The 288,358-nt window shown below is 36.5% G+C and overlaps 9 protein-coding genes across 14 annotated transcripts; 3 read left to right on the forward strand and 6 right to left on the reverse strand.

Moving 5' to 3' along the window:
* Positions 1 to 9,335: 9,335 nt before the first annotated feature.
* On the reverse strand, positions 9,336 to 75,300 carry adam11 (ADAM metallopeptidase domain 11). Of its 3 annotated transcripts, XM_051914924.1 has the most exons (27): positions 74,957 to 75,300; positions 74,492 to 74,661; positions 64,915 to 64,991; positions 64,729 to 64,795; positions 63,299 to 63,381; positions 61,470 to 61,533; positions 58,043 to 58,103; positions 57,461 to 57,567; positions 49,821 to 49,895; positions 49,657 to 49,728; positions 49,389 to 49,555; positions 48,802 to 48,886; positions 44,189 to 44,279; positions 44,048 to 44,099; positions 42,994 to 43,093; positions 41,338 to 41,409; positions 41,068 to 41,160; positions 34,732 to 34,812; positions 34,587 to 34,637; positions 33,779 to 33,842; positions 28,459 to 28,564; positions 28,213 to 28,332; positions 25,777 to 25,945; positions 21,084 to 21,198; positions 19,091 to 19,181; positions 16,269 to 16,286; positions 9,336 to 14,660 (listed from the first exon to the last, which is right to left on the reverse strand). In XM_051914924.1, exons 1-27 carry the CDS (start codon positions 75,015 to 75,017, stop codon positions 14,645 to 14,647), a joined length of 2,328 nt encoding a protein of 775 aa, XP_051770884.1. In that variant the 5' UTR covers positions 75,018 to 75,300; the 3' UTR covers positions 9,336 to 14,644. The 3 variants fall into 3 exon arrangements, with proteins under 3 accessions (XP_051770884.1, XP_051770883.1, XP_051770885.1); XM_051914923.1 differs by lacking the exon at positions 9,336 to 14,660 and having other exon boundaries at positions 14,737 to 16,286; positions 74,957 to 75,299; XM_051914925.1 differs by lacking the exon at positions 9,336 to 14,660 and having other exon boundaries at positions 14,737 to 16,286; positions 57,461 to 57,510; positions 74,957 to 75,298.
* Positions 75,301 to 76,020: 720 nt separating this feature from the next.
* Positions 76,021 to 89,575, reverse strand: dbf4b (DBF4 zinc finger B). The gene is made up of 12 exons (XM_051914217.1): positions 89,345 to 89,575; positions 86,831 to 86,946; positions 86,577 to 86,705; positions 84,644 to 84,694; positions 83,795 to 83,861; positions 82,747 to 82,796; positions 82,623 to 82,659; positions 82,423 to 82,468; positions 79,655 to 79,792; positions 79,417 to 79,552; positions 79,126 to 79,253; positions 76,021 to 79,018 (listed from the first exon to the last, which is right to left on the reverse strand). Exons 1-12 carry the CDS (start codon positions 89,361 to 89,363, stop codon positions 77,383 to 77,385), a joined length of 2,553 nt encoding a protein of 850 aa, XP_051770177.1. The 5' UTR covers positions 89,364 to 89,575; the 3' UTR covers positions 76,021 to 77,382.
* A 1,094-nt stretch (positions 89,576 to 90,669) lies between these two features.
* Positions 90,670 to 106,535, forward strand: fkbp10b (FKBP prolyl isomerase 10b). The gene is made up of 10 exons (XM_051914219.1): positions 90,670 to 90,949; positions 91,609 to 91,754; positions 92,812 to 93,001; positions 93,509 to 93,654; positions 98,061 to 98,250; positions 98,343 to 98,488; positions 100,838 to 101,027; positions 101,216 to 101,358; positions 103,022 to 103,185; positions 104,832 to 106,535. Exons 1-10 carry the CDS (start codon positions 90,756 to 90,758, stop codon positions 105,018 to 105,020), a joined length of 1,698 nt encoding a protein of 565 aa, XP_051770179.1. The 5' UTR covers positions 90,670 to 90,755; the 3' UTR covers positions 105,021 to 106,535.
* A 288-nt stretch (positions 106,536 to 106,823) lies between these two features.
* Positions 106,824 to 114,503, reverse strand: klhl11 (kelch-like family member 11). The gene is made up of 2 exons (XM_051914218.1): positions 113,920 to 114,503; positions 106,824 to 110,276 (listed from the first exon to the last, which is right to left on the reverse strand). The coding sequence occupies exons 1-2, from the start codon at positions 114,450 to 114,452 to the stop codon at positions 108,689 to 108,691; spliced, it is 2,121 nt and encodes a 706-aa protein (XP_051770178.1). The 5' UTR covers positions 114,453 to 114,503; the 3' UTR covers positions 106,824 to 108,688.
* Positions 114,504 to 117,396: 2,893 nt separating this feature from the next.
* On the reverse strand, positions 117,397 to 160,065 carry aclyb (ATP citrate lyase b). 2 transcript variants are annotated; one of them, XM_051915166.1, is made up of 28 exons: positions 159,899 to 160,065; positions 156,846 to 157,022; positions 156,646 to 156,768; positions 153,442 to 153,504; positions 151,315 to 151,505; positions 150,294 to 150,373; positions 147,552 to 147,682; positions 147,339 to 147,457; positions 145,081 to 145,217; positions 142,067 to 142,128; positions 141,854 to 141,971; positions 140,841 to 140,995; positions 139,136 to 139,229; positions 134,625 to 134,766; positions 134,253 to 134,421; positions 131,535 to 131,639; positions 130,841 to 131,037; positions 130,001 to 130,082; positions 129,472 to 129,582; positions 129,015 to 129,142; positions 128,079 to 128,172; positions 125,942 to 126,096; positions 125,665 to 125,815; positions 125,188 to 125,331; positions 121,521 to 121,634; positions 121,343 to 121,425; positions 119,032 to 119,108; positions 117,397 to 118,188 (listed from the first exon to the last, which is right to left on the reverse strand). In XM_051915166.1, exons 2-28 carry the CDS (start codon positions 157,002 to 157,004, stop codon positions 118,094 to 118,096), a joined length of 3,279 nt encoding a protein of 1,092 aa, XP_051771126.1. In that variant the 5' UTR covers positions 157,005 to 157,022; positions 159,899 to 160,065; the 3' UTR covers positions 117,397 to 118,093. The 2 variants fall into 2 exon arrangements, with proteins under 2 accessions (XP_051771126.1, XP_051771127.1); XM_051915167.1 differs by lacking the exons at positions 117,397 to 118,188; positions 119,032 to 119,108 and adding an exon at positions 119,129 to 121,129.
* Positions 160,066 to 166,868: 6,803 nt separating this feature from the next.
* On the forward strand, positions 166,869 to 200,322 carry si:ch211-217a12.1 (alanine aminotransferase 2-like). 2 transcript variants are annotated; one of them, XM_051915180.1, is made up of 12 exons: positions 166,869 to 167,022; positions 169,517 to 169,697; positions 182,140 to 182,229; positions 182,318 to 182,426; positions 187,662 to 187,795; positions 190,737 to 190,980; positions 194,005 to 194,084; positions 194,173 to 194,309; positions 195,439 to 195,613; positions 195,709 to 195,864; positions 197,266 to 197,378; positions 199,168 to 200,322. In XM_051915180.1, exons 2-12 carry the CDS (start codon positions 169,560 to 169,562, stop codon positions 199,256 to 199,258), a joined length of 1,467 nt encoding a protein of 488 aa, XP_051771140.1. In that variant the 5' UTR covers positions 166,869 to 167,022; positions 169,517 to 169,559; the 3' UTR covers positions 199,259 to 200,322. The 2 variants fall into 2 exon arrangements, with proteins under 2 accessions (XP_051771140.1, XP_051771141.1); XM_051915181.1 differs by lacking the exon at positions 166,869 to 167,022 and having other exon boundaries at positions 169,463 to 169,697.
* Positions 200,323 to 201,661: 1,339 nt separating this feature from the next.
* Positions 201,662 to 205,301, reverse strand: buc2l (bucky ball 2-like). Its single transcript, XM_051915168.1, has 5 exons — positions 205,143 to 205,301; positions 204,497 to 204,730; positions 202,137 to 204,122; positions 201,936 to 202,013; positions 201,662 to 201,806 (listed from the first exon to the last, which is right to left on the reverse strand). The coding sequence occupies exons 2-5, from the start codon at positions 204,726 to 204,728 to the stop codon at positions 201,760 to 201,762; spliced, it is 2,343 nt and encodes a 780-aa protein (XP_051771128.1). The 5' UTR covers positions 204,729 to 204,730; positions 205,143 to 205,301; the 3' UTR covers positions 201,662 to 201,759.
* A 5,180-nt stretch (positions 205,302 to 210,481) lies between these two features.
* kbtbd2 (kelch repeat and BTB (POZ) domain containing 2) lies at positions 210,482 to 222,293 on the forward strand. 2 transcript variants are annotated; one of them, XM_051915173.1, is made up of 5 exons: positions 210,482 to 210,951; positions 213,150 to 213,256; positions 213,334 to 213,537; positions 219,519 to 219,684; positions 220,410 to 222,293. In XM_051915173.1, exons 3-5 carry the CDS (start codon positions 213,365 to 213,367, stop codon positions 221,967 to 221,969), a joined length of 1,899 nt encoding a protein of 632 aa, XP_051771133.1. In that variant the 5' UTR covers positions 210,482 to 210,951; positions 213,150 to 213,256; positions 213,334 to 213,364; the 3' UTR covers positions 221,970 to 222,293. The 2 variants fall into 2 exon arrangements, with proteins under 2 accessions (XP_051771133.1, XP_051771132.1); XM_051915172.1 differs by having other exon boundaries at positions 210,483 to 210,951; positions 213,150 to 213,537.
* An 8,376-nt stretch (positions 222,294 to 230,669) lies between these two features.
* avl9 (AVL9 homolog (S. cerevisiase)) lies at positions 230,670 to 275,429 on the reverse strand. The gene is made up of 16 exons (XM_051915174.1): positions 275,218 to 275,429; positions 269,157 to 269,277; positions 265,834 to 265,919; positions 265,450 to 265,521; positions 265,285 to 265,374; positions 252,910 to 252,976; positions 252,595 to 252,635; positions 252,423 to 252,461; positions 252,257 to 252,326; positions 249,071 to 249,537; positions 245,815 to 245,949; positions 244,465 to 244,684; positions 243,331 to 243,448; positions 240,585 to 240,638; positions 238,854 to 238,942; positions 230,670 to 231,301 (listed from the first exon to the last, which is right to left on the reverse strand). The coding sequence occupies exons 1-16, from the start codon at positions 275,290 to 275,292 to the stop codon at positions 231,189 to 231,191; spliced, it is 1,857 nt and encodes a 618-aa protein (XP_051771134.1). The 5' UTR covers positions 275,293 to 275,429; the 3' UTR covers positions 230,670 to 231,188.
* Between the last annotated feature and the right edge of the window lie 12,929 nt (positions 275,430 to 288,358).

Consider the following 288,358-nt stretch of genomic DNA (forward strand, 5'->3'; position numbering starts at 1 on the left):
CTGCATTTCATTAACAGTTTCTTGCATTTTTACGGGCTGCAATCTAACAACTAGCACCATTTCATACTGCTTACTGCTCTCTAGATTGATGTTTAATGCCTTTTGAGAATGAAGTTCTTAAGCTAATTTTATATTAATGTAAATAAAATAAATTATTTAAAAATAAAAAGATTTACTAAGGCCAGTGTACCTTTAGATAATTTGTTTTCTTCAAGCCTTCTCATTACCTACATTTACCTTTTTCAAAAAAAAATCCTTTAGACTTTTTGGTATGAATATTTTCTGTCTGAATAATTCTGAATAATTTTCCATGGAAAAAAATAACAGTTTAAAAATAGAAAAATTAGAATTTGCATGATTTTTTAGTTTTGTGTTTGTTCGTCAGTAAAAACATGAGTTTACAGCTTGAATATCTTATGCACACATGTGAAAGGCACTGAAACACTGCACCTCCCTACTGTCATTTAACTAACTTAAAAATGGTCGTAAACTGCCTTCCTGAATCGTGTAGAACTTGATCTGGCTCTTTCATGTTTCATTTGTCTCATATGTCAAGTTCAAGGGGTCATAAAAACACTGGCAGGGAAAAAAATCTAAACCATTAGACTGTTTATGTATCTCCAGTGTTATATTTAACGCACGCCTGAACATTATTTTCATAAATTTCTCATAAATGGTCAGGTTTATTGTTAAAATATATACTTTTCCAGATTGTGAAACTAAAATACACCAGAATTTAAATGTAACATTTATATATATTAAAAAAAAAAAAAAGAATTGTTTATAATTTCTATGATTTTGAATGAAGAAAGAATTTTGTATAAGCAAAAAAAATGAGAGTATCTGCATATTTTATTCATCAGTGTTTTAAACCAGAAATGAAATACAGAAGATCTTTAATGGTTCTAACAAAGGAATGGGTGCAGTACACAGACCACAAGATTGTAATAGTTTAAGTTATGGTGTGACAGGTTTAAGTTGTTCAGTTAGTTTTTATTTTTTTCATAACACTGCAGGTTTAATTGGTTTGTGCTCAATGTTCAGTGAGATTTGAATAGAATGAGTGAAAGAGAAAATTTTGTTATGACTGGCTGGATGGACGATTTTCAAAATATCTTTAGCTTTTGCACTTTGAGGCTTAAGACTGTATTTAATGAGAAATAGTTCAATAGTACTGCTTTATTCACAAGCAGATTTACTTGATTTAACATCTCATCGTTTTTTGTAAATGACAGCCATTCTTTTCTTCAGGAACACTCATGCAAAGTCTTGCACCTTTTTGTACCTTGTTTACCTCTTCTGATCACATCAAGTGCTCTTGTTCTTTGCTATGATGCTCCAGTCTATAAATGTAAAGAATATGCGGCAGTGTCCTAAATGAAACAACAGAAGCGTTTTGTTTCATGCAGTTTGGATTAGTGGATTCCAGTGTGTTTTACTAAAAATAATGGCAACAATTCACAACAATTTAACATCATTTACTCTGTCTTAAATGCATAAGCATTACCTGTAAGTCTCTTTGTGTTTCAAATTATGAACTGTAAAAATGGTTTCATGGATTTCATTCATTTTTTTATTTTTATTTTTTTTTTTATTTAATGAACTTTGTAAACCGTTTGTGTGATATGTTTTAGATGTGTTAGGATATATAGACTCAATTATGCTAAATTACATTATTGAGAGATTACATGAGCTCCATGAATGTCAAACATTTCACATTTATCAAATATCTAGAAGCTTATCATGATCAACTTTATTTTCTAGAAAACTGTATAAAATTGATATTCTAGAATGACACTATAACGTGGCATGACAAAAACTGGGCTAAGTAACTTTCTCTGTAGGTGCAATTATCAATTTGAATGCAGAAGTCTGTATTTAAACTGATAAACACTTTTTCAGGGATATTTTATTTTGGCAATTTTGATATATTTGAACTTGAAATATCTCTGGACTGTGTAATCTGAACTCTACCACGAAACACGTGCAAACATTTCATCTTGACATGCAGTGTTTACTACTGGACAGCACTTTTCACATTGTGAAATGCCTTAAATGTAAAATGTCATAAAATTCCAAGTTTTTTGACATCTGTTTTATACATGTTCCTGTTCTATGTCATCTACTTCCTCTATTAAATTGAACACTGGTGTCTGTAAATATATTCACAGACAGAAAAGTTTGAATAAATTATATATGCATACTGAAAGTTTTATGAATAATTCAATTCTTGAGAATTGTTGTCTCTTTGTGTCCCGAACAGGATGAAAGTTTGTCAGGAAAGTATTACTGAATTTCTTGCTGCATATTTGTGGCATTAAAAAGGGGTAGAAGTCGTGCCCACATAAAAAAAATTTTTTTTTTTAATTTGCCCACCCTCAAAGTAGAATATAATGCTGCGTTCCAGGCAGGTTTTAGAGCCTGTAAGTCACGACTTCAAACCATGACTCATGACTTTGTAGCGTTCCAGGCAAGTCATGCCAAACTGCCTGAGCACAAGCAATTGTGGTAGCTAGATGTAAACAAACCAGCATGGCGGACCGTACGGGGCTTATGCTCGTTTACAATCATTTCTATCGCCAAAGGTGCTTACTCCTTGCTTAGTTACTTTAACATTAGCTATGCCCAACATTTCCATGTGGCGATATACTTTCACGACATACTTATCGTTTCAGACACATAACATTGTAATACATAATCGTGTGTATTATTTATCATTATTATTAATTTGATTGCAACGTTATATTGTCCTAAAGTCTATTTCTCACCGTGTACCACTTGCATAAACACCACATCCGTAGGGGCTGTTGTAAATTCAGTAAAGTTGTTATCTATATCAGCACTAATGATGTTAAACTTCTTCAGTCAGATATCACTAAAATTAACGTTAAAGAGGTGTGTGAACTTGCAAGTATGATGTAAGACACGTAATATGCTCTGGTCCCTTCCCTGCTTACTGTGGTGAGGAGATACATAGCCAGGGCAGTCCTTAGGTCGGTGCAACTGGACCGCACTGGGATTGGCATTTATAGACATTTTAAACTCTATTAGAGGTAGACAACACGTGTCAGAGCCTACTCATTGTCGTAATATTACTTAGATTTAATTGTCACTGTTGACGTCTCATTTTTAAAAAAAAAAATGTATTAACTATAGACCGATATTAGAAAAATCTGTGTCCTCTCAACTGTTCCTTCTTGGAGAGAAATAGTATCTGTGTGGAATTCCAGTTGGGATTTAGACCATTTAATCTCTCTATTAGTGTTACTGGACTGTGCAGCTTTTAATACTATCGACCACAACAGTCTCTTGGGTAGGCTCAAAAATTATGTTGGGATTAGTGGAATTGCATTGGTAATGGTATTTATCTGACCATTATCAATTTGTAGTAGTAAATGAAGAGGTATCATATCAATCACAAGTTCAGTGTGGAGTACCACAAGGCTCAGTACTAGAACCATTGCTTTTCACCCTGTACATGCTACAGCTTACGTGCTACTGCTCCCATCAAATGCCAGCGTGATGTGTCCCAATCTTCAAGCAAAAGGAGCTTTATGAAAACTTTGAATGTTATCAGTCCACAGTCTGACTTGTGATGCAGCCTGGTTCATACTTGTGATCACACCATCTTCGTTGTTTTGCCAAGAGGAGAACTGGCCCCCTGACCAAGCCTGCTTTCTCTCAAGGTTTTTTTTTTCTCCACTTGATGGAGTTTAGGTTCCTTGCCACTGTCACCTTTGGCTTGCTTAGTTGGGGTTTAACTCACTAAATTCAGAAATACTGCATTATCGATTTGATTGTACTGACACTATTAAATGAGAACAAAAACTTGAACTAAATTGAGCTGGATGATGACACCACTGTCTTCTGAAGAGATGCTTTATATTTAAATCAAATTTGTTTAATAATTGATGAATCCTGCAACATCAACACTGTTATTAAACTGAATTAAATCAACATTGAACTAACCCTGAACTATTGTCTTCTATAGAGCTACTTATAGCTGAATTGAACTCATTTCATAATTGATGAACTTTACACAGTTACTGAACTTACTTGAGCTGAATAATGAGACTTCTTCTGCATAGCTGCTTTATAGCAGAATTTGAACCACTGTTTGAAGAATTTATCTTCCAGAATCTGGCAGTAAGTTTTGGGAGTTCAATTTTAGTCCATCTCAAACTCCCAAAACTTACTGCCAGATTCTGGAAGGTAAATTCTTCAAACAGTGGTACAAGAGGATGACCTTCAAGAGTCACTCTTAATCTGTCTGTCTATAAAGCCTATAAAAAAAACAGTCTTCATGTATTTTACCAGAGGTGGGTAGTAACGAAGTACATTTACTTCGTTACATTTACTTGAGTAGTTTTCTGGAAAATGTGTACTTTTTAGAGTAGATTTAAATGTGGGTACTTTAACTTGAGCACATTTGTAATTAAAAATGTGTACTTTTACTTCGCTACATTGGGCGACGTTCCTCTCGTTACTTTATTTTAATGCAATACTGTACATGTTAAGAAATGCGTTTATTCCAAGCGCGCTGTCTCTTTTTTCATGAACGATGCCCCATTCACAAATGAATCACTCTTTTGAGTCGATTCTGTTCAAAGACTTGAACAAGTTGGCAAAACTGTCTAAATTGGTTCGCGAATCAGTTTGAATGATTTGTTCAGCTCCCTGCACGCACTGAATCGTCTGAAGCGGTTTATCACTCGGAGTGTTGGATGAAGTGGCAGTGGACCTACAGTCAATTAAAAGCAAATCTGCAAATGCATCCCATTGTTTGCCAGCGATGAAGATCTTTATTATTTGAACTGCGTATGCTGTCTGTGAACAATTCCACAGGTACTGATTCAATTTGATTTCAATTCATACAGCCAATAGCCGACATTTTACAACCAAACAGATTATTACGCCACGAAAGTATGTAGCATTTCTTTACCGTTTTTATGGACATATATCTTAATTTATACATTAAATAAAATATCATTGTTTAGAGAGTATGAAATTAACACCCGCCGTCCCGCGGTAATTTGTGGGAAAAAAATTATCAATGCGCCGGCGAAATGTTCGTCTTGAAAATTACCGCCTTTGCGTAGACACAGTTAAGTTAACCAGTTTACATGCGCCTGCAGAAATATACATTTGATTACATTTTGGAGAACAGACGGAAGAAGATCCGTCAATGTGCATTTGATCATTGTGTTCAGATGTTCAGCGGTTAGCGCGAGCAGTGAGCACATGTAAAGAGTTTTCTCTCTTTCTTCTTTCAGTGTAGCTGTATACATTAGTATTATACAAAGCAAAGAACGTGCAATGATATCCTACGGATGCCCTAAACGGCCATGGATTATTATTTTTTTCTATCTTGTTTTGTCGTGATCACGACTTAATTTTCTCGTGATCTCGAGATAACAAAAGTTGTTTTCTCGTCATCACGACATAAAAGTTCTTTTTACAGTGATTGATTCTGAAACGCACTGTACCCGGATTCTACTGTTGCTACAGTAACGAACACAACTTTCACGCGCATCTGATGGACGGATAAATCATGCGCACTTGTATCTTGTGGATATTTCAGCAAAATGTTTACTTCATTTAATAATAAAGTTTACAATAAATAAATACATATAGGCTAATCAATCACTGTTCAATAAATGTACGCTAAACATTTTATTCGTGTAATTAACATGTTTAATGATCAACAGAGCATTCATCTCAAGCGCAGCCAGAGTGCCTTCGGAAAGATGCTAGATTATTCTATAATTCTAAAAATTATTAGATTAAATATTTATTTTCCTAATTCGTTTGAAATAAAATTAAATTACATAATGTGTTTGTTATTTTTATTCATCATGTAGGATAGGCTGTGATATCATTAAACTGTCTTCTTCCAGCTTCCATTAAAAAGAGGTGCAATAGGCCTACTCCAGATTTCCAAAAAACAAAACTTTAATCCAGTTGATATAGACTAAAACAATCTTGGGATGCTGTTTGAGAAGAGTGTTTATGTATGTGTGTTGTTTCCAACAAAGAAATGTAGAAAATACAATAGGTTACACATATCACTGAATTAAATGACATAGGCTATAAATCATATTTCTTATCAATATACGAGTGAGTGAGGTAAACGAGCACTGAAACTGCGATGATTAAAATGGCGTCTTAAAGATACACAGTGCAAACAGAATACTATACATTGACATCAAAATTAGTTTTAATAAGCAATAACTTTAATATCACCGAACTATTGCGGTCGTGAAACTGTGGTGAGTCATGCACTAGTCAGAACGATAACAGATACACTTTCAAGCAAAATAATCATATTCAAGCATTTAACAGTTAAGTTAATTACTTAACGCACACAATACTGCACAAAATAAAGCGATCACGAAGACTCTCTCAGTCCGAAACTCGTACAATCTGGGCCAATATGAACTAATACAGTAAAGCGGATATTTACCGCACATCATCAGTTAAATTTGGTAATATACTGATACCTGTTGGCACATTTGTGTAATTTAGAGCAGAGATTAAGTCGTGATCACGAGAAAACAACTTGTTATCTCGAGATCACGAGAAAATTAAGTCGTGATCACGACAAAACAAGATAGAAAAAAATAATAATTCCTGGCCGTTTAGGGCTTCCGTATTGAACAGTGATTGATTAGCCTATATTTTATTTATTGTAAACTTTATTATTAAGTGAAGTAAACATTTTGCTGAAATATCCACAAGATATACGAGCGCATGATTTATCCGTCGATCAGATGCGCGTGAAAGTTGTGTTCGTTACTGTAGCAACAGTAGAATCCGGGTACAGTGTTTCAGAATCAATCACTGTAAAAATAACTTTTATGTCGTGATGACGAGAAAACAATTTTTGTTATCTCGAGATCACGAGAAAATTAAGTCGTGATCACGACAAAACTTTTGTTATCTCGAGATCACGAGAAAATTAAGTCGTGATCACGAGAAAACAACTTTTGTTATTTCGAGATCATGAGAAAATTAAGTCGTGATCACGACAAAACAACTTTTGTTATCTCGCGATCACGAGAAAATTAAGTCGTGATCACGACAAAACTTTTGTTATCTCGAGATCACGAGAAAATTAAGTCGTGATCACGACAAAACAAGATAGAAAAAAATAATAATCCATGGCCGTTTAGGGCTTCCGTACTTTCCTGATGGTTTCACACTTAATTCTTAATTCTTTTGCAGTTAACATGTGTCTTTTCTTCTCCACCTGTTTTAGTCACTGAGTATTTCACTGTCCACTGGTCATGCTTTAACTTTGCAATTTCTAGCATTGCATTAGTATTGCATCCTTCTCATGGGCATTTAATAATTTTTGACTTTTCAGTCTGAGTTAAATCTCTTTTTTGGCTTAATTTTTTCTGTAAAAGAAACCGTACCTAATAATTATGCACACCTGAATATAAGGCGTTTTTCATTTCCAGCCTTCATGAATAATTATATATCACTTATAAATGATTAAATACAAAATTAATAGCAGTTATTAAGATTAATGTGGTTTGGAATTGGTAAGATGTGCCTGGAAAAAAAATATGACCAGAAAATCAACTTGCCTAATAATTCTGCACGCACTGTAGTAGATGATTAGACCTTAATTTACCTGTTAGTCAGCAACCACCTCTATAGTCAATTTAGCCACTTTTCACAAAACGCCTTTTTCAAGTAAAAGCTTCAAAAACACAAGGAGTGCTAAAACTTATTCCTGGGTTTTGGCCTACAAAAAACTGAAAAACATTTGCATTTATACACCAATACACTTTTTTTTTTGTATTACACTGGCATTAAATTACAAAAAAATAATAACAATAAACATTGCTGCAATGGGGTTGCTAATACAGCGGCTGAGGGGAAAACTGTACATTTGGCATCTTTTCTCACTACCATTACTTCTCTCTCTACTTTTCTCCTCTTGAAGGGTTAGTTCACCCAAAAATGAAAATTCCCGTAAGACCTTCGTTAATCTTCGGAACGCAAATTGAGATATTTTTGTTTAAATCCGATGGCTCCGTGAGGCCTACATAGCCAGCAATGACATTTCCTCTCTCAAGATCCATTAATGTACTAAAAACATATTTAAATCAGTTCATGTGAGCACAGTGGTTCAATATTAATATTATAAAGCGACGAGAATATTTTTGGTGTGCCAAAAAAAATAAAATAATAAATAACAACAACGACTTATATAGTGATGGCCAATTTCAAAACACTGCTTCAGGAAGCTTCGGAGCATTATGAATCAGCGTGTCGAATCAGTGGTTCAGAGCGCCAAAGTCACGTGATTTCAGCAGTTTGGCGGTTCGACACGCGATCCGAATCATGATTCGATACGCTGATTCATAACGCTCCGAATCTTCCTGAAGCAGTGTTTTGAAATCGGCCATCACTAAATATGTCGTTATTTATTTTTATTTTTTGGCGCACCAAAAATATTCTCGTCGCTTTATAATATTAATATTGAACCACTGTACTCACATGAACTGATTTAAGTATGTTTTTAGTACCTTTATGGATCTTGAGAGAGGAAATGTCATTGCTCCCTATGTAGGCCTCACGGAGCCATCGGATTTAAACAAAAATATCTCAATTTGTGTTCCGAAGATCAACGATCTTACTGGTGTAAAACGGCACGAGGGTGAGTAATTAATGACAGAATTTTCATTTTTGGGTGAACTAACCCTTTAAGGAAAGTCAAGCGAATGCAATACTGGATTTTTTTTTTTTTTTTTTTCTGTTGGAGCAAATGGAAATGTAAAAATTATATTTGCCTTGGTCTCCCATGTACCTCTATACAGTAGAAGTTTTCCTTGCTGCAGTTCTACTTTCCAAAACTGCAAATGTAAAAAGGTATTTATGTAATTATGTAAATTTACATAAAGTATAAATTTTTTTCTCTCCCAAAATTGTGTAAAAAAAACATCACCCAGCTCAGTAAAAAAAAGAAAAAGAATAAAAAGAATGAATAAACGAATGAAAACAAAAACAGCATAATCACCAAGAAGGTTATAGGCTAATAATACTATATAGTCTGTAAAGCTGCTTTGGAACTTGTATATACGTGTTGTTATGCCTGTGGGCATGGACTGCTATTCATTTTTTTCTCTCTCCCTTCGTTATCTCTCAGGTAGCTAATTGAATTTTCCTCCCCTAATTCAGGAGATCCTCCCACTTATCAATAATCATAGTCTTCTGTGATTGGCTCATCAGCACAGGAACACTGGATAAAAGAAGAGCTGAGTGGGACTAAAGAAAGGTGGTTTTTTCACATACTTAAAATAGTTTATTAAAAACAACGCAAGAAATGTTCAAGTCTTTATTTATTTAAGCTTCGTAACTTGCAAGTCTCGTCAACATTCCCAGTGTTTTTTTTTTTTTTAAGATTAAAAAAAGAATTACATTGCATCTCGTCTCTGAGAAAAAGAACAGAAATTAGTTGTTTTCAACATTTCACTCACACGCATGCTGAGTAGAATCTATTTTTATATGGCAATTGAGAGGACAAAATCAGTAATGTATCTACCTCTCCTCCATTCAGTTAGTTTAAGCTTCAGGTGAGCTATTACAAAATTTACATACAGTCTCACACCCCGGAAGACATTTCTCCAGGAATCCTTATGTTTTTTATGGCAGTTGTTATACACAAATATACAATAAAACATTGCTACTCTTGAATACTTTCGAAGTTTTTTTTAACTACATATTGATGCACAGTAGATACTTGTATTTGTGAAATTTGACAAATCATGACAAAAATTGTCTAGTACATTTGTAGGTTTTTTTTGTGTTACAAATACATTTAGACCTTTGCATACAGACAATAATAATATACGTAAAAGAAACAGTGTTCTGCTCTGTTGCTGTTGGCATTAATGTCGTCGTTTACATTCTGAGAAATTCTCTCCCCAAACATTAGTGACAGAAACATTTTTAAAAACAAGCTTTAATTTGCTGGCAGGCTGTTCTTGGTAATACAACAAATCATCAAGCAAGTCATGGAAAGAAGAAAATTGCTGTTACATTTTTCTGGGATGTTTTTTTCTACCACAGTGCTAATTGATGTTATTGAGATGTTAATTACAAACCACTGGAAATTAGATAGTGTTGCATCATTGAGGAAAATTCTTATTTGCAGTGAGCTAGCTGAACCTGATATTACTTATATGTCATTCAATCTATAAATCAGATTGTTTGAAATTTATTACAAAGTATAATATTTCCATAATAACCCTATAGAAATGTATAGTTTAAAATCCACACTCAAGGAGAAAACGGCTAAAACACTGGAACTCAGTGAATGAAATACACAGTGATTTGAATGGAACGTTGGAATGTGACTGAAGGCAATATATTACAAATATGTTATCAGCTATGTTAACAGATTGTCCTTAATAATTCCTCTCAGCATCTATCAAGTTGATGGTTTGTTAACAGAGGTTCTTTAGTGGTCCAAAAACATGCAACCCAAACTATCAATTGGCTGAAAACGTGGCTCAAGATGTACAACATTTAACCCCAAAATCAAAAAAAAAAAAGTGTCATTCTTTGGAATCTTGCACATTGCTCTATATTTGGTGTAGATGTGTGATTATTGTGTGATTGTGTTTTTAAAGGACCCAATATATTTACATTATCAGAGAATTAAAGACATTTAAACGTCTGTAATTTAAAGTTTGCTAATACTGCATGTTCAGGTCTGATTTTTGGCTGTACTGTGTTTGATAACATTACACATGACCACTAGTAACTTTTGGAACAGGCTGATCATTGGTGAATGTAACTTTTCTGAAGTATTTTTGAAGGCACGGGAAAATACGACAAAACATAATTTTGACTGAAGAAATAAATATTGCTAATTAAACATTACTTGATTCTACTAAAACAAAAGCTTGCATGGATACTTTTTAAATGATTAAGATGAGACAATATTTGTAAGCATGTTTGTATGGAAAAGCACCCAAATTTCTGTGATCACTGTTAAGTATCCACTGTGTACTACTGACTTCATCTCAGTAACTTCAGTACTTTTATTCATTTTTAAAAGTTTAAAAATGCTTAAGTTGTAATTTAAAGAAGTAATTCTATAATAAGGTATATTAGACTCTTCTAGAAATATGTTCTGATCCATCTTAGTCTCTTAAACATTATTCAGCAAAGCTTGATTATTTACACAATAATCATGAACAGGTCTCCATCATGCCTAACAGGTTAGAAATAAAGTTAAAGTTCTTGGCTTAGCCAAGAGAGACAATGGGTGTCAAAAAGTTATATATATATATATATATATATATATATATATATATATATATATATATATATATAGCATATATTGGATCTTATCATACAGATTTCAAATTTAATCAATCAGGATGAAAATTTAAGATAAACCAGCAAACAACACACTCTTAGAAGAAAAGGTTCTATATAGAACCTTAGAGCCCCCCCCCCGTGGGGAAAAGTTTTTAACATTGCTTATATGTGTATGTAGTGTTTTTAATTTGCTTTAAGACAAACCATGTGCAAATTCATAAGTCAACACCATTGCTGAGTATTTTCTCTTCGATCTAAAAACAGCTTCAAAAACGCGGTTTGAAATCGCTGGTGTTTGTGACATCACAAACTACCTTGTAACCAATCACGTCATCGTGCCGGCAGGCTTTAGCATATCATTAACTATAACCGATCTAAAGAAGGGGAGTCTCAAGAGAAGGTTATCCCAGTATTTTTCTGTTAACATGAAAAATTGGGTAGATTTAGCAATATAGCGGGTGAATGATGTATATTACAATGTTATGATGAATATGCTTTTCTCCACTGATGTTCTAAGGTGTTCAAAGCGTTTCTAAGGATACTGATTTTTAGAGGACAGCTGTCTGACTAGCGAACGGGAACATGTGTAACATTAGCAACACATTATTAGCTGTTTGATAATATAGTCAAGCAATATGCTAACCATCTTAATTATTGTTATGTGTCCGGCGTTGTAAAAAGCGATACCATTGTGCAGCGTTTACCTCAGTAAGTTGACCGAGTGGATCTCGGAGCTTGTGTGAGTGGAGGCTAATTTGCATATTCATTGATCCGCATATAGTAAAAGAGGCAAGGGTGTAGTTTCATTCAAGCTATTTTAAGACATGAATAAAAAATTAAAAAACATTTAAATATGTAATTTGTGATCAAACATGAGTTTTAAGGGATAAAATTATTGACTACAGGGGGACTTTAAAGGGTTCTGTCAGGCGTTTTAATTTAATTAGTTTTAATAAATTTTGTTTTAATTCACTTTTAAGAATTAAGCAGCTTGTAAACAGTAGAAAAAAAAATGAAATAACTTGTTAAACATGAAAGTATTCAGCAATCATTGAAGACATTTCTCCTTATATAGAACCTTTTTGGCATAAAGCATTCTGTAACACTTTATTTTAGTGTCTTTGTTACATATCTTACATGTACCTACTATAGTAATAACATTATATTATACATAATTACAAGCAACTAACCTTAAACCAAACTCTAATTCTAATTATATAGTAAGTACATGTTGTTAATTAATATTACTCAGTACATATTTGTAATAACACTGTAACAAGGGCACCTTGTTACAGTGTATTTAAAATTCAGTCAAGAATAACAGAACCCCACTGAACCTTTTTTCTAAGAGTGCAGAACATTGTATCATCAAATCCATTGCTAATACTGCTATTTTTCCACCAAAACGTCTTGAAGGATGATGTCATTTAAGAACTGGATTTTGTTCATTAAAGTAATATTACAAAAGTCTAACAGGATGGAAAATGATCAAAGAAAACTAATGTAATGTCCATCTGTACAATTTGTGAGTTTGATATTTCATTACATACATAATGGCGACATGAAAATGTACAACAGCGTAGAAATGACCCAGTCTGACTGCACCTTTTGTGTGTAAACGAACTGCCGCCTTAGTGGGTGTCTTGTTTTCTGCTGGCTGTGCACGAGAATCAATAAACAGCATGGAGCTGATATGTTGTTTTGTATGATTTATTGTAAAATACAAATGCTTCTTTGCTCTAAAGTCTTGCTTATTTCTGAATGTTTGAAAGAGAAGTACTGTATGTCCATAAAATAAAAAAACTAAACTAAAATACATTTATCTATAAACTATTAAAACTATAACTAACTAATTATTATTATTATTATTTTTTTAAAGTAAATAATCTGAAAATATAAAATGGTGATAGCCTTGATCCACACAGATAGGTGTCAGTATAAAGTCTGAGAGCTCTGTGACATCAGCCAGCAGAACAGAAAGACAAAGTCACTTAGTGCACCTTTACTGGACAAGATTGTTGTAACATAAAAATGATTAAAAAATGTGACTTTGAATATTGTGGTTTTGCCCATTAGTGACGACTGTATACAGTATATCAGTCTGTATACATCATGTTTCATTCTCGATCCCCAAAATGTATTTGTGCTTATATCTGACAGTGTTATTTTTACAGTCAAAGGGCAAAATAGTGCTGTAATTTACATTATATACATACATATGTATCCTCAGCTCAGTGCATTCAAACAGTGTTCCTCTTATAAGATTTACAAATTATACATATTTTACTAAAATTACCTGGCCTTGCCTCACTCAGCTATGTGCTTATGAAAAGTATAAACTACATTAAACACATACAAGCAATGCCTTATTTTTTGTTACATAAAAGTACATTCATATGGTTATGCAAGTTTTTTAACTATATGGATGATAGTAAAAGCAGCAAGATTATAGATATCAGACTAGTATGAGGGTAAACATGGAATGCTAGCAGACATTCCATTTCAAGAGATACATTGTTTTTAGATTTCTACTGGGAAATCCATAAGTATTCTGAGAGATTTTCTCCAAAATGTGTGGGGAAGAGTCTGTTTATCTGCATGGAACAAAGGGGACTTAAAAAGTCTCGGCTTCTCAGGCCATAAATTATTAGTATTTAAAAAGAAAAATAGTTTAAAGTGATCATGCATAGTGATCTTGGTGTCTGTTTCGATTAAGGTGGCAGCTCTCTGATTAGGACCACTATAGTAAATCAATTTTGTAATAATATTAATAACATTTTTGAAAATATATTAAGTTTTTTTGGAAAAAATAAGGAACTGAAAATTCTGACTATTTACCTGAAGTGATGCGCCATGTTTGAATATGCAGTAATATATCTGCATATAGCGCACAAGCCAGATTGACTATCTTTATGGTGGTTTTTGGTCCTTTTCCGGAACTCAACAATGTGAACCTTCTGCTCAACATCTCATTTTGTGCTCCATGAAAGAAAAAGTCATATGGGTTCGACATGAGGGTGAGTAAATGAGGACTTTTTCATTTTCTGTGCTAGGTTTAAAAGACAAAAACTGATTACTAATAAGTAACATCTTCGAAATTGAAATCAGTTTAAGAATGTTACCATGGTATGTACTGGAGTGTTTCGAGGCAACAGGTGACAGGCAGTAACAGGAAGTAGGAAAGACAGGAGAGAGTGACACTGGAGTTTGGTGAGAGAGTGGAAGACATCGGTAGTTTCTTCTGTTTCCCTCAAAGATAAAAGAATACAGTGCAGAAGCACAGGAGAGCAGATGACATGCTTTATCCCCCTCCAGATCTGAAGAAAAGACAAAGAAAAGAAGGAAAATATAGGAAGAGATAGAATATGTTAAATGATACAATTCACTGAGTACTGTAGTTTATATTCTTTATTTGCCTCCAAAATGAATCCCACACAAGTAACTTCAAATTAAGAAGTTACTAAAGCAATTATATGATCAAAATGGCAAAGGTCATTTATTGTTCAATGTTTTATGAGGTTAGAGGATTGTTTCTGTATTGGTAATCCAATGAGTCTACATTATGGAGTTTGGGAATAAATGTGATGTGTTTTGTTTGGTGTATTGAAATGAATCTGTAATAAATGCATTGAAACACTTTTGGTCACACTTTACATTAGGTGTCTTTAATTACTATGTATTTACATAAAATATTATTGTTAAGAACAATGACATTGTGTTCTTCTTGTATTGCAAAACAATTTTGGTGCTATTGAGGTGGGATACGGTTAAGGTTAAGGACAGGTTTGTTGGTATGGGTAGGGTGGGTTAAGGTGTAACGGAAGGATCAACATTGTCATTTTAAATGTAATTACAAAAAATAATTACAGCTGTAATCATATGCAAGTCACTTTAAAATATAAGTACAACATAAAAACGTAGGTGTACTGTAACAAATTATTAATTTAAATGTTAAAAGACACTTAGTTCACCCAAAAATGAAAATTCTGGTATTAATTACTCACCCTCATGTTGTTCTACACCCGTAAGACCTTCGTTCATCTTCGGAACACAAATTAAGATATTTTTGATAAAATCAGATGGCTCAGTGAGGCCTCTATTGCCAGCAAGATAATTGACACTTTCAGATGCCCAGAAAGGTACTAAAAACATATTTAGTACAGTTCATGTGACTACAGTTGTTCAACTTTAATATTATAAAGCGTCGAGAATACTTTTTATGCACCAAAAACACAAAATAATGACTTTTCAACAATATCTAGTGATGGGCGATTTCAAAACACTGCTTCATGAAGCTTCGAAGCTTTACGAATCTTTTGTTTCAAGTCAGTGATTCGGAGCACCAAAGTCATGTGTTTTTAGTAAACGAGGCTTCATTACATCATAAGGGTTCACATGACTTTGGCAGTTTGATAGGCGATCCGAACCACTGATTCAAAACAAAAGATTCGTAAAGCTTCGAAGTTTCATGAAGCAGTGTTTTGAAACTGGCCATCACTAGATATTGTTGAAAATAAGTTTTTTTTTTTTTTTTTTGGTGCACAAAAAGTATTCTCGTCTCTTCATAACATTAAGATTGAACCACTGTAGTCACATGGACTGTTTTAAATATTAGCTTTCTGGGCATCTAAAAGTGTTAATTATCTTGCTGGCAATGGAGGCCTAACTGAGCCATCGGATTTTATCAAAAATATCTTAATTTCTGAACTGAAGATGAACGAAGGTCTTACAGGTGTAGAACTACATGATTACATAATTTTCATTTTTCGGTGAACTAACCCTTTAATATAAAGTGGGCTCACATTTATTTTAAAAATAAAAACAAAAACTAAATGGACAGACTAAGACGTGAAAACAGCTGGTGTAATATATGCTAGGTGGACATGGGTGTATGACATCACATGTCTTGTTGGGCGGGATCGTACCTTCCTCTTCTGATATTTCTGTAGTCAAGAAACACAACAGAGAGAGAATAAGACTGTATTTGTGAAATTAAATTATACAAAAGAAACTGTCACATTAAACACTGTGCTGCATTTACCATAAAAATAAGATAAGCGGTCAAGATAATTAAAGGGGTCATATGATGCTATTAATAGAATACATTAACATGTTTTAAAGTAAAAAAAAAAAAACATTATTTTGCACATTTGCAGCAATGCGGCGTGGCATGGAGTCAATCAGTCTGTGGCACTGCTCAGGTGTTATAAGAGCCCAGGTTGCTCTGATAGTGGCCTTCAGCTCTTCTGCATTGTTGGGTCTGGCATATTGCATCTTCCTCTTCACAATACCCCATAGATTTTCTATGGGGTTAAGGTCAGGCGAGTTTGCTGGCCAATTAAGAACAGGGATACCATGGTCCTTAAACCAGGTACTGGTATCTTTGGCACTGTGTGCAGGTGCCAAGTCCTGTTGGAAAATGAAATCTGCATCTCCATAAAGTTGGTCAGCAGCAGGAAGCATGAAGTGCTCTAAAACTTCCTGGTATACGGCTGCGTTGACCTTGGACCTCAGAAAACACAGTGGACCAACACCAGCAGATGACATGGCACCCCAAACCATCACTGACTGTGGAAACTTTACACTGGACCTCAAACAACGTGGATTGTGTGCCTCTCCTCTCTTCCTCCAGACTCTGGGACCCTGATTTCCAAAGGAAATGCAAAATTTACTTTCATCAGAGAACATAACTTTGGACCACTCAGCAGCAGTCCAGTCCTTTTTGTCTTTAGCCCAGGCGAGACGCTTCTGACACTGTCTGTTGTTCAAGAGTGGCTTGACACAAGGAATGCGACAGCTGAAACCCATGTCTTGCATACGTCTGTGCGTAGTGGTTCTTGAAGCACTGACTCCAGCTGCAGTCCACTCTTTGTGAATCTCCCCCACATTTTTGAATGGGTTTTGTTTCACAATCCTCTCCAGGGTGCGGTTATCCCTATTGCTTGTACACTTTTTTCTACCACATCTTTTCCTTCCCTTCACCTCTCTATTAATGTGCTTGGACACAGAGCTCTGTGAACAGCCAGCCTCTTTTGCAATGACCTTTTGTGTCTTACCCTCCTTGTGCAAGGTGTCAATGGTCGTCTTTTGGACAACTGTCAAGTCAGCAGTCTTCCCCATGATTGTGTAGCCTACAGAACTAGACTGAGAGACCATTTAAAGGCCTTTGCAGGTGTTTTGAGTTAATTAGCTGATTAGAGTGTGGCACCAGGTGTCTTCAATATTGAACCTTTTCACAATATTCTAATTTTCTGAGATACTGAATTTGGGATTTTCCTTAGTTGTCAGTTATAATCATCAAAATTAAAAGAAATAAACATTTGAAATATATCAGTCTGTGTGTAATGAATGAATATAATATACAAGTTTCACTTTTTGAATGGAATTAGTGAAATAAATAAACTTTTTTATGATATTCTAATTATATGACCAGCACCTGTACTTATTGCAGTACCTCTATTCCCAGTCTGTCTGAAACGCTCTAATATCTACAAACTCCAGAGTGCTCTGATTGGCCAGCTGACCCAGTGCTTTGTGATTGGCCAAAAACCTCAAGCGTGTGTCGGAAATGTAATGTCCCTCACCATAATCGCGGGCTTCAGGTTCCAAGGCTTTAAAGGGTTAGTTTCCCCAAAAAATTAAATTTCTGTCATTAAGTACTCACTCTCATGTCGTTCCACACCCGTAAGACCTTTGTTCATCTTCGGTACACAAATTAAGATATTTTTTATGAAATCCAAGAGGTTGAACATTAAAGTTGAACCATTGTAGTCACGTGGACTATTCTAACAATGTCTTTACTACTTTTCTGGACCTTGAATGTGGTAATTACGTTGCTTTTTCCTGGGGATCAGAAACCTCTCGGATTTCATCAAAAATATCTTAATTTGCATTCCGAAGATGAACGAAGGTCTTACAAGTGTGGAATGACATGAGGGTAATTAACGACAGAAATTTCATTTTTGGGTGAACTAACCCTTAAACACACAGTTCACAATGTTGAGCCTGAGTCAGATTCTGAAATGATCAAGCAGATAAACTAGAACCGACCTGAGCAGTGCGTTTCACAGTGGTGAGTTTTTATATTGTAACTCTCTTACCTTTCAGATATGATGTTACAATGGTTTAATTTGTCTTCTTCACCCTAACAACTTTATGTCCTGAAGTGGCAACATAAAATACAGTTTAAAAAAAAAAAAACATACTGAAGTGTATATTTCTAATTTTGTATACCAGCTAACTTTTGGGTTATACTGCTAAGGAACAGCATTATAAATAAATCTGAAAATAAACCACTGATTCCAAATTTCATCCATTTCCGGAAGGCCAAACAAAGGGGTTTTACATTCGCATCCAAACACACAGCGTCTCCACGACATGGCGAAAGATTACAATTCACTGAATCCTCACCTTCTTTTTTCGCGTATGCCTTTGCTTTATGCTAATATGTTACATTTTGATGTAGAAATTCCCAGAAGTAATATCTGGATTTCGATCAAGGTGTTTTAACAAGCAGATACATTACACACTAAAGGAAAGGGAAAACATTAAAAAGCATCATATGACCCCTTTAACATTATTCATTGATGCTTAAGTAATAGGACAATACAGTCAATCACATAAAATACTTTCTTTTTTTTCTTTTCTTTTTTTTAAAGCCACATGTTAATAAAGCAAAAATAATTGGTCAAAATTTGCTACTTGAACATCTTTTTCTTTTTTAATGCAGTAATTATGGATGCCTTACTTGAAGCCCCAGCCTGTTCCTCCCAGTACTATAGCTGCCAGCAGTATTGCTCCTGCTATGGAACCAATGATGATGTTTGTACCACTCGGACCTGTGGACAGACAGGGAATGGGAATAAAGACATATCTGTCATGTGGGTTTCAGTTTTTCATTTTATGTTTTTATTCATGACTTTTATATTGTCATGTGCTTTAATTTTGAAGTTTAGTTTATCTTCCATATTCCTGTTTCCTGTATTGGTTATTTTTAGCTTCATGCTCTCTGGAGGAGGAGTCAGTGACATCTTGTGGTAACAATTGTTTTTGTTATTTGTTTATTGGTTATGAAGAACCTGGCGTCTCAAAGACAATCAATGTTTCTAAATATCTGCATTCATTTAGCATAGTGGTTCTCAAACCTGTCCTGGGGATCCCCCACCACTGCACATTTTGTATGTGTCCCTCATAAGACCCAATTCAACTCTTGCAGTCTCTACTAATTAGCTGATAACTTGAATCAGGTGTGTTAGATGAGGGAGACAAAAATGTGCAGTGGTTGGGGTTCCACAGGACAGGTTTGAGAACCTTAGTAGAACAGGACTCCACATCTGGATAGTCTGTATAATTATCTGAATGTTAGAAATGATTTTGCACATGCTTATAAGTCAGGGGTTTCCCAAATATTTTAAAACCAAGTCAGTATAGTCAGTATATTTTAGTTTACCATTTGCTTGTCACAAGTTGTCAGTATATTCGGCAGTACACTTCAACCGTATTTCAAAATAAAAAGTAATTATGAAATGACATCTAAAAATGTCACTACTTCATTTAACTATTTTTAAATTCACAAGTTCACTTGATCATATAATCAGTATGCAAAAGGAAATGGATTTGGCATGCTGTCCATTACTGGAGATTCAATATTAAATTGAGATCAAATCTGGAGAAATGTCATTGGAGGTTGGCAGGTTGAGTTACTGCTTATATACCCCTGAAGCGTGATTGACTGGATTAGATGAACAAGCAGTTTAATTGTAAATAATGTGCCCGAAATAGGTTTGTAACGGTATGATATTTTCTGGATTATGATAACCATTTCATAAAATATGCTTTTTAAGAAGATATACATTTATCCATATATACAGTATATAAATATGTATATATTTATCCATCCATTTATTCTCCATACTGCTTATCCTGTAGGGTCATGGCATATATTTATAATAAATGTTACACTGTTATACTTACATTAAATATTTAATATTAGGGCAATATGTGTCACTTTTATGTAGGTTATAGTTTTCAAATGTGTTTAGGATATTTTTTATTAAATTCTACAGGTTTTTTTTTTTTTTTTTTTAAACCATATAGCAAACACAAAACAAAAGCAGGCACTGACAGATTGTTCAAAGTGGGTGCTCGGCCAAAAATAACTTAAACAGAAAAAATATATATATAAAGTCGGCACACCATGGCTCCAGAAATATCCAAATTTATTGACAGACTCTGACAAAGGTGACATCTAATGGTCTGATGAAGAGCCTGCGTGTTTGAAACATCACCTTTGTGAGAGTCTGTCAATACATTTCTAAATTTCGGAGCCATGGTGTGCCGACTTTATACAATACAATAATGTATGTGATGTATTTACACCTGTGTCCCACCCCAAGTATCTTTTTTGTTTCTGCATATTCAAATTATTCCTTTTATGGTGCTGACAGCACCACCCCCTTTACACACGGCTGGTAGTGTGTGATGAAGCTCATCTCAAGATAATGAAGCCTTTAAAGTGTCCACTGGACCCCGTCCTAACCTGGACCACACTCCCCTCAGCATTCACAACAAGGACAACAGATCCCCCCTTTTCTTTGGACACTTCCCCCATGGACACTATTTATTTAATGTTAAATAGACACCTGGGGCCCTTACGATCCTAGTTATGCCACTAAACATTGGCACTAGTATTACATTCCTAACACTGAATGTGTGAAAGAGTGACAGAATGCGTTGTGAACCTTTGTACTTCTCAGGACCGTCTGGAGGTTGGGGGTCCGGAATGGGATCATACACACTGCAGTCCTTCCCAGTGTAGTTGGAGTCACAGATACACTTCACCTCATTACTGCACGTCTAACAAGGAGAGAGGCAGAAAATATCTAGATAAGCCAAAAGCTGGAACAAAAATATCTTGGCTCACATTACTACAGTATAGCAACACTATCTGGACTAGCAGTTAAATTTACAATGAAAATTAAAGGTTTAGTTCACCCAAAAATGAAAATTCTGTCATTAATTAATCACCCTCATGTCGTTCCACACCCATAAGACTTTTGTTCATCTTTGGAGCACAAATTAAAATATTTTGATGAGAGGTATATGACTCGTCCAGAGACAGCAATATAATAAACACTTTCAAGGTCCAGAAAGGTACTAAAGACATTGTTAAAACCGCCGACGTGACTGCATTGGTTGCTTTTGATATATAAGAAGTCATCGTACTATAAGAATATCCTGTAAGTTTCAGAACTGAAAACTTCCTTGTTAGTCCAATAAAAGCTTTTATTGACACCAGGCCCATTGAACGACTGATTCTGGAATGTGCCTATAGATAGGTAAAACACCGCCTCCGCAGAAGAAATCAACACCTACTTCATCACTGCAACATTAGCCCTGCCCACTGGCATGTTAGTGAGAGAGCGATACAACAGGACAAAAATAACATTACCTTTCAAAGGATCCTTATGCTAGGAATATGGTTATTATTTTCAACAATGTGAGTGTCTCAGTTGCGCTTTATTTCTATTCGGTATTTCACTGTGGATTCTTTGGTAAATCAAACGCATTTCGGCGCAGACTTTTACGATATGGAATCGACAGTAATGCAACAACATGTAAGTAAGTGAGTTACTCCTACTGTTCTAATGCCTGATCTGATATGTAATAATTCATGTACAGTCAGATGTTCTTTGTCTATGTGTCAGTAAATCAAACCAGTGACTAAACGGTCAGTTTCATGTTGTTTCTCATAGTAGGATGAAAATCTGTTATTTAAATGGTGAATAAATCATACAAAGAAAGCCATCAAAGAATACTCCCTTTACAATCGCTAGAGCTGTCAATCAAACAGCGCGTGCTGGAGCTGTCAAACAGCACGAGTTTACCAATGACTGAGTTCTGGGCACGTGCCAAAACTCCCGTTTTATTCAACGAATCTCTTAGTTATATCGCGTTTGCACTGTTAGTGACGATGAAAGCATTTGTTAGTGTGCAGAAATTGAGTTGCAATGACGAGATCACAGCTTTCATATGCTCAACAGCATGTCTGTGATCGGCTGTTCATCAATGCAACCTTTCATGCCACGATCTAAATATAATGCCATAGATCTAAATGTAATGCAGCACTTTTCACGATTAGTTAACCTTAAGAGCCGTAATAGTAAAAATGTGCTAAAAGAGAGAGTAATACTTGGCTATTTCAAATGGAAAGATATCAGCCAATCACAGAAGTGGGCGTTTACGCTGAAGCCTCACAGCAGACATGTGCCTTAAAACAGAGCGTTCAAAACAGAGGGTTAAAATCAGGGTCGCAAAAATGCCTTTTATTTCTAAATTATGACAATTTTGGATGTAAAAAGCATACTAACATTATAAGTGCACCCAGAAAACATTATAAAACAATAAAACAATGCAGTTCATGACCCCTTTAAGGTTGAACCACTGTAGTCATGTCGACTGTTTTAGCGAGGTCTTTAGTACCTTTCAGGACCTTGAAAATGTTGATTATATTGCTGACGAGTCATATACCTCTCGGATTTCATCAAAAATATCTTAATTTGTGTTCCGAAGATGAACGAAGGTCTTACGGGTGTGGAACGACATGAGGGTGAGTAATTAATGACAGAATTTTGTCATTTCATTTCAAGGATGAATGACAATTTTGTTACTTTATGTCAGGGTCAACATTGTCAACTTAATTGACTGCTAATTAAATTTGGACAATGTTAAATTCACATCAGACATTTTGACAACCGGCTATTTTTCACTTTTGATGTTTTCTGAGAACTGTTTACTCTCCCTTACAACAAAACCAATCTTTGTTTTAGCCGATACTTTGTCCATGCGTGAATATAGTTAGATCTAAAATTCGGAGGATCACCCGTATCATTGTTTTATATCGACATATCACCCAGACATAAACTTGCTCTATGGTAAAGCAATAAGGCATTATAGATTTAACAGTATGAATTTGTGTAAAGCTGCTTTGAAATGATGTGTATTGTGAAAAGTGCTATACATATAAATTGGACTTGACATGGCATGGCGTAAACATATAGCAAAAAGAAATGCTTTCTTGTTACATCCTTATATTTTCCATATACAGGTGCTGGTCATATAATTAGAATATCATCAAAAAGTTGATTTATTTCACTAATTCCATTCAAAAAGTGAAACTTGTATATTATATTCATTCATTACACATAGACTGATATATTTCAAATGTTTATTTCTTTTAATTTTGATGATTATAACTGACAACTAAGGAAAATCCCAAATTCAGTATCTCAGAAAATTAAAATATTACTTAAGATCAATACAAAGAAAGGATTTTTAGAAATCTTGGCCAACTGAAAAGTATGAACATGAAAAGTATGAGCATGTACAGCACTCAATACTTAGTTGGGGCTCCTTTTGCCTGAATTACTGCAGCAATGCAGCGTGGCATGGAGTCGATCAGTCTGTGGCACTGCTCAGGTGTTATAAGAGCCCAGGTTGCTCTGATAGTGGCCTTCAGCTCTTCTGAATTGTTGGGTCTGGCATATCGCATCTTCCTCTTCACAATACACCATAGATTTTCTGTGGGGTTAAGGTCAGGCGAGTTTGCTGGCCAATTAAGAACAGGGATACCATGGTCCTTAAACCAGGTACTGGTAGCTTTGGCACTGTGTGCAGGTGCCAAGTCCTGTTGAAAATTAAATCTGCATCTCCATAAAGTTGGTCAGCAGCAGGAAGCATGAAGTGCTCTAAAACCTCCTGGTATACGGCTGCGTTGACCTTGGACCTCAGAAAACACAGTGGACCAACACCAGCAGATGACATGGCACCCCAAACCATCACTGACTGTGGAAACTTTACACTGGACCTCAAGCAACGTGGATTGTGTGCCTCTCCTCTCTTCCTCCAGACTCTGGGACCCTGATTTCCAAAGGAAATGCAAAATTTACTTTCATCAGAGAACATAACTTTGGACCACTCAACAACAGTCCAGTCCTTTTTGTCTTTAGCCCAGGCGAGACGCTTCTGACGCTGTCTGTTGTTCAAGAGTGGCTTGACACAAGGAATGCGACAGCTGAAACCCATGTCTTGCATACGTCTGTGCGTAGTGGTTCTTGAAGCACTGACTCCAGCTGCAGTCCACTCTTTGTGAATCTCCCCCACATTTTTGAATGGGTTTTGTTTCACTATCCTCTCCAGGGTGCGGTTATCCCTATTGCTTGTACACTTTTTTCTACCACATCTTTTCCTTCCCTTCGCCTCTCTATTAATGTGCTTGGACACAGAGCTCTGTGAACAGCCAGCCTCTTTTGCAATGACCTTTTGTGTCTTGCCCTCCTTGTGCAAGGTGTCAATGGTCGTCTTTTGGACAACTGTCAAGTCAGCAGTCTTCCCCATGATTGTGTAGCCTACAGAACTAGACTGAGAGACCATTTAAAGGCCTTTGCAGGTGTTTTGAGTTAATTAGCTGATTAGAGTGTGGCACCAGGTGTCTTCAATATTGAACCTTTTCACAATATTCTAATTTTCTGAGATACTGAATTTGGGATTTTCCTTAGTTGTCAGTTATAATCATCAAAATTAAAAGAAATAAACATGAATGAATATAATATACAAGTTTCACTTTTTGAATGGAATTAGTGAAATAAATCAACTTTTTGATGATATTCTAATTATATGACCAACACCTATAATCATCATTTAAATTTTTTTTTTTTTTTTTTTTTTTACATGAAAGTATTCAAGGCACTTTTGACAATCTGAACTGACCATAGCATGTCAGAACAAGGTCAAATTATCTTATTTTTTTTTATAAGAGGCTTAATAACCTTTACACAGAGCCATAATGTTCTACAAGGGTCTCTGTAATAATTTCCTGTTTTGTGGTTTTCTTGTCACATGGCAACAAAACGGATTCCTCCATGTTGGTTATGCCATACACTGTAAGATATTAATAAAAGATTATACCAAATGACTTTATTTCAAAGAATATCAGCCTTCCAATTCTAGCACTGTAGATAGGGGTGCTCTGAACTCTATGCTCTGAACTTCTGTAGGGTAGGACTTTCAAAGTCTAATCTGGCCCGTGAGACATTTTGAAGGAAAGAAAAAAGGAAAATATGAAAACATGTCTTATATTGCTATGATATATTCATAATATTTTACTTTGGGCTACAGCAAAACAGATAAACTAACAAATTTGTTATGCTGCATGTAATAGTCTTATGGGTTTGGAACGACATGAGGGTGAGTAAACAATCCTTTTAAGAATGAGTCTACACTTTTGTCAAATGTACTAGCCCATGGCAAATGTAACAGTGCTAGAAATGTTAAGTGCATATTTTATCCGGGTCATCTCATTTAAAAAAAAACATCGACCCCAAAACACACAGTATGTGAGTGTGATGTTAGATTTGTCAAAGATGAGCAGCTCACCCCATGATCAGAGCACACTTGTGAGAAGGACGAACCGGGACAGGATGACAGGTTGAAGGTTGTGACCTGCAGACAGCGGTGGTCCAGGCACATCATATTTGGACCACACGGTGTGCCGTCCTCTACGTACCCGAGATCAGTGCCGTCCTCTAACACTGCATGACCCCCACTGAACACACACAAACAATAGCTCTGTGTTACACACAAACACTGCAAAGGTTACTTTTAACACAACCTCTTAACACAAACGTTGGCCATTTTCGGTGGAACCTTGCGCTCCATTTGTCAGACAACAACTTGTGAATGTCAACACTGTGACATTCAGTCCAGTGAATCAGCAGTGCTGAAGACTCTGGAGAGGATCAGTAGCTATGTTTCCATTCAAAGTTGCGAATTTAACTTTGGGAATGATGCATAAAACTTTTACGAATAAAGCACTGTTTCTATCCCATGTGTTCAAGAGAACAAATTAGTTACTTCCTAAGAAATTGGCAAAAAATATCTGTAATAAAAATGGAAGTTGCTGCAATTGGAGAAGAAACTGTGGCTCTTTTTCCCTCCATCATAAATTACTTGCGGCTCAGAGCGTGGAGACAAAATGCAATAAACACTGTTGTGTTATCTTGCGTTTGGATGTTGGAAATGCAATCATGTGAGACAGTTCTGGGAGGTCATTATACCAAATCATTCTGATGACAAACTTTGCTCAGGCATTTCAGAATCAAACCAACATTTGAGATGCTGTGTATTCACTAATTGCGCATCAAGGGATTTATTTGGTAAATGTCTTTCCATTGTAGTTTATGTTCGTCTTCTTTATCCGCATCATTTGGGCATATACATTTTTTATGCATATTATTAGAATTTATGCGCATCTTGGCGTTTCCATCCAACGTTTTTTTATGCGATACCCCAATTTGCGCATAAAAATGGGTGGATGGAAACATCTAGTGATGGACAAACTCCTTCAAGTACACTTACCCAACAGAACAGAAGGGATGAGTCTAGAGACATGTTAAAAGCATTTATTACACAGCTCTCTGAAATGCTTGATTCTGAATGGTCAGGTCAGTTATTCACTGATAACGAGAGCAACACTACACTGGGTATTTGAGGCTGGTGCTTCTTTCATGTCTCTAGTATCACACCATGGACGCACTCTCTCTCGTTTCATTCAAACGCAGCTGGTGCCATCTTGCGCCTCAGTTATCAACTGTACTTACTGTAAAATGAAACCAGGGGACTTCAGTATTAACAGTAGGCCTACAGGAATATTGTTGTAGGGTTTGTCTTGTTGCTAGAATGATTGTTTTGTACACTATAATGGATAAGATAATAAACAGGTAAGATTTTAAAATGCTTTCTTCTCAAATCAATATTTCATATCCCTGTCATTACTTATATGATGAAAAGCTGTGTAAGAAGTAGTACAACTGTACATTATTCATTAAATCTTGTAGTCTCAAATAAGTTGCTTGTTAGGAACTATTTTTTTCGCAGAAGCTTTGCATTTAATGAGCTAATAAAACATTTCAACTCGAATACATTTTTCGTGTCCAATTATTTACTAATGTGGAAAGCAGGCATGTAATAAGCAGGGAATAGTACATCCAGATGGTTGTTATCGTAAAATGTCTCTTCTCATCGGGGGCCTGATCACTCAGTTGGGGTTTATTTTGCAATAACAACTGGCTGGGTGTACATTATCCCTTACTTACTTACTTACCTCTCTGAAATGCTTGATTCTGAATGGTCAGTCGTGACATTCTGAGGTCAGTTATTCACCAATAATGAGACACTAAACTACTCTGGGTATTTAAGGCAGGGAATAGTACATCCAGATGGTGTTATTGCAAAATGTCTCTTCTCATCGGGGTGCTGATCACTCTGTTGGGTTTTATTTTGCAATAACAACCGGCTGGGTGTATATTATCCCTTACTATCCAACACACTCTCATGGCAATTCGTAACTATTTTATGGTTTGGCAATTCGTACAATCTCATCCGTACATTTTTGTACAATTTGCTTACGTCCTACTGATAGTTAAGTTTAGGTGTTGACCTTTCTAAAAATCATACATTACAAATCACATCATATGAATTCATACAAAATCACCACCTTGTAAAATAGTTAGTTTTTTTTTTTTTTAATAAGATCAGGTTATTTACTTGAACTAAAAGAACTTGTGGTATCTGTCAGGAGACTCCAGACTGCCAGAACTATTTTTAATTTGACAGTGTCTTAAAAACATGACACTTGTTCTGAGAGCAGAGAGACTCAATGCAGTGGCCAAAGACCTCCATCTCACCTTAAACCCCAGAATTTTCGGGTAGTCCTAAATTCACCTTAACCAGTATCTTGTTTTCCATTAAAAAAATATCTGAACATGCTTAAAATAAATTAATTATACCCAAGAAGCAAATATCTGCATTTACCGACAATCCAGGTACTTGTTCTGGTGGTAGATGGTCAGACTTGTGACTTCACCATGTAAGTCTCCATACCGTGGTTTCACCGTGATATTAGTGCACAATAAAAATCCGCACAATACATCCCTGTGAAATAACACAGAAAGAAATAACAGTGAAAGACCGATAAAGAAGAAAGAGAACAATCCTTCCAGCAAAGAGAAACAATGTCACTAAAAAAGGTTATGAAACATTGTTCTGGCTGTTACTCACTGTTTATTGCACTGAATCCAGCTGCGCGAGCTGCTGTCCTGACCACAGTTGCCACGCTCCGTACCCTCGATGTTCAGCTTCTCATAACACATGCGATCTGCTGCGTCTAATGGCACACATGATCAAATAACTGAACACCGTGCATGTGCGATTTCAGTTACGGGATGGAATAGTGTATATTTGACAAATAACCAAGCCAAATGAACTCCCAAAATCTGCTTTTTACTTTAACGGAACTGTTTTTGAAGTACTGGGAATAACATGTTACTTATTAAATTGACACAAAAATTAATTTTCAAGTAACATGTGACACTTTCCCTGACAAATGTAACTGAAAAATTCTCCTTTCCCATTCTGGGTGAAATCAGCAATAAAGGTCACTTACATTGCTAGAATGATGGGTATTGTAGTTAGAGAACATGTGTCATGCTTATCAGTGACAGGAAGTTTTTCCTAACTAACATCTGGGGACAAAAAACTTACAATATATTTACCGCAATAATTAATCTAGGTTAATGTTTTGGTTGCATATATTATGGGTTATTAGTAGACATTTTTAAAACATTAAAGTGCCTCTATTATGCTATTTTAAAAGTTTAGGTTTACAATAGGTTTACTTGCATCCAAGGTCAAAAAACAATTTATTTTTCTCATAATATACATTGCAGCATAACCTCTTTTCTGTATAAAACAACTCAATCAAGGATCCAGAAACTCTAAATCGATCCTTTCCGAGAGTCTACTATGCTCTGATTGGTCTGATGGCCCAGACTGTTGTGATTGGTCTACCGCTTACAGCGCGTTTCAGAAACAAAACTCCCATTACCATATCTGAATTTCAGCTCCGGAGGCTTCCTGTAACATTTAGTTTGGTTTTCAGTTTCATGTACTTTTAATTTGTATTTCCTTGTTTCCCCTATGTTTCGTTACTGTTTCCTTTGCTCTAGTTGCTAGTTTGTTGTCATTGTTACCTATTGTTTTTACCTGCGTCTTGTTTAGTTCCTCATTAAGTCTGGTGTATTTAAGCCCTCAGTTTGTTTCAGTTCATTGTCCTATATTGTCTATGTATACTGCTTAGATGTTACGTTTCTGCCTCTCTTTGTTCTTGCAATATAAGTCCACCTCTCCATCTTCCCCGCCATAACACTTCCTCAGCACTTGTATACACAGTGATAGGAACAGTAATGATGGCGTCAGTTTTACCATATCAACTAGAGCCTGAGCATGCAAAGTGGATTTGCTTTTGCAGCGCAGAAAACAGCTACAGTATTTGAGGGCAGGTCAAAGTAGACATTGTTCGTGGGCAGCCATTAGCTGTGTTTCCATCGTTGGGCCAAAAGTGAGAGTGTTAGTGTTTGCCAGGGCCAAAAGTGTTTCCACCGTCACTTTGGGGGCTTCCTCAGGGCTTCCTCAGGGCCAACAACCAGGGGTTTTTGTCAAATGCCCGTCAAATGCCTTGGGCCAAAGCGGGCCAACTGGGGCTTGAGAAGTGGTCATGAACAAGGATGGAGTTTATCTGAGTCAGGAGGTGTCAACACTGCTGATTATTTCCCATATTATTATATCAGGCTACCAGCTAACAAACATTTAAGACATTTAAAACAATTTTCAGCTAAAAACTCACTTTCAGACACCAGCAAATGTTTGAAATAATTTTGGATTACAACCCAATAGGCATACTGATCACTGTATGAGGCAGAAATATATTTATATGCAAAGGCTAATTATGCTAACAATTGCGATAATAAATACATATATGATGATGGAAAATACCAGAGACCACTTAAAGAATAGACAAATCATATATAATTATAATCGTGTATTTATCAGTCTCTTCTGTGCCTTTGTTGATACCAGACTAATGCATCTGCAATATTTCGCAATATTACTGTTTTTACTGTATTTTTGATTAAATAAATGCAGCCTTGGTGAGCATAAGAGACTTCTTTCAAAAACATTAAAAACTTTTCTGTGCATGAGCTCCCTCTGTTGCTCTGCTGTTTGTTTGTGGTGCTCAGTGACTGTCTACGACTCTGCATAGCCTTACGGACGTGTGATGTCTGTGCAAGCAGGGTGCGTGGAGGTATGGAAATACATATGTTGACAGGCAGGTAGGACATTGAATGCAATGAATGGACGAACATTTTTTGGTCCTGTTACAGAACACACTGATGATGTGTGATATCTGCGCAAGCAGGGTGCACAGAGGTATGGAAATACATATGTTGACAGGCAGGTATAGGACATCGAATGCAATGATTAGACAAACATTTTTTGGTCCTGAGACTTCCACAGAAGGTATATGTACAGTGCTCAACGTAAATGAGTACACCCCCTTTGAAAAGTAACATTTTAAACAATATCTCAATGAACACAAAAACAATTTCCAAAATGTTGACAAGACTAAGTTTTATATAACATCTGTTTAACTTATAACATGAAAGTAAGGTTAATAATATAACTTAGAGAACAACATTTTCAGTTTCTCAAATTAGGGTGATGCAAAAATGAGTACACCCCACTGAAAGTCTCTGGAGCAAAGCTAAATTTTAGACTACAAATGTCTAATTTAACAAGAATTCAACCACAGGCGAGTCTAATTATTCATTACACAGGTGTCCAGCAGACAGTTGACTATAAAAGGGTGTTAAAACCCCTTCCCATTTCATGCTGTCAGCAATGGCACCATATGGAAGAGAAATGTCACAAGACCTGAGAAAGAAAATCATTTCTTTACACCAGAAAGGTGAAGGCTACAAGAAGATCAGCAAAGCTTTACTTATCAGTCGGAATACTGTAGCAAAAGTGGTACAGAAATTTAAAAAAGATGGAACTGCAACCATCTCACAGAGATGTCCAGGTCATCCATGGAAGTTAACACTTCAACAGGAGCGTCTTCTGATGAGAAGGGTTGAAGAAAATCGGCATGCAAGTTCACTGCAGTTATCTAAAGAAGTAGAAAGCCAAACTGGGGTGACTATTTCCCGTGACACAATACAGCGTACACTGCAGAGGAATGGCATGCATGGGTGCTGTCCACAAAAGAAGCCTCTCCTAAAGCCCAGGCACAAAAAAGCCCGCCTAGAGTTTGCCAGGGCCCATGCTGACAAAGATGAAGACTACTGGGACTCTATACTCTGAAGTGATGAGACCAAGATAAATGTTTTTGGAACTGATGGCTTCAAAACTGTATGGTGTCCAAAGGTGAGGAATACAAAGAAAAATGCATAGTGCCTACAGTGAAACATGGTGGTGGCAGAGTCCTTATGTGGGGCTGCATGAGTGCTGCTGGTGTCAGGGAGCTGCATTTCATTGATGGCATCATGAATTCACAGATGTACTGCTCTATACTGAAAGAGAAGATGCTACCATCACTCCGTGCCCCTGGTCGTCGTGCACTTTTTCAACATGACAATGATCCTAAACACACATCTAAGGCCACTGTGGTTTTTCTGAAGAAAAACATGGTGAAAGTGATTCATTGGCTCCTGATCTGAACCCAATTGAACACCTATGGGGAATTCTGAAGAGACAAGTTGAGCATCACTCTCCATCCAGTCTCTAAAAGAGGTCATTCTTGAAGAATGGAAAAAGATAGATGTTGCAAAATATCGCCAACTTGTTCATTCCATGCCTAGAAGTCATTAAAAATCATGGAGGCCATACAAAGTACTAGATGTAGCAGTTTTTGTTGTGGGGTGTACTCATTTTTGCATCACCCTAATTGGAGTAAAACTGAAAAATGTGTAATCTAAGTTATATTATTAACCTTACTTTCATGTTATAAGTTAAACAGATGTTATATTAAACTTAGTCTTGTCAACATTTTGGAAATTGTTTTTGTGTTCACTGAGATATTGTTTAAAATGTTACTTTTCAAAGGGGGTGTACTCATTTACGCTGAGCACTGTACATGTTTTTACATGTTTTTTTTTTAAATATTTAGATCACTTCTATTATTGAATTCTATCAGGATGTGCAGGGAGTTTCAACCAGTATAACAAAAAGTGTTTATAAAAAAACTTGCCTAACCCTACATTTAATGGAGCTGTTTTATGCATTCCTGTGAACACACATAAATGGAAGAAGGTGCGACTAAATAAGTATGTGTGTTTTCATTTTATTTGAGGTAATGATAAATACCAGTTTGATTTAGAATTATTGATGTGCACTCCTGACACAAATAAATAAATTATTGTCACTGTAAATTTTTTTTTATTGTAAATCATTGGTCAAATATCGATTCTGGAGTCTTAAGTCTAAAAGACACTTCTGTCATGCTCTAGCTAGTTTTCAGTCAGCTAGCCCCATGCTGGTAAATGTTGGGGTTGTGTGATGTTGTTCTATGGGAGTGTGTTAAAGGTGGGTTTTAGGGTAGCGCTGCGGGGCTATTGGCACAACAGTGGAAATACAGCTTGATTTGGCCTTGCGGCTCGAGCCCTGGCTCGCACTGGCCCAACAGTGGAAAAGCGGTTTTTGAAGACCATAGACAAGCATTATGTAAATTTGTTCCAAACCTATGTAGGTTTGTACTGGAAGTCTGACTAGCTTTACTGATGACTTGTTTCAGGCAGTTCAGAATCAGTTCTTTCTTCTGGAAGATAGTAACTACATTTGTCCATCTTTGAAACTTTGCAGACCTTTTGCATTCACAATCAGCTGTATTACTACATGAAAGGTAATATCCAAAAAAAGCATAATAGGAGCACTTTAAAAAATTATTTTTAAAATGATTCATTGCACTAATTTAAAATTAACTAGGCAATCACAGACATCATTCATTGTCACACAAACCAATATCTGATTATCAAGTAACCAGGAGACAATCATCTGACAAATTCAGGCAATTTTGTTAATAACCTGTCTGATTCATTTTATGCATATTGGCACAGTCCAGTTGCTGCTTCTCTTTCATCACATTTTCTACAACAACCACAGCCCAAATGTTCAAATAAAATGAATGCTGCAGTGATCATACAAAGAGTCATCATTAACTGGAGTGCTGTGCAGAAAGTGCAGAAGACACCAAAAAAGTGTCTTCATTAAAAAGTTATGGGAAGGAACTACTGTCAGAAATGCACAAATTGATGAAACAGTTTTGTAAATTATTATGTTTTTAATTCCCGAGGAAGCATTGCTTGAAGCAGGTAAAATTCAAGACTGGAGATTTAATTTCGAACACTATTCTAAAAACAAAAAAATCAAAACAGTACAGATTTATCCTAACAGAAACCAAAACCAACCATAATGTCTACATCTGTAATTAATATTCATTACTTGTTTTGAGGTTTTTAAACATATACTGTACAATATTACTCACTGTGGCCCCAGAGCGCCTGACACTGGGCATCCCTTGTCTTACAGCGGCCCCCATAGCAGCGGCCCTGAGAGAGCCAGAAGAGAGTACATCAGCTGATAGTACACACACACACACACACACACAGTAGCCTAATAACAGTAGCCTCATGGGTGCAGAAACGCTGAGATCACACTTCCAGTCAGAAACTACTTAGTCATTGGAGAGACTTGCTTGTGGGATAAATGAAATGATGACTAATGCATTGTGTAAACACCACATTTCTACAATTAACTACATCGGGAACTGAACACTTATGCATCTACACACCTCTAAGTGTAACTATAAGGCCAAGACAACTGCCAAATCAGCCAGCAAATCCCAAAAAAAAACAAAAAAACAAAACAAAAACAAAAACAGAGTGCCCCTTTAATCATTGAAACAGTTTCATTTAATTTAATTTAAACCATAGTTCATGTACAGTAAGGCCTGGTTGCACAGATAGGACTTAGATTAAGCCAGGGATAGACATTAGTTCAATTAGGACATTTAAGTAGCTTTTATAAACATGCCTTAGAGACAAAACAACAGCAGTGACATATTTTAAGATATGTCGGTGCAAGCTGCTTTCAGTTAAAACAGCTCAAACATGAGTTTTAGTCTGGGACTAGGCTTAAGCCTTGTCTGTTAAACCGGGGGTGATAGTTTTAAAAGACAAGTCTGCCAGTGTTATGCAGTAAATCATGCAAACAAAATACAGCAACAATGCTTACTACTGTACTACTGTTGTAAGAAACCTGTTCATATTAGATAGAAAAACAGAATATTTTACCAGTCCAGCATTGCACATGTAACCATCCAGTTTGTGGACATTATGAGGACACTGTTCGAGAAATTAATGAGAAGCATATGTAAATTTCTTACATTATTAGGATTATTATGATGATGATGATGATTTTATATAAATGTATCATTACTTTACTCGAATCGCCAGTGCATGTTTCCGGTACATCACAGTCATTCACTGCATCCCTGCAGACCACTCCTCTCTGCTCATACTGCAACACACACAGTCTTTCAGTGAGTTAAATACACAACAAAACTATACAAAATTAATCTAAATTACAACAGCAACAAAAAAAGTTTTGACTGGTGACTTAGGATTTGTCCCTTTGAAAATGAAAAGTCATTCTAAACAATATTTTTGTGTAAGAAACACACAAATGTGAAAAAAAATTATTCACACATAAGCCTTCTCTCCAGAGAGTGCACAGTTCAAGAACCACTGTGACTGGATAATGGAGTCACCTAACAGAATAGAGTCTGATATGTGAATGAATCATTCAGGCTGTTTTGTGAACCAGATCAACTGATACAGGAGCAGATCTACTGGGGTGACAAAAAAAAGAGATTGATATCCCAATGTATAAAATATAAATGTAAGCATTTTCTTGGACCGATTTACAGCAGTGGCACTTCAATGTGATGAGATGAAACTACATTGTGTTGGGACATAATGACAAGAAAATATTCTCGATGGCTCATGCAGTGCACATCCAATCTAGTCCAAATAAATGACTCTTATGAACCGGTTCTTTTTAGTGAATCAAAAACATACAATGCAACCAGTGTAGTGTAGATCTCAAACAAATCACTCTGGTTCTTTTAAAGAATCGAAGCATTTGTGTATATATACACATGTCAGTATATTATTTATAGGGCTGTAACGCATTAATTTACATTAAAAATATGAAACGCAATTAACACAGTATTTGTTTTTCCCCATCCTGGCAGACTTTGGCTAGTGTTACAGTATATGACCACGCTATCTGGATTCCACTCACCAGCTCCACAAAGTGAGAGAGAGCAGCCAAAAGAGGACAGTCCACTATGATCAGCCTCACTCACCTCCGCATGCTTCTCTTTGGGAGACCCGCAGAGCTCCGGTATTTCAAGCTCTGTCTGGCTAACTGTTTTTGATCCTTTCTGTAATGTGCTTATCTCAATGATTAAGACACACAGGTGAAAATGAGCGCAAATATTTGTGATACTGGTGTTGTATCGACAGGATCAATCCTCACATAAAAATATTGATACCAAATATTTTAACTAGTGATTCATATTGTGATTAATGCGCAAAATAAACGTAGTGGGGGGAAAATTAACTGACAGCTATCATTCAAACAGGGAGAGCTGATATTGACAGAGACAGAAATATTACTACATTACCATTTACACCAGTGGCAGATCTAGTAAGTTATTTATTGGGTGGCAAAGGGGTGGCATGAGGATTATGAGGGGTGGCAACCCCAAAACAAACGCTCATGCATAGTTTTTGTAGATGTATGGCCTAACATACACTGTCAAAGGTGGTTGCTCAGAATTAAGTGCAGGAACAAACTAAATAAACAGTCTTTAATACAAAAATACTCAGGAACACTCAGGGAAACAGATATAACAAGACATTAACATTGACATAGACAAGTCAAAGACTGCAGAAACACAAAGTGTATAAATACACAGGGACAAACAAGTTAATTAATTGAACAGGTGATTAGAATGCAACAATCAGGCAAACACAGACAAACATGACAGAACCAAAAAACACAATATACACGTTACATACACATTTGTGTTCATGAATATGCAAAATAGTTTCATTACCACAAAGAAATTACAATATCTATACTGTTTAAAAAGAATTAAAAATAAACAACAAAATGTCAATATCCAGGGCAACAAATCAGATTCTAAATGTCTCTGAGTTTGTATCATTACACTGTTAAAAATTTTGCATGGTTTTACTGTGAGTTTACAGTATTAGATAACACAAAAATTACTGTAAACAAACAATATTATACTGTATTTCTACAGTGCATATGTACTATGAAGGTACCCAAAATGCAGTACAGCATGAATAGATTATGCTTATTAAAAGAAAAATTGTGTGTTGCAAGATGATGTCACATCTTTCAAAGATGTATTTCAGCAGTTGCTTCACTATTGTAAAAGATCCATCTACAAACAGTTATGAATTTGAAATAAGATATTGGTAAATCTTAATGCTGAAATAATGCTAAAATAAAATCTTCATGTTCATGTTTGACTAACTTAAAATCAGCCAAACAGTTTATTTTATATTCTAGCTTGTCATAGTTTTAACAAATCATTGTTTTCAATCAATGTTTTCATTTGACACACTTCTGACTTGGCGAGATCAGAAATTTTAATAAGAATACAGCGCCCTCCACAATTATTGGCACCCTTAGTAAATATAAGCAAAGGCGGCTGTGAAAATAAATCTGCATTATTTATCCTTTTGATCTTTAAATTAAATTCTAACCTATCATTGAAGTACAACAATTGAAAATGGGGGGGAAAAGCTCATTATGAAATAAATGTTTTTCTCTAGTTCACGTTGGCCATAATTATTGGCACCTAATTATTGCAACGTTCTTTTCCCGAGATAACAGCTCTAAGTCTTCTTCTAAAATGCCTGATGAGTTTGGAGAACACCTGACATGAGATCAGAGACCATTCCTTCATACAGAATCTCTCCAGATCCTTCAGATTCCCAGCTCCATGTAGGTGCTTCTCTTCAGTTCACTCCACTCATTTTCTTTAGGGTTCAGGTCAGGGGACTGGGATGGCCATGGCAAAAGCTTCATTTTGTGCTCAGTGACACATTTTTGTGTTGGTTTTGATGTTTGTTGTGGATCATTGTCCCGATGGAAGATCCAATCACGGCCCATTATAAGATTTCTAACAGAAGCAGTCAGGTTTTGATTTTTATCTGTTAGTATTTGATAGAATCCATGATGCCATGTATCTGAACAAGATGTCCAGGACCTCCAGCAGAAAAATAAGCCCACAACATTAAAGATCCAGCAGTATATTTAACCGTGGGCATGGGGTACTTTTTTCCATGTGTGCACCAAACCCATCTGGTGGGTTTGCCGGCCAAAAAGCTCTTTTTTTTTTTGTTTTGTTTCATTTGACCATAGAACCAGGTCCCTTTTTAAGTTCCAGTCTTGTCTGACAACTGAATATGCTGGAGATTGTTTCTGGATGAGAGCAGAGGATTTTTCTTGAAACCCTCCCGAACAACTTGTGGGGATGTAGGTGCTGTTTGATAATTTTTTTTTAGGCTTTCTGAGACTTAAGACTCAACTAATCTCTGCAATTCTCCAGCTGTGATCCTTGGAGAGTCTTTGTCCACTCAAACTTTCCTCCTCACCGCGCATAAGGACGATTTAGACACACGTCCTCTTCCAGGCAGATTTATAATATCTTTAGTGGATTGGAACTTCTTAATTATTGCCCTGATGGTGGAAATGGGGATTTTCAATGCGTTTTTTCTTATAGCCATTTTCTATTTTGTGAAGCTCAACAATCTTTTGCTGCACAACAGAACTATATTCTTTGGTTTTTCTCATTGTGATGAATGATTAAGGGAATTTGGCCTTTGTGTTTACACATATTTGTACTCCTGTGGAACAGGAAGTCATGGCTGGACAATTTCATGCTCCTAGTCACCCTGGTGTGTTAAAAAAAAAAAAAAAAAAAAAAAAAATGTAAATATGAATGGGAATATACTTCAGAGATAATTTCTAGGGGTGCCAATAATTGTGGCCAACATGTATTGGAGAAAAACATTTCATAATGTGAGTTTCCCCCCACTTTCAATTGTTTTGCTTCGATGAAAGGTTAGAATTTTGTGAATTTTTTGAATGAAAGAGCAAAAGGATAAATAATGCAGATTTATTTTCACAGCCACCTTTGCTTATATTTACTAAGGGTGCCAATATTTTTTGGAGGGCAATGTATACAAGGTACAAGATCCCAAGCAAAAAGAACACTAATCACCATTATGGGGACTTCAAAACAATTGTGTTAAACAACATAATTTCTTACAGTGGCATGGTTAAAGACAGCTTCATAATGTGAATTCACAGTAAAAGAGCAGAGCAGTGAATTACTGTTATGTAAGCATCATTTTGCAGTACTTCATGAGAAAATGATGCAGCATGCATTACTTTCACAATAAATTTCTGACTACAGTAATTTATTGTAAAATAATACTCTTCAATCCTGTAAATTCCTGGCAATTTTTTTTTTTTTTTTTTTTTTTTTTTACAGTGTATTACATACAGAAGACAAATTATTTTATTAATATTACATAGGCTAAGGCTACTTGGATGATATAAATCACAAGTTTAAGAGCAACAAAAACTTTTGAGTTTGCTAACATTAGAAAGAAATAGCCTATCAAAATATCAAAGCACTGTGCCTGGATTAGTCTGCAAACAATGTTTGAGTTTCTGTTATTAATTAGGTGGAAATGCCTGTATGGATGTTATGGAAGTTCAGTCAGAGCACCCTAGCAACCATACAGTATACTGTAGCAAGACCCCAGCAACTGCATAGCAAAAGGCTTGCAAGTTTGCAACCACCCAGAATATCCTAACAACCACCTAGCAACACTTTAGCAGACACACAGAACATCATCTATTCTGACTTTACTTCAAACTATTTTATATTTTTAAACAAGACTTTAAATTAAGACAAGGCAGCATACATTTATCTTTCAAACTTTTCAATCTAGTTAATTAAGATTAGAATCTTACCAAACTCAGCTATTAGTTTCGTGATCCTATTGATTCAATTATTTATTTATTTTTTTGTCAGATGGCAAAAAGGCCTATATCCATGATGAAAGTGTAGCAGGCAGTCGGAGAATCTGCTTGCCAAACAATATGGAATCCCAGACATAACCTATCCAGATGGGATTAGATTTCTCAGGGGACCTCTGAGTTAGCCAAGAAGCAGTCATTTTCCAATTCACAAACAAATAGAAAAACAGTCCATTTGTAATTGGGCTGCACTGCGTTTTTGACTAACAAAGAACCAGTTCATAAGAGTCATTTGTTAATAAACCAGGAAGTATGACCATATTAGCCCTGGTTCTGTCAACACTGCATTGGCTCCCTATTAAACACTGTATACATTTTAAAATCTTGCTAATTATGTACAAAGCACTAAATGGTTTAGCTCCCCAGTACTTGAGTGAGCTCTTAAAACATTATAGTCCTTCACGTCTATCGCGATCTCAAAATTCTGGCCAGTTGATAATACCTAGAATATCAAAATTGACTGCTGGCGGTAGATCCCTCTCCTTTTTAGCACCTTAACTTTGGAACAGTCTTCCTAGCATTAAATACTGTCAGTTTAAATCTAGACTAAAAACGCATCTCTTTAACCTGGCATACACATAACACATTATCTACTTCTATAATTCAAATCATGTAAATTGTTAGGCTGCATACATTAGGTCAGCCGGAACCGGGAACACTTTTCATAACACCTGATGTACTCGCTACATCATAAGAAGAATGGCGTCTACGCTAATATTAGTCTCTCTCTGTTTATCCTGAGGTTTACCGTAGTCTGCCAGATCCAGTCCGTATCCAGATGAGATGAAGGACCTGCGCCTAGACACGACGACAACGCAGCCCTGAAGTGTCAACTAAACTATCCCCTGCGAAGGCCTCCTTCCTTTCCTTTCCCTATGTATAGATAAAACGTTATGAAAATGATTCCAGTTCACATGGAATACACATTCAAATGCGCATACCTATAGACTATACACGTAAATGAATGGCAAGAACGCATTAAAAGTCTTCTGTTTTCAGTTAAAAATGTGTAATTTAAGCCCCTAAGTTAATAATTAACGATTTTTACAACGGAAGTGATTCAATCAAAAACTTACTTTAGCTTGATAATAACTTTTTCCTAGAGCTGCTGTAAAGCCAAAACAATGTGAAGCTGTTGTGAAACAATCTGTATTGTAAAAAGCGCTATAAAAAAGAAGATGACTTGACTTGACTAATGAAGCTGACTACACTGGGCGCACTGCATGTACGTACAACCCGCTAGGACAATTTATAGAAATATGTTTGTTTTGGCCATTATTTTGTGTTACGCTTGAATTGAAGTGGTACAAGAAGCACTGCTTACATTTTTATTTTATACTGGGATAATTCTGGTTTGACAGTGCTTTTTCTTAGGGTGGCAGTTGCCACCCCCGGTAGATCCGCTTTGACTATGGACAACTTTTATGATCCTAACTTTTATGACCTAAAACAGAACAAAAACCACCATTATGATGGTCATTTAGTCCTTTTTGGAGTTTGATACACTTCCTTATACAACCTCTGAAGGGTCTTGGAGCCTATCCTAGGCTGAAGGCAGGGGAAAGAAGTAGATGATGACAGAAAACATTTTATGGGGTGAACATTTCTAACACCACTTACCTTGCAACGGCTACAACAGAGTCCATTGCTACACATTGCATCATGAGTCAAAGTGCATTTTTTACAGCATGCACCCCCAGCACGAGAGCAATCCTACAAGAGTGCACAACCAATAAAAACAACCCGTTAGCTTATCAAAGCATTGCAATGGTCATCTTCCTGTTCTCTTATATTAGCACACTTCAAGGCAGGTTGCATATTTAACTAATGAATACTTAAAGAATGATTTCTGTTTCTGCTGGATTTTCAAAGGAAATGTGTGTCACCCACCACTTGAGAGCCACAGTCACATTCTTCTCCCTGTTCCACAAAACCATTGCCACATTCAGGAGGATCCAACAGCTGTAGTGACAGAAAATATCATGTCACTGCAAGATACTTATAATAAATATGCAGTGTTAAGCAAGCTACTCAAAAAATGTTTTAGGCTATCTATCAATTAACATAAAATCTATCCTTTAAAGAAAGGAGCTAATTGCCTATAAGCTACATGGTAAACGTAGGTAAATACAAGCTACTTCATATAATTATTGCTGTCTGTGAGGTGCTTTTTTCCGAGAATGCAATGTGCCATAAGTGGCACAAATTTTTGCATAATTTGTACTGGCCATTACAAGGTACTCTGTGAGAGCAGAAGTGTCCAAGATACTGTGAAACCCCTTTGGACATTTTTACAGACTCTGGTGCCTTCAAAATACAGAATAATTTGTCTACTGCTGTGATCTCTGCATATCCCAAAAGGGACCAACTCAGCGTTCACATGCCCCACATCAACAGTTCAGAGTGGGTCACCACTGAAGCATATACTATAGGGGTGGACATCCTGGCCCCCTTCCCAGTAACACTCAGAGTACTTGAAGAGTTGCACAGTGTCCAGAGGAGGAACTTTAAAGTACAGGTGTTCATGAGAGGTCTATCAAGAGCTTGAGGCCAGGGAGACCTACCACCATTCTCCTGCACCCCCAAAGTGATGGACTGGTAGAGCGTTTCAACTGTACCCTAACCATCTAGCTTGGCATCTTGGTTAAACAACATCAGCATGACTGGGCCCACTATCTCGTCCTGGTCCTGTGGGCATTTAATTTTGTTTGACAGTGCAGGAATCCAGAAAATACACCCCAACATCTCTCATGTTTGGACAAGAGATCACTACAGCTAGATGTTCCACTGGAAGCAAAGCAGAGGTACTTTGTCCAACTCTGAAAGCAGCAGAGTGGTCCATGGCTTTTGCGGGCAAGCGAAAAGAATCTACAATTTTCACTAAAGGGAAAGATTTTGCCCTTGGGAACATGGTATTGGTGTACTGCCCAGATACGTATAATTTCCAGTGCGGGAGCCTTTATGAGTTTTTAGAATAGATCTCAGGCATGGCTTACCATGTCCAACTAACATGTTAAATGCAGCCAGAAAGTTACTACCAGAAGCATTGTTAGCCTAAGTAGATTTTGAATGGTTCTGGGAAAAGCAGCCCCAGATAGAGGTCCATCCAAGACTGTGGACTCACCTTGTGACACCATGTACCAAGTATTTGTATGGGAGTGTGCTAAGCTCTAAAGCCTAAAGTATACTTCCCTTGTCAGTTTTCTGCTCTGGCTCGCGGAGAGTCCGAGTGATCCTAGTGTTATCAACGCTGATGTCTGTGCACACATCCGCATACAGCCAGATTTTTGTGTCCACAAAGACTTGTGAGCAGACAACAGAGCATGTGCAAGTGATTTGAGTGCTTAAAAAGGACGGCCCACTAGAATCTGTCTCTGCTCTCTCTCACGGTCAAAGGAGTATACTTTGAAAGGCTTGTGCGCTCAACTATGTATGAGACGGAGCGGAATGCAGAAAATGAAGTACACCTGAGCCTTAAGAGGGTGCAGTTTGATGTCTGTGGTGCTATGGGGGGGTGGGGCTTTTTTGTGGATGTTCCAGACAAACCTTGTTAGGTTTATTGAAGAGGCAGCTCCCTCCTCCTTGCTGGAGGAACTGAATGTACTCCTCTATACTGCATCGTGAAAACTTTCTGGGTAGATAGTATCTGTCAGGATCACATAATACAGTTAATACTGTTCATTTACCCTTACATGGAAACAGTGTGTAAAACTATTTGAGAAGGAACAGCAAAATGTAATTTGTATTTGACAGACACTTATCTAAAGCAACTTGAGGCCAATTCACACTGCATTAACATGAGGCACATTTGTTTTGTCGGATCAGTGAGTCACTACTGTCAGCATCTGTTGGCGTTGATTGGATCTTAATTTCACAGATTAAACATGCTGAATTTGCATTTGTCAGGTCTTGAAATAGTGACTGTAAGCTTGTGACTGCCACCATTGGTTGGTGTCTGTCAATGCAGTGTGAATTGGCCATTACAGTGCAATCAAGGTACATTATGAGTTATCCTGGTAATCAAATCTATTCTTAAATCTATTGTTAGTGCCATGCTCTACCAGTTGTGCTACAGAAACAAACTATTTACTTGAAATGACTTGAAAAATACTCTCCATGGTGAAGAAATTTTAAAAATAATCTTCCAGAGTAAGTTAGCTAGCAATCTTTAATAGAAACTAGACAATTGATGTCTATCACCAACTTGAGTACTGAGGTTACAGTAAAGAAAAAAACTTGACAAAGCCTTGTTTGCAAAATAATTTGAAGTTTGAAGGTTTATAGGCCTTAGGGACAGAAATAATGATACAAATGTAATTTAGTGGTGGGTGAACACTTGCAGGATGCTTTACCTGCTGAATTTCTTTGAACTGAAATTCAGTAAATTCCTCTTCAAGTTATGGTCAATTCAAAAAGGAGCCAATTCCTAAATTCTGAATTTTGCTTGACAAGAATTCCCATTGTACACAATAGGACCTCATGCTTGCAATCCATTTGCCAAACATTTGTGACTGAGCTTGTGCACTTGCATAGTGAAAGTTTCTGACATGAATGTTGCAATAAAAATGCACTTACACAAAGGCCCAAAAACTTGACTCACCCAGTATCCTCCATAATGCAGCCTAACCACGGATCTGGACATCTACAGTCTCCTATCATACACACAGACACACACACACATTCATTAAAACAACAGTCCCCCTTTTTTGTTATATTTCGTCAGGAGTGGAAGTATGGTTACCTGCAGTAGCACGGTCTTTGTTCCACATCATTCCAAGGTTCTGTCCTAAACTCTGACACAAGGTGATAGCCATAGGTCCCACATTTCCATACTAACATAAACACACAAATGGTATGTTAGCACTCATTTAGCACTTGCTTTAATGCAAAGCAACAGTATGCTTATTATAGAGACAATCCCCCTGGTGAGACCTGAGGTTATATGTGAAATGTGTAATTTATGCCTCTTTTAGCACCAAGCAAAACTGCAAAATAAATGGATATATACGGTGCCCTCCAAAAGTTTGGAAACACCCTAGGCAAAGTGTGGTTTGGACAAAATCAGCATAAGTCCTTATCATTTTGTGATGACTTTGCTTTGATAAGGGAAAACACAATCTATGAAAATATATTCTATCAAATAAAAAGAAAATAATAATTCAGAGCACAGATTAAAGTTATTTATAAACTAAGTAGTGTTCTAAACGGTCTGTAGTATACTAACCTTAATCAATTAGTAAAACTATAAAGCAGTGCTGACCCAATAATCTTGAAAAAAGAACCCATATTTTCTTTGTCAGGCTGCTCAAATAATGAACACAGTGTATACATTTCTCTGGGAAATCAACTTACTAATGGATTACTTATATTTGTCTCTGTAAATTAAGATGGGACTGGAGCAAGTCAATGCATTAACATAAAAAATGCAAACATTAATTCACCTAAAATTCAAAAGGAAAGAGCATTCTCAATCCATTTAACTACCATAACAATATAAAATGACACAGAATACACAACATTACAAAGAGTATAAGATGGGACTTCATTATGAATTTTATCTTTTAGGAATTGAATGGATAGTGAAAAGCCATTCAATCCCAGAATGGAGTCACATTTAAAAGCAAGCTTGCAGTCAGTTATTTGATTAAGAAGTCAGTTATTTGATTAGTGCACTTTTTTCTTTGGAAAAAAAGTGCACTAATAAATCAGGCATAGTAACACCAGTAATGTGTAATAAGAAAGTAGGGTTCTCTATCTGTCACTCACTTTGACGTTGTGTCAATGAAGTGACACTAGGGGTAACACTTGGGAGCCCCAAACACCTCTGATATTTCAGAAAAGACCAATGAGAATTGACGAGTGGAATTTGCATGCCACTCCACAGGATGTACAGGTATAAAACGAGATGCCACACATCCACTCATTCAGATTTGTACTTCGGAGCCTAGAACATTCCTATGTGTTGGATTCCTATGGCACAGTTCTCTCTCCCATGCGCACAGATAAGTGCAAAAGAGTTCCCATGGGCGCTTCAACAAGCAACTACAAAGAGAAAATTTCCAAAAGAGAATATTCTGAAACAAGAGCGTTTCTCTATAAAAGAGAGATTTCCTCTAAAAGAGCAAACATGGATGAAGAACGTCTTTTTACATATGCTTTTTTGCCCGTGTATTTCTGGATGCGGTCGACACCTGTCTCCATCAGACAGCCACGATCGCTACTGCAGTTTGCGCGGAGGCTGCCCTTGGAGCCCTGCTCAGGGAAGTGGGTATTTGCATTCTCAAATTACCTCAACGACTGGCTAATACTAGCACACTCTTGGGATCTATTGCATGCATACAGGGGCCTGGTGCTTAGACACCTCAGCCAGGTGGATGCTTCGGGTCAACTGGGAAGCAAGCAAGTTCTGCTTGCAGAACTCTAATTTTCTCAGTGTGGAGTTGAACTCAGCCACTATGATGGAGCTTCTCATAGTTGAATGTGACCAGTCGGTGCCAAACTACCTGAACTTATTCAGACAGAAAACGGCAGTCGCACTGAAACAATTTCAGAGGCTCCTGGGGCAGATGGCATCCCCTTTGACGGTTGCTCCATTTGGGTTGATGCATGGGAGACCACATAATCGCTGGCTTCAGACTAGAGTCCTGAGATGGGCATGGAAAACATCATGTGTTTATAACACCAATCTCTTACCGCTCATTCAGCCTTTAGATATAACTTGTATTTCTATGGGCAGGGGTCCGTTAGAACAAGTGTCTAGATCAAAACAGATGCGTCCAATATGAAGCACTATATGCAACAGGACCTGGACAGGACCTCGACAGCACTGGTATTAACAGCCTTGATTTGCTGGCTGTATTGCTGGCCTTGCAGAGGTTTTGGCCACTGATCCAGGGTAAGCATGTGTCTGTATGGACAACACAGTGACGATGGCATATAAATTGGCAAGGTGGTTTACACACACATCACAACTCCTCCTTTGGTGTTAGCAGCATCTGAAGTCACTGTGGGGCCACTCATATCCTAGGTGAACTCAATCACGCAGTGGATGCACTGTCGCACTTCAAGCAGAGTGGAGACTCCATCCCCGGGTAGTCCAGCTGATTTGGAGTCAATTCAGGTAAGCTCAGGTAGACTTGTTTGCTTGCCAAGAATCCTCACATTGTCTGGTGTGGTATTCCCTGACCGAAACACAGACACACTGGCACACATCTGGCTGAGGGGCCTATGCAAATACATGCCTAGATCTTTGGAACCTCCATGTCTGTCTCCTGGACGGGACATGGTAGACCTTAGTGGACTATCACTGGTGGTGATAGACACTGTCACTCAAGCCAGAGCTCCCTCTACAAGGCACCTGTATGCTTTTAAGTGGTGTCTGTTTGCGGAGGGAAGACCCACAGGAGATGCGCAGTCGGATCAGTGCTTCCTTTCTGCAGAACAGGTTAGGGAGGTGGCTGTCCCCCCCACCTTAAAAGGGTATGTGACTGCCATAGTGGCATTTCACATTGCAGTGGATGGTAAGTCCTTAGGGAAGCACAACCTGATTATCAGCCTAAGTGCTGCCTAAGTGTCCTGTAGCAAAATTGGCTCCACACTGAAGTTAAGCAGCCCTGAGCCTGGTCATAACATGGGTTGGCACCCTTTGTGAAAGACCAGGTTGCCACACCTTGTTCCCTCCTGTGACCTCTCTGCAGCTTTGCTGGACCTCAGAGAGCCTCCTGTTGAACCCATCGAGTCAGCTGAATTGAGTATACTCTCGTTGGGACCATCCTTCCTGACTGTGCTCACTTCCATCAAGAGGGTTGGGAACCTGCAGTTCAGCCAGCATACTCAAGGAATTCTGAGACCCCCAGCTGGGCTACGTTCCCAAAGTTTCCACTACCCTTTTTAGGGATCAAGTGGTGAAATTGCAAGCTCTACGTCGTGACGAGGCAGACCCAGCTTTATCGTTGCTGTGTCCGGTACGCGCCCTGCATCTTTACTTGGACCCCACAGAGAGCTTCAGATGCTCTGAGAAGCTCTTTGTTATGGGGGATGGCAGAAGAGGAGAGCTGTCTCCAAACAGAGGCTGCCCCACTGGAGTGTGGATGCCATTTCTTCAGCATTCGAAGCCCAAAGTGCGCTGTGCCCCCTATGAGCACATTCAGCTAGAAATTTTGCATGCTCCTGCGCACTAGCAAATGGCACCTCTCTAACAGACATCTGCAAAGCACCAATATCTCTGGGTGGAGCCTGTTTTGTCCCATGTGATATCAGGTAAGAACAGGTAAAACTATGGGCAACTGCCGAGTGTATCGCTTGCACACAATGCCTTTCCCTTCCCATTCCCTGATGGATGGAACAAGACATTTTGTCCCTCCTGCCACAACACTGATGTACCCGCTAAAACGGTTAGGGTTAGTAGAATAAGCTGACATGTACTTGCAAAGTTACTTATAATCAGTAGAATGTCTGTTGGGGGACCATCAAAATAAAATGTTAGCAATTATTAAAGGTAGGGTAGGCAATTTCAGAGAGGCTAGCAATAGCAAGCTAGCTTTGAAAACATAAGATCCCACCCTTCCTTCAGAGCGTTCTCCAAAGCCATGCCTCCTCCAAAACACATGAACGGACACAGCCAGAGCAGAGTCAGCAAAGCATCATGAGACGGCATTAAATTACCTTGTCTCAAAGCAGATAATACCACAAAAATCGTGAATGTAAAAAACTTAAAGAGCTCTGACTTGTACCACCTAACTGCTGCTGATTCATTGTGCAGCTGATAATGTTTAAATAATTCAGAGTCTGAGGACGTGAACAACTCTGAGTAGAATGTCACAATATAATTACGATATGGCAAGAATGCAGCATAAGCTTGTTGTTTTGGTTCAGAAGGAATTGTAAAAGGTGGCTGCTGTTTGTTTGTGACGCTCGTTGACTGTCTGTCTACAACTCTGCATAGCTTCATGGAATGCGCTGATGACGTGTGATGTCTACGCAAGCAGAGGGCATGGAGGTATGGAAATACATAGGTTGACAGGCAGGTAGGACATCCTATCATTGCATTTGGACTGAATGCAATGATTGGACAAACACTTTTTAGTCCTGAGTCTTCGACAGAAGATACATGGTCATTTTTTTATATTAAGACCACTTCTATTATTGATTGCTATCAGGATGTGAAGAGAATTTCAACCAGTATAACAAAAAGTGTTTATGAAAAACATTGCCTACCCTTCCTTTAAGCAGACAGTCTACTAATACTCTAATGACTGGTAGCTGACACGGAGTTGCAAGGTTACTAGCAGAATGTCTAAAGTGGACTACTGAAATAGTGTTACCAAAAAGTAGCTTTAGCCATTGAGCTCTCACCTCATTGACTCCTCCTCCTCGTGTTGGCGAGCAGATACCCTCGATGTAGGCAGTGCCACTGCGACTGCTCTGAAATGTGCGTCCCCTACGGGTCAAAAAATACACTGCATATTTACCTTCCAAAGAGGGTTTAGAACTTCTTACAGAGTTGCTTATCAAAAAAGTTATGGAATATTAAATTGCAACGCCACTGGTGTGATGCAAATGCGTTACATAAGGCCCCATGAAATGGTTTGAAAAACTAAATTTTCTTTCCTCTGTTGACGCATTTCCGATTGAAACAAAAGGTTTTATCGGGAAGAATATTCTCATTCTCAGAAACATTTTATTAGACAAAAAAATTGTAGATGGCACTAAACAGGAGACAATGACATATTTTTGGTCCATTTCTTAGGAAGAGAAAGGTTTTAAATACTTTTTGGAGTACACTAGCATATAGGCTAACAAACACAAACATAAAGTTGATTTCATGGGGCTTTAATTATACTGAATGGATATTTACATTCAATATATATCGCATGTTTCAAATGCAATAACCGAGCGTGTAAAGAGTGTGTCATATATATGAAGAAGGAAGCATAACATACGAGAGCAAGTGAGCTGCATCACTCTTCTCTTTGATATTCTCCTTCCTGTATTTCATAAAGTCACGGAGAGTCACCAAAGGGTCGTCGCCAACAGAAACCATGTTCTGAGTTGACCATGTCTCCATGGCGACAAGCACTATTCTAGTGTTCAGCTGCTCCTTGTAAATCTGGAATTTAACAGGATGTTTTAAGTATAAAACTGATACATTACTTAAGGAAAACATCATGAGAAAAATCATGAATGTGTCTGTCAAATTTTAGGACATACAGCATCAGCCATGTTCACTACAGCTTTGGCAAAGTTTCTCGTCTGAGGGGCCGATCTTCGCATCTGTACAAACTACAGAGAGAAACATCACATTATACACCACATGCAAAAAGGAATACAGAAAAGAATAACTTTTAAATAAATTAACTATTTTCAGATCTTACCAGTTCGTAATCATTGACCACTAGTAACTCTACATACTTTGTTTCACTCTGAACTGTACGTGGACCCCTCCGAACCTGTGGGGGGACACAGGGAGTCACAGTTTAACCAAACCAATGTCTTTAAAGGGTTAAAGCAACATCACAGAATGTGACATGACTTCAATGATACAGCCACTGTGAAGTACACAACATATTGTGATGGAAATTTTTTGATAGAGAATTAAATGTGTGTGCGTGTGTGTGTGTGTGTGTGTTAAAGGAATATGGAAACTCTTATGATTCTTTTATTAAACTAAATCAGTCAATTTCAATTAATTCCTATCGTAATGTTCTTAAATGTTGCTATCCGAACTTTAGAAATGTAGGGTAATTTTTTCTTTTGACCATAGATGGCACAAAAGCTCATCCTAACACATTTATTGAATGCCCATGATCTTCTTAATTTTGTCATTTCATCTAAATATCAAAACTATTGTCTCTGGAAAATAGTGATCTGTGACATTATAGCCCCTTTCACACAGAGATTCTGGAAAATACACTGATAGTGTGCGCAGGGATTTGTCCTGGGATCGTTTGATTTTAGTTCATTCATACTGCCAGTGATTTTCTGGAATCTGTGCATGCATTCACACGTCCCATAAAGACACGTGACATCAGGATGTGACGTGTAATGACTCCACAGATACTTAAGTTTGCTTATGATCTGCGATTTCTCTCTCGAGAAACCCTGCTTGTGCATATTTTTTTCTGATTCTATCATAAACTAGCACATTGCATACTGTTTCACTAAGCTGGCGAACGATCTCAGCTTCAGCGTCATCACTACGACACTCCCCTTATAGCATTGGTCCTGCTTTTTGTTCACACAGGGCGCATTTCGGGACTGATCCCGGCAATGTTACTGATCACGGGATCAATCACACAGAAGTCACTCTAGCAATTTTATGGCAATTTTCTGGGATCAATGCTCTGTGTGAAAGATTTTGTCTATTTGTTAATGAGGGATTTGTGGACAGGTTAATGCTTTTAGATTTGTGGAATAAAAAAATACTGTTGTTTTCTTTTTAAATAAAGTAACGCAAGTTACTTTTTCACATTTATTGACTGACAGCTCTCCTGTGCCCATGTTGAGAGAAATAAAGTACAGAGGTGTTGTGTGCGCTCTGTGGAAACATGATAGTTATTGTTGTTATAGACTAAATGTGAAAATGCATTCACTCATCTCACTTGCACAAAAACATTCAGTCTTCCTCAAAATGAATGAAAACAGTGAAATGCAATCTCAGAATTTTACGCAAACCTGTAATAATATATTAAATTACACAAATATATTTTATGTATTTAATCTCACTTTATTAACCAATGTCTTTGCTGCTGACATTCAATGATCCAATTCAACCATAAGCAAAAACTACTTTATATTAGATTTAGAAATAAGAGTGTTGAACTTCCTTCTCCTGTATCCTATTCTTCTTTAATCCAGAATGGCAGCACAGCTGAAAGGTCTGTTTGAGCTGCACCCTCTACTGTACAGGCGTGAATTTTAATTTCCTTCAGCTTGAGGCTTATTAATTTCACTTTTGGTGTGAAAGGGCCTTAATATTGCCAAAAATATAACTTTTTTTTGTTGTTAATAAAAAACAAACAAGCAAGCCCAGCCCAGCCCAGGTGATAAAAAGTAACGCAAACGTAACATATTACTTTTCATAAAAAGTAACTAAGTAACTCAATTAGTTTTTTTTTTTTTTTTTTAGGGAGTAACGCAATATTGTAATGCATTACTTTTTAAAGTAACTTTCCCCAACACTGATTAAGAGTAGCACTAAAGATTATAGCGCACATATGAGCATATGGGAAGCATATATGAGAGGGTAATTGGGTATGTGGCTGTTCAGAATGAACTAATCATCAAGCTCATGTAAAATAGTACACGCCTGTCTTCAGGGCCGCATTAACAATAAGAAGCATCAATGGGATCTGATTGTTGAAAGGTATTGCTCAGGTGGGGGCTACAAAAACTTTTCAAGCCATTAGATATACCATGGAACACAGAGTAGACAGTCATCAACAAGTGGATAAAGTATGGCACAACAGTGACATCATCAAGAACAGGGTCTCCCTCCAAAAATGATCAGAAGACAAAAAGAAAACTGGTCAGGGAGTCTGTCAAAAGGCCGTTCGGACATAAACACTGAAGCTCTGCAACGAAAATAGCGTAGCAGTATGACAGGGGACAGACGAATTTGTTAAATAAAGTCGTTATTTTTGTTTTGTTTTTGCTCACGAAAAGTATTCTCGGCGCTTTATAATATTAATGTTGAACCACTGTAGTCAAAATACAGCAAAGCGCCCCTAACTGTTATTTTTGTCTCTACTCACATTTTAATATTCATTCATCTGTATATTGAGTTCTGTAGTTCTGTGTTTTGATTCTTGTGTGACTCCCTCTCCTCTTCCCACCTTCTATTCTCCCACCTTTCCACAGCCTTAGCACTCATTTTTTAGCCTTTTTTTTTTAAATCTAAGACATAAATGATCTGTGCTAAAACAGGCCGAGTGATTCCATGACCCTTTAACAGGCTAGTCTCAGCTTCAGACATCACACCCACTGATCGCCCACAGTCTGTTCACAGAGTGTCTGATACATGTTGTACACAGAACTGAACAATTCTAAGCCGATCGGCTGTATTCACCCAGTTTCTCTCTTTCTCTGTTTCATTGCCAGATTGTGCCCTGTGCCTTCTTACTCGCCAGCTCTTTGTTTGAGTCTAGTCGAGACAAGTTCGAGTTGTGTTTTGTCTTGTCTGGTGCTCTGTCCAATCCCACTTATTCGTGGCTGCTCTCACTCTCCAGCTCTGTCCGGCTTTCAGACTGCTCTGCTTAAGACATGCTGCTTGTCTCTCGACATGATACTCGTGTAGCTCTTTGGACTGGATTGTCTAATGGACTGATCTTTTTTTAGAGATTACACCGAGAAAAAAAAAAAAAAAAAAAAAATCACAGACAATTGCGTGACAGGTATGATTCAGGTTACGACAATTCTTATTTCTATGGTATCCGCAAACAGTGATTGACTGTCGCACAACTCTGAATGAAATTCAGTGACGTCAAGGCTGTAATGTGATTGGTTATCAAGGCACACCTGATCCAAGTTAGTCATTACACTTTTTCCAATGGTAGAACCACAGACCCTCAGGTTTGAAAACTCCTGACTGTTTTTCTGGCTCTCGACCCTCACCTGTTCCTCTCCACTGCATCCAGCTTTGATTCTATCCCAACGACTGGGGATCGACCCTCTTGCGAGAGTAAACAAACATGGCGAACGACGGGCAAGAAGAAATGTGTTTGGACTGCTTTTTACAGAAAATTTGCGGGGGAAAAAAGAAAAAGATTTGGATTAAGTCGCGTTATGCTTCCGTATTTTGTCTGCTCACTTTCTGATTGGGTATCGTTTCATTCCATGTGACAATCTATAGAGTGCATGCGCATTTATTCTCGGGGTTTCCCCCACACAACAGGATTTCTGAACGTAAATATTCAGTGTTCGGTGCAGCCCCGATGTTCTTCCGAGCAGATTCAATCACTCTTAACACACCTCACACCATAGGAAAATATGATAAGATAATCTGAAGAACCATCAAGATAAACAGGACTTTACTTTTTGTTGGATTGTTGGAAGGGGAGAATTGGGCCCAAAATCGGCCCGATTATCTTGTAATGTGTGGGTGCCATCATTAGCCAATTTTTCAGGTTATGATTATGTTCTATCACTTTGCATGCTATCGGCATCACAGCCCCTCCCCTAAGAGGATGACCCTCCAGCATTAGCAAAACAAAGCATCTGTATTACAATTCTGCTGGTAAAACCATTGCTTTCAATGAGAAAAATTTGCCATTAACATACTAACACGATACATGAGCATTGTGTCATAACTCATTTTAAGGTGTACTACAATTTAGTGATATTAAACTGCCTCTGTATGGAAAAGAGCTGTGTAAAAGTTCTTCAAAATCCTTTGTCATATAGTAAAAACTAGACAAATAACTTATGCCAGTGGCTCATTTATGTTAATGAAAAGACTGTATGACTCAAATTTTGTATGTTTCTGTGCCATTAAGTCCAGGGCCACTTTTTAGTCCTATGAATTGACAGCTTGCATGTTAATCTTCAACATGTTTACTATTGAACATTCATTTTTGAGTGAGATATATTTGGAGTTTACAAAATAATGGCTCTGAGAAGTCACAGAGAATTTTGCGACAGGCAGGATTCAGTTACAACTAACTGTCATAAAACTGAAAACAACTCAATGAGAACAATCAGATTCAACAATCAGAATCATTTATTTAAATCAGAACTGTGGCTTTGATAATTTTGTTTATTTATGATATTTTTGTTTTGGCTAGCTCAAATTCCAAAAGGCCAGTAACTTTAAAATTTAGAAGCTAAATTGACTGGTGAGTGAAAAAGTTTATTTCATTCAAACCCTGCCTGTCACAGTATCAGTGTACTTTTGACTTGACAGCTACTGCCACCGGACCACTGTTACATGAGCCAGATCAAATACTGATGTAATCGAACCATAAATATATTTCCAGTACATTTTATTTATTATACTTTCTGCTGTTCAGCAAAAGACTGCTGGTGGCGAGTTGGCAAAATTTGACATCATTAGGCATCACAGGAATATATGCTCCAGGATACTGGATCATTTTGAGTTGGAGTGACTGTCAAGCATGCTTGAAAGAGAGTTATAACTGAGTAACTTGTGGATCAGTGCTGACTCAAAACAAGAACTGACAATTTAGTCTGATTTGGTTAACTGGTTCAATCTGTAGAAAAATCAGTCCAAAAGCAGTGCAACCATTACTAACAGTTTCTTTTCACATTATATTTTAATGCCTTTTCAATCAGTTTTGTAAAACTACCATAATTAACATAATCCTGGATGATGATTACTTTTTTTTTTATTTAATTTCTCACTAGAGAATGGCATTTTACTCTACAAGTACAGGTGCTGGTCATATAATTAGAATATCATCAAAAAGTTCATTTTTTTATTATAAATTATTTTTAAAAATGAAACTTTCATATATTCTAGATTCCCTATATGTAAAGTAAAACATTTCAAAAGTTTTTTTTTTTAAATTTTGATGATTAGAGCGTACAGCTCATGAAAGTCCAAAATCCAGTATTTCAAAATATTAGAATATTTCCTAAGATCAATCAAAAAATGGATTTGCAAAACAGAAAAGTTCAAGTTCTTTAAAGTATGTTCTTTTGTGCACTCAATACTTGATTGGCAGGACATATTACAGCAAATGACTTGCTCCTAGCACAAATTACTGCATCAGTGAAGTGTGGCATGGAAGTGATTAGCCTGTGGCACTGCTGAGGCACTATTGAGCCTTCAGATCATCTGTATATTGTTGGATCGACTGTTTCTCATCTTTCTCTTGAAAATATCCCATAGATTCAGGTCAGGCATATTGGCTGGCCAATAAAGCACAGTAATATCATGCTCAGCAAACCACTTGGAAGTGGTTTTTGCACTGTGGGCAGGTGCTAAAGTCCTGCTGGAAAAGGAAATCAGCATCTCCATAAAGCTTGTCAGCAGATGGAAGCATAAAGTGCTCCAAAATCTCCTGGAAGATGGCTGCATTGACTTTGCACTTGATAAAACACAATGGACCAACACCAGCAGACGTCACGGCCCCCCAAATCATTATTGACTTCAGAAACTTCACACTAGACTTCAAGCAGCTTGGATTCTGTGCCTCTCCAGTCTTCCTTCATACTCTGGGACCATGATTTCAACATGAAATGCAAAATTTTCTTTTATCTGAAAAGAGGACTTTCGACCACTGTTCACTGTCCAGTTCTTTTTCTCCTTAGCACAGGTAAGATGCTTCTGACGTTGTCTCTGGTTCAGAAGTGGCTTGGTAGTCCTTTTCCTGAAGATGTCTGAGTGTGGTGACTCTTGATGCGCTGACTCCGGCTTCATTCTACTCATTGTGAAGTTCTCCCAAGTGTTTGAATTGGCTTTACTTGACAGTATTCTCAAGCTTGCGGTCATCCCTGTTGCTTGTGCACCTTTGCCTACCCAATTTCTTCCTTCCAGTCAACTTTGCATTTAATATGCTTTGATATACACTCTGTAAACAGCCACCCCATTCAGTAATGACCTTCTGTGACTTACTCTCTTTGTGGAGGGTGTCAATGATTGTCTCCTGGACCATTGCCAAGTCAGCAGTCTTCCCCATTAGTGTGGTTTCAAAGAACAAAAGATACCCGGAATTTATACTGTAGGGATGGTCATTTAATGAAACTCAAATGTAAATATTCTAATATTTTGAGATACTGGATTTTGGACTTTCATGAGCTGTACACTCTAATCAACAAATTTAAAAAAAAAAAAACCTTTTGAAATGTTTTACTTTACATGTAGGGAATCTAGAATATATGAAAGTTTCATTTTTTAAAATAATTTACAATAAAAAAATGAACTTTTTCACGATATTCTAATTATATGACCAGCACCTGTAGTGTTTTCACTGAAAATAATACTTTTAAATCATTGTTTTTAGCTGTTCATTTTAGTTGTGAATCATTTAAATGTGACACACATTTCTGTGATTAATCTCAGCAGTCTATCAATACCAACAGTCTCTGCTGAGGCTAAAATTACTAATTATAGCCATTCAACAATATATTTGCAAATTATCAGGAGTACTGTTTATGTTTGAAAAACAAAACAAATGCTACATTTATTAATTATAGTAGAGGCTTCAGTACGCTGAATAAACTACTTTTGTGAGGAAACCGCTCGACAGCCTGTCCACTTATCTTTGTACGCGTTTCCCATTAAATATTTATTTCCGCCATTTTAAGTGAGATTCCAGTCCAAAGGGAGCATGCATGTTCAGTTCAAAAGGCATTACGAACGGCATAGGGAATAAGGGTACATCGATACTTTACTTCACAGGAAGTGCAGAAGGAAATTTACCAATTAGTCATTGCACATCACCCCAGTTTTTAGTTTGAATAAAAAAATAAATAAATAAATGAAATGAATTGAGGTCACATCATTTTATTTAGTCCCGGGTAAGTTTGGTAGTATATCATCATGGTTTTAACAAAAATAAATAATTAAAAAATAAATTCAAAATTGATAATACAAAATGTTTAGTGAGTACGGAATCAGCATATTAGAATGATTTACGAAGGATCATGCGACACTGAAGTAATGTCTGCTGAAAACAAAGTCGTCACAGGAATAAATTAAATTTTGAAATATGTTAAAATAGAAAACAGTTACTTTAAATTGTAATTATATTTCACAATATTACTGTTTTACTGTATTTTTGATCAAATAAATGCAGCCTTGGTGAGCAGAAGAGGCTTATTTAAAAAAAAAAAAAACCCAAAAAAAAAAAACCATTATTATTTCAAACTTTTGACTGTTTAAGTGTATTAGTAGTGAAAGACACCTCATATAAAGTGAGCTACAGTTAGGAATTCTTGGGCCCGGATCAAAACCTTCACCGCGGCCCTCCCTCGCCTGTTATGCATGACTAATATTCAAGAAAAATATAGATCAGTTGATAAATCAACTGATGTCAAAAATAAAAACTCTCACCTGTCTTTTTGCCCGTCTCAGCCCATCTGTGAGCTCCGGCTCATTCGTCTCTATAGAAACGGGAAAGTCATTGTTAATGTCAGAGTCACTGCTGTTCCTGGTGCTTCCTGGAAGAGAAGAAGCCATATATGGATGAAAACCATCCCGAACAAAAAGTTCCTACTCATCAGCTTTCAGTGGATCAATAAAGATGTGTATTACTGAAAAATGATCCATGCAAAAAAAAAAATCAATATGCAGCAGACAGAGAAAGAGAGAGATCAGGACGGATGTAAAAGCAGACAGTCTGAATGCTGGAAAAAAACACTTGAGAATAGGTCATAGAAGACAGACAGCGAGTGCATTTGTCTAACTGTATTAAAGGAGTAGTTCACCCGAAAACGAAAATGAAAACTTTCTTTCTTATGTGGAACACAAGTCATTTTGCCAAGGTAATCTTTTCCATTTGACTGGTAATTTTTGCTATTAGTCTGTTCATTAGAGTCGATGTGATGCATGGTGACTTTTTGCCGTTTGCCTTTTACTCTTCAAAATCTTCTGTGTTCCATGGAAGAAAGAAAGTCATCTATGAATCTGTCTTACCTGAGGAATGTGGCGTCAGCCGAATGTCTGCCATTCTGTATACAACATGAGTATTTGAACCCTGTGTGACAGAATGGAAGTTTTGTTAATCTGACATTAAGAACAAAAAAGTGCATTACATACAGTCACCTATCAAACCTTCAAAAATGTTTCTCTTGACATTAGTCATATGATATGGTTGTGCCTGTAAGGTTTCACATAGCCACAATCGACAATTACTGGGTCATACACCCGGCGCAATGCGGCACAACGCAAGTGTTTTTTGCTAGTTTCAGCCCGACGCAGTTATCATTTTCACCTCCTGCGGTACGTTGTTTACATAGCAAATGCATTTGCGCCCATTTGTGCGCCCATGGCCGTACTTGTCTGAAAACGAGGTGCGTTCAGGCGCATTGCTATTTTGAGACAACTGAAATAGACTGCGCCATTGACCAACTGAAACCTTTTTTTTTTAATTTAATGGGCACGTTAGTATGTGCCTATAGGCGGGTGCACAACGCGCATACACTCTGCTTATTACACACACAGGGACGTGCAGCAGCACAGAAACATGCCAAATATTAAAAATAAAAGGATTACAATGTAAAAGATTTTTATCAAGTGCATAAAGATAAAAATGCTTTGGTGGAATCCGGCTTGTCCCGTAGATGGTCTGCTCACGCGCTTTCCTCACTAGAAAAGCGTTCAGTTTTTCCGCTTGCAAATTCCGCCTGCAAATTCCGCCATGTAAATAGTGAATCCACCATGGCGTGAGTGCAACTGCCTTTTAAAGGGAATGGGAGATGAGACTCTGAATTTATTGCACGTTATGCCCAAAACACACCCATTACTCTTTAAGAGAATAGGGACAACCCTTTTAGACCACGCACCGGGCGCGCCGACCATTTTTCCCGTCGTTAAACTAGCAAAAGTGGATTCGGACACGCCGTGCACATCCAAAAATATTATTTGATTAAATTAAAAATTTTACTTTTTGTCATATGTGCCAATTGTCACGTGACTCACATTAATTAGACAAAGGCTAAGATAAGTTTTCAAAAACAAACAAACAAAATATTAGAAAACTTTTCTTGCTGAAATGGAAACGCATACAAGCATTTGATTCAGGGGAACTGAATGACTCAGAGGGGCACGGTCCATAGATACTAGCTAAAACTTAATTTGCTTTTTATAGTGTTACCTTGTGGCCGATTTTAATCCAAATTTGGTACCTAGTCTAATCTACATGCCCTTTACATATCTGACAAATTTCATTAAAATCAGCCACTTCAGCCTGTTAAACATACATACAAACAAACATATTTATTAGCTGCTGATTTAGAATGTAAGCACATCACCTAACATAGAAAATGCATGTAAATTTCAACTTCCTCGTTGAAATTGTTGCTGAGTTATGATGTTTTTTTGTGGTTGTTGTGGTGGTGTACCTTATTAGTGGAAGTAGACTCAATGTGGCTTGTATCCTCATAATGTCCTTGTGTTCTATTTCCTAATTTAGATAGATGCAGCATTTTTCATGTTTAAAACATTGTTTTATCAGCATTCATTTTTTACATGGATTCTAAGAATCACAGCTTACACTTTATAACTATATTTTTTTGTAGCTTTTTGAGAAAAGTAGGTCATACCCTTAACTGACTAGTTAAGGTACTACTGCTGAAAAGTCATGTTGTAATTGTTCTCACAATATTTGGAGCATATATTTTGGTACAAAATTGTATGAAAATCTTTGTTGATAATTGTGTATATTTGCTCATGTCTGGCTGAATTGTTTCCTGTTGTTGGGTAACATTTCCTCTCAGATGAAATGCTCGCTGATGTACTGAGATCTGCCATGTAAGGCTATTACACAACTATCCATTATTAATCTCCCATCTACCCAGACAGAGAGAGACACTTTACATGTGGCTTTGAATACTTTATGAAAATGACCCATTTAAGAGAAGCGAAAGAGGAGTGGAGAGAGTGAAAGAGAGATACATAACAAGTACAGATGAAAGGACCAAGAAAAACAGCACACACAAAAAAAAAGGTGCAATGAAAGAAGAGTGAATAGCTGTGTGGTTTATCATTTGGACACCTTTGACATGCTATTTTAATGTTGTGCCACAGTAATTCTAAGTTAATTCAATTCACACAAATAGAAGAAAACAAATTAAGGATTCATCTCCCTCTACGCTTAAAATAAGCTTGGTTATTTTGTCTTGGAACAAACTCCTCCCACAGAGTGCTGCAAGGATAATGTATTTTTGTAAGCCAAAAGTTAACATTTAGTACTTCCAGTTTCATCGTCTCAAAGTTATTAGGTTTTTTAAATGGATTTTTGGTTAAATGCCTGAAAAAAACGTATGTGGTTAACAGAAACTCAAGATATTTGCACATTTTATTCTACAACATAATACAGCAGTAGTACTGCCTTGTGATTTGTTTTTAAGCTTTTAATTGTCTTGAAAATAGCGGTTGCTAACAAGTGTCTAAATAGGACTACAGAGATTGTCAGGAACATTAAACATCATCACACCGAACAAGTAAACTCATCTACTCATCTACATGAAGATTATCATATTGAACGAAACTACAATCATACATTTTTGTTGGTCAGAGAGCTTATTTTTTGCAATAATCCAAAAGCCAATGGAAAAATTCTATTGAGTTTTTGTCAAAGGAACCATGGTGATGCTAACTTCTGGGTTGGCCTACAAAAATCACTACAGAGCTCTATTCCTCCATCTTGAAAAAGTAGCCCCATCTCAAATCAACCATTCAAATACCATTACAGCTGAAAGGTCAAAATGAAAATCGAATAAGGCTGTTTTAACCAAAATACAAACATCACATTACTGCTCTACCCGCTGTGCCTGTTAGGCTTCCATCACAAGTGCATGACTGTAAATGTATTTGAACTAAGAGACAAGTGGAATGATGTTCTCAACGAATCAACTGCAGACCACAGATGCTGTCAACAGAGTTTAAGCTGTATTTAACAAGGAATAGTCTTGTCATGATGAACTCAGAAATAAGTTCTTTGTTCTTTTAATGTCTAAAATAAATGGTCAACTATTTTTTATTGTTCTAAAAAATAGGCACTCTTATTATGTCGAACATCTTAATTCATTTTAAAGTGACAGATTTCGATATGATAATGCGGTGCTGCTAATATCACGCATAAGCTGCTCGGTCTCATATTTTCTCACTCGACACCCCTCCTTCTGCTCTTCACCTCCGTCCCACATACAGACTTCTGCTGATTCACCTGTCAGTCAACTGCAGTACAGCACATTTCTGAGCATGTGGCTAATATTCAGTGCTTCACTGTCTCTTCTGTCTCACATTGAGCAGGACTATGTATCTTTTTGCGATTTTTTCCAGACTGCAACAGGCAGATGAGATGAGATGAGAGAGATGGATATTTCAGCTTCGTACTGACCTGATCGCTGTTGTTGTGCACGGGCTCGATGCTGTAAGAAAAGTTGCCATCTGAGAACATCCCTCTGTAGACACACCAACATCACAAATGTGAGACACTCCAAAGACAACAACTATAATAAAGCTTAAAAATGCAGACTCTTTCAATAAGAAGGATTTATTACAAAAAAACTTTAGAATAAGGTTCCATTTGTTAACATTAGTTGAACAAACAATGAAAAATACTTTTATTAATCTCAAATAATGTTAATTTTAACATTTACTAAAATCAATTAAAATTAAGTTTTATCTGTTATATTTAATTGACCTGAGCCAACATGAACAATGAACACTACTGTAATACAACCTTATTGTAACAAGACCTTATTGTAAAGTGTTACCATTTATTGTTATAACAATCTATACTAAAATCTCACCTGGTTGACTTTTATTTTGTTGCAAAATTAGATTTTTTAGATTATATTAGTCAACTTTATTGTCATCGCAGAGTACAAGTACAGAGACAATAAAACGTAAATTAAATGAAAATGTAACTATATTATTACCCAGCGCTTTACATAAATTTGGATATATAAATATGTCCAACTTTATCCGCATACATACAGTATACTGTTTAGCATATTTGTGAGTACTGTATATAAAAAAAAATTTAAAAAAAGAAAAAAAAAAGTGCACTTCAAATACCCGGATGATGCACTTATTTAACCGAAAAAACAAAAACAAAAAAAGTGTGGAATAGTGCATAGTGTATAGTAGGTGTCCAAAAATGCCCAAACAGACATTTTGATGTCATCAAAGTCTATATACTGAAAACAACAGTAATCATACACTGTAAAAAAAAAAAATGTTGGTTTAACTTAATATAAGTAAGTTACCTGGTTGCCTTAAAATTTTGAGTTCATTGAAATTAAAAATTTGAGTTAATACAATGAAGGCAATTGGTTTAATCAACAGAAACTCAAAATATTATGTTATCTGAACCACATTAATTATCCAAGATGCTTTGACAAAAGAAAAAATTTTCTGATAACAAAACATGAAAATATATATATATATATATATATATATATATATATTTTTATTTTTATTTTTTACAGTGTATAAGCTTGTTTCTGCCACAGAATAATAATAATAAAAAAATAATTTCAAGTTCATATCTCACAATCCTGACTTTATAACTCACAATTGCAAGTTTATATCTCATAATTCTGAGAAAAAAGTCAAAATTGTTATTGTGTTATAAATTAGGAATTGTAAGAAATTGTCAGAATTGCAAGATATAAACTCACAATTGCTAGAAATAAAGTCAGAACTGTGAGATACACCTCTGGTTTCACAGACAAGGCTTAAGCCTAATCACAGACTAAACTGCAGCTGTTTTAACTGAAAGCAACTTGCACTGACATATCATAAAATATGAGAGTTCCTTTTTTTTTTTCTTAAGACGCACACTAGTAATGTTTTTGTCTAAGGCATGTTTATAAAATCTACTTAAATGTCCTAAATGAACTAAGGTCTAATCCTGGCTTAATCTAAGCCCTGTCTATGCAACCAGGCCATAGAGTTTATGTTCTGCAATTCTCATAATTTTTTTTCTCATTTTTTTTTTCTCAGAATTCTGAGATATGAACTTGCAATTGCGAGTTATGCTCATAAAATCTAAATTGCGAGATATATAAAAAAAAAAAAAAAAAAAAAAAATTGTGAGTTTTTTTTATTCTGTGGTGTAAACAAGCTTCCATGACAAACAGCTGAGGTAATGGAGTGTTTCTTTAAGGGTAATAAACACAGTGTTTGTATTGTTGAATCAGATAAAGGGTTGCTGCTCACTGTAGGCCATGACAGGTGGAGAGAGCTGCCCATGACCTCTGAACTCCTCTCATGTGACCGTGATAGTAACAGTGCTCTCCTCCCTGAAATCTCACACACATCAAACAATCACACATTGCACCGAAGTGAAATGATTACACAGTGAACACTGAACAGCCCTCAAATATGACAGTAACCAAGGCAACATTCCCCCATTAAAATTCATCAGATCACTCTTCCAGTGTCCATCAAATGCTTTTAGCATGCCGTTCTTCCCGTCTAGCGTGAAAAGAGTCCCCCCTGCCTCAAGTCTCTGTGATATTCTGGTCTATATGGCTCTATAGTGAAAATGGTGCATCTGATCACTGTAAAGTAACAGCACGCCTCTACTCGACAAGACACAGGATTTGAAGAATCATTCATCATGTCCGCAGCCAAGCTCTTAAACAAATTTAAGAGCCGTGGGGTATGTAAGCGGGCACCCACACACTGAATGCGTGGGAGATGTTCATGGCAGTGGTGTGATTGGCATATTCGAGGTATATTTGTAACTATTGCTGGGATTTCATTTCTCAAGTCTGGCTGTAGTTTTCTGCAATGCAGTCCTGGTTCCTCTGTGTCTCTGCTGCAGTGTAGTTGCTTAATGACTTCAGCTTCTCCACTCAATGCTTCATTCTTCCTCTCTCTCTCTCTCTCTGACTCAGTTGGCCAAAGTGGACTAGAACTGTCTATAAGCAGTTGTCATGGCAACAGCGCTGCGATTGGTCAAACGCGGCTGACAGTGAACAGGAGGGGCGGATGCTTTCCCAGGCTTCTTTGCCTCACTGCATCAAAGTCGAGCACTAAGAGAGGGAGTGGGTATATTCCCAGGACCACAGACAATACCTCAGAAGTTTACATTAAGAGCGGCAGCGAATATAAATATTAAGGAATTTGTTCATTACATGTCTCATTATATCACCCAAAAATCATTATGATATTCAATTACATTTACATTTATGCATTTATCAGACACTTTTATCCAAAGCGACACACAAAAGAAGAACAAAAGCAATTCATCAAAGAGCCAACAATATTCGTAATATACAATGCTTAATTTATTAGACAACTAGACTAGGAAGCAAGCTAGAGAAAAAGAGAAATGCAGAGAAGAAATCAAAGCTTTTTCTGTGTGTGTGTGTGTGTGTGTGTGTGTGTGTGTGTGTGTGTGTGTGTGTGTGTGTGTGTGTGTGTATATATATAACAAAAACTGAAAAAGCCATATTACCACAGTATTATGGCACACTATCCTGGGTGTATTAGTGGTTAACTACAATTACAAACGGTCACAAAAATATTCTTTGTAACAAGAAATCTAACATTAATAAACATGTTTGGCAATTATGATATTAATCCCTAACAAAATCAATATAAGAGGATAAAAATAGAAAAAGAGAGATTGTTTTCCTTACCAGACTCTGAAAAGGTCGCCCATCCTCATTGAAGTGGCGTTCAACATAGTTAGACGACAAGAGATCGCTGCAGGCAGACACACACACACACACACACACACACACACACACACACACACCATTAATATACAGCTTATAGAGAACGACAACATATGTGTATTTGCTAGTGTGTTATTTTGCACATACTGATTGAGCTCCAGGTCTAGAACAAACTGGATTCCAAAGGCCTTCACCAGGAATGAGATCTGAGCCAAATGAATGGGCTGAGAGAAAGAAAAACAGATAAAGGCAGGTTGGTTACATACTAAAGGAGCCATTCCTCATCAACATGGATTCAGTGGTGTCTGAACATGGAGGGAACAGGACATCATCATAAAAAATAAAAAATAAAAAAAAACATCTTATTAAAGTATATGACAGCGTTGCCAGGTCTGTGAAACAAAACTAGCCCAATGGCCAATCAAAAAAATGTCCACAATGCAATAACCCTATCCCAAATATCAAAACTCAAAATATGCCACTCCACTCCATACCTATTCCTAAATATATATTTTACAGTCACTGTTATGCATTATACACAATTTCAACTCGAAAATCACTATACAGTAGCAATCATAAAAACAGTCTGTTGTCATAAAGGAGTATAAGCTCTCAACCAATGCACCTCCCTTACAAAACCGTCAGGAAACTCACAACTCTACGGTCATTCATTGATGATAATTCATAGACATTCATCTGTGGGCAGTGTATGAGTCACAACTTTGCATTATTGCATTATAATATCCAAACCATAGTGAGCCACCTAACCCAGACAGCATTTTAAGGCATCAAAGGTGTGAAGGTATCAAATTATGCTACCTTCTTTTTGGGACAAGATGGAAGTCAGTACCACATGTGTAGTTTTCAGTGAAGCCAATCCCAGAATGCATTTTAATGGGCTCAATGAAAAAAAAAAATCCAAGATATCAGACAAGTCAAGAGAAACAATGATAACTGTACTTTAAATTAAACAAAAAATGTTAAATCTAGTTTAAAATGTAATATTTTACCCAATATTTCCTTACCTTGGAACTATAAGGTTCTATATGTCAAAATTTAGTTATTCACATATTCTTACTCTGTGACAACTTACTTACATTATGTGATTATGCGACTGTGTACATTTTGGGACTTTTTATTTAGAAAACAAAAAGTTCCTCTCTACAAAGTCGAATGGAATGCAAAAACTTTGAAGCTCAATATCTCAAAACTGCTCAGAATGCAGACAGAACCTTATAGTTCCAAGGTGGTTCCACTGTGTGCTATGTATCTTTATGCTTATTAGTATTGTGTTGTTTGTTAAAAAAAAAAAAATTGCTTGTGAATGTGAATTCCTCTATCGTGAATGAAGCGCTGCGTCTCTGCTTGTTTGTAACGCAAGGGTAAAAAGGGTATTTAAAAAAAAAAAAGAAAAAAAAGAACTGGCTATTTTAATAAGTACAGCGTTTTCTTGTTTTCTATAGAAACACTAATAATATATATATATATATATATATATATATATAAGGCTAATTTTTATGTATTTGAGGAGCAGAGAAGGGTGTCTTAGTCCAGCATTTGTTGTCAAATAATAGCCAATACTGTCTTAAATAGCACTTCATTTTTAATAACATGAGATTTTGGAAAACTTAGTGCCCACATAGCTACAGTAAACTTAACCTGTAAGTTGATGAAAACATAACGTGATGGACTTACTGCATCAGATATGGCCGTTCTAATGGCGGACAAAACACGCATGTCCAAAATTCTTCGAAATTCGCAGCTCAAAAATCTCCAGATCTTGCAGGTCGTAACTCAATTTGAGCTTGATTTTGGTAAAATGTAAATAATCTAATGAAACATGCAAGTATCTGACCATATATAAAGTCACAATATCAACTTTGACAACACAGTGTTTATCTATTTAAAAAAATACAGTACGTTTTTGGAGATACAAGGTTTCCACCCGACATATATGACCCCTCCCTTACTCCTTTTAACCCATGGGTGTCAAACTCAGCTCATGGAGGTCCACACTCCAAGTACATTGTATCTAACAATTTTTTTTTTTTTTTTTTTTTTTTAATCATGTAGAGCTGTGTTTGTAGTACTCCAAATCAGTCACTTTTTAGGATTCAGTTCAGTTTAGATGCTTCAGGAAAGTTAAGAAATTTGCAACGAGTTGCCGATTTCTGCTGGTGGATGATGCAGCCCCGTGATAGAACTGGATACTATAGCAAAACAAGAACACCTACTAGAAAAAAACAGCATACACATGCGGTGACCTCCAGCAAGTAAACCAACTTTCAACCAACAAATTTTTCTTCAAACCCTATCAAAACTTTCAAATGTAATAACTTGCTCTTCCTCTGAAACAGCTTCTCTGTTTTAAACAGACATTATCATCGACCTCTCCGCTCCAAATACTTGTTTCACCATCCAATCAAATTCCTGATTAAAAATCAAGTCCAGCCCTACATTTTGACTTTCTGCCTCTATGAGAATGAGAAAGGACAATGGAGATCAGGTGTCACAGGACAGATTCAGACAGAAGTCGTCGGGTCCAGTGGCTGAAGGACAGTCACGTAGGGTTGTCGTGTGCTCTGCACCAGTGTCAGGTGAGACAGCTCAAGGTTATGAGGATATAAAATGGCCTTTGACAGACAGGTGGTATATATTGCACCCATGGTTACAAGAGACGAAACGGTGTGGGTGTGAAATGTGATCACCTTGCAATACTTGCAGTCGAAGGCATGAAAACGAATACCTACCTCAATGCAAGAAGCACAGAGTGCCTCCACACTCATTTATTTTACTAAATAAATCATTCAAAAACTTACAGTCTCACACTGTACAGTAGGTCAGATCAAATACAGCCAGGGACGGGTAGGAAGGTAAAACAATAGGACCCTATTGTGAAGCGATAACACAGCTGTTTTTCTCTTAAGTAAATAATTGGGCACAAAATATTGATTTGCATTTTATATATTTTATTAGCTAGAAAAACGATTCCCAGCAAGTTCCTAGCAGTTTCCTTTGATAAATAAGTTTTACAATTTTTGTAGTTAATTTGATTAATGGTACAAACTCATTGCATTTTGTCAAAATTTGCTGTTTTAAGTTTTTGCAAGTAAGTGGTCTGGCACATCTCTCTAAAATTTTACAAAAGATTAATTTGTCAATACCTAACTCACAACTTTGTTGATCCTTGCACAACATTCAAATCAACCAATCAGATTTGAAGGACAAGTTTACAGTTTATGTCAAGTTTAGGCTTACAACCAGGGTTAGGTGCTTCTACATCAGTGTTGTTCACCTATCTTTTCCCTCTGATTTTAGGGATAACTTATGGATAGGGTTAGGTTTAGGAGTAGGGATATGGTTAGGATGAAATTTTCAGACAAGAATGTTGTTCCAGGATCAACAAAATATGTTGACCCAGAAAAATCAGGATGTGCGGCAGACTTAGTGGTTAAGTACAGTAGCATACGATGAGCACAGAAACTCGGTGTGTTTTCAGAATAATCTGTAGAGAACAGTTTCTGATTCACAGAATGAGCTTCCAAATGCAGAGATAAGGTGCCGCTTACTCTCGTAGTGTCCAGAGCTGATGGTTTAAATCCGTTCTTCACTGTATAAAATACGCAGAATCCATGCAGATCCATGCAATTTTCCTTGGTTTATAATTAAAATACATAATTAAATATGTTAAACCAGGATTTGAACCCAGGTCCAGCTGCATACTAAACTTGCATGGTACTGCAAGTCATAGATGCAGGACACCAATAGTAACCAATAATATCAGCAACATCAAATCAGTAATATCAGCACCAATAACAGCAAAAATCATTGTTCAACCTCCAAAAAATCAAGATGGCTGCACCAGAACCACTTAGCAGTTCCAAAATCATGAATCTCGAATCTAATCACTATGCAAAATGCTACAAGACAAAAGGTTTATGGTGATTTTAGTGTTTTCACAGATAATTTTATTTAACCAAACAGTAAAAATCAACTTGGCGAACAATATGTGCACTCCTGATGCAAAGACTGTTTTAAAAGGTAAGTAGCAAAATGATGCTGCCATCTACATAATTTGGATTACATTGCAAAGAACAATCCAAGCCACTGCAACCGGTCAGTAAAAAACACACTCATATAGTACTCAAGGTACTAACCTTTTAGGGGCTTTAAGTAAAATGTTGTCCCTTTAAGTGTACTATACAGTATTTCTTTGAATGCAGAAAGGTTTGAATAAAAAGGTTAAATCTTTTAAAAGTTAAAAGTTTCAGTCCTCTAATTTGACTGGCCAAGCATCAGGAAATTGAGCTAGAAAAACAATGGCAGATCTTTTCAAATAATCATTGGTAAGTGGTGTCTAATCAGTGAAATGGGTTTATTGAAGTTAGTTTAGTTTGAAGTAGTTTTTGTAGTTTATTCTCTACTTTTATTGCTTTTTCTATTTGTATGAACTGACTGCACTGTATTTTCTCAACTGTTTTAATGCATTTTATATCAATCTTTTAACTCTTATGTATTTGTTTCCTTTCTATGTAAAGCACTTTGAATTACCATTGTGGATGAAATGTGCGTTATAAATAAACTTGCCTTGCCTAGTCTGGTGTCAGCATTCAGTGTCATGTTTTTGGTGGTTGCTTCTTTGGTACTGTATTGTATGGTGTTCTTTTGGAACTATTTTTGCTGGTGGATGAAAAAAATGCAGAGAAACTGCATGTAATATACTTGATATGTAAGGAAACCTGAAAGATTTCTGTCTGTCCACTGAAAGTACATGTAACCAAAACCCTGACGACAAACAAGAACCAATAACGTTTGTTTCCACGCATCAAGCAAGTATGGTTGAGCTTCCTTCAGAAGACCACTTGATTCATATGGATTATGTTAAGAGTGTTTTTATGAACTTTTTGAATCAGCAAAGTTTTGGTTACATGATTTTCAATAGAGGGACAGAAATCTCTCAGGTTTCATTAAAATATCTTCATTTGTGTTTCAAAGATGAGGTTAATGATAAAATATTTGGGCTAACTAACCCTTCAACATCATTCAGTCACACAGATTCAGTCTATATCTGCACTGAGACAGACCTGTTTACTCTTCCCCCAACTGTTTATATTCCGCTCTCCTCTACAGCAAGAAGCCAATATTACATTAAAGTATACATTTACAAGTAGAACCTTTAATGTGCACTTTACCTCTCTAAAAAGGGCTTGATGCCAAAGCTCTCTCTGCTTTATAGTCTTCATAACAAATGGAGTTTGACTAAGAATGTTTTATAAAGGCCATAAGTGCATGATATTGTGAGTCAAATTCATTGATTTAGGGATCAGTCACTTAAAAAAACATCAGTCAAAAATTAATCTGAATATTAGAGATTAGATGCTATGGTATTTGGAAGATTCTGAGATTTTTGTACATGAGGAACCTTGGATTGCATCTGGTGCAGCACACCCAGATGGAGAGATGAGCAAAGAGCTGAGAATACTACACTGTTATTGGCAGCCAGACACATAATCAAACTGACCAAAATATTTAATTGGCACACACACTAAAAGCCACAAAACTAGAATTTTCAAATCACAGCCTCTTTAAAACATAAGACATTAAAAATAAATAAATAAATATAAATATATACACACACACACACACACACACACACGCTGGTCATATAATTAGAATATCATCAAAAAGTTGATTTATTTCACTAATTCCATTCAAAATGTGAAACTTGTATATTATATTCATTCATTACACACAGACTGATATATTTCAAATGTTTATTTCTTTTAATTTTGATGATTATAACTGACAACTAAGGAAAATCCCAAATTCAGTATCTCAGAAAATTAGAATATTGTGAAAAGGTTCAATATTGAAGACACCTGGTGCCACACTCTAATCAGCTAATTAACTCAAAACACCTGCAAAGGCCTTTAAATGGTCTCTCAGTCTAGTTCTGTAGGCTACACAATCATGGGGAAGACTGCTGACTTGACAGTTGTCCAAAAGACGACCATTGACACCTTGCACAAGGAGGGCAAGACACAAAAGGTCATTGCAAAAGAGGCTGGCTGTTCACAGAGCTCTGTGTCCAAGCACATTAATAGAGAGGTGTAGGGAAGGAAAAGATGTGGTAGAAAAAAAGTGTACAAGCAATAGGGATAACCGCACCCTGGAGAGGATTGTGAAACAAAACCCATTCAAAAATGTGGGGGAGATTCACAAAGAGTGGACTGCAGCTGGAGTCAGTGCTTCAAGAACCACTACGCACAGACGTATGCAAGACATGGGTTTCAGCTGTCGCATTCCTTGTGTCAAGCCACTTTTGAACAACAGACAGCGTCAGAAGCGTCTCGCCTGGGCTAAAGACAAAAAGGACTGGACTGCTGCTGAGTGGTCCAAAGTTATGTTCTCTGATGAAAGTAAATTTTGCATTTCATTTGGAAATCAGGGTCCCAGAGTCTGGAGGAAGAGAGGAGAGGCACACAATCCACGTTGCTTGAGGGCCAGTGTAAAGTTTCCACAGTCAGTGATGGTTTGGGGTGCCATGTCATCTGCTGGTGTTGGTCCACTGTGTTTTCTGAGGTCCAAGGTCAACGCAGCCATATACCAGGAAGTTTTAGAGCACTTCATGCTTCCTGCTGCTGACCAACTTTATGGAGATGCAGATTTAATTTTCCAACAGGACTTGGCACCTGCACACAGTGCCAAAGCTACCAGTACCTGGTTTAAGGACCATGGTATCCCTGTTCTTAATTGGCCAGCAAACTCGCCTGACCTTAACCCCATAGAAAATCTATTGGGTATTGTGAAGAGGAAGATGTGATATGCCAGACCCAACAATGCAGAAGAGCTGAAGGCCACTATCAGAGCAACCTGGGCTCTTAAAACACCTGAGCAGTGCCACAGACTGATCGACACCATACCACGCCGCATTGCTGCAGTAATTCAGGCAAAAGGAGCCCCAACTAAGTATTGAGTGCTGTACATGCTCGTACTTTTCATGTTCATACTTTTCAGTTGGCCAAGATTTCTAAAAATCCTTTCTTTGTATTGGTCCTAAGTAATATTCTAATTTTCTGAGATACTGAATTTGGGATTTTCCTTAGTTGTCAGTTATAATCATCAAAATTAAATGAAATAAACATTTGAAATATATCAGTCTGTGTGTAATGAATGAATATAATATACAAGTTTCACTTTTTTTGAATGGAATTAGTGAAATAAATCAACTTTTTATCTGATATTCTAATTATATGACCAGCACCTGTATACATTTATAGTATTTACAACCTGTTTAACATCCTTACTTTAGTATGTCTCAAAGTGAGAAAGAATATGTAACTTGAAAAAACTGGGGAACTGATTGGACGGTGGTCTGCATTTGAATGTGTTATATATATATATATGTATAATAACTGGGGAAAAATGTCGACTGAGTAGAACGATGGGCACTTTTCTAACACCAGAGGCCAAGAGATCGGATATAGGCCTATTCGTAGATGCCAAAAAATAATCACATTGTCACAGATCACATGGCAATGCCAACATGGCAAATGTTGGCTACTACAGGTGCTGGTCATATAATTAGAATATCGTAAAAAAGTTCATTTTTTTATTGTAAATTATTTTAAAAAATGAAACTTTCATATATTCTAGATTCCCTACATGTAAAGTAAAACATTTCAAAAGGTTTTTTTTTTAATTTGTTGATTAGAGCGTACAGCTAATGAAAGTCCAAAATCCAGTATCTCAAAATATTAGAATATTTACATTTGAGTTTCATTAAATGACCATCCCTACAGTATAAATTCCGGGTATCTTTTGTTCTTTGAAACCACACTAATGGGGAAGACTGCTGACTTGGCAATGGTCCAGGAGACAATCATTGACACCCTCCACAAAGAGAGTAAGTCACAGAAGGTCATTACTGAATGGGGTGGCTGTTTACAGAGTGATGTATCAAAGCATATTAAATGCAAAGTTGACTGGAAGGAAGAAATTGGGTAGGCAAAGGTGCACAAGCAACAGGGATGACCGCAAGCTTGAGAATACTGTCAAGTAAAGCCGATTCAAACACTTGGGAGAGCTTCACAATGAGTAGAATGAAGCCGGAGTCAGCGCATCAAGAATCACCACACTCAGACATCTTCAGGAAAAGGACTACCAAGCCACTTCTGAACCAGAGACAACGTCAGAAGCATCTTACCTGAGCTAAGGAGAAAAAGAACTGGACAGTGAACAGTGGTCGAAAGTCCTCTTTTCAGATAAAAGAAAATTTTGCATTTCATGTTGAAATCATGGTCCCAGAGTCTGAAGGAAGACTGGAGAGGCACAGAATCCAAGCTGCTTGAAGTCTAGTGTGAAGTTTCTGAAGTCAATAATGATTTGGGGGGGCCGTGACGTCTGCTGGTGTTGGTCCATTGTGTTTTATCAAGTGCAAAGTCAATGCAGCCATCTTCCAGGAGATTTTGGAGCACTTTATGCTTCCATCTGCTGACAAGCTTTATGGAGATGCTGATTTCCTTTTCCAGCAGGACTTTAGCACCTGCCCACAGTGCAAAAACCACTTCCAAGTGGTTTGCTGAGCATGATATTACTGTGCTTTATTGGCCAGCCAATATGCCTGACCTGAATCTATGGGATATTTTCAAGAGAAAGATGAGAAACAGTCGATCCAACAATATACAGATGATCTGAAGGCTCAATAGTGCCTCAGCAGTGCCACAGGCTGATCACTTCCATGCCACACTTCACTGATGCAGTAATTTGTGCTAGGAGCAAGTCATTTGCTGTAATATGTCCTGCCGATCAAGTATTGAGTGCACAAAAGAACATACTTTAAAGAACTTGAACTTTTCTGTTTTGCAAATCCATTTTTTGATTGATCTTAGGAAATATTCTAATATTTTGCAATACTGGATTTTGGACTTTCATGAGCTGTACGCTCTAATCATCAAAATTTAAAAAAAAAAAAACTTTTGAAATGTTTTACTTTACATGTAGGGAATCTAGAATATATGAAAGTTTCATTTTTAAAAATAATTTATAATAAAAAAAATGAACTTTTTGATGATATTCTAATTATATGACCAGCACCTGTACATTGTTTATTTAAAGCACCATGAAATCAAAAATGACACCTCTTGTTTTTTATGGAATTTTGCAATAAAAAAAATCATGTTCCCTTGTCATTTTTAATCAAAATATCTTCCCCTCCCTCAATATCTTCTCTTCACCAATGACGTGTTTTTCGGCGTGAGGACGGGACAACCTGTCACATGTGACAGCAGCAATAGCAAACTACAATGATCCAATCAATTAAATTCCCAATAAACATAATGAAGTCCAGTCCTACATTTTTCTTGTTCGAGCTCACCGTTTCACTAGGATACGTCACAATAGGGAAGAAAAAACTATCGCAACTTTTCATGCCGCCTTTGAACAAAAACTAGGCCTACCATATTAACACTCGAGAAGTTCTTCATCAAAAGCAGTAGGCCTACTCTGATGGTAAATTCGGAACCGGCAGGTGGTTGGAAGGGAGGGGATGAAAAATAAGAGGGTTTGGTGAAATCAGCCAAAGAGTAAAGTACTTTCAGAAACAGGGCGAGTTATATTTTGGTGAAAGTTTAGGAAGAAAATGCTTGTTTTTCTCTGGGATAACGAGCAACATGGATCGAGTCCGTTTTGATTTCATGTATCGGTGGATAGTTATGCTACTCACATGCGCTCCATCAGCATCACTCTTTACTAGGCTACCCAAGTGCCCGTGCGGCAGCTCCTCCTCCGCGTCAGTCCGCTGCAGCAGGCGCTGAGGCTCCGTGAGCTCCTCTGCATACGCGTTCTGCTCGCGTCCCCGTTCCGCTCCGTCCCGTTTGATGCTGCTGCCCCAGCCTTTCAATATAGGACACATTCATAAAAGAATCTAAGACAGTTGTCAAAGCCACGATTCTATGTATTATTAATTCCAATGGGTTTACAGCCACTACACTTTATCTAGCCTGCGGCATCATTGCGTATTCTGGCGCGACACTGAAAATTAACAGCCATGCCCGTGACAGAAAACGGGGCCATCCGTAAAATGAAGAATTCGTTGCACCTGTTGGCGCACATTATACATAAATAGCTACACCGATGGAGCTTATACCAATATCACGAATCCGCTCCCAACACGGCGTCCGTCGCTCACCTGTCACGGCGAGTCGCGCGTTGACCGCAGCCCACAGGAGGAGGCAGCGCGTCGCCAACATGATCACATACTCCTGCGGCTTCAACCCGAGCGAAAAGATGCGAAACGCGACATTTACCGCCTCATCTCGTTCCGCGGCGATGTTGAAGTCACGAGGAAGACGTTAAGTGCATCCGTGGAAAACAAGACGATGCTGATGGGAAAGACTTTAGAAAAGTGTCCGTGATGTCTGCTTATATCGCTCGTGTGTTGTCGGTCAGAGATTGCGGGTGGAATTCATGTTGGGATTGAAACGCTCCTTATGCGGGACTCCCACCCGCACCTCCTCCCACTCTCCTCTCTTCTCCTCCCCTTCACTTCACACCGCACTCACATGCAACATCAGATTCCACTTCTGTAACCTGGAAAAAAAATAAAAAATAAATACAATAAATATTACAATACAAAATAAACATAAAATGCAGCAACAAACGCATATCACATATAATTACATAAAATTAAATATAATTTAATTATATATATATATATATATATATATATGTGTGTGTGTGTATATCTCTACATTATAAATCTCATTACAGCACAGCTGTCGAGCACAACGGCGCACATTTCATTCCATGATTATTTTGCAAGAAGTGCTTTAAAGTAAGATGAATGTGTGCGTGAGTGAGAACCCTACGTCATCTGAGAGATAAAAGCATATCAAATATTCTCGTCCTCAGCAATATCTCTCATGCCTGAGGACTAAATCGATCTGTACTAACCTTTAGTTACTTATACAACCTTCCCCTCTCCAACAAACTCTAAATCATTCATAGACTATATAGTGAATAGCACATGGCACACTATTCAGGGAACATGGGAAAGACAGATCTGATGGGCGAAGAATTGCTTCTGTAGCATAAGAATCGTTGAATTACATGGTAATTAAATGAATTTTAGAGAATACATTATTACCAAAGTACATGGTTTATAAAAACACATGGCAATGTGCCCCCCATGGTACCTGTGAGTCACTGCAGCATCACTAAGCATTGACTAATAGAAATACCAAAAACAATATCTAAAGGTTATTTATTTTATTACATAAGTTACATTAGAAAGGATAAATTCCCCTCAGACATCCAATTGCCTCAACAGCTCCTTCAACAGTCCCATTCATAATAAAAACACCCTGTAATAAACACAATATCTACCTGAAACAAAAAAGACTAGCAAATATTAGATGAAAACGTCATTCAACACAAGTCAATGTTTTACATAAACAAGCACACAAACTGACCATTTCGTCTGATTTTAATAAGAATGCATGAAATTCAGTACTGCTAAATCAGCATGTAGAATGTGAGTAAACAGCTTTTAATATAAAACTGTACAAAAACAATAAAATAAAATATTGTAGAACTATAAATTTATTCAGGACTTTATCTTAAAACATGTACAATTTCCCTAAGGCTTTCTTTATTAGGCTAATTTCCAGTGTTTATGGAAAAATCGTATAAGCTCAAGATTTTAAATCACGCTACAGAGACAGCAGTGGTACATGCTCTACATACTCCTTTCAGAACTTCTGTAATAGGAATGTACATAATTCTGTCATTAAAAGATGCCCCAAAACAATAATTGGCATCAAATAATTAAAACACTGTCCATTGTACAAGTCATACCACTACACATTTGCAGGAAATCTGAAAGGTTTTTTAAAAATGACCTCAAAATACCTCAAAGACCTTCATGGAACCACAGGACATTTCTGCCTTCACAGCGTATCCTACCCTGCATGTTCTTCAAAAACCACCGCAGCATTGTTCTACCATCAACACTGCCTCTAAACTGGAGAGAAGCCAGGCACAGCACTTAAACTAATTGGATAATGCCCCTCCAGCAAAGCCTCATTAAAGTCTCAATACCAGCACATGTTCCCGGATATTGCTGCTGAAAAGTCATGGTCAAAACAGAGGGAAAGAGAGAGCCAAATAGAAGTCATGGAGGTCACTTGAAGAGGAGAGCATGAAATACTAATTAAAACTATGTTTGCTTGGTTTTGGTGAGATACTAGGAGACAAACGTACAACACTGTGGAAAGGAATAGCCAATGTGCTTGACAAAATTGTATAAATATTGATGTAAGACTGATTCACGATCACAACAGTCTTTATCAAAAGGAACATTTGGAACACATTAGCTGCAAAGCGGTGTGCAGAAGCCCACCTCTATAAATAAATGTTCTACATGAAATACAAAACTTCACAACAATTCAGTCAACAAGTCTTATTTCTCAACTAATTGTGGTAGAAATCATAATTTAATTGTAGTAGTGAAAAAATGAGGACTACTGAGAAACGACTGCTTTAGGATTGAATTCATCAACAGTCTCAATTGTCCTATTGCGTGTATTGGTGCAACATCATTCCCAAAATTGTGAATCAAGAGGGTTGCAGTATGGAGCACAACCGTGATGTATAGCTCCCATCCTGCATGTCAGTGTGTGGTTTTTGTAGTAACAGACCCAGGTCATCATGACCCCTTTTAGCCTGAAGAGGAACTGCAGTCGCAAGCCACGACAAGAGTCCAGAGTCCCAATCTGACTCTGAAGATGCCGTGGACCACGTGAGGTTAGGGAGGAGAGCAGATTCAATGCAAACGGAGGTTGCGGAGTGTGACAGGAATGAGCTGTTTGAGGCTTTACTGACTGATGTATGGGAGGTATCTTCGGGAAACAATTCTGGAGGATCATGATATTGATGGTGCTGGAGCCGATGGTCTTCATGGAAAAATGGAACCAACTGAGGGGGGTCCAAATCAGATGAGTAAGTGGTTACTCTGGATTCCACCGGATCTTTGATTGGAAACAATTCATACGATTGCTCAACATGGACACAAGGTTGACTTCCGTCATTGTCCTGTTGGTCAACTTGAGGCAAATAGTGGGTATTGGGAGGAGTAAAATATTTTAGGGAAGGCTGCGTTGGGATCTGATTCGCAAAAGATGATTCTTTCAGTGATGATTCGTGGGTTTCTAGTAAGGCACCTCCAGTTCGATTATTCATCTTTGTCGCAAAAACCACCTTGGAGATTGGTAAACATGACATGGTGGAAAGTACAGAAGAGTACTGTCTGCAATCCCAGGATAGCTTTGGCTTTTCGCTTTGACAAATCTTTCTTCTCTTGGCAAGTTTTGGACTTGGAGTGAAGGACCTACAGCGCTTTTTTAAGTTAACTATAGAAAAAGGGTAATCTGACAAATGTGGAAATGGTAGTAAATGAGGTAATGAAAAGTAAGAGATGCCAAACTCTGGAGAACCAACAATATCTTGGGCCAATTTTAGTGATTGTTTTGTTGAAGATAACTTTCTACTGTCCATCACAGACTGGCCACAACTTTCAGAATTACAATCTTCCCTTCCGTGAAGCTGCATTTTAGGGCTGTTTGACCACATTTTTGAACCTTGGTCCCAATTCTGGTTTTGATTTTGAGAGCAGACTGTGTTAGAAACAACAACTGTAAGGCTCTCTGGATTATGCAATACAAGTCGACCATTACCCCTTTCACATCGATCCTGAGTTTCAGGGACATATTCATCACCAGACATGGTACATGGGATTTTGTCATCTCTGGGGGAGCTTAGGGTGAGCATTTTGGATTGAGTTTCTGAGGGTGTGACAGAGGAGAGGCTTTTGAGTTTCTTCTCTATAGACTGGGATTTTGAGAAAATGTGATGTGGAACTATATCCATGCAGAGAACACCAGATTGAAAGTCTTGAACCTTTGTGGTGCAGCAGATGTATAGGCCTAATTTGTCATTGTCAAGAGGATCAGGGCAGATATTTTGAATTGTATCAAGATGTGAGGTCACATTTCGCTGACCAGATGGACCGTGGTTAGGATCAGGAAAGTTTTCTTTGTTGTCTAAAGCTGAAGAAAACATGTCAGTCATTGGAAGTAGATGACCACAGTCTTCAACTAGTGGAGTCTGCAGAGATTTTTCATCTTCACTGACAGTATTCTGAACCATCTCAGTTAAATGATTCAAATGTAACGGAGGGACGTCTGCTGATGACCTGAGGGAAAAGAGTAAACAGAGTTAAAACAGAGGACAAAGTCTAACATTCAGTGTTATACTGCCAACATTGCAACAGTGAAAGTCAACATCACAACTTGCCCTTACTTGATTAGCGTTGGATCCACTTTTTGATTACAAATAAAACTAGCATGCATGCCAGCCGTTAGTTGGTCCACTACAGCATAGTTACTGTCATTTTGAATGAAAGAACGATGCATCTCAGATTCCAAGTGCTAAAAAAAAAAAAAAAAAAGGATTTGATGTCTCATAACAAATGAGGTCTTAGGCAAGTTTGGATATAAATTTCAGTGCCACCTGGTAATTGATATTAAAGCAACTTACAAAATCTTTTTGGCATCACTCAATTTATGCAAACGAAACACAAAATTGACTCACCTCGTACTGGTCTTTGTAGGGCATGTGGCAGCATTCACAATAGCCTGAACTTTTCTTAGTTGGGCCTTTGGGTGTGGCACTTGCTGTAAGTGGCACCAGCAACTTATGGCAGCTGCTAGTGGGTTCTTCCTTCTTCCTAATTTAAAAAAAAAAAAAAAAAAAAAAAAAAAAAACCCCTTACAGATTTAAGCGACAATGTAGATTTGATTACCACCTTCTCAAAAAGCAAAGAGCATACCTGAAATTGTCTTTGCTGGGATCTTCATCCTTGCTTCTACCAGCCTGCCGAGGAATGAGAAGCTCAAAAGGGCTATATTTTCCTGAGTAACTCATCATCGGGAAACTCAGAGTCTGTGCATAGTATGGTCTGAACTTCCTGTTTATAAAACCAAAATCATAAGGATTAAACAAAATGACAAGCTTCTTTGAACAAGTCGTCTCATTTTCTAATGGAGGCTAAGTTCACCATCTCATAAAGCTTGTCTTATAAAACTATTGAGATTTTTGTTTTTGGATTGATACATCAAAAACATCACTGTAATGTGGAAAATATATAGATAATACATTAAAAAGATAAGAAACAACAAAATAATGTTTATTGTAATTGCAAAATATTTAGGTAGATGACAAATGGACAAACATTTTTTCCTCAACATCAGGATTTTAGGTAAAAATGTATACATTTGTATTGAAAACGTGTTTTCTGCTGTAACTAGTGAAAACATTAACTTATTTAACTCTTCATTTTATTTCCATTGTAAAAAATAATTTAAAAAATGTTCTATGTATAATTTTATTTATTATGTGGCTGTGAAAACATAATACATAATTATATTTTGCATAATTACAATTAAAAAAAAAAAAAATCTTTTTAGACGAGACCAGTTTCATAAACAAAGCCACTATATAAAGAACTAGTCTGACAAGCAAATAAAGGGGTAATCAGTCTTTTCACATTTAAATTGGACCGATCTACATTTTTTATGTAGCTGACAAAGTTAATTGTCAGTTGCGTACCAAATGGGCAGTAATTGAGTTGAGATTTAGCATGTCACGATACAGAACATTTCAAGCTATTCTGACACACTGTTGACTCTTACATGCTACAGTACATCCACGCTTATAAAGTAGATTAACAGCAACAAGCTTTTTTCCATACTATTGCGGAACTAAACTAAAAATCAATCTATTGTGAAACTGTAGGCTTTCTGATCAAATTCTAACACTGTTCTTCCACTGAGGACACAGGGAGCAAGAATATTGAGTCCGAAAGCTCAGGCAGCCATAGGTCAAAAACATACATTGAGACAAGCTGACCATCAACCACAAATTTCAGACACCATCTTTATTTATTTAGCTCAACTGTCACCAAATGGAACGCATAGGATAGTGGGATATCAAAGGCAGCGAAGAAAACATCTATGCTGCCTTCAAAATTGATCAGATGAAGGTATCTCAGGAGACAGTGAAGCTAACTATGGATTTGGATGGCCTTAATGTTTTCCCACCTTGGAATGCATCCCCCAAAGGCAGCATTTTTAAGCTTATGGACGCAGCCATTATTTCAATAAGCTGACAAAGACATGTGACAAATTATAACCGAGTTGAGTTTAATCGGCCAACAGTTGAGCAATTCACCTCAAAACAAAAAAAAACAGCAGACAATTGTGTGGAAAATTGTATTTTTCTTTATCCTTCTGTTTGGTTGTGCAAAACTTAACTTGGGCAAGAAATGCAGACTAACTAGTAAAGCATCCCTCGCAATAAACCACAAAACTAGTAATGAATGGTTTTAGCGGGTTAAAGGTAAGACTGTGATGCTCACAGAAACAGTTATTGTAATATTGAAGATTTTGGATTTTGAATTCAGGAATTTGGCAATGATCTGAGCAGAGTCTAAGCAGTTTGGTAAGGTGGAGAATGGAGATAAATAATATTGCCAAATTAGAAATGAACATTAAACAAGATAAATGTTGAAATGTATCAATCATATGTTAGTTACTGCATTTAAGTAATGTAAACATACAGATTTTTACTGTAAAGGGTTTCCTAAATGTGTTTGACAAAACCTGGTGTGCAGTCAAATAATGAAAATTTAAGAAAATGTCTTGGTGTTTTCTTGTTGAGGACAGTAAAATGACATGCTACTTCCACCGACCATTTATATGACATTGTAGTATTTGTTGTAATCTTTATGTTAATGTATATGTACAGTATAATATATAGTGCATAACATGGGCTTAATTGCTCATATCCATCAGGATCTAGTATTTATAGAATCAACATCTGACAGCAGTGTTACACAGCCTCAAAACACAATAGTTCTTTTCATTAGCCAAGAGCTGTGAGCCCTGTGCACACAGATCCTCTGCAGGGGAGGAAAAGGATACTTTTCAGACTGGCCTCAGGGTGGCCCTTAGGATGCACCACGCATTTTGATAATTAACTTTTCTAAAACTACAGTGACCTGAGCTGAAACATTACCCTTGTTAAAGGGGCTGGGGACCAAAAAAAGGTTATACAATGCTAACAGTCAAGTTTAGCTAATTGTGTATATTAAAAACAGAGTTATTAGGATTTTGAAGATAAATCAAAATAACCTAATAATAAAAATAAAATCTGACAGCAGACAACCCACTAATTTAATTAAAGAGACACTGGCGGTAATGGGAACAACATAATACTACTCATAATATGCAGTATGATCTACATTTGGTCTACATGTTAAATACAAAACCAGCGCACACCTCACAAAAACATTGTACACACAATACAATATACAGGACTTGACTTCCCATTTCCAGAGCCTTGAATGAACCACAACTGTTATCTTCTTGACTCATTATTTAATCACAGTATCAGAGGCTGAGACAACCTCTATAATGTTCAAGTTAACATTTGAAAAAAAGAAGAAGAAACAAAAGGTAAAATACTGTATAAAGTGCCTAAAATACCATCTAAATGGAAAATAGGGTTCAGAGAATAAGACTGAGGGATAAAACTCACCGACTGAAGTCTTCCACTTTCAGATAAGGACCCCTCAAGGCTCCAGCTGTGTGAAGACAGTTGTATTAATATTCCACAGCATTGGCCACCTCTACACTCAGGTTTCTCAGGTATAGAGGTGTGCAAAAATATTAAAGCTGGTCTTATATTTACTTTAGAACAATTACAGCAAGAAGTACATGTTTATGTAGTTTACAAACCTTTCACATGAGGAGCTGTTAGTTTGCTTCTTTTTTTCTGTTTGGAAAGAAAGTGTGTGAAATCAGTGTGTGAACAAGAAACTAGTTTTTGACAGTAAACAATAAATTTAGTACAATAAATTACCTTAGCTGTCCTCATTTTCTGATTCAGATGATTGATAAACTTTAGAAATTCTGGCATTTAGGTTAAGGAAAAAAAAACACAAAGTACAGTCATAAGAATATTATCTGTTTCTAACTCATATTATAACTTATTTAATAATAGGGCTCCACAACATAATCCTGTGAGCACATATTAGAATCTTCCATTCACTGAACTTTAAAATCAAACTGTATATATATAATGCTCTCTAGTGTTGATTTCTTGCAAGTAAGAAGATTGTACATGAACACTTTTTTTTATTATTATTATTATTATTATTATACATTGTAATTTATGTTTTCTGTTCATTGTAATGGCAGTGCATGACCAGAAAAAAAGTTTTAGTTTAAATGTCGCCTGTTCTCATTGGTTAACATGCAAAGTCACAAGAAAAGGCTCAATAAGGAAACGGATGTAAACTTTTGAACAGGAAAATTTGATTCCATATGACATTCCCCTTTATTTAGTGTGTGACAGACCTCTGACTGAAGACAGTGAGATTATTGAAAACAAGGTAACAGTTCATATGGAAAAACTATTGCCAGTTGCCACAGGATCAAGAAAAGAATAGTTCACCCGAATATTGAAATTGCTGATACTTTTCAACCCATTTGACTTTGTTCATAAAATACAAATAGTCAATTCTTTAAAAAAATCCTTGCTTTTCAGTATGATGAAAGTGAACAAGGAATGGGGCTGTCAAACTCCAAAATACCACATACGAAAATCCGACACACACGGTAGACACACGTTTGTGCAGCACAGAACTTCTCTTTCGCACTGTATGATGTAATAGACAACTATTTTGTCCAGTCCGGTTCCATTCAGACAGCGTGAGTTTTCCGAGAATGCGGTTATGAGTCCTGAAAATTTACAGGTGTGAGTCCAGTTATAGAATACGGTTGTCACTCTCGTAACCGTATTAAGGACTCAAATACAGGACTGACAACCGTTTTCCGCTGCTCTGTGAACATGGCCTAAAAGCAGCCTATGTGAAGTGCTCCTTGACAGCAGTTAAACGAAAGGATACCATCTACATTGTAGACCTTGACTCCCCATGAGCGAGCATTAGCCAGCACACTGTTCTGATACTTCTCCTGCAACAACAACAAACACTCAACTGTCAACAACGATAACATCAATAACAACACTGGCTTACTCTGATGACAAATTAAAAAAAAAAAAAATTTAAAAAAAAGGAGGGACTGATTTTTTATTATATAGTAGTCAACATTTGAAGTGGATCAAAAAAGTTCATCAAAGTTGGCCTAAGAAGGTTTTAGGACAACTTTGATGAAAGGTTTTGATCCACTTCAAATGTTGACTACTGTACTATCCATTATAGTCATGTTCTGAAACATCAAATAAATGTACTGGCTACCAGACATTTGATACAACATACAGGTGTGTCCAAAAGTCCAAAAGTGTCCAAAAGGCTGAGACCACTATAGTAAAAGTTCTTGCAATTTTTTATAACCTAATACAATTAATTTTCAGTAGATAATTTGAGTGTTGAAAACCTGATCTGAGTGAGTTTAAGAATGTATTGGTATGTGGTGTGCCCCTTTTTGCTTTAATGACAACAGCACATGAAAAATTTGATGATAATGTCCCCTAGCATGACTGAATAGAAGCAAAAAAAATGTGACTGTCTGCCCAAAGGAGCATAATACATGGTCACATCACAAATGTACCTATTTTTCTATAGTGGCCTTGAAGTAGATCAGTTCATTGTTATCCATTTTTCAAATCCTAAAACTTTATATAATGAAGATTACGAAGGATTAACTTTGAGAGTACACATAAGAGAACATGTATGCACCGCATTAAAGTAAAATAAAGAAGGATTTTCTGCACAAAAATTCAGGTGTGGACTTACATTGCTGTGGATGGCTTTTTCCAGTAACGCTCTTCCACGACTGCCACAAACCTTGAGGTGAAAAAGAGATTTAAAATCATTATTAGCTACTAAACATCCCTGCGCAAACCTTTACATATATTTCAATTTACTTTTATAGCATTTTCTCAATATACCATTTCAAAGCAGCTTTTCAGAAATTTTAACTTTTATATGCTCTATGAACAAGACAAAGGTGAATGTAGCCCCCCCCCCGCCCCTCAGTAAACTCCATCAGATAGTAACAAACTGAATGCACATCATCCATTATGTAAATTAGACAAGAACAAAAGTTAAGGATCTTGTCTTTAACTACTATGCAGTAACATTTAAATTAATCATTTGACACAATACACTAAACATGTGTACGTTTTTACATAGTACTAGAGCTGCATGATTCTAGATAAATTGAGAATCATGATTTATTCGTTTCAAATTGAAATCACAATTCTCCCACGATTCTGAACAGACAACTAAACAAAATAACATGTAATTTACTAGAAGTTCGACAAATAAATATTAATTGCTGCATTCTACTAAAAAATGTTAAATTAATTTGATTGAATTACTTTTAAAAAAATTGGTCTGAAAGAATGATATATAAATACTTCACTTCATTTTCATGACTGGATGAATTTTTTAACAGTCACTTGTCGCCACTTAGTGGCGTAACAATGTAATCGATACAATTGTTATTTGAAGTGCCATGTTACATTCAAAAAGTGATTTGCTCTATTTTAATTGATACCGTAAACATCAGTACTTATATCCAAAATATAAACTTTTATCCAAGTACTTCTATGATAATCTGAATATTTGTAACACAGAAATAAAGATACTGTGTGGTTGAAAATACTGTTTGTGCAGTGGTTTCATACCTAAACATGACAACTGCTCTCTCTGGCTCAGTGGCAGGGCCAACACAGATTTAAATGTCCCGGTATGATTTTGTCAAAGGTTTAATAGACACAGTCGAATCGTTATCATTTAGAAATAAGATTGTGTGGGCGTTTGAATTGAGATCACAATCTTTTAATAATTAATCTTGCAGCTCTACCTTATACTTATATTTAAAAAATACCTGCATGTGATTACAGCTGTAATTAATTTCAGTACTTATTTACATAATTACAGTGTTGACTCTTCCATTTCACCTTAAATGGATAGTTCACCTAAAAATGAAAATGATTCCATGATTTACTCACCCTCATAGGTGTATATGACCATCTTCTTTCAGACGAACACAATCAGAGATATATTAAAAAATATCCTTAGTCCTTAAAGGTTTATAATGGTTGTGAGTGAAAAAAAAAAAAAAAAAAAAAAAGATTCAAGACAAATATACTTATTTAAAACTTTATAAAGTAAAATAACGAGCTTCCGGCATGACAGCCATACGCATTCGACGTACGTCCAAAAACTTCCGCAACATAGTACACAATGACATGACGTACTACATGTTGTACGTCATGCGTATACGTCGAATGCATATGGCTGTCATGCTGGAAGATCGTTATTTTACTTTATAAAGTTTTAAATAAGGATACTTGTCTTACACAAATGCATCGATTTGCGTTAGGCCTTTATTAACCCCCTGGAGTCGTATGCAATAATTTTTTTTATGGATGGATGCATTTTTTGTGTCTTCAGAATTTGGGGTACCACTCACAACCATTATAAACCTTGGAGGACTAAGGATATTTTTAGATATATCTCTGATTGTGTTTGTCTGAAAGAAGATAATCATATACATCTAGGATGGCTTGAGGGTGAGTAAATCATGGAAAATTTTCAATTTTGGGTGATCTATCCCTCTAACCCACCCTTAATCCTAACCACACACAAAAAAATGTTAGGTACAATGTACTTATTATGCAAGTACATAGTAGCTAAAGACGGATGATTGGGTACATACCAGAGGTTTGGGGGTTCCAGATTGTTTCCCCCCTGCAGTACATGAACTATTCACCAGCAAATCACTATGAGCTTCTTTAGTGCCCGTCACGACCACGTTCACATCCTTAGTGAGGAAACTGTCTACTTTCTACAGGAAACAGTCAACACACAGAATGTGATTTAATATTTAACATCACTTTGCATATAGGGCAACCATTACTACAATTTCCTGTTTTGTCCTGTACAGATGAATGACAAAATGATATCTCTCACCCCTCCCAGACGGATGATGATATCAGTGAGTGTGGCAGACTGGTGTCTCTTCACATCATGCAGGTAGAAGGATTGGCCCCTCACACCACCAAGCAGATCTCCTGTCATTTTTTGAACTGAAACAGGTTTATGAGTGTTTATATGCATGTTAATTAATCTATGGGCAAAAGCTACGAGTTAAAGTACTAGAAACCCTATTAGTTTTGTGCCCTAAAACTCATCCTAGAGACTAGAAATTTGTTCAATCGGATTTCTGAAGGATCATATGTACTGAAGACTGAAGTAATCGCTGCTATAAATTCAGCTTTGCCATCACAGGAATAAATTAAATTTCTTTTAAATTGTAATAATATTTCACAATATTACTGTTTTTACTGTATTCATCATCAAATAAATGCAGCATTGGTGAGCATAAGAGACTTATTTTAAAAACATTAAATCACATTTTATGTGTAATCACTGTAGAAATACAGATACTTTCAAAGGGTTTCCAAATGCATTCTTGCCACTACTATTTTGCTTGCTCTTGCACTGCTTGCTATTGTTTCATTTTGTGCCTTCCCAAGTAAGTAAAGGGAATGTCTCAATTTCAAGGTTTTTAAAATCACAGGACAATGTGGTGAAGCAGTATTTTTAGTTGCCTTTCCTGTGGTATAACATGTTGAATTTGTGCTGCTCAGATGAAGTCTTGACAGTTGAAACAGACGCAACTAAAAGATTCTTCAATAAACAGCTCATTTTTACCATCATTTCATCACCTGCTTTCTGCTCTTTCCCTGCCACTTGGTAGCCAGTTTTGGCTACCGGACTATAGACAGTGCTTACTGTTTTTTTTTTGGGTACTACACAATATCAAAGAATATCAAACAGAACTCTGTTGACTGGTTTTGGATAACAGACAAAATTAGTGTCTTCTGACAGGATGTGGTAAAGAGGCTGGATCCAGCATTCTTTGCTTTACTGATGTGTTAGAAGGATATAACTCTATAGGGCTGTACACAAAATTGCATATTGTCCAAGTAGGTATTTATTTCATGACCGTTAAAAAAAAAAAAAAATATGAGTATGTTGTTCTATATAGTATGAATGCAACGGCAGACATACTGTATTGATTCATTATGTTATTGTCATGATGACAGTCAGTTGGGTCGCTTCACAACTGTGGCCCCATGGGATAGTAAAGTGTCTATTGAATGAGCACTTCAAAATATCGACGAAGTAGTAGATTATCCAGGGATTTTTTTTTTGCTGTTTTATGAATACGTATTCAACATGCTATTAATTTCACATACTGTTTCTCATTCGATATCAGTTCCTTCGGAAATATTTCCACTACATGTCAAAATTCTCTCAACTAATGCCGTAAACTATACAGGGAACCCTCTCACTTGGTACTCTGAAGCAACAGGTCAAAGTCAGCATGAAATAAAAATTTACCCTATTTACGTTGTTAGCACACATTACTAGACTTGTGGTGAACAATTAGTAAATGCATGTTAATCCACAGGAAAAAAAAAATTGTCTACATAAATTTTATTCAAAATCTGAAAGTTTGCTTTCCCCTATGGAATGGTGATACTTCCCTAAAAAGTTGGTCGCAACTTTCGGTTCTGACAGACTTTAAATAATAAAGGAATACATAATATTATGGCTTGGCATTGATACAAATTTCAGGATTCAATTTGATTCAATATCAATTAATTTAGATATACATCAGGTATTGTACATGCAATTTTTCTCAAGTAAAAGAACTGATTTGTATACAAACAATTAAATTGCACAAATAAAAATTATGTTTCTACTCCAGCTTGTTTTTAAAATATAAACATTGAAGTGGTGGCTGATCTCTTTAGTCTATTTTTTTATTTTTTTTTATTGGACTGTTATAGCATGCACCTCCTGTCCTGCAGAAGTCCAGAAGATGGCGTCCAAAGATCAATAATTATCAAATACACGTTAAACATGCTAGCATGTTGTGAAAAAAAAAAAAAAAGGGAAAACACAACACCACTTAAAACCTGATAATTGGATAACAAGAATCTAGATAAAATGCGTTTACAAATGTAACAGATAACTGAATTTCAAACATGCCATTTATTATTAGTATCAATTTCTCGATTTATTATGGAGTGAAACATTTGGACCCCAATTCCTCAATGCATTTTTTGCACTACTAAATACATTTAAAAAACAAACAAACAAACAAAAAAAAGTTGCAACATAATTGTTAAATTAAGTGCTAAACCTTGAAACAGCCATGTTGGAAAATGCCTTAAAAATGCCATGGTATAATTGATATATTGTCGGATATTTACCATAGTAGTGCTTAGTTTTGTTTGATATATAGCATGTTTTGGGGAATGTGAATAACATGGTAAATAAATGCTGTGTTCTGTATACATGTAAACTCTAAGGGTGGTGTTTTTTCCCTCTTTTCAAAACTATCAACTGTTCGCATCAACAAAAACCACAAAACATGCATTATCAGAATATTCGTGAAAAGATTCGCCTTACCTTGAGGTTCTTTGTTCATAATGACTAAAAATGTCGTGATTCTTAATATATTAAAACATCCTAAAATGTTTAGTTTTCAAGCGTTATAAATATTACAAGCAATGTGATCTGTGAATCTTTTCAAACGGCCCTCCTGAATCTCTTCTTCGCTCGTTCACTCTCTGCTGTAGCGCGCAATGTTGCACGTTACCGCCACCCACTGGCGTTTAGTATTTAGTCTACTATACATTACAGTGGCTCCAAAGAGTATTTGGCTCTTGGGTAACGCCATATTTATTTTTTTTTTTTTTTACAAGAATGAAAACGAGGCTGTGATGGATAGCCCTTGGCTCGGCAGTAATGGTCCTATGACGCTATTGTTGGAAGATTTTACATTTTATATATATATATATATATATATATATATATATATATATTTTTTTTTTTTTTTTTTAAGTGGGCCTGTTAATACTTAATAAAATAAAATAATAAAATGTTACTATAATATATGCTTTGTTGCCTCTTCAGTTTTTATGTTTTGAACAAGAAAAGTTGTTAAAATATAATATATAATAAGCCTACCTCACTGATATATATGCTCACCATTCATGAATGAATCAGCTTTTTGAATTAATGATTCGATGACTCATGGGGGTGCCCCCATTTCTTATAAAAGGCTAGAAATGCCCTCACTGCAGAGTCATATGACATCCCTCTCTGGACGTAATGCGTCGAGCTTGACCTAGTCCAGCTCCACCTCTGTGGACCTAATGTTTTGTTTAGCCATAGGGTTATGGGAAGGGTTAGGGGTGGGGGCTGGATGTCAAGCTCCACCTTGGCTCTTCTAGGGTGGCTCTGCAACAGTGCAACTGTCCTGAGAAAATCTCAGAATTATTATTTTGCTGTAGAATCAGACATAACAACGATTTTGAGTAATTAATCCATCGCAATGTTCTCAAAAAAGTTATTTGACAGAATGATCAGATTTACTCAATGAAACAAACATGATTCAGCAATGTAGCCTAGGTTACATACAATGCAAAACAATACATAGTGGCTCATATCATATCCCTAATAGGACCAGAACTGCTAAAGTGTGTCTTCCTCCGGTTAATGAACGGCAGTATTCCTCTCCTCTCCATCCGCTTCCGCGAAATATGATCTCATTAAATATTTTTCCTTTAACATGCGTCATTTGCCCGACATTTTTATTAATAACATAAAAAATAATTACAGTAAACAATTGATGCCTCCTATAAAATAACACAGAACCTGGGCTTTCATTTGTTGCGAAAAGGAAAAAAAAGGTGCCCGCAGGCAACATCCCAGCTTGAGATCTTCCACGTTTACACATTCGAACTCCTCCTACAAGAGCCCACAACTCACTGTCGAGCCCTCACAAGCCTCACTCACAGTCTACTCTTTCCTTAAAATGCTACAGAGGATTATTTTGAGTTTATTGCTGGCGACGTGGTTCTATGTTGACTGTAACCCCGGGCCGATCGACGATATTGCAGTTGATCGATACTTCATTCCCAAGCGATGCGTCAGAGAAGTGAAATCAGGAGATTTCGTGCGTTATCACTATAACGGCACTTTTACTGACGGAAAACGGTTTGACTCTAGGTGAGGTGATCCAGCCTGAGTGATGTTCATTCTTTGCATCTTGCACAGAATGTTTTGCTTCTGTCATTAACTAAAGCGATACCATTGGGTTTGGTTTTCAGTGTACTTTGATTTTCAGGACATGCACCGTTGGAATATGCTTTTTTTTGTAAAATGGTAAAAAAAAAAAAAACGGGCTACTTGTATAATATTCATTTAAGTATCTTTTGTAGTATGATGCAAATACTAGGTTTGTTCAAGATGTTTTACTCAAGTCTATTTAGCAAAAAACAATAGTAAGATTGCATATTATGATGACTGTGTCTCAGACAATGGTAAGCTTCATTCATACAACTTTTTTGGTCATCATGGTGTACCATACGTGGACAAAAACTTGGTTTTGGGCCTCCTCAGCCTCGTGCATTTTTTAAGCTTAAATACAACTACGCAATTAGGAATTCCAGGATTTAATACATGATATACATTGCAGCAATATTTTCCTTTAAGCTGCTTTGAAATGGTGTAGAAGTACATTGTATTTAAATAAAATTGGTTTGACGTGTGTAAAATGCCCTTGATTGGTATTTCGTGATTTGCAAAGCTAAATGTGTGTGTGTTTATGTGCTGTATGAGAATTGAGAATACATATAAAGTAAGGTAATTTTCTGTTTGAACTGCAGCTATGAAAGGGGGGCTGCATTCCTTGGACAGGTGGGCCATAAGTGGCAGTTTGCTGGCGTGGACAAGGGCATTCTGGGTATGTGTGTGAATGAGCGCCGGAGGATCACTGTGCCACCCCACCTGGCCTACAGTAGCCAAGCAGCAGGTAATATAGCCAAAAACACCTTTTACATTGATAACATGTACATACTAGTTCATAAAACTATTTGAACAAATGACGAGAGAACTCCTGTCTTTCAACTTCTATCTTCATTTTGTGAAATGCTTATTAAAATAAATGACATTTGGTTGAAGTACCCCCTGAGATTTTAAGTTAATATTTTAATAATTTAGTGACACATTTGTATGTTCACAGTTCTCTGTTGTCAGTTAATGGTCTTAATAAATAGATAAAACAGTTATTCTTTTATTGTTTTATTTGGTCTTTGTAGCTGATGGATTGAAACCTCTTTTTTTAGCTGTGATAGTTTCTCAGTTTACATTACATTCACACTGGTGTTTTAGGAACCCAATCAAATGTCATAACTGTTATTATTCTTAATATTATTATGTTTTAACTCCAATTAAGAAATGAATACAGAAATATATTACTGTTATAAATTACAATTGTACTGTAAAAGAAAAAAAAGTTGAATATTTGATCATTATAATAATAATTGTATGTTACACTATGTTTCAAATTCTTCACTTTCAAATGTTCAAAGCCTCAAGCTTTAAACATTCCTTTTATTTAGGTGGAATACTACTAAAATGTTGTAAACTGCCCACAAAAAATGTTGGAAATTATGCGAATGTATAAAAGTGAATCTAGCATACATTGTATTTCCAAATGCATATTAAACTCACAGCACATGTAGAGAGTTTGCTGCATTTACAGTGAACAGAGAAGCTGCTCACAAAAGCACATTTCGTTTTGAAACATGCAGCACATCAGACTATAGTTATTTTTTAATTAAATTGCAGCCTTTGATTTGATTATTGCCCTAAACATTATCACAAATCTCATGCAGCCCCATTTATTTATTGTAATTTTACATTGGATATAATTATTAGTTTTTAACTACTCACAAATCTCCTACAGTTCTCTCACAAACCCCCAGAGGTTCGCAAACCACCGTTTAAGAAAGCTTGTCCTATAAGAAATTTATGAACCATTAGCATTTGCGATCACTGTAATATGTATTCCTTCTGTACTGTTTTAGGTGGTACAGTGCCGCCAGACGCAACATTAGTGTTTGATCTGGTTCTACTAGACGTCTTTAACAGAGCAGACCAGGTTCAGACCAAAGTCATCAGTACACCTAAAGACTGCAAGCGCTCAGTCATGAGGACTGACTTTGTGCGTTTTCACTTTAATGGGACATTGCTGGATGGCACCGTGTTTGACTCCAGGTTAGTGCTACTTTCTGTCCCAGTTGATGGAACTGCAGAAAATAATGATTGTTTTCAAACAGGTTTCCTGTCCCAAACTCACACTCTTCACACTTTTTAAATGTTACTACTTGTTTCAGAATGTTTAGAGAACATTCAGAAGTAACATTCCCTTTATGTAAATTGTTCCCTAAATGTTTGCATAACCAAGAAAAAACGTTTTTAAAACATTTAAAAAATAATGAACATTCAGAAATAACAATTTTATAACTTAATTGGAACGTTAGCAAAACGTTCTTAGAACATATTTTTTTGTTAGCTGGACAGAGCCACAGGGTTTACACTTGTAAATCATCTTACATATGGCTTAGCAGTAGTTGTCTTTGTACATTAAACTTGCATAAGAGAATGTATTTTAACATTTAAAAAATTAATATTAAAGTATGGACACACGTCATATATCAGATGTACCTACTGTGAACTGTTGCATAGATGTATGTTGACTAATCTTATATGAGCATCTTGCAGCTACAAGCGTTCCCAGACGCAGGATTCTGTGGTTGGAGAAGGTTTGCTCATAAAAGGCTTGGATGAAGGGTTACTGGGGATGTGTGTGGGAGAAATACGACACTTCGTCATCCCTCCATTTCTGGCATTTGGAGAAAAAGGATATGGTAAGCAAGCAAACCATTTGCATGTGTATATATAAAGAACATCCCATTCTTTATCACTCATAGATTTTAATTAAAATCTTGGAAATGGTTCCATTCTTTAATGTTGGACTTTACACACTTGAAATTGTCAACCCAGTGTCGATGTAATTCTGGGTTATCTTGCTCCATGTTTCACACTGTTCATGCCTTAGGTTAGTTATTAACTAACGGTTAATTTTCGGGTAATTGGGTTTCCAGATTTCACACTGCACATTCGTAAACCTTGGGTTCTCATTCAGTTATCAACCAGATGAATAACATTGACTGGACAATAACAAATACACTACAAGATTTCAGACTATGATTCCATCCAGTCAGAGGATATCAAATCATATTTTGAAGTGATTTAGAACACATTTTGTTTTCACTTTTCATTCATTTGTTGTGTTTGGAATGACTTGAAAGTCTAGTAGTGTCTGATTCTCAGTTGTTTAGTGTATGATGGCCAGTTTTTCCTCTGTAACACTAACAGAATTGGAAAGTATATGTCTATTAAATGAAAAAAAAAAAAAAAAAAAAAGTTAATTTTTTTATTCCAACCTTTACAAAACTAGAGGAGTATCGTAGTCGGATGTTGAACTTTTTTTCTAAAAATAAAAGAGCAAAGTAAAAACTGTGACCTGTGATCAAAGACATGTGCCTAGAATGCATATGCATAAATTATGATTATGAACTCCTTCTGTGTTAAAAAAAAAATAGTTACACCCTTTGTGTTAGGGGTCGATTTGACCCACATATTTTTTATGTTCAAAATTAGCTGCAGACACAAAATTAAAACATTTCCTTGATTGACTACTTGTAGTGACTATTTGCGCACTGAGGTGCAAATAACATCAAATAGGCTAAGTATAAATAGTATCTAACATTATTTGTACTTAATGTAAATAGTATCAATATTTGTACTTGTATAAATAGCCTCTGGCTTTTTTTGTCTGGTTCTCAAACCCTTGTGAGGGTAAAATGGGTTTCACACACTTATTTTCAGTGCTCCAACAGACTAGTAATTAAAATCAAAACAACAGTCAAAAACTTCATTTCACAGTGAAACTCAAATAGATGAGTTTCGAGTAAACTTTGAGTTTTAAATTTCTCATTTATTTCACATTTTAGTCTTTGGCAAGCTGCAATAAAGTTTTTAGTTTTTTTTTTGTTTTTTTTTTTATCTGACACTGCTGTTTTTCAAAGTGTTGATTTTTGGTGAATTGCATGGAAACCACAGCACCATAGATGTAACAAAAAAAGCTCAAAACACATCTGAGAAAAAAAATTCCAAGAAGAAATAGTTTAAAGGGGTCATATAATGCCACTTTTACAAGGTGTAAAATAAGTCTTTGATGTCCCCAGAGTGTGTATGTGAAGATTTAGCTCAAAATACCCCACAGATAATTTTTTATAGCATGTTAAATTTGTGTGTGTCCCTTTAAATGCAAATGAGCTGCTGCTCCCAAGAAGAGGGCGGAGTTTAAAGAGCTCATAGGCGTTTCTCAAAACCAAGTTCGCAAAATTCGGACTTGTGTCCTTGGTAGTTAGGACTTGGGAAGTTCTACTCAGGAGAACGAAATCCCGTGAACGGGAGAACGCAAGTCCGGTGATTCTGCAAATGGAACAGCAGTGTACTTGATAACGTCACTCAGCTCGCTCTGGCTTCTCCGGTTATCGCTGTATGTATATTTTAGCCAACAATAAAACGAAATTTGTTATAAAATACCACTCTGCCTCTTTTCGTTTTATTTAAAAAACAAACAAAAACATATTAATAGCTTCAGGCAACGAGTGATTGATTATCTGCAATGTCTGCATTGCATATATTTAACAAAACGAAATATTAAACAACCCTGCCTCTTTTCGTATATATTTAAAAAATATTAAATGTAATACTATTTGTGCATACTCTGATTATCTTCACTGTAATGAAATGAAATATAACATAAAACACAACCCTGTCTCTTTTTGTTAAATGTCAGTTGTAATGAACAATAATAGCCATTATAAAAGGTATAAGAATACACAATAAGAAATAAAGCAAACAATTCAGTCAAGCGTACAAAATCAGCGCTTTAGTAGGATACAAAAGTTAAATAGCCATATATAAAGTTATGAAACGTCACGTTGCCCTCAGCCAAAACGGAGCCAGCGGCAAACGTCAGAAGGATTAGCCGAGTTAAGGCTGTACTCTGCTGGGCACATGAGCGCTGAGCGTCCGGTGATCGCCTGGATCTCACAACTCCGACAACGTCAGATTAAATTTTCAGAAAGGCGCTCTCTTTATCAATAAACCACAAATTTGAGCTTTAAACCAGCACATTCTCGCCTGAAAAACTCTTAAAACTACATATCATGACATAATAACAGTAATATGTTTAAATTATGCTGGTTTTCTCCTTTACTATTGACGCTTGCTGGTTAGTGCGAGATGCATTCTGGGATACCTGGCTGTCTCAAGTCCGCACAAGTCACCTCTCGATGCATCCTCGATAAAAGGGGCGGATCAAGAACACATCCGGGGATTTGAACTGTACTTGGCTAGATGCGAACTTTGAATTGGAACAGTACTTGGACAGCGACTGATAACGTTTCACAAGTCCACAAGAACACAAGACCAGAAAAGTACGCATATTGAGAAACGGCTCATGTTAGCAGCTCCAATTACCTCACATAGACTCACTGAAAATGTCAAAAACTGTTCAGCCTTTTATGTTCAAACTGGAGTCAGACAATGATGGAGAGACTCAAGAAGTGACAACATGTAGAATGCAACAGGACGTTTCTGAATGGTTAGTTGATGAATTTATGTAGTGATGTGGAGTTAACTACCTTAAAGTAATTGATTAGCATATTCTGTCATGATAATCTATAAATTGCTCATGTGGGAACTGTTGTAAGATCCATGAAGATAGAACCGGTATAGTTTAGTTTAATTACGGTTACAACTTATGTTGTCATCTTGCTTTTATGATATGTTAGTTTGTGGTTAAACGGAACGTTGTTGATCCATGATCCGTACGGACCAAGCCCCACGGTTCGGGACGCATGTGATTCGCGGATCAATTGCAAGTTTAACCACAATAGAGTGAAAGGTTATCATTTGCACGTGTTTTGTCTTGCTAGTTTACACATTAAATAGATTTAAAACCATTCCAGCGCTAGAAGAGGCAAAAGAGGATTTAATTCGGTATCGCACGCCACGCTGTTATCGGTGCACACAGACGCACATACATACATACATACAAGGCTCGCGCGCACACAGAGAGAGAGACAGGCGTGTTTCAGATCGCTCGCGAACTCCAAATTGATTTCTCTTTCGCATCCTCAATGCACTTTGATGGACACATAAACGCATCATGTCAGTCAAAATACCCCTCTCGGCAAGTATTCTCGTAAACACATTCGGTTATGTCTTAATTGAACGAGGTGAGAATTCGGATGTATATCTATCGGATGTGTGCGTGCATGGGGTCTTACTCTTAAAGTGACAGCAACCTATAAATACCTGCTGTTGTCTGTCATGTAAAACAACATAACACAGCTTTAACAAAGATTAATCTATATTAAATTTATACAGTGAACAGTGTCATTTTACATTTAATTATTACATTTCTGTACATGAAAATTAATACTACAGTTAGACCTTATACTTTATTTGTAACTTTATGTTGTATTTATCTATGATTGTAATTAGTGTACAGTATTTGTTCTTTTTATAGTCTGTTCACTTGCCTTTAATAATGTATTAGTTCAGGCTAGTAGTTTCTGCTGTGGTATCGGAGTAGTTAAAGTGGGCTAAGTAATAAATGCAAAGTTACCCCCCACCCCCCAATTTTTTTTATTTTTTTTGTGCTGATCCGAAAAATGATCCGATCCATGGCTTAATAACCGTGATATGATCCGAACCATGAGTTTTGTGATCCGTTGCACCACTAATTTTAGTGCATTTGTGTCACATACTGTATTGCAATAACATGGCCTCACCCCTTTGTTGCGTGTTCTCGGGGGCGGGGTTTATGCAAATTTAAGGTTAGAGATGTCACTAACCCGGGAAGAAGCTTGTTGTAGTCCCTACCAGCCATTTGTTGTAGTCCTTAAAAAGCAATTTCTTTAAAAGAAAATATCTCAGTTTGCATTGAACTTTGAGCATCCTAACTTTGCAGATGTTGTTTATGCCCAAACAGCAACATTACACACTAACTAAAGTTAAAAAAGTGAAATCATAATCAACCACCCCTTTAAACAGTGTTCAAGCAGTTTAAAAATCGAGTGTTGGTCAAATTGACCAAAAACACAACATGAGGGTTAAACAACGTCTCTTTCTGACTTTTCATTCTTTGTTTCCCTTTATTTCATCCTTCTTGCGTCTCTCTTTTCCCCAGGCACAGACATCCCTCCTCACGCCTCAGTTGTGTATCACATTCTCCTGGAAGACCTCCACAACCCTAAAGATGACATCATTGTGGAGGTCAAAGAAACGCCTGAACCATGTGCACGCAAGTCTGTTGCGGGCGACTACATCCGCTACCACTACAATGCCTCCTTCCTCAACGGCATCACGTTTGACTCCAGGTTTATTTCTTGACATTTTTTATTTGCTTGCTTGTTGTTATTTTAGGTTTACAGTAGATGTAGATTCTGATGTATTACCTCTAATATCACAGTTATCAGCACAACCAGACGTACAACACATACATTGGACTGGGCTACATGATCGCAGGCATAGATAAAGGCTTGCAGGGTGTGTGTACAGGAGAGAGGAGAAGAATCATCTTGCCGCCTCACCTTGCGTATGGCCAGCAGGGGGCAGGTTAGATGATCTTAATGCATTTTAAAGGACCAGTTTGCCAATGAAAGTGGAATGAAAGTGTGCTTTAAAGGTGCATTCAGTAGTTTTAATTTAAAAAGTGAAATATTAAAAAAAAAAAAAAAATGTGTGAAGAGATTGTTGTACGCCAGGGTTAGAAATGTACTTTTACATAAAGGGCCAATATTTGTGTCCTGGAATTGATTTCCAGGTGCATTTTTTTTTTTACCTTTGTAAGGGCAATTTTTATAATTACATACCTTAATAAATGTATCTGTACTCTTTTATGTTGAATCCTTAAATTTAACCGATTACTTCAATCAATCAATCAATCAATTAATTAATCAATACTACTGTTACCAATTACATTTTATCAATTAACATCAACAAAAGCCATCTTTACACTGCAAAGGTGGAACAGAGGCATTTATGGCATTTATGTTTATGTACATAGAATGATTAATGCTGCTCAAAGGTGGCATGAATGTATTCGGGTCAATGACGTGAAGGATCATTTTTTTGTCCAAAGGCCTTAATGATAATAATAATAAAAACAAAGATATGACATCCAAAGTATGTAAGGTAGTACAACTTGATCTCTTTTATTGAATCCAAAAGGTTTTAAATATATTTTGCTACATATAAAGGTATTTTAAAGATTTTGAAGTGTCAAAAGGTCATTTGGTTTGACCATCCAAAGGCTAATACAGCCATTTCATTTCTGATTAAAATATCTTAAAATATAATAAAGATATATATTTTTTATTCTGGCATGATTTTATAACATCACATATCAACATAGTGCAAAATGGTATTAAATTTATGTGTAGAAGTCGTTGCTTCTATGAGAAAGAATGTCTGGAAAAATGAATTTCATTGATGTCATTTGGAGTAACCAATATAAAGGGACCATTTTGGATCAAGTCATGCTGTCAATATCATGTGACAGGATGTGACATCATTTAGACACCTGCAGAGGACCACACGGTCATGAAGCAAAGTAACTAAATAATGTTTTCACTTGCTCATACGCATGTCCCGAAACATCAGGTCATTCGGTATAACCGCCATAAAACATTGAAAATGTAATATTTTAAAAACTTACAATAAATATAAAATGTTTGATTGTCCTTTGGTTAACTAGCTAGCAAGCTAACTAACTAGCTAGCAAGCTAACTAACTAGCTAGCTAGCTAGCTAATTATCAGCCTGTTAGCATTGTTTGAAAATATCGTCATTCGGTATAACCAAAAGTGTCATTCGTTAAAGCCAAAATTTCACTTTTAAAAACCTTAATCGTCAATGACCCATTCACACAACTGCATAATGTAAATACCTTACATAAACTATATAAATAAAAAAGGAACTCATTTCAGGTTAGGGCTGTAGTATTATGACAAATATCATTATTGTTGATTATTACTCTTGATATTATAATATTGATTATAAACGTTGATTAAAAGAATACATACATTTGGGGAAACAACATGTCGTATTCTGTCTACACAGTCAGAACAAACTATGATCTGTTTATGAATTAGTTAATTGCTTTTTATGCATTAGAAAATCAATTTTTCACATGGGTTATTTTAGTAGTATTTTAGTAAAAACAAATGGTTATTCAAACTGGAAATAAATTTCATACAGAAAGCGAGCAAAGAACGTCCAAGAAGCAGTCCATGACTTCAGTCTAGCGCGAGTTATACAGTCTCACAAAAACTATAATTAAAGAAGTTGTGTAGACTGCAAATGGTATTAAATTTATGCAAAATTAATCTGTTGCTGACATCGTATCTGCACTTTGTTTATGATGAGAGAATACATGAGAGTGCAGATTCAGAATTCAGTCAGTGATCTTGCTCACTGATTAAAACTCTGGTGTTTTCAGCAGAACCATGTGTACAGCCGAAGAAACAGAAAAGGTCTGAAGACCGAATGACAGACAAAGACAAAAACAGAAAAAACAGAAGTGCTAGTACCTTTGTGTGTGTTTCAAAATCATATTAGTATATAAGTATATAAATAATTTTCATTCAATTTTGGAGTGAACTCTTGAGTAAATAAATCTCCTCAACCACTACCAGTGTACAGCATCCACCTCAATGATGCAACGACAGCCATAGTGGATCAGAACGCACATCTCACACACCACATTATTGGTGGAGAGGAGACAGAGGGATAAAGCCAGTTAGTAGATGTAGGCGTGATTGGAGGTCTCCCATATAGGTACTGATCAGGCTAAGCCCGGCTTAACTTTGACTAGGCGAGAGTTACAGAGTGAAGATAGATCCTGGTAATTCCCGTTTGCATTCACAATGTGAATATGCAGTAAGTGTTGCTTTGTTTTGGCCAGGTAAGGACATCCCAGGTTCGGCCGTATTGGTCTTTGACATCCACATTATAGACTTCCACAACGTCAAAGATCCTGTGCAGGTGGAGATCCTGCATAAATCTGAGGTGTGTAATGAAACCAGTGAGGTGAATGACTTCATTCAGTACCACTACAACTGCTCACTGCTGGACGGCACATTGCTCTTTACATCGTGAGTTTCCCCAATCATTTCATCAGATTTCACTCTGAAACTCTCATTTCACATATACAGTTCTATCTATCTATCTATCTTTATTAATTTATTTATTAATGTATTTAAAATTAAGTGAATTCATAAAAATACAATGTGCTAATGGTTTTGTGATTTGGCTCACATTTGTTGGTCTTCGATCATTGTAGGAGAGACTATGAGGCCCCACAGGATGTGCTGCTTGGAGGGGGTAAAATAATTGATGGCCTGGATGAGGGTCTTAGGAACATGTGTGTAGGAGAGAGACGGACAGTCATAGTGCCGCCACACCTTGGACATGGAGAGAAAGGAGGTGTGTCTTATCTTGTGTGTTTGAGTCATACTCTAAAAGGATGTAAGTCTCTGTTAACCGACCAGCCTCGCAAACAGGTACAATGCCACTTTAGCATTAGCCACCCACCACGTGCTGTGAAATTGTAAATGTCTGTGTTGACTGACTGCCTGTGATGACAGGCTCAGTGACAACGGAGCTAAATTGTATCTGTATGAAATAAGGTTAAATACTTGACGCTGTAAAAACGGGAGCAGGCTATGACAATACGCCACATACGTCTGTAATAGTAGGAACATGGTGCTGATGACACATAACAGTTTAACTTAACTTGAGAAGGGTGAACGCCCCACCATCACCAGAGATTTAGGATAATAAACTTAAACTGTCGGTTGCAAGTGAGCTTGCACATTATAAAGATAGGGCAAATATAATTTGTGTAGGCTGAAGAGGACCACCTGCCCAGCATTATTTTGCTATCTTCTGAAAGTCCTTTATTTGCAGCTGATGTAGCTGCACCTATCCTGAAGGAGTGCCAGGTGTAGACATGAGGAGAATTGTCTCAGATCTTTAATACTTTAACGAGGCGTTGACTGAACCAGTAGTGAGTCATGGGGAGAGTGAGGAAAAAGTGGAGTCGCCTACATATAAGGTCTGAGATTGACATTTTAAGATTTTTAATCATTAAAAAAAGGACAGAAAGTAGTGTGCTTTTTGTTAATGATGAGTAAGTGCCCGTGGCTCAATTAATCAGTTTTAGAATGTTTAAGAAAAAGGGAAAAGGAGCTTGAAGAGAAAGGAATAAATAAAAACTTACAACGAAGAAACCCATGAAATGCTAACACCTTGTCTACAACAGACGCGAGCAGCGCGACGTGACAAAAGACAATACAACCAAATATAATCAATGATATTGTCTACACTGGATGTGACACGACAAATCCCCGACAGTAAATTGATGCCTCGTTCTATTTAGGCACTCACGATACTTCTCTTAGGAAGGACAAATGGATTTGCAAAAGTCGCTTTATCGCGTCTTGTGTAGACAGCTTGCGTCAACGGTCGCATCTGGTGTAGATATGTGTAAGAGGACAACTGCTTCCAAGAGAGTATCAGTATAGGGAGAAAAATAACCTACTCTGAGAACAGAGATCATGCTATGTAAAATGTCCGAAGATATTGGAAGCCGTTTACCAGGAAGAGAATATGATTTCTTAAAACCTTTTAGAGGAAGACGAACTGAGGATTTGGAAAAGAAGCTGTGGTAGTCTGAATGCATCTAACGGAAAACTGGATCCCCTCCCCCAAATTGTGGATAGTGGAAAATTAAAAGCAGAAAGTGGAAAAGTGCAGACAGTGGAAATGAGAATTAGAAATAAAGGTCTACGATTTGAGGGTGGAGAAGGCTAAACCATTTATAGTAAATACGGCAATATTCCATTAAAAGAAAAAAAAGAAAAAACAACAACAACAATTGTCAGTTTTGATTTCATGCCGACTTTAAATAAAAGTTTATTTTGTGTGTGTGTGTGTGTGCAACGGAATTTCACTGTGGATTTGCTGCAGCTGACATTTTATATTTTTTGGAGTCTTCAAATAGCATAGAATAATGAAGAATAATGAATTCTTCTCAATCCCTGATGACAAAATGAAATATTGTTGTCCTGTTCTCTTGTTTTCCTAGCTGGTATTGTCCCAGGGAGTGCAGTGCTACGGTTCGAACTGGAGCTGGTGTCTCTGCAGAAGGGGGTTCCTGAGGGCTACCTGTTCGTTTGGCTTGAAGATAGTCCAGTTCAGCTCTTTGAGGCTCTAGACATCAACCAGGACCAACAGGTCCCTTTAGAGGAGGTCAGTTTATGATTCTTGTAGATCCCTATGAAATCCATTTTATTTTTTCACAGATTCTGTTTTATTTCTTCTCATAGGGATCTGTTTTATCTACCCTTTTCCTAATGAGCCTACTGCGTTTTAGATTATGGGAGGCAATTCCGGTTTGGGGAAGTTCCACTCAAAATGACTGAAACAAATCATTTCAAATCATAAGGCTGCACTAAAAATAATCCGTCAGTTTGACTGAATGAGCTGTAAAATTTCCTTCTTGTTCTTTTTTCAGACCACAGGAGAATAACATAACGCTTGGTATTTTAATGTGACATGGTATTTTATAACATGGAAAAAGCTCTTTTGAGTCGCTGAATTCTTTTCCTCCTGATTATATTGCACATGTGTGGTCTGCTCTCGCTTATGTTACATAATACAGACATATATTACTACAGTGATATTTAAAATGTCCGTAATATTGCTGCAGAAATAATCAAGCTTTTGGGATTATTCATGGTCTGTTGTAGTAATTTGTTAATGCTTTTACACTTTCAGTGTTCGATGGTTGAAGGGTGAGCAGAATAATGTCATCTCATAGTATCCAGTTTTTGAAATTGCAGTAATAAATTTCAGTAATCATAAAGCATGTCTAATTAACTGAAATCATGAAACTAATAAAATTTTACAATTTATTAAAAACATAACAAAAATAAAATTTTTAGGGCCCTTGAAATTAAATTTTTTTTCCTGAGTTCGGTTTTATTTTTGCCAAATTCTGCATTCTGTTTTAATTATTTATGGATTTCGTTTTATTGGTTAAATAATTTTAAATAATCAAAAATAAAATAAAACATTTTTCACAATAATAGTACCCTATTAAATATTTTATTTTTTCAGAAATTGTGTTCACAGGGCTTATTGCTTTTATAAAAAGGTTACCACACAATACAAATATTAAAGCTAAGAAATATGTATCAATGCAACTTTCATGAAGTAAAATCATTAATAGGCTTCCTTCCACTGGAAAAAAAAATAGTCCCTGACCATGAACAGCAACAGAAGTTACATTTATTACGCCATTAGATGGCGGCAAAGATTGTCTTTATGAGGGAGTCACTCAGTCGCAAAGACTTTTATATTGAAACTTGTCGTGAACACGGAACAAGACGCAAATGACAAATGCTTTGACTAGCGCTGTCAGTGTCAGCAGGGGTCGGGAAAACCAATTAAATGTTAAAAAGACAAGTTTATCGCGGACATTCAAACGGATTTTTTATTATGAACATAGGACTGACCTGAAGGAAAATGCTAAATCTGAATGCAGGTAATACACTCGGTCACTCGATATATCTGTCACAATTCTCTTCTACATAATACAGTAAGCTTCAATGATGAACAAAATCAATAGAGAACAAACATATGTTTACGTTGCTAAGAGTGGTTGCTAAGACAGACGCAGCAACCTACACATTTAGATGCGCAGTGATACTTATGTAATGCGGTCAGTATGTTTTCGGGAATTTTACAACGGCTTCGAACGCGGCTCAACCAATCAGAATCAAGGGCTGGAACTATCCATTTTATAATGCTTGTTTTAGAATGTGTCACAGTCTTTGTTAGGAAAGCGATTTTTTTAGATTTAAACCTCGCTTTCCTACCATGTCTCTCCGCAGTTTTCACAGTTCATCAAACAGCAGGTATCAGAAGGGAAAGGTCGTCTGAAACCAGCTCAAGATCCAGACAGCGTCATCATAGACATGTTCAAGAACCAGGACAGGAACGCTGATGGTCTGATCACTCTGGATGAACTAAAACTAAAAGCGGATGAAGACGCAGAGAAAGCACGTCATGAAGAACTGTAAAACATACACAAACACATGTGAATGTACATGCATTCATACAAAGAACAAAGCAACAGACTCATACTCCTGAGGCTGAAAACCGGACCAACAAACTTTCCAGTATTAAAAGTGTACATTTGAGTGTTACATATTTTTATACTTTGAAAAATGTCAGATCTCTAAATGCATTTGTGCCATTGAATAAAAAGTTTCAAACTAAAGTGTTTGCAAACATTTTATTTTGAAATGAAACATAACTACATTTACAAAAATGTTTATTCAAGCTATTTTAGTTTACTTTTTTTAGAATGAAAATAATATTCATTCATACTTTGCTGAATGAATACCTAAATAGGAACTTAGTAGTGTGTACTGGACTAGTAAGTGCAAAAATAGTATGGTAAATAGTAAACACAGACAGGGTTTAAACCTAGTCCCAGTCTAAAATGCATGTTTGAGCTCTTTTAACTGAAAGCAACTTGCACTGACATATCTTAAAATAGCACACTTACATGTTTACTTTTCTTTTTTTTTAAGGGTTTTCAGATGTACTTCATGCATGATGTATTTGTTCATTCTTCCTATTATAATGCTGTTCTGTGATGGATGATTTTCCAGCTATAAATATTTTTGGGGTTGAGTAGATGTTTTAAGCATATAAGAAGACATTTGAGTTTTTGACAACTTGTTGGATGTAGTGGTGTTTAATATGGTACCATTTCTGCTTTATCTTTGCATTGGTTTCTACTTGAATTTTTGTATATAGGTTTGTGTCCACCATTCACCAAATATTAAATATTTAAGTGAAAAATACACTTGAATGGCAAAGGGTGTGCTCAAATGGTCATATGACATTTTTGGGAAAAGTCTGGGCATTAATGAAATGTGAAAGACTGTGGCAAGGAAAAACTATCTAAGATGTGTAGATAAATGAAGAAACCTTGGAACCAAGACTCAAGTCGACATCAATAGACTTCCAGCAGGCAACACTGAAATTGCAGTTCACCAAAACATTCATTGTGTTGTTTTCTAACTCAAACACTTTGGTTGTTGTAATTAACTTAATATTGCAAACTTTGTGACCTTGATTGAGGCTTATGGATTATAGTATGATCACAAAATCAAAACTATCTGATATACTTATTTCACTTTCCTGGTTTTATAGTGTGGATTGATTCATCAGCATGTTACTCCAGACTTATTCTTTGTCTACTTGGAACCTAACAAGTATCCAATGTAATGTAACAATGATAAAATAGGACTGACATGTTCAGATTCTGCTGCATTTTGAACCAACTGAAGCTTGTTGTACCTTATAGTAATCTAGTAGAAGTTTTCCCATGCTGCTATTCATATCTAACATTTTTAGCATCAAACACTGACTACTGTTACAGAGAAGATTGTACTTACTATAGACTTAGGGTTAGGTTTAGTTACTTGTAATTATGCATAATTTACTGTTATTACTATAGTAAGTACATGTAGTAACATGTAACTATGTCACCTTAAAAATAAAGTGTTACCCATTCTCCCCAAGCATTTGTAGAAAATATTCAACGTTATTATTTTCATTGTCATTTCACCATAGTATTTGGTGAAATGAGGTTTGATGCTCAAACCGTGATACTATATTGCTCACAGCGACAGTCCATTTTCACACGCTGTCAGAATATGATTATTCCCCAACTGATGCATCTGAAAATGCCTCAATCAATCCATAATTAACACTGTAGTGCGAGTTACACTGTATCATAAAACATTTTAGGAAACAAAAGTAACAGCACAGTAACAGAATCAACAGGGCAGAAGAACTCGTGGACAATATCAGATTTTTAATAAATATTTATTGTAAATCACTGAGATCCACAACATGTGCATACTTTATAACACATGCAACAAAACTATATTCGCCCTTGAAAGACTTTACAACAACGAGAGCGGGATAAGGTAACATCCCAGCCTTGCTACTCTTATTGTCAGACACTTTCTCCGTCGACACACACACATACATACACACCCCTTCCCTCTGCGCATGAAGGAGAGAAAACTGATATAGAGTTTAAACACTATTAAACCACATCTCAACATGAGAGACACAAAACTTACATTTCCCATTGAGTAAATACAAGATCTAAGATTCTACAGAGTCTCCAATATGCAGGAAAATGTTTGAAAAAAGCTTATTAATGTATGTTCAATCAATGTACGTCTTATTGTTTTTTCTCGTATGATATTACTATGAAACTGCACAAGTCAAGACGAGAGCTATAGATACATTGTCAAAAGCCATTTCTATCTTGCATTTAGTAAAGATTTTAACATCGAAGCATAACATTAGGTCAGCTAAGATGACATTCTTTAAGACTTTGGTGTGGACTACAAAAACAGTAAAATGTTCTTCAGGCGAACATTATGAAATGTTTAAGCTGGTCTTGATGGTGCCAATGATTGCTTCACAAATTTTCACCCAGTGAAGTGCACTGAGATTTCTTGTAAGACATTAAACATCACACATTGTAAAAGATAAAATGAAGGAATGTAGAAAGATGAAACAAGCAAAAGATGAAAACTGATGTTCAATAAAAATATTAGGATTGTAAAAAGCTTTTGCAATAAAGACAAGGATGCCATAAATGGTACCATCTGTATGAGCCATATCATAATATGGAATGTACAACAGTTCACTGCGAAAAAAACAAAAAAAACAAAACACTATTCAAATCAAACGTTAACAATTATTTACATGAATTGCATGACAGAACACAAACCAAATGTCTTTAAAGAGATCTTGAATTGGCATAGACTGCAAGACTAATGACAAAATAATTTTGTACGGTTGCAAGGTCCCGCACACACTGAGGTAATGGTTCCTTAACTTTATTCTGAACATGTGTATGGTTTTGCAACTGTATTATGTGTAGCCTTCACGCGTCAATAACTGAGGCCATAACTGTGTTTATTCCCTGTGCTTAAAAGATGAAAAAGAACAAATATAAATCAAATAAAATGATAAGATTAAGACAAGGGCTAATGCTGAAATGAAGTGCTTGTAGTTGTGAAGAATGCATTTTTGCAAATACAGCCAAAGACTGTGAAAGCATTGCATTTAAGTGCAAAACAAATCAAATCATCACAATTAAGACCAGGAACTAATAAACAAGTGAGAAGAATAAAGATGCCGTGGTTCTTGTAGTAACTCATGGTTTGCTCAAAAAATGTGAGTGGGTTTGAAATGCCGAATAATTACAGCGGGACAAAAAATAAATAAATAAATAAAATAATTCAGAACACTTGTCACTCCCTGCAAAATAATCGAAAAACCCACAAATGTAACAGGACAACCATCACCACATGGAACGTTATGACTCTAGATAAATTATGTGCAGCATTCTGCAACTTGCCAACAGCGGGAATAAGGCAAATTCATGCAAGGCCATGAAACAATGTTTCATGTGTACGAATATTTACAAGCGTATCTTTTCACATATTTATAGGATTCCATTATACACACAGTCACATTGAAAATACTCTCTTTATCAGCATTAGCCATTTCATTCACTCTCCCAGTGATGAAATGTCAAGTAAACAAATAACACACATCTTAATGAGAATGGGATCATGGGAATGCTGAAGACACTATATTATCACATTTTTTTTGCAGCAGTTCTTCTATAGAGCAATTAGGACTCTCAGCATTCAATCTGCGATTGTAACTGCCTGCGTAGAGTTAACGTGCGACGATGTAACTGCTGCATTTGCTGCATACGGTCCCTTTGGCGTGCCAAATTCTGTGGCATTGGGTAGCGCTGACACCCATAAAGAAAGCGGTAGGGAATGCGCACGTGGCACGCTGTGGCACGACAGCGTGGTTGAGGCATGGGTGGCAGAAGCATCCAGCGCTTGCGCTCAGCACAATAACGATACGCCTCTTTTCGATACTGCTTATCCACATCGTCACTGTTCTTCCAGCCACCAATCACAAACACATCATCACCGAGATAGCAGATAGCTGCCCCCTCAATACTGGTAACTTCTGGGGGAAGACTCTCAAGAATATCATCAGAGATCCTTGCGCTGATCTTCTGCCGAGCTGCATCATCACGTACGTTGGTATAACTCTTGGGACAGCAGGAAGCTGTGTGGTAGAAGTTAGTCGACGCTACAGCCATTTGGAATAAGCAGTAATTGTCGATAAGCGGCAAGGAGTCAACTTCCTGCCACTGGCGACTGTCAGTGTCGTAGCGAGTAGTGACCGTCTTCAACCCATCATCGCTGTCGGTATCTACGGGTGTTCGCGCCGTTACGTAAACATATCGATCTTCGACACTAATGGCCTTGACGTCTCTCAAAATCTTAGGGGCAGATTCTAAGTTGTGCCACTTGTCTTGGTCGGGTTCGTAGACACTCACATCCTTGAAGCCGGGGCTGAAGTTGCCATGACCGCCAATACTATACAGAATATTTTTGATGCAGGTGAGGCCAAAGGAATGCTTTCGTGTGGTGAGGTTGCTCACTTGTTCCCAGGTGTTGCGATTTGGATTGTAACGCTCCACCGTCTTGGCAAATCCTGGTTCCATGGACCCAGCCACGTATACATGTGTATCAGTGGCAGCAATAGCGTGACCATCCAGATGGTTATGGATGTGTGGCAAATTGACCCAACGGTCCTCGTAAACAAAGTACCCTACGCACTCACTCAGATAGTCGCCTCCTTCAGAGACCCCACCGACCACCATGATAACATCCATGTTCTGGCCAAATCTTGGTTGGAACGTGGCCATGTATGAGGCCCAGAACTCTGTATCTGCAGATTTGAGGTTCTCGAAGCGAATCGCATGACCCTCCACAGCCTCTGACACAAGCTGTAGGCAGGCTGCGTTCTGTGCGACCAATGGCTCATTCTTCACAACTCTTGTAAGATAGGTCGGCTTTATCTGTGGCAGCCTGAGGAGACGAAAGAGCTCCTCGAAATACTTCACACGTTCTTCTGAGTTCTTCTGAACCCATTTGACCACAGCATCAAACAGAACCTCCTCAGAGTCAACTGTTATCTCTGCGTCAGACAGCCAGTCTCTGACCAGGTGGAATGGAAGTGTGTAAAATTCCTCATCCTGAATGACTTTGTGGAAGTTGCGGCGAATCATGTCAGCAGCACGCAAGGCCAGCTGATCCAAAGTGTACATGTGTGCAAGGCTATGGACGGCCACACAGTTGCCCAGGCTGAGCTTCCTCTTGAGAAATTCTCCACAAAAATCCTTCAATTGCACAAGCAAGAACCTAAGAGTGGAAAAGAAAAAACATTCTTTTAGGTCTTACAATAAACCCACAACATTACAGGTAAGACATATTTGTTCTAGTAGTCAGCTAGGGCTGGGCTTTATGACGATATATATATCGGGGTATGCAAATAATAATAATAACAATGAAAGAGTTATTAAATGCAATAAGCTATGAAACGAACTCAAAGCAGTATGCGCTGACTGACACATTAAAAGTGTGTGCACAGAAAGTCACCTTTCTTCACCTCAGTTCAGTTGCAAAAGTAAAGAGTTGGGAATGAAAATGGATGTGTTTAAGTACACAGATCCATGCTGCTATCACTTTAAAGGGATAGTTCACCCAAAAATAAAAAATTTGATGTTTATCTGCTTGCCCCCAGGGCATCCAAGATGTAGGTGACTTTGTTTCTTCAGTATTTTATTTACAGTATTTATATAAATTTTTACCTCTAATACACCACTATGTCCAACTCCCTTGCGCATCCGGTTGGTGAGGTCTGAACACGCTCGGACAATGGAAGTGATGTCTCTCACTCATTGAAGTATAGGCGCGAGACATCACTTCCGTTGTCAGAGCGCGTTCAGACCTCACCAACCGGATGCGCAAGGGAGTTGGACATAGTGGTGTATTAGAGGTAAAAAATTATATAAATACTGTTCGGTTTCTCGCACAAACCGATCGTTTCGTGTCTTAGGACATCAATGTGTCGTCATGAGACGCAGGGTTTAATTTGGATTTGTTTGGCATGTTTTTTTTATTCTTATAGATGGTGTTACCGTTTAAATGCATTATACGACTGACAGAGCGCAACGGTTGGAGTTAAAAATCATCATTTGTGTTCTACTGAAGAAACAAAGTCACCTACATCTCGGATGCCCTGGGGGTAAGCAGATAAACATCAAATTTTCATTTTTGGGTGAACTATCCCTTTAAGACCTAATGCAGTAGGGCTGGGATGAAAATAGCGATTTCTTGATTTTAATTGTTTAATGAACTGATATAGATTCTTGAATCCCAAGAACAGATCTTTCAGTCTATGGTATTTTCAGTTGATGAGTGAACAAAACTCCCATCCAGTAAATTGCAATAAGATTTGTGCTTTGTTACTTTTGATAAAAAAAACAAAGCCTCAGCTTTCAAATTCTGTCAAATTTATTTAATGTGGCGTGACAGATTGCTGTAGCGGCTCAGTTCAAGCGGCAGCGCGGAGCGCACGTGAACTGATCGTCTCCTCCTCTTTACTGCTAGTTATAGCATAAAATAAACATCAATGTTATTTTGAAAGATACAGTAAAACTTACAGAAATCTGTATCATGTCTCAGTGTTTCAACCGCAGAAAGGCATCAATAAAACAGCTTGTAAACAATGTCTAGTAATGTTACATTTAAGCCATTCAATGTTCATATACTCTCAAATTAACTCTAGAGAGGGACTAAATATATACACCATATTGCATATTCATTGTATTTTTACAATGATGGAAGATTTGCATCATGAAAACAAAACTTTTCCAAATCTTGAAAAATTCAAACAAAGAAAGCCCATAATGCCATCAACAGCAATGCACTATAACGGTCTGTTTAACATAAACTAGTGCTGCAGTTATGCCACCAACCGCTCTGAATGCTTGAGTCTGTTAAAGTTGGGTGGATTCTGATTGGCTGTTAATAGCTACGTTTACAAGAACACCTTTTGTTCCAATCAGAATGAAATCAATTAAATGAAATAAATAATTTTAATGTAGCGTTGTTGTGTATGTGTTAATTGTGATCTTTTAATTGTGTAATATATATATATATATATATATATATATATCTGCCACCATGCTCTCGGCCATCAGCCATTAAAAACCCATATCGATTGACCACTAGTTTTAAGAGCAAAGTGGATGGAAAGTTTTGAACAGAATGATTGGTGTAGATTATTATTTTGTCTAGTGGGAAATGTAAATATTTTGAGTAGCTCTAAAGTGCAGCATGAAATATTAAATGTCTTATCTCCTGTATAAATTTTACAAGAGGTTTATAATCTTAGAAGTTGGGTTGTGCAATATGGACAAAAAAAGCGATCATGATTTTTTTATCAATATTGGGATTTTGATTTTAATTACGATTTTGAAGCAATATTTCCTTACACACACACACACAACTGTCTGTATCATTTTTTGGAAGCCGGCTTTATTGATGATATTTGCGTGTACCAAATCTGCATAAATGATACGTGACAGAGTCAGTTATTTCTTCATGCCTTTCTAAACTCTTTTCGTATGGTGTGCAGTTAGCAAATGCCTGTATTAATTTTTTTTTTTTTTTTTGCGGTTCGGAATGTGCCATTGTTTTTCTATGTAAATGCGCTGGACCAGGGATGGGCAACTCCGGTTCTAGAGGGCCACTGTACTGCAGAGTTTAGCACCAATCCTGATTAAACTCACCTGCCTGTAGCTTTCTATTAATCCTGAAAACCTTGATTAGCTGGTTCAGGTGTGTTTGATTAGGGTTGGAGCTAAACTCTGCAGAACAGTGGCCCTCCAGAACCTAAGTTGATTTTTGTTGATTTTTTTTATTTGGAACTAAGTTATCCTGCCACCGAAATGATTTTCCTGGTTTCTGTGCTTTCTTCCATGCCGTAGTTGTAAGTGTGCTCTGTTCTCGTGCTAGATTTAGGCACACTGCATTCTAATTGGTTCTGAGCGCACAAAAGAATGTAGAAATTGCACAAGCTCACATTTTATTACATTTTACATTTTGATTTTATTGCGATTTTATTAAATCGCACAGCCGGAGACAAAAAAAAGTATGAAACCTTATGCACTCAACTCTGTATGCATGTCCAGTGGTTTAAACCAAGTCTTCTGAAGCTATGATATGATCACTTTGATTACCAGAGAAAAATCTAAGTGGTTATTTACTCTCAAATCACTATCTATCAATTCACATGGTACACAAAGCCCAAATCAAATATGGCGACATAACATCAAACCTCAGTTTTTGAGTGTCATGTGACTTAACATCATGACACAAGATGTCATTGGATAAAACCACTGGAGTTGTAGGGGCTACTTTATGCACATTTTGGAACCTCAATGACTTTTAACCATAGGGACAGTGTGTTCTGCAGAAGAAAGAAAATCATGCAAATTTGGAACTGAATGAGGGTGAGTAAATGATGGTAGAATTTTCATTTTTAGAGAGGAAATACTTCTCTATGGAGAAAAAAGCCACAATGACATTATACAAAATGTGTATTATATACTAAAATGGTGGACACACCTATGATGCCTAAAAATATTGCTGCTTTAGAACCAGCTCATGATGAACAAATGCTGCCGATCTGAAATGCTCCTGTGATGCCCAGCAAGGTTGCAAGGTTCAGAAGGTGTCTATGATACCAAACGTCAATTTCTATTGTACCCAAAATGCTGCAAAAGACGCCTATAATGCCTCCCAAAAATGCTGCAAGCAGCTACGATGCCAAAAACGCTGCTTGTTCTGAAGTTGCCTGTGATGCCCAAATGTGTCAGACATGGACTGCGTCTATGATGCCCAATGTGCATTTGAGTGATCAGACATACCAGCAACGCTGTCAGGTAGGCAGCTGGGTTTTGACACACAGCCTATGATCTGCATGTGTCTCTCTCACCTGTCCGCCAGCTCCAGCACCTCATGCACATTTGCGGTGCTCACTCGGATCTCGCCCGTATACATGAACTGGATTACACTCTCCACCGTCTCCTGGTCGAGGCCTGCCTCGCTGCTCCACTCCTTCATCTCCACCCGCCGCGTCACCGACTCCGAAAACTGACCACCGAGCAGCGGCGTAAAGTAATCCGTGGCCGCGGCCAGGACTGAGCGGTGGGCGGTGAACTCGAAGCTGTTGGCGGCTTCTGGAGAGCTGCTGAACGCCAGCGTCACGTCGCAGAAGAGCCCAAGCTTTCGCTGCTCGTTCTGCCGTCGGGAGAGCTCTGAGCAGTGGGTCGCGGAGGCGAACTCCTCGGCCTCCTCGGACTCTCCGTCTCCCGATAGAGAGCTCGCCGCGCTCGGACTACCGCTGTTTCGGCTAGCGTCCTCAGGGTTCGGGGCGGCTGCTGCCATCTCGGTGTCCGCGCTGTCGGTTCGTAAAGTGCGCAGTATGTTGAGGTGGTGGAGCACACTCAAACACACACACTCCAACATAAACAGCGCTCAGCATGCACATGCGCACACACACCATACAACGCAAGAGTTCTGTTGACGTTACAGGAACTGACGCAAGACATGAGGGGGCGATTTGGGAAGGGATAAGTAAATATAACATTACAAAAGGACATAAATATTAGTATTTATGTTAAATTTAAAAATGCATCAGGATTTTTACACATTTTCAGTGAACAAATCTACCGTTCTGACATATAGGTCAAGCTCCACCCATTACGTGCTGAAAGGGGAAGCAAAGCTGGGCGTCACTTATCTCTGAGCGCGACACTTGATATGAAAGACCCATAGTATTTGTTGTCATATACTGAATTTCTCCAGAAATTCCAATTACCTGTTAAACCAAAAGAGTTTGCTATTGCTCTTGACGCGATTCCAAAGAGTGTGACGTTACTTTAAACAGTTCAGTGGAAATCAACATGGAATTCTTGTCAGAATATTTTCATTGGGGGGCAGCAATCTCATGTTAATCTTGAGTACCTATAGAGTAGTAGTGCATCCTTCATATCTCCAATAAGTCTTTAGTTTTATCATATTTATAAAAGATACATACGCTGTACCGAGTATTTCCGAAAACAGCCGAGCGCCTGGAGGCGTGTCCTGTGAGCGGAGCTAGAGTGACGAGCTGTCACGAGCACGCGCAGATTTTGTGTAGCGATCGTCTGCAAGCTATCAATGGTCAGTTAAACAGATATATTTAAACACACACAATACACCATCGCATTATCCCTGGATAACTTTTGAATCACTATAATGAATAGCGTATAGTGAATAATGAATAATGAATTTATGAATTCACTACGTTCGTGTTGTTTACATTATACGCACTTAGGCGCCTATTGCCAACAAAACAGACATTTAAAGCAGTTTTACTCGCCACCTGCGGTTCCGACTCATGACCGGGATCATTATTGCTGTGACCGCTCCATCTTTCAGTTTCAAACGGTCTGTAAATCCAGTAGAACTGGGCCTTGTTTATGAAACCATAAGCGCCGATCCTGAGGGCTCGAGCAGCCACGGAAAAACACGAGATATTCTCCATTCATTTTAACCAATAAAAAAGTGATTGCAACTACCAGTTTCTATGGTTATTTTAATAACAAATATAGAGAGCGCATCAATGTATTACTTGAGCACAAAACTCTCAGCTCCACTTAACGCTGGGTTCTTTGGGAAGCAAGGTTATCTTTCCCTCACAACCAAAAACACACTTCTTTGGTGACATTGTTGATTTCTTGAAGTCCTGTGACCTGTGCAGCGCTGCATGAACGCGTGTTGATGGGCGTGCTCTTGCTCTCTCGCTCTGGTCGATGTGTGAGCGCGCGCCCTTCCGGGAGAAGTGCCCGTACAAGGAATTCCGACCTTGTTGACACCACTCATGCCCATACTCGAAAAAGAGATTCCGAATCCTGTAAGGATTTGGAAGAGAATTTTTGGCACAGAAATACTCCGTCCCCCCCCTTTAAAAACAACAGTATAGCAACAAGGTTATAAGAAATGCTCTTTGTTCTGTGTGCTTTCCTGCTACAAGATTTTTTTGGTCTTCTTTATTTGGTAATATTTCTTGGGTTAAATATTTCTTGGGTCTTACAAAATACTTCATAGAATTTATCCTGCTAAGCATGTTTTGGAAAGATTTAAGCTCAATATTTCCTATACTTGTGAATTTTGTGGACAGGAAATATAAACTATTTTGCATCCGTTTCTTTTTTTTTTTTTTTTTTCACTGTATTTATGCAAGATTATTTTGGAAAGATTTAAATTTCTATATTAATAAAAACTGGAGTGTATGATAGAAATTTGTGTATTTGATGTACTTTTTATACAGAGAATGAAAGAACAACATATTATACACTTGTCTATTTTATTAGGAAAATATCACGTACATAAGAAGTGGGCTCAATGCAAACCAATTTTTTCACATTTTAGAAAAGACTTTAAATTATATGTAAATCTTCTGGAACAAACCAAAAACAAAAAAGTGCTGAAAACATGTAATTTTCTTCGTATGATTATGTGAAATCATGTATGATTCGTATGATTGTGTTCTCTAGCTCCTTGTATCTTTGTAGATTTTTTGCTTCACATGGATCCCACTCTCACTTTTGAATAATCAGTTTGTGACAGTGTGACTTGGCATACACCTTGTTCGTACAGTCTGACATCATAAAGGACTATTATACAGTAAATTGTGCAGTGTGCACCTAGGTTTAGTTGTTTAGTGTAAGATGTCTTGTTTTTGTCTGTAACCATTTACAAAGTCAGCAAGAGTTTGTCTAGTTTTAAAATCTGTTTAGATTTCATGTATATTCCAGCCTTTATTAATTTAATAAGTGAAGCTCAGAAAACAAGCTCCACTTCATTATGAATGACTATCAGAAGTGAGTCACAGAAGTGGGCCAGTTTGACAGTTTACTCCCTTCTCACACAATTAAGTTCCCAAATCACAGATTCAGTCTCCAGCTGTGCACAGCTTAAAGTAAAGTTAAAACTATTCATTTCTTTTCATTTCATTTCATTTCTTTTAAAACACTCATTTTAACAATTTTGTTCAGCTATCCATTTTTTTTTTTTTTTTTCAAAATTTTGATTTAAAATTTGTTTAACTTTTCTGAATAAAATCCAAAATGTGTACAACATGAGCCATTTAAAAACAACACTTGAGGGCTAGCAATATTGTTTTAGCACCCCATCCTTTTCTCCACATTCGTCAACAAATCTTCAGTAAATGCAGCATGTCGACTCGTCCAATTCCTTGCAAGGCATCAATTTGTTAGTGAAGATGCAGTGTGCCTATTAAAATCAGTACACTCACAACATTTTAGAAAATTCTGACATGCATTTCATGTCATTGTTTTTGCAATAAAGAGATCACCCATGACCAGGGTTGAATGCTGCACAAAATATGAAAATTATATAACACAAATAACCAATAAAGAAATTTATTCTCAAAAATACCTTAATTTTGCACATAAAAACACCACAATAGAAGCTGATTTAGTTTCACTTTTCCCAAATAGTGATAAATGTGCACTTAGCTGTTTGTTACTTAAGGTTCAGTGTGAAAGAACTTCAATTTTTGTTTTAAAACAGTGGGAAGTCATGCATAAACATGCTTCCCAAATATTTTAGACAAATACAAACACAAATATGTGCCCTTTCTCTAATCACATTTCAAAGTGCTTATAGATCTTATTACAAACTCTGTTGAGACTATAAAACTTATATGCTAACATAACAGGTAATACTTGAGAGTATGCAGTAGAATTTGGTGCTTTGCATCTACAGGCTGTGGTGTCTTCATTCAGTTTCAGACTATTAAAACTCACAGCCTGAAGACTCATTAATGACACAACATTTGTTAATTTTAACCAAAGCAAAGGAAGGTTCGTGGTAGTGTTACCAATGTTATGGCCAATAGCATTGTACAGTAAAAATTAAGTTTGCTTTATAAGCAGCTGTTTTAAAATTAAATTGAGAATTGTCATGCTTTGCGAAAGTTACCTACTCCTCTCAGTATTTTGCTAGTGTATCTCTTTGGTTATGACTAAATAATTTACCCCTCCCTTTTCCACTATTGTAAAGTAATAAAATAGACATGTTTCCACATCTTGGTTCCAGGTTTACATAGACATGTGCTCAGGAAGTACATAGGAGATATCATCCCACGGATGGCGGTAGAGACCCTGCTTCAGACGTTTCTGGTCCAGATAGTGACCTGAGGGATTGACAGTGAAAACAAATATGAAAAAACAAAAATAAATAAAATAATCATAAAATGTCTTTTTTTTTTTATACATACCCTGACCCACACAAATTATATACACAACCCCCAGGCTGCAATTTTCACACAAATATATTTGTCTTTTGGTGTCCAAAACAGAAATTAATTAAAGTAAAAAAAAAATTAATAGCAGACATTTGCGGTAAGAGAGGATATTGCCACATTCATGCCATGTCGTAATTACCATAATTACTAGATGACAACCTGTGATGTTCTACTCACAAACTCAGAATTATGCATTTCTATGCCATGTGTATTTGAGTAATCAATAGACAAAACCAAAATACATCAAGTAACATTTGCAAAAGCCTTAAATAAATTTATAGTTCAGTAAACTTATAGTATTTAGCAACATATTAGATGTAATCAACTGTGTGCTAGCTACAATGAACTGTATTGTATGTCTTTTGTTTATTTTTTTAAATTATTCTTGCATTAAGACATGAACAATAGCTAATTATAGAAATTATTGAACAGAAATATTATGAGATAACTACTTAAACACATTTTACAGCTCAAGCCACAGTCATTTCGAGTGTTTGTGCATGATGTTGCAGTTGTCAAGTGGTACAAGTCAGATCTCTCAGAAAATTCATAGTTTACAAGAGTTGTAATTACTTGTTCTACGAGGACGTAATGCTTTTTACAAGTCGGAATCTCATAATTACGGTAATTCCAACATGGCGTGAAAGCACCTTATTTTTCCAGCAGATCTTAAGTTTTAGAATGGGTGGGAATGTAAGTGTCTGAACAGTGAAGGGTGATTTAGTGGTTTACCGATGAAACCAATGCTGCGTCCCAGAACGAAGATTCCATTGAGAGTACCAATTTCAATGAACTCATCTGCCTCATCCCTGCAACACATAATCAGCTCTCATAAACATACTCAGTTTAGATACATGATCCATACAATGAAATTCAATGTAAGTCTCTTAACTACAACCTCATTTTCAGAAAAGTCGGGAGAATTTGTAAAATGTGATAAAATTAAGAATTTGTGATTTGTTAATTCTCATTAACCTATATTTAACTGATAAAAGTACAAAGAAAAGATTTTCAGATCAACTTCAATATAAGCACATTTTGATTTTGATGGCTGCAACACACTCCAAAAAACTTGGGACAGAGGTGTAGGCAGAATCTGATTTTACCAAGTGCAACATGTTCCTGGATCAACATCATTGTTGATCCTGGAACAACATTCCACTAAACCAATCAGATTTGAGGGACAAGTTAACAGTTTATGTTAAGTTTAGGCTTACAACCAGGGTTAGGTGCTTCTATATCAGTGTTATTCAGCTATCATTTCCCTCTGATTTTAGGGATAACTTATGGGTAGGGTTAGGGATATGGTTAGGCCACACATTTAAATTTTTACAGATTTTACAGATCTGGACTACAGGCAGGCCAGTCAAACACATCCACTCTACAGTGTAGAGCAGTGGTATTCAAATGGCGAACCGCAGTCTCCGCTTGGTTCCATACGGACCGTGGGACATAATTACCGTTTCTACAGTTTAAAGTGAGCAGCGCATCGAAACAACGCTTAGGCTCATTTACAGGTAATCATCTTTCGGCGCTACATCCTCTAATATTTTTCATCTAGAGCCAAACGTTCTTCATTCAAGCCCTTTCCTGCTCTGTGCGTGTTGCTTCTCTCTCCCGCTAAAGACGTAAAGCGCCACATTAAGAGCTACTGATGATACTTTTTTTTTAAACAACAGTAGCAGAAACACGGTGAGCAGCAAAATAGATACTTTTGCTAAAATGCTGCAGAAAACCAAAATGCAGGAAATACAATTATTTTTATCTGTCATACAGATTACTCTGACCATTTGTTACAAGGTTTGTGTCAACACGTAGACATTTAGTTTTTTCCCCCATACATTTAGCATTATTAATCAGCATATTAAGAGCATTTCATAATAAGCAATGTTATAATTTGGAAAATTATTTAGAGATGGCAAGGGATGACAAAAAAAAAAATTTGAAATTACTAGTTAACTTCGTCCTCATGATGAGAATTTTGATTACTAGATTATGTACGTTGCATGTTTTAGTTTATTACTTTGAGCAAAATATAAAAATGGTCCATACTTTTCTTAAGAGGTGAGCCCTTCCCCCAGTATGTTTTCTCAGTCCCAAGGCCTTCTATGTGCCATACACATAGGTCTAAATTTAAAAAAAAAAAAAAAAAAGAAAAAGAAAAAAGCCTGCTAAAACATCTGATCTAACCTTTTTATATTAATATCCAACTGGGAGAAATTGTTACTTTTTTTTGGTAAATATTGCTAAAACTTCTTAGACATCACTCATAAACTATGGCTCTCAGGGACTTTGATGACTTTTTTGAGTGTTTGGGATTTTTTCTTTTACAAACTACTATGGCTGCTCCAATGAAAATGTATAACTGTTCCAAAAAATTATTGTCCGGACCGCGGCAGGGAAGGTAATATAGAGACCAGACCTCTTGGAACTTCAATTGAATAATCCTAATGTACAGAGTCTAAGAAACCACTCTGTTGTAGCACATGCAGAATGAGGCACTGTCTTGATTCCCAGGAAAGATGTCATTTTGATTACAGTATGTCTCTGTACAATCCCAGTATACACCTCCATGTCAATGGTACCTTCACGCATATATACAAGTCACCCATGCCATTTGCACTGATGTACCTCCATACCATGACAGTTTGCTTTTACACCTGTCGCTGATGAAAGTCTGGATGGTCCCTTTGGTCTTCAGGACTGAGAACTCAATGTCCTTTTTCCCGAAATCAAGCTGAAATGTGGACTCATCTGACCACAGCACACATTTCCACTGTCTTTTGGACTATCTGAGATGAGCTTTGGCCCAGAGAACTCAGTGGCATTTCTGCACAGAATTGATGTATAGTTATCTCCTTGCGTAACAGAGATTCAAGTTGCATTTTTTGAATTCAAGCAACTGCTCAATGGAAATCACAACTTTAAAACTCCCTGATATTTCTGTGTTTTCCATGACTGTGGGAATCCTGGCACTTGAAAGATTTTAGGGAATGGAGTTCAATTAATAATACATTTAAATACGATACTCTTTTTGACTTACCGTGTGAATCCACCACATGTTCTTAGTAGGTCGACAAAAGCCACACCAATAAAACCATCAACGTTTAGAATAAGGTTGGGTTTCTGCAGAAAGCGAAAGATATTTTAATATTAGCATCATGAGAAATGATCACACAACTAAATATACATGCATTAAATGGCATCAGTAATAATGTCACCTTTGAGGTTGTGATCTTCTCTACATCGAGGGCGTAGTCCAGTAACTGTGTTGACGGGAAATGCTGCTTCACAAAGTCCTTCAGGATCTGCACCCTCATATCAGGGTTATTGATCTGTCACCCCAAAAAAAAACCTTTTACAATGTCTTTATGTACTTTTTGAAGCTTGAAAATTTTGATTGTACAGATTTTCTATGGATGGACAAAAATTATGAGTATAACAAATATATTTGTGTTCAAAATGACGTCTTATTGGTTTGGATTGGAACGACATAAGGGTGAGTAAATGATGACAGAATTTTTGGGGGGTATTTTGGCTGAACAGATTTGGGGGTTTTCAAATCAGTGAAGCAGTTTTTGTTTTCTAAGAAATACTAATAAAATATGCCAAATTCATAGATTTTTCCCTTTTCAACAACTTCATTCATTTAATGACATTTTTCCCTTCATTATTATATAAGGACAGCTGTATTGCCCTGGAATTTTTTATTTTTTTTTTTTATTTTTTTTACTCAAGCTGGCCTCATTTGACCCTTATCTTAGCCTTCAGTGGACATTATGGTAATAGACACCCATTGGCTCTTGTTTCTCCTGTTTTGATTTTTTGAAGGGAGTCACCATCTTCACAGAGTACCTCCACAAATGGAATGGAAGACAGTCTTCCTCACTCCCACAGGGCATTCTTAATACCTGGTGATGCCTTTTCGGGTTGACCAACTGTCTTCTGACTTGAATTTTGGTCTGCTGCTCACACAAAGCTATTGTTTGACTTGGGCTGTAGGAACTACTTTTATGATTTTCCCTGAGAAGGAGAACGAGACACTCCATCTTGGATTGACACTATGGGGAACACGATCAGTGTGACCGGTGTCTGAAGCACATGTAAACACACACCAATAAATCATTGGCTGACGGCAGTCCATGAAGTCACACACGGAGTGCCCTTGAGTATAATAGGAATATACCTGAATATACATCAACTTTTTTGTCTGAAGGAGACAGGCCCAAAAGCATGGCAATGAGATGAAGTATCTTGTTCCCCTTCTCAGAGAACCATGGTTATAGTCATAACCTGATGCCATTACCTCTACCTCAGGGTGGAATTGCCACAGGGAGAAAATTTTTAACTGCAACTTTGGCCATTACCACTACCTCAGGGGGGAGATGCAACCTCAATTCTCATACAAAAGCCTGCAGTACAAGAATGGCATATACTATATCGCCAAAAGTATTGGGACACCCCTCCAAATAATTGAATTCAGGTGTTCCAATCACTTCCATGGCCACAGGTGTATAAAATCAAGCACCTAGGCATGCAGACTGCTTCTACAAACATTTGTGAAAGAATGGGTCGCTCTCAGGAGCTCAGTGAATTCAAGCGTGGTACCGTGATAGGTTGCCACCTGTGCAATAAGTCCATTTGTGAAATTTACTCACTACTAAATATTCCACGGTCAACTGTTAGTGGTATCATAAAGTGGAAGCAATTGGGAACAACAGCAACTCAGCCACGAAGTGGTAGGCCACGTAAAATCACAGAGCGGCGTCAGCGCATGCTGAGGCGCACAGTGCGCAGAAGTCACCAACTTTCTGCAGAGTCAAACTTCGTGTGGCCTTCAGATTAGCTCAAGAACAGTGCATAGAGAGCTTCATTGAATGGGTTTCCATGGCCGAGCAGCTGCATCCAAGCCTTACATCACCAAGTGCAATGCAAAGCGTCGGAAGCATTGGTGTAAAGCACGTCGCCACTGGACTCTAGAGCAGTGGAGATGTGTTCTCTGGAGTGACGAATCACGCTTCTCTGTCTGGCAATTCGATGGACGAGTCTGGGTTTGGCGGTTGCCAGGAGAACGGTACTTGCCTGACTGCATTGTGCAAAGTGTAAAATTTGGTGGAGGGGGGGGGATTATGGTGTGGGGTTCTTTTTCAGGAGTTGGGCGTGGCCCCTTAATTCCAGTGAAAGGAACTCATAATGCTTCAGCATACCAAGACATTTTGGACAATTTCATGCTCCCAACTTTGTGGGAACAGTTTGAGGATGGCCCCTACTTGTTCCAACATGACTGCGCACCAGTGCACAAAGCAAGGTCAATAAAGACATGGATGAGCGAGTTTGGTGTGGAGGAACTTGACTGGCCTGCACAGAGTCCTGACCTCAACCCGATAGAACACCTTTGGGATGAATTAGAGCAGAGACTGCGAGCCAGGCCTTCTCACCAACATCACTGCCTGACCTCACAAATGCGCTTCTAGAAGAATGGTCAAAAATTCCCATAAACACACTCCTAAACTTTGTCGAAAGCCTTTCCAGAAGAGTTGAAGCTGTTTTAGCTGCAAAGGGAGGGCCAACTCCATATTAAACCCTACGGATTAAGAATGGGATGTCATTAAAGTTCATGTGCACGTAAAGGCAGGCGTCCCAAAACTTTTGGCAATATAGTGTATATTCTTAGATGCAACAGGTTCTTGCTATAAACTCTACCCCTTGGAAAACCGCAGGGGAGCTGCAGCTCTACGTATTTACCCCAAGTCAATAAGGGGAGAGTGCTTACACCCTACTTGCATTCTTTCCAGAATCCAGGTCGATTCCAATCACTTTATTAAGAAAAGTGCAGAATAACAAGGAGGACCACTTACTTAAGCAAGGTGCCTCTGCTTGTTAGGATTGTATACATTGATAAGTGGGGTTTAAAAAGGGAAGCAAGGGACCCTACTTTAATGTGGGAGTAATACCTGAATTAATACCACAAACTGCCAGGGAGGGACATATCTCCTCGAAACCTGAGATTAAAGCATCAAGGAGAAAGAATTTATCTTTCTCCTTATCACAGATGCATCTCCGTGGCAACTATAGCAACAATTAAACATCCAATTTCATAGGCTGTGTGCTTTGTGGCATGGATGGCTAGATCTGCCTCAGGAGATCCAGAGGTGAAGTACAACCTTCACCTCTATGTGGATAGCAGAGGGGGCTGATTTATCAATAACATCCAACTCAACTCTCTCTGCAATTAATTACTCAGAATTAGACATTCCACATTAATCAGTTTCTTTTCATCCTTTTTTTTAAAGATTAGAAACCAACATGAAAGCAGTAGAGCTAGCAGGAGGAATCTTGAAAGGGAAAGGACTTCCCATTAGACTCCTCCCATGGAGGAGTCCCACCTTGCAACTATGGTGGCTGCGGGACCCAAACTGTGGGGTGTAGACGCTCAACTCTTATCCCTCAAGAGAGAGTCAAGCATAGGTTGAGCTTCTCACCGCAACCACATAACATCATGTATTTAATTCTTCCGAGAGCCAAACGTGTTCCATTCAAAAGCTAGATTCTTATAACTCTATCGAGAATCAAGCTATAACAGTCTGCAACCACGAATACATCGCTATGAATGCCTTCAACTCCCTCGAGAGAGGGCGCTCCGCGTGTTATGTCAATAGTTTATTGGTGTTTACACATGCTTCAGACACCAGTCATGCTGATGGCGTTCCCCATAACGTCAATCCAAGATGCAGTGTTGAGTTCCACTTTAAAAGGGAACTGAAAATTATGTTACATGCAATAATAAATTAAGACTTATGTTTAGGTGTTAGATTGTTATCCTGATATCCCTTGATATAAGTAATCTGGTCTCATGCAGTGTGTTTCTCTGTATTTGTGAGTATTTACTGATTTGACTCGGTGCCCAATGCCCATAATAAGCATGCCATCTTTCTTCATCTTGTTGACAAACTCCATGGGCAGCAGGCCACTGTCAAATGCTTTACTGAACTGTTTAGCAGCTGCATCCAGAGCGCCACCGAATCTATCTCCCTGCAGAAAAGGAGCAAACAGTTTAGTCTCAGCTTAAATATAACATTCTTTTTTTTTAATTATTATATTTCTGTTTCTCATCATACCAATGTTAAATATCATACATAATAATTATGAAATATATAATTAAATGTTCTCTTAATATTTAATGATTGTAATATTACTTTTAAATCAACAACAGATATCAACAAATATCAGCAAAATCAAATATGGCCCGGCTCTGCTTATATTTCATATTTGATATGATGTTACTAAACTCTTGTTCTTGCCAGACAGTAGCAGAACCGGTTTAGTTAGTAAAGCAGTTGTCATGTGTACAGTGACTGATCTTACTATCGTCAGAAGTCCAGAGGTCAGACTGGACACCAGGTCTTTACCGGCACGAGCACACACAATGGTGTTATGAGCACCAGATACAGCTGGCCCGTGATCCGCAGTCACCATCAAACACATCTCAATGAACTGACATGCATAACGTGGTAATCTGTTAAAAACACACATGCACTCATGTTTCTAAGCCAGAACTTTATGCAAGTAGACAAATGCTTGGCCAATGCATTTCATTATAAATATAAGTATCTACATAATTAATGAATTTTACTTAACAAACCTCCTCTGGAACCACAGCAGGCCTAGCACTCCTCCTAGGCCCATTTCCTCTTTGAACACCTCTGTGATGGGCATACCAGCATATATGAGCTCCTGGCCCCTTTCATCACAGATACTAGTCATGAACGATGCAGGTTTTCGAATCAACCCCAGCTCCTACACACACACACACACACACACACACACAGAACAGCTCAGATACAACTTGAAAATTGGCTAAATATCTACTAACATTTCAATATCCTCCTATTTACTTTGCATTTTAGCAGCCAGCAATTTTCGGTGTCCTTAATTTTATAACGATTCGAGACATGCAGGGTTTCCATCCAATTTCTCCACATGAATGTGAAACTACATTATGCACATTATCTAGAGGAAGTCCACCCTTATTGTGTCACATAGCAACTTTATGACCTCCTTGTTTAGAGGAGAGTTGCTGTTCTGTATTTGCTGTTCTGAAACAATTACAGTGTTATTAAATAAAGGATGAGCAAAATAGCTCACACAATAACCCCTTTAACACACACACTCTTTACTGGTAAATTACCAATACGAAATCATGTGTGAACAGAACCTTTTCAAAAATACCAGTAAATCGTTTTTTTTTTGGCATTTTCCTGATATGAGAAGTTGTAACATTACCAGTAAATTACAGGTATGATGCGGAGTCTGAACAAAGACTGAAGATTACCGGTACGAGCACTACATGGCACTACAGAACGTGCCATCATAAGAAGTCTGCTTTGGGCCAATCATAAAGCTCAGTTGGAGCTGTTTACGGTAAGTTCCACTGCTTTTAACCGTTTTTCTATGTAAATGTGATAGACGGACGTCTGACTGTTGCACTTCCTGCGCTCGAGACCCTGCCTTCTTTTCCATTCATCAGTGCTGAGGCTCTGCAGTTATTGCATATTAGTAACTGCAATACTATAGTACCTATTATGCATCTTGTGTTTTTAAGAGCAAAACCACATTCTGTGTGATCATCTCCTTTAGCCAGTCACTCAGAAATAAAAAAAAACAACAACAATTTGGACAGATAGTGAAACTAAAGCGCTAAAGAAAACTAAAGAAAACGGCTCAGCATTTTAAAGACATTTCCGATGATTAACATCACAGAGTATACAAGTGTTTTGGTATTCTGAACGAGAGTGAGTTCTTGATTCTCATCACACCAACAGCAACACTACAGGACATTGCACATCATACAGTATCTGTCAAAAGTTTGGAAACATTCAAATGTTTTAATGTTTTTGAAAGAAGTTTTTTTTATATGCACCAAGACTGTATTTATTTAATCGAAAATATAGTAAAAACAGTAATATTGTGAAATATTATTACTATTAAAAATAATTGTTTCCTATTTTATTACATTTAAAAATTGTATTTATTCCTGTGATGGCAAAGCTGAATTTTCAGCATCATTACTCCAGTCTTCAGTTACATGATCCTTCAGAAATCATTTTAATATGCTTATTTGCTGCTCAAGAAATATTTGTTGTTATTATCGTCAATGTTGAAAGCAGTTTTTGCTGATTAACATTTTTGTGGAAACAATTATACCATTCAAACATTTTTAGTAAGAAATTAATACTTTTATTTATCAAGGATGCATTCTATTGATCAAAAGTGACAATGAAGACATTTATAATGTTACAAAAGATTTCTATTTAATAAATGCAAATAAATGCTGTTCATTGAACTTTCTATTCATCAAAGAATACTGGAAAAAGTATCACCATTTCCAACAATATTAATATTACAACATTGATAATAATAATAAGAAATGTTACCTGAGCAGCAAATCAGCATATCAGAATGATTTTGAAGGGTCATGTGACACAAAATATTGGAGTAATGATGCTGAAAATTCATCTTTACCATCACAGGAATAAATTACATTTTAAAAATATTTAATTAGAATACAGTTCTTTTAATTTGTAATAATATTCACAATATTAATGTTTTCACTGTATTTTTGACTAAATAAATGCAGCCTTGGTGAGCATAAGAGACTTTAAAAAACAAAACAAAAAAAAAAACATGTAATGTTTTCAAACTTTTGACAGGGACTGTACATAATACTACAAACAAGAAAATCATAATGTACAGAAATAAGGCATTAATGCAAGTCTTACTCTTGCCCAGGAGTAATCCATCGGGACGGTAGGAGGAGGAACTTCCTGTGCTGGAACAATGATTCCATTTGCGACAAGGTCATCATACACAAACCTTCCCAACAAAATAGCGAAAATTTACAAAATAGTTGAAGCATTAAAAGGTAAATGAGGGTATTAATTAATATTGCTGGACTAAATTTACACAATTTAACATTTATCTGACAATAAATCACATTTTTATTACTAGGGGTAGGAAATATAAATAAAAAATGTTTACTATGATAATCTCATAATATTTAGTTTGATAACGATATATAAAAAACTAATGAAAAAATTGTCCTCTTGAAAACTTCAAACATATGCAGACCTATTATTACAAATTTGGTACATTTATTTTTTTTTTATTTAAACAATCATTAACATTTCAAGGATACATAATTATTTATTAAAACAAAACTATTTTAATTCTGAGATTCAGTGAATTAATTTAGTGAAGGATTCATCAGACTGATTCAAACCAGTAACATGAGTAAAAATGATTCATTAAAAGAACCAGCTCAAATGAGTCATTTGTTCACAAATCTTTTTGCACTGCGTTTTTGTTTTAAAGCGAGTGAAGGCACAACTCAATTCAATTTAGACTGCAGACTTGAATTACCAACACATCTATTTTGTGTTCTTATGCTGTGGCACTGGACGTTATAACCGTGATAGAAACTATAAAAATTTTTTTTTACCTGTTTATCATTTTAAATGGTATATTATCGACCCCTATTGAATACTAAGCAAACTATCACATGCACCTACAATGCCTTAAAATTGTAGTGTTTAGGTAAATTAAAAATTCTTTGTCGTTATTGTAAACATTTTTTGATGGCAAAACAATTTCAACTCATAACTGTAATTTATTTCTCAAATTAAGTGGTCTGAATACTTGCTCCATCCGTTACTCACTTAATAACATCACCCAATTCATCAAAGCTGTTGGGCACAAATGCACCTGCTTCCTGCAGTGCTTGATTTTTGGCCACAGCGGTCTCTGACGCTTGATTTGCACATGCGCCTGCATGGCCGAACTGCACCTAAAACATTTAATTTAACACAATATTATGTTAACAGTTAATACTGTTAACCTGTGCTAACTTGGTTAGGTAATCACACATTAAAAGTCTCATAACATTCAATGGCCCTGTCCCAAATGCAGCACTTCATGTTGCCTTTTTTGGGGCAAGTCCATGAAGCCCACAAGACCAAAGGGTATCTCATGTCATTTATGAGACAAAAGGGTGCTCTCGAATGCCTCCTTTGCATTGCAAGTGTGGACTCGGAGGAGAATCACAAGGGCTGAGGGTGCCAATTGGGCCAGGGCCAATACGCAATAAGTGACTCTAAAGCCATATAAAAGATGTACCTCAGATGAGAACATGGTGGCACACGTTCCAATACACCAACACACGACTGGCTTAGTGATTCTGCCGTCTACAATGCCCTGGCAGATGTTATACTCCTCTGTGCCTCCGATCTAAAAGACAGCACAGCACACACAATATCATTAAAATTACAGTGCCATATTACTTACATATTAGTTAGTTATAACTCTGTATACAGAATATTTATGAAAAATATATTTATACAAAGAACAGAGCACCAGTGGATTTTACATGAACATGTTAACAAATCTTTCCATTTTTACAGACATTAAAATAATCTCAATGATAAATAAAGGATTGGGGGTGAATAATTTTAAATGATATTATACTGAAAATATGCAAAAGTCAGAACCACCTTGTTGGATTTTCTTGGCATATGTCTATGATAATCATTTACTGACGCGTGAAAGTTTTTTTTTTTTTTTTTGTCTTAAGTAAAAATGCCTTTTTATTCCATAAGAGTATACAACATAATCGTGGTTAAAGGTGCACAAATCTTTATGATCTCACCTCTCCCAGAACGACAATCATCTTGACACCTGGAGTGTCCTGATATCTGAGCACATGGTCCATGAATGTAGAGCCTGGAAATCTGAGGATGAGAGTGACACAGTAGTCATCTTAGTTGCGGATCTGTTTATTAGCTCAATTAAGTAATAATTAGTACTTTCTGAGTCCTGCTTTAATTGAGCTTACCACCTTTTCAAGAGCGGGTTCCCTATTTACTGTATGTCGGTCAAACAAAATTACAACGCGAGTCAGATTGCTGATGTACCTGATGATTTTGGAATAAATTACTTCAACTGCAGTTTATAATAGTTTATCATCAAGAAAAAATCAGAAAGCACAAGATTTCATATAAGGTTGTTATGCTGAAACACTAAATATAACGGTAGAAGATGAGAAAACAGTAAAATTACAGGGGAACATCTACCCAAGTGTCAAGAACAGTCATAAACATTGACATTAACAAAAGGACAAATGTGTAACGGACGCGCTACAAATGCAAAAAGGGGTGTTTTTTTGTGTGTGTTTTCTTAAAATTATGTTTACTTCGGCTGCATGTCATGTTATTTATTACTGAGATGCTGAAACCAGAGATTCACACAGGATTCCATTCAGCATACTTCTGTTCTTCGGATTAAAACAAATAATCCACGCATAAGATGATTTGGACACCTAATATTCAAATTGCATGTGTCACAACAACACATTATTACCATAGTTAAAAAAATTTGTCAAACAAAGCAGTGGTTTCTCAAGCAGTGATTAGATTGGCTATTTGGGCTGTCAGTCATTTATTTGTCATAAGGTCAATTTCCAAAGGACAGGACATGTTCTGTTTGTTACCTGTCTCCTCCAATAGCAACTCCTTCATAAACACCGTCTGTAGTGTGTGAGATGATGTTGTTGAGTTCATTAGACATTCCTCCTGAGCGGGACACATACGCCACGCTGCCCGGCCTGTACAGCTTTGATGCCAGGATATTGTCAAGCATTCCGCCTGTGTTCCCGATCTTAAAGCAGCCTGGCTTTATACCACCAACCTAAAACACACACATTGATAGAATCTCATGAAAAAAACTAATATTTTGCATAAAGAAAATTAATGACCAATTTAAGACCACGAAAGACATTACTACACTCCCATGGATGTTTGTATGGAATTTTGAGTTTGTTTGTTACTCTCATTATTATCAGTGGTGATTCTCATTAGATGCCTGTTACTGCAATACAGGTAAAGATGTGCAAAGCTACCAGTTTTCATAAATCAACTAATCTGAGTATTGTCTGATCAATTAGTTGGGTGTATAAATAAATAGGCTATGTCATGTTCAGACCCCAATTAGAATGTTCGGGAGTAACACACAATGACAGACAGATTTTCTTTAGGCAAATTATTAGCACTCATTTTTATTTGACACAGACATATTTTTCCACAGGCATCCTGAGATTTACGCTCATGTTAATATTCAGCTATAAACACATGTATAAACATATACTGTATAGCTATACAAATCCTCAACCATTTTAAAACACTCACAGTTGCAGGTCCAATGATAGTGACGCCCTTTTCATCAGCTGATTTGATGAGTTTGCGGGTCAGAGCTTCAGGAATGCCTTCAGCTATGATAGCTATAGTGTGTATCTAGTAACACAAGATCAGTGCAAAACATTCACAACAACTCAGGCTCAGTTGCGCTTTTACAATGTTCAACATTAAAAGGTTCCTTTTTCTTTTTGAAAAATCATTTGAACGTTTGAAATATAGTAAACTTTTTCAAACATTCTATCAAACAAAGAATATCTTTAAGTGTCAATAAATTACTTTGTGCCAAATTCTAATATATGCTGGGATTTAATAACATTCAGAAAAGTAAGGGTGACAATTGACAGTTTCACATCTATTTATTAATGTGGGATTTGGGGAATACTACTTTTAAAAGAACCGTGTTATCTATGTTACATTATATATATATATATATATATATATATATATATATATATATAGGGAGCGATTTCATACAGTGCAAGTTGCACACCAGTGTTCTCCAGACACAGGATAGCGCAGAGCGGCCCTCAGGCATGCGCCTTAATAAACATGTAAATGGAGTACAGTGCCATTTCGTTTCAATTTTCTGTCACTTGGCAGAAAGACTGCATAGAAGTGTAGCATCCTAATCTCTTATTAATGAAACCAGGGTTATACCCATAGCTAAAGCTATATGCAAAATACCAATGTGCTAAATGCCTAATGGTGGCCACTAGCCTGAACAGAGACAGCCTCCAAAAGCAAACAACTGATCATATTTACACCACTCACAAGTCTGAATAACATAGATATTACTCTAGTCTAGATTATAATGTATTTTCCATATTTTTATATAATCTGAAACATGCTGAGACATATTCCAAAGTGATTTATTTAATGAAATTAATGTCAAGCATGCAAAGTACACACAAATATTCATACACAACATATCAGTTCTAGCACTGCTAACTTTGCAGCCTATTTATCATCCATGAAATTTCAGTCAGTCAATCAATCAAAAAAAAAAATAATAATTGCACCGCTCAATTGCCTGCTGTACAGTACAGGGCTGTGGTGGTTAGTCAGGGTAGTGCTACATTTAATTTTTGACAGGAAAGAAAATGAGGCTGTGAGAGATAGAATATAGTGCACTCAATTGTACTGTTGTTTAATAATCCGACTGCTCAGCTGACAAAAAAAAAAAAAAAAAAAAAAAAAAAAAAAAAAAATAGACAAAAACTCCATAAAACAGTTTTAAAAGTTTGAGTTGTGAAAATTACGTGATCTAGGACCTTTATACAGCGCGTGCCATTCATCTGCGTTAAATTCAATATGGCGTATAGCCTGACTAAGGTCTATTAAGAGATTTATATGTTATTTTGTTCTAAGAGAGAGTAAGTGATTCTCAACAAGTATTAATGAAAATATGACTGGTTACCATAGATGAAAAGTCTGAGAAGTCTGATTCTCTGATATATATATATTTGTAAATATTTTATTTACTGGTATTTTACATTATTATGAATGTAATAATAAAATATGCTTTATACACCGATGCAACTTCTGTTTTTGTTTTCCTCTTAACAATTCAATTTTGACAATGTATATTCAGGTCCGAACACAGCACAATAATCAGTCATCGATGAAAATCAAAAGCAGATTCAAACACAGACTTAAAAAAACAATTTGTTTAACAAGAAATATTGATTCTTCTCATTTTTTCACTATCATTAATGTACGGTCCACAAGAGAAATATTAAATATTAAATTCTTATATACTTGCACTAGCATATAGTATAAGAATTTCGTTCAAACTTTGATCTGTGGTGGGCACTTATACACTTAGCAGCGTCTACACTGCCAGAATTCTACAAGAAGAAGAGGATAGAGCTAGTACAAGACGAGCATTTGTGGTTAAAAAGTATATAATTTTTTTTTTTAGAAAATGACTGATCGTTTTACTAGATAAGACCCTTATTCCTTGTCTGGGATCATGTAGAGCCCTTTGAAGATGCACTGAAATTGCAATTTGGACCTTCAACCACTATATTTTGTCCATATAGTGGTAACTTGAGTCCACTATATGGACAAAAATCCTGGGATGTTTTCTTCAAAAACCTTAATTTCTTTTCGACTGAAGAAAAAAAAGACATGAACATCTTGGATGACATTAATCTGAAAGTGAACTAATCAGAGAATTAAGTCAGTTTAATGTAATTTAAGTTGAAATTACTTAAATAGCCAAGTTGATTGTACTTAAACTTAAGGCAGCAACTCTTTTTTTTTTTTTTTACAGTTTGCAAACTGTCCCTTTGTGCCACCTGGTGGTGATTTTGCAAATGAGTGTCAAATGTGACTGCGTTGTATTTAACGCCATGGGTTTAGTTGAGCACCTACTGTAATATTCCCAATACCTAATGCATGAACTAATGGTTAAAAAAATTTAAACTTCCTGTGGGGTGTGGCCAACTCAAATTCAAACTCACAAATTGAAAGGAAATCACTTCAGAAAAACAAAACTACGTTAAGCTCTGTTTCTATGTGCATCAAGGAGCAATCTGGCAATAAACTGATGTGATTCTATACAGGTTTCGGAGATTATCACTGCTGGGAAGCGTTCTCATAGAATTAGCTACTGACACGGCAATGAAGTGACCATAATGAAATGAAACTTTATTAGCTGTATTTACCATCTAACAGAAACCCAAAGCTGTCAATATGGGATTTTACCTGAGGATACAGCAATGTTTCCATGGTGCTGTCGAAAGCCGAACGAAGGGAGGCAAAATTAATGAGTACATCAACGTCTGGATGTTTCTTCATAGCATCTGCCATATTCTTGTAGACCGGCAGCAAGATCTCCTTATGGCCCCAGTAAAACTTCTGCTTGTGGTCACCACTGAAACACAACAAAGACATGATTAAAAAAAAAAAACATAAAAACCTGCACTTCCCCTTAAATCCCAATCATATTATTTGACAATCTTCAGTGCCACATGATAAGCTGTATAAACCAAGTATTAGACATGACACAAGTTATATTACATTGGACAGCTTGATCATAAACACTCAGTGCAAGAGGTTCTTTTTAAATATATTTACGTGAAGGGGTAGACCATTGCGACAACAGAGGGTTCATCACGCGAACACACGTAATCAAAGTCCAGCATGCCTTGAACTGCCCGTGTCTGCATGCCCCACACGATTGCCTTGGTCTGCCTGCTGAAGAGAGTCGTGGCTTTAGCTAAAGGGGTAGAGAGACAAACATTACACATAGATTCAACTCCAAGTAATTTATCTGCTTAATGTCACAAATCAAAACTATTTAAAAATAAATGACCATTCAGCTCTGCCATAAACAAAGAGGTGCTTTTTAACATTGTTTATGAGTGTATAGATGAAAACTAAAAAATAATAAAAAACAATTGACATCAATAAGGGCATGAAAAGACTCCCAGAAACATAAAAAAAGAACAGAAAATAAGAATTAGACACTTGCCTAAGGGTGCAAACAAAAGAACAAATATATAGTTAAGTAAATAAAATAAAGAATAAAAATGCATATATTAATTTAGAATTTTATGTTTAAAAAGGATTTCAATGTATTTTAATATATTTTAGGTGAAGTGACCCTGTTAAACCCAGCCAGATCTAAGTTTTCCATGGTTTCTTATAGATGTGTATAGCCTTCCAATAAAGTATTAAATAAAGAATTAATCTCAACTAAATGCTCATATTAAGTTTTCTTATAAACTGACAAAATGGAAGTACTTTTTCTTAAATGAGTAAAGTCTGGAGTGGGCTATTAGGGTACATGTGTACCATTTAAGCCCACCTGTGTGCCAAATAAGTTCACTATGTATGTTTTAATGTAAATGCATTACGAACACATACATTTTTATTACTTTTTGATTGGTCAGTCAAACTAATTAATGAACTGCTGATCAAACTGGACAAATGTGGATTACAATATTTGACATTTTCAACATCTATAGTCAACAGTAACTAAACAATAACTGATCACAAAGCAGCATGGCACAACATTGTTTGTTATTTACACTTTCAAAGTATGTGTTCATCAAACCACCAAAATGCAAGAACTTCTCAATATCCTCAATCTCTCCTATCAATGCTATTTATTGTCTCCTGGCAAAATAATCTGTGCCTGAGTGCCACAAAGTCATAGGCTGCAGCAGAACATGCATATTTCACTAGTACAGAGTAAATGAAAAACAGGTATGTAAAAAGATTAGTATATTCAAATTCACAGTATTCATAAGCCAGTTGGCAAAAAGTACCTAGGTGACCTACTACTACTAGCCGCTAATATTCTGAAGTGCTCCAGAAAGTTTAATAAAATGTAGTAAATAAAGTGCTTTTATATAAAAATAAAAAGATACAAAAATATGTTTTTTTTTTCTTCCATACAATGAAAGTCATAGGTGTCCAATGTTCTTTGGACCCCATCTTTCTTCAGAATGTCTTTTATGTTTGACAGAAGAAAGTCAGTCATAGAAGTTTGGAATGACATGAGTAATACACATAAATTTCAATAAAAACAGGACAAACTGAGGTGTTCTAAAACTGCCCACATGTAGAGTAAGATGGCTTTCAAAGATTCACACCGGCAACTTTGTTCGAACAGAGCATGTTTCACATGAAAAATTGATAAGGTGAAAGCTGTCATGTGGACCAGGAAACAGACCATGGTATCAAACCAGAGACCTGTTCACCTGTTCTACTTTCTGAACAAATGTAGGTAATGTACAGATAGGGCTGGGTGATATGGCCAAAAATATTATCACGATTTTTTTTTCCATATCATACGATATCGATATTTATCACGATATTAATTTACCATTAATGGGGAAGAAAACACTTTCCAAATATTTGTTAGACCTTGAGAATGTTTTATGATTAAAAAAAATAATAATAATTTATATAAACTTTAACAATTTAATCAAGCTTTTAAAATGTAATCAAATGAAAATATTACTAATTAATAAATTATTAATAAAACAATTAATAAACAAATAATTTACAACAAAACATTGCATTTTTATTTTTGTCAAATAAGATGCTGCACAGAATTGTATAAATTTAAAACATGGATGAAAAAATATCTTGGTGTTGTATGATATTCCAGTAACACTTTAGTATAGGGAACACATATAAACTATTAACTATGACTTTTCCTTCAAACTCCTAGTTTACTGCTTATTAATATTTAGTAAGGTAAGTTTAGGTATTGGGTAGGATTAAGAATGTAAGAATAAGGTCATGCAGAATAAGGCATTAATATGCGCTTAAAAAGTACTAATAAATAGCCAATATTCTAGTAATATGCATGCTAATAAGCAACTAGTTAAAAGACCCTAAAATAAAGTGTTACCGATATTCTTTAGAAATAATAATAATACTACTATTACTTTTTCAGAAGTACTGTACATTTTAGTATACAATAGTGATATATTTGCCATCATTTCTTGAAGTTAAACCAAACATTTATTTTGACCGTTTGTTTTGAGGATCTTTCAGTTTAGTTTCAGTTTTAGTGTGTATTTGACAGTAATTTTTTCTCAAATGGAACTGTGAAAAGCTTGTAAAGTGACTCTTAAAGCAGCTCTGGAGACAAAGTTCATGTCCTTATATATTGAGACGGTAAACGCTGAAAACACTGTGAACGTCACGTGTGAGAGTTTATGTATAAGACGTAACCTTGCTGTTCATTCATAGAGACACGCAGAAATCACTTATTAGTGACATGCACTGACTGGTTGTTGTCATATTTAATTCTGCTGTGACAGGCTGTTAGATTTATCCATAGAGTAAAAATGTTCAGAGCAGAGAAATTACCCTGTTCTCTCATTCTGAACATCAGCAATTTTGAACAATTAAATCAGAGGACCAGAACAAGCTTTTGTACACTTCACTAATAAGAAACACACTAAACATTTGACCAGCCCTGAGCTCTTACCTTTAACAGCTGCATTAAACATGACCGTCACGGGCCACGAATGGCAAAGAGTGGACACTAATTATTATGATGAACAGAAAAAGAAAACATAACAGCATAGGGAGAGAAAAGAGACGGAATGAAAGTGAAATAAAATAAAACAATTGCTAACAGGACAAAAACAGTGGGGGAAAAAAAAAAGAGAAATGCACAAAGAAAAGGGAAAATAATTTAAGGTGCAGTAAGTAACTTTTCACAGTTTTTCGGACTTTCATAGTTTTTCACCATTTGTACTTTTAACAAATTTGTTAAAAATGAGATGTAAACTCCAATCAATCCTTAAAAAAGCACTCGTGAGCGGTGATAAATATTTGCTGTAAATTTGACAGTAAAATAAAAATACTGTACATATTACAATAAGATACTGTTTTTGTTAGTTTTAAATTACTGTTACTATATTTTGTGATTGATTTTTTACAGTGCAATTGTAGTTTATGATTTATTCTTGTATATAAACAGTCAACCAGAATTGCTAAAAATATGGCTAATAGGTTTTCTTAAACATTTTGAATTGTTCATGTTAGTTAAAGGGTTAGTTCACCCAAAAATGAAAATAATGTCATTTATTACTCACCCTCATGCCATTCCACACCAGTAAGACCTTCGTTAATCTTCGGAACGCAAATTAAGATATTTTTGTTGAAATCCGATGGCTCAGTGTGGCCTGCATAGCCAGCAATGACATTTCCTCTCTCAAGATCCATTAATGTACTAAAAACATATTTAAATTAGTTCATGTGAGTACAGTTGTTCAATATTAATATTATAAAGTGACGAGAATATTTTTGGTGCGGCAAAAAAACAAAATAACGACTTATATAGTGATGGCCGATTTCAAAACACTGCTTCAGGAAGCTTCGGAGCGTTATGAATCAGCGTGTCGAATCAGCGTGTCGAATCAGCAGTTCGGAGCGCCAAAGTCATGTGATTTCAGCAATTTGGCGGTTTGACACGCGATCCGAATCATGATTCGACGCGCTGATTCATAATGCACCGAAGCTTCCTGAAGCAGTGTTTTGAAATCGGCATTACTATATAAGTCGTTATTTTGTTTTTTTGCCGCACCAAAAATATTCTTGTCGCTTTATAATATTAATATTGAACCACTGTACTCACATGAACTTATTTAAATATGTTTTTAGTACATTAATGGATCTTGAGAGAGGAAATGTCATTGCTGGCTATGCAGGCCTCACTGAGCCATGGGATTTCAACAAAAATATCTTAATTTGTGTTCCGAAGATGAATGAAGGTCTTACGGGTGTGGAACGGCATGAGGGTGGGTAATTAATGACAGAATTTTCATTTTTGGGTAAACTAACCCTTTAAAGGTACACCAAATTACAAGTGCTGGCAAATCTTAAATTTTGTGTGATGCTGCATCCACACTGATTGACATAAGTATAAAGTTCAGTTAAACTTAAAAAAAAAAAAAAAAAGAAAAGAAAAAAAGTTACTTAGCACACCTTTAATTGAGCTACAGTTAAATAATTAATGCAAAATTCAGAATCAATGCAAAGAAGCTGGTTAAAATTTTACAAAAGTTGTCTTTAAAAGTTGCAGTGATTGTTTTAAACATCAACTGAGCTCTAAATACCTGGTGGAACACCTGCTGTGGGCATCATGACATCTGTGACACTATTGGTCAATTTGTGTTCAGAGAATGAAGTATTTCTGGTTCTTGCTGGGGTCTGAAAGAAAGAACAAAAGAAAGAACTTACTTCTGGAAGTGTTTGTGGGCCACTGCCATCTAGAATTTATTACTATAATCAGGACTCTGAACCGGTTCAAGGAATGAAAACAAACCCAACCGGAACAAACCGAAAAAGAATGAAATTTTGAACGAAAACAAAAGGAACATTAACGAAAACAAAATCAAGTTTAATCATTCTGAACAGAAACACTAATTTGAAATTACCTTTAATCGGTTAATAACGTTATTTTATCATTCTGTTTAATATTTTAGTTTGGCAGTTAACCAATCATGAATTCAAATAGTACGGCTTATGCAAATGTGACACTGATGCATCTAACTTAAGTGAAATGTCCACGCTCAGTTGTCAAGTCATCATGGGTAAGTCGCAATGGCAATGCGCTGACATTGTCAACCATTAAAGCATTACATTTAAGTGAAAATGAATGGCAGGTCATATCCAGCATGGGTGTGTGTTGTAAAACCAGCGAAAATTGCAGGTTAGTTAAGATTTTTTTAAATAATGTAGTAATTTGTGTAGTAATTTTTTAAATAATTAAACACCTTGTTGTCAAAGTTAATATTATGGTTTTATGCATGGTCAGACACTTGCATGTGTCATTATTATTATTAACATTTTACCAAAATCAAGATCTAAGAGTTTTCCACCAACAAATGTCAGAGATTTATGTTTTGTCAGTCATTACAACAGCCGCATCTGAGCCAGTAAGTGCATCACACAGAGCTCAGTTTTTCCTGTAGTTTAATACATTTGGCTAAAATCTTGTTATAAAGATGAAGTGCATAGGCTGTATTTGCTATGACTAGACAGCAAGTACAAAACTAAGACTCTTCTCTGCTACCCAAATACATAAAACAATTAGCCTTTAAAAACGTTGTGTTTCTTAGTAATGAAAATATGGAGGCAGATAGAGCTACTGTATGAGGTTTTGCCGACAGTTTGAGGATCCACTGGAGTTACGAGGTTTAGTCACAAGCTCTTAGTATAAAGTTCTGTTCAAGCTCTTGTATAATGTACAGGTTAAAAAAAAAAAAAAAAAAGGTTAAAAACAATAACGTTATTAAGCCATTTTTCTACCATTTCTAAACCATTTTTGAAACTGTCATGATACAGAAGGAACGGAAGAACAGAAACGTTAAAATACTAATTCTGCTCTAAGTGAATTGACTGACTTTTTTTGTTTTTAAGGCCTGCCCATAATGTAATGTTATTACTCATATAATTGTTGTAATATGTATGAATTTGAACTGTATTCTAAATATAATGACATACTATTATTGTATTACAATGTGTTCACACATACATAAATGAAATGAACACTTTTCAATATATGAATCACACTCATCAGAAAGGGAACAATTGCTGACATGTCTCACAAAAGACGGATCACATGTGCTCCAACATCTTCACTCCTTTTGTTAATCACTGCATCGTGTTGCTGCTCATGTCTGCCGCTTTCACTCATGTCACCACAAATGGCCAACTCTACTAGTAAATGAATTGCTTCGATGCTGAAAAAAAAAAACACACTGTATGTGTGTCCATTTCTTATATCAGCCATCGGATGAACTACAAAAACACACTTACAGTTGCATTAGCACTAGCGTTCAACAGAAAATTGGCAGTGTGCGCTGCCGCTGGAGGCTGATTGGGAATTGGCCGATGACCCAGTGCCATGCCCACAATAGCAGTCATGTGAGTCTCTGTGCCGAAAACATGGATGGGAATTCCTGTAGTCTTTCCTGTTGCAACGAAAAGGGAAACAAAAAGATGCAGAGATTACTCATGTATGGTGGTGTGTAATGACTTCCATTAACACATGGATATTTTGTCAAGTTCTAATTTGACTTGCGATTACAGTATAGTGAAATGACATTTGACCAAAAGATTTGGGGAAGGCCTTTTTGTCAAAAAACTGAAAAACAATCAAGCAAAATCTCTAACGAGACACTTTATATCACCATAACGATATAAGCTTAAATCATCATACCGCCCAGCTCTACGCAGCAATCACATTTACTTTACCCAAATAATTAAGACTGGTATTGTAGCATTTAAGATATTTGGGATTTTTTATGACCTTAAATTTGATCAAACTGAATTTAAAACATTTTAAGTCTTTTAAGGACCTGCAGGGACCCTGTGCAAATTGGTGTCCCTTAACCCCTTCAGACCCTATGTCCATTGGAATGGATATCACATGGCTTTTTGTTTAACCAAGTGAAATTGTATGTTTTTAATATAAGTAATGCCAGATCACTGATTGGTCCCTGATCAACCAATCACAATGAAGACATGACCTCTAAAGAAGTGTTATTTTCCTTTGCCAGAAAAAAATATTTCTTAGAGTTGATAGAAAATTATACTGAACATGCACTGGATAAACAGGGTTGAACATAATCGATGATAATATTAACTCTGCTACATCAGTTAATTCTTACAGCGGATATAAATATTAATAATTAATTACACATATTTACCTAATCAATAAGAGGTCATTTTCAACCACTTCTAAATGTGTTTGCACAAGACAAATCTCATTTGAGACCTCGTTTACACCTGTTTTTAGCACCATCCTTAAAAAAAACAACACCACTTACCTACTTCCTCCATCACTCTCAGCCCTTCCTGATAGTTTGGACCTCCACGTCGCACAAAGATGGTAACCTCATTTTCTTTAAGAGGCCCCTGGTAGTCTTTGATAGCCCTCACAATGCCCTGATGAGTATCATGAAACGTGATGAAACATGATAAAAAGAACAACATGACATGATCTAACAATGATGAATATCAAGACAGAGGAGTCGTTGTACCTTAAACGTAGCTGCTACATTAGTGAAGTTAGCAATACTGCCACCAATGATCAACACCTTTCCTGTAAGGTAAGATTAGGGGTGGGAAAAAATTCTGAATTTAAGAAGTTCCTTCTAAGTTGAATTCAGGACTTTGAATTGGATTGAACTAAAATTCAGCAAATTCCTCTTTCTGAATTCAGGAACAACATTAGTCCAACAGAACAACAGAATGAATGGAAACAGGAAACTTCTTAGATGTTCTGTTTAAAGGGTTAGTTCACCCCAAAATGAAAATTATGTCATTAATTACTCACCCTCATGTCATTCCAAACTCATAAGACTTTCATTCATCTTCGGAACACAAATGAATATTTTTTTGATCAAATCAGAGAGATGTCCGTTTCTCCATTGACTGCCTTTGCAACTGACACTTCAAAAAGAGATCCATATGAATCGAGCGGTTTAGTCCAGATTTTCTGAAGAGACTCGATTGCTTTATATGATGAACAGATTTAATTTAGGCTTTTACTCACATGTAAACACTGATCAGCAAACATAAGCAGAAGCTCAACCTAACCTGAATGATGCACAAGAACAAACCTTTTCCGGAACAGTAAGAGTGATCGAGTCTCTTTAGAAAATCTGGACTAAACCACTCGATTCATATGGATTAGTTTTCCGATCTCTTTATGAACTTTTTCAAAGTGGTAGTTGCAAAGGCAGTCAATAGAGCAACAAACATCTCTTAGATTTCATCAAAAAGATCTTCATTTGTGTTCCGAAGATGAACAAAAGTCTTACGAGTTTGGAACGACATGAGGGTGAGTAAATAATGACAGAATTTTCATTTTGGAGTGAACTAACCCTTTAAGGTTTCCATCTTGCCAAATGCTACATGATGTTTGGCTCTATTTTGAAGACTTAGGGCTTAATCAGAGGATTATGGGAAGTGAAGTATGGTGGTGGATCTTTAATGCTGTGAGGCTAATTTTCTTTTAATTTTAATTAAAGGTTAGATTTTCTGATTATTTAATGAAAGACCAAGAGAAGAAACACCAAAGATATTTTCCCATGGGCTGTTTTGCTCATATTTACCAAAGTAAGTACCTAGTTATTATAGTAAGTCCATAGTATGTAAGTAGTACTTTGCTCTGGAGTTATTACACTGCAAGACATGCACAGACCAAGTTTTGTCCCATCTGTTTACATTCACTTAACCGACTGTTTGCGATATGGTGCCAAACACACTAACAGCATAACTTGTATTAATTCACGTGTTTATCATGAAAATATAATTAATAAGAAGAATAAGTTGTGATCTTTTACCTATTTATTATTATTTTGCGCTTACCAGGAGTGCCTATGATTGTGTTTTGCCAATCCCCCGTGAAATGCCTTCATAAACAGCAGGATTTTTGTGAAGGATTTACAGATTTTTGATTTCTCTAGTGTGACTGAATTATTACAGTGCCCCACAGATTGATAGAACAGGTGACTCAATTAGATGAACATGTCTAGAGTTTCATTTGAATGTAATTTGAATGAAATTTATCAAAGGTGTCATTTATTTCTCTGTGTAAAACTTTTTTTATTAGCAAAATAAAAAGGTCACACTTTATATTAGGTGTCTTTAACTACTATGTAGTAACATTTAAATTATTCATTTGATAGAATGCACTTATTGTGTATATACACATTTTTACATTGTACTTACATTTAAAAAAATACCCGCATATAATTAAATTCTGTAATTACATCTGTATTTACTCTAATGAGCCTTCCCTTACACCTTAACCTACTTAAAGGAACACTCCACTTATTTTGAAAATAGGCTCATTTTCCAACTACCCTAGAGTTAAACAGTTGAGTTTTACCGTTTTCGAATCCATTTAGCCGATCTCCGGGTCTGGCAGTACCACTTTTAGCATAGATCATTGAATCTGATTAGACCGTTAGCATCTCGCTCAAAAATGACCAAAGATCAGGCGCAATGACATTACGCAGCCATATCGGCCTAGAAAATCGCAACTTTTCATTGCTAACGGTCTAATCAGATTCAATGAACTATGCTAAGCTATGCTAAAAGTGGTACCGCCAGACCCGGAGATCGGCTGAATGGCTTCGAAAACAGTAAAACTCAACTGTTTAACTCTAGGGGGGCTGGAAAATGAGCCTATTTTCAAAATAAGTGGAGTGTTCCTTTAAGTAGGTTAAGGTGTAAGGGAAGTGTTCCTTTAAACCTAACCATGCCACTAAACCTGTATTGCAGCAAAAGTGTTTTGCAATACAATATGAACGCAATAAATACACTGTACTTATTTTTTTGTGCAAATACTTGGTAGCTAAGGACACCTAATATAAAGTGAGATTAAAAAAAATAAATACTTTAAGTGGCCAATGAAAAAAGGCTTATTTGGAATTTTTTTTTTTTTTTTTTTTAATTTCATTTGGAGGTGCAGAAATTACACACTTTACATTTAAACAACCTAGACACAACATAAAGTGACAAAATGAAAGAGGTTTTGTCTTAACCAGCTGCGACCGTAACAAGCAACACTATTTTGTGTTTTTGTGATTGCTAGGCTTCTATTTTGGAGGAGACCCACACACACTGAAATCACACTGGACAGAAGTAACACTATATACAGTACAGTACACAGTAGTGGCCAAAAGGGATGCCCGTAGGGAATATTTGTTTTTAATGGCCCTAAAAGTTTGATTAAACCACCAAAATATGAGGAAAATATTTTATATTTTTTTATTATTTTAAATTAGGGAAGAACAAAACACTAATCTTGTTTAAAGTATTTATCTGACAAAATTATTTGGCAAAAAAGGCAAACTACAGCTGCAGGTTTTATTTTACTATGCAAAAAATCCATAGAAAAACAAAAAGCTCAGAAAAAAAAAAGCATGTACCGACTACAACACAATCAGTTATTAATATTTTGTACATTTCTATTATTTCTATTTTTCATGCTAGTAGTTAGTGAGCTAAATAGCATGTTATTCTGTCACACACACAATCTCACCATCAGGATGTTTCTCGCTGGTCATTAGAGAGAGGATAGTCTTAGCGTAGTCGTACGTCTGCTGCTCACTAGGAGCTCCAGAGTATTCCCCATAGTTGGCCAGCTCATCTACTCCACCCAGATCACAGATGGTGTCACTAAACAAACAAAGGCAACACTTTACAATGTCTGATTTGTTAACATTAATGCATTTGCTAACATGAACTAACAATAAGCAATGTTTGTTCATGTTCCCCCTGCATTCAGTAACGTTAACAGATTGAACATGTGATTTAAAAAATGTATTATTAAATGCTGAAATGAACATTAACTAAGATTATTAAATGCTAAAGAAGTATGTTATTGTAATGAAACCTTGATTGTGAAGTGTTAACCCACAATGATCACATAGGCAGCCCAGTTATAATATATATGAAATAATATGCCTGATCAAATATTATAAAACACACAAAGAACATGCAGACCTCTTTTTAAAATGTTGTATTGAACCAGAAGAAAAGGAACGAAAGCTATTTAATAGCAGGAATTCTAATAAGTCATTTGTATCTACGTGAATAGAACACATAATCATGTTTACCTGGAGTGAAATCACTGTAAATAAATAATATTTCACATATATGTACTGTGTTATAACAAAATTCCTATTGGATGACATATAATGTTGCAAGGCGTATAATGAATGACAGCGAAATGCATAAATATATATGGCAGTGAATACTTATACAGGCTACAGTCAGTAACAAATGCGATCACTAAATATTGGTAAGGCATTTTTCAGTAGTGTCTGAAATATGGCAAATGCATGTCCCTCCCTACCATCTAAATTAAGGTTGAGCAGATTCTGGGTTGTAGCGCTAATTTAAGTTATATAATGAATATAATTAATACATAATTATGATTAACTGCTTGTAAGTTTCTAATCACTGAACAGCACCTTTAGTGTTCTTATGTAATTCAGCTTGAGGATTACACTCTGTTAAATGACATGCAGGCGCAACAACTACAGACGAGCCGCGGCTGATCCACATCCATAGCTACACCATTGTTTCATCTCAGGGTCAGAAATGAACAGGGGCATGGGGAAAAAATGCCATTAAAATGAACATAGATGCCCCAAAAAATGCCCCGGCACAATTAAACCAAAAACAATTATGACTGTTTTAATTAAAGTCAAGTGTGAAAATGAATAAAAAGTGTCAACTGCAGCATTACATCATCTGCTCACGTTGCATCAAAAATTTTACTGCATTTTTTTACAGTGTTGAGCATTTATAATTGATCACACATGTATTTGTTGAGCATATAAATGCAATGGCCAATCAGAGGCTTTATATTAATCACTGGTGAAGATGAAATCTGCTGAAAACATTAAAGTTTTGTTAAGACTGCACTCCAACAGAGTTCTGCAATTCTGCCAATTCTCTCATCATAAACAACAAAGCGCAGATACTACATAAATAAAGAGATTCATTTTGCAATGTAGACAGCTTGATTTATTAAAACAGAAGTTCTTGCCAAAACCTCAAAAACTCTTCACTGAACGCTTTACTAATGGGGGACATTTTTTGCTTGCTTTCAGTATATAATTTATTCCCAATTTAATTCCCAATATAATTTATTCCCAATATAATTTATTAATTATTCCCAATATAATTTATTCCCAAGTCAACCAATATGAAGTCTATGAAGCAAACTAATTTATAAACGGTTCTCGGCTTGTTTGGCCTGTGTAGACTAAAAGAACATGCCGTTTCTCCACACACAAAAATCTGTATATACTACTGTATATACAGTAAGTGTAAATAATCATGCAATGTCAGATGCAGCCTCTGTGCCACCTCAACAATGTAAATATAGCATTTGTTGATGCTGGTCAAATTTTTTTAACACTAAAAAATAGATGGTGAAAAATAGGAAATTCTAAGAGTTTATGATGTTTCACCTAAAGAAACCCTTAAGCAACACCTAAGATTTATTTTCTGCAACACCCTTAAGTTTAAAGGAAACATAAGGGTTTTCTTAAAGGGATAGTTCACCCAAAAACGAAAATTTGCTGTTAATTTAGTCACCCTCAGGCCATCCAAGATGTAGGTGAATTTTTTTCTTCAGAACAATAAAAAATGATTTTTAGCTAAAACTGTGGTACTCAGTGATTAAATAAACAGCAAATTTTCATTTTTGGGTGAACCACCCTTTAAGGGAAAATTACAGTTAAGGTGTTTTATATGCTACTGGGAACAGGATGTTGGCAGCATCACCTGTACACCACTGATGCACCGCCACCAGCCACCATGGTCCAGATGCGTCCTTTGGGGTTCAGCAGGGTGAGTTTCAGACTGGCTCCACTCTTAGCATCGAGATCTGCTATGTACGCTTCCTGTACACACATAAAAACAAACAGAAAATATGAGCCACAGAACATGCGCTGTCTGACAGTTGTGTGATATGGCATGACCTTTGTTCTCTTGTACCTCAGGATAAGCTTCTCTGCCAAACGGAGGAGGAAACTCCACATCACCCCATCTGGGCTTGCAGATGTAGTCGGCCGCAGAATCAATTTTAGCTGCCATATCCAAAATGTACACTCCATCCTTAGTGACCACTGCATATATGGACACAGAAAATTACATATGATTGGCATTCTGTCATTACCATCCTGTTCATGTATTTTAGTACCAGCTTCTCTTAGTTTTCCTTTTTGTTCAGTACCAGTTTATAAGATTTAGTTATAAAGGGGTTAGGGTGAAGACTAACGATTTGAAATCGCCCATCACTATATATTGTTGAAAAAAAGTCGTTATTTTGTTTTTTGGTGCACAAAAAGTATTCTCGTCAATTTATAATATTAGGGTTGAACCACTGTACTCACATGAACTGTTTTAAATATGTTTTTAGTACCTTTCTGGTCATTGAAAAAGGAAGTGATCTTACTGGCAATGCAGGCCTCACTGAGCCACTGGATTTTATCAAAAATATCTTAATTTGTGTTCCGAAGATGAACGAAGGTCTTAAGGGTGTAGAACAACATGAGGGTGAGTAATTAATGACTGAATTTTCATTTTTGGGTGAACTAACCCTTTAATCCTTATCCAGTAAATCATGAATGACTGGAAAAGTCAGGGGCCTTCATATATTGTTGTATAGATGCCCAAACTTTTTACAATGAAGGGACAAAAATCAAACTTGATAGAGGTCCTTGAGCCAAATTTAAAAGTTGCATTATATCAAACTGTTATAATAAATTTAAAGTGGCTAATCTTGGTTTCCCTCATTTATAATTTCATAATTTTAAAACATTATGCAAATTGTTTAACTAATCCATTTTTTTTTTATATTTTTTTTTTACAGTTTTATTGCACAATGAAACTTTATTGCTGTTTTAATGATATTTTAGTTACTTTAAAAAAAATTAAAATAAAAAAGAAAAGAATTTTGAACATTTAAGAAACTAAATGAATGTTCAAATTAATCCACAAATAAAATTTTATAAAATTTATAATTGGCATGCAAAGTAGATTTGTATTTCATATGACAGAACATTTACTAATTAAAATATTTTTAATTAATTACTTAATTTAATTAATTAATTAATCACATTTATAATAATGCAGAAATTCAAACTTGGCAGCATGGTTTTTCTTGAATTAATGTGTGTATTTGTTTCCTCCATCTCGCATGCTCCGTGTTTGTTGTGGCAGCGCATGTGTACGCGGAGACGGCCTCTGTAATAATAATGCACATAAACGATTATTAAATTCTGTAATGCACTTTCATTAACAGATAGATCATTTTTTCAGCCCATAGTCAAGCAGTCCTCCTTCAGACATCCTTCTCATTGTAGGTTTTTTTACACTCTCATTCTCAATCAGATAAGGCACACAATGGGTGTGTTAAACAGTCCATAAGGGTTGCTTTGGAGCATTCTGAATCTTGACTCGTTGATGGAAATTAAACTACTGTACGTTCAGAGAAATGAAAACAATTGTTAATATGCTATCTAGAATTATTTACAGTATTTTGAAGTGCACACAGTAACAATATTGTGCCTATTAATTGCTGTGATAAACAGTATTACCGAATGCCAGCACACGTCCAGTTCAATGATATGTTTTTTCCTAGGCTATATTTTTTCCCTCATGGCATGGCCCTGGTTTGGACATCTCTGGTCTATACTACATAGACCAGCATTTCCGCCATCTATAAAATCAACACACACCTGCCTACACACAACTCAGCAACTTGTGTATCATGTAGAATTCTAGAATTTTTTCCACTTGTAAATATGACTTGGTCATTCATGTGCTCGGAACACTTAAATATGAAGGTTTCTGAGCTTTTCTGAGTTCAAATGTGTTTGATTAGGGCTGGAGGCCTAGAGGTAAACTCTGCAGCCCTTGTGCTAGAGAGTTCTGGATGGTGTTACTGGCCCAAGTCAAAACAGACTTTTGTCCATAGCACACTCTCACATTTGACCAAAGGTATGAAGGCTGGTCCACACGACAGCTTATTGTGGCCAAGAACCATCAGGAAGAGGCTGTCTGACTCGTAAAGTGTCCGAGTACATTAATCATCTTTTAAAGCCCCGAACACACCAAGCCGATGCTGACGAACTAGCGGCGACAAAAGCAGACTGCGGGGTTGGCATACGTAGGCAGCGTCTGGGTCCAAAGTTGCCCTGACACACCAAACCACCGCTCGACACCCGACGGCCAAGTAGCACGTCCGTTCTGCACCTGCGTAAGAAGAAATGCCATTCCGTACCAGCAGGTGGCAGTAGCTGAACAGCCAATCAGAATAATCAGATGGCCTGACTGACCGACAAGCTCCAATGGCGATTCAACATGTCGAATCGACCGAAAAAAAGCCGACGAGGACCAACTCCAGCCAACGGTGCGGAACACACTGAGAAAACTTAGTCAGCCGACGAACAAAAACTGCCCGACGGCCGACCGTCAAGCTTGGTGTGTTCCGGACTTAAGAGATGCCATTGAGATGCCATTAAGAGATGGGTTACTATGAAAACGATCATGCCAAAAAACAAAAATAGTAACAAGTAATTGTGTAATATGCATCACATAGTCAGTGAGAAGACTCAAAATCACACATTACATATAAATTAGAACTTTAAGTATGAGTAAATATTAGTAGTCATGCTTGTCTTAAACATCATTAACACAAATAACAGGAAACTGAGACAAAAAGAAAACACATACCAAGTGGATTGATTTCCAGATATGTGAAGTAAAGATCCTCATACAAATTGAAGAGACCTATTATGAAGTTTGCCAGCACTCTGCAAAAATAAACAAACAACAACAAAAAAACATTTTACACTTCTGCATCAAACAAGTAATTTATGTTAAAGATAATTATTTTTTCTGTTAACACATATTTTAATTGAATAGGGCTGGGCTATATATTATATATATATATATATATATATATATACACACACACATACACACACACACACACACACAGTATCTCACAGAAGTGAGTACACCCCTCACATTTTTGTAAATATTTTATTATATCTTTTCATGTGACAACACTGAAAAAAATGACACTTTGCTATAATGTAAAGTAGTGAGTGTACAGCTTGTATAACAGTGTAAATTTGCTGTCCCCTCAAAATAACTCAACGCACAACCATTAATGTCTAAACCGCTGGCCACAAAAGTGAGTACACCCCTAAGTAAAAATTGATATATATATATATATATATCAATGCACTTGTTTGAAGGACAACACTGGGCAGAATGTGGAATAACAATTTTGTTCATGAAATACAGAAAATACAATTTTGATTAATCAAAGAAATAACCAACTTAATTCATTATCAGAAAAATTGTCAGTTACAGTGCTAGATAAATAACAACATAAACATGGTTTGGAAGGAAAAAAGGGATGAGTTAAATTAGCTAGAAAATGAATGCGAAGAAAAAGATCATCATCTTATTGAATTGCGGCTTCTACAAAAGCATATGTATATCATTGCTTCTCATTGCCACCTCAAAGCTTGAAGGAATTTCTTTACTTCCAGAACTCAGCTTCATCAATATTTCTTAATTTTCCAGGAAGAAAAGACTTTGAAATGAGTATGTCTGCAAAAAGTTTAGAAGTAGACTAGCATAGATGACCTTAAAACTAATAAACATGAAATAAAAGCCATTCATCATTCATGAATATTCAGAAACTTATACAAGAACATTTCAAACTGATCAGCATACTTACTCTTTCTTCTCATCTGTAACATGTTTAAGTAACTGCTGGATAACTATTTCCTCCGTGAGCTTATCATCTATTCTCACTGATAGTTTTTGGGCTCTTGTGTCCACATCTCCAACATCCACCCCACCCTCATGATGGAACAGCACTTGACTGCCTTCCCGGCTTGCGTATATACACACATAAAACTCCTCTTCCTGTGAGAGAGAACATTTAAATGATAAATAAGTAAAGAAACACTAAAACAAAATTTCTGTCATCAATAAAAAATGTTTGTCATCAATAAATGTTGGTGTCTGGATGCTCATAGATGCCTCGAACGAACAACATTTAAAGCGTTTAAATTCCAAAAATGAAAACAACAAACGGACTCATACATTGCAGCAGTGAAGAAAGATGTCTGGATGTGCAGTTCTGACCACTGTATGATATATAGCACACATTTTATCCCTGGTAAGGCAAAAGATTTTTTGCCAAGTAATTGTTAGTTTGATAATAGTATCTTTTTGGCTAGTTTAAGGGGTGGTTGATTATGATTTCACTTTTTTAACTAAGTATGTAATGTTGTTGTCAGAGCATAAACAACATCTGCAAAGTTACAATGCTCAAAGTTAAATGCAAAGGGAGATATTTTCTTAAAGAAAAAAAAAAAAAAAAAAAAAAAAAATCGCTGTTTAAGGACTACAACAAACGGCTGGTAGGGACTACAACGAGCTTCTTTCCGGATTAGTGACATGCCTAACCCTAAAATTTACATAAACCCTGCCCCCGAGAACACGCAACAATGGGGGCGAGGCCATGTTGGGCTGCTTTAGAGAAGAGGAAGAATTGTTGTAGTAGTTGTTGCCATGTCGTCATTATATGCCAGACTGCTTCACAAACGAGGTTCAAGATGTATTTGCACAAAAGATTAACATGACAGCACATGCTAGTCAATGAGTTGAAGCAACTCCACAGCAACTACATAAATTTATCCACTAAACATTCAGAAACATCCAGTTGCATTTTAAAAGTTGTAACTTCTTCCTGAGTCTCTCCATCTCTCCATCATTGTTAAAACTCTGGTTTTAACAATGTAAGGCTGAACACTCTTACTGACAATCGTCATTTTGGCCGCGTAAGATTCTCCAGCTTTGTTGTTGTTGAGCAACCAAAGCGTGAGCTGTTAAAGCTCCACCCTGTTTTGGAAAGTGGGTCGGGGGCCGCAGCTCATTTGCATTTAAAGGGACACACACAAAAATGGCGTGTTTTTGCTCACACCTAAATAGGGGCAAATTTGACTATAATATAATAAATTATATGTACAGTATTTTGAGCTGAAAGCCTCATGAAAAACAGAAAAAAACTGAAAATCACAGATGCTTGCATTCCTTTGCGGTTGCCTTGTCAGTATCACGGTACTACAATATAGTGGTTATCGCGACAGCCCTATTGCACATTTCCATTTGGTCTGAATTAATGTTAAGATCCCAGATGGGACTGCTCAGGTTTTATGAGAGGTCAGTGTTTCTGTTTATATGGTTGATATCAGATGTTTCAGCCACTGACAGCCACTGAAGGTTGGAGGTTATCTGTTACAAGATGTAATCGTGTCTCCCTCTTTGGGTTGTATCATATAACATATAATCAATTAATCAGATAATTTACCTCACCAGGGTTGTTTAATTTAGCATTTCCACAATAGTAGTTCTAGTCCAGTCTTGTCCGATTATGCTTCACATTCTAAGACACTGCAGTAAAATGTACACCAAATACACCAAAGGAAAAAATTGTTCAAGCTGAACTAATGCCTATATTGTGATTTATTTTGTGATTATTTTTGAATCTCAACTATGAAATAGTTAATTTTATTAATCAAAATTCAAATAATAAATGTAATTTTGACACTCTTTAATGTGGTGAGACAGATCGCTGCAGTTCTTCAGTTCAAGTGGCAGCATGATGCATGTGGAAAAGTCATCTTGTCTTGTTTACTACTAGTAACAGCACATGAATAAACATCAGAAGATATGTTTAAAAAAAAAAAAAATAATAAATCAAATAAAAATTAATGAGGGAACCTCTAGCTGAGTCGATGTGGAATGACCCTATAAAGATATTGAAAAAGATCAAATTAAACTGAATTTGTAATACCTGACAGTGAGGCACAAACGGCTCAATGAGAAAGTTCTTCAAAGTCCCCTTCACCTTCCCAACCTGAGGAACAGGAAAAAAACCACTTTGGATCAAATGTCAAATTATTTCTTTATAGACTATTTAAACTTCATGATTATTGATTATTGGGTTTATGCAAGTGCAATAAAGCTTAATTTAATTCTGCCTAAATAGAAATGCAACAAGCCCTTAGAATCATGTCATCACATTCCATACATACATACATACACTAATAATATATATATATAAATATTGGTGACAGTCCACAGGCTACTTCACATACATATGAAAAAGCTAAATATACAATCTGTCTGCCATTACAACAGAAAAATAAGAATGTCCTTTAAGCTTATCTAAATTCTAAATGATATAAAGAGCTGGATGTTCTAAATCTTAATGAAAGTAAAATAGAGATCATTATTTTTGGACCAACTGATAATCTCACCCCCTGCCTCCCTACAGTAAAGCCCTAACAGACAATGGTATAATCACACATGCTCAGTTGATATTGATTTCCGTCTTTTGCTCCCTCAGTCTCTCTCATAATACTACAGCCGTGGCCAAAAGTATTGGCAGTGACAAAATTTTGTGTTTCACAAAGTTTGCTGTTTCAGTGTTTGTAGATTATTTTTTCACACTTCTATGGTATACTAGAGAACAATGATAAGCACTTCATTAGTTTTAAAGGCTTTTATTAAGAGAGTCAATATTTACAGTGTCAACTCTTCTTCATAACCTCTGCAATTCACTCTGGCATGCTGGATATCAGCTTCTGGGCCAAATCCTGACTGATAGGGATCCATTCTTGTCTTATTGGTGCTTGGAGTAGATCACAATTTGTTAATTTCTGCTTGTCCACTCACCTTTTGAGGATTGACCACAGGTTTTCTATGGGCTAAAAATTTGGGGAGTTGCCTGTCCACGGTTCAAAAATTTCAATGTAATGTTTCCCGAGCCTCTTCATTACTCATGCCTTGAAACATGGTGCGCCACCCATCATTACCAAATTGCTCCTGGATCTTTGGGACAAGTTGCTCTTGCAGGATGTTTTGATACCATTCTTTATTCCTGTTTTTGGGTATAACTGTGAGAAAGCCCACTCCCTTGGATGAAAAGCAACCCCACACATATATGGTCTCAGGATGCTTCAGTGTTGGCACGACACAGGACTCATGCTAGTGTTCACCTCGTCTTCTCCGGACAGTCGATTTTCCAGATGTCCCAGTCGCTTGCTGGACACACTAGGCCTTTTCACACTTGAAATAGTTAACCCTGGGTCATTCTAAACACCGGGTAACAGAATCCTGGGTTATCTTTAATCACATTTCACACTGCGTATATGATACCCGGGTTAACGTCCTTATTTGCGGCGTCAGTGTCACTGATTGGAAGAAAGAGGCATGTGACCTGTTTACATAAAGGTTCTGGGATTGCACATCCTCATATTATATATTGCCGACTGTACTATCAAGTTTATCCTTAGCAGACTTTTCAGACTAAAAAAAAGTTAAGAATGAATTGGTCTCTTCTTCACTCCAATTGTTGCGTTTTCTGTCACCATTTGACATTTGTCCCCTCAAACGCCAAAACTGTTTATACAATGTGCACTGTTTCCGTGACTGTCCAAAGCACTTGAATATAAGGCACACGATTGGCTGTGGGTTGCTAAGCATCTAGCAGTAACATTCTAACACACATCTAACACACACTGTACAAGTTTAACACCGCAATGTGGAGTTAACAGCACCAAAATGGTGCTAGCCCTGCTCCGGAGCAGGGTTTCATAACCTTGGGTTAAAAGGTTTAGGAAGACGATAACCCGGGGTTAAGCGCAGCGTGAAAAGTCCTTCTGGGATGTCCTGAAGCCCACTTCACTGCAGCTGAACCTCTCTCCTTGAAGTTCTTGATGATCTGGTTAATGGTTCTTTCAGGTGCAATATTCTTTACAGCAATTTCTTTGCATGTGAGGTAATTTTGATACAAAGCAATGATGGCTGCACGTCTTTCTTTAGAGGGAACCGTTGCTAACACAAGAACACAATGATTGGAAGCACTTCTTCCCTCCATTTATAGTAATCAGTCTGCTCTTATAATCTAATCAGAATGTTGGAGTGATTTCACCTGACTAGTACTTATTTACACTTTCTCATGTGCTAATGATATAAGTGAAATTATGTTAGTTGGTCAAAAAAAAAAAAAAAACAGTCTTTTTTTTTTGTGATAAAACTCCTTTTTTTTTTGCCAATTAAGCTTTTAGCAATTATTTAAAATGCATCTGATCACTCTACACAATAATCTAGAAACAATGTGAATCAACCCCACAACAACCGAAGCAGCACTGCCAATACTTTTGGCCACGACTGTATACTCTACATCAGTGTTCTCAAATTCTGCAGAGATTTGTGCCAACCCTAATTAAACACACCCGTTCCAATTCAAAGTTCTCATATAGCCAAGTACAGTTCAAATCCCCGGAGGTGTTCTTGATTCGCCCCTTTTATCGAGGATGCATCGAGAGGTGACTTGTGTGGACCTGAGACAGCCAGGTATCCCAGAATGCATCTCGCATCAACCAGCAAGCGTCAATAGCAATGGAGAAAACCCATGTCATGAAATGTAGTTTTAAGAGTTTTTCAGGCAAGAATGTACTGGTTTAAAACTCAAATCTGTGGTTTATTAATAAAGATAGCGCCTATTGAAAATTTGATCTGACGTTTTCAGAGTTGTGGGACTCTCTTGCGAATGTGCATATGGCCGTTGCCGGAAGCCAGTGATTATAGTTTATAAAGTTTTAAATATGACTATTTTTCTCACAAAAAAACATCACTCGGCTTCAGAAGGCATTTATTAACTCACTGGAGTCATATGGATTACTTTTATGATGGATGGATGCACTTTTTGGAGCTTCAAAAACTCTAAAGCACTATTCAATGCCATTTCAAAGCTGGGAAGAGCCAGGATATTATTTAATATAACTCTGATTGTGTTCGGCTGAAAGAAGAAAGTCATTTACACTTAGGATGGCTTGAAGGTGAGTAAATTATAGGATAGTTTTCATTTTTGGGTGAACCATTACTTTAAAAACTAGGTATAGTGAAATTATATAATTACAACATTAATAAACTTGACTGGAAAGCAGTTTTTCCAGTTGGATACAAAATACAAACTTTTTAAAAGGCTTACTGTGATTTCTGTCATCAAATGTGATTTCAGCCATTCCTGGACACCCTCAAGGTTCAGGTCAACTGCCATCAATCCCAGCTTCCCCCTGCGTTTGATCAGCTGATCTGGCTTCACAACCAGCCTCTGCATGGAGGGACAGACAAATATATTACACTGAAAACGATACAATTACAGAACTGAAAACCAAGACATATACTCACTTCTGTTAGCAGCCATGGGTGGTCCTGTGTAAGGCGGTCCCAGACAGTGTCTGCAGTGACAGTGGCGCAGCAAAAACGGTTTTGCACGGCTGCCGTGGTGCAGATGTATTTATACAGGAACTCCTTTCCCGTCTGCTCAGAAATGGCCTTAGCAGACATCACGGCCAAGAACACTGACTACAGAAAGACAGAAAAAAAAGCAAAAAAAATCAAGGCTTTTATAAACTCAAGCTTAAACTGCAAATCCACTCATTTTGATTAGGACTGCACTGCCACATATGGCACATTTAATGTGGTTTGTTAAGGAAACATTTGTGAAGTCCACGAAATTGGTGGGTGTGCCATTTGTTTTATGCATCTTAAGCATTGGAGAGGAAATAAAAATAAAGCTACCCTGTCAGAGCTGATGGCCTCGTGGGCAGTGTTCTGACATGTAGCTTTAGGCGACCTAAGTTCCTTTCCCAACCCTGCCTCCCTCACTCTCCAGCTATACTATCTAAATCAGTGTTTTTCATCTGGTGGGTCGCGACCCACAAAAAAAAAAAAAAAAAAAAAAAAAAAAAAAACATACTTCTAAATGTTTTACTGATGCTAGACTTTTATTTTGAAAGCATGAAAGCTGTTTACTCTTCTGTCAGACACAATTCATGTACGTAAAGTGTCTGAGAAAAATTGTCACATTGTCCTGATTCAGCACCTGCTGCCAAATGAGATGTTATCAGGCTATATTCCAGGATATTTTTTCTAATATTATTTTTGTAGCTTGTTACAAAATAAAAAGTCTCTCACCTCAGAAAAACAAACTTTCCTGACCTGTCAGACATTACACCGTGTTCACGGTGAGGATTCTTCAATTGGCGCACACTGTATAAAACTTCACTACAGTGAAGGAAAGTTCAATCCAGCTGATAAACATCTTCGAACTACTAATGTGGCTCTGGGGCTGCGCCTTCTTTGATAAGGAAGTATTCTTTGGTTCATTTCTTCTGTTTAGTCCATCGAGGTCAGAAGTCCATGAGTAAAAATACGAACACACTGGAGAGCTGCTTTTTTTGTAGAAAATTAAAATGTAATTCTATTTGAAAGCAACACTGTCACTGTTTTTTCATGTTTAATAATCTAAAGCTGCTTGATTTAAAGCAATCGACTGTATAAAGTGTTATATAAATAAGCGTGATGTGACTGTGGAGTGCTGAATTGCAGAGCTCGTGCAAACATGTCCACATCGCTATGATCAGATGCTTTCTTAAAGGCTTAAAGTCATTGTTGTTGTGTTTATTATGTCACAGAGAGGAAAACGCACAGAGCAAATATTAACATATTCATCTAAATGCCGTTTCTTTTTACCCCCAAGCGAAGAACAAAAAAGAACTTTGTATATCATGAGTATATCGGGGCCTTAGTGTAAATGTAAATATAAATGTTTAATTATTTTAAATATTACTTTTAGAAATAAAATTAGCGGTCAACCGATTTGGATTTTTTTGGATAGCCAATGCCAAAGTTTTAGAGAGCAGGGTGGCCGACGGCAAATACAGTATAAAGCTAACATGGGCCTATATATTAAAGATAGTAAATAACACATCCATAATTTCAGCAATGAAATTTATATTTATTTTACATAATATTTAATAAATTAATCCTTCGCATAGACAGACCATCACACAGAATACACGCAAAGAAGATCTATTAGTTGGATTCACCAAACTTTGTGAGGTTTGTCATTGAATATTTATTAGATATTAAACGTTTTGTTAAAAATGTGTATTTGCTAAATGCAGATAGTATATGGAAAGGTATTACAGTGTTTGACTTTCAGTTAGACAGAACTGTTACACAAAGATACTAGCCAGATTATTATCACAATATTACATTATTAGACAGGACTGTTAAACAAAGAAAGTAAACTAATGAAAATGGACAAAGGGATAAGCTGTGCACACTGGGTTCACAACACTGTAAAAATAAAAGTCCTGCTTCTGCTACTAATGGGCCAAACAAAACAGCTTATCTGCCAATGCCAATTATTAAAAAAAATGCCAAATATCGTCAGATAATATTGACCTTGGTGATATATGGGTCAACCACTAATTACAACTGTATAAAATAATAACTAATTAAACAAACAGTTACAGAGTGGGTTTACTGGTATTATCATCTTTGGTGCCAGGCTCTACAGTTGTGATTTATTTTAGAAGCACTTGTGCTCCTGATTGAAAAAATTGGGAGCACAGTGAAAAATTTAGGACCACATTCTTCTGATTAATGACAGACATTAACTTTCCCATTACGTGGCGGTACTTGCCACCTTAAACTGATTTCCATGGACATCTTTTTAAAAGTATGCATAATTTATGTAAAATTCTTACATTTAAATGTGTAAGTGTTTTTTAAAAAAAAATAACTTAAACTGATATTCCATAAAATATAGGCTAACAATTGTCCATTTTGATTTTACTAGAAATGAACAGAGCAACATCAAGAATATCAAATAATGCTCAATGTTTATGGTGATTAAGGCCCTACTTTGAGGTAAATATCATAACACATGAACATGGTAGGCAATCAGTTAAAGAATCACAAAGTGATATCTGTAATGTGCACAACAATATAGCCTGTTTGATAAACACAGCTGCATTACATGTAAAGCCCAAAATAAACCTAGGTAGGCTACTTCCTGAATCTAAGCATTTATTTTCTCAGTCCTGCCATAGATTTAGTGTTTGCTTGTGATTACTTTTATAACTATGGGTCAGAATTATGACAAAACACTGACTGAATTTCAGCTGTACTCTGGAATAAAAGTCTGGAATAAACGAGTTATATATATATATATAAAACCAAGACGATACAGCGACGATATTAAGATCTCCTAATGGACACAGAATGACCCGTCACACATTAACAATTAGGAAAACTAGCTGCAAGCGACGCGACAAACACTCCCATTATATTCAATGACGCGGTCTACACTGTGGACACGCGTCGAATATAAAGTTTGTCGCGCGTCCGGGAACAACATGTAAGCCCGGCCAAATAAAGCCAAATCTTACCGGGCAAAACACAAAGTCTGACGCTCTTGAAGTTTGCAACTGTCAAACGCGATTACAGTCCTGCTTCTGTGGGACGCAATCGCTGGACGGTGATGTTCTTCTTCTTCTTTAGTTTCCTGGCGGGTTACAGACTATCGCAAAATAGTGCATACTGCCACCTACTACATCGGAGTGTGTAAAATCATGGCTTTGTTAAACTAGTAAGAAGAGTTTCATGTAAAAGTGTTCTAAGTGCTCTAACTTTAATTGATTTATTGTAGTATTCTCTACTTTTATTATCTATATAAGACTTTTGCCAGTGTTTTTATATGTTGCTTTAATTAATTATCTCTGTTTTGTCATTATGTTTTAATGTTGTTTTCGCTAATTTGTCAGTTATTTCATTTCTTTGAATTCCTAAGAGAATTCAAAGAATTGAACATCTATTTATAGTTTGTCTAAATTTAGAACTTATTTTCTAAAACATCATCTCTAGTTGTTTTACTTGTATTAATGCTATGTAATGCAGTTGCTAAATCACTCTGACTGGTTTAACTTCTTCCACCCACTGTAAACCCATGATACTGCAACTATTTCTGCAGGCTATATACAGTGCATCTGGAAAGTATTCACAGCGCTTCACTTTTTCCACATTTTGTTATTCATTATTCATTATTTTCCTTCTCAAAATTCTACAAACAATTCCCCATAATAATAATTTGATAGAAGTTTGTTTGAAATCTTTGCAAATTTATTAAAAATAAATGTGGGGGGAATCACATGTACACAAGTATTTACAGCCTTTGCTCAATAATTTGTTAAAGCACCTTTGGCACCAAATACAGCCTCAAGTATTTTTAAAGTCGTCATGAAATCAAAACTGACCCTATTTACTTTGTTAGCGCATATTAGTCTTGTGGTGAACAATTAATCCGTGCGGGTTAATACACAAAAAAAACTTGCTTGTCGTGGTAATCTTTAATCAAAATCTGATAAGTTATTTCCGGTCTAGAATGCCGTTCCTTCTCTGATGACGTCAGTTTGACGGCTTGGGTTGAAAACTCTTAAATCACTCCCCTCCAACCGTTAGTCTGCTATGAGCGAGAGATGGAAAGGAGGAGCGCTAAAGTAAAACCCTGCCCTCTATTCAATAACCCGTTTCACTTGGAAATACGTCACAACACTGGAGAAAAGTTGTTTGCAACTTCCGGTTCACGGGGACTTTAAGTATGATGCTACAAGCTTTGCACAACTTTTTTGGGCAGTTTCTCCCATTCTTCTTTGCAGGACCTTTCGAGCTCTATCAGGTTGGATGGGGAGCGTCGTTGCACGGCCATTTTCAGATCTCTCCAGAGATGTTCAATCGGGTTCAAGTCTGGGCTCTGGCTGGGCCACTCAAGGACATTCACAGAGTTGTCTAGCCACTCCTTTGTTATCTTGTCTATGTGCATAGGGTTGTTGTCCTGTTGGAAGATGAACCTTTGCCCCAGTCTGAGGTCCAGAACACTCTGGAGCAGATTTTCATCAAGGATGTCCCTGTACATTGCTGCATTCATCTTTCTCTTGATCCTGACTAGTCTCCCAGTTCCTGCTGCTGAAAAACATCCCCACAGCATGATGCTGCCACCACCATGCTTCATTGTAGGGATAGTATTGGCCAGGTGATGAGCGGTGCTGGTTTCCTCCAGACATGACGCTTGCTATTCAGGCTAAAGAGTTAAATCTTTGTTTCATCAGACCAGAGAATTTTGTTTCTCATGGTCTGAGAGTCCTTCAGGTGCCTTTTGGCAAACTCCAGGCAGGCTGTCATGTGCCTTTTACTGAGTGGCGGCTTCCGTCTGGCCACTCTACCATACAAGCCTGATTGGTGGAGTGCTGCAGAGATGGTTGTTCTTCTGGAAGGTTCTCCTCTCTCCACAGAGAAATTCTGGAGCTCTGTCAGAGTGACCATCAGGTTCTTGGTCACCTCCCTGACTAAGGCCCTTCTCCCTCGATCGCTCAGTTTGGCCGAGCGGCCCGCTGTAGGAAGAGTCCTGGTGGTTCCAAACTTCTTCCATTTACGGATGATGGAGGCCACTGTGCTTACTGGGACCTTCAATGCTGCAGAGATTTTTCTGTACCCTTCCCCATGTCTGTGCCTCGATACAATCCTGTCTCGGAGGTCTACAGACAATTCCTTGGACTTCATGGCTTGGTTTGTGCTTGTCACGTTTCTGTCGCCTGCTGCTTCCTCTCACTCCCCACCAGAGGTCTCATTTTCACTATTAAGATTTTTTCATTGCACACATGCAGTCACTTCACTCTGGACTCCATTTCCCACAATTCCCCACCTAGGAACTAATCACACACTCACACCTGTTTCCCATCAGTGACATTTTATAAGCTGCACTCAAACACACACACTTGGCTGAGTATTGTTTAGCCTTTATCCGACCTTGTCTCCGTGTTTCATTGTCCTTGCCTAGCCTTGCCTTTGTTTTTGACCCTGGACTGTTTTCCTTGTTTTATGATCATTTGCTGCCTGTCTTGACCATTGCCTGTGTCTTGGATTACTCTTTTGCCTTGCCCTCCTGTATCTGTTTGCTGGTGTTTGACCTCTGCCTGTATGACTACGCTCATTTTAATAAAGCCTGCACGTGGATTCCCAACTCTGTCGTGCAGTTCCCTTTGTTACAGTGCTCTGACATGCACTGTTAACTGTGGGACCTTATTTAGACAGGTGTATGCCTTTCCAAATCATGTCCAATCAACTGAATTTACCTCAGGTGGACTCCAATCAAGTTGTAGAAACATCTCAAGGATGATCAATGGAAACAGGATGCACCTGAGCTTAATTTTGAGTGTCATGGCAAAGGCTGTGAATACTTATGGACATTTTTTATTTTTAATAAATTTGCAAAGATTTCAAACAAACTTTTTTCACGTTGTCATTATGGGGTAGAATTTTGAGGAAAATAATGAATTTAATCCATTTTGGAATAAGGCTGTTACATAACAAAATGCGGAAAAAGTAAAGTGCTGTAAATACATTCTGGATGCACTGTAGCTACATTATTAGATATTCTTATAGTAATGTAAATGAATTCTGAGATTAATATGACCATACCCACATGTCCATTTCCTGTGACTTTAGAGCCATCTGTATTCTGTATTCATCTGTGTTTCTAAATACTCATAGTATCTGTTTATGTATTCATGTACCAAGATATTGGGTTTCATTCACTAACCGTGCATGAATCTGCATACAAACGTTTTCAAAAGCAAATCATGATTCATCAATAACTTTCATTCTAAAATTTATTCTAAATTTATGAAAAAAAAGTAGGAACAACTGAAACCACTCAAACGCGAAACTTACATAGGCTACTCTTGGTTTTAAAAATGTTAAAATTAAATTTATACATACATATTAAATATAAGAAAAACCTTCAATTCCTGGGAGATATGTAGGAGAGCTTCTATTTCTGTTCCCCATACAGTGATTAGATTTAGTACACTTTTACACTTCGTTTACTATTTTCTATTTAAGGGATAGTTCACCCAAAAATGAAAATTCTGTCATCATTTACTTACCCTCAAGTTGTTCCAAACCTGTATAAATTTCTTTGTTCTGCTGAACACAAAGGAAGATATTTTTAAGGAAGTTTGTAACCAGGCTGCTTTGGGGCACCATTGACTTTCATAGTAGAAAAAAAAATACTATTGAAGTCAATGGTACCCCAGAACAGTTCAGTTTCCCACAATCTTCAAAATACCTTCAACAGAACAAAGAAAATTATACAGGTTTGGAACAACCAGAGGGTGAGTAAATGATGACAGAATTTTCATTTTTGGGTAAACTATCCCTTTAAGGATTTTTTTTTCCATGTACTGTATATTTTTCTTTCACCTTAATCCCTAATATTTTAATTCTTTCTATATTTTCATTATACACTGACAATCTCAAAGTTTTTTTTTGGTTACACTTTATTTTTGATAGTCCACTTTAGACATTCTACTAAGTAATTTTGCAACATGTCAACTAACTCTTGTTAGAGTATTAGTAGTGTCACGAACTTGGCCTCTGTGGCTCCCTCTGATCGCCACCAGAGGGCTCCCTCACCGGAGTATTAACTATTCATGGACTGCATTTCCAACAACCCCGTACCTGGGCTGATTACACACACACCTGATTCCCATCACCCGGACTATTTAAACTGACGCACACATTCACCCATTGCGAAGTTTTGTCTTGCCTCGACAAACACTACTGAGCGGTTTCCCCTGTTATCTGTATTCTTGTGTATGACCTTGTCTACTGCCTGCCCTGACCCTTTGTCCCCGTTTACGATACATCTCTGCCTTGGACGTTGTTATTGCTAGTATTTGACCCTTGCCTGTACGACTACGATTATATTAATAAAGCTGCACATGGATCCCATCGAGTCTGCCGCCTCGTTACAAGTAGACTGTTATAGGTTAGGGTTAGTAGAATAAGTTGACATGTTGTTACCTTGTTTTCTTTTTAGTAAATAACATATAACATGATTTTGTTTGTGATATTTTAAAACCCCATTCATAAGATCAATTTTCAGCATTACTGTTTGCTTCCTGAATTTTGTTAACATGCTTAATAAACTCTATCATCAGCATATGGGCTGACTGAATTCCAGTACCTGCCTACACGTACCATTAATCATAATATTGAATGATAGCATTTGCTTGTGGAATAACATTATTAATGGCAAAAATTTCAGAAGTTTTGGTTCCTACTTTTACCAATATTGTTCTGTTGTTAAAAAGTTTATTGCTCAGATTTAAAACCCTCAATTTAACCCTTGTTCGTTTTACTTAGCTTTCTCTACATGGTGTCATAAGCTTTTTCATCAAAATATACTGTCATCATTATTTCTTTTATATTTTACATTATTTCTTGTCTTTTCTGTTGGTCTATAATTGTCTGGATTTCCAAGATCCTTCCCTGGTTCAAGTAAATGGTAATTGATTGCTCTTTTCCATTACATATGTAACCTTCTCTCCAGATTTTGTTAAACAGCTCTAGTATAATCTTCAGTGCCTCTTTGAAAATAAATACATTTTACAGGAAATTTGTCTTGGACTCATGGCATGGCAACACAGTTGGGAGTTTTTAATTCCTATTATGATACTTTTTAATTCAATCGTTAAATTCCAAATCCATTGATGTATTCTCATTTTCGTTTTTTTAAATAAATTCATATTTTCTTTTAAGACTTCTGCTTTCTGTTTTGTGTGCGTCTAGCAAAAACTTTCTTTTAAATTTAATTTAATTTTCACTCATAATTTGTGTTTTTATCAGGGTGTTGTTATGTATTGTAATTATTCACTGTGTATTGTTATTATGTTATAATATATTGTGTATTGTTAATATGTATTGTTGTATTTACTGTTTATGGATCCAACGTATTGCCAATGTAAACGCACCTTGAGTCCAAGACAAATTTCTTATCTAGTATATTTCTTATCATATCTCCAATTTCATGTTGTCTAAGACAATAATTAGTTTCCTGAATTTATGATATGAGGCTAACAGCAAATTCTAAACTATCAGCCATTTCAACTGTAAGATGAAGGCTGATATTAATGTTGTCCACTAGAGTGAGTCACAGGATAAAGAATCTTAATCAGTTTCCTTCCCTTTAAATGGAAATAAATACATTGATCCAGAGCCGTAACCCCCATAGACATTGAGGGGGACAAGTCCCCCACAATAATTAGAAATAGCCATATTGTCCCCCCAGTATCTGATATTCTTGATGCTGCTTTGCTGCACTCCATTACGCACCACTTTGTCTGATGTTAGGATGACACAAAGTTTTAAAATTTACATTTTATTATCCATGAATAATAAAATAATCACTTATGTGTAAACTGCAGAAATCATACAGACAGCACATTCTCATATAACCTGTTCTGAGGCAATTGCAGGAGAACCTGCAGCCCAGAATTATGCGATTGATTTACTATTTCTAACATGTTGTCTTAAGTAATATGACAATTTTTTGTGTAGTATTTCTGCATTGCAGTATAATATTTTGTGCAAAAATATTACATGGTTTATTTACTTTTAAATAAATATAGTTTCAGTTTTACAAAACATTTCACATTAGAGTTTGAGCACAACAGTGCACGAATACACTGTTTTAAAGGTTAAAAGGCCACACGTAAGAACACTTTTAAACTGTAACGTATTTAGATATAAGTTTAGCATGTGCAGATGCATCAGCCATTGTGTTATTATAGGAAATAAATATTATTTTCCTATAAAGAACCTAGAATGTCCCTTATTTTGGCAAACCATTAAGTATGTGTGTGTCTATTTTGCACTCTTGATGTTTTAGAGTTTAGCCTCTTCCTTGTTGTGTGTTTATTAGATTGTAACCAAAAAATGCTGTGTATTTTCATATTTTTTTCCAATTAATTTCATACGGTGATCATTTTTGACCACAAACAGTACAAGTTTCATATCATTCTGATGAAGTAAAAAAAGCGAAAAATTCAAAAATCTATTTTTTTATTAAATGACCGAACAGTACCAGAGGGCTAATAAACTTAGTAAATAAATCCTTGCCTCAGCACTCTCTTTCCATGCACAACTAACACGTGACAATCAGATGGCATGAAGCAAATGTTGGTTGCTGTGTGTTATCTTCATGTTTGAGCAACAGCTGTTAACCCCTTAGCATTCCGAAGGTCTCTTTTTGAATGGTATTTGTACGGGTGGTACAGGGGAATGCTAAGGGGTTAAAAAGACATGCAATATGGTGTATGGTAGGCTACAGTATGCTGATGGACTAGAGCATTTGTACATTTTGTCAGTACAGAGTGCAGCACGTTCTTTTCTACCAAATGTCATCTGGGTCAACATCACATGTCTATAAAGATCAAATGTCACTCTCTCCTGAGAAGGTACATTTCAAAGAGGCCAATGTAAACTTGGAAATGTCTTGGAAACTTTCTTTGAATAGAACGGAATGAGAGGGGTGGGCAGAAAAAAGATCTGATGTCATATATGAACGCAAGGTCATTGGTGGAGCTGTCATTCAAACTGTGAACAGAAGAGAGGGAACAAGAGTGGATTAAATAACTGGAAGACAGAGATTAAGGACCAGAGGATATCAAATAAGGTACTGTGTGATTTTTTTAATATGTACTTCAACCATGAGTTGTTTGCAGTTTTCAAAGCTGATGTCTATCTATCTATCTATCTATCTATCTATCTATCTATCTATTTATCTATAAGGGAAAACAAAATTATTTAGGAAAAAAGGCAAACTACAGCTACAGGTTTTATTTTATTATACAAAAACAAATGCCTTGAAAAACAAAAAGCTCACAGGAAAAAGCATACACTGACTACAACATAATCAGTTATTAATTTTTCATTGGTTCTCTCTTGTTTTTGTGTTCATAGTTTCTTTGTATGACAGCCTGGCCAAAAATTATATATGCACAATTTGGCATGATTCATTGCATTATCACAAATAAAAACAATTCAAGCACAACTATGCAATATGCATACAAAATCTTTAACACATTTTTAATAATATTTGAAAAGAGGTTGATATCAATTTTTTTAGACTGGACATCACTTTTGGTCACTACTGTAGATTGTGTGTTGTGTTGTTGTGTCACTCTAGCTCTCTGTTGAAAAAGAATAAGATCATGTCACTTTGTCATTGTGTCATCTAAGTAGGCTGCTCAATGTATGGCCATGAATGACAGGGATGTGGTCTCACTTCCCGAACTGCAGTGTTCTAGAAAAAAATAATTAATTAATTAAACCCTCAATATAATCTAAATCTTTTTGTCTCCACAGAATTCAAAACAACAACACTGAAAAATATTACAAAAATGACCTGTAAACCCAAACAGTATAACTAACTTATAATGGAAAGTATCTTTTACTCAAAATGTGCCAAAAAGTTTAACTATTATTTTTGAGTTCATTCAACATCTATCAGAGATTTAAGTTAACACTTTTTTTTTTTTTTTTTTTTGAGTTTTTACAACTTATTTCTACGGAGCCCCGCACATGACATGCATGAAAAAAAATTAAATCGTGCGCACGATTTACTATTTAGTTCCCTCGATTTACTAAATTTACTCATGCGCATGATTTATAAATCGAGGGAATGAAATAGTAAATCGTGCGCACGTTTTAGTAAATCGAGGGAACAAATTAGTAAATCATGCGCAAGATTTAGCCAAGGCCTACTATTTTTTTCCTGCATGTCATGTCCGGGGCTCCGTAAATTTCTTTTAATTTAGACAAACTTAAGTTTAACTGAAACTGGGCTGTGTTTTCTATTTCCCAGCATGCTTTGCCCATGGCACTTGAAAGGGAGAGTAAATGCTAAAATTAAGTGTTATATAATTTATTTTTTTTTGTGCAAGACTAATGTAAAGTGTGAGATTTTGTAGTGATTAATGTTTTGTTATGCTAATTCAGAAGAGTTTCTGTTAATGTGGGTATTTGGAGAGTTACTATCATGGTGACAAGCGGTGCATGCGGCTTGGTTTAAGCATATTAAATTCTTTACATTGCTGTACTCATTCAGTAAGTATGATACCATGCTATTGTTAACATGTTAACAAATTAAAAAGGTTAGCATTTTTTTAATTAGCTTGCTATAACTAGCTAATTTTACACTAATGAAAGTGTTTACATTGGGGTCACATGATAATTTTAAGCAAAATGTATGAGTGTACTCAAACATTTCAAGGTAAGAACAATTAAAATGTATAAGTAGTTCAAAATAAAAATCTGCCAGTTCTGCTTACTTAAACTTTGAATTTCTTAACTTAAAAATTTTGAGGCAACTGATTGCCTCAATTTTTTGAATTTTGCCAACATATTCAGGTTTACAGTGTACTTAAAACTTTGAGTTGCATTAAATTAAGATGAACAAAACACTACATATATATTTTGATTTAAATTGTTTATTTGTAATTTACAGTTATTCGAGAAAAAAAAACTAGCTATGCTTACTGATGATATTTAAGTTCGCAAACTTACAAAAATAGAGGCAATCTGTTGCTTCATATTTTTTGAGTTAGTAGAACTTTTCCGGGTTTACAGTGCACATTATTCCAATAAAATGAAATTTCAGGGTTGAAGTTTGTGTCAGACACTTAGAAATGGAAGTCAATGGGGCCCATCAAATGTTTGGTTACCCATATTCTCCAAAATATATTTTTGGTGTTCAGCATGGGAAAGAAATTTAAACAGGTTTGGAACATCTTGAGGACGAGTAAATGATGACATAATTTTTTGTGACCTATCCCTATAATTCCTTAAACAAATTACTGTTTAAATACAAAGAAAAAATATTTGGGGTGTAAGTAGAACACATTCTTATGAAATATACAATGGTTCTTAATTGTTTTTTAATCGTTATTTTTTATTATGGGGCTGCAGTTTGAGCTAATTTAGTATTATTCAAAAGTGTAAGTTAAACAAGGATTTGAGTCTTCTTGCATAATAAATGACAGGCTATTAGACTGTTTTATTGGAAAAACTACCATGGCTGTCACTGGTCTCTAAAAAAAAAAAAGTGCATGACGTCCCTGATTATGCTGTCTTATTTGAGTATTGCACGTGTGCTCTGTTATCTGCAGGTTTACACCAGAAATTATCTGAAGCGGAATACACGGAGACACTATGACTGAAAACGGCTGTGAGTACCGTGAGAGGGTGCTGACGATGGACACTATGAACCCGAATATTAAACGCGTGGAATACGCTGTTCGGGGTCCCATAGTCCAGAGAGCAGTTCAGATCGAAAGAGAACTCAAAATGGTGAGTGTCCGTTCATCTATTCATAAAATCATCGAAATTTTATTGGCTGTTCACAAACAAAGCGTACTCTTGCTGTCAGAAACAGCCATGTAATGCAATCAGATCGCAAATGTATTTGTTAAAGTCACTTTTAAAAGTCGACGCGCTGTCTTAAAAATACTAGGCTAGCATAGGCCTACAACATAATGCACACCATACAAGCTACTGTTTCTTTTTTCAGTTGGTATGAAAACACTAAGATGGCATGTAGGCTACAAGCCGGCTACAAGCAATTCTGTAACCTTAGCCTATGACCTCATTGTTGCAAGTTTAGTTCAGATATTTTAGTAATCATAAAAAAAAAATAATAATTAGTTATTATTTAAACCAACTTTAGATATGTTAATGATAAACAATGTGTAACATCCTGAAAGAATAAAAAGCAGCCCGAAGGAGCATTTGAAAGACATTAATACATTTTCTACTAATGACTATTGAGAAATAAGATTTGTAGTCACTAAATAAAGATTATTATTAGACATTAAGGTGCCTTTAAAGTCTGTGTGTGAAGTTGTTGAATGACTGGACAGAGGCAGCAAGGCAGCTATATGTTTCAGACACAGCAAATGAGTCAAGGAGATACTACTTTTGGTTAGTTCTTCACAATGGAAGGTTGAGTGCATTGTGATAGAGAATTCGAGTTTAATTTAATTTTTTTTTATTATTCCTCGCTATGAGCTTTTGACAAATATAGTAGCACATACACTACCAGTCAAAAGTTTGGAAACATTACTATTTTTAATGTTTTTGAACAAAGTCTCTTATGCTCATTAAGGCTGTATTTATTTCATAATAAATACAGAAAAAAACAATAATATTGTGAAATATTATTACAATTTAAAATTATGGTTTTCTATTTTAATATACTTTAAAATATAATTTATTTCTGCGATGCAATGCTGTATTTTTAGCATCATTACTCCAGTCTTCAGTGTCACATGATCCTTCAGAAATCATTCTAATATGCTGATTTGATACTCAGTTATTATCAGTGTTGAAAACAGTTGTGTTGCTTAATATTTTTTTGGAACCTGTGATACTTTTTTCAGGATTCATTGATGAATAAAAGGTTAAAAAGAACAGCATTTATTCAAAATATAAATCTTTTCTAACAATATAAATCTTTACTATCACTTTTTATCAATTTAACACATCTGCTGAATAAAAGTATTAATTTCTTTCAAAAAAAAAAAGAAAGAAAAAAAATAACTGACCCCAAACTTTTGAACGGTAGTGTATATTGTTACAAAAGATTTCTATTTTAAATAAATGCTGATATTTTTAAACTTTTTATTCATCAAAGAATCCTGAAAAAAGTATTATAAAATAATATTAAGCAGCACAACTGTTTCCAACATTGATAATAAATAATCATATTAGAATGATTTCTGAAGGATCATGTGACACTGAAGACTGGAGTAATGATGCTGAAAATTCAGCTTTGCATCACAGAAATAAATTATATTTTAAAGTATATTAAAATAGAAAACCATAATTTTAAATTGTAATAATATTTCACAATATTATTGTTTTTTCTTTATTTATTATGAAATAAATGCAGCCTTAATGAGAATAAGAGGCTTCGTTCAAAAACATTAAAAATAGTTATGTTTCCAAACTTTTGACTGGTAGTGTATATATTCCATATACAGTAGTCAACATTTGAAGTGGATCAAAACCTTTCATCAAAGTTGTCCTAAAACCTTCTTCTTAGGACAACTTAGTTCTTAGGACAACTATGATGAACTTTTTTAATCCACTTCAAATGTTGACTACTATATATAAAGAGGTTTGGGGAAAGCTATCCATTAGCATTTGCGTTCAATCTGCAATTTGAAATCTGCCATCTTGGCTTGGGGTACTTAGTTACGCCGAATGAACCTAAATGTACTAATAACTATAGAGTCACTGAAAAATGAAATCATAACAACAAATGGCTGAATATCTTGGTACTACCATCAACTAAAAACATGTATTTTTGTAGTAGTAGTAGGCCTACATGTCCAAATATGCCAGCAAATATCATAGCACCTACTGTCCTCCTGAAACTGTTGCCACAAAGTTGGAAGAAGTAAGTTTTGTCTACACTGTAATTACTAGAATAGCCAAAGGCATTAATTAGAATTAGAGGTGCACATACAGTGGTGGTCAGAATTATTGGCACCCTTGGTAAATATGATCAAAGATGACTATAAAAATAAATCTGCATTGTTTATCCTTTTGATCTTTAATTCATAAAATTAGCAAAAAACTAACCTTTCATTGAAGGAAAAGAATTGAAAGTGTGGGGGAAATCACATTATAAAATAAATGTTTTTCTCCAAAACACGTTGGCCACAATTATTGGCACCCTTTTATTCAATACTTTTATTCAATACTTCAGTACTCCTTCTGCCAAGGTAACAGCTCTGAGTCTTCACCTATAATGCCTGATGAGTTTGGAGAACACCTGACAAGAGATCAGAGACCATTCCTTCATGCAGAATCTCTACAGATCCTTCTGATTCCCAGCTCCATGTTGGTGCTTCTTCTCTTCAGTTCACTCCACTCATTTTCTTTAGGGTTCAGGTCAGGGGATTGAGACAGCCATGGCAGAAGCTTCATTTTGTGCTCAGTGACACATTTTTGTGTTGGTTTTGATGTTTGTTTTGGATCATTGTCCTGATGGAAGATCCAACCATGGCCCATTATAAGATTTCTAGCAGAAGCAGTCAGGTTTTGATTTTTATCTGTTAGTATTTGATAGAATACATGATACCATGTATCTGAACAAGATGTCCAGGACCTCCAGCAGAAAAATAGGCCCAAAACATTAAAGATCCAGCAGTATATTTAACCGTGGACATGGGGTACTTTTTATCCATGTGTGCACCAAACCCATCTGGTGGGTTTGCTGATAAAAAGCTCTTTTTTCAGTTTCATCTGACCATAGAAACCGGTCCCGTTTGAAGTTCCAGTCATGTCTGACAACTGAATATGCTGGAGATTGTTTCCGGATGAGAGCAGAGGATTTTTCTTGAAACCCTCCCAAACAACTTGTGGGGATGTAGGTGCTATTTGATAATTTTTTTAGGCTTTCTGATACTCAAGACTCAACTAATCTCTGCAATTCTCCAGCTGTGATCCTTGGAGAGTCTTTGGCCACTCAAACTTCCCTCCCCGCCGCGCATTAGGACAATTTAGACACACGTCCTCTTCCACGCAGATTTGTAACATCTTTAGTTGATTGGAACTTCTTAATTATTGCCCTGATAGTGGAAATGGGGATTTTCAATGCTTTAGCTATTTTCTTACAGCCACTTTCTATTTTGTGAAGCTCAACAATCTTTTGCTGCATATCGGAACTATATTCTTTGGTTTTACTCATTGTGATGAATGATTAAGGGAATTTGGCTTTTGTGTTTCCTCAGGTTTTTACTCCTGTGGAACAGGAAGTCATGGCTATACAATTTCGTGTTCATGATCACCCTGGTGTGCTAAAAAAAAAATGTAAATATGAATGGGAATATACTTCAGAGATATTTATTCATAAAAAAATCTAGGGGTGCCAATAATTGTGGCCAACATGTTTTGGAGAAAAACATTTATTTCATAATGTGATTTTAACCCCACTTTCAATTCTTTTTTTTCAATGAAAGGTTAGATTTTTGCTAATTTTATGAATTAAAGATCAAAAGGATAAACAATGCAGATTTATTTTTATAGTCATCTTTGATCATATTTACCAAGGATGCCAATAATTCTGACCACCACTGTATACGTGATATGGCTTAGTGCAATTATCAAATTGCAAAGGCTGTGATTTAATTATATGTGCGGCGTGTTTCACAGTGAACCTTGGCACTGTGATCATTTATAGGCAAGCAGCTCATTATAACACTGTTTTCAGTGTTGGCACAATCGGTTTGCAGTAAATTCTGTTGCTAAATCTCTGCAAGTTCTGTGAGTTTGAGAAGCATTTATAAAGCTGTTGTTCAACGAAAGAAAACTTTTAATAACACCTTTTTACTCTATACTCTCTATAACTTTATGTCAGTAGAGTGTTTGAAATTACTTCCTTTTGTGATTTGATGTGGCTTATTACATAATGAGGCAGAAAATATATTATTCTTTATAAATATATTATATAAAGACTTTTTTGATTAATATATATCACATTATACTTTATACTTATAAAAATACCAGAGGTGTCTTAGAACACAGATAAAAATATATTTTTCACAGGTGTGAGTTGTGCGACATTTATTCACTGTTTGCAGATACCATAGAAATTAATGAGAGGTGGCGTGAACTGAATTATACCTGTCGCAAAATTGTCTGTGACCTCTCTTATAAAAAAACATATTTTTTTTCGGTGTAAAAATAGATAAATCCAAAACAAATGTTTAATGGCAAACATATTGAAGATCAGCCGATAGGCTTTCAGTTCATTAAATGATAAGCTGTTTTCCCAGTAGTTTATTCAGCATAGTGAATCTTTTCCTCCACTGACATCCATTGCCACTAAGTGCAAATAGCGTCCCTTGTTGGCAAACGCTATTTACACTGGCTACACCCACTAATGTCTGGTTGAGTCACTCAAGTTTTAAAAAAGACATGCAAAATTCAACATCTGTGGCGCAGCAGTAGCGAGTAAGGCTCGCAAACCTGGCTTTTTACGCGATCGACACAGGTTCGAATCCGCCTTTTGCCGAGCTCGCATGTAAATAGCATATTGCTAAGAAAAAGCTGCTATTGTCACTTAGTGTTAATAGAATATATTGCTATTTTCACTTAGTGTAAATAGCTTCTACAGCTAGACACTGCCTAAAAAAACGGCCTCTGGTCTCCTTTCCTGCGTACGGCAGCGTTATGTTTTTTTTTTTTAGATGTTAAAATGTTGGAGGCTTGCCTTAAAGCAACTTTGTTTTATGAGAGGGTGCCCTTTGGCATTGAGTATGAATGAAACATACATTATTTTGTTTATTGCTCAATAAATTTTTGGGGAAAAACAAATTGGGTAAAAATAGGAAAAAAATATTTTTTTATAAAAGCCCTGAGGGATATTTTTTAGTAAAGGCATCTGATGAGAAGTGTAGTTTTTGATTTTGCATACCCCCTAACAAAAATTAAGAAATCTGTCACTATAAGATTTTTTATAACAAAACAGGGTTTTTTTCAAATTTGAATCTCAAGCCTTAGACCTTTCTAATGATTTATAGTTTAAGATATAAAATCTAAAATATATAGTTGTTTATGATAAAAAAAAGTTATAGGTTGAGAAATAAATAACTTTTTAAAATGGTAATGGCAGCATACCTACTATGTATTTTTATGTTTACTCTCTACATTTCATTACATTGCTTGTAAGCTATACATTTGTTTGATATTCCTGAAGTGTTCTAGAAAGCAAATGCTACAGTTTATCTTTGTTTGTTGGCTATTTGCTGTCAGACAGTTTCTCACAGATGAGAATCTCTTATCTGCTGCAAGCATGTTTTATGCATGACTTCTCCTGCTTCTTACATATTTTAGTTTTTTAAACATCTTGAGGGATTATTAAACATTGATACACATAATATTTTATGGATAAACAATTTGGTTATTAAAATACTTTTTGATCACTGAAGAATTGTCTAATCTGATTAGCAGAGTTCCATAGTATTAAATACACAAGGACATACAGTTAATGAGGACACACCCTCTGAAACATTATTCAGCAATTTCTCTTTACAAGAACAATGGAGTCACTTGGAAGAGAGGAGACTTAGGAGACTTTTGCACAAAAAGAAAAAAACGGTAAGAGGGTTACTTAATCATAGTTACTTATACTTAATCAGGCCTTCTGAGTGTTTCATCTTACATAGTGCGGCATAATAAAAGTTCCGCTGCTCTCAAGCTTTGTGTCGTGCTCGTCTCTCATTAGCTATTGCTCCAGCGGCCTCGTTTCTGCTCACACAGCACTCGGCCCTGCTCTGCTTCATTCTTCAGTAACGTTAATAATCTCATCCATGAACATGATGTCTGCCCAAGTCCCGTCTAAGCGGCAACCTCCCGCGGTCTCTCTTGAAGCCAACACCGAAGTGACTTAAACTGCAATTCCTCGACTGGCCGCTAGAGACAGGCTCCAAAAGGGAGCCAAATCTGTATCTCCCCCATGTTAAAATGATCAACTTTACAGCAGAAAAAAATTTGTTCACAGCCTGGTACAGAAAGTGGTTTTGGTCTAATTTTTCCCTTCATACAACTGTGAGGGGGTCAATTGTTTTTTAGAACTCATCCGTTTAAATTATATTAAGCTTTAAAGTTCTGCATAATTAAGGGCATGGCCACTTGAGTGACAGGTGGATTGCTGCTGCTGTCATAAATGTTGTCACTATGCATTTCTTTTCTAACAACTCACTGGCATGTTATATCAATGAAACATTCAAATAAAGTCATTTGTGTTGACGCGAATTGAAACATTTAAATAAAAAGTTATTTGTGTGAACACATATTGCTGATTATTGCTTTTCATTCACTTAAGTTGTGGTCAGTTCATTCGCGGATACTTTATGTCAAATACGACTGACCAATATTGAGTAGCCTACATCTTGGATAAGATTCGCAACCACAGCACAAATTTGATGCACAAACGCGGATATGTTCTACATGTCTAAAGTATATAGAAAGAATAAACCAGTCTTATAAACTCATTGATTTCACTTAACAACTTAAAATATAATCTGCTTGCACAATAAACCATAGTAACATTTATTTACATCTCTTGACAGAAATGTTTTTGCAGTTTTTAAAAAAAAAAGGTTATTTAATAACAGTAGTCATAAAAGGCATATTTCCAGTACGTGCCTCAGGCTTGCATTGTATCGTCAAGTCACTTATCACCAGACTCATCAGTTGGACCGGTTCATTCGGTTCTTTTTGAGTACTCGGTAATCCTCAGCAAACTTCGACAGTTGGTTGAACCGGCTCATTCGAATCTTTTTGAGTCGGTCGTGCTACTTTGGCTGCGAGTCTTGCGTCATCAACCCGAACTAAAGTTCAATTCAGTTTGATTAGTGAACCGGCTTGAGTGGTTACTTCCTGAGAACCGGCTCAAAAGAATGATTTGTTCAAGAATCGAACATCACTATTTCATACAATTATCAAATAATATGGCTTGATGTGCGGTTAATCGTCGAGACAGATGTACGTCTGTGTACATATGCATACATGCGGAAGATAAACAGAACACACGTTGTTGGATCGTCGTTTTGGCATTGGCTGAAAGTTTTGTCCGTCAGATTTACTACAATGGCTGAAGAATATGCCTCTCAAGACACCACAAAATCCCACAGCATTGCTTGGATATTATAACTAAAACTGCTGCACTATTTTGAAAAATTATACTTTGCATGCAGGCTCATTTGTTTGTGAGAGTCCATTGTATACAATCGTATACAGTTTTCCAACATAAACGCTGCTCAGATTGCATAATTTCTTAAAGAACTATGATGGAGAGCAGATCATTCAGAAGAAATCTGATGCAAACAATGGACAATATATCAATATTTCATGGATTTAATGCTTTTGTGGACAAAAAGTGCTGTTAGATGTTTTTCAATGGACGCTCATAGACATTGTACCTAAGTGCGATGGACTGAATTCATCTCACAATCGCTATTTCATTACTAAAGTTTTTGATTTTGCGTGTTGTCATTTGCACACCCGACACAAATTACAATATTACTGTTGCTGGAGCATCTATATCGTAAAACAGACACTGTAGATTGACAGTAAACTTTCAAATGATAACTTATCTTTATTAATATTTTAGATAGTATCTAAGATAGATAGATAGCTCCTTAGCCTGAGCTAACTTGGTCACGTCGAGCTAGGCGGGTGTGGTTTCAGCAACTAGGTGTCACGTGACGCTACGTCCATATTTTTTTACAGTCTATGGTTCCATCCCGATTCTTTTCCACCACCTGTAGACGTGAAGACAACAACTCCCATGATTCTGCAAAATCAAGGCGTGATCAAGCTGTGCCATTGTTTTGAATAAGCGACCTCTAGTGGCGAAAATTTACATATTGTGCCTTTAATCAAATTTGCCTAATTTACTTGTTTTACAGATTTTTTTCCTCCATTTTTATTAAGTAAATGTTTAATAAATTTATGTTCAGAGGAGATGCTCATTTATGCTGTGTGCTATATAGATTAAGAGCTGCATTTCCAGCTTTTGAGCCATTAAACTTTTGTTCTTTTTTGTGTGAGAAAAACAGTGGGATATACGAAGAAAATACTAGCACACAATTTTAGCTTCTTACGTGACACTTTTCCCCTATTATGTGCTTTACTGTGTCAAAATTATATATATATATATATATATATATATATATATACACAGGTGCTGGTCATATAATTAGAATATCATCAAAAAGTTGATTTATTTCACTAATTCCATTCAAAAAGTGAAACTTGTATATTATATTCATTCATTACACACAGACTGATATATTTCAAATGTTTATTTCTTTTAATTTTGATGATTATAACTGACAACTAAGGAAAATCCCAAATTCAATATCTCAGAAAATTAGAATATTACTTAAGACCAATACAAAGAAAGGATTTTTAGAAATCTTGGCCAACTGAAAAGTATGAACATGAAAAGTATGAGCATGTACAGCACTCAATACTTAGTTGGGGCTCCTTTTGCCTGAATTACTGCAGCAATGCGGCGTGGCATGGAGTCGATCAGTCTGTGGCACTGCTCAGGTGTTATAAGAGCCCAGGTTGCTCTGATAGTGGCATTCAGCTCTTCTGCATTGTTGGGTCTGGCATATCGCATCTTCCTCTTCACAATACCCCATAGATTTTCTATGGGGTTAAGGTCAGGCGAGTTTGCTGGCCATTTAAGAACAGGGATACCATGGTCCTTAAACCAGGTACTGGTAGCTTTGGCACTGTGTGCAGGTGCCAAGTACTGTTGGAAAATGAAATCTGCATCTCCATAAAGTTGGTCAGCAGCAGGAAGCATGAAGTGCTCTAAAACTTCCTGGTATACGGCTGCGTTGACCTTGGACCTCAGAAAACACAGTGGACCAACACCAGCAGATGACATGGCACCCCAAACATCACTGACTATGGAAACTTTACACTGGATCTCAAGCAACGTGGATTGTGTGCCTCTCCTCTCTTCCTCCAGACTCTGGGACCCTGATTTCCAAATGAAATGCAAAATTTACTTTCATCAGAGAACATAACTTTGGACCACTCAGCAGCAGTCCAGTCCTTTTTGTCTTTAGCCCAGGCGAGACGCTTCTGACGCTGTCTGTTGTTCAAGAGTGGCTTGACACAAGGAATGCGACAGCTGAAACCCATGTCTTGCATACGTCTGTGCATAGTGGTTCTTGAAGCACTGACTCCAGCTGCAGTCCACTCTTTGTGAATCTCCCCCACATTTTTGAATGGGTTTTGTTTCACAATCTTCTCCAGGGTGCGGTTATCCCTATTGCTTGTACACTTTTTTCTACCACATCTTTTCCTTCCCTTCGCCTCTCTGTTAGTGTGCTTGGACACAGAGCTCTGTGAACATCCAGCCTCTTTTGTAATGACCTTTTGTGTCTTGCCCTCCTTGTGCAAGGTGTCAATGGTCGTCTTTTGGACAACTGTCAAGTCAGCAGTCGTCCCCATGATTGTGTAGCCTACAGAACTAGACTGAGAGACCATTTAAAGGCCTTTGCAGGTGTTTTGAGTTAATTAGCTGATTAGAGTGTGGCACCAGGTGTCTTCAATATTGAACCTTTTCACAATATTCTAATTTTCTGAGATACTAAATTTGGGATTTTCCTTAGTTGTCAGTTATAATCATCAAAATTAAAAGAAATAAACATTTGAAATATATCAGTCTGTGTGTAATGAATGAGTAGTTTTACTCAAGTTTTACTTTTTGAATGGAATTAGTGAAATAAATCAACTTTTTGATGATATTCTAATTATATGACCAGCACCTGTATATACAGGTGCATCTCAATAAATTAGAATGTAGTGGAAAAGTTCATTTATTTCAGTAATTCAACTCAAATTGTGGAACTCGTGTATTAAATAAATTCATTGCACACAGACTGAAGTACTTTAAGTCTTTGGTTCTTTTAATTGTGATGATTTTGGCTCACATTTAACAAAAACCCACCAATTCACTATCTCAACAAATTAGAATACTTCATAAGACCAATAAAAAAAAAAAAAGGATATTTTAAACAGAAATGTCAGGCTTCTGAAAGGTATGTTAATTTCTATGCACTCAATACCTTTTGCATGAATTACTGCATCAATGCGGTGTGGCATGGAGGCAATCAGCCTGTGGCACTGCTCAGGTGTAATGGAAGCCCAGGTTGCTTTGATAGCAGCCTTCAGGTCATCTGCATTGTTGGGTCTGGTGTCTCTCATCTTCCTCTTGACAATACCCCATAGATTTTCTATGGGGTTCAGGTCAGGCGAGTTTGCTGGCCAATCAAGCACAGTAACACCATGGTCATTAAACCAGCTTTTGGTACCTTTGGCAGTGTGGGCAGGTGCCAAATCCTGCTGGAAAATGAAATCAGCATCTCTGTAAGGCTTGTCAGCAGAAGGAAGCATGAAGTGCTCTAAAATTTCCTGGTAGATGGCTGCGTTGACTGGACTTCAGAAAACACAGTGGACCAACACCGGCAGATGACATGGCAGCCCAAATCATCACTGACTGTGGAAACTTCACACTGGACTTCAAGCAACATGGTTTCTGTGCCTCTCCACTCTTCCTTCAGACTCTGGGACCTTGATTTCCAAATGAAATGCAAAATTGACTTTCATCTGAAAAGAGGACTTTGGACAGTCCAGTTCTTTTTCTCCTTAGCCCAGGTAAGACTCTTCTGACGTTGTTTTTGGTTCAGAAGTGGCTTGGTACGTGGAATGTGACAGTTGTAGCCCATTTCCTGAAGACGTCTGTGTGCGGTGGCTCTTGATGCACTCACTCCAGCTTCAGTCCACTCCTTTTGAAGCTCTCCTAAGTTCTTAAATCGGCTTCGCCTGACAATCTTCTCAAGCCTGCGGTCATTCCTTTCACTTGTACACCTTTTCCTACCACACTTTTTCCTTCCAGTCAACTTTCCGTGAATATGCTTTGGCACAGCACTCTGCGAACAGCCAGCTCTTTCAGCAATGACCCTCTGTGGCTTACCCTCATTGTAAAGGGTCTTGATGATCATCTTCTGGACAACTGTCAAGTCAGCAGACTTCCCCATGTCTGCTGTTGGGATTACTGACCTAAACCCAGCATTTATACCCTGAGAATGGTAATTTAATAGAACTTGAAATTAAATATTCTAATAATTTGAGATACTGATTTTTTGATTTTGATGAGCAGCAAGCTGTAATCATCAAAATGAAAACCAAGTCTGAAAATATTTTACTTTCTTCTAGAATATATTTAAGTTTTACTTTTTGAATTAAATTACAGAAAAAAAAAACTTTTTCATGATTATTATTATTATGAAATATTAAAATGTAAAATACCTGTTTTATATTTTAAAATATAATTTATTTCTGCAGACTCAATTTTCAGCAGCCATTACTCCAGTCTTCAGTGTCACATTATGCTTTAGAAATTATTTGAATATGCTGATTTGCTGCTTAAGAAACAATTCTTCTTATTATCAATGTTGAAAGCAGTTGTGCTTCTTCACACACACACACACACACACATATAATATAATACAATATATATAATTGTAACGAACTGCTCCGAGACTTGAAGGTTGAGGATCCAAACTAAGTATTTATTCAGAGGGTAATCCACAATCGTAATCCAAAAAGCCAGGCAAAGGAATACACAGGAATGGGCAGTCCAAACAAAGATAAAATCTAGGGCACAGGCAAAAACAGGGAAATCCAGAGGTAATACAATGAGACCAAAAAACCAAGACACGGGAGAAACGAGAAACGAGAAACAAGACACAAAAGCTCAGAAATGCAGTAAATACAGACATGCAAGACCCAGCAAAGAGTGACTGAGAGAACCAGGTTTATATAGGCAGACACTAACAAGGAAATGAGCAACAGCAGAATGTAATCATGGCTGATTAGTCCAGGCAGTGGGTTATGGGAAATCGAGTCCATGATAGTAAGGCAATAGTCCGAAGTGGAGTGCCTTCTGGAGGCTATCAAGGGCACTCCAGCTGGTGATCATGACAATAATATAATACAATTTATATATAATACAATAACATGTGTGGACCACAAAGCTTTGTTTTTAAGATAACTCAATGAATTGTTTTAAGAAATAGTTGGATGAAAATTCTGTAATTATTTTAAGAAGCCCAGTTGTAAATCTTCTGTACTTTTTCCTGTTTCTCTCTCTTTCATTCTCTTTGTTTTCCCATTAACTGCTCCATCAATGTAGGGCGTAAATAAGCCATTCACAGAGGTCATTAAAGCCAACATCGGCGACTGCCACGCTATGGGCCAGAGACCCATCACCTTCTTCAGACAGGTTTGTTTACAAGTTATTGTGCATGTCATGCTGTATTCTGAGCAGTAGTTTTTGTACATACTGTACGTATGCTCCATTTATTCGTCAGGTCTTGGCATTGTGCTCTTATCCAGATCTTCTTGAAGACAGCAAATTTCCAGAAGATGCCAAAAGTAGAGCACACCGCATTCTCCAAGCTTGTGGTGGAGGAAGTCTCGGTACTGGAAAATCCTTTCAATTAGATGTTACATACTTTAAATAAAACAAATTTAGCAATTTACCTATTGCCAAAACACTTGGGCCCTATTTTAACACTTAGGGCATGTCCGAATCCACCTTTGCAAGTTCAACGATGGAAAAAATGGTTGGCGTGCCAGCCGCATTGTCCAAAAGGGTTGTACCTAATCTCTTAATGAGTCATGAGTTTGTCTGAACACACCTCGTTTTCAGACCAGCACACCCATGGGCGAACATATGGGTGTGAGTGCATTTACTATTTAAACAATGTGGACGTGAAAATGATAACTGTGTCGGGCTGAAACTAGCAAAAAACATTTGCTTTGCGCCTGGTGTCGCATTGCGTCAGGTGTATGATAGGGCCCAGTATCTTGCTCAGCCTATGATTATCCTTTTTGACTGACGTCACATGGACAGTGCAGTTTATTGATTAATGTTCTTCCTTTTATTCCTCTTCACCATAGTGCTCACACATAGTGATGTTTTATTAAGTTCGGGAGGAGCACGTTCATATAATCTACCCAGTCAGCATTAGAGGAGGCTGATTTATCTCTGTTTCACAACAGTTTTCCATCATCCCTCCTCCACCCCAACTCCTCACTCTCGATCATTCCTATTCCAACCAGAGATGGTGGGGGGTGGGGGGGATTCTCTGGGTTCGGGCCAAATTCCAAGCCTGGAGCCTCTCCTCGGACAGCACGCCAAATATGCATATTCTGTATTTATGATTATATGTAAGTGCAAATTCGTGAAGCTCTATAGGAATCCATTGCTTCTATTCAAACTCTTTCTGGTGCAGGACATTTGTGGTGAATACTTGTGTTTAGTGTGAAGGGTGTAATGGGTAGGCTGTGTAGTAACTCACACGACAAAGAAGATGAATACAAAACAAGTCTTTACTAGACAATCCACAAGGCAAACACAGATGAAGGCAGGAACACAGCACAGAAGAAAGACGGGAATGTAAATATACAGATGATTAACTCAAATGACAAACAGCTGTGATGATTAGGGTAGTGTCCATGATGACAGATTGTGGCTGGAAAATAGAACAAAGGAACATATGTGATCAATGAAAACAAACTGAAAATCCATGATAACTAAGACAAACTGAACATGACTGTGACATTACACCCCCCTCCGGCAAGGCGCGACCTCGTGCCGTAACGAAACAACAAAGGGAGGTACAGAGGGGGTTTTGGAGGTGGACGAGGTGATGGCGAAGTGATGATGAGAGGCTGAAGTGACAGGATGATGAAGGGATGATGAAGGGTAGGCCTGCTGGCAGGGAAGACAGGAGGAGGTTCAGGCAGAGGACGCTTGGCCAGGAGGAGACGGAACTGAAGGGACCAGGTTGGTGCAAATGGTGGTGAGAGTCTGGGATGAGCTTTGAGCAGGGGCGTGATGGAAGGTGCCCAGGCCACAGCCAGAACTGTGCTCCATGGTGGCATCGACGGAGGCATTAGCCATGGTGGTAGAAGTCCTGACGTCACCATGGTGACGGCCGGAGTCGATGGCGGCGATGGAGTGAGAGCCCACCGCGTAGCCGAAGGTCCAAGGCAAGGGAGTGATGATGACGGCCCTGGCGACCAAGACCGAGCCGCAGGGATGGCCTCCCTCGATGACAGTGTGGGTCCAGAGGACTGAGGGTGAGCTGAGGTGACAAAGGCCGGTGGCGGAGCCTGAGGGATGGCTGAGCGGGCTACAGATGAAGGGGTGAAGGGCCAAAGCACAGCAGATGGCCCGCAAGTCTGAAGTGCAGGTGTGGCAAGGTCTGACCCAGGTGGAGCTGACTGACCGAGGGAGCCCAGCGAGGCCGAATGGCCGATGATCCACACTGAAATTGTGGGCAGCAGGGGCATAGGCAAGGGAGTCTGGGAGAAGCGACGTCCGCTGAGGTCGTAGGCAAAGATGGCTCCCAGCTGGCCCGAGGTGGATCCGTGCCACTGAGAGGGGAGATGGATCCAGAAGGACTGATGGGAGATGTTGACGAATGGGTAAAGGGAATGGCTGAGGGCTGAGGATGATGGAGGATGGCTAATAGTCCAAAGAAAACGGTTATGTCCTCTAAGTTGGTCTGATGAGGTAGTGTGAGGCTGGGAGGGACTGACGGGACTGACAGGGCTGAAGATGAAGAATCGTTAGATTGAAGGGCTGAAGGTGGTGCTGCCAGTTTTACGCTGTCAGCGGTGGGAGGGTTGGCTGGGGCTCTCCTCCTTGCCCTTGCTCCTCCTTGGGTGATGCAGCCAGCACGCACACCTGGTCAGACTCGCGCATCTCTGGCTCCACGGCGATGCTGGGCACACACATCCTTGATGGCGTGGGCTTGCGACGGAGAAGGGCTTGAAGTCTGCGGTGGGCTCAAACTGTTTGACTCCGATGTAGAATTCTGACTGGGCACCGGGGTTGGAGTGGGAATGGTGGCGCCCTCAAGGAGGTTCCCCGGACAACTGCTCTCGGGTGGCGATGTTAAGTCCTGCACGGAGAAACGTGCAGAGGCAGTCGTCCAGGAAGGTTGTCTGAGGTACCAGATCCAGAAAATCTGTTAAATGTTCCTTTAGGGAGCGATCTCACCGCTCAAGGCAGAGTAGCTTGACTGCAGGGAAGTTCATGATGACGGAAAAAACAAGCAAAACAGACTGAAGAAGGGAAAAAAAACACAAGCGAAAAATCCGCTTACTTTCACTTTTAGGTCGGGTCTTCTGTAATGGGTAGGCTGTGTAGTAACTTTCATACGACGAAGAAGATGAATACAAAACAAGTCTTTACTAGTAATCCACTAGGTAAACACAGATGAAGGCAGGAACACAGCACAACATGTTGACATTAACAAGACCCGACGCTGAACAGAGGAAAGACAGGAACAGATGATTAATTCAAATGACAAACAGCTGTGATGATTATGGTAGTGTCCATGGTGACAGATTGTGGCAGGAAAATAGAACAAAGGAACACATGTGATCTAGTGATGGGCAAATGAAGCCTTGTAAAGCACAGGCTTTCCCCTCATTGTTCCGGGAAAAGATTCAAAGCTTCGAGAGTGTCAAAAAAAACAGCGCCTTCTGGTGTTATAAAGCAAAAATCCTGTGAAAGAAGCTTTGTCGGACAAAGCAGCCCCCACACATTCCATAGATAGTTTCATGTTATGTAAAGACGCTTTTATTCAGTTTAATAAAAGCCTAACAGTGCGTGTGTGTGTTGTGTATGTTGAATTTCTCTCTGTGATAAATTCATTTACCCATTAAACTGTGGCATTTAATGCCAGTATCAATATCATTGTGATGTAATAGAAGAATAATGTATGCATATCCTATATGAATTGCATATGGCAAATATTTTATTTTCCTGAAATAATTTGTATTCTTGATATTACTTGTATGACTGCATATTTAAAAAATGTAATTGAATAAGTCTGAATGAAAGCCTACTCGTAAAGTAAGATCTGGGGGTTCGAACATTCCGACACGCAAAGTAAATTGCACATGTAATTGGACAGAAAGTGATTTCTATGTTACCAACGCAAGCCTCGAATCGAGGCTTCATCTGGCACGCCTATTTATGCTCGGCACAAGCCCCGAAGCCTCAGTTGTCACATCACTAATGTGATCAATGAAAACAAACTGAAAGTTCATGATAACTAAGACAAACTGAACAATGACCAAGGGTCTATAGAGTTCTTTAGCAATAATGTTTTATTTATTACTAAACATCACAGGCCAGCGTTGACAGCAAGTTTCTGTGCTCCTGAATGTTTCTGTATGTGTGACAATATATATACCCTTTACAAATATTTAAATTTCTGCATTGAATACTCATAAAAAATCATTAGACCTTCAACTCTGTGTTACAGCTTTTCCAAAAGTTAACTTGATTAATGAGATCGGATTGGAAGTGTGGGTTGCACATGTGCTTTTCACACAAAGCCTGGTTACTGACAAATCTGCTTTTTTTTTTTTTTTCAAGAAAGATTTGTTTGTGTGAACCACTCCTCTATTCCAAAAGCTTGAAAACATATTACAGAGGTAATCAAAACTGGAAAAGGCTATGGAAGCATTGCTAAAGACCTAAGTGTTCATGAATCCTATAGGTAAGATGCACTGTCTACAAATGTAGAAAATTCTGGATTGTTGCAAAGATCATTTGAAAAACACAACAGGCAATCTTGAAAGATGGAAGAAATAACACAAGGATAACAGCAAAAGACCTCCAGAAAACTCTTTGTTCATCCTATCACTATCAGAAAAACACTGGCCAAGAATGCTGTTCATGAAAAGACAACATGAAGGAAACCACTGCTGTCCAAAAAATATTGAGACATGTCCGCTAGCGGTTCTGCTACAATTCTGAAAAAAATGTTCTGTGGACAGTTAAGATAAAAGTTCACATTTTTGGCAAAAATTCACAATGTTCTGTTTAGAAGAAAAAAGGCACTGCACACCACCTTACAAGACCTCTTCCCAATTGTGAAGAATGAAGAATGGGGGGTCGAAGCATCATGGTTCACGCTGCTTTGCTGCCTCAGGGCAAACATTGCAAACATTAAAGGAACAATAAATTTCAAAAGTATATCAAGAGATTTAACAGAGGAATGTTAGGACACAGTTCATGACTTTTAGCTTTAGAGAGGGTGGGTGATGCAAAAAGACAGTGACCCAAATCACAAGTAATATCAACTAAAGAATGGATGAAAAAGAGTCTTGACGTTAAGCCAATTCAGATACGGTGACATAACCTAAAGAGGGCTGTGCTTTCAAAACACACAGATATATTGATAAACTGGTCCACTGGGAGGGATGGTCCAAAAAAAGTATTTTTTTCTGAGAGTGCGGGTCATGAATACTTTAATAGAATGGTAACTCTTTACAATAAGGTTGCATTTGTTTACATTAGTTACATACATTAGTAAACATGAACTAACAATGAAAAATACTTCTAAAGCATTTATCAGCATTAGTTCATGTTAATTGCAGCATTTACTAATATATAAAAAAAAAATCAAAAGTTGTATCTGTTAATAATATTTAATGGACCTGAGCTAACATGAACTAACAGTATTTATTTTAATTAACTAACAAAGATCAATAAATACTGTAACAAATGTTTTGCTTATTGTTAGTTAATGTTAGTTAATGGTTACCAACAGAATACTTTAATAGACATTGTGTTTGATACAATAATCAATGTCATTTTAACACTTGGCTTTTTGGATCTCTCAGGTGCTTACAGTACTAGTCAGGGAATTGAAATGATTCGGCAGGACGTCGCTCGCTACATTGAACGGCGAGATGGAGGAATCGCATGTGACCCTGACAACATTTACCTCTCAACAGGAGCCAGTGATGCGATCGTGGTAAGCAAATACAAACCCGATTCCAAAAAAGTTTGGACACTGTACAAATTGTGAATAAAAAAGGAATGCAATGATGTGGAAGTTTAAAATTTCAATATTTTATTCAGAATACAACATAGATGACATAGATGTTTAAACTGAGAAAATATATCATTTTAAGGGAAAAATAAGTTGATTTTAAATTTCATGGCATCAACACATCTCAAAAAAGTTGGGACAAGGCCATGATTACCACTGTGTGGCATCCCCTCTTCTTTTTATAACAGTCTGCAAACGTCTGGGGACTGAGGAGACAAGTTGCTTAAGTTTAGGAATAGGAATGTTGTCCCATTCTTGTCTAATACAGGCTTCTAGTTGCTCAACTGTCTTAGGTCTTCTTTGTCGCATCTTCCTCTTTATGATGCGCCAAATGTTTTCTATGGGTGAAAGATCTGGACTGCAGGCTGGCCATTTCAGTACCCGGATCCTTCTTCTACGCAGCCATGATGTTGTAATTGATGCAGTATGTGGTCTGGCATTGTCGTGTTGGAAAATGCAAGGTCTTCCCTGAAAGAGACGACGTCTGGATGGGAGCATATGTTGTTCTAGAACTTGGATATACCTTTCAGTATTGATGGTGCCTTTCCAGATGTGTAAGCTGCCCATGCCATACGCACTCATGCAACCCCATACCATCAGAGATGCAGGCTTCTGAACTGAGCGCTGATAACAACTTGGGTTGTCCTTGTCCTCTTTAGTCCAGATGACATGGAGTCCCAGTTTTCCAAAAAGAACTTCAAATTTTGATTCGTCTGACCACAGAACAATTTTCCACTTTGCCACAGTCCATTTTAAATGAGCCTTGGCCCAGAGAAAACACCTGCGCTTCTGGATCATGTTTAGATATGGCTTCTTTTTTGACCTATAGAGTTTTAGCCGGCAACGGCGAATGGCACGGTGGATTGTGTTCACCGACAATGTTTTCTGGAAGTATTCCTGAGCCCATGTTGTGATTTCCATTACAGTAACATTCCTATATGTGATGCAGTGCCGTCTAAGGGCCCGAAGATCACGGGCATCCAGTATGGTTTTCCGGCCTTGACCCTTACGCACAGAGATTGTTCCAGATTCTCTGAATCTTTGGATGATATTATGCACTGTAGATGATGATAATTTCAAACTCTTTGCAATTTGTCTCTGAGAAACTCCTTTCTGATATTGCTCCACTATTTTTCGCCGCAGCATTGGGGGAATTGGTGATCCTCTGCCCATCTTGACTTCTGAGAGACACTGCCACTCTGAGAGGCTCTTTTTATACCCAATCATGTTGCCAATTGACCTAATAAGTTGCAAATTGGTCCTCCAGCTGTTCCTTATATGTACATTTAACATTTCCGGCCTCTTATTGCTACCTGTCCCAACTTTTTTGGAATGTGTAGCTCTCATGAAATCCAAAATGAGCCAATATTTGGCATGACATTTCAAAATGTCTCACTTTCAACATTTGATATGTTATCTATATTCTATTGTGAATAAAATATAAGTTTATGAGATTTGTAAATTATTGCATTCCTTTTTTATTCACAATTTGTACAGTGTCCCAACTTTTTTGGAATCGAGTTTGTACAACAAACAGACTACAAGAAAAGTGAAGACGAAACAAAGATAAAATGTAACATTCATTTTAAAAAGTATTCATGTGTAACCTGCGTATGCACAAAATGGGCATTGAATAGCATTTGTGCCATTTCCTCTGCACGCATCAGGATTTATACTAAATTGATGTGCGCATCATCCACACACACTGGACAAAGGGTGTCAAATTCATCGCCACAGTCCTGCGGAGTTGAGGTCCAAACCTGCTCTAATACTCCAGCCTGTAGTTTTCAAGTAATTCTAAGTACCTTGATCAGGTGGTTCAGATGTGTTTAATCAGTAGAGCTAACTTTTGCAGTACTGTGGCCCTAAAGGAGCAAAGTTTGACACCTTTGCCTAGGACTGTGAATGAATTTATTTGATGAGCCCTGTGAACAAGTAACAAACTGAAAAGAATGATTCACAATAATGCTTTTATTGAATTTGCTATGTTTAAAATAAAAATGCAACCCTCTTTAAAGGGTTAGTTCACCCAAAAATGAAATTTCTGTCATTAAGTATTCACCCTCATGTCGTTCCACACCCGTAAGACCTTCGTTCATCTTCGGAACACAAATTAAGATATTTTTGATGAAATCCGAGGGTATCTGATCCACACATAGGCAGCAACGTCATTGCACCTTTTGACGTCCAGAAAGGTAGTTAAAAACATGGTTAAAATAGTCACTGGACTACAGTGGTTCAAGCTTAATGTTATGGCTTCCTTGTTTATGTCCGAATACCAGCTCATTATTGGCCGGATCCTGTGTCAGCATCACATGCATGCGTCGTGCTGCTCACGTGTTCAGCTTCGGCCAATACTGAGTTGGCGTTCGGACGTAAAAAAGGAAGCCTGCACTGAGTTCACTACGTATGACAACGGTTCAAATTGTTGAATAAAGTCGTTATTTTTGTTTTGTTTTTGCGCACAGAAAGTATTCTTGCATCTTTAAAATGATACATATCTTGTTTATATATCTGCATGGCAATGTACATGAAGGGAAATTATATGCAAATTAGGTCATGGGTATTAAAAAAGGAATTGTCAGCTCTGTATGTTTGGTTATTTCATGAAGGAGACAGTGCAGGGTATAAAGCTAATTTGTGTATGCATTTCCATTAATAGTGATTCATAATGTAAACTTGAATAAATTCTGGTGTACAAATGGCTTTATGAAAACTTTTGTGTGTATTCATAAGCTACTTTATGATTAAATCTATGCAAAGTTTTATTTATATTTATTCACTCTTTATATTTTTGATTGTCATTGCATTAGAGAATGGAATATCAGAATTAGTTTTAAATATCTGTGTTTGTCTGTGTCAGACCATGCTTAAGTTACTAGTGTTGGGGGAAGGAATGTCTCGTACGGGAGTGATGATATCCATCCCTCAATACCCGCTGTACTCCGCTGCTCTGGCTGAGTTGGGTGCTGTGCAAATCAGTTACTATTTGGATGAAGATAACTGCTGGAGTTTGGACATCAATGAGTTAAGTCGAGCCCTGCAGGAAGCAAAGAAACACTGCATCCCTCGAGCACTGTGCATTATCAATCCTGGCAACCCCACAGGTGTGACGACAAATCTATCAGCTTTTGTTATGGTGGCGAGATTGGGTTTGAAATATAAGTTATTTGATATTAATCACTTTTTTTTTATAGCTGCTGCCTTAAAGAGATGGTTCACCCAAAAATGAAAATTTGATGTTTATCTGCTTACCCCCAGGGCATCCAAGATGTAGGTGACTTTGTTTCTTCAGTAGAACACAAATGATGATTTTTAACTCCATCTATAAGAGTAAAAAAAACATGCACAGACAAATCCAAATTAAACCCTGTGGCTTGTGACGACACATTGATGTCCTAAGACACGAAACGATAGGTTTGTGCGAGAAACCGAACAGCATGTTTTTTTGACTCTTATATGGAGTTACCATTGACAAGCATTATACGACTGACACACCGCAACGGTTGGAGTTTAAAATCATCATTTGTGTTCTACTGAAGAAACAAAGTCACCTACATCTTGGATGCCCTGGGGGTAAGCAGATAAACATCAAATTTTCATTTTTGGGTGAACTATCCCTTTAAGCCTATAAAGCTCAATAGCTGTGCTGATATGGAGTACAATGGCATTCCTGCTCATGTGATATTGTTTATTATTGAATGGAAATAGCATAACATTGTTTACAGTATGTTGTGACATAATCATTTGGCTTCTTGATATTGCAGGACAACATACAGCAGTGGCCAAAAGTGATGTCCGGCCTAGGAAAGTTGACATCTTCACCCTTTATGTTGACCCTTATATTATTAAAAATTTGTGGTTTTTCATAGTAAAATAAAACCTGTAGCTGTGGCTTGCCTTTTTTTTTTTTTGCTAAACTTATAGGGTCGTTAAAAACAAATTATTCCCTCCGGACATCACTTTTGGCCACTGCTGTATGTTCCTTTGTCACTGTGGGTGCTTCACATTCCCTTCAAATTGTGCATCCTCATTTCCTCACTCTTTCATCTTCGAATCTATGATGAAGGATGTATAAGTTGTCTAAATGCACCATGCATAGATGAGAAGTGAGAAAACACTACTCTCTTTTTGTTGAAACACAAATGCCTGAAATCGGAGGCAAATTGGTGCTCGTTCACGTGAGTGACATTAGCGTAGTATGTATGATCAAAGACGCATTCTGAGAGAAGTGCTAGTGCATTGCCAATGCCCGTGAGATCTCTTGAACAAGAACCCCTGTCTCACACATGATTTTACATTATTTCCTCTATCACTTTCTCACATGTGTTTGGTTGTGAAACATAATTTGTAGACCAGACAGAACTTGTCGACGATTCTTCCTGTTGTGTAATGTGAAAATGTTGTGTAATGTGTGACCCCCTGTTGCCGATCTGTTGTGTAATGTGCCCACAATAGCAACTAAATGGTACAACAGTGACTGGAAGGGGACATGTTTGGTTCACTCCATGTTATATTATTATAGGCCATTGGTGTGCGGTGGTGTTTTAAAATGAGAAGACAAAGTCCTCAATTTTTTTTATATATCAAATGTAAATTTATGTCCCTGTTACAGTTTTCCTGGTTAAATACACATTTCATAAAAAGAGAGACCAAATACAATTCTATTTTGTATTTTTACACTATGTAACCAAGCATAAATTTAATCAAGTTAGTGTTTTTAAGCATTTTTACATTTATTCCAAAATAATAACTAACATTAGTTCACAATATATATATATATATATATATATATTTGTGAAATAATATTCAGCTTTTCTTTTTAATAGTCAATTTATTTTCAGCAGTCATCAAGTTTGTACACACTGGTCAGTGGTCACAGACACGAAGATGTACCTTTTATTTCACCATGCTGATTGCTCACTAAAACCGCATGCTTTAGGAGTTCTGCTTTATTTCTATGTGATCAAGGGAGGCACGAGAGACGCAGACTCTCCGCTGTAACTTCACCTGCGGGTGTCGCTGTTGGACAAAGTTTCTTCAGAAAAACGAAAGACTTTTACACTTTTTAATGTCAAATTTGTTTTATTTTTGTATATCGATTATTTTCTCATCCAGTTTTTTTGAGGAGGCACTGCCTCCCTTGCCTTCTCGGAGGAAATGTTATAGGCCTATCCATTTCTGATAATTCCAGGTTGCTATGGTAAATTTTACAAATACATCTTCCTTTGCCCACTGCTCCAGGTGTGTGTTCATGGTGTGTGTGTTCAGTACTCACTGCTGTGTGTGCGCACTTGGATGGGTGAAATACAGAGCACAAATTCCGAGTATGGGACACCATACTTGGCTACACAAGTCACTTCACTTTGATTCCTCTGTCCTTGTTTCTTTTCCTTGCATCCCTCCTTCACATTTTTGGAGGAAGGAAAGGAAATGTTGCACAATTTAAGAAATGAGAAGCACCCTGGCTGAATATGTAAATAATGGTTAGTTTCCACCGAGCGGTACAGTACAGTATAGTACGATTTGGGATGGTAAACCCTGATCAATTTACTGTTGGCGTAAATTTGGCGGTTTCCACCGCCAGCAGTACCCTTACTTGATAGGCGCGGTGTATGCCGTGGTGTCATTCTCGCATGAAGAAGAATGCGACACAGTAAACAACAATGCAGGCCATACAGCAGATCTTGTTCTTGCTTCTCGGTATGTGGTTGTTTGTTTGCTGTGCGCCGACACGGTACGGTGTTTCTACCGTATATTTAAAAAATGGCGCCTCTTGTGTTGTCATTCCCCTTGTAGCACTTGCAAGTGACGATCTCTGTCAACCAATCAATGTTCTGCAGTGAGTCTAGCTCCACCCTTTAGGTACTGGTCTACTGTGCTAGGTACCCCAACGGAAGGGTCCCAAAAAAATGGTAAGGTACGGTCCAGTATTTTGGTACCATTCACAAATTCTGACAATCGAAACGAAAATAATTGCATAACGCTCTGTACTGTACTGTATCGTACCGTTCAGTGGAAACGAGCCATAAGAAGAAATAATTGTTGTTGTAGTTATGAAGGCTATGAACAATCATTGGGCTTGAAAACATCAAAATAATCTGGCAACGCTGCTTTCCTTTATTCGACAGGTCAAGTGCAAAGTCGGCAGTGCATTGAAGATGTGATCCGATTTGCTGCGACAGAAAACCTTTTCCTTATGGCTGACGAGGTGCATTTGTATGATAGGCCTATACATATGGTTTTTAAATACATAAACACACAATGATAATATTTTCAATATGCCCTGCTTTATCCAGGTCTATCAGGACAATGTTTACGCAGACGGGTGTAAGTTTTACTCCTTTAAGAAGGTGCTGTCTGAAATGGGTCCAGAATACTCTGAGAAAGTGGAACTAGCTTCGTTTCACTCAACGTCAAAGTGCTACATGGGAGAGTGAGTGTCCAAAACAAGAGAAGTGCAAATAATCTTCATGTTATTTGAAAGAGGAAGTATTCCATTAATAATGTTATAGAATTTAATGAATCTGGGTCCAGTTCGGACTCCTCCTAATAACATTTTTACTTCAAGGGTTAGTTCAGCTAAAAATGAAAATTCTGTCATCATTTACTCACCCACATGTCATTCCAAATCTATAAGACTTCTGTTTATCTTTGGTACACAAGGGAAGATATTTTGAAACCCGAGAGATTTCTCTTTCAGTTGAAAGCTTAAAGGGTTAGTTCACCCAAAAATGAAAATAATGTAATTTATTACTCACCCTCATGGCGTTCCACACCCGTAAGACCTTCGTTAATCTTCGGAACACAAATTAAGATATTTTTGTTGTAATCCGTGAGTACAGTGGTTCAATATTAATATTATAAAGCAACAAGAACATTTTTGGTGCACCAAAAAAACAAAATAACGACTTATATAGTGATGGCCGATTTCAAAACACTGCTTCAGGAAGCTTCGGAGCGTTATGAATCAGCGAGGAAATGTCATTGCTGGCTATTGAGGCCTCACTGAGCCATTGGATTTCAACAAAAATATCTTAATTTGTGTTCCGAAGATTAACAAAGGTCTTACGGGTGTGGAACGCCATGAGGGTGAGTAATATTATTAATTAATTATTAATAGTAATATTAAAGACATTATTTTCATTTTTGGGTGAACTAACCCTTTAAGCCATTACACCAAAAGTTGACACCTCAAAAGGTTCAAGACATCTGAAGAGACATGATCGCTTTATGTTGAACAGATGAATTTTTCAACGATTTCAATGACTTTTATTCACATTTAAACACTGATCAACACACATACGAAGAGCTCATCAAATCAAATTTAAGCTCAAACACACTTACTTGTTCCAGGACCGGTGAGGTTTGTTCTTGAGTGTCACACAAGCACATTTGAGCACGTTGTTGTTCCCTCATAAGTTGAAATGAAGGTTATGAGATGATGTGGAAAGAGCATACACAGATATCGTTAAAGTAACTATTTGGTTTGACTAAATAGTAGTGCCCTTAAACAGATCAAGTAAATAGTTAAGCTCTAAACCTCTCTGTCTTGCTTCTTGAAGGTGTGGTTTTCGTGGTGGTTATATGGAGGTGGTAAATCTAGACCCTGAGGTGAAAGTTCAACTCACTAAGCTGGTGTCTGTGCGGCTGTGTCCTCCAGTGCCTGGTCAGGCTCTTCTAGATGTGGTGGTCAATCCACCTCAACCAGATGAACCCTCATATGGCACATTCATCAAGGTCTATACCGTCCCATTGATTGTTTCCTCTGTACCAGTTAAGAAACTTATCTGGCAAAGAAGAAACTAATCAAACCTTTTCTCCATTGTCTTCAGGAACGCTCAGAAACTTTGGCCACACTGGCAGAGAAAGCCAGCATGACGCAAGAGATCTTGAATCAAGTACCAGGAATAAAATGTAACCCAGTGCAGGGTGCAATGTACACTTTCCCACGTATCCACCTCCCACCAAAAGCCATCCTGGAGGCCAAGGTAGAATCGGCCTGTGTTCAGTTAAATCTAATTATTGTTCTTTTTTACGGGCATCTCTAAAGGTGTTCATTTCAAAATATTTCCCCATGCAGACTTTGCATTAAGTCTGTTTGGTAATGTAAATTTGTTAACTAACAAACAGCTGCCTGGTTTGAAAGTGATTGTGTGCGCTGTGCTTCATACATCGCTACACCATTTACAATAGTCAATGGACCTTTTTTGCTAATGTGCTGTAATGTGACTGCACCATAACTACCCTTTGCAGTGGCTTGATTGGGATTCATGGGGCATATTCCACTTTAAGTTACCATGACTCACTTTAAAGGGATAGTTCACACAGCTTTGGAACAACTTGAGGGTGAGTAAATGATGACAGAATTTTCATTTTTGGGTGAACTATCCCTTTAAGTTAACATGGCTCATTGACCCAACCCCTAAAAACTGACTACCCCTGAAATCAAAGGGGAAATAAATGAATGTCAAATACATAGTGATGTATTTAATGGTACAAAATACTAGGAAAATAGGACAAAATAAAAGATCCCCTGCGCCAATATAAGATATTCACTACTTAGAAAAAAAATGTAAACATGAGGGAAAAACAAAACACTTTACTTGGTTAAGCTGTTTATCTGCTAAAATTATTTGACAAAAAAGGCAAACTACAGGTTTTATTTTACTATGCAAAAACGAAAATGCATAAACAAAAAGCTCACCAGAAAAATCATACTACTACAACATAATCAGTTATTAATCTTTCGTTGGTTGGTTTTCTCTTGTTTTTTGCATGTATTCATAATTTCTTTGTGACAGCTTGGTCAAAAATTATGTCCATAAAATTTGGCATGTTTCATCCTATTATCACAAACAATTGACTCCAAGCACATACTTAAGAAATCTTTAACAATTTTTCTAATAATATTTGAATAAAGGGTGATGTCAATTTTCCTAGGCCGAACATCACTTTTGGCCACTACTGTACAAGGTTAGGAGTGTGTTGATGTTTATTTTTTATAAATACCATGTGTGTGTAACATATATGGGTGAGAAATGGCCTACACACTTTTCCTCTCTTATTCTGTGAATGCCCCAGAACATTGCACAAATCCATTTTTTAGGCTTTATTAGTATAAGACATGCAAAATATTTTAGTAGAATATTATGTTCATGTCAGTATAATGTTAGAATCAGGTTCAAATTGAGCACTTATATTGTGAATATGAGAAGATGGTTTACAATAAGACCTACACATAAAAAGTGAAATGACAATGAGTTAAAGTAAGTTATAACAATATTTTCTTTGTTAAACCATTCCTTTCATTTTTTTTTTTTACTTGGTTGAATTACTGTAAACTGTATCATAAAATGCTAACCAAAATCCCCCATCCCCTCAAATTTTAGGAGAAGGGACAATCTCCAGATATGTTCTACTGTATGAAGCTTCTGGAAGAAAAAGGCATATGTTTGGTTCCCGGCAGCGGCTTTGGACAGCGAGATGGCACCTACCATTTCAGGTTACTCTTCCTTTATACAATCCAGATTAATAAAATCAGCCACTGATATGCTCATGTTTGGTTATAATTAACAGTGAATTAACATCTGAAACAGTGAATTGAAACAGTAAATTGAAATCTGTGTAGGTTTCCTCCGGGTCAACCACCGGTTTTTCAAATGCATCAGTCGTTGCCTTGGTAACACAAGAATACAGATGGTATGAGATGTAAATAGTTAGTGCGTTCACACAGAAAATTCCAAAAAGAAAAAGTGCACTTTAAATACCCGGATGATGCACTAAATTAACGGAAAAAACGAAGTGTGGAATGTTGGACACTTCATGCACTCAACTGTTGCAGCTTTAATTACGTACCGGAGGGAGAGGGGGTATCTGACTCCGTTGTTAAATGACAAAATAACCTTATACAGTTCACGCACTACATGGATGAGTACATAGTGCATAAGTACATAAGTGTATAAGTGCATAGTGCATAAGTACATAGTGTATAAGTGCATAGTGTATAGTGCATCATTTGAGACGCAACTAGTGACTGCATTATGGAGGATGATCAGATATTTTTATTATTGTGTTTACTTCGCTCAAATAGCGACAACTGCTGTCAGTCTAAAGGTGTGGCTACACACAATCAGCATTTTTCCCCACAGTCACACAGCCTGTTTAGTTAGAAACTATAGATACTATTAAAGGGTTAGTTCACCCAAAAATGAAAATTCTGTCATTAATTACTCACCCTCATGTCGTTCCACACCCGTAAGACCTTTGTTCATCTTCGAAACACAAATTAAGATATTTTTGATGAAATCCGATGGCTCAGTGAGTCCTCTATTGCCAGCAAGACAATGAACACTTTCAGTGCCCAGAAAGGTACTAAAAACATAACAGCTCACGTGACTACAGTGGTTTAACCTTAATGTTATGAAGCGACGAGAATACTTTTTGTGCGCCAAAAAAACCCCTAAAATAATGACTTTTCAACAATATCTAGTGATGGCCGATTTCAAAACACTGCTTCGAAGCTTTACAAATCTTTTGTTTCAAATCAGTGATTCAGAGCGCCAAAGTCACGTGATTTCAGTAAACCAGGCTTCGTTACGTCATAAGTGTTTTGAAATTTCAATAGTTCACGTGACTTTGGCAGTTTGATACGCAATCCGAATTACTGATTCGAAACAAAAGATTCGTAAAGCTTCGAAGCAGTGTTTTGAAATCGGCCATCACTAGATATTGTTGAAAAGTCATTATTTAGTTTTTTTGGCGCACAAAAAGTATTCTCGTCGCTTTATAATATTAAGGTTGAACCACTGTACTCATATGAACTTTTTAAAATATGTTTTTAGTACCTTTCTGGGCATCTGAAAGTGCTAATTATCTTGCTGGCAATGGAGGCCTAACTGAGCCATTGGATTTTATCAAAAATATTTTAATTTGTGCTCTGAAGATGAACGAAGGTCTTACAGGCGTAGAACGACATGAGGGTGAGTAATAAATGACATAATTTTCATTTTTGGGTGAACTAACCCTTTAAAGTGTGATAATTAAACTCAGATAGCCCATTCACATGACCATTGCACATCATAAACTGCTTATAGCTCAATACAGATCAAGGATGTAGTTTACTTTGGATTATACTTGAGAGAATAATTAGGGTTTCAAGGTTAGAGCTCCAGTCAAATTAGATTAATATTAACACCATAGCTAACACTATGAATTATTAAACTTTCTTGACAGTGTTTCAATCCCTTTGTTGATTAACTGTGTACCTGCTTTTTTGCGTTCTTCTCCTACAGAATGACCATCCTTCCTCCAAAAGAGAAACTGAAGATAGTGTTGGACAAGATTAAGGAGTTTCACCAGCAATTTACGGACCAATACTCTTAACCCTGGCCATCTCATTTTCTTAACCAAATCCCCAATTTCACACATAAAGCTACATCACTTTTGAGATGTGCTCTGGGTAAATACCTGCAATGCGAACGAAGTCCTATCTCACAGCAAAATGTGAGGTGAACACGAGTCATGCTGAGAGGATAATATATAGTAGTCAACATTTGAAGTGGATCAAAAAAGTTAATCAAAGTTGTCCTAAGAACGAAGTTGTCCTAAGAAGAAGGTTTTAGGACAACTTTGATGAAAGGTTTTGATCCACTTCAAATGTTGACTACTGTAGTATACCTCCAGCTTTGAGTGTAGTCACAGGCTCTTCCATAAATGGCAATTTCAAAGGCTTTTGGGGACAAAAAACTAACTTACATTTGTGGTGAACAATTAAAATATTGATGCTATTTTACTAGTAAAATTTTAACACATAATTTTCTATTAAGATTGATTCTATTATTTATTGAATGTTTGTTTGCTGTATTCTTACAGTGTTAAGAAATTTAACATTGTGAACATGGAAAAGAGGAATTTTTTGTTAGCAAAAAATCTCATTGTGCAGTTGGTTAATATATATGTGTAAACATGATAAAAATAAATTAAATATGAGGAATAAATTAAATACTTTACAAATAATATTTCTGAACTTGTGAACAGTGGTACGAACACACCACGCATTGACATTGCCAGCATTTCTGCCACACTCTTAGGGGGAAAAAAAAAAGTTCAGTGGGGTTCTATATAGACCGCTAGAGTTCTTTAAAGAACCCTTTAGGCCAAAAAGGTTCTATAAGGAGAAATGTCTTAAATAATTGCATAATACTTTCATGTTTAACATATTAATTCATTTTGTTCTATTGATAAAGAATGTTTACAAGCTGTTTAATTCATAAATGTAATCAAAATTAATTAAAAATAAATAAAATAAAAAAATTATCCCATGATGGGAATGGGAACCAGAGGTGTAAAGAGTACCATACTTGAGTAAAAGTACAGATAACTTACAGTGAAAATGACACTTCAATATGACAGACAAATAAAATAAAGTAAAATTAATTAGTGCCTAATTGCACTGGATGTACTTGTTTCAGCCTCATCATTGGCTGCAGGCATGTCCTCAACTCATACATGAAACACCTGTGATTTAGCAACTTCCTGCTAATGCACTCACATTGGCCTAAAGCCTTGTTGACAAGTTTGGGTGAATAAGGGCAAAACACACTGTAGATGGCGATATCACTTCTTCTGTAGCAGAAATAAACTTCTCATTCAGTTTCAAAACCGATAGTTGAGCTATCTAGTGGTATCATTTGGGATTCATAGCTTTTAATAAACCAAGCAAACAGTCAGTGGTCATCATGTGTTTTCATTGTGTGCAAAATAGTCTGTCATCATCAAGTTGATGGGGACCAGGGGCTTCCACAGCCAAATGAGGCTTTATGTAAGGAACAGAGTTAAATGTTATTCACTTGTCATTAAAGTCTAGCTTTACAGTAATGGTCTCCCAATTCACTACACTCACAAGTCATTTAGGCATTGATATGAAAGACAAAGGTGAGTAAATGAGGACATTTTTTTCTCTCCATATATGACTTTTAAATCAATTTTGGTCCTTGTCACCTTTGCTTCTGTATCAGGCAGAGTGTTAGAATCGCATTACTAACCAATCAAATCAAATATCAAGCATGTGTACACTTTGTCTCATCCTTAATCTATGGTAACATTTAATGCATATTCAAAATTTCAGTTGCTTCTGAGGACTAACACTTTGGCTTTAACAGTCTCCTGTTTAAGGAATAGTTCAACCAAAAATGAAAATTCTGTCATTTACTCACCCTCAGGTTGTTCCAAACCTGTATAAAATTTCTTTGTTCTGTTGAAAACAAAAGTAAGATATTTTGAAGAAAGTTTGTAACCCGGCTGCTTTGGGCCACCATTGACTTCCATAGTATTTTTTTTTTACTACTATTATGGAAGTCAATGGTGGCCCAAAGCAGCCTGGTTACAAACTTTCTTCAAAATATCTTCCTTTGCATTTAGCAGTACAAAGAAATTTATACAGGTTTGGAACAATCTGAGGGTGAGTAAATGACAGAATTTTCATTTTTGGGTGAACTATCCCTTTAAACATATTTGAAGTCACTCCAGACAGCACCTCTTGCTCGGTCAGACTGACTTGTTGGGGAGATCAGATCTGTGTAAAATTCAGATTTCTGGCACATTAAAGCAAAAAGATATAACAGTCTTAATGTATTTTTGTAAAAGCATCTAATGTGCTCAAGCGTTTGCACAGTACTGTGTATATTACATACATAGTTATTCACACAATGTATTCATGTGCTTTAGTGACATTTCATTTCAAATGGAACTTCTGAAGATTCAAAGATAAAGGCAATATGCAGCATGTTTACAGTCATAAGTACTTTATTAAATCACTGCATAAAAATGACACTTAAGTATTTGAGTGACGAACGGGTTTAAACATTTGTGACATTAATGCGTGTTCACTTTCTCCATGGGGTGTGCACTGTGTCTCCCTCTTGTGTGAGCTCTGGAGAGATAAGGGGGGGGGGGAATTAACAAAAAACAAAAGATTAAGTGATTACGTAAAAGGGATTTTAAATACATACAGTTATGGTATAATAGGGACACAGTTCTTTCAAGACACAAATTAACTTACCTTGCGTGTATTCTTCTCTTTCTTTTTTCCGGATCCTTCTTTCAGTTTTAGATGCCTGCATACTTCTCCATGCATTGTCTACCAGAAAAAGATATTGGTAACATACATTATATATATATATATATATATATATATATATATATATAAACAAAAAAAAAAAAAATGTAGAGAATTTGGGCAACAGTCTCTTGGCAGCCCTACCTTTCTGCAGTCTCTGTAACAATCTCTTATTTGGGTTGATAATCCAGTCTTCCCCACTCGTTTCCCAAATTCTCCATTCAAGGTCAACACATTTATCTTGAGCAGGGCTGTTATTAAGGCATTGGCAGTTTTCACACAATCCAGTCTGTTCTTTTATTTTAGGCTGATAAGCAGCACAGCATTTTGCCAAATGACTTCCTAAAATCATTTTTTGGGTATCATGGACTCCATCAGTAGCCCTCTTCTTGTCAAAGGTTTTCACTTCAGCAATCTCTTCTCTTTTGCAGCCAAGACCATCTGAAAAGGAAAGCTTTCTATGATCCTTTCCTTTTGTGTCATATCTACATGATGGGCAGAAGGGAAGTTTTTTCTCCAGTGTGGAATGAGAAACCAAACCACACGTCATGGCAGATCCAGCAAGCCTCGGACTGCTTTTTGCTTTGTACTTGCAAGTATGAAATGATCTTTGCTTCTGATCTGAGACACCAATTACTGGTCTTTGGTCCCTGGTCTCTTTCCCATTTCTGAGAGGAGAAGATTCAAGACTAATGGCAAAGGACATCTTTGGTAGTTGCCTCTCTGGAACATTAGGCTGTTGTCGTACAACGGGTAACTTACTGTAGTAGTATACATTACCAAAGTCAGCCAGCCAGCTTGTTGAGGGACGGTATGGTGAGCAGGCCTTGAGGGAGTTCACACGCTTTGTTGATGCACCAGTTTGTAGATGTTCCCCTACTGAAACAGCACTAGTGGAAGACCGATTCAGCTCTGACAGAACGTCACTGGGTTTAATCTGGGAGCTCAGAGGTTTCTGAGGAGTTAGAAACCCATTCTCAACCATCCACTCACTGGAAGGCACATATGGCATCAAAGACTCTACCGACCAGATAGAGGCTTCTAGTTGATGTGGAAGACCATGATTTTTAGTTGATGCGTCAGTTTGTAGATTCTTTCCTACAGGAACACAATTCGGCTTTGAGATAATGTCACTGGGTTCAATCAGTGGGCTCAAAGGTTTCTGAGGGGTTAGAAGACCATTCTCTATCATCCACTCACTGGAAGGCACATACGGGATCAAAGACTCTACCGACCAGATAGAAGCCTCAAGCTGACAAGGCTGGTTATGGTTCTGTATGTCAAATGGCAGCCGCAGAATCTTAAAGTGAACATTGGAAGAGTTTCCATTTTCCTTTACCTCTGCCTGAAATGGCATTTCTGATTTTTTCTTTGCTTTAATGCTTTGGGTAATGACGGATCTGCTTGGCTTAGGATATGTTTTAAAAGTTCTACAAGATGGAGAAGTTACATTAACTTCTGTACAAGCAGGGAGACAATGCTTACTGGAGTATCTTAACATCCCAGCTTCAACCCTCTGTTTATCCTTCCTTAATGCTAATGACTGGTAAGAGCACAAGACGACATCCTCTGAAGATTGTACAGATGCCAAGCTACACTGCAAAAGGTCAGTTTCGTTATGACCAGCTAGTTCCATGTTCTGAAAGATCTTAAGCCCAGAAGGCATTTCGCTGCATTTGATTTGCACCCGTTCAGCTTGGAGGACTTCACTCTTGGGAACAGCAGATAAACCAGTAGTGTAATTAGCATTGGTGGCGTTGCAATTTTGAGTCAGCACGGATGTACCTTCAGGGCAAGCTACAGATTTGTTATCTGAGGAGCAGGGTGATGTTGACACTGGACTACCACAGCCAGTACCCCTACCTGATTCAGAACAATTTTGGGATCTTGCTGCATGTCCATGTGAGTCTATGCTATGACAAAGGGGTTCAGTTTGCACCTCTGAGCTGACCATTACACGACCAATGGGCACATTGTTTTGGAAATGGGAGCGGTGGGTCTGGTGGGCAATAGTTGGAGCCACACGGGGAGTTATATGCCTGTAGTCCAATATGGGCAGTTGAGCATGAGGAATCATGTATCCAGGGACTTCCAAACATGGTGGAAGTAATAGTGGCATCATGCCATAACCTTGGGGAAAAAAAAAAAAAAAAAAGGATCTTCAAATCACAGACTTAAATCTTGCAAAGTAAATATCACACTTTATATTATGAAAAGCATGCAGGTTCCTCCATGTTTTCACTCATTTGAGAGGTTAATGTGCTAAAAAACCATCCAGAAAAGAAACCATCGAAAAACTTTCAGAAACATTATAGAAAAATCTTCATTTGGTAAAAATAAATAAAGACACAGCAAATAAAGTAAATTGCTTCACAGTATAATTAAATTGAAATCCATGTCTGAAGAAAAAGAGAAAAAAAAAAAAAAAAAAAAAAAAAAATCAATAGCAACCCTAATAATATTCAGTAAAATGAGAAAAGAAATGTGCATGCTTCAGAAGATACCTAACCCATGAAGTCCACTGTAGGGAACATATGGTGTTGACATGGACCATTGATATGGGAAATGAGGCTGGACAGTGGGAACGTATAAGGGCTGGTTTCGCTGGAGCTGCTCATCTGGGTGTAACACTCTGGAGGGCAGAGGACCAGGGAGCAGAGGGGCCTGTGCTTGCAGTGGTCCACTCAGTACACCTGCCATAACACCAGTGGGCTCTTGGGTAACTATAGCAGCCATACCTGGAGCACAACAAGACAGGGTTTTAGTAATTTGGCCAGAATAGTCTTTAAACTACAGTCAGACATTTGTTTTTGAACTGAAGAAATTCTCTAAATTTTGTTGAGGGATGATTTTAGCCTGTGTGTGTATATTTTAATATATATATATATATATATATATATATATATATATATATATATATATATATATATATATATTTATTATATTTTTTATTTTTTTTTAAACAAGAACTTGTACTTATCCATCCACACCTCATTGTGACTTTTATTTTACATGTACTTAAGCTTTGCTAGCATTCTATGACAAACAGTGATCAAATGTTTGATAGCAATTGAATGGTTTGTTTAACCTATTAAAAATTAATTATTAAACAGAATGTGTGGCTTTATTTATATTTCTCATAGTGCTTACCTTGAAGTTTTCTACACCGAATGGAAAGCTTTCTCAAACCTGAAATTACAATAAAAGTTAATTCACAGTTTTTCACAAGTTTAAATCAACAGTGTGTTGCGAACACAGAGAATACTACACCCAAATAATTAGACCTATTAATTAGAATGTCGTGTTAATTAGGATGGAGCATGAGCTGATTAGGCAGTCCAGCTGACTCTATTTGGGGACGTTCAACTAAAAACGGAAAACTTTTTATGCGTTTTGGCCGTTCATTTACACGACAATGGCGTTTTGGTGGCCTGAAAACGCAAAAACGGGTTTCCAAGTGCAAGTTTTTGAAAACGGGCTCTGCGTAAACAACAAAAACTCAAATCTGTGAAAGCGATGACGTCATGCACATGCGCATTACATGTTCAGTCTATAGTGTTTCATCGCCATCTAATGGCCCACCAGCAGAATACAGCGTTTTTAGTCATTTTCACGGATTCGTATGAATGGGGAAGGAAAAACTTCTCCGTTGTAACCATATACAACAACCGCAAACAGAGAAAGATGATAGGCTCGTTTGAGATGCCCTGCCTCACCTTAGATGAGACTAGATGGCTGCAGTCAGGGGAGCAAAATAAATGCAGACAAGATAGACAGTTCACAATTCCTGTAGCTAGTTGATCAGCCATCTACAAAATAAAAGGTGGATATTTCTTGATTAATGCTCATGTGTCTTATTTCTATAGATATATATAATTTTAGAAATATGATAACAATAATCTATAGACAATGCACTGTCAAAGTGTTTGGAAATATTAAGGAAATCAAATCAAACATTTTAGAAGAGAACGAAATATCATGGTGGTTCAAACCAATGAACATTGTGTTGTTAGCAAGTCATTTCCCAGCGCGCCTTTATTCAGTGCAGTTGGCAGAGAGCAACTACGTCTGACTGCGCAGCCTGGCACAACCGCCTTACCCGCACAAGAGCTTTTTATTACATCTCAGCATAATATCATAGTCAGACCATACTCAGACACATTTCTAGACTGGCATGCATCTCACTAGTGATCACAAATGACCGGTTCTGCCTAGATTATGCTCATCTCAAATGAGTAGCAAAGAAAAAGCCAAAAAGAAGAGCACCATATTTGGAGATGGCAGTTGTAGCCTTATATTAATCTAAGCTTATGAAACGTCTAATGATTTAAACTTCATCATATTGCAATTTGACACCTTAACAGTATCTTGTAGTTGCAGACATTGACTGTTTGTATGTCTTATGTTCTAAAGCCCAAAGTATAGTTACGCGTACGCGAGGGCATTTAATTATTTTTGCAGTAATTACTTTATCCACAAGGTGGCAAACCGTGCCCTGGGGCGTCGATTCACACTCAAAGAAAAACTGCATAAACAGAACAGACGGAACTTACGCAAGCTACAACAACAATGGACCCAACTGCGACAAACAGAATGTTTATTACTGTACACTGGACTAGTAGAAAGGGGAGAAAGGCAGGGCAGAGGCGAAAAATAAATAAATAAATAAAATAATGGGTAAACCTAAAAGATCAGAACCGACAAGGAAGCCTGGAACTAAATAAGCTAGACAAAATACTAGACCACACATCCTCAAATAGTTAAGTGAGCAGTGTGTCAAAACAATGGAGCGGTTCATACCACAAGCACTCAGGGTTGTTTATGGTAATGGTCTTTCAGCGATATATCCTCTAATATTTTTATCTAAAGCCAAACACATTTCATTCAAACCCTTTCCATTCTGTGCACGTTGTTTCTCTCTCCCACTAAAGACGTTAAAGCGCCACATTAGGAGCTGCAGATGACGCAGTTCCCTTTCGAAGCAGTGCGAGTTCCCCTTCTCAGGTAACCATGGTTACATTCGTATCCCAAAACGTTATTTTAACAACAGTAGCAGAAACACAGTGAGCAGCAAAATAGAATGATACTTGTGCTAAAACACTGCAGAAAACTAGACATATGACTGACCATTCAAACCAGGTTTGTGGTAAGACGTTTTTTCATCTTCATTTAACATTATTTATAAACAAAAATAATGTCTTTATTCAACAATTTCTTTTCTCCCCTGTCATTCTCCTACGCTATTTACGTTGCAGTGATTCCAGGTTCTACATCAGAACGCTGACTATTATTACGAGTATTGGCCGGCTCTTGTGTCAGCAGCACACCCATGCATCATGCTGTTTACGTGAACAGCATCGGCCAACTGTCTTCAGAAAAGTTTCGATGGCATTTTCTTTTCCTCTTATCTCCATATAAAGTTTATAAGTGCAGCACTGCTTTGTGCCTACAGCGGTAACCAAGGAAATGCTATATCGCTGCTGTTCCACAGGTGCCACCTACTGTCATAGAGTGAATTTGCATTTTCATTCAGTCTGTCTGCTGTTTTTGTTTTGTGCAGGTGTCTTACTGTATGCAGCATAATTTCACAAATCTACAGTCAGACCATTACATTTTTTACTTTAAATCTTGAAATTATACAAAAGCAACTGCTCATGCTACATGTGTGTATCTTTGTTTGGATCATAATTAAAATGCAGTGGTGCATTTTAATTACAGTTGGCCTGTTATAGAGCACGAGTGTTCACGAGAGTAATCACAATGCATGCATGTTATGTTCATATTTACGCGTCAACACAACACACGAGCGAGTGTTCATGAGAGCATCATGATGCATGTGTTTTGTGTTCACGTGAGAGCTGGCATTGTTGCGTGAACACGCTTTGGATAATATTATTTTGTAAATAAAGTTTTTTTTTTGCACAAACAAAGCACTCACGTCGCTTCATAAAATTGAGTTTAAGCCACTGGAGTCACATGGAGTATTTTAATGATGTCTTTTTCCTACCTTTCTGGACCTTGTAGGGGAGAGCGGGGTAAGATGAGCCATTTTTTACTTATGTGGTCCTCAAGATAAGGGAAAATGAGGCAGAAGTACAATGAAAGTATTTAATGTAATTTCAGGATGCTTCCTATCATTTTAAATGATCAGAATACATCTATGACAAAGAGTTCTAAAAATATGGCTTCTTATAAAAAAGTGTTCCTCTGGCTCAATTTACCCCAGGTTAGGGCTAAGTTGAGCCGAGTCAGTAGGTGGGTGTAAACTGACCATCTAACTGAATCTGAATCAAACCCATGTAAAATTTTAAAGATAAGGTACCTATTTTAAAAACTAATTTAATAATCAAATTTCCTTTTACAAATATTCTTCGTAAAAATATTTTACAAATATGTATTTTTTAAAAGCTAAATTAAACAACATAAAACCAACCAAATGAAGTTGAAATTTCAGTATCTTTAATTGTTTGCATTTCTGAAACAAAATGTTGAACATCAAAGTTGTAACCTTCCCATAAACAGACTAAACAGAGAGTTTGTTGAGTAAAATTAAATACAAACTAAATAAGAATGAATAAATGTCACTGAAACTAATAAACATTTTAGTCAAAAGGTTCTTGACATGGTAGTTTTTCTGCAATGTCGACCATGTTAGGCCATTAGAGACTACAGGTGGAAAGATATAAATGATTAAACATTAATGATGGGTGGTTCTAAAATATATGGTCACGTGACAATAAAATGGTACGGTTGCCAAGATACAGGGGGTGGATCAACTTACCCACTGGCTCATCTTACCCCACTCTCCCCTAATGGTAGTTGGGTTCTCAGCAAACATTTGGACGTTTAATGACCGTTGAAAAGACATCCCTCCGACACGTCCCGTCATGGTTGAAAAATAGTTCCAAAATAAACTTTGATGTTATCTTATTAATTAATTATTAAATTAATTATTATATATTGAACTACATGTAGCCTTAAAGTCAAAGTAACAATTATACATGCAACCCCAGAGAATTGTAGACATGTACAAACTTATCTGAATACATTTTAGGAAATGTTCTGTGTTACATATTTTTAACAATTTATGCCATCCTACCGCAATTATTTTTGGCCAAGGACACGACGTTGCCGTCAGACCAATGTTTCCTGGGTTGGATCTCTATGGAGAGACACTCAGACTTCATCAAAAAGATCTTAATTTGTGTTCCGAAGGTCTTCCGGATGTGGAACAACACGAGGGTACTTCCTAATAAATTACAGAATTTTCAGTTTTGGGTGAACTAACCCTTTAAACAAAGAAAAAAAAAAAGAAAGAAAGAAAAAAAAAAATCGGCAACCGGTATCAGAATTGGCCAGTTTGCTTGTAAAAGAAAAACCCCCGCAAAAGGCTACGATTTAATTAAACAAGTAAAAGCGCAGACTTTGCTCATATGATCAGTTCATGATCCAGCATTTATAGAGTGGCTCGGATCACAATTTTTATTGCTCTCCCCAGGCCCATTTTGTTAGATCATTTAGAATTTAGGCAAGAAAAAAATTAGGCAATGTTTTAAAATTTAGTCTGACTTCAACTGGGCAGTTACTGTAATAATAGTTATTTTCCCAAAACCTTTCACACAAAGAAAGAAGCTCAAAGAGTGGTTCAAATAAATGAAACAGGATGGGACGATAGTTCTTTAAGAGGTTTTGGGGCCTTCATATTCACATAGGGCCCCAGTAACATAAGTTCCAGGGAGCTCTCATAGTCCAAGAGACTTCAAGAGGCCTTGTGGGACACGTATTGTTGATGGGATTTCTAAACCAAACTGATTGTGCAGCCTTAAACCCCAGGCCCCCCTTGGCTTCTAGTAGTCAAAGGCCCCTGGCCACTGGCCCCATAGGCCCGGTCAGTAATCCATCTCTGTTGCTAACAGTGGCTAAATGGGACTACAGAGGTTGTCTGGGACATTAAAAGCACTAGTCTGCTTTTACAGCCTTATTGTGTTTATAATCATGCTCTACCTTAAACTTTCAGGGAAAATTCTATAATAATTTATTTATTTTTTTAAATAAAGAGTTGTCAGAAACTTAGTGATGGTGACACTGAAGTCATGAGACCTAATGTAGTTTGTTTATAGCCTTTAGCTTTTGACTTCAAAATTAATAAAAGTTGTGTTAATTTGTGAAGATTATCATGATGTACAAAATGTGTAAGTATCATAAACTTTTGTTAGTCGCAGATCTTATTTTCTTCAATAATCCAAAAGCCAATGGAAAAATCCTACTGGGTTTCTGTGAGGAAACAGGGTGATGCTACTCTATTTAGCAAGTCAAAGGTAACACACACGTGAATGGTAGGACTAATATATTAGATTTAAAATTAGATTTAATAGCCAGTGTAACTGAGGATAGCCTATCGATCAAACTGTAAGATGCCATCGATATAGACGACGTTGTGCGGGCCAGGCGGAAGAAGTTTTCCCCGCCCCCTTCGGTGACACGTTTGTCGCTGGTTTCTATTCTACCGGTTTAATTCTCGGGCTGCTAGCATACAGCTAGCTTTCCTGATCGAAGCAACTTCTTAAATTAGGCTTCCGTAGCTCACGCGGTGTCTAAAGGCCTGAACAAGTAATTTCATCGTTGCATACGGAGTGTAAATGTTTTAAGTGCTTGAGCTGTCTTTGATACATTAATATCCATCTGGTTAATTTCAGTAAAGTATTGCTGTTTGTAGCTAGATTTGCTAATACAGATATATTTAGCAGCATATTGCTAAAGCAATGATCAGTGTGTAATATGCGCTTGAAATCATGATCAGGGCGTCAAGGTGTTTGATGTAGGCAAGTAAAGCATCGGGTTTCGATCTTGGAAGGACCGACCATTTCTAGAATCCTGCTGTCTGAAAAAACTTCGTCTTTGTGTGTTGTGGATCCGAAAGAAACGCGCAGCAGCCGGAATTCCAAGCAGCACATCGGAGGTAAGGTGACCTCTAACAGGCCTGTTTAACAGCGTAGTGTTGTTATGATGCGGATAACAGCGTCCCTGCTCGGCTCCAGGTGTGATCAAATGATTACTGAAGCTAAAACTCCGCATGTTTGCGTACCACAGTAAGATGCTGTAGTATGGTTTGAGCACTATAATGGGAGATCAGCATGATGATGCCGGAGAAAAACACGTTCTTCACTTAAGAAGAAATTAAGCTAATATAATCTTTAACTGTTTTTAGGCTAATATAATATTTAACTGTACTTTACGTGTATATAGTTGTTTCTAAGCTGCTTACAATATATATTGAGGGGAGGCTGAAAAATGTGGGTGTAATGAGTTCATGTAGTGACATTACTGATCTGATTCTGAACTAATGAGCTTTCACCGGAAAAGGCTCATGTCCCGCCAATTTACAAACCATATTATAAGAATGACAGTCGATGCTGATGTATTGATTTCATAGACTGCATCTCGCATTTTCTTAATTCCTTCACATGCTGAGAGTGGACGTCGATAACTACGATGACAACGTCATATTAGTTATTCACGTTTGATGCATGTTTGGTTAAACTATACCTGAGTGACCGTGACCATACCCTAAGCTGGAAATATGTAACGAGTCACTAATAAAATTTCAGTAATTAATATTACAGTAATATCCACAAAATATCCCCCCTCCCAGTTAAAGACAAGGTAACACTAATTTTATATACAGCACACAGTGAAAATGACATGAATATGCGGCAAACTGGTATAGCGCAGCATAGTTTGAAATCAAGGGTTTAAAGGCACAATATGTACGATTTTTGCATTAAAATATCCAAAAACCACTAGCACGGCGTTATGTTTTGTTCAGTTGTGTACTTAGGTTATCCCGATTTTTTCCAACAATATTTAAATCCAGAGAAATTCTAGGCTATTTTAACAAGTGTAACGGCCCGTGTCATTGCATTGCCAGTCAATGACTTCATATCCGCATTACCCGCGATTTATGGTCCTACTTCCGTAAAAACCATGGAAACACCAAGGATGCTTTAATATATTATGCGTTTTATTAGACAGGTCAGCAACTGTTTGGATGCCTTTATCAACAGAAAACTAATCACTGTTATATAGCTCAGCATGGTTAGTATTATTGTTTAAATCACTTGTTTTCTTGATTTACCGCGAGTACCCTGATTGTATCATGCATCAGAGACAACACTTTTTTTTTTTGTCAAGTGGCTAACAGAGCATAATCAGAAAGAAACCTTTTTTGTAGTAACAGTAATATAGTATTTTCTCCACCATACAATATACTTTAAAATTAACTGCATGCCATTTAGCAACACAAATTATCCAGCTTTTCTAATATCTAGCTTACTTCAATGTGCTAATGTGTACATTAGCTCATCCATAAACATGATTTCTGCTTTGAGACCCATCAGATTGGCTGTGGAGGTGAAGACGGTAACTCCCATGATTATTCCCACGCTCATTCACGGCGTCATCAAGCTACGCCTTTTTTATTATTTTGAATAAGCGACCTCTAGCAACGAAACCTGCATACTATGCCTTTAAAGTTTGTCGATCATGCATCTCCAGCTGAACTCTCCTCCTGTCCTCTCCTCCTGTTTTGTCCACATTCAACTCGCAAGGACCGACCGCTACGCACGGAGTACATGTTGTGTTTTGCTTGTGTTGTCACAGAAAGAAAAGCTTTAAAGACTTCCTGTGGTTTTTGACCAAATTAAAAGCTGTTTTAATGTTTGAAAGCAAATAAATTTAAACAGCCATAAGTGTTAGTACTGTAATTTTACTTTTGTTCTATAAAATAATATTATTATTAAATACTTTTATTTAATACTATATTTTTTAGGGGATCGTCAGGTTTTCCTTTTTTTTTTCTTTTTTTTGTCAAATTCAAAATTGCTTTATTGGCATGACTAAATAATAAAATACTGCCAAAGCTTGAAATACGTATGTATGTGTGTGTATGTGTATGTGTATGTGTGTGTGTGTGTGTGTGTGTGTATATATATATATATATATATATATATATATATATATATATATATATATATACATATAATACATAAAACAATAATAAAAAAAATCTATATAATAGAATAAAATATTATCAAATATTAAAGCATTTTTTTTTTTTGTATTTTTCTGTCTAATGTGCCCATTTTGTTTACACTGCAGGAGCTCTGATGATCTCCTTCTACCTCACGCTTCCTCATCTCTCAATCCCAACATCCTCCAAGACAGCTGAACACCGGGGAGTGCTGTGAAAGTTGTGACTCAGCATGGTAGAGGAATAACCTTCATTTCAAAGTATTCTGGGAACAGGCATTTGTAGAAAGGAACCTTTACTCTTTGACATCAGAAAGCTGGTTGAAAACTCATGGGATACGAACATGTCGGAGGTTGGAGAGCGTCGGCCAGTCAACACAGATTATGCCGTTTCTGTTCTGGAACAGCTGAAGTTTTTCTACGAGCAGAAGTTGTTGACTGACATCACTCTGCTAGTGGAGGAGAATGAGTTCCCCTGCCATAAGATGGTGCTGGCCACCTGCAGTGCTTACTTCAGGTGGGTAGAGCAGGTGTTTGTGAATACATGACCATTTAACTGATTGTTCTATCAACCATTTTATAAAAAGTAGGCTTTAGAATTTGTTACAAAAATGTGAAATGCTTTAAAATTCAGCTTTTTACAGGTAATGCCAATTTTAATGATATTATTCCACAATTTTGAGTTTTCTGCATCACAGAAATCATAGGTCCATGTTGCTCTAAATACAAAAAATGAAGAAAACAATGTTTTTGCTAATTAGCGTTCACCAGCCTCAAGACTAGTGTTGTCACAATACCAAAATTCCAGTAGTCAGTCCAATGGCAATACAATTTTATGGATCTCGGTACCATAGCAAAAACTGTTGGAACTATTTTACTATTTAATCTAACTATTTGAAAATAAAAATATTGATTTAAATGATATTTATGATAATGATAATTATAAGTAATGAAAACATTTAAACAGCATGTAGTCTTGAAATGTTTATAAGTAGACACTTTATAAAAACTTTATAAAAATATCAAATTAAAAATTAGTAAAATCAAGGACAAAGAACACATCACATAGAACTAGTGGCAGGGTATTAGTTTGCATCTACACTCTTAAGACGTAATGCACATCTATTTTGACATACAGTATGAGATTTTGCCCTGTCTCTTGCTACAATTATACCACTAGCTATGTTTCCATCCACCTATTCTTATGCATATTTTGGGATATCGCATAAAAAATCTTTGAATGGAAAGGCCAAGATACATTTTTTTTTTTTTATCTAATAAGAAGTGTGCATAAACTATGATGGAAACACTTTTACCGAATAAATTCCTCGATATGCATCAAAAAGTCATGTGACTTTGCGCGATAGGACAGCATAAGTAGACTAACCAGCGGACCAATCTCGTTGCAGAGCATCTGAAATGTTGTTTTGGTCATTCTGAAATGCCTGAGCCAAAGTCTGTCGTCAAAGTGGTTCGATATGATGACCTTGCAGAACTTGCACAGCTGCGTTCCCAAACAACAGACATTCACCTCTGAACGCAAAATACATGAAGTAATTATATATGAAAGAAGACCCACAGTGGCTTCACCTACTGCAGCAAGTTGCATTTTTCTTAGGCCCTTTTTACACCTGGTATTAAGATGCATTTTGGTCTATCGGATCACAAGTGGATGACGCTAAATACAGGTGTAAACGGGGTTTAAAATGTTTTGAGCTTGTCCACTTTCGACCACTTCCAGAGGTAGTCGAAAATGAATTATTTATTTATTTATTTTTTTGTCGTCTTTAGTGCATTCATATGTAAATTGCATAAACTTATTTTGTCCATTAGATCGAAAGAACTGAAAAAGCCCATATATTTACCCGCCATAGACCCTCCCCTCAAAGAAATCAGAACAGAAGTGGTTGAAAGTGGACAAAAGTGATGGATTAAAACACCAGGTATAAACGGGAATGTATCTCACTCGTCTACTTGTGATCCGATCGACCAAAATGCATCTTAATACCAGGTGTAAACAGGGCATTAGTGATATTTGGCACCAGTTTATCAGGAAGTGACGATTTTATTTTCTTCGTCTTGCTGGATGGATACGGCGCTTTATTCACAAATGTTTTATGCGATATCCCAATTTTGCACACAAGGTAAATTCGCAACATCGGATGTAAACATACCTACTGTCTATCACTGCAGTTTCAGATTAATTTGTGCATATAAATACAATTGTAAATCCAGAAACTTTGCAGTGTACTTTGCAAATTGTATATGGATTATAAACAGAAAGCGAGCAAAGAGCACTCCCATTATAATCACTGAAGCTGTCAATATCTTGGGCAATGTTCAGTGCCTGCTCATTAAGATCTACACTCCAGCGAAAACTCATGCAATAATCAAAAAATTGAGCCTTCGTAAGGACCCCCCCTTAGTTAATGTTGCTTTGTCCGATAAGCCATGGGGCTCTCACACTACATTGTCATTAAGAAATTCAAACAATATTTAAGAAATACAGTTTTTTTTTTTTTTTTTTTTTTTTTTTTTTTGTGACTGATCACTGTTGTGTCTCAGTTCAAGTGGCATGTGAACCGATCATCTCTTCCTATTAGTAATAAACATGAATTAACATTAGAAGGTATGTTGTTTCAACTGCAGATAGACATCAGTTAGTAAACATTGTGACTTTTTTTGTGGGTGGAGCTTAGGTGGAGACAGAACGATTCACTTAACTAACGCTAGCTAGCAAGTTTTATTAGCTTGTTTCTTAACGATGACTAGAGAAAATTCAACTTTATCTGAATATGTAAGGTCACTCACTGTCCCAGGCAGCGATTGTTAATTGAAAAAGTTAACTTTAACGGACGGAAGCAGATGGCCAACCCGTACACGCTCACTCAGTGGATGGACGATCTGACAGGATTACCTCCACTTATGGCAGCTGTAGAAAGGGAGACGACACAAACAGTTTAATTTGTTTAGTCTCTGGTCATTAGCTAGCAGTTACCTAACTAATCATTTTAAAGCTAGTAACAGAGGCTTGAGCATTTGATATGCTGTTATTGAAAAGAGTTTGGGCTGGGCATTGACGCAAATGTCATGTTTCGATTCACAAACTTTTTTTATTCGATTTCAGTTTGATATATATAGTACCTATCAGGTACAATACATAGCAAATTTCCTCAAGTGAAAAAATCTCTCAGTATAGTTCATGTATTCATCAAAAAGCTCTGCTCTAAGTTAATTTTTATTGCTGACTAACAATGAGGTAAATATAACATTATGTGACATTATTCTGGAGCCGTTTTGTTGTCTTTTCACAATGGAAACACCGGTTGAGTGATTACATGAGACATGATACGGATTTCAGTAAGTTGTACTGTATCTTCCAGCATAACTTTTGATGTTCATTCATGTTTATTTGTGCTGTAGTAGTAAAGTGGAAGAGATGATCGGTTCATGCGCGCTCCGCGCTGCCACTTAGCTTGAACTGAGGTGCTACAGCAACTTGTCACGCCACATTGAAGTACGCCATAGCTGTATTAAAGATAGGGTAGGCAATTTTTTTTATAAACGCATTTTGTTATACTGGTTGAAACTCTCTTTACATCCACATAGCAATCAATAATAGAAGTGGTCTAAATATTAAAAAATGTACATATATCTTCTGTGGAAGTCTCAGGACCAAAATGTTTGCCCGAATGCAATGATATGATTTCTTACCTGCCTGTCAACCTATGTATTCCATACCTCCACGCATGGTGCATTTCACGATATTGAGCCCCTCAAAATTAGCGCAAGGGGACTTCCTTCACCGCGACAGCCCTAAATAAGAGTGATTTCTTACTGAAGCAATATAGTTAAAGAGGGAGAGCAATCCACAGTTCCTCTGGAAATCAGACAAACATACTTTAGTAAAGAACTTTTTCCTTTTAGTTAACATTTAGTAGATTATTATTGTTTTAATTAGAAGATATTTACAGAAATGTTGTAATAAAGAATAATTTTATGAATTACACAAGGCATATTTGTAAACTATTAAGGGAACAATTACAGTTAAAATGAGCTTTTCATGTAGTTTTGAAAAAACATCCAGGTTGAGCCTCATCCACATTCAATTTTATCTGATATAATTTTGCTATTGCTACAGGTAGTGGCTTTACTGCACACCCCTAATATAAATAAATATAATTGGGTTGTGTTGGGAGCATCATTCCGTGTGGGTTTTTTCAGCAGCAGGGGACTGTGAAAACTGATCAGGGTAGAAGGAAAGCTGAATGCAACTAAATACAGAGATATCTTTTATGAAAACCTGGTCCAGAGTGTTCAGGACCTCCGACTGGGCCGAATGTTCCCCTTCCAACAGATCAATGATCCTAAGCACCACAAAAATGCAAGAGAGGCTTAGAGACATCTCTGTGAATGTGCTTGAGGGGTTTAGCCATCAGCCAAATTTGAGTTATTTTAAAAAATAATAAGTATGAAGAATAAAAATATAAGTGCTTTTTTACACACTTAAAGGCCTGTTTCAACCAAAAGTAAAGGAACTGTGCAGTGGGTTGCAAAAAAAAAAATGTGTGTGTCTGTGTATATGTGTATATATATATATATATATAATCACACATACATACATACATACATACACGGTCATTGTCATACAACTTACCATCACATAAACCCCGAGCTCTCAGCTGATTAACCCAAACCTTTCTTGCACATGGTTTTAAAAAACGTGGTTGGGAGTAAGTTCACAATGAACATCTACATTTACAACAAAACACTGAATCTAGGAGTCAATTTCATTAATTAGTTATGGGAAAAAATAACGCATTTAAACTCACCTGCCCCGCCCCAGACCTATGTATTTCATCTTACATTTCATACAGTTGATTGATGACGAACATGAAGCAGGGCAACAACTCACTGTGTGATGTAGCCTGTAGAATACAGTTAGAATGTCCCTAAAATTAAAGCAAAATGGCCCTGTAAGAGTTTTTTTCGCATCATGATATATTTAAGCAGTATCACACGACTGCAAATGTGATATTGATTTTATACAACAGTTCAATAAATAAGTTAATATTGTTATATTTTAGACACAATATTGTCTGCTTTTGCTCAAATTTGCCAACAAAAATATTACCAATAAAGCCAGAGCAGAACTGTCGCACAACTACAGCAGTGCTTCATTTCTGAATGAATCCGCATTTTGAGCAAATCAGTCAGGTGAACCAGTGATTCACTGGCCCATTCTTAAAGATAGCCATTTACTTAATTCCAAAATTAATCAGCTGTTTGAATGAAATCTAATGAATGAATGACTCAATGACTTATTCATTTAGACATTTACTGCCACCTACTGGTAGTTTTCTTATTTACTCGTATTTTTCTTATTTACAGTATCATTTCATTAAATTTCATATTTCTATAATAAAAAAAAAAAACATTAAATGAATAGTTCACCCAAAAATGAAAATTCTGTCATTTACTCACCCTCATGGCCGTTAAAGCCTAAAAGTTTGTGTAATAAATGTTGAATCTGTTGAATTTAACTTAATTCCAAATTTAATGTGCAATTTGCAATTAATTTGATTAATTAATTATTTTCTATATGTATTATAGAAATACATATAGAAAACGCCAAATGCAGATCCATGATGTGTGAGTTGAGAATAAAATAAAATGGAGTAAAATACATTGTTATAATAGTGCTTTTTAATAATAATAATAATAATAATAATAATAAAAAAAATAGAACTATAATTATTGTGTAATTATAGAACTATAACTATAAATTTCTCCTGCCCACTGGAACCTCATCAATAGAGCATTTTGACACACTTTGTTGTGTGTATATTTCCGTTCAAGCACAAGAAGACTCGAAAGACAGCTCAACTCAGTACTCACAAGCTGTTTTCTTTGCATGAGTGCACACAGAGAGTAGTGACTTCTCTTTCGCGGCTTATTGAGTTTGAACCTGATTCTGAATGGTTAATCGCTTGAATGTTTAATTTCACCAGACTTAAAAACATCTGCAAATAAAATTTTGTGACGACACAGCACTGGCCCGATTGGGCAAGTGACAAAACTGTCCCGAGCGTCTTTCACGCTAGTCCCGGGCCATCGGGCAGTCCTTATTGTCGAGCCCTGCATTAGTAATGTTTCTATCTTTTCCTCTAGTGACAAGTTATAGTCATCACAAGAATGTTTTTCTTTAAGTAGGTCTGGGACTGGCATACTACCTTAAAATGATTATTACTTTTTTCTCTTTAAAATTTTTGATTCACATAAGCAGACTTGTAGTAAATTGCATGTTGTTTTGTTTAGTAACCTAATATTTAGGTTTTGTGAAAAAAAACAAAACAAAAAAAACAATCTTTTTCTTCAGAATCATGAGAATTTTAATAGAGGATTCAATTTTTTTTTTTTACCGTATTAAAAGTAGTTATTTGTTTTGACCTGGTTTTTTTTTTTTTTTTTTTTTTTTTTCCTTCCTCCTTCCTCTAGGGCCATGTTTATGAGCGGGCTCAGTGAGAGCAAACAGACCCATGTTCATCTTAGAAATGTTGACCCCATCACGCTGCAGACCATCATAACCTATGCTTACACCGGCAACTTGATCATCAACGACACCACTGTGGAACCCCTCTACGAGACGGCCTGTTTTCTTCAGGTTAGAAAGACATGCACATACACTTCCACAGGTTAACACGTTAAAAGAAGTCAACTATTCCTCTCACATATACATAAATATACATGCACAATCCTTACACTGACTTGTTTTAACAAGTTTTCCACTTGCTTCACTCAAAAAGCCTATGGGTCACACATTACCGTCACAACATGCCATTGTTGCAGACTTTAAGCAGCACAGTCTGGCATTTTTAGAGGTCTCATCTCTAAAATGTCCACAAATGGTCATCAGCCAATAAGGTGAATGGCCGGTCATCATGAAATTTGAGATATGCATGACGTTTAAAAAATTGGCCACCAGGGGCTTTTCAATTAATTTTACAGTAACACTGTACCATAAGGTTCATTTCATTTTTTAACATTAATGAACTAACCATGAGCAATACATTTGTTACTGTATTTGTTAATCTTTGTTAACGTTAGTTAATAAAAACATCGACTGTTCATGTAACTTCACAGTGCATTAACTAATGTTAACAAACACAACTCTTGATTTTAATGTATTAGTGAATGTTGAAATTAACATTAACAAAGAATAATAAATGCTGTAGAAGTGCAGTTCACTGTTAACTAATGAACCTTATAAAGCATTACCAAAACAAACTACCTTTTAGAAGTGGGCCGGTTAGAGAATCTTAATATCTACAATACAGTTATTTAATTTTTATGTCTACTTATTTCTGCATTTCATTGATTTCCTCTCAGGTGGAAGATGTGTTACTGCAGTGTCGAGAATACTTGGTCAAGAAAATCACAGCTGAAAACTGCGTCCGCATGCTAAGCATTGGCGACCTGTTCAGTTGCACAGAGTTGAAGCAAAGTGCTAAGCGCATGGTGGAGCACAAGTTTTCTGTCGTCTACAGACAGGAAGCTTTCTTGCAGCTCTCGCACGAGCTCCTGCTGGACCTCCTGAGCAGCGATAATCTCAACGTGGAGAAAGAGGAAACGGTACGTGAGGCGGCCATGCTGTGGCTGGAATACAACATGGAAGCACGTTCTCAGTATCTCTCCTCTGTCCTCAGCCAGATTCGAATTGATGCGCTTTCTGAGGTGACCCAACGTGCCTGGTTCAAAGGTCTTCCACCGAATGACAAATCAGTGGTAGTCCAAGGCCTGTACAAGTCTATGCCAAAGTTTTTCAAGCCCAGACTGGGCATGACCAAGGAAGAAATGCTGATTTTTGTAGAGGCTGAACCGCCAGCTGAAAGCCACCCGGTTGTGATAGGTCCACGTCACACTGTTATAGTCTGTTATAGTCCTCAAGCGGAGAAGGTCTATAAACTGTGTAGCCTGCCTGGAGACTTGCAGAAGGTTGGGACATTGGTCACCCCAGACAATGATGTCTACATTGCTGGTGGACAGATACAACTGAAGAGTGCGCTAGCTACCCACGGCAGCAAAAGCTGCAAGCTGCAGGCTGCCTATTGTTCAGTGGACAGCTTCTACTGGCTGGATGCCCAGCAGAATGCATGGGTGGCTAAAGCGCCCATGCTTTACGCTCGCACTAAACCATCACTGGTGTATTGTCAGGGTTTCATCTACGCTATAGGCGGTGATAACGTGGGCGGCGAGTTGAATAAACGCACAGTGGAGCGATACGATTGCGAGCGGGATGAATGGAGCTTGACCAGCCCTCTTCCCTGCGCGTGGAGTTGGAGCACAGCGGTAACAGCTCGGGACTGCATTTACGTCATGACACATGACCTCATGTACTGCTACTTCCCTCGTGCCGACACCTGGGTGGAAATGGCCATGCGGCAGACTAGTCGCTGCTTTGCTTCCGCAGCTGCATTAGGAGATCTCCTCTTCTATATCGGTGGTCTACATGTGGTGGGTAACTCGGGTTTGCGTCTGCCGACGAGCACTATTGATGGCTCCTCTGTTACGGTAGAGATATACGATGTCAACAAAAACGAATGGCGTCTGGCTGCCAACATCCCAGCCAAGCGGTACTCTGACCCCTGTGTGCGCGCTGTGGTGCTACTGAATACGCTGTGCATCTTTATACGTGAGACGCACTTAAACGAACGGGCAAAGTATGCTCTATATCAATACGACCTGGAGCTCGATTGCTGGTCCTTGCGGCAACCTGTGTCAGAGCGTGTGCTCTGGGACCTCGGCAAAGATTTCCGCTGTGCTGTGGGTAAATTATACCCGTCCTGCCTTGACGAATCACCCTGGAAGCCACCCACTTACCTCTTCTCCCCTGATGGAGCTGAGGAGTTTGAGATAGATGAGGACATGGTGTCACTGCCTCATGTATAGTTAATGGCATCATCTTTGAAACTTAACCTGTAATTTATCCACTGTTCTGAAAGGTGATTGAGCTGATGGACGGTCTTCCCTTAATGCCTAACATGCTCATGGAGATCAAATATTTAATTGGAATTGGAAACGTTTAATTCAAATTTTGATCCGGCTTAGATGTGTAGTTTTGATCTTTCTCATGGAGTTTGAGAACATGAATATTTCATTTCTGTAACATAAATATTTCATTTTCTACAAGTTTGGCATTCTGTTTTAACAATTTGATGGTGTAAATGGATGATAATGCGATTAAACTTTCTTTGGTGGAAAATGGCAACTGAACACCCCGACTTATTACATTTCTCACTGTTCCTTTTGTCTGGTTCATCTTCCAGAAATGAATTGCTCACCTTTCTCCTAAATGTCAGCAGGGTACAGTAGGGTCAAGGGGTTGGTGAGATATTTTCGAACTGAATGTTATTTGATGTTTTGGTTTGCCACTGGTTTGGTGACTTGCTTGACATTGATGTTGTTGTCGTCATTGTTCTGCATCTGTATCCTCATAGTTCACATGTTCTCTGTGGTCTTCCTGGGTATGACATCTTTTGAACCCTTAGAAGGGTAAGTTTAACATTCACAACCACAGACACACTAGCAATACCTCAGGGTGCTTTTAAAGCCTCATTTTAATAAATTATATAACAGATACGTACACACATTTCCCATTAATTACCTTGCTTGACTTTTGTGGCCCGCCACAGTCTAGGGCTAGGCTAATATGTGCCGCCAGTTTCATAATGAACCGAAAATATTTTAAACTTCTTATAACATAAAAGGTCTCTTTCGTTGTTTTGCGTCATTGCTTTGACAACGTATTTGTCAAAGATTGAAAACGCGATATGGCTTTGTGTCCTTACCAAATCGCAGCAAAACTGTGATTTAATTAAACAAGTATATAGTCTGTGATCTGTTGCTTTCAGTGTCTGTCAGAACAGAACAGCTCAGTCCACAGTGAATGAATGCAGTGAACTCCATCTCTGCATGTGCTGTGAGTTTAGCGTGCATTCGATAACGTAGCGGGTGCCAGTTAAGTTACACATTATTTTAGAGGAGGAGTAGAGGAGGTACAGCATTTCTCTAGATTTGTAATGAGACGCGTTTGTAAAACTTTTCACAGAAACGGTAGTTTTCCGCCAAAAGAAAAGCTCAACTGCTTTATCTCTTTCAAGTGTAGAAATTAGGTCAAAAGTATTGTATTTTCCCTACTGTAGTAAAGTAAAATACTTATGAAATATTTATTTTCATTTATATTACAGTGCATTTGTTTTACAATACATTACGATCATATAGTAATAATAATAATAAAATTGTTATTATATTCTAATCGTTTGGCTTCCTAAAACACCAGTGTGAATGTAATGTAGATTGAGACACTAAAAGAGGTCCCCTTTGATATTCAGGTACAAACCAATTCATCGACTTTTTTTCTTTGTTCAATTTGGACACTGAACATGGGTTGGAGTTCTTAATTTTGAACTCAAAGTGCACCAGATTGATGAATTTAACTTATAAAATGTAACATTTTTCTTCCGAGGGGACACTAGAGGGGTCTCTGTCCACCCACCATAATCTCGGTAAATTCAAAACCATACGTTTTTCAAGATATTTTAAAGATAATTTTGTAAAATGGAAGTACACTTTACATATTAAACAGAGATTGTACAAATACACAGATTGGAAAGGGTTCAAACTATGTTTTTTTTTAATGCTTGTTCAATGAACCATAAACAATTATTGCATGTGCACCTGTGGAACAGTCCTTAAGACACTAACAGTTTACAGATGGTAGACAATTAAGGTCACAGTTTCAATAACTTAGGGCACTAAAAAGACCTTTCTACTGACTCTGAAAAACACCAAAGTGCTACAGGGTGACTGGAAGGACAGCTGATCATCCCCCCACAGACGTGTTTGAGAATTTGCAAGTGCCTTGGTTAAAGAGTGGTGTAACATGTCACAAAAAGAACTGGCAAATCTGGTGCAGTCAATGGATGAGATCCAATGTAGTACACATTAAAACAAAAAAGCAGTTGAAAGTGAGAGGATTCCTTTGAGATATAAGATATCAAAAAAAGCATCTACAAATTGCCCTTAGTGTTTATCTGCACTGATCATAAAGTTTGTTCTAATACTGTATTATGGTTATTACTTTTGCTGTTGTTATTGTGTAATAGTGTGTACAAAGCTGTTCCTTCCTGCTAGACTGAACCCACACTTTTGGTTTTTAATTATTTTATACTGCTATTTTTAATAACTTGTTATAAAAGAATATTGACTCTTTTTGTTGCTTGTGACATTCAGGTGAAGATGGGCCCAAAACATCAGGTTCACATGGACGGCTGTTTTCTGACAGCATTGTTTTCAATAAATAGTAATATATTATTTTAAAAAGAAAGAAACATCAGTACCAGACCAATTTCCTTAACAATTTTGTAAGCTATAATCACTATGCTACAGTAGTATGCTGAAGCAGGTGTCAATGTTTGGTTTTTGTTCCTTGTGTTTTCTTTCATTACTAAGCCAGTAACAGACCTCAAGGAGATGTTTATCCTCAAATCTGAGTCAAGAATCAGATTTGTGTGCTTTGATAGATGTAATTTGCTCACCAAGAGATCTTCACAAAACTTGCTTCACCATGAGTTGAAATTAAAGAAAAACAAATGCCAATTTGCCATTTTTTTCCTGAATGTGAAAATGTGTTAATTCAAGCTTGTATATCTTGAAGCATTTGTGTTCACTGGGTAGAATTTATTAACAGATGACAAAAGTTTGCATGAGCAGATTTTCTGCATAATTATATTATATTAGGCCCAGACTTTGACAGCTGACAATTTCCTCCTGGTGTGGCTGAGCTTTTGGCAGTTTTAAAATAGGCAATATGTAATTACCTATTTATTAGTTAAGTATTTATGAAGTCTCTTTTTCTAAAACTTGATGGCTGCATTAAGAAATTGTATATGCACAGTTGCTTGACAGATATGAACGCACACCTTGGCCGCCTCCGTAAAACATTACAAACACGTTTTTCAGTTGATTAATCTAATCACGTGGATGGCAAATACATCACCTAACCTATTCGTATGATAAAATAATGTAGAGAGATTTCATTCTAGTTCTGTGCCTCAATATTTACTGGAGTGCAGTTGGATGCTATTTAACATGTTTTGCAAATGTTTGAAAAATAAACAACTCCCATCTCTTGTTTGCATATTTACTGTATTCAAACTCTGTATTCAATTATACTTTCTGCACATCAAGGAGTGGTGTTTCTCTGAAGTTGTTTTCGCAAGATTATGTGGCAAGACCAAAGAACAAATTGTTGACCAATGGCAGAAAAATAAAGTAATTTTAAAATCTCCATATTTTCTGATAAAAAGATTAAGGTTTGGACACTTTCTGAAGGCTTCAGTTCAGGGAAAACTCATAGTACACTTCCTGCAGTGCATCACTTCAAAAAAAATAAAATCACATCTATATACTAAAGTTATTTACATTAATACATCATACTTGGTAAAAGCATTTTTAAAAATCTATCAAGGAGTATCTTATACATTTATAATTGTCTTATAAAGTGTTATTTGATTATAAGACTGTCTTTACTACATTTAAAGTTCAAACATTCACTGAAATAAATGGATCATAAAAGACACTTAAATGGTCAAACTGAAAAAAAAAAAGAAAAAAAAAAATGAAGATGGTTTTCAAACTTGCATAACATGAGTGTTGCCTTGTTTAAAATCCTACACGATGTCATTCTGCACATGTATCTTGCACAAAATGCTAAATTTCTTTCATTTATTAGATGGTTATTTTACATTTGCTATTTCGAAGAGGTGAATGTTTTGCTAGTTAGCATCACCCCCTTAGACCCTGCTAATAAATGCTGTATGATGGAAAAAAGCATTTGACAGCCATGTCCAGCTCAGCCAATGAAGGGTTTGGGACTGTGCGTGTTTATGTGGTATCTTCAGCCTATCAGTAATTAATAACAATGCTGATTGCAAATCATGTACATCTAGCAACTGTGAGTGAGATGAAGGCTAACATACTTTTATCCAGGTAATAGCAACCACCTTAGCAAGTATACTTAGTATAAAGTCGTAAAACTGTATTCACTGCATGAATAATCTATCTCACAGTGCAATGACTTGAGCTTCAGTGTACAGTGTCACAACTGAACTAGAATTAGAGCTTTAAACAGCATTTTCTTGACATTATTTGATAAACAGGGAGTGTTTCATTCAGCTTCTAGTTCCCTACATTGTGTGGGGATGTGTACACAAATTTGATCACTGACAAGGATACTATTGGGACACTGATGACTCATTTTCCAGTGAAATGTACAACAAAATGTTCTTGTTGTACAACATTTCATTTAGGAGTCACACTCATGGTCTTTGCGGTCAAAAGTGGCTGAACACCTGAAATATAGCTTTAAAAAAAGGGTTAGTTCACCCAAAATGAAAATAATGTAATTTATTACTCCCCCTTATGTCGTTCTACACCCGTAAGACCTTCGTTCATCTTTGGAACACAAATTAAGATATTTTGATTAAATCCGATGGCTCAGTGAGGCCTGCATTCAAAGCAATGACATTAAGCCATCGGATTTAATCAAAATAACTTAATTTGTGTTCCAAAGATGAACGAAGGTCTTACGGGTGTAGAACGACATGAGGGTGAGTAATAAATTACATTATTTTCATTTTTGGGTGAACTAACCCTTTAAATCAGTGTAATATTTTTTTTGTCCAAAAATATTTTGGCAGCAGCTATTTATAGTAAGTGCAAATAGCAGTAGATGCTGTTTACACTAAGTGTAAATAGCATATTTTCTTAGCAATAGATGCTATTTACACTAAGTGCAAAGAGCTGTAGATGCTATTTACACTAAGTGAAAATAGCAATATATTCTATTTACACAGTGACAATAGCAGCATTTTCTTAGCGATATGCTATTACAATAGGTGAAAATAGAGATAGATTCTATTTAAACCATGTAAAAATATCAGTTCTTTGTAATAAGAGTAAATAGTAATTAGATGTTATCTATACTTTATATTGGCAGATACTATTTGCACCTCAGTATTTTTGTACATTAACAGGATGCAATAATATCATAGATTCTGTTTATTGAAATTATTAAATAGATGCTGCCTTATTGGGAGAATAAAAACCCTCCCTACACCTTCCCTAGGCCCTAACCCTACCCAATAAATACTTTTAATACTATTAAGAAGATAGAGTGAATGTAGTTCTGGTGCATGAAGGGCCCCTCAAGAGGTAAAGCCCAGGTCTTAGTCTTAATGTGGCCCTGTCCACAGGCCCCGCCTATTGGCTTTCAGTCGCCTAATGGCTGAAACTTTTGTTGACAGATTTTTTTTGTGCAAAAAGCTTTATTATTATAAGTGAACCAAGTAACATATTAAAACAATAATAACTCATTTAAACCCCTGCCAAAAGAAGATATGTATTGACATCACTTTTCCACGCTTCTAGCGTGGAAGTTAACTTATAAGTTAACTTATAATGAGAGATTTTGCAAATTCTCAGCCGAACTAAGTGGCAAAACATCCTGCATCATGACTAGCTTTAGTAGGGAAAACTGTGAAAATAGGAGTAAAACAAACAAATATCTGCTCCAAATTAAAGGAAGTTGGACTCGACAGTGATCCTTAGAACTGGTGGTCCATGGAAATGACATGTGGCCAGGAATAGGGTTTCCAAACATTTAATTAGATGCCAGGGAAATACATAAAGCAAAGCCTGTGCACACTTCATCTGTTAGACAACACTAAAATACAATATAGCTAGATCTAAATCTGGATAATCACTTATATCATTGTTACATATTGCCATATCGCCTAGCCCTAAAACTTGTTAGAGCACTAAGGCACTATAGACATAGCCATAGGGTATGGCTAGAAGTGCTTCCTCCTTAAAAACAAATTTAAATAGAATTTCATGAAATAGTTAAGTGTTGTCTATACACATCCCAGCATAATAAATTATTTGTTATTAGAGTGGCCATGTTCACAAACCACTATAATTTGAACAGAAAAGCAAGCATACTGTATGCATGATTTGGCATGGCAGCCAGTTTGAATAATAAATAACCATTGCCTTACCTAATGCAGCAAAACAAGTTTTCTTTAAATTCTGAAATGAATATATTCCATAGAAAACGTGCAAAGAGCGCTCCCTTTATAATCACTAAAAAGCTGTCACTCATCACCACAATCTCACAAAGTTCCACTAATCGATTAAACTGACTGCACAATTAGCCTACATAATGACTAAAGTTTGTTATAACGAGAGAATTTGCAAGCATGCAAAACTCAGCACTGGACAAAACCCCCTGCATTTTGAGTGGTGAATGTTGATTACTTAAACACGTCTGATTTGCCATTGCATTCAAGAACTCAACAGATATGTTTGTGATTGGCTACATAGATCAACACAGCAAAAAATGTTGTAAATAGAAACCTTTGACGCTCTCAGTAGTGCAATCACCAAATCTGTTTCGCCAATATGCTATTATTATGGAGAAAACTGATCCTTGACCAGCAGTTATTGGCAACTTTTCACTCTAAAAGCAATCAGAAGCAGCAGCAGTCAGTGGTTTGAGTGAGAAAATTCCACGCTAGTCCAGAGGAAGGCCCAGACATATACACGCTCTGCCTATGTAAATAACAGTAGGCGTGTTCAACTTTATGAATTTATTATGACTTTCTGTAAATTGTGAAGTGCTATACAAATAAATCTGACTTGACACTTGGTCGTACTTAAAGACCGGATTTGTTAGTGTAATTAAAGTGATTATCTATCTATCTATCTATCTATCTATAGTGCTCAGCGTAAAGGAGTACACCCCCTTTGAAAAGTAACATTTTAAACAATGTCTCAATGAACACAAAAACAATTTCCAAAATGTTGACAAGACCAAGTTTTATATAACATCTGTTTAACTTTAAGTAAGTTTAATAATATAACTTAGAGAACAAAATGTTCAGTTTTACTCAAATTAGGGTGATGTAAAAATGAGTACACCCCACTTAAAGTCTCTGGAGCAAAGCTAAATTTTAGACTACAAATGTCTAATTTAACAAGAATTCAACCACAGGCGAGTCTAATTATTCATTACACAGGGGTCCAGCAGACAGTTGACTATAAAAGGGTGTTAAAACCCCTTCCCATTTCATGCTATCAGCAATGGCACCATATGGAAGAGAAATGTCACAAGACCTGAGAAAGAAAATAATTTCTTTACACCAGAAAGGTGAAGGCTACAAGAAGATCAGCAAAGCTTTACTTGTCAGTCAGAATACTGTAGCAAAAGTGGTACAAAAATTTAAAAAGATGGAACTGCAACCATCTCACAGAGACGTCCAGGTTGTCCACGGAAGTTAACACCTCGACAGGAGCGTCTTCTGATGAGAAGGGTTGGAGAAAATCGGCATGCAAGTTCACTGCAGTTATCTAAAGAAGTAAAAAGCCAAACTGGGGTGACTCTTTCCCGTGACACAATACGGCATACACTGCAGAGGAATGGCATGCATGGGTGCCGTCCACGAAAGACTTTCCTGAAGCCCAAGCACAAAAAAGCCCACCTAGAGTTTGCCAGGGCCCATGCTGACAAAGATGAAGACTACTGGGACTCTATACTCTGGAGTGATGAGACCAAGATAAATGTTTTTGGAACTGATGGCTTCAAAACTGTATGGTGTCGCAAAGGTGAGGAATACAAAGAAAAATGCATGGTGCCTACAGTGAAACATGGTGGTGGCAGAGTCCTTATGTGGGGCTGCATGATTGCTGCTGGTGTCAGGGAGCTGCATTTCATTGATGGCATCATGAATTCACAGATGTACTGCTCTATACTGAAAGAGAAGATGCTACCATCACTTCTTGCCCTTGGTAGTCGTGCACTTTTCCAACATGACAATGATCCTAAACACACATCTAAGGCCACTGTTGGATTTCTGAAAAAGAACAGGGTGAAAGTGATTCAGTGGCTCCTGATCTGAACCCAATCGAACACCTATGGGGAATTCTGAAGAGACAAGTTGAGCATCACTCTCCATCCAGTCTCTAAAAGAGGTCATTCTTGAAGAATGGAAAAAGATAGATGTTGCAAAATGTCGCCAACTTGTTCATTCCATGCCTAGAAGACTTGGTGCTGCCATTAAAAATCATGGAGGCCATACAAAGTACTAGATGTAGTAGTTTTTGTTATGGGGTGTACTCATTTTTGCATCACCCTAATTTGAGTAAAACTGAAAAATGTGTAATCTAAGTTATAATATTAACCTTACTTTCATGTTATAAGTTAAACAGATGTTATATTAAACTTAGTCTTGTCAACATTATGGAAATTGTTTTTGTGTTCATTGAGATATTGTTTAAAATGTTACTTTTCAAAGGGGGTGTACTCATTTACGCTGAGCACTCTATCTATCCATCTGTCTATCTATCTATCTATCTATCTATCTATCTAGAGTGCAGTGTGCTTGCAGAGAGATTATATCAATATTTTGTTACGTTGCGTTTGTTGTGGACAGACAAATTGCTTGTCGAGAGAATCTTATCACATTGCGTCTGGTTAGGACACAGTGCTACTCCTGGGTCATTTTCATCAATAAATGAAAATTACAAAGATTTGTGTAATATTTGTTCAATTGCATTCACTTTATTGAGTTATATGACTGATCTGAACATGATGTAGTTCCATTTTATGCACAGACTCTATAGTGTCACTGTTTTTTTATTTGTGAGAAAAGTGGACAGCTTTAAGTAACATAGGCTAATTGTGACCACAATGTATACGTTTCATATGCCATTAGAGATTATTTAGTGTGCTATTTGTAGGAAAAATACCTATAAAAACATTTGGTAACCTGAATAGACAGGTTTCATGAGTCCCAAAACCATTAACAATCCCATATGGAACACCTGAAAATAGTGGATTTTGTCAGAGGTAAATGCTTTTATTACAGTATTTGTTACCATGAATCTACAATGAGTACTAAATCTAAAATCAAGACAGCTGCTCTAATTCTCTTTTTATTTTAAATTTTCTCTTTCTATATAAAAATCTTCATTGTCATATATCCAAACAACAGAGATGTGTGCAATGTCTGCAGTATTGTCTTCTCTTTAGTACTTAGAAGTACTTAGTCAGTCCGTAGACTGTGGAGATGCACTGACTGCTGCGGTCGGCTGACCCAGCATGGAGAACCAGGACGACATGGCTGATTTAGCAACGGTCAAAGCTCCACCTACTGACTGACCTAAAAAAAATGTATATAATAATAATAAATTAAAGCCAAGCAAGAAATAACTGCAGGAGCTACAAAACATGGTGCTCAAAAACAAACAAACATACAAATAAATAAATAAATAAAACCATTATACCAATAATTACTTAAGAGTTCTAGGATCATAACTAGGATGAACCAAGACCTGTTATATAGCTCATCTGGAAAGCCTCAAATTCTAATATATTCTTAAACATTCAAAATCAAACAATTTCCTTTTCCTTGTTTCAGCAACTTATTTCAGTGCACACAACAAACACATTGTAAAGCGCCTTGCAAATGTATAAATTTTTTTTTTTTTCTTTTCTTTTTTATTTAATTTTCATTTTTTTCATGTTGCAACCTTATGTTGAAATGCTTTAAATCATAATTTTGTTTTTCATATTGTGGCAACTGGCAAGCAGTACGAGGCCGAGGGCTGTGAGAACGGGGCGAGGCCAGTGGCGCGAGTGTTAATGAATGTCACTTGCGTGTCGCACTGGTCTCTAGTTTCTCACGGAGGAGCTCCGGGAGCATAAAAGGAGGAGCTCCTCTGTGAGATACGATTTCATTATCACTCACGCCATGGGCCTCACTCCGTTCTCACGGCCCTCTGCCTCATCCTGCTTGCCACACATATCAATATACACTCCGTACCCCATAACGACAAAGCAAATACCAGATTTGTGATAACTTAGACTTAGCAAATGTATTGAAAAACTAAAATAATTACATTGCAAACTTTGATTGGAGTTAACCTGTGACATGATTTGAAAAAGGCACACACCTGTCTTAATGTCATGGTTATGTTCTGTTATGTGGGCTTTTATTTTGTCATTTTGTTCTGTTTCCTTTAGTTCCTGTTTCTCCGCTCTGTTTAGTTTCGGTTTCCATAATTACTCATTACTTCTTTGTTAGTTTCCATTGTTATCCATTACTTTCACCTGTATAGTTTCTTTTGGTCACATGTGTAGTTTCTTTGGTTGCCCTGTGTTTATATAGCCCTTAGTTTGAAGTCATGTTTTGTCAGTTCTCGTTTATGGATTATGTGGTTTTGCATTTTCCCTATGTTTTTTTCTGAGATCTCCTGAATCTTTTGAATTAATAATAAAGACTGCTTATTGTTACTCTTTCGTCAACTTTGAGAGTGTTTGCAAACTAATACCCCTTTTCCACCAGCACGAACCAGGTGCTAGTTCAGAGCTAGTGCTATTGCCAGTTCGGAGTTGGTTCAACTGACAAGCCTTCTAAGAAGCGGTTTGCCTTTCCACGAGCTAAAGAGCCAGCACAGAGTCCGGTCTTACGTCACTATATACGTCTCATCTTTCACAGCATTGCTAGTGCAGCAGCGCCAAACACACCAACCTTGTATGAGATGCATCCATGCCGCACATACCGATTGGTGCACGACACCAAAGGACTGCTAGAGCGATCCAAAAGCACAAGGAGTCGTATGTCGTAGGCTCTACAAACGCTCCCGCGGACCCGCGGCACTCCGATGTCACATGCCGATTGGTCCACGTAGCTCCAATGCATCCAAACACAGTGAATCCAATTTGTATAGACGGAGTTTACAATCAAGCTGCTATTAGCTCGATTAGCTGCTATTTCAAAAATGGTGGTCACATTTTGTTGGTCACGGTATCCCCGCCCCCAGCCCCTGAGGCGAGCGGTTTTTACTTCTAGACCTGCAAAGTTTTGTTACTATTTATGAACCACTTTTCCTGGTTCAGAGCTGGTGCTTAGGGTGTCGAAAGACAAAGAACTGATTTGAAACTAGGTTCTGGCTCTGAACTAGCACTCAAACTGCTTTGGTGGAAAAGGGGTACATGCTGACACAAGAACAATATAAACTAAAAAGACAATATAAAGATGTAGTTACCAGCTGTTCGCCTCCTACTCCTCGACCAATAGCTGACCGGTCAAACTAAACAATCGCGAAAAGAGAGCCTTGGCTAGAGAGGTGACCAAGAGCCTGATGGTCCTATGAGCCATGGGCGACTTTGATTGGATTTTATTGCCACTTACTATCAGAATTTTGGGTATTAGCATATAGTTAATGAACTATGATTGCAAATTTCCTACAGTGGTTTCGTCTCGATCGGACAGATGGTTTTGAAGATATTCGCAAAAGTTTTTTTAAGTGCTAAATTACCATGTTGCACAAACTATAAAGCGAAACCTAGCATGTTTGGTATCGTTGGACTCGACAAGGATTCAGGAGTCTAAGGAGATCACATCCAAAGTTATAAACATATACAATGGGGAAAATAATTATTTTCCCCCTGCTGATTTTGTAAGTTTGCCCACTTAAAAAGAAACGAGAAGTCTATAATTTTTATGGTAGGTTTATTTTAATGGATAGAGACAGAATATCAAAAAAAAAAAAGAAAGAAAAAAAAACCCACAGAAAAAACACATTATATAATGGTTATAAATTGATTAGCATTTGATCAAGTGAAATAAGTATTTGATCCCCTGCCAACCAGCAAGAATTCTTCCTCCTACAGATTGTTTATGTGCCCATGTCGAACACAGATTAGTCCCGTGACTTTAAGAAAGTACTCCTAATGTCAGCTCATTATGTGTATAAAAGACACCTGTCCAAAGAATCTGTATCTTCTATTCAAACCATTGCACCACCATGGGCAAGACCAAAGAGCTGTCAAAGGACATCAGGAACAAAATTGTAGACCTGCACAAGGCTGGAATGGGCTACAAGACCATCAGCAAGAAGCTTGGTGAGAAGGAGACAACTGTTGGTGCGATTATTCAGAAATGGAAGAAATACAAAATAACCATCAATCACCCTCAGTCTGGAGCTCCATGCAAAATCTCACCTCATGGGGTAAGGATGATGATGATGAGAAAGGTGAGGGATCAGCCCAGAACTACACAGGTAGTTGCTCAAAAAGGCACATGTACAGGCCCGTCTGAAGTTTGCCAGTGAACATTTAAATGATTCAGAGAAGGCTTGGGAGAAAGTGCTGTGGTCAGATGAGACCAAAATTGAGCTCTTTGGCATCAACTCAACTCGCCGTGTTTAGAGGGAGAGAAATGCTGACTATGACCCCAAAAACACCATCCCTACAGTCAAGCATGGAGGTGGAAACATTATGCTTTGCGGCTGTTTCTCTGCTAAGGGTACAGGACGACTTCACCGCATTGAAGGGCAGATGAACGGGGCCATATACCATAGAATCTTGGACGAGAACCTCCTTCCTTCAGCCAGAACACTGAAGATGGGTCGTGGATGGGTCTTCCAGCATGACAATGACCCAAAACATTCCACCAAGGCAACAAAGGAGTGGCTCAAGAAGAAGCACATTAAGGTCATGGAGCCTAGCCAGCCTCCAGACCTTAATCCATTAGAAAATCTGTGGAGGGAGCTGAAACTTCAAGTTGTCAAGTGACAGCCAAGAAACCTTAAGGATTTAGAGAGGATCTGTAAAGAGGTGTGGACCAAAATCCCTCCTGAGATGTGTGCAAACCTGGTGACCATCTACAAGAAACATCTTACCTCTGGGCTTGCCAACAAGGGTTTCTCCACCAAGTACTAAGTCATGTTTTGCTTGGGGATCAAATACTTATTTCACTCACTGAAATGCAAATCAATTTATAACCTTTATATAATGTGTTTTTTCTGGATGTTTTGTTTGATATTCTGTCTCTATCCATTAAAATATACCCACCATAAAAATTATAGGTAAGTGGGCAAACTAACAAAATCAGCAGGGGATCAAATAATTATTTTCCCCACTGTAAATAATTTTTTGTCCATTAGGTGGCGCTGGCTTAAAACTTCTCAGGCTCCTTCATGGCATCATGCTGATGACCCATACAGAGTTTTGTAACGATAGGCTAATGCGTTCATAAAATACAGCATTTTAGCACAAAATTCAAAATGGCTGATATGTGATATATTGGATATCATTTGACTCGGCATGATGCCCCTAATCTAATGAGACCCATTTTTGATTTTTGGACAAATTATTTAAGAAGTTATAAGCAAAAATAGCCTTTTTTTTGTATCTCCGGTCCAGTAGGAGGCACTGCACCGAAATGCTGCATGTTGCCTCAGGTCATGCTTGTGATGACATGTACCAAGTTTGGTCTGAATATGATAAAGAGTTGCAGAGATTCAACTTTATATCTATTTTCGCAAGCACTACATAAAATTTGTTTGCGTGTTTTTCAAAAACAGTTTGAGAAATCGACTTGAATTCCATAACTTTTTGTCGGCATGGTCTGCAGATGATCTGGTTCAATTTCCATGAAAATTGGAGCAACGTCCAAGGAGGAGTTCGAAAAAGTAGTTTTTTTGGAAAATTCAAAATGGCGGGAAAATTTTCATGACTGAAAATGACGTCATAGAGTGCATTTGAATCAGCTTGAGCCAAGGAATCAGAGGAAAGAATTTTGTTTCTCACCCTTATGGTTCAAAAGTTATTAGTATATAAACATGAGTAAAACTTTGGACAGGTGGTGGTGCTAGAGGGATTGAGTTAGAGACTCCAAATTTGCTATGGAGTTTGCTATGGTATTTGCACAGTTCAGACTGGCCTCTATCAGTTTGCCAAATTTCACAACTTTTTAACATACGGTTCTATGGGCTGCTATAGACTTCCAGAGCGGAAGAATAATAATAAGAACACTAACGATTTCAATAGGTGCCTATGCACCTTCGGTGCTTGGCCCCTAATAATAATGTTATGTTTTTCTTAAATACTCTGCTTTGTATTTAATAGTGAAATAGTTATTATACAGGTGCTGGTCATATAATTAGAATATCGTGAAAAAGTTCATTTTTTTATTGTAAATTATTTAAAAAAATGAAACTTTCATATATTCTAGATTCCCTACATGTAAAGTAAAACATTTCAAAAGTTTTTTTTTTTTTTTAATTTGTTGATTAGAGCGTACAGCTAATGAAAGTCCAAAATCCAGTATCTCAAAATATTAGAATATTTACATTTGAGTTTCATTAAATGACCATCCCTACAGTATAAATTCCGGGTATCTTTTGTTCTTTGAAACCACACTAATGGGGAAGACTGCTGACTTGGCAATGGTCCAGGAGACAATCATTGACACCCTCCACAAAGAGAGTAAGTCACAGAAGGTCATTACTGAATGGGGTGGCTGTTTACAGAGTGATGTATCAAAGCATATTAAATGCAAAGTTGACTGGAAGGAAGAAATTGGGTAGGCAAAGGTGCACAAGCAACAGGGATGACCGCAAGCTTGAGAATACTGTCAAGTAAAGCCGATTCAAACACTTGGGAGAGCTTCACAATGAGTAGAATGAAGCCGGAGTCAGCGCATCAAGAGTCACCACACTCAGACATCTTCAGGAAAAGGACTACCAAGCCACTTCTGAACCAGAGACAACGTCAGAAGCATCTTACCTGGGCTAAGGAGAAAAAGAACTGGACAGTGAACAGTGGTCGAAAGTCCTCTTTTCAGATAAAAGTAAATTTTGCATTTCATGTTGAAATCATGGTCCCAGAGTCTGAAGGAAGACTGGAGAGGCACAGAATCCAAGCTGCTTGAAGTCTAGTGTGAAGTTTCTGAAGTCAATAATGATTTGGGGGGGCCGTGATGTCTGCTGGTGTTGGTCCATTGTGTTTTATCAAGTGCAAAGTCAATGCAGCCATCTTCCAGGAGATTTTGGAGCACTTTATGCTTCCATCTGCTGACAAGCTTTATGGAGATGCTGATTTCCTTTTCCAGCAGGACTTTAGCACCTGCCCACAGTGCAAAAAACACTTCCAAGTGGTTTGCTGACCATGATATTACTGTGCTTTATTGGCCAGCCAACAATGCCTGACCTGAATCTATGGGATATTTTCAAGAGAAAGATGAGAAACAGTCGATCCAACAATATACAGATGATCTGAAGGCTCAATAGTGCCTCAGCAGTGCCACAGGCTGATCACTTCCATGCCACACTTCACTGATGCAGTAATTTGTGCTAGGAGCAAGTCATTTGCTGTAATATGTCCTGCCGATCAAGTATTGAGTGCACAAAAGAACATACTCTAAAGAACTTGAACTTTTCTGTTTTGCAAATCCATTTTTTGATTGATCTTAGGAAATATTCTAATATTTTGAAATACTGGATTTTGGACTTTCATGAGCTGTACGCTCTAATCATCAAAATTTAAAAAAAAAAACTTTTGAAATGTTTTACTTTACATGTAGGGAATCTAGAATATATGAAAGTTTCATTTTTAAAAATAATTTATAATAAAAAAATGAACTTTTTGATGATATTCTAATTATATGACCAGCACCTGTAATAGTAATATTTCTTATTTTGTTTAATGATTGTATAATAATAATAATAATAATAATCATAATAATTAATATAAATTCAACCTTTTTGGCTAAATTGTGCAGCCCTACAAGCAAGCGCAACAAACCTTGTGTTCTGATATTGTAGCCATCACTGCAACACTCCACCAGCTTTATGGCAGAGTGGTCAGATGGAAAGACACAGCCAAGACAATTCACATGGCTTAGGGACAACTTGGAATGTTCTTGAGTGGCTCAGGTTTAATTGGGTTCACCTTCAAGATATGGCTAAGACCTAAAAATGGCTGTTCACTGATGATTCAACCTCACACACTAAAAACATATGTAAAACAGTTCATGTGACTACAGTGGTTCAACCTTAATGTTATGAAGCAACGAGAATACTTCGAAGCTTTACGAATCTTTTGTTTCGAATCAGTGGTTCGGAGCGCCAAAGTCAAGTGATTTCAGTAAACGAGGCTTTGTTACATTGCAAGTGTTTCGAAATTTCAATAGCTCACGTGAATTTGGCAGTGGTTTGATGCGCGATTCAAACCACTGATTCAAAACAAAAGATTTGTAAAGCTTCGAAGCAGTGTTTTGAAATCGTCCATCACTAGATATTGTTGAAAAGTTGTTATTTTGTTTTTTTGGTGCACAAAAAGTATTCTCGTCACTTTATAATATTAAGGTTGAACCACTGTACTCACATGAACTGTTTTAAATATGTTTTTAGTACCTTTCTGGACTTCTGAAAGTGTTAATTATCTTGCTGGCAATGGAGGCCTAACTGAGCCATCGGATTTTATCAAAGATATCTTAATTTGTGTTCTGAAGATGAATGAAGGTCTTACGGGTATAGAACGATATGAGGGTGAGTAATTAATAACATAATTTTCATTTTTGGGTGAACTAACCCTTTAAGGGTTTGAATACTTGTGCGATGTAATTATTACAGTTTTGGCTTTTTAATAATTGCAAAGTTTTCACAAATCTGTTTTTTGCTTTGTCATGATGGGCTGTGAAGTGCAGATTGATGTGGAAAAAAAGAATTTTAGCATAAGGTTGCAACATGCAAAATGTGGGGAAAAAATGCAAGGTATGAATACTTTCGCAAGGCACTGTACATGGCATGCACTACATGCACTATGAATGGTGTGGCTGTTTATACTGCTGGAACAGATTGTATGCAAAATAAGTTTCATGTGAAATAAGAAAGTGAACATTTTTATTCTATTGTTAATCTTACCAACAGCCTTTCCTGTTTGCACGACACTTCTGCTCGTTGACATCACAGCATTCCCGATCTTCTTCCCACGCTCGCTGTTCTGCATTGAACTGAAATAACAGGAGTGAGCTATCACAAAAACTTTACTTTAATTTTACAATTTCTTGTACAATTCCATGATTAACCCCTTCTGAGACCAAGCTGTTATACGTGGGGTTGCACTCCTATAAGTCTATGCTCCCTCCTGCCTCTCACCAGTGAACAAGTTGCGCCTGGTTGTTCTTTCACAACAAAGCAAAAAGTAACTTTTCAGACCCTTTAGTGTCTCTGTTCTTCTCTGGTGGAATAAGCTGCCAACCTCCACCCGAACTGCTGAGACCACCACAACTAATCCACAACCATAAACAAAGCACTTACTATAACCCCAATTAAAAAAAGCGTCTCTTCTGTTCTAGCTTTTATATTCATAGATTATAGTTTAAATTGGCCAGTGACTACTATGAATATTGCTGCTCTTATGAAAATTGCCTGTGATGTTCCTCAGTTCTAAATTGCTTTGGAAAAAAGTCCTGCTTAATGAATAAATGTATGACATAAGCAACTCTGGCGCTATACACATTCATTTCACTTTTGGATTTGTTGTCTTCAAAAGTCAGGCCTTTAATTCTGAAGAAGAATGTCTGGAACTGTGAATAGAATAGCCTGTACTAGTGTGCACCGACCTACTTCAAGCTCAGAATATGTGCGTTTACACAGAAAATACGGCAGATTGTAGCGACAATGTTTTAGCAATGTCTAGAGATGTGGTCTGAAGTGAATTTGGATCACTGAACTATTGAACATGAACTGAGTAAAACGTTTCTTGCAGTCTTTGTCAGAATTTTTGTGTATTTTACTGCATTTATTGTACTTTCTACTCTCACAAACCTTCAAGAGCTTGCTGCAGAGAAGATCCCAAATGCATCATGGTGCACAGGATTTGCTTTTATTTTAAACAAATGAATCCCATTTAATTTGTGACCTTTGAAAAAAATAAATTGGCTGCACCATTTAGGTGTCTCATATTTAGGCAGTCAGCGCTAATATAATTTTGGATTTATTTGCAATTATTTTAGATGACTTTGTACAGATATTTCACTGAAGTAGTCTTTGTCTGCTGATCAGTGGCAAGAAGACTACAACAGTGGCCAAAAGTGATGTCTGACCTAGGAAAATTTACTATCTTCATCCTTTATTCAAATATGAAAAATTTGTTAAAGATTTTGTAAGCATAGAGTCAATTGTTTTACTTGTAATATCACAATGAAACATGCCTAATTGTGCGGATATAATTTTTGACCAGGCTGTCATACAAAGAAATTATGAACGCATGCAAAAACAAGGGACAAAATATTGATTTTGTAAAACTGATTTTGTTGTAGTCAACATATGCTTTTTCCGGTGAGCTTTTTGTTTTTCTATGCATTTTCTTATTTGCATAGTAAAATAAAACCTGTAGCTGTAGTTTGCCTTTTTATGCCTTTTTAGATAAATAATACCTTAACCAAGTTAAGTGTTTTTCCTTACATCATATTTAAAATATTTTAAGTGGGGAGAATACCTTTTATAAGTACTGCACATTCATTTTGGATGTCTCCCTTATATTTAACATAAATTACTAATTAAACTAAAGTTATATAGACATAGTATATGGATATTAAAACTACCCTATGAAGGAGTATGTAAACAAGAGCATAATAGTGTAACACTTACTGTGACAAGCGGATCTTTACATCTGCCACACTGTACTGACCCTGGAATGGATGTCTAAGAACACAGAGTCAATGATCTGAGGTTAAAGTTCAAGTTTTCTGTGTTATGGTAAACATTTGTTGAAAATTACTTTTGAGAGACACATGCTTGGCCTCCCTTCGAAAGTTTTTTTAAAAATTATATTTGGCACAGTTAAAAACCTCAAAATTATTTGCAAAGTAACAGCCAACTAAGCAGCACATGCTAATGATGCATAAAAGATGATAAAACTTAATTACCAGAAATTGATCAAATGTAGTTGGTGAAAGAAGGTGCATTGTTTCGCAAATGAACATGAAGTTACTAAACACATTTTACTTTATAAATGAGTACATTTGTAACTATGTTTGTATAGTACATTCCTGTCCACACACGATCTACTGAAGGATCTACATCATGGTTCTTTAAATGTTTGTTGTAAATGTAAATTTGTGACCTAGTGTTCTGAGTTGCTTATACAAACCCGATTCCAAAAAAGTTGGGACACTGTACAAATTGTGAATAAAAAAGGAATGCAAGGATGTGGAAGTTTCAAATTTCAATATTTTATTCAGAATACAACATAGATGACATATCAAATGTTTAAACTGAGAAAATGTATCATTTTAAGGGAAAAATAAGTTGATTTTAAATTTCATGGCATCAACACATCCCAAAAAAGTTGGGACAAGGCCATGTTTACCACTGTGTGGCATTCCCTCTTCTTTTTATAACAGTCTGCAAACGTCTGGGGACTGAGGAGACAAGTTGCTCAAGTTTAGGAATAGGAATGTTGTCCCATTCTTGTCTAATACAGGCTTCTAGTTGCTCAACTGTCTTAGGTCTTCTTTGTCACATCTTCCTCTTTATGACCCATAGAATGTTTTCTATGGGTGAAAGATCTGGACTGCAGGCTGGCCATTTCAGTACCCGGATCCGGATCCATGATGTTGTAATTGATGCAGTATGTGGTCTGGCATTGTCATGTTGGAAAATGTAAGGTCTTCCCTGAAAAAGAAGACGTCTGGATGGGAGTATATGTTGTTCTAGAACTTGGATATACCTTTCAGCATTGATGGTGCCTTTCCAGATGTGTAAGCTGCCAATGCCACACGCACTCATGCAACCCCATACCATCAGAGATGCAGGCTTCTGAACTGAGCGCTGATAACAACTTGGGTTGTCCTTGTCCTCTTTAGTCCGGATGACATGGCGTCCCAGTTTTCCAAAAAGAACTTCAAATTTTGATTCGTCTGACCACAGAACAGCTTTCCACTTTGCCACAGTCCATTTTAAATGAGCCTTGGCCCAGAGAAAATGCCTGCGCTTCTGGATCATGTTTAGATATGGCTTCTGTTTTGACCTATAGAGTTTTAGCCAGCAACGGCGAATGGCACGGTGGATTGTGTTCACCGACAATGTTTTCTGGAAGTATTCCTGAGCCCATGTTGTGATTTCCATTACAGTAGCATTCCTGTATGTGATGCAGTGCCGTCTAAGGGCCCGAAGATCACGGGCATCCAGTATGGTTTTCCGGCCTTGACCCTTACGCACAGAGATTGTTCCAGATTCTCTGAATCTTTGGATGATATTATGCACTGTAGATGATGATAACTTCAAACTCTTTGCAATTTTTCTCTGAGAAACTCCTTTCTGATATTGCGCCACTATTTTTCGCCGCAGCATTGGGGGAATTGGTGATCCTCTGCCCATCTTGACTTCTGAGAGACACTGCCTCTCTGAGAGGCTCTTTTTATACCCAATCATGTTGCCAATTGACCTAATAAGTTGCAAATTGGTCCTCCAGCTGTTCCTTATATGTACATTTAACTTTTTCGGCCTCTTATTGCTACCTGTCCCAACTTTTTTGGAATGTGTAGCTCTCATGAAATCCAAAATGAGCCTATATTTTGCATGACATTTCAAAATGTCTCACTTTCAACATTTGATATGTTATCTATATTCTATTGTGAATAAAATATAAGTTTATGAGATTTGTAAATTATTGCATTCCTTTTTTATTCACAATTTGTACAGTGTCCCAACTTTTTTGGAATCGGGTTTGTATAATAATGCACATCTTCCATGTTTGAATAGTGGAGACCAGGGACTGTAACATAATCTGACCAATTTAAATGCTCAAAATTAGTTACAGGGATGAAATCGCTATCAGACATGACCATCATTCTCTTGAGGTTACAGTAGAAGTTTGAAAACTATGTGTAAACATATTAAAGATTTACTGGACAAAAAAAAAAAAAAATTGAGGGGAAAAATGATCTGGTTTAATATTTAATTTGTGATGGAGATTGGTATAAAAATGTTGAACAAGGTAATTAAAAAAAAAAAAAAAAAAAATTAATGCATATATTTTTTTTAGTGTTACAACTCATGGTAGTGGGTTAGCTTGTAAAAACAGCACTCTTTGTACTTGACAGGAACTTCCAGTTAGGAATAACAATTTAGGAACAAGTTGTAGATTTCAAAACAACTAATAGACAAATATGGGACTATTAATATCAAAGTTTAAGACAAAAAAACAGAAAAAACGAGTTACAAATGTTAAAGCAAAATGTGTTACCACCATCCCCAGTCTCACATATTATCCTGAATGAGCCAGCTCCTTTTTAAAATATGGTTGACATTATTTTGGCAAACTATAAAAACAAAAATAGTAAGCAGTAGCAGAATGCTAGTATTCTATTCTGATTTGTCTCAGTTCTCATACCCTGGAGTGATCTCTGCCATCGCTGGATGCTTGTTGCTGATCCACAGTCTGTAGTTGTGTGTGATTTTCCAGGCGGATGTGAACGCAGCTCCATAATCCGCCAACAGCCGCTCATGATCTGATAACAAAGAGTATTCAAAAAAGAAAGAAAGAAAGAAACAAACAAACAAAATAAAACCTCACAGTCACAACTACACAACATTACACATACGTGATCCTGGAGTGACGTGTGCTCAGTTGGTAACTTGACCTTGTTAAAGAAAAAAAAATTACCACTGAATTCCTGGCAGTGGTAAAATGAAGAAACTCCAAGGTAAAAATAACAGATGATTTAAAGAGATAGTTCACCATGGTGTTGTTCTAATGCCATATGCCCTTCTTTCTTTTTTGGACCACAAAAACAGAATTCTGCATCATTTTTAAAAGCTTGATATAGGTCGCTATTCACTGACATTATATGGACTAGTGTGAGCAGGACATTTATTAAAAGAAAAAAAAAAAAGAAAAAAAAATCTTTTGTGGTCTGAAAAAGAAAGAAGGGCATATGGCATTAGAACAACAATGGCGTGAGTAAATGATTTAATTTTCATTTTAAGGTGAACTATCCCTTTAAATATATATGTGGCTCAATGGGTAACACTCTCGCCTTACAGCAAGAAGGGCTATGTGTTGATGTTGAAGCCTGTTTCCTCTGGGTACTGCAGTTTCCTCCACAATCCAAAGACATGCAGGTGAATTGGAAACTAGGTATGAGTGCGACTGTGTATGTGTCTATGTAGGTGAGTGTTAGCCCTGTGATGGACTGGCCATCCATCCATAGTGGGATATGTTCTAGCATCCCAGTGACCCTACATACTGTAGGATAAGTGGTTTGGAGATTAGATGCGTGTATGTTTTGCGCTGTATTGTTGGGTCACTGTATCACATCACAAGTTGGAGATAACATATTGTCTCCATTTCAACACTCAAAACATTTCATCATATGCACCCTTTATCCATCAATTTAATTACTATTGTTCATTGTTAATTCATGTTCATTCACGATCCAGATAGGTATTCTAAAACATTTAAAATTAAATTAACAAAAACAAATTAATATAAGTTAAGTGTGTGTGTGTATGTGTTGTAATGCACCTTCTTGTAGAGCAGAAGATAACAGAGAGTGTACATATAGGCCAAACTGCGCCCTTATCCACTCGTCTCCACCCTCCCAGCCCGTCCCGTCCAGAAACACATCCTCTTTGTTTTCAGTGACATGTTTCACCAGATAATCAGCGAATCGCAGATCAGCTGTACTTAAATACAGCATTTTGCGCAGCTCTGGGTCATGGATCTGAATACGGGCTTCATCCACCTGCACAAATGCAAATTTAAAACAATTACCTTTCAACAGCTATACATCTGAGAAAATATTTGGTTTAATAGCCTCATGGGTTAACTTTTAACATCTCTCCCTACGAAACAGGCCAGTCTCATATTTCACCCCAAAACCATTAGGAAATAAAAATGCATATATATTGCATAAAGAAAATTTAAGCCTATTTTAAGGGCCATTAATACCACATTGTGTTTTGCATCATGACATTATTTTTATTACAGTTAAAGAAATAGTTTACCAAAATTAACAAAATATTCTGTTATCACTGCTAGTCACTCTTTTCAATGCAATCACAATGAATGGGGACTAAAGCATTCAAGCTTTTAAAAGGATGCTAAAGTACTTTAAAAGCATAATAAAAGTGGCCAAACAACAAATTTGTGATATATTTCAAGTCTTCTGAAGCCAAACTGTTAGTTTAAGTCATTGTTCACTGAAAATCTTCAAATAAGCCCAATCTGCTGGAGTTGAAAGGGGGAAAAAAACACAACACTGGGGTGGGGAGACAAGATGCTGTTTTTATTTTAATGGATGGCTTCAAAACACTGAATAAACTTCTTTTGAAACAGTTTATCACTTATCTACAGCCTATTGGCTTATCTTCAACTTCTCATTCATTTCTATGGTATCCACAATAGTGATTGACTTAGAAGGTTATTTCCCCATAATAATTACATCTCTGGTAATGTCTGATTAGTTGATGAATGATTTTGAATCAGATAAATTTTATTTGAATCAGCAGTTAACAGTTCACCAGAGGGGAAATATCAGTGAATAACAACTTAAATTTCTGCCTGTTTTTTTTTTTTTTTTTTCCACAAAACTATTAGATAGCTTCAGAAGACTATAAGAGAACTATTCTATGTCATCTTAAGTCATACGCTCCATTCTACTGAAAATGTATGTCTGAGGAGATGATTTTATGCACCTGCTATATTGGCTGTAGTATATGATGTAGCCAAACCCATCAATTAGAAAAGTGTCTACTTTTGGCCATATATATTATTTTAAATTATTTTACATCATTTATAATGTATAATTCATATGTTGGCCTCCATAATTAGAGTGATTACAGAAAAAAAAGAGAAAAAAGTGGATGGACTCACATCCACAACGGCATCACTTAGGTGGCGCTGTTGACGGAAGAGGATGTTGGTCGCTCCAGCAACAAAACCTCGAACACTTATGTCTGATAGCAGGTGGTGCTGTTGGAGTGCCATGTATGGCATGCACAGGTAACCCTGGAAACAGGGCAAAGAAGTCAAAAGGTCACGCAAATCAAACTTGCATGTTTAATCCAGTGGTCAGGGTTCGGCTAAGCATTTAGTCCCTGTTGGTAGAAGTTCTAACCACTTTCTGGAGTAAAACACATCTTTCTGCATTCTAATTCTTGTTGAAATTGTCAGTTTCTAAATTGGTACTCAATGTGCACATTTGCCTACATTTTGACTTCATGAGGGGTTATTCTTGTGTTGCTACTTTACTAAATAGCATATTGCATATTAATGATTAACCAATTTTATTGGGGTGATACAATAATAAATGAATATACTGTGATTCTTGTTCTCATGACATTGCATCAATATTTTTAATCAATATATTTTTATTTATCAGTATGATCACATAATTTCTGACTTCCATCTTAACCTTTGCGCTGTTAAAATTCTTGCAAGAGTGCATTTGCTGCTACCAAAGGTAGGGTTAGGGTGGGTGTTAGGGTGAATCTTGTGAGAATTTTGCAGCGTAACAGGTATTACACAAAACTAAAGAACATATTGGGCTCTCTCGCACCGCATGTCTGTGCCCATTTCAATTGCGCTCTCTCGCATATCTGACTGTTTTTCAATCGCAATCCAATTATGATATTGTGATGTCCTCATGAGACTTTCAGGTGTGCACACCAATTGTGAGATAAAGAGATAACGTTTTCATTTATTCTTCACATTTCACAAATTTTGTAAATGATTCTCAACATGCTGCTGATTTTTTAAATAACTTTCTATTGAAAGATATGGCAGTGCCAAGCATTTTGTCCTCCGTGGCAACGCAGGTAAGTACATTTATTTTAAATCCTACCGTGTGTTTGTAATAAATGTAAAACCAGAGTTAACGCTATTAAGAAATCAAGCATATCTTTGTTTGACTGTTGCTAATAAAATCAGTATACTTGGATCAGATATATTTGCTTGAGTTGAATATTTTTATTATAGGAGTTGAATATATTTTATTACAGTTTATGTTACCGTTGCTTTTATTAACCCTTCACATAATGTGTAGCTAGTGGTTTACTGTCGTCATCTTTTAAGAAATTTGTTAACGGTAATCCGTATAGGTATTTGGTTACATTTATGTTGCAACTAAGCATGAAAGTTGCAACCAAAATAAATGTTTAACCATCGAGTTTGGTTTGTGTTGTCGAGAAACGGAAAAAACAACGCAATTTTTTTTATATGTATGTGTATTGTAATGTATGGTTGTATGTCTTTCAGGAGACCTTTACTCTCCTGCCAGGCTGTTATTTAAAATAAGGACCTGTTCTTAATGACTTGCCTGGTTAAATAAAGGTTAAATAAATAAATAAAAATCTGATCGTATCACTGTGTATCAAGCGCTGAGGATACTCATCAGATATAGCAATATTCAGATATGGTAATAGTTATTTAGTTTCCGACACGAGTTGTAAGCCATAGAACAATCACAATAGACTGGGCCTTCTGACCAATCAGAGCAGAGTAGTCTCGTGCAAAAGAGGGGTTTAGAGAGTTATAATTAAGAAACCTTTAAAATAGCATAATAGGGGCACTTTAACATATTCATCTAAACGCTGTGTGTGGCATCAGGATGTTTGCTAGTCATATAGTGCTGCAAAGGTATTCCAAACATATTTTTACCCCAATGAGAAGAACTAAAAAGAACATTACTGTAAGTATATCCAATAGTATCCAACTGCATAGCCACAGGCCCACAGTGCCATAAGTCACAGCAGATTCAGGACAGCAGCACCAGGCCAGCAGTCTAAGACAGGTAGTTAGAGTGGAGATTTACAAACGCTAAAAACCGGTGGATGGAGGATGCCGTGATTGGAGCTGTGTTGTGTGTTGAGGGTTTCGTGATAACGGAGATGGCATGTAAGCGCATAATTTACGTGACTGAAAGAGTAAAAAAGTGGGGCTAAGAGACAAAATCTCCTATGACAACTTTCAGTATTACATATCATCGAGACGGAGAAAAGAACACAACCCTGCAGACAACAGGTAAATGCCGTTATCGCTGTTTTACATTCGTGAAGTAAATATGTTTACACAGCTTTTTAAAAATGCTGTGTGCTGGTGTTTGACATGCATTTGACCAATCAACGAACACTCATGTCAATGATAGTTCCTATATTGCTGGTTTAGACCCTACTCTGAAGTAGGAGCTGATTTAGTTCCCCCTAAAGGAGTTCCTAGAACTATAATCATTCCTAGTTCCTGCGGTGTGAACACGGCAAAATCCAGGTACTTCAGCCAATAGTTCTAGGACCTATGTAAAGGTTCCTCTGGTACCAAATCCCCTATATATGGTGCGGCGGCTCTCCTTTTGGACATATCTCAGTATATCAGAGCCTTTAATCTGTTCCATGTGCCAGGCCATTGTCAAATCAAGCTCATTTTTATGTTTTGTTTCATGTATTGGATTTAGATTATGGTTTGTTTGTTTGTATGGATTTGGATTATCACCATTGGGTTCTCTATGCCACCATCTTCATCTATTTAAAGCCAGCTAAGTTACAATACTTTCCTTCATAAACTTCAGTAAATATCATCAAAAGGACCGCATCTCATTCGTGCGGGTCAGAGACACATCAGTATTACCATAAAGTATACTACGGGGGCTAAGGAACAAAAGTGTTTTACCAGATCAAATTCAATTTTTAATGTAGCATTTAGCTCTTAAATTAAATATCCAGTTTTTGCAGAACTTGATACACTTGAAATGTGTGATTCTGAGGAGCCATGTAAAATGTCCACTGGGCAATAGATGACTCTATAATTGGCAAAAATCAAAAATGCAAGTGTATCTTCAGTCATTCTCCCAATTGTTTTAAAAATTTACAGAGCATTGTCTATTTCTCATATAGACAGTTAGCATATTTTTATAACCTTATAGGCTACAATCAAATTTCTGAATCCTTTGAGTTAAAAAAAAAAGAAAAAAAGAAAACTTCTAGGACTTTGAGGAAGCATGCAAAATTTCATTAACTGAAATGAATAAACTGTTATAACAAATATATTCAAGCTTTTTATAATAACTGAGCTTGCACAAGTGTAGAGTTTTACTCTACAGAGTATGGTAAATATGGCTTGTGTCTTGTGTGCACACCTTTGTAAAGATAGCGAGTGGTAGTCCATACTGGTCTTCTTGGAGTCCAGATACAAGGCCTGAGGTCAACGTTCCCTGTCCTGTGGCTGATTGTGGCTGTACTGTTATTGGCAGCCCTGAATCTGTGTCAAACATCTCTGAATGATCTATGTCCACTTTCCCTTCCATCTCATCCATCACATGAGGCTCCAGCGTCTCCCATTCACACTCTGAGGAGTCCAGCAAGCTTCCTGTGTGAGGCTGAATGTAGTGTGTGTCCACAGCAGTGTTACAAGGCTTTGATTGATCCGGCTGGTCACTGACATCATACCTGCACTCAAGCTCTTTTGGTATGTCAGTAATATCTGTAGCAGACATGCAGAATGATTCTTCGTCTGCAGATATGATTTCTGGTGAACTGAAGTCCTCTGAGACGCTCCTCCGGGGCTGATAGTGAGAGGAATCTGCTAGCCCATGCTCTATTATACCTGAAAAAAAAAATTAATAAGTCACTTTATAAAACTTAAGAATAATATTCATAAAGTAATTCTGTTTTCTCTTTTGCAGCTTACTCTAGCCAAGAACTGCCAAGTTGGAAACGAAGAGATTGTTTCACTATTTTTAATGTTGTATTTAGGGGTGGGTCTATCTGGAATAGATATGTGGTGTCTTAACAGGCTAGAGCTCAGATATCTTTCACAAAATAAAAGTCACTTTAGATAATTAAGATTGACCAAACAATGCGAGCTGCTCCAGCACAATCCAGTCAACTGCTGGCACTAGTCAACTGGCAAAAGAACAAGAGGTCCCCAAAATTGGGTACATGAGGTTACAGAAGGGGGTACACAAACAAAATGCTGAGTATTGCCATTCATTTAATTCTACCCCACCTTAAAATTACATTAAAAACGTGTGTATTTGTAACAGGCAAAATGCCGTAAAAGGTTGAAAATACACGACATCCAATCAAATTACTTCATCTTTTGCGGTCAAAACCTACTGCATCCATACAAGCAGCATGCATATGATAGGTTGCATGCAGAGTATGATGCCTTAGCAAATCGTGCTACATTACTGCCATTCTCGACAATGTACCTTTGTAAAAATGGGGATTTTTTGTTTTTAATGTTGATAATATTATATTATACTAGCAAGAATGACAATTTTCCAGTTCAACAAACAAAATGGTAATATTACGTGATGTACATTTCAAACACAGCATTGTTAGTATTGTTTTTGCTCTATTTTGAAGTGAAATAATAGTTCCAACGAAAGCCACAGCAGAACTGCAACACACAGCGGTGTTTCGTGAATGAATCATCCATTCATAAAAACTGCCACTTGCTTCGTTACTGAGTGAATGAATGACTCGATGACTCACTCATTAAGACATTGACTTACCGCCACCTACTGGCAGTTTTGGTCTAATATTTAAAAAGTATCACTTCGTTTTTACCATCATTACATATTTCTCCATTGAACATTTTCTTTTTTATTTAAAACATTATTTATTTTGTAAAGGTATTTATAAAGGTAAAAAAAATGCAATGGAAAATCAATTTAAGGGGGCAAAAATGGTCCCTTAATAGAAAAGGTGTGACTGCAGTCTAAGTGGAAGAGAGTGGTACCAAAGTCCCTTTCGAAGAAAGTCTGTTCACTTGGCGGCCATATTTGCAACGCCTCCGGGCAGCTATTTCGGGCATCTAAGACCATGTCCTATCTATTTGAATGGGGGAATCCTGAAATCTCAAAAACTGCTTGGCAAACTCACAACAAATAACATATTTCAAATCAGCAACAAATTTTGACATGAACTGTCAAACTGTCTCATAAATGTTATTTATTATGCTCAATAGCATTAAAAAAGCTTATTTTTCAGGCTAGACGAGCCAATGCACATGTGCAGTCCTCAGTCTCAGGTTTCTATGGGAACCGGAGCTTCTAACAGCCGCTGCAGTGATGCAATGATTTTATCAATCAGCGATTAGCTCTTTTACTTAGAAGTCGGAACGTATTCCGCCATATTGCGTGTTGCAGTTTCTCCCAATTATAACTAATAGGAGTAAACTGTCTTTATATATCTATAGTCTTTGGATGTTAAGGATGTTAAATGCCTCAGGGGGTATGCCTCTCCAAAAAGTTTGGGAACCACTGATGATACAATATATCTTTACAGATCACATATGACAAAATGAAACAGTTATGTCAAATGATGGAAAAATATTTTAAAAAGTAAAAAAAAGAAAAAAAAAAAAAAAAAAAAAGTGTTAAACAGATGTAATTAGATTGACATGTTCACGTTGACATTGACAAGGTGCCTGTGTCACGTTGAACTGTAGTAAATCTGTTTGTTGATATGCGCCACCTTTTGTTCTTGAGTTTCTGGTGGGTTCCACAAAAGTGGAATGTGTGGCTTCATTTACAACTTTTTCAGCTCTAAAAGGCAATACTGTACTGAGGCCTGTTTCATGAAGCAGGTTGAACAAACTGTTTCAGAGCCGGTTTAGAGTTGACAAAACCAATCAAATCCTACCCGGTTTAGATCACGTTCAGACCCATCGAGCTCACTATTCTCTGTCAACTCAGTTTAATTCAATTTGATTAACATAGTGAACAGCCAATCACAATCATACCTTGAAAAAAAAAAAAACCTTTTAGCATAAGTTACCATGGTAATTAACCAACATTAAAAAAACAATCCATCTTCTTGAGTCTGAAAAACCAGACTATAAACTCAAATTAACTTAGGTAGCCACTGAAACCAGCTTTGTGAAACAGGCCTCAGGCCCTACATGCATAACGATAATGTGTTTAAATAGACTTGACCTGTACTCTACAGGGTAATTAAATATTTACATTTGCTCACAACAGCCAGCTCACAAGTCTAAACTTTCCAGTGCTCCCTACGGCCAGTCCAACCCTAGAATGCATGTGCAATTTCTTTGGCAACATGTTAATAAGTCATTAACAAATTCAATTTATTACAAATTTACAAATCAAGTAACGTACAATCAAAAGTCAAAATTTATTATTAAATTTTATTATTAGATTATTTATAACATTAATAGTATCTTGTTAAAGTTACTCTGCAGTGTTACTATTTCTTTATTAACATTTATGTCAGTGCTTTAATTTTTTGTTAGAACAACACACCCACCAATAAAAATCTGGCACCATATCACATAACCTGTTTTACAGCATTTTTACCTGGAAACAATGACAGGACAGTCATCAGAGTTTCAACCAATCTCTTCACCGGAGTCACATAAAACAGGATCTATAGGGAGATAGTAAACACTTGTGTATTTAAGACTAAACTCACCCTTGTGATCCCACTTTACTACAAAATGTGTATTGAGATGGCAGTAATTACCTTCTTTTCTAGCAGAATCAGTTTAAAAATAATCAGAACCTACAGAAAATAAGGAAAAACAACACAAACATTTAGTCCAAAACCAGATTTACAAGTTTTATAATAAATACCAAAATAAATATGTATTATCCAAAAGGATTAAGCAGCATTTAAAAAGAGTCCAGTCCTTTACCTTGTGTTTAAATTGCAGGATCAAATCTCTGGCGGACAGACCTTCAGAACAAAAAAGAAAAGAAAAAAGAAAAAAGAAAAAAGAAAGTTCAAGTCAAGTTCATCCTCCAGAGCATTTCCACATATTCTATTCTATTTTTTATTTTATTTTTTTGCAATGATGTGAACTGGTAAATCACACACAATAACACTAGAAAAGTGTATTTGGAAAGTAAATAGGGGTCAAATTTAACATCACACTCATCCAATTAGAGTCAGTTAAGGGAGAAATGATCTATTATTAGTAGTGAAGAGCAGATGTGAGTTTTTGAATTACCCAGATAAATCTGTGATCCCTCCAGTGATGTACAGCTTAAAGATCTGTTCATATGATCATAGAGCTCCTGCGGAGAATGAAGAAAATTGGATGTCTTTATACTGACATCTGTATTTATGCAGCACTATACAAAAATAAATGTTTGCAGTTGTCACAGTAAAATACAGATGTATTTGACACCCATGATTAATTTACTCTGCAACTGAAAGTGGGTGGATAATAGACCTTTTGCAGACATCCACAAGCTGCTAGTTTCATTATGTTAATTTATATTATATTTACAGAGGTATATACATACCTCAAACTCCCTTAATATGTATGACAGTTTTGTCTGAGTTTAATGATTTATTTTATGTTTTACTAATAGCTGTTATTTTGGAGGGATTTAAGAGTGGGGACACAGAGCTTTATAAAATCATCAAAAGTGACTTTAAAAAGCAGTTTAAAAGGCAAAGGGTCAATACAAGTGTGACTTGGAATATAAGTTGAAGAGCAAAGACACTTATGGTGTCTGGAAAAGACTGGAGCAGGTTGTAGGATATAAGGTAAGCTACAGTCATCTCTGATGACATTACATCGCCTGATGATCTTAATGCATTCTATAGTCAGTTTAGTACAACAGAGCAGGTAGGTCAGCTAATGCTGCCCTCCTGGCCCAGTTCAATGACTCCTCCTTTCAAAATAGAAGAACATGAAGTCAGGAACCTGCTGAGGAGACAGAATTGCAGGAAGACAGCAGACCCTGACTCCATATCAGCTAAAACTTTAAAATGGGGTGCCTACACCCTTGCCCCAGTATTTACCAATATATTCAATTGGTCGTTAAGGGTATGCAGTGTTCCAGCATGTTTTAAAGCAGCTGTTATAATTCCAGTGCCAAAAAAGCAGAATGTTAGCTGCTTAGATGATTACAGACCAGTGGCCTTAACTTCGGTCATAATGAAAATCTTTGAGCAATTGGTACTTAAAAATCTAATTTGTTTGGACTCTCATCAATTCACCTTTAAGGCTAATAGTAAGGCTAATATAAGGCTGTAGCTCTGTGTCTACACTTCTGCAACACCTTGAAACTCCTGGCACTTATGCAAGGGCTCTTTTTGTGGACTATAAATCTGCATTTAATACAATCGTTCCATTGAAACTCTTTGTTAAATTAGAGCAATTCGGGGTTCATCATTCCATTGCTCTTTGGATTCTGGATTTATTGCAGAATAGATCACAAGTAGTCAAAATTAACAACAACATTTCGAGCCCTAGAACAATAAGTGTGGGAGCTCCACAAGGCTGTGTTTTGTCACCAGAATTATATTTGATGTACAGTAATATTGTGTCACACACAGTGAATTAAAAATTTAAAAAAATTGCAGATAGCACTACAATAATTGGTTTGATAACAGGCAGTAACGAATCTGACTATAGAAAGGACCCAGGTGAAAAAAAGTACATTTCTATAATGTACTTAAAGGGGACATCGGATGCAAAATTCACTTTTACATAGTGTTTGGACATAAATGCGTGTTGGCAATGTGTCTACACAACCACCCTATAATGATAAAAATCTACCCAGTACTTTTTTTTTTAATCCCCACAAATCATAAGCACTTTGTCAGATCAAGCCATTCACAGATTCTTGGCAAAGTGACGTATATTTGCACAGGCCCCTCCCACAACTCTTGACAGACACTGCCGTTTTAGCAAAGACCCACCCTGAGTGAGTTGTAAACAGACAGTCCGCCATTGTTTCAACGCCGCGCAGGTGTAGACAAGAATGTCTCGGAATGAGGCTTTTTGTTATTGGATATAAGAATGAACATAGCAGTCATAATTTTCTCCCGACATCTGAGCCGCTGAAGACACAGTGGATTAATTTTGTTTTTGAAGGGAATGCGCCCCCGGATCTACCTATATGCATTTATGTCTGCGCTAAAAAGTTTGTTTTGCTAAAAAGTTTGTTTTGCTAAAAAGTTCCTGAAGGATGGATCAGTAACTGTTCTTGATACAGCTTCACCTCCAGAAGACGTGAGTAACATTATAGGGTTTTTTTTATGAATCTTTGCAAATCGCCTTTCCTAATAATGTGCTAGTTAGCAAGTTCCACGACAAATGTGGCTAAAGTTAAAGGCCAGTTCACACCGCACAGATAAACGCCAACAAACACATCTGTTGGAGTTTGTTGGATCAGGACGCAGCCTCCGAAATGAGACGCAGCTAGTGTGATACGTGTGTGATACCCCTCTCGGCGTCTGTTGCCATTGGTCGGAGTTTGTTTTCACCCGACTGAACATATTTAATCAGCGTTTTTTGGGTCGGGGAATGTCTGAGCAGTGTGGTATGATTTTCCAACAAACGACAACAAACTCTGACATAATCTGACCTGGCCACGAACCGTTGCTATGACGATGAGGCAAGTCTCTTCAAAGTCCCTTTAAGACAAGTCATTTCACTCGGCAGCCATCTTTGAAACGCCTCTCGGGCATGCAAGTGCAGCTCCTATCTCTTTGAATGGGGAAACATCAAATTCTCCAAAGCTGCTTGCCAAGCTTTCAATTAAATTTCATATTTGAAATCACGAATGAAATCTGACAACAACTGTCTCATAAATTTTGTTTCTAAATGCGCGAATCATGACAAAAAAAAAAAATATTATTTTGCAGGCTGGATCAAGCTAATGCGCATGCGCAGTCCTAAAGTGCGCGTCTCTTGTGTCTCATTTCAGAGGTGCGCGTCTGACTGTTTCTATAGAAACCGGAGCTTCTAATGGCCGCTGCAGTGACACGATGACTTTACCAATCGGCAATTGGCTCTTATTTAGAAGGCGGGATTTATTCCGCCATATTGCGCGTTGCACTTTTCTCCCATTCAAAACAATATCAATGACGCATCTTGTGTTATTCTATAGTCTTTGGTCTCTTGCAAACACTGCTGTTTGATCACGCCGGCGCCTCACGCACACACAACAAAGCATTGCAAACATGACATCGCAGCTTGTTCATTATCAAAATAATACAGTCGAAAGAACATATGTCGTCATTTCTATTTAGAACCTTCTCACTGTAATTCATAACTGCATTGATTGTCTTATTACAAACTGTATACATTTTATGTAAAGATAACATGGTAACACTAACATAAGATTTATAAAGGTGTTAGTTATTGACTAACAAGTAATTTTCAAATGTATTTTAATCATTTATGAGCATTTATAACTGCATAAATAAGAATGGTGATTTCAATGCAATACCTGTCAAATAGTGTTTACAGCCTGCCCACGGAAGATAGGGGTGGGGTGAACAGTAGCTCATTATCATTTAAAGGGACATGGACCAAAACGGCTCGCTGTGAACAGAGCTGTTTTTGACAAGGTAAAAAGGGTGTTTTTTTCACACAACCATTAAGAAATTTTAATCAAAGTATATTATAGACTTTTCATGAAGACCTTGAAGTATCATACTAACTTGTGGAAAATTGGCATCCAATGTCCCCTTTAAAAAGCTCTATTTTCGCACACTAATTTTGTACTTAATATACTAAAAATTCTTTGGTACTTTTTAAGGTAATCTTAAGAACATCTAAGTGTACTCAACTGTGCTATTTTGAGACATCATGAAATATGAACTAAAATGTGCTTTTAATATACTCTCTTCTCTGTATTTAAAAAATTTATTTAGTTACCACTTATAGTACACTTGAATAATGTACTACAAGTGGTAACTAAATAAATTTTTTAATAGAGACATAGTTCCCTATACTAAAGTGTTACCGAATTAATAAACAATTAACACGGAGTGCTCACTGGACAAACAGGTTAATTGATTGTAATATTAATTTTACTACATTAAGTTAATTCTATTAACTGATCCGAATATTTATAATTAATTATAACTAGTTATAATTAATTATTCATATTTCTTTTGAGCTAATTTGCTACAGATTTTAATGGCATACTTAAAGTGCACTAGTTTAGAATACTGGTTTGAATGTTGCAATTGCACCATTTCAGAGGTCTGTTAGGTTTTAACTGAATATTTAAAAAGCACCATTCTAGAATTCTGATGGATGCAGTTTTGGTTATGTCCATATACCTATCTCTGTCAGGTTAAAACCTCATTTTGTTTTTGTTATGTAACTTTTTTATATGTTTTGCCTCCTGGGGTTGAAACAAATACAGTGTATGGTGTAGCAAATGCAATTCATGTTGGTAATGGAGACTTGTTTAACAGAACAACAGATACTTGAAATAGCATTAAGGTCCTATTTTTTATGCATGTTTTGTGCATACCTAATTTTTTATGCATGTTTTGTTGATTAATGTCAGTCTTAACACTTTTTGTTGTTTTGAAAATTGTGAGATTTCTCTTTTTTAAAACAAGGGTTCCAGTCCCTGGTGAAAAATGCTGTTGAAAATGTTGGGGAAAAAGTGAAGTTCAAAAAAGACTTGGTAAAAACAGTTTTACATAATGAAAATGTGCCTTGAATTCATTCAGTCGTGTTTGACAATAACTAAACATTTGCCATGAAAACACTCTGCTTGTATAATAAATTTTATTTTTAGAAATTCCTAATTTTATATTTTAACTAAGTAGTCTGGAAGCAAATATTTTTTTTCCATACTTATCCAGACCTGAAAATTACTCAAATCAAATTCCATTATTTTCCATACTTTTCCAAACTGGGTAGGAACCCTAAATAAAGGTACAGACAAAATTATCACATTTATGTGGTAATATTAATCAAAAAGAAATTAGTAATGTTTACATAATTATAGGTAGTAATATTGCAAATGAAAATGTCAAACAAAAAATATAATGAAATCTACTTACTTACTTATTTACTTCATAACAGTAAATAGTAAGATTTAGTTAATATTTTGATAATAACAAGGTTCCTGTTTATAAAAAATGTACTCTACTTAATTACTTCAAATACTGTAAATATATCTTATAAATTAAATATACATCATTTCTTTATCAATGTTAGGTTCAATAGTAAGTAAATACCTGATAATGACAAGTGACTTGTACTTTATATTAGAGCAGAAAAATTTACCTAAAATGTATTTGTGCAAATTGTTACAAGAATTTTATCAAGTAAATGAAAAGTAATTTTTTCAGTGCTGCAAAACCACATTGTAAATATAAACCTTTCATTCTCTCCAGAGTGCTAATACAAATGCTTAGGAAGATACAAAAACTTAATTTAGTTACTGTGTTTTTTTCTTTTTTTCTTTCTTTTTTTTTTTTTTTTTTTAAGAAATAATTGTAGTTTTTGTTTTATTTTCTTCATCGTCTAATTACTGTATCTTATTTTATTTTCGTTAATAAAACATGTTTTAATTAGTTTTAGTTGTCATTAACGATAATAGCACTGCTTACACTAATGTTTTAAAGGGGTCATTTAATGCCACTTTTACAAGATGTAAAATAAGTCTCTGATGTCCCCAGAGTGTGTATGTGAAGTTTTAGCTCAAAATACCCCACAGATCATTTTTTACAGCATGTTTAATTATTTTCAATTTTTGAGGGTGAGCAAAAACGCTCCGTTTTTGTGTTTCCCTTTAAATGCAAATGAGCTGCTGCTCCTAATGAGAGGGCGGAGTTTCAAGAGCTCTTGTTAGCACACAGTGTTAGCAGCGCTGATTACCTCACAAAGACTCACTGAAAATGTCAGAAACTGTTCAGCCTTTTATGTTCAAACCGGAGTCGGACAATGATGGAGAGACTCAAGAAGAAGTGACAACATGTAGAATGCAACAGGATGTTTCTGAATGGTTAGTTGATGAATTTATGTAGCTGATATAGAGTTAACTATATTAAAGTCATTGATTAGCATATTCTGTCATGATAATCTATAAATGGTGTGGGAACTGTTGTAAGATGCCTACAGAGCCAGAGAATATATGCTGCATGAAGATAGAACAGGTATAGTTTAATTTAATTACGGTTATAACTTATGCTGTCATCTTGCTTTTATGATATGCTATTGAATTTGTGTTATGTACTGTATTGCAATAACATGGCCTCACCCCTTTGCATTGAACTTTGAGCATTGTAACTTTCCAGATGTTGTTTATGCTCTGACAGTAACATTACACACTAACTAAAGGTAAAAAAGTGAAATCATAATCAACCACCCCTTTAATAATTTGTTAAATCATTTTAGCTAAAACATGAAGACATTTTATTAATCCGTCCCTTTGTTTTTACTTACAGTCAAACCAAAAATTATTCAGACATTTTTGATATTTTTGATATATTTTTACTAGTGGGTGCAGGACACTATAGCTCATTTATGTAAGTGAGGATAGCAAAATAAAGTAAACTGTGACATATTATACCTAAAAATTCTTCATAAAGTGGACTACCAGTAAAACTGATGAAAATTTGGAACCAAAAATTATTTAGAAACTTTGACCTGACTATGTTTTGCTTAAGTGTTATCTGACATAATTAAGATTATTTTTTTCTGTCACAGTTTAACTCTGAGATCTTGTCATATTTTATTACCATTTTTTTAAACTATAGTGAATAAACTGTATTAATGAATGAAATGTTCAAGGTGTCTGGATAAATTGTGGCCATGTTTTATTTATTTGGTTCTTATTTTTAGTAAAATAAAGGGAACAAATTATTACAACATGCTCACCATTTAACTAAAATGAAAGGAATTAATAAAAAGTGCACAACAATTTATTAATTTATAGACAGATATACAGTGGTGAACCTTTAGAATTTTCTATATTTCTGCATAAATATGACCCAAAACATCAGATTTTCACACCTAAAATAGTCCTACAAATAGACAAAGAGAACCCAATCAAACAAATGAGAGATCTCTAAAGAGTTTGGACTCCACAAATCCACAGACAGAAAGATTGTGTACAAATGGAAGAAATTCAAGACCATAGTAAAACTCCCCAGGAGTGGCCGACATCAAAGATCACTCCAAAAGCAAGACGTGTAATAGTCCACAAAGTCACAAAGGAACCAAGGGTAACTTCTAAGCAACTAAAACCCTCTCACATTAGCTAATGTTCATGAGTCGACCATCAGAAGAACACTGAACAACCATGGTGTGCATGGCAGAGTTGCAAGAAGAAAGCTATTGCTCTCCAAAAAGAACATTTCTGCCTGTTTGCAGTTTGCTAAAGATCATGTAGACAAGCCAGAGGGCTTCTGGAAAAACTAGAACTTTTTGGTTTAAATGAGAAGCGTTATGTTTGGAGAGGAGAAAACACTGCATTCCAGCATAAGAACCTTATCCCATTTGTAAAACATGGTGGTGGTTGTATCATGGTTTGGGCCTGTTTTGCTGCATCTAAGCCAGGACTGCTTGCCATCACTGATGGAACAATGGATCCTGAATTACACAGCGAATTCTAAATGAAAATGTCAGGACATCTGTCTGTTAACTGAATCTCAAGAGAAAGTGGGTTATGCAGCAAGACATTGACCCCAAAAATACAAGTCATTCTACCAAAGAATGGTTAAAGAAGAACAAAGTTGATGTTTTGGAATGGCCAAGTCGAATCCTGACTTTAATCTAACTGAAATGTTGTGGAAGGACCTGAAACAAACAGTTCATGTCAGGAAACCTACCAACATAGGCTAAAATTCCTCGAAACGGTTGTGCAGGACTGATCAGCAGTTCCCGGAAATGTTTAGTTGCAGTTATTGCTGAACAAGGGGGTCACACCAGATGCTAAAAGCAAAAGTTCACATGCTTTTGCCACTCACACATATGTAATACTGTAGGGTCATTCCGTGTCAAATCAACCAAATTTCAGAAACTTCCGCAGCTCAAATTTTTTATTTTGTTAATATTTTTTTCTGTAGAAAGACAAACACTAACGTGACGATACAGAGTCAAGGCTGAACATTTAACTTTTTGTCCGCTACCGCGTCCAACGCCTTACTACTTAATATAAACACAGTCAGTTATGTCTTAAAGTATTAAACAGACAGGACAGAAACTTCTTATATTTCAAAAGAGATCTGTGCATTAGTCTGGATGCAGCTTATTAGACCTCCCGCTACAGTAGGTCATCAGTAATAATCAAACAACCATAAATCTAGGAAAGTCAAAAATCACTCACAGCTCTTGAATGGAAAATGTTCTGAAAGCACTCTTTGTTTATTGCTTGCACTGTTTCGTTGTTCCTCTATTATTTACTCGACTCGCTTGTTTTGAAACTTAATATATATGTCCCTATATAAAATTCTTAACATACAGTTGTATTAATGTATTTTTAACAAAAGTAGGCTACTTATAATTCCATATGTAATTAAAAAAATAATTAATTAATAAGATACATAAGGTCAACTAAAATGTGATTCCAATTTTTTTTCTCATATCGCGACATAATATCGATATCGTCTGGACAGTGGAAAATATTGTGATATGAATTTTAGCTCATATCGCCCACCCCTACTTGAGATTTAAAGCCAAATTAGAGGGGTGTAAAAATGACTTTAGAAAGATGGCAGCATCATTATTTTATTTTTACACAGCGATTGGTAGGTCTATTAGTAAAATCTGTTGACTTTAGAAATCTTTGTTTCATTATATGCAACAGTGACAGTTCAAAAAATGGCAAGAAGCACTTTTTGTGTTTTTTGTCTCAAGTTTGCATGCCTGTAACTCAAGAAGCATTGAAGATATCTTAATATCCTTTTAGATTCTGGTTCATTACAAACTTTCCTTTTGGTATCTGCATTTTAAAGGCCCTCGATGGTTCAATCCCAGAGATATGGAGATCTTAATGTGGCTCCATGAGTAAATCGTACACATTTTCAGTGGTCAAAAACCAAATGTGGGTCACTTTGCATACAGCTGATACTTTTTTTCTTTTAAAGAGGAATATCTGAAGAACAAATAATGTTGAAACTAGAAATGTATCTTTTGTCTTTCTAATTAACTCAATTGCATAGATAGAACATACCTGTCTGAGTGCTATAAATATTCCTTATCCAAAGTTTTCATGCCTGTAACTCTAAAAGTATTCAAGATAAATTCTATCATTCTATCATTATCATTCTTAATAAACTTTCCTTTTGAAATCTTCATTTTCAAGGCCCTATACAGTTCAGTACCATCTCAGAGCACCTCCATGTTCAAATTATTGAATTTTACCCATTTTCAGTGATCGAAAACCAAATATGGTTCACTTTGCACACATCTGATACTTATTGCATTTAGATAGGAATGTCTGAAGAATAAATAATGTTTAAACTAGAAATGTATCTTGTTTCCTTCTATCAACAGAATTGCATAAAACGATTTATGTTTGTCTTCAAAGGCAAAATATTAACAAAATCAAAAATTTGAGCCGGGGACCTCTGGTTGAGTTGACACGGAATGACCCTGGATCATTTTTCTCAAAAAATAAATGACCAAGTACATATTTTTTATCTCATTTGTTTGTTTTGGTTCTTTTTGTCTGCTTTTAGGACTTGTGTGAAAATCTGATGATGTTTTCGGGCATATTTATGCAGAAATAACAAATAACAAACTATATGCACATAAGTTTAAAAGTACTACATTTGCTTCTGTGAATATAAACTCTTTTGAAATACAGTGTTATGCTTAGATTATCCACCGACTACAATGTCAAATCTAGCCCACTGGCATGGCAAAGTTGACTGCTACTTGAAACATTTAAATGTAAACAATGTAAACTTGAAAATGTACTTTGAAACATTTGTGTTCCGAAGATGAACGAAGGTCTTACGGGTGTGGAATGACATGAGGGTGAGTAATTAATCACAGAATTTTCATTTTTGGGTGAACTAACCCTTTAAGCTGCACCCTTGTCTACACTCTTTGTCCAGTCACTGTTGTGTTTGATGTGTTTGCAACTACCTGTCTGCCTGACTTTTGAGTTTGTAATTAAACTTTTGAGATTTTGGAACCTGATTTATCTGTCTTCATCGGTCTGCCTGCATACACCGTTACAGAGCAATCCAGTCATTTATATAGATCAGTGATATTGACCCTCCTTATCGCAAAACTGTAAGTTTAACTAGTTCAAAAATAAAAACATTACAACCTCAGTACTGAGAAATGTCATGTAGCTCTTTAGTAGCGTTTGTCTCTGTGTATGTGTCTATGTGGGTGAGAGAGAGCAGAGATACTGTACCTTAGTGTGCTTTTCATAAATAATAAAAGGCATATTTATTTCAATGTCTTTTTGGCTCTTTTGCTGTGCTAGGCTGCAAGGGTCTTAAAACAATTTGATATTAACTGAAATAATATGACTAAGTGATGTGGAATTGTAATGATGTCAAGACCTGCCTGAAACTTCTTTACATTGGAAACATATGGCATATTTCCAACTGCATTTAGGTGTCAAGATTTAGCTGTTGTTGGCAATAATAGATTTAGTACTACAAATGAATCCCAAATACACACAATGTGATTTTTTTTTACTCTTTACTAAGAGTCTTATTAATTTTAGACCAGATGACTAGTCGATTAAAGAAATTCTGTTTAAACAACACTTACATTCAATGTGCTCATACCTAGTTTAGAAACCACTGGTTTAAATAACAGAGTTATACCCTCCTTGTGTGAGAAGAATACATGGGGGACATGTTTATGGGATTAAGATTGTTGCATTATTACAAATAAATAGATTATGATCCACAAATAATGTAAAGAGTTTCACAAAAATAATAAAATTCACAAATAAATAAAATGAAATTGATGTCACAAACATAACTCTGCTTGGCATTCATTTGTGAATTGCTTCCTCTGCATTTATGAATAGCTTTCTGTGCATTTGTAGATCCCCACACGCATGTGTGAATTTTGAAACATTTCTAGCATCAAGACGTGCAGGCAAATCCACAAATAAGTAGACTCCACCCATTGTCTACTTAAGCCAATCAGATAACAGCCATTTGCGCTGTTATCCTACCAACCATAGCACATTCTCCCTAAACCAATCACGTTTGGCTTTACACTCAGGGCTGGAACAGATTCATTTTGTAGCCCTGAAAGAAACTTTATTCTATGGGTGCTTCATTCAAATTGAGCTGAAGTACTGTTTGTGTAGTTAAAACACCCCGTTTCCAAAAGATTATTGGAGTTTAAGGCTTCTTTATATTTCCATCTGGATCAGTGAATCAAGATAAACTCAGGATTATACACAAATTATGATCATTCACAGCATCATGATCAGTAACACCCTCTCTATACTCTCTATACTGGACGCAAGCGGCGTGATACAACGCATCAAAAGCAAAATGTACCCATAACATTATATAATCAGTGATACTGTCTACACTGGACATGATGCGGCGCGACATGATGGTTCACTGAGAGTAAACGGATGCCCGTTATACTTCTGAAGTCCTACGCACTTGTGCTAATTTACATGAAGGACAAATGATTCGCACATTCGCTTTGACGTGTCCAGTGTAGACAGCCTCGCACGGGGTAGACATGATGTAAGACATGACACAACGGCTTCTTTTTGCTTTTAAAGCACAATCACGGTGACAAATATAGGACATAATATATACATAATGTATACTACCAAATATGATAGAATCTATAATACCCATAAATAAATATGCATATTGCTTGTCTGCTTGGCATTTCACTTTTAAATGCATGATATGATCATATGATCTATGATCTCTGGAATGCAATAACCTGTCACACATTTAAAAAGAACGCACCTCTATCTTCTCTACAAACAAAGGGAATTGTAATACATGTATGCCCATTTGAGGTTTAAAATACTATTTATAGTGCTCTATAGATCATTAGATCCACAAAGCTGCTCATATGCGTCATTAAAACTGCTTGCCTGAAGAAGTGGGAAACGCTGTCTAATGGTCTAACAAAATCCAAATTTGAAACATCTTTAACTGTACCAATTTTATGGGCCTTATATTTCCTGTTTGAGCCAATGCAGATGAATGAGCAAAGTTATTTCAGGGCAAGACCGCCTTGACTGTAAAGCAAATCGTGATTGGTTGGAGCGAGGGCGTGCTATGATTGGTTAGCGCAAATGGCTGTTATCTGTACACATTTGTTGCAAATCTCATTTTATTTATTTGTGAATTGTATTAATTTTTGTGAAACTCTTTACATTTATTTGTGAATCTCAATCTATTTATTTGGAATAATGCAACAATTCTAACCCTATACATGTTCACTAATCACTGGTCAAGACATTGTTACCTGTAGATGTGAGTTTACAGATGGAATTTGATTGACCACTGATTTGACCAGAGTTCTACATCTCATGTGGTAATGTTCTAAAAAATTATTATTCATTTCATAGATGTAAAACATTTTAACTTTACATCTTCCAGCTGTATTAGTTCTTAATAAATCTGACAATGAAATGTGTGTGAAAGATCTTGCCTTTAGGATGGAGATCTGAGAGAAATCTTTTTCCTCAAAGTAAGCGTGAGTTATGAGCTGAAGTTTAGCCTGTATCAGACCAAACAGTGGCTGAAACAACAATACATAACGTTAATAAACTGTATTTTTATGTAATTCAAGGCTTCTCCAGCATATACATCTCACCAATCGACTGAGAACGCAAACACTCTTCTGAACAGTCTCTCTCGTGATATCTGCCTCTCGTACTTTTAGTGCCTGTAATACACAGAATTACAATAATATCAGACTAGACATAATGTGATTCTTTTACAGTATCTATCAAAAACAACCCTGCATCTTTAATTATTTAGAGACATTTATGTTGGATTGAAGAAACTGTTTTATATCATTATGATGTAATATCGTTCAAAATAGTTCATTATGGTGGCATCTGCATTTCCATGGCTTATGCTCAATAAAAAAAATAAATCTTACACAAAGCATTGTAATTTTTCCTACCTATATTTGTGATGTATTTTAAGCATAAAAAAACTTAATCATAATTAGTACAAATTATTGTGGACAAACCTTAGCCTCCATCTGTCTGTAGCAAGACACTCCATAAACACATTTCAGCTGTCCTTCCAGAGGAGGCAAATGAAAGTAGACAGTGTCTGTCCATAAAAAATATAACACAAAATGTGCAGTTTAAAAACAGATATGCAGATAAAATTCTTCATTGATTATATATATGATCATAGCTCAGTCTGAACATACCACACCCCCATCATCTTATATCCAAATATAAAAATGATTTTTTTTAAATAATTTTAACTTTAACACAATTACAACACAACAACAAACACAGCCCAACACATAGTAAAGAAAATGAATCACATCATAAAGACACAAGTGAATGAATAAATAAATAAATAAATAAATAAAACAAAACAAAACAAACAACCAAATAAAACAATGAGGACACTATGTCATTGTCACATTATGGTGGTAGCAGTGCACGAAGACAACGTAGAAGACAGAAATAAGTCTTTATTAAACTTAAACACTCAGGAGAACACTAGAATAATCACAGGAACAAAATCCACCCTATGCATAAATGAGAACTGACAAACACAACTGAAAACTGAGGGGTATATATACACACAGGGAACCAAGGAACTAAACGAAACACAGGTGAAAGTCATAGGTTACTATGGAGACAAACAAGGGAACAATCAGTCACTATGACAACTAAGGTGGCAGGAACTACACACAGAAAACAGGGACCAAATAAGGCCTAGACCACACGTCCACACAAGCATGGTTTAAAAAAAAATCTCCGTTCACATGAAAATGCAAAAACACGCTATGAAGCGCTGTCAAGAGCATGCCAAACCAACAGGCGGTGACATAACCCTAACCGTAAAACCATGTTGGCCAATCAAAGCCCTGTTAGCACAGTTATTAACAGCAATATTTTGGCTATGTCCGCCATTGCACAGACTCGCCTCATGTAAACAAACAAGATAGCGGCGCACAATCTGACATCAAACAAAGGAGATAACAGTGCGCACTCCAACGTCACAAGCCAAATTCTTCGGTTTCACTGGCTACACAACAACACTGCAACTGGAGTTTCTGAAAATCTTCACCCTGGCAGGAGTTTTCAAAAAGGTCTGGTTTCAGTGACCTGATACCGCGCTTGCGTGTGCACGAATGGCCAAACTGCATAGAAAATTCCATGGTTTTGAAAATACCCGTTCGTGTGGACAGAGCCTAAAACAGAAATAATCAACTTAAAATGTCCACCAAACAGAACAAAAAACTAATATAACAGATATAGTCATGCCATACCTTAAAATAGCACAGAACGAAGCCTTAAATTATTGAGCTATGGAGTCTAAATAGTATAAGTATACGATAGTAAAAGGTATCCGATGAGGAGTGAATAAAACATGTCAAGAGCTCCAAAGGAATAATCTCTCTTAAATTTTTATTCCAGCCTTTTGACTTATCACTGATCCAAGACATCAAAATATTTTTCCAGGCAGCAAAATTTAAAAAGTTAAAAAGCCATCTGAAATGTTTATTGGAAAATAATTTACAAGGAAGACCTAGAAGTATTGATAATAGTTTCAACTCAAAGACCAAACCAAATATGCAAATTCGATCACAACTTTATACCAAATTGCTCCGGTCTGCCTCGCTGCTGAGTGGTTTGCATCTGTATAGCTCCATATAGCTTAGTCGTTTATTTCTCGTTATGTGGATGGATGTGTTTAATCTCCAATTCTTTTTTCTATTTATGCAAATGGGATGATGTATAATAAGGATAATTTGATGCTTATAAAATATGCAGATGACATGGCATGTGTGAAGGATACTCAATCACTGGATAATTATTTTAATTTTGTTAATTCTTTTACAATCTGGACATTCTGAGATAGTAGTATATAAATCACTTATTGAATCTGTGTTCACCTTTAACATTGTATCTTGGTTCAACTCGACTCTTAAGGATTATAAATTTGGCTAGTAAAATAATTGGGGAGAAACAAGGATCACTTACAGATCTCTACATGGTAGCAGTAAAAAGGAAAGCCTTTGTTATTGTGACAGATTTTTCACATTCCCTTGTATAGTGCATTTCAGTTACTTCCTTCTGGCAGATGGTACAAAGTACCTTTAGCGAAAAAGGCCAAATATAAGAAGACTTTTATTCCAACTGCTATTGGTATTTTAAATGGGCTCTTAAGATGAATCTTATGTTTTTCATAAGAATTGTGTAGGTCTTAATGTAGTAGGTTTGAAACTGGTGTTATGTGTTGTGTTTTTTTTATATTGTTTGTTGAGCCTTTGTCTAAAGACAATTTTCGACCCCTATGGGGATAGACAATAAAGTTTGAATTGAATTGACGTCACACTGCTCAGAGAATCAAGACGATATTTCTAATGAGACTGCTTTGGTGCTTTGGTTCAATGTGGATTAAAAAAAAAGGAGTGGGTGAATTTTTTATTATTGTAGGGTGATTGTTTTCACACACTGCCAACACACATTTATGTCCAAACACCATGTAAAAGTGGATTTTGCATAATAGTTGCCCTTTTATGCTCAGTATCACTTTGATTCTACATACAGTCTTACATCACACACCCTAAACAACCCAATAAACCCTGAACTATAATGAATCTTAAAAACTCTAATGAACACTTAGGGAAACCTATTGAACTAAAAAGCATACGAATCCCTAAAAAAAAAAAAAAAAAAAACTAATAAACCAAAGCTTGATGTAACTGAGCTCAGTGAGGGACAAAGTGCCATTAAAGTGGACTTGTGAGTAGATGAGTTTACCTGTTTGGCTGATGACGTTTAATGTTAAGACTTAATGGCCGATGCCGACAATTAAAAAATGACAAATATTAGGAAATACAACAAACCAGTGAGCTCAGTGAGGGACAGTTAATATTTTTCTTACAAAAACGCATTGCTTAGCTTCAGAAGGCCTTTATTAACCCCCTGGAGTCGTATGGATTACTTTTTTTATGGATGGATGCATTATTTTTGCCTTCAAATTCAAAACACGGGCACCCATTCACAACCATTATAAACCTTGGAGGACTAAGGATATTTTTAAATATATCCCGATTGTGTTTGTCTGAAAGTAGATAGTCATATACACCTAGGATGGCTTGAAGGTGAATAAATCATGGGATAATTTTCATTTTTGGGTGAACTATCCCTTTAATGATCTGAGAGTGCAAAACTATTTCAAATTGGCTTTTCAAGATATTTTGTACAAATTGTACCAGATTGTATAGAAATATACAACTGAAGAAAGAAAAATATTTAGGTAGAATTTCAAAAACTTTTCTCAATTTTTAGTAAAGTGTAGTGTAGATTGAGACTTTACCTTCCTGATAATTGTGCGCTCCATCGGGAAGCGCCAGGAAAGGCAGGTACTTCCATTCTTCTGGGAGTGTGTTACTGTCATGACCCGCACTGGGAATAATAGGAGGATATGAGAATTCTACCTGAAATAAAAATAAAAAAGCAACAGTAGACTGTCAAGTTAACTTGCCATGGCATGTGGTGTGAGCTGTATAACATTTTAATTAGTAGTACAGTGAAGTGTTTTGAAAATGAACTTTCACTTTGTTTTTTACCCTTTTGTATTTCAGAACAGTCATTCACATATAAGATATAGGGAAAAGTATAACAAAAGCCTCTTCTGAGTTTAAAGAGTATTTTCAATCCAATAAATATCAATCAGGGCTGTGAACTCTTACTCTGTGAGATGGCCTGGCAAGATGGACAACATAATGACTGAAGGATAGATTTGGTAGTCAAATGGGTCACTGGGCAGTGGAAACCCTCTGAATAGCTCCAATGTCACAGTATTGTAAAATATTAATGTTACTTTACACTAAAAAAAAAAAAAAAAAAAACTTAATCAGTATCTAACCACAAATGACACATCTACTGTATATTAGAAACAAAATTGCATAAGGCTAGGTTTATACTTAAAACAATCAAGAAATAACTGACAACAAGATAAATTATTGTTAAATTAAATAGTGTGATGTGATATACACTGTATATCGACCATCGGCCACCCTGCTCTCGAAGCTATCGTTATAAATGCGCTTCCAGAAGAATGGTCAAAAATTCCCATAAACACACTCCTAAACTTTGTGGAAAGCTTTCCCAGAAGAGTTGAAGCTGTTATAGCTGCAAACTCCATATTAAACCCTACGGATTAAGAATGGGATGTCATTAAACTTCATGTGCATGTAAAAGCAGACGTCCCAAAACTTTTGCCAATATAGTGTATGTTAGTTCTGGTCTGATTGTGAAAATTTTGGGTAGAGGTATGCCACTCAAGGTTGCAATATAAGCAGCTCTCATTGGTTTATTATTAGGTAACTTGCTCAATATACAATTTTTGACTATTAGCTACTAATACTACTCTTGTGTTGTATCTGGATTGCCTGTTACTTTACAGAGATTATGTGTTTATCAGACTACTGGAATGAAAACAATGAGATACAGTTGCAAGAAAAAGTATGTGAACCACTTGCAGAATCTGTGAAAATGTGCAAAATTTTAACAAAATAAGAGAGATCATACAAAATGCATGTTATTTTTTATTTAGTACTGTCCTGAGTAAGATATTTTACATAAAAGATGTTTACATATAATCCATAAGCCAAAAAAATAGCTGAATTTATTAAAATGACCCAGTTCAAAAGTTTGTGAACCATTGATTCTTAATACTTTGTGTGGTTACCTGGATGATCTACAACTGTTTTTTTGTTGTGTGATGATTGTTCATGAGTCCCTTGTTTGTTCTGAGTAGTTAAACTGAGCTCTGTTCTTCAGAAAAAATCTCCAGGTCCCAAAAATTCTTCCGTTTTCCAGCATCTTTTGCGTATTTGAACCCTTTACAACAGTGACTGAATGATTTTGAGATCCATCTTTTCACATGGAGGACAACTGAGGGACTCAAACACAACTATTAAAAAAGGTTCAAACATTCACTGATGCTTCAGAAGGAAACACGATGCATTAAGAGTCGGGGGGTGAAAACATTTGAACAGGATGAAGAGGTCCAAATTTTTCTTATTTCGCTTGAATATCATTTTTTTTTCATTTAGTACTGCCCTTCGGAAGCAACAGAAGATACTTGCATGTTTCCCGGAAGACAAATTAAATACAATTTACCTTGATCTTCAAATTCCAAATGTTTTTACCCCCCATCTATTAATGCATCGTGTTTCCTTCTGAAGCATCAGTGAATGTTTGAACCTTTTTTTAGTTGTGTTTGAGTCCCTCGGTTGTTCTCAGTGTGAAAAGACGGATCTCAAAATCATTCAGTCACTGCTGTAAAGGGTTCAAATATGCAAAAAATGGTCAGGACAAACAAGAGACTCATGAACAACCATCACACAACAAAAAAACAGTCGTAGATCATCCAGGTAACCACACACAGTATTAAGAATCAAGGGTTCACATACTTTTGAACTGGGTCATTTTAATAAATTCAGCTATTTTTTTGTCTTATGGATTATATGTAAACATCTTTTATGTAAAATATCTTACTCAGGACAGTACTAAATAAAAAATAACATGCATTTTGTATTATCTCCCTTATTTTGTTAGAATTATTAACATTTTCACAGATTCTGCAAGTGGTTCACATACATTTTCTTGCAACTGTATAAATGTGTTTGTTATGGTGTTTTCCTGATATGCTACAGTGAACGTCTATAATAGCCTCTTCACTGCACTTGTTTGTGGCCTGTTAAAGAATTTTTGCATATGGGCCCAGGGCTGACATGCTACATCACTGTGCGCTAGAGCTGCACAACTCTGGATAAATTGAGAAACACGATTTTTGGGTTTCAAACAGACAGTGGCATAACTTTGTTTTAAAAAAACAGCGCCAACACTGATAACAGCGGCAACGAGAACTCAACATGATACCAAAAACAACACATCCTAGCAATAGATCGCCTATTATTTAACACAAACAAACGAATTGCTAATCAGCTAGAGATGTTTCTTTTGTATTAGTATACATCCGTGCCGTGGGATGTTTCAAAAAGTGGTGGGGGCAATACTGACCCTGGCAAAAAGTGGTGGGGACATGTCCCACCCACAAATTACACCTATGAAAACAGAGATCACGATTCTCCCACGATTCTGAACAAACAACTAAACAAAATTATAGTAGTTTTGTGATCATTTGAATGTTTGTAAGACAGAAATAACAATACTGTGTGGACGAAAAAGCTGTTTCATACCTATACATGACAACTGCTCTCTCTGGATCAGTGGAAGCGTCAAAACACAGATTTAAATGTTCCGGTTTAATAGACATAGGAGAATCATTGTCATTTAGGAATCAGATTGTGTGCGTGTTTTAATCGAGATCGCGATCTTTTAACGATAAATTATGCAGCTCTACTGCATGCATACATACAGTACAAACTCTTTATGTACATACACTTATGGAACGCTCAAGCATACATCCAAACTCTTTGAGACAATAAACCTATAAAAAAAACACTCACACATACAGTAGTGGCCAAAAGTGATGTCCGGTCAAGTAAAATCTATATTTTCACTGTATATACAAATATTATTAAAAATTTGATTGCAGGAGGACATGTAAAGGTAAGTACAAACATTTTCTCAGTTTAGTTAAATTCCAAACATAAATTCATATAGGCAGGATTTCACAGACAGGGCTTAGCCTATGCCAGGATTAGGCTTAGTTCAATTAGGGCATTTAAGCATCTTTTATAAACATTCTCTAGAAAAAAAAAAAAAAACATCATTGGTGTGCATCTTGAGACAAAACAATGGCACTGACATATTTTAAGATATGACAAGTTACTTTCAGTTAAAACAGCTCAAACATGCATTTTAGTCTAGGACTAGCTTAAGCCCTGTCTGTGAAACCAGGGGATAATGTTTATACTGACATACTTGATAGAAAAAAGAAAAAGGAAGACCAAATTTGTGTTTGTGTTTTACATGCAATGTAAAAAAAAAAAAAAAAAAAAATTATATGATCAATAATGGCAACGTATGTTTTTACATTGCTTTAACTCATAAAAATAACTTTCTTTTATAATACAAGACTGAACTTGATTAAGTCAGTTATAATATAATTTAACTTCAAATGACTTGTACAGCCACAAAATTTTTCACAGTGCATTTTTGTTGCTGCTGTTTGCTGTTTTGAAACTCTGAACATGAAACTGCATTGCGTTATATTTTTTCTTGGTAATTTGGTGTGCAGTTTTTCTACTCTTTACGCTCTTCAATAAGCTTTGCCCACTCTGTTTTATCAAGACCCACCCACTTGAACATTTCTGATCTCGCCCCTGGTTTCAACAGGTAAAGGTAGGCTACTTTCAACAAAAGCCTACTACAGTAGCCACGTCACCAAACTCTAGCTATAGGTTGAACTGGAAGAGACTGATGGATCTGAGTGGATGTTTTGATGGTGCCTGGGGGCTCAATGTTTACAATGTTTTGAGGGAGATAAACATTTGAATGGCATACTTATGCTGCATTCGCACTATGTCATATTTACCGTAATTACAAGATGACAACACGTGATGCTCTTCTCAAAGCTATTCACATCCTCGGATTCGGAATTGACCCTTCGCCGGGAGTTTGATTGACAAGCGATCTAACCAATCATAACGCCGAATTCGCCATTTTGTCCAACAAAGTAGTCAAAAGTTAGAAGATTAACCTCGGTGGACTTGAACTTGAAAAATGGTGTGTACTGATGTCTTTCCATGTTTGAATCAACATTCCTTCTCATGTTCATTCACATTTATTTGATGCTATAAATTACCTAGTAGGAAGAGATGATCGGTTCATGAGCTGCTTGAGCTGAGGTGCTACAGTGATCTGTCACGATACATTAAAGAGCCACAAAACGGTTTTTATTGTTCGAATTTCTTAAAACATTACACAATTTGAAAGCTGGGACTTTGTTTAATATCATAAGTAACCTGCTCTGTCTTGTCTGTCGATGTGTTGTCAGTGTCCTCTTTGCTTCGCAATGTATTTTTCACTCCGTGTGGCGTGACAGCGCCATGGTTTGTCGGACAAAGCAACAGTAACTGCTTACTGGGGACGGGTCTTTGCAAAGGGTCAATTGTGCATTTATATGGCAGCACTATCAACACCAAAATGAATCTGCAGTGGTGCAGGTGGTACAGTGGTCACATGGTACATGCCGGTAAATGTTGGAATCTCAAGTTGGAAATTCGTGAACGCACCTTTTTAGTTGTCAATAAACTGGGTTAAGAGAATGTATTTTAAAGGCCCACTGATGTACCTTGAAACGCGCAGCATTATTCATTGTGTTGATGTAATTTCCACTGAAATAGGAAGACAGGACAGAAAATATAGAATAGCTCCTTCCCTTTTTTTAAAATAGCCAATAGCGTTTCGTTTATATCACAGCTCAGCCAGAGCCACTGAGGGCTGAGCTCAGTAAAGCTGCGGTTTCCTCCTAGTCTCTAACAGTTTCTCATCCTAATCTCCTTCATATCGCTTTAATATATAGCATTCTGTGCAGAATTCAGATGGTTCTGATACGTTTTCTAGTATTCGCAGACTCTCATATATGATCCGCTGTATGTATGTATGTATGTATGTATATATATATATATATATTAATTATAAATTAAAAAATGCCATTGTAATTTCAGTGAATTCATGTTACCTCTGAGCTGCATTAAAAATCTGTTTAAATACATCTAAATGCCACATCACAAAGATGGATTTTTTTATACTGATTTAATTTGATTTGTAACAGCCTTATAATGTTTTATTATTCTAACTGAATTTATTACTCCTATATTTTTATCTTTATGTAGGCCTACAATAATTGAATTTGTATGTGATGCCTTGATGTTACTACCTCTTGATACAGCCAGTGAGTATTATTCAGCTGGTCATGTGATATCAACATGGCAGCCACCATGAGGGAGGAACACTTTTATAAAGAATAAAACAGTTTTTGCTATAACACTATGATATGACTGAAATCTTCTCATGTAATTGGACATCATATTAAACAATATGTGCCATTTATTCAAAAATGACAAATGTGTTTTTTTGTTTGTTTGTTTGTTTTTTCTTGTGGATGAGATGAAGAGAACAGTGGTGGATCTCACACACTTCGTCATCATTAGTATTGAATTTCAGGCGATGTTGATAATTTATGATCATTTATCATTCAGTGAAGTCGAGCTCTTTCAGCAGATTTAATTTTGAATATGGTTTTTTTGTTGCATTTCTACACCAAAGTACCATGGTAAATAGGCTAATAAATGATACAATAGTAAAACCACATAAATTCTTTGTAAGGGTGCTAGTGAAGCTCGCGACACGTTGAAGCAGATTAATATTTATAAACAAACATGAGGACAGTCTCTTACCTGACAGCCCTTTTTATGGTGAAATCCCACCACTACGATGTGCAACACCGGTTCCTCTTTACACTGAGACTCCATTCGCTCTATTATAATCGGATCAGAGTGCAAAAGAGAAGAAATGAAAAGTAAAATATGGGTTTAATGTGTGGAGTGTATAACTTCCGCACCCTTCACCGTCAGTTTGTATGTCACGCGATGCTCCGCCTCCAGCACCAACAAAAATACCGGGCGAAAAGCAGGCAGCCATCCGGGGCTGCCGAGAGAGGGCGCGCCATGGATCGCGAAGATCATCCATCAATCCATCTATATCCATCCATTTTCCAAAGTGCTTATCCAGTGTCGGTGGCCAGTTCATCACAGTCTCAAATATTATATTACATTTATATTTTTATTCATATTTTGAGTAAGTGTCAAAATAAAAACATATGAGATTCACCCTATGAACAAGAACAACTCATACATGCAGGCACAACACTTCCTAGCAAACACACGTCGCGAGTTAGTGATCCTTTAGTCTATACGACAACGTTGTGTATTGATATTTTGTACATTTTGTGGTTTACATGCAGAAACATTTTCAGTTTGTTTTTGGCTAGTTTTCTGCTCTTTTAATGCGTAGCTCACATCATGCCCAGCTTTCAGCTGTGTTTTAATGCTTTATTTGTTTGTTTTCTCCTATTTTCTTATAAGGAATTTTATTTAATGAATCTGTTATTTCCTTTTGCTAAATTTAGTATTCATAAATGTAAATTTGGGGGAAATAAGCTTTTGTTTTTGTTTTTCATTTTAAAAACAGACGTTCATCAATACCTAAAAAAAAAAAATATTATGTTTGAAAAATAAGAAAGCTGTAAAATATTTTTTCTATTTGTTAACATTCGAGTTTTTTATTTAACTTTATTTCTATCTTTTCATTTTGTCACTGTTTATTTTATTTTGGAATTTTGTAAATATAGGCCTAGCTACTAAATTTTACAGCAATTTACATAAATGAATCGGTGTCATCATTTTATTAGATATATTGTATAGTCTACTTGCATACAAATGGCAGCAAAAGGACAAACAATTTACAAATTATTTTACTTAAAAAATTGAGGTTATTCATAATAGGCTATTTTATGTTTGTGAATGAAACATTTATTGAATGGGCACAAGATAAATTTAAACATTTAAACAGCACACAAAAACTTTTGATGCACCTCATTTTGTTCCATACAACGGGTAACATTAGACAGAAGTTGAAAAGGTGTAACGATGGTTTACAGCATGCAACGTAATTCACATAATTCGCACCCTGCTCTCAGATGACTCTGACAAAAATGTTTTTTTCCCAGAGGCATGACTACATCCACTCATAACACCTTTCACTCTTTTTTCAAAGGTGAAGCCTTACCCTGTACTCATCGATTGCCCCTTTCATTCTTTCTTCACTCCACTGATTATACCTCTCTCTTCTGTTTGGCTGACACGTTTTCCGATTTTTTCCTTTCTACCTATAGCTTTGTGACATTTTCTGTAAAACAAAATAATTTCTTCTATTAAGCAATGTATTATCTTCTATTTAATAGGATGTCCCACTTTAGCTGAATGTTACAGTCCCACGGTAAATTGGGACAGTAAAAAAACTTGATATATTATTAAAATGGAACAAAGAAATTTACACATCATTGCATAAAATTTAATTATCACATGAACAGATGTAATAAAAATGTATATTGTAGATTGAAATACTGTTTGTATTAGAACATAAACCTTAACAAATTTAATTAGACTTAAACTACGGGCACTTAACATGTGCTTTTTCAGACATTCCAGCACTTCAGTAATAACCACGCCCACATGATTTATATTTGACCAATCAAAATAAATTCAAATTAAGTACTGTTTTTACAACATTTCAAGACCACCCATCATTATCTATAAATTGTTTTTTAAAGAGCACTACACCAAAAAGCTTATTTGCCCCATTTTAGCTGATGTCCCACTTTTGCTGACTTCACCCTCCTATGTCTTTTTTGATGTGCATCATGGAATTTATTCGGTTAAAAGTGTATCATCGTAGTTTATGCACATATTTTCGTGTTGCATAAAAATTTAACCGACTTAGTTGAGCGCATAGTTGTTTTTATGTGCATTTTTAGAATTTTTGTGCATCTTGGTGTTTCCATCTAGCATTTTTTATGCAATATCCCAAAATGCACATAAAATAGGTGGATGGAAACATACCGGGGCTTCTGTGTACACTGTGCAACTTTAAACACATGTCTTGCAAATACTTTTAATGCCTACTTTATTGGTAATCAAGGACTGTTGGGAAAGATTTGATCTTCAGGAAAGTATACCAGAGAACACAAGTAGGACTGAAATTATTTTTGACTGAAATAGTATATTTTTTTATGGCAACTGATTTTTTATTTTATTTTAACCTATGGCCATGAAAAGAAACAGTGTCATTTAAAAGGTGTTAAAAGCTACATTTTTTTTTTATTTGTTTGACTGTCTTTATGAGTGTGTCAATCAGTAGCAAAGACTTTTACATTAAAAAGACTGAATTGTTGTGAACACGGAACAAGACGCAACTGACAAATGCTTTGACTAGCGACTGTCAGTCACAGGAAAACCCCTTAACTGTTAAAAGGATAAGATAATACATCAGACATTTAAACAGATTTTTTATTATGAACATAGGATTGACCTGAAGGAAAATGCTAAATCTGAATGCAGGTAATAAACTCACTCACTTGATCTCTTTCATACTCTTCTACATAATACAGTAAGCTTCAATGAACAATATCAATTAAGAACATACAGTTTACGTTGCTAAGAGTGGTTGCTAAGGGTGTTGTGTAGTGAACCATACACAGAACCATTGGGTGAAGTGGTCATAGCCGTGTTTTATTGTGAATAAAACACAGCTATTGACTAATTAGAATCAAGGACAGGAACTAACCATTTTATACAGTTCAATAACATAGATGCATGGTTGTGAACGCATATGTCAAGTATTTAGGCACCCCCCATCCCCCCACCTCTTTTTTGAAAACTAAAATATGGTCACCCTAATATATATATATATATATATATATATATATATATATATATATATTATGTTTAATTATTTTCTTCAGAAATTGACCCTAGTAATGGACCCAAGTACCAAGTACACAATGTGTTAATTGTGTGTTTAAGTGTTTATTACAAGGTGAATTTTCATTTAAATGTAATATTGCATATAGATTAGCTTAATAAGGTAATCATGCCTGTCAGCTGTCAGAAAAGGATGATGAGGTGACAGTGTTGACTCAGGATGGCAAAGAGGATCAAGACAAGGAGGAAGAAGATATTAGTTATTTATACATACTTTTCTGATACTTATATTATGTGTTATAACAAAAAGTAATAAGCATGACTACAATAATATGGCAAAATTTTCATTTCAGCTTCCAGTTTCCAAGGAGTCCAGGGGCCGTATTCGCAAAACATCTTAAGGCTAAAAGTAGCTCCTAACTTGCCGATTTAGGAGAAACTCTTAAAAATAATGGGCGTGTTAGTCCTAATTTTAGGACTCCTAAATTTTTGCTCTAAGAGTATTTCACAAAGTATTTTAGTGCTAAAACTAGCTCCTAAATCTGTGAAAAGTTAGGAGTAGTCAAGAGGACTTCTAAGTCACTAAGACCAAATCACAAACAATCCTAATGGTCATTGCTGCCAAACCACCTCAGCAATCCACCCAAAGACACTGTAGTGTACACCACTGAGGCAGTAGCCTTGGGTGCTGAACCTTCTTCATAAATGCAATACATATTTTAAATTAATAGTTTTGAATCTATGATAAAACGCCAAAAATAAATCTTTAATAAATAAATAAATAATGTCTGATTACCTGTGGCAGTTGTTTTCATGAGTTACAAATGATTGAATAGAGTAAAAAAAATTTAATAAGCGTATCTGGTGTGCTGTCCAAGGGGATCGAGGGCTCCGAGCTTGGAAGTTAGCCTAAATCCAGAGTTCTCCCTGTATCCCCAGGACCCCGGCCGAGAGTGAGGAGCGGGGTGGCAGAGGGATGCAGAAAACTGTCGAGGTAACTATAGGTGAGTCTGCTGTCCTCGTCGAGCTGATTATATAGACTTTTAGATAGACTTCACAAAATGTATTTATAAAACATCATTTGTCGCTTGAATTCTGCAATCTCTCGAGATGCAAACATGTAAGAGGCTGACAATTAGCTGAACATATACTAGTTTTATTAGTGACACTTAACCTACATTTTAAAACCTTTATTTGAATATGGCAACATTTTTATTTTAAAATCTTTATTTGAATATGGCAACATTTGTATTTTAAAAGTTTTAATTGTATATGGAAACATGATACCTCATTCTACAATACTTCTATGATTAAATCGCTGATTCCTCCCCCATCAGCCAATCACTGTGTGTATACTCCATAGCAACGAGGTCAACCCCACCCATACTCTTAGCTTAAGACTTCAGTCTATTCCTTAGTAAAAGTTTGTCTCAGCAGCTTTGAATAGGTTTTAAGAGAGAACTCTTAACTAAGAACTTTTACTGCCTTTTAGGAGAACTCTTAGTGGTAAGATAAAATGTTTTGTGAATACGCTGAGACCAACTTTTACTAAGGAATAGACAGACGTCTTAAGTGAAGAGAAAGGCGGGGTTGACCTCGTTGCTATGGATGATGTTACTAACTACGCCCCCAGTGATTGGCTGATAGGGGAGGGGTCTCTGTCAGTGATTCATAGAAATATTGTAGAATGAGGTGTCATGTTGCCATATTCAAATTAAGATTTTAAAATAAAAATGTTGCCATATTCAAATAAATATTTTAAAATGTAGGCTAAGTGTTACTAATAAAACAACTATATGTTCAGCTAATTGTCACCCTTTTACATGTATGCATCTTGAGAGATTGCAGAATTCAAGCGACAAATGATGTTTTATAAACAAATTTTGGGAGAAGCACATTCAAATGGTCTATCTAATCAGCTCAAGAGGAGGCATATATATATACACAGCCGACACACCTAGTTACCTCAACAGTTTTCTGCATCCCTCCACCACCCCCACCTCCCTTACAAAAAAGAACTGCAGTATATTAAAGAACAACTGCAGTAAAACTGCAGTACAAAGTAATATAACTGCAATATAATTAAGTACAACAATAGATTTGCAGTATAATGAAGTATAATCACAGTACAACTGCAGTACATTGAAGTTCAACAGCAGTAAAACTGCAGTTGTATTGCAGCTATACTGCAATATTGCAGTTTTTTTGTGTCCAAAAAACTGCATTTTTCTATATGTAAAAACTGCAGTAATCTTTTGTATGGCCGACTTCTCACTCTCGGCTGGCTCCTATTCCCAGTCAGGGATACAGGGAAGTACATGGATTTGGGCTAAATTATTTTTGTGAGAGGCTTCTCAAGAGCGGCTGCATGGGCTCTGATGAAGACACAGCTGTTTCATGATTGGTTGGATTCACCGCATGACAACGATCACGTGTGTTTCATGTTTATTCTCACACCTTCAGTTCCACTAATGCTCACAAATCTGTATTTTTATAACAGTTAAAGCTCTTTTCATATAGTCGTGATGTTATATTGTGTAATGTTTATCAAAATAAAACTGATATAAAATGACCCCACTTCACTGGTATTTAAATAGTATAGTCTTATATTAACTTTATTCTTGTACATACAGATGCTGTAAGCAGTACGTAAAGTATTGAATGAAAATGTCTTTGAAACATCAGTGTATTAGTCAAATATTGCATTCATTTCACTTCAGCTGTGATAAATTATGCAAATTCAGCACGAGTGTCACTACGGGAAGCAGAAAGTGTCCGACTTCATGTCTCCGTTTATGATATATATATTGAAATATTGATTTAATTTTACTTATCCTTTTTATTTATTTATTATTATTTTTATTTTTTTTTACATTTATTTATTATTTATTTATTTGATTTTATTTTATTATTTTATTTTTAATTATTTTTTTTTTTTTACTTTGGGCATTGAAATGGTTACTACTTGAATACAGAAATTTAAGTTTAGTCTTTATTTTCTGAACTTAAATCTGAGCACTTTAGTACCGGGCATTTTTTGTGGTTGTTTTTTGATCCTTTTGAGGAAAGTGACTTGAACGGGTGCACTCTTTTAGTTCACTCAGTTACTTAGTTGTAGTTGTTTTTTGTTTTTTTCTTTCCTTGCATTGTTTGTTGTTCATGTTATTGTCATTAATATCTTTTAACGCCAGGGGGCTCAGGGATAGTGTCAAACGGAAAGCTCTATTTTTGTTTTCTAAAAAACACAAGATTTTTGTTTCCTTCAGGAGTGTCATTCTACTATAGATGATTACAAATGGTGGAAATCTCAGTGGGGTAATGATATTTGGAGTTCACATGGCACTGAACACTCTGCTGGGGTTAGCATTTTGAGAAATACATTTAATGGGGATATATTAGGATCAGATTCAGATAGTTTGGGACACTTTCGTTTATTAGTGATTTCACTTAACCACTTAACAGTAATTCTGGGAAATATACAGCACATGGGTACAATACTTCTTTGGATAATAAAATTTTCTTTGACAAGTTAGATGAGAAACTCGCATATTGATCGAATAAATACCCTAATGCATTTTTTATACTAGGAGGAGACTTTAATGTATTAATTAATAATTCTTTGGATAGGTATCCACCAAAGAGGGCAGCGTGTTTTAGCCCTGCATTGCTAGGGCTAATGGATGCATTTGAATTGGTGGACATTTGGAGAAAAAGATACCCTAACAATTTGGAGTTTACCTGGGCCAACAAAAATGGATCAAGACAATCTCGAATTGATTAATGGCTCATATCAAAATGTATGTCCAAATTTGATCTACATGTTGGTATTCAATGTACTCTTTTGACTGACCACAAAACTATCTTCATTAATACCCCTTTAATGGCAGATTATGCACCAGGCCATAGCAAAGCCTCTTTGTGGAAACTTAACAGTTCACTCTTAGAATTACCAGATGTAAATGATAAAATTAAAGAATTAATTGCTAACTATTGGAAAGTAGCCACAATTCAAAATTCTTTTTGTACCAATTGGGAGCTTCTAAAATTTGAGATTGGAGTTTATTTAATGAAAGTTGGAGCAGTCTAAGCCAAAAAGAGAAGAGTTCTTGAGGACAGCCTGATCATGAAATTATCTCAAACCCGTAACTTTAGTTGTATGTTTTTGGAGGAAAAATTTGAAATTGCAGCTTTACAAACTAAATTAGATGATTTATACTTATCGAAGGCTAGGGGTGCTTATATAAGATCCAGGAAAAGATGGCTTTAATATGGAGAACTTAATTCTGCATATTTCTTTAAGCAGTTTTGTGTTGATGGCAAAATTGTAAAAGATCCAAAGGTTATAGCTAATTTTAGTGCCAATTTTTATAAAAATCTTTATAGTTCAAAATGTTCAGAGCAGAAAACAACTTTGTTTCTGGATTCAGTTAGTTATATTAAAGTTATCTCTGAAAGTGATAGAATGTGTTGTGATGACATTGTTACTCATGAGGAAGGACAAAGCGCAGTTAAGAGCTTGAAAAACAATAAATCCCCAGGATGTGATGGGCTTACAGCCGAGCTGTACAAATTATTTGCTGATGAACTTTTTCCTTTTTTAACTAATGTTCTTAAAGAGAGTATTGATAAAGAAGCTTTACCTCCTACGTTAACGCAGGGTATCATCACGCTAATTCCTAAACCAAAGAAAGATCTTACCAATTTGGACAATTGGTGACCCATCACACTCCTTAACAACGATTATACAATTTTTGCCATAGTATTTGCTAAAAGACTAAAAGAATGTTTGGATAGCATTATAGATGAGACTCAGTCTGGATTTATGAAGGACCGGCACATAATGAACAACATTAGATTAGTTTTAGATTTATTCGATTATAGCTATTTGGTGGAACATAATAGTTTTATTCTTTTCCTGGATTTTTATAAAGCCTTTGATTCAGTAGAACATCATTTTATTTTTAAATCATTGCAAAAGTTTGGTTTTGGTGAATATTTTTGTAAGGCGGTAAGAACTCTTTAATACAACTGTAATAGTACAATCAAATTAAAATATGGTTTTACTTGTCACATGGTATTAGACAAGGTTGTCCAATATCTCCTTATTTGTTTTTATTAGTTTCCCAGATATTTGCATCTTATATAATAGTATAGTCTTTGTGGTATCTCTATTGCTAACAAACAGATACTCATCAGTCAGTTGGCTGATGATACCACACTTTTTTTGCACGATGCTAACCAAGTTCCGTTAGCACTAGAGAATATCCAGCAATTCTCCAAAGCTTCAGGCTTATCCTTGAACCTTTCTAAATGTGAATTGATGTCCATCAAAGAGTGTAGTTTGTCAGAAATGTGTAATATTCAAGTTAGAGATGAGGTATCATATTTAGGTATTATTATAACAAAAAATGAATTGGGAAGATGCTCCGTAAATTTTAAACCATTGATTGAGAGTACACAGAAAAAACTTTGTGGCTCCAGAGAGATCTGTCGTTAAAGGGCAGAATTTTACTAGCCAAAGCTGAGGGCTTGTCAAGATTAACATACGCCGCTCTTTCTTTGAGTGTTGACACCGCCATTTTTAAAAAAAATTGATACAATGCTCCTCAACTTTGGAAGAATAAAACTCCTTTTGTCAGGAAATCTGTACTTATGAACACCATTGAGAAGGGGGGTTTAAATTTTCTTGATTTTACCACTTTAAACAACATCTTTAAAATAAATTGGATAAAAAACTTTATTAATAAGCCCGCATCTATCTGGAATTTGAATTTGTTATTTTTTCAAAACTAGGAGGTTTAAAATTCCTATTAACCTGTAATTATAGCATAATGAAAATCCCTATCAAATTATCCCTTTTTCATAGGCAAATGTTATTAGCGTGGTCCCTCATTTTTAAACACAATTTTACACCTCACTCATATATAATTTGGAATAATAAGGATCTACTGTATAAACATAAATCTCTTTTCTTTGATGGTTTAAAAATGGAATTATTTTTGTATCTCAGCTTTTCAATCAGAATGGTTCAATTTGTAATTATTCTGAGTTCTTAGTAAAGCATGGAATTCCTGTTACTCCAAAAGAATTTGCGATTGTGGCTGATGCAGTGCCACAAGGAGTTCTTATGCTTTTTAAAGGGTTTTCTTTTTCATCCTTTTGTCACTCAGTGTATCTATGTAAAAACATTTGTAGGTAAACAGTGCCTTTCTTCATCTAAATCAAAAAGCAATAAGAAAATTAGAGTCTTGTTTCAGGAGGAATCTGTTTCTATGCCATATGTAATTTCTTACTGGAATGGACTTGTAAGTGACATTCCCTGGAAAAAAGTTTGGACATTACCTCACAAGTATCTGATAACTAACAAAATGAGAGAAATAACCTTTAAGTTAATTCACAGGTTTTACCCAGATAAGTGCTCTCTCAGAAGACTTAAAGGATTAGTCCACTTTCAAATAAAAATTTCCTGATAATTTACTCACCCCCATGTCATCCAAGATGTCCATGTCCTTCTTTCTTCAGTCAAAAAGAAATGAAGGTTTTTGATGAAAACATTCCAGGATTTTTCTCCTTATAGTGGACTTCAATGGTCTCCAAACAGTTGAAGGTCAAAATTACAGTTTCAGTGCAGCTTCAAAGGGCTTTAAACGATACCAGACGAGGAATAATGGTCTTATCTAGCGAAACGATTGGTCATTTTCTAAAAAAAAAAAAATCAAAATGTATACGCTTTATAGGCACAAATGATCGCATCACAAGTGCTTCCACCAGAACGCAATTCCGTATTCTTCAAAATGCTTACACTGAATGTCCTACGCCTTCTTTATTCAACTTACAGAATGAACGCGGCGCCAGTTCCGTTTTCTCCGTAAGATACATTTTGATTTTTTTTAGAAAATGACTGATCGTTTTGCTAGATAAGACCCTTATTCCTCATCTGGTATCGTTTGAAGCCCTTTGAAGCTGCAATGAAACTGTAATTTTGACCTTCAACTGTTTGGAGACCATTGAAGTCCACTATAAGGAGAGAAATCCTGGAATGTTTTCATCAAAAACCTTAATTTCTTTTCGATTGAAGAAAGAAGGACATGGACATCTTGGATGACATGGGGGTGAGTAAATTATCAGGAAAATTTTATTTGAAAGGGAACTATTCCTTTAAGAATGATAATAATACCCTCTGTTCTTTTTGTTTGAATCTACTTTACATTTGTTTTGGAATTGCTCTCACACTGACATTTTGGTGTGACATTTGTGACGTTATTAAATGTTATGTAAATCCAAATTTTACAAAGTTTACATACAGAAATGTAATTTTTGGCTTTCATGAATGTGAAAAGAACATATATATTTATTTTATAAACCTTATTTTTCTGTTAGCCAAATATCACATTCATAAATGTAAATTTTCAAAGTGCAAACGCCTTTTTTTAAGATTTAAACATGAGATGAAAATGTATTTGGACTCTATTGAATCTTCTAAAAACCTGAAAGCTATGAGAACAGTGGCTGTGTTTAAGGACTTGGCACTTAATCTGGACTGAAAGACTGTTGGACTCTGGCATATTGTTTTATTGTTATGCTGTTGTTGTTTTTTTTCTTTCAAGCATAAAAAACAACAACAACAAAAAAACTAAACAATATAAGTGTCGAATACACAATTAAATACAAAAACAAACAAACAAACAAACAAAAAAAACTTAATGTCTCCGTTTTCAGCTCCTCCCCGACTGCAAGCAGCAACTCTTGCTGATCGGTTACATCCAGCCACAGCCAATGTCGAACACACCTCATGTCTTGTGCTCCCCTTGTGAATGTGTCTCGTTCTGATTGGTTCCCTTGTCTATGTATCACATTCTCATTGGTTCATTGTTTTGATCATGCTCAGGTGTTTCTTAGTCATTAGTCTGTTAGTATATAGCCCTCATGTTTCATTGTTCCTTTGTCTAGCTTTATTTGTGTCATCATACTGTCGGTGAGTTGTTTTTACTGTTTATGTTAATGATCAATTCAAGTCTTTGTTTTGCTCACTTTGGATTTTTTTTAATAAACTGCACATGGGTTCTTCAAGCTCTGTATGAACATAGTTATTTTATTTATCTAATTCTGTTAGCTTCTGAGATGCTTAAGGACTACTGTATAGTTCTTTGGTAATTGTTGACAGTTGGTTGCATCACTGAAGAGAAGTTAAGGCAGGCTCTGCTTCTTCTAAAAAACAAAACAAAATCAGGAGCACAGAAGAATACAGGAATGCAGGAGAAACACAAGCAACTAAAAATAAAGCAACTGCTGTGTATAGATCCTGCCTCAAATTCCCTTTTGTGCTGCAACCAACTGTGACAGAAGAACGGACCAAGAAACAAATGAAAGTGAATAAAGCCGCAGCATTTATTGCCCTCGTCTGTGAGGGCTTCTATTTGTTGGAATACTCTGTCTGGTTCTGTTTATTGGCCCAGCACTCCCGTCTAGATGATACTACCTTAAAATTGATGTATTGGGTAGGTGCTAATTATTATGGCCCGCTGGACTTGCCAGAGATGGGGAATCTTACTTGCTTTTAATCTCATAATTATGGCTTAGTATGTCATAATTTAGACATTGTATGTCATAATTATCACCTTTATTTATATAGCGCTTTATAAAATACAGATTGTTTCAAAGCAGCTTTACAGGGATAAACAGGAAAATAATGATTCAATGATGCAAATAGGGTTCAATTCTACTGTAAAGCAGCTCTGAAAACAAAATACCAGGGAGCTTACAGCTTAGCCAATGCCAACCTCAGGAGGGGCATCAAGGCTAATATGCTTACAAACAACAGATTGAGGAGCACTTCAGATCCTCAGATCCCCAAAGCATGTGGCAATGCTTTCAGACTATTGCAGATTTCAAGACACTCAGTTCTGTGCCTCCATCCAGCTCTGCCTCTATTTCCGATGAGCTTAACCATTTAAATGCTCACTTTGACCAGGGTAAGAAGGGGTTAACATCTAAAGTGGACCCCCAACCTGGTGAACTGCACTTCTCACGCTGAGGTGAAGTTTAGGCCTCAGCGAGCAGAGTAAGGCACGCCTACCAGCGAACGGTCCTGAGTATTCTGCTGCCTATGTGGAGTGTGTGCTGGTGAACAATGGATCGAAGTTCTGCCTGTCAATCATATTGTCACAGTTAAAATCCTCCACATTTTATTTAATTTAATTTCCTACCATATCGGCGAGAAATGCAGTAGCATGTTGATCTGAAGTCGCTGATCTGAAGTCGCGGCGGGTTTTTCATGCAGAGAACTCTCCTCCTATTAATGCATAATGATGCAGTAATGATCGTTATGCATTAATGAAGTTAATGGCCAAACAGATCTTTATAAAAGTCCACAATGTTATTGCAAATGAAATATAACACTGATAACATTATATAAACATTTTTATCAGGTAAAACTTTGATTATTAGTCACTCAAACCTTTTATCTGAACCTCTCACAGTTGGTCGCGCATAGGCTATCCGCCATGTTTTGTAGTTTTTAAAAAAAAACTTTTTACTCGTGTTTGTAGTTCTGAACCGAATCCTTGTCCAGCGCGCAATGGGTTGTGGGCAATATTAGCCTTTATAGTGTGCATGGATCCACACTTTGAAAATCTACCAAAAAAACAGTAGACCATCTGGGGACTTCTGGCATACTCTTTTCAACACACTGTGCTTTGGGACACACTTATTATAATCTCACATACTATTTAGGATGGATAGTATATAGACATTGGGACATAGGGATAGACTCAGAAAGTTAAGCAGCAGCTCAGTGTCCTGTGTCTTTTTTTACTTTAATATCTCCCCTCACCAGGTATGAAATGTATAAATTGTCATGGAAATACATTTTGTATAAGTCAAGGTTGTGAAAATGGCAAATGTCATTCTTTGAAGTGTGTAAATAGTTTATATATAAATAGTTTGTATAGTTTGTCTAAGAGTTTGGTTCAAATTAACCATGTGTATCACGTGTGCTACTTGTGAATGCTAAGCTGATGGCAGAGACCATGCGGTTACAGAAATAATGTGAAAACGA

The sequence above is a fragment of the Ctenopharyngodon idella genome, chromosome 12, assembly GCF_019924925.1.
Source record: "Ctenopharyngodon idella isolate HZGC_01 chromosome 12, HZGC01, whole genome shotgun sequence".
In the NCBI taxonomy this organism is placed as follows: Eukaryota; Metazoa; Chordata; class Actinopteri; order Cypriniformes; family Xenocyprididae; genus Ctenopharyngodon; species Ctenopharyngodon idella.

What these genes read in the sequence shown, in the direction of transcription:
- avl9 (XM_051915174.1), bottom strand. Translation starts at nt 275,292, where the DNA reads ATGGAGTCTCAGTGTAAAGAGGAACCGGTGTTGCACATCGTAGTGGTG. An exon ending in CTCAGATCTCCATCCTAAAG is followed by an intron (nt 252,977 to 265,284) that starts GCAAGATCTTTC and finishes CATTCTCCGCAG; the next exon opens with GAGCTCTATGATCATATGAA. An exon ending in CACTCGCTATCTTTACAAAG is followed by an intron (nt 245,950 to 249,070) that starts GTGTGCACACAA and finishes CCCTGTTTCCAG; the next exon opens with GGTTACCTGTGCATGCCATA.
- kbtbd2 (XM_051915173.1), top strand. Translation starts at nt 213,365, where the DNA reads ATGTCGGAGGTTGGAGAGCGTCGGCCAGTCAACACAGATTATGCCGTT. An exon ending in ACCTGCAGTGCTTACTTCAG is followed by an intron (nt 213,538 to 219,518) that starts GTGGGTAGAGCA and finishes TCCTTCCTCTAG; the next exon opens with GGCCATGTTTATGAGCGGGC. An exon ending in AGACGGCCTGTTTTCTTCAG is followed by an intron (nt 219,685 to 220,409) that starts GTTAGAAAGACA and finishes ATTTCCTCTCAG; the next exon opens with GTGGAAGATGTGTTACTGCA.
- adam11 (XM_051914923.1), bottom strand. Translation starts at nt 75,017, where the DNA reads ATGTTGGCGACGCGCTGCCTCCTCCTGTGGGCTGCGGTCAACGCGCGA. An exon ending in TGCACAACAACAGCGATCAG is followed by an intron (nt 58,104 to 61,469) that starts GTCAGTACGAAG and finishes TCTGTCACACAG; the next exon opens with GGTTCAAATACTCATGTTGT. An exon ending in CGGTCCTGAGAAGTACAAAG is followed by an intron (nt 19,182 to 21,083) that starts GTTCACAACGCA and finishes GTCTGTCCACAG; the next exon opens with GTCCGAGTGGTACAAACATC.
- dbf4b (XM_051914217.1), bottom strand. An exon ending in AACAGCTCCTCATGTGAAAG is followed by an intron (nt 82,469 to 82,622) that starts GTTTGTAAACTA and finishes GTCTTCACACAG; the next exon opens with CTGGAGCCTTGAGGGGTCCT. An exon ending in AAAGTGGAAGACTTCAGTCG is followed by an intron (nt 79,793 to 82,422) that starts GTGAGTTTTATC and finishes TTTTATAAACAG; the next exon opens with GAAGTTCAGACCATACTATG.
- si:ch211-217a12.1 (XM_051915180.1), top strand. Translation starts at nt 169,560, where the DNA reads ATGACTGAAAACGGCTGTGAGTACCGTGAGAGGGTGCTGACGATGGAC. An exon ending in CAATCCTGGCAACCCCACAG is followed by an intron (nt 190,981 to 194,004) that starts GTGTGACGACAA and finishes TTTATTCGACAG; the next exon opens with GTCAAGTGCAAAGTCGGCAG. An exon ending in TTTTCCTTATGGCTGACGAG is followed by an intron (nt 194,085 to 194,172) that starts GTGCATTTGTAT and finishes TGCTTTATCCAG; the next exon opens with GTCTATCAGGACAATGTTTA.
- fkbp10b (XM_051914219.1), top strand. Translation starts at nt 90,756, where the DNA reads ATGCTACAGAGGATTATTTTGAGTTTATTGCTGGCGACGTGGTTCTAT. An exon ending in GGCATCACGTTTGACTCCAG is followed by an intron (nt 98,251 to 98,342) that starts GTTTATTTCTTG and finishes CTAATATCACAG; the next exon opens with TTATCAGCACAACCAGACGT. An exon ending in GGCACATTGCTCTTTACATC is followed by an intron (nt 101,028 to 101,215) that starts GTGAGTTTCCCC and finishes CGATCATTGTAG; the next exon opens with GAGAGACTATGAGGCCCCAC.
- klhl11 (XM_051914218.1), bottom strand. Translation starts at nt 114,452, where the DNA reads ATGTTGGAGTGTGTGTGTTTGAGTGTGCTCCACCACCTCAACATACTG. An exon ending in GTGCTGGAGCTGGCGGACAG is followed by an intron (nt 110,277 to 113,919) that starts GTGAGAGAGACA and finishes TTCCACTCTTAG; the next exon opens with GTTCTTGCTTGTGCAATTGA.
- buc2l (XM_051915168.1), bottom strand. Translation starts at nt 204,728, where the DNA reads ATGGCTGCTATAGTTACCCAAGAGCCCACTGGTGTTATGGCAGGTGTA. An exon ending in CAGTGGACTTCATGGGTTAG is followed by an intron (nt 204,123 to 204,496) that starts GTATCTTCTGAA and finishes TTTTTCCCCAAG; the next exon opens with GTTATGGCATGATGCCACTA. An exon ending in GTTACAGAGACTGCAGAAAG is followed by an intron (nt 202,014 to 202,136) that starts GTAGGGCTGCCA and finishes TTTTTCTGGTAG; the next exon opens with ACAATGCATGGAGAAGTATG.
- aclyb (XM_051915166.1), bottom strand. Translation starts at nt 157,004, where the DNA reads ATGTCTGCTAAGGCCATTTCTGAGCAGACGGGAAAGGAGTTCCTGTAT. An exon ending in GAGAGTGATGGAGGAAGTAG is followed by an intron (nt 140,996 to 141,853) that starts GTAAGTGGTGTT and finishes TCGTTGCAACAG; the next exon opens with GAAAGACTACAGGAATTCCC. An exon ending in CTGCTGTGGTTCCAGAGGAG is followed by an intron (nt 125,816 to 125,941) that starts GTTTGTTAAGTA and finishes TGTTTTTAACAG; the next exon opens with ATTACCACGTTATGCATGTC.